Source organism: Hemicordylus capensis, chromosome 3 (genome assembly GCF_027244095.1).
Source record: "Hemicordylus capensis ecotype Gifberg chromosome 3, rHemCap1.1.pri, whole genome shotgun sequence".
NCBI lineage: Eukaryota > Metazoa > Chordata > Lepidosauria > Squamata > Cordylidae > Hemicordylus > Hemicordylus capensis.
The window spans coordinates 233,720,727-234,009,084 of record NC_069659.1 but is presented as its reverse complement, the minus strand read 5'-3'; the positions used below and the strand labels follow the sequence as shown (position 1 = coordinate 234,009,084).

The window sequence follows — 288,358 nt, the reverse complement described above, 5'->3', positions numbered from 1 at the left end:
ACTCCCTCATAGTTTAGTTTTCCAGATTTAGGAAGGTTTCATCATGGAACTGCTTTCAAGCGATCATTCACTCATTCAAGGGTGTCGCTATTATTGAGCGAAGGGGTTCAAAGAACCCGGGCCCTCCAGCTCCTGAGGGGCCCCCAGCTCCACCCCTCCCTATTTCCTTCATTATCTCCCTCACTCCAAGGGGCCGCCAGGGAAAGCAGTGAACACGGGCCCCCTCTCCCCTAGCTACGCCCCTGCACTCACTCGATCATTCAAGCAATCATTTAGAGCCAAAATATACATAGTTTGGCTCTAAACTCATAGCATATAGCAGCCGTGGGAAATGGGAAGACCAGGACTGGAATCCTGGTATGCATGGAAGGTATATTTAATCCTTTTCACTCACACCACAGTTCCAATGAAAATGCTTTGAGGTGGCCCTGAGGCTCCTATTGAACCTAGAAAGGTAGCTTCCATTAGTACCAAGGAAAGCTTCTCTCTCAGGACTAATAGCAACTTCAGAAGTAGCCATTTTTGTAGAGACCCTAGTGCAGTAGAAAAGCATTAAATGCCCCCTCCCCTGATGCAGTGGTCACATCAGCCCAGTTGTTATAAACTCCTGCTAACTGGGCAAAGAGAGACTTTTTAAAGTAGTTGCTCTCTTGTATTTAGCAAAGGGAGAGCAACTGGCCCTATTCGTCCCAGTGTAGTGTCCCCCTCTGTGCTTCTTTTTAGACTGTGCATTTTGGAGACAAGGAACCATCTGCTCGTTTCTTTTGCTCTATTCTGTAAACCTATATACAATGAACCTTTTGGTTGAAAAGTGGTATATAAGCATTCTAAATAAAATACTCATAATAATTATCATAATAATGTTTAAAAGTTTTTAGAAAGCTTCTTAAATCTTGGCTTTTTACCCAGGCTTTTACATGACCGTTTCTACTGCTGCTTCTATGTGTTTTTACTCATTTATAGTTTTTATGCTTGTATTTTGTAGTTTTTAAATTATATTTGTTTTATATTTTTAGCTTAAGATTTTAATTGTCTTCGATTTGAGGATCAGATTTTGAATTTTGAGAAGGAACTATGTCAAGATGATGAAAAATTAATTTCTAAAATGTATAAATTGTTACTTTTAGAGGAGACAAGAGAAGAATTGGTTAAAACAACTATGATAAAGTGGGCTCAAGATGTTGGACATAATATAGAAATGGCAGTCTGGGAAAAGTTATGGAAGAATGATTTAAAATTCACTGCTTGTTATACTTTGAAGGAAAATTATTATAAAATGATGTACAGATGGTATTTGACACCAAAAAAACTGGCATTAATGTATAAAAATGTTTCAAACAAATTTTGGAAGTGTGGGGACTCTGAAGTTACCTTTTTCACATGTGGTGGACTTGTGGGAAGGCTAAGGCCTATTGGGACATGATATATAATGGATTAAAGAAAATATTTAAAGTTACATTTCCTAAGAAGCCAGAATCCTTCCTGCTAGGAATAACACAAGGAGAAATTTCTACAAATAACTTAACTTTTTTCCTGTGTGCCTCTACGGCGGCTAGAATAATATATGCACAGAAATGGAAGACTAATTAATTGCCTTCAAAAAGAAGATTGGCTGATAAAAACTATGGAATATGCAGAGATGGCAAAACTTACAACACTGATAAAAGATCAAAGCTTAGAACATTTCAGGGAAGATTGGAAACCTTTTTTGTTGTACTTAAAGAATTATTTTCCTAATATGGATCTTACAGCTGGATTTGAAGTTTGAAATGCAGGTTGGGTAGACTAATGGTTTTTTCTTTTTTCTTTAAGCTTTAAATTTGTGGTTTTTTAAATTAATATTATAATAAGGTAAACTTTATAGTTTTTATTTCACGAAAAGAGGTGCGCGGGAAGTCCAATTGTGTTTATTATGGATGTTATGATTATTGTTAAAAATTAATAAAAATTAAATTTCAAAAAAAAGAGATTTTAATTGTCTTTTTTATTGTATGTTTTCAACTTTTGTAAATCACCTTGGGGTTGTTTTTAATGAAAGGCGGTATATAAATTCAACAATAAATAAATAAATAAATTAGAAGGCTTAAGCATGCAGGGTGAAACTACCTATTTAATGTAATGTAAGGTCTGGCCCTCAGTTGTGGAACAGTCACATGAGAAGACTATGCCATGTCAGAAGGAGAGTGCTTGAACTGGCTCATATTGATGGCTACCACTGAGGCTGGGAAAGAACTTATTCCCACCCAGGTCAGATTTGCTGTGATCCTGCAGGTTTTTGACTTCCCCTGCAGTGTATGGCTTGGCTCACTTGCTTGAGCCATCTCAGCCTCTTTGCCCAATATGCACCTTGTGCAGCTAGCCCTTGTTTTCTGCTGTTAACATTCTGTGAACTAGATTGTGTAAGTTGAACTATTGGGAACTGGCAGGTGAATAGTTCTGCACAGGTTTCAACCAATTGTCCATTTTGGTCCAATCCTACTCTGGAATTTATTTTAGAAGCAAAATCTATATGTTGTAAGGAGCCAGAAGTGAGTGGCAGAGATGTGCAGATATTAGGTCTAATGCTCTTCAGTGGCATTTAGATATAGGCCACATGGCCCACTGAATTGTCTGCTCTGGGTGTTTGCTTGTTTATTTGAAAACCTGCATTGCCTGAACTTTATTTTGAATACAAAAGGTCTTACCTCCAACCAATTCCTTCTAGAACACAGGGGACAATTCTTGTTTAGTAATTTTCCTGGAAAATGACTTTCTCTGCCCTGGGAATTTCACATATCTCCATCAAGAGTGTCTGGAGACATCTTTGTGGACATGATTTATGATGACAGGAGAACGCTAGTGTGGCATTATCACGCAGTAACTTAATGCTTTCTTTTTAAATCTAATTAATAGGTTTGTGTCGATAGAAAAACAGGACGAGCTCTAAAGAAAAGGCCAGGGAAAAGAACATCCTATGAACTCAGCACATGCCGTCTCCTGCGCACACAAAGGGAAATCTCTCTTCATTCTGGAATTGTCACCAATTATCATCCTGTCACTAATCCAACTCCCTTTAGAAAAGACAATTTGGAAAGCGGTGGGGAAATGATGTTGCAGCTGTCCTCACATTTCCTCAGTCCCCTTCAGTCTGGCCTTTTTTAAAAAAAGGAGGGGGGTAGACATAGATTGAATCTCATTTTGCATCAGCCTGAGCAGTCCTGGACATGAATGCATCTTGGATGGGATCCCACCTATGTATCTCCACTCCTGGCTATTCTCTGCTTCTGCTTATTAGACTGTCCTGGGGAAAAGAGCTGAGGGAATGTTGGAGGCAGGGTGGTATTCATTCCAATTAAATGTATTCAGTTACACAAAGTCAAAATTGCATTCAATGTCTATTTCTTTTTCAGATGTAGCAATCACTGCTACCCCACAACAGAGTGCTTGAGGCGACCTAGAACATATCCAAAATGCATTAAAACCAAACACATCTTAAAATCAAATCACAGATTTCCTAATACTTGTAGCAAGGTGGCTTTCTCCTGGCATGGCATTCCTGACGAAGAGCAGCACCTCATGAAAAGACCTCATTTGCAAGGAAGGGGGCTTCATGGAAACTGGCTGACATAGTTGTGGTTCACTCAGAGGTGCACTTAGGTGATATTGGAGCCTGGACCTAAAGGCCTTTGGAACCCACCCCGCAAATTAAGCATCATCATGCTCCACTGAGCAACCATACCACCCGGGACAGACTAAAGAGTATTTGGGGGGCTACAGGGGCTGTGGAGGCCCTGGACTTCAGCCCTGAAGTCCAGAGGTAAGAGTGCCTCTGGGGTCACTATGTTATTTACAGACTAGCAGTGTTCAGTTTGAGGACTTGAAAGGGGTGCTCTGGTCCTGTACGCACAAGCCATCTGACGACCATGTGGATTCCTTGTTGATCCCTGCCAGTTCAAGGTGGAAGTTAATGACGTGCAGGTGGCACAGTCCAAAAAGGATCACATAACTTTGTGCCTCTTTTTAAATGGGTACCACTTCCCACCCTTGCAGTTTTGTGCTGAAACAATCAAGTATTACTATGGGAGCTCTTGCCTGGATACTAGAGCCATCCTTGCTCTTTCATCTATTTCCCAGAACTGCCATCTCCCACCGGAACCATCTGTCACATATCCTGTGCTCTTGTAAAATTCTCCATTAGAAGGGTTACCTAATATCTCTTCCTGATGAAGAACGCCTGCCATACACCATGTATAAGACCTATCTCAGCTGCACACAATCAGTGCTGATTTACACCCTGCTGTGTGATATATTTCATGCCTACAGACATCCTGTGCTGATATACTAGCCATCACTGTTGGCAGATGGGCTTTGCACCCAGAAAACCTTCTGACTGCCTATCACTGATGTCACACCCTTGGTCAAATGCACTCCCTAGTCTGTCTGTTTTGGAAATGATCAAAAGCTGTTCAGCCATGATTGAGTGATGATGCCCTGAACTGCAGTTCAGCAGTTCTTTTTTGAGCTGCTCAAACAAGAGGGCAGTTTCTGAAACAGTAAAGGGATGTGTTGTTGCAAAGTCTGAGGATACAGGCGAAATCAAAGCCTGAGTCAAAACTGCTTTATCCACAGAACAAAAGACAGAACAAGAGCCAGTAGATAGAAGTTAAAGTTTGATCAGTTTCCAGGCAAGTCCAAACAACAGATCACCTTAAGGACTAACATATTTTTTGTGCCATGAGCTATCATAGGCAAGAGCCAACGTTTCAGATAAATGAAAGGATCTAAAGAATTGGTAGGAATATATTCCAGATTGAATGACTGATTTGACTGGTGCGTTAACACCAATGACATCACATGAAGACATGGACAATGGGCTGATTTTGCACCATGTCCAGTTTATATCAACAATTGAAGGAATTAAATGTGCCTTTAGGTCAGAGGTGCTGCACAACTCAAATGCCCTAATGGGCCAAAACCAACCATGACTTGGTGTGCGGGGACCAAGGTCAGTTTTCAGTACATTAATTATTACATTATTAACTATTAATGAAAGCAACTATTAACTCCCTGTTTATCTTTCCCCTTTCCCACCATTTCAACCAAGGATAGTGGCTAGAAAATAGGCCCTGTCCCTGCTCAGTCAGTGGGGCACCTGGAATACACACCAGCCCCAATCAAATGCCAGGCTCTCTTCTCTTCCTAAATTGCTGTTGCTTCCTAGGCATGCTTACTTGGGAGCAAGTCTCACTGGGTATACTGTGGGACAGATTTCTGAGTAAACATGCCTAGAATAGCATTATAAGGTACGTCCCGGAGAGGCCAGGGGATGGGCCCCCATAGAGAAGAAGGAACTGACCAAAAGAATGGCCCTCTGCCTTTCTGGGGTGCGCTCTGCCTGTGCTAGTCTGATACTACTGCCTCTGTTGTTCCAGACCACTCCATCCATTGTCACTGCAGCTACTCTAGCAATAGCAACTAGCTCACCCACCTGTCAGTCCATTGCTGCCACATGCATCTCATCTGGTCTCAAACAGCCAACTGCATTGAGCAGCTACTGCTTGTCAACAGGGCAGACCAAGAGTTCTTCATGGCTCCTATCATTGCTGAGGGATATTCCTACCTGGGGGAACAGCAAGAGAAGAGAGCCTGACATTTGATTGGGGCTTGTATGTATTGGAATAATGGCCACATGTATAAAATTTCCAGGGGTTTTGGTACATAAATACTAACCCCTGCTAACTGGGCAAAGAGATACTTTTTAATGTGGTGATTCTCTTTATTTAGCAGGGGGAGAGTAACTGGCCCTATCCACCCCCAGCACAGTACTTCCAGTGACTGTTGCTGCTGTCTATTTTATGTTTCTTTTTAGATTGTGAGCTCTTTGGGGACAGGAATCCATCTTATTTTTATCTATTATTTCTTTGTGTAATCTGCCCTGAGCCATTTTTGGAAGGGCAGTATAGAAATTGAATTATTATTATTATTATTATTATTATTATTATTATTATTATTTCTTGTTTACACAGTCAGACAGGTGTTATCGACTGGTTTGTTTTATCCAGACATCAAGTCCTTCCCAAGGACCTGGGATGGCTGGATGTTATTATCAATGTTGTTGCTGTTGTTATTATAGATATCATAGCAGAATATAGGCTGTTCCCAGTAAAGTTGCTTTTTGTAATTGGCTGGTGGTGATTTCTGTGGCCCCTATGGTGTTGAGGTGCTCTTCAAGGTCTTTTGGAACTGCACCCAGGGCGCCAATTACTACTGGGATTATTTTGGTCTTCTTCTGCCACAGCCTTTCAATTTCAATTTGTAGATCTTTGTATTTGGTGATTTTTTTCTATTTCTTTTTCTTCTATTCTGCTATCCCCTGGTATTGCTATGTCGATTATTTTGACCTGTTTTTCTTTCTTCTCGACTACAGTGATATCTGGTGTATTGTGTGGCAGATGTTTGTCTGTTTGTAGTTGGAAGTCCCATAATATTTTTACATCTTCATTTTCTTCAACTTTTTCAATTTTATGGTCCCACCAATGTTTGGCTACAGGTAGCTTGTATTTTTTGCAGATGTTCCAGTGTATCATCCCTGCTACTTTGTCATGCCTTTGTTTGTAGTCAGTCTGTGCGATCTTTTTACAACAGCTGATTAGGTGGTCCACTGTTTCATCTGCTTCTTTACAAAGGCGGCACTTGCTGTTTGTGGTTGATTTTTCGACTTTTGCTCTTATTGCATTTGTTCTTAGTGCCTGTTCTTGTGCAGCCAGTATTAAACCCTCAGTTTCTTTCTTCAAGTTGCCATTCTTAAGCCATTGCCAGGTCTTGGTGATGTCTGATTTTCCACTTATATTGTGTAAATATTGACCATGCAATGGCTTATTTTTCCATTTTTCTGCTCGGTACTTGACTTGTTCTTTCTTGTAGGCCTGCTTTCTTTCATTGGTGTTGAATAGTTTTGCATTATTGACCCATTTGAAGTGCATCTTCTTCACTGTCCTTGATATATTCTTCAAGGCCTCTTTTCTCCTCCTCTACTGTTTGATGGACTTGCAGCATTCCTCTTCCACCTGAGCTGTGAGGGAGGTATAGCCTATCAACATCACTGCAGGGGTGCAGAGCATGATTGATGGTCATGATTTTCCTGGTCTTACGATCCAACGTCTCTAGCTCAGCCTGGGTCCAGTCTATTATTCCTGCAGTGTATCTGATAACAGGTATAGCCCAGGTGTTTATGGCTTGTATGGTGTTCCCGCCATTGAGTTTAGACTTGAGGATTTTTCTAACTCTCCTGATGTATTCACTTCCAATTTTTCTTTTAACTTCAGTGTGTGTGATGTTATCAGCCTGGAGAATGCCCAAGTATTTGTAAGGTTCTTTCTCTTCCAAGTTCTTGATCTTGCTTCCATTGGGCAGCTCTATTCCTTCTGTTTTTGTTATTTTCCCTCTGTTCATTATTAATGCAGCACACTTGTCTAGTCCAAACTCCATTGCTATATCGCTACTGAATATACGGACAGTGCTTAGCAGTGATTCGATTTCTGACTGGGACTTTCCATACAACTTCAGATCGTCCATGTATAGCAGATGGTTGATTTTACTTGATTTTGTAGATGTTTGGTATCTGAGGCCTGTTTTGTTTAGTATTTGTGAAAGTGGGGTCATGGCGATTACAAACAACAGAGGGGATAGTGAGTCCCCTTGGAAAATGCCTCTTCTAATGCTAACCTGTCCAAGTGTCTCGCCATTGATTGTTAACTGTGTACTCCACATGCTCATTGCTTTTTTTATATAAATATCTGAATGTTTTTGCTGACACCAGTTGTTTCTAAACATTTTAGTATCCATTTGTGAGGCAATGAATCAAAGGCTTTCTTGCAGTCAATCCATGCAACACTTAGATTGGTTTTTCTTCTCTTGCAGTTTTGATTGGTTTTTCTTCTCTTGCAGTTTATTATTATTATTATTATTATTATTATTAAATAAATATTATTAATAAATAATAAATATGTATGAGAGCGAGCGAGAGAGAGTGTTTGTTTCAACATCTTAAAGCTGTACCATGGTACAATACTAACTATTATAGATCACTGAATTTAGATTTTACTGCCTGCCCTTCCCTAAAGACTTTCCAGTATTTATTATAATTCACTGGATTTCTTTTTTAAAATACAAAGAAATTCTAGGATTAAAAACTCTTCAGTTTAGAGTTTTTAATCCTAGAATTTCTTTGTATTTAAAAAAAGAAATCCAGTGAATTATAATAAATACTGGCAAGTCTTTTGGGAAGGGCAGGCAGTAAAATTTAAATTCAGTGGAGATCTATAATAGTTAGTATTGTACCACGGTACAGCTTTAAGCACTCTCTCTCACTCGCTCTCATACACACAAACATCTTTACACAAATCCAGTAAGTTAACTATTTAATTATTATCTCTGTTCTTCTTATTAAGTTCAAACTTTGTGCTATAGTTCAAGAAGTGCATTATATATACAATGTACTTCATTATTATCTCCATATTGGTCTGAAGCAGTGGTGAGAGAGAGAGGCTACAGCTGAGACATAATGGCTTACAGCAATCTTTCACTGAAGTCATAAAACAGATATGACATGAATTAACCGGATAAAACATATGTAGAGATCACTCAATGAACTGATGAAACTAGACATTACAGCCACCTTCGGACAAACACCAAACCGGAGGCAACCATGCCAGAGGTTCAAGTTTGTGGTCATCCAAATGCACAAAGCCATGGTTATGTCACTGAACTACAGGTCAATTTTCAACCCCATACCTGAATCTGAACCATCAGTTCTGTAGGGAAAGAATGGCAATTCATTCCCCAAATAGCAAAGCAAAACCTGTTTGGTGAGAAAGCAGCAAAGCAAGAGGTCTCAAGACAGTTCTTTTAGTATTGAAGAAATACAAGGATTTATTCAAAGAAAAGGTTACAAACAAATGTGAAAAAGCCTGCATTTTAATTTCAGCTGTTGCTCATAGCTGAAGAGAGAGACCAAAACAAACAGCCATCTCTGGAGAGACAAAATGGAGTCTAACACTGGAAGGACAAAAGAGGGGAGGAGGCCAGCACTCTTATCCGTGACCTTAACTCCGCCCCCCCCCGATCACTATGAGATTTTGCAGCTGAGAGCTGATGCTTCCACAGTCCTAGCTACAACAAACAGCACCCTATTCCGAGCTCTACAGGAATCAGAAAAGACTTGGCAAAATGCGAGGCTGCTGCAGAAGTTTGATAAACCAGAAGTGTACAATAACTGATACAATAACAGGGTGGGAGAGAATGGGGGCAAATTGCAGGTTCAATGGAACCTGCGTTTTGCCTTTATGTGTGAAGGCAACCTACAACTGTATAATGAAAGGATATATGGGAAAGATACACTTTACAGATGAGGAAGAGAGACAACGATAGCTTTCTGGGTGTGAATTCTCTCTCTCTCTCTCTCTCTCTCTCTCTCACACACACACACACACACACACACACCACTTGTCTCTCTTCCTCCATTTCTCTCTTTCTATAGGCTGGTTCAGATTATTCTGGCTCTCTCAATCACATGGGGGAAGAGTGTGTGTACATGTTTCCCCTCCATCCAGCATGACATTGCCTAATCATGTGAGGAGTGATTATTCTGAATGCTCCTCAACACAGAGGATAGATATAAATTCCTCGCCATTTGATTGGTCAGCAGGACAGTGCACCAGGCAGGGGAGAGATGTGCATGTGCATGCTTCTCCCTCATGTAATTAAAACAATCTGACAGATTATCATCTGAACCAGCCTCTAGTTTCTCTCTGCCATTTATCCCTCCCAAGGGCAGCCAAAGATACTGTGGTGCTTGAAGTAAGGTGCAAACATGCTGCCTTGCCCATACCCCTTGTGGGGGCCAACCCCTTTTCAGAACCAAATCTTGCAAGTTTTGAATGTGCATGAGGGACACAGCTAGCCCATGTACTTCTGTGGAGTTTGCAAAGACAGTTTGCAAAACAGAGAGAAGCCACTAATCTAAAGCCAATTTTTAAAACTGCTGTAACTCAATCACTTTTCTGAATTTTCTGACTGACTTTTCTGATATTTGGCCAAATCATAACCCTCACTTGGTAGATTTTCTGTACCAAATTACATAGGCTGTATTATTATCACCAAAGGATGTCAAAGAATATGAAAACAATATTCATTGTAGCACAAGCATTTATTAACTACAGTGCACTTCATCAGTTGCATGAGGATCCTCAGTTGGCTTTATATACACACCTGGGCAATCTGAAAAGTCCCTAATTTGAGAATACATACATTGCCTGGCTAACATACACACTACCCAACTGACATGGTCCACTTGCCCACTTTCTCCAGCATCACTTGGTCTAGGATACTGTCAGACTATGTATTAATGAGCTCTTGCTGGCTCTGGAAGAGGTGTAAATGGCTGCCGAACAAGCAGAGAGAAGAGCCAAAGTAATGCTCCTATAATTGGAGTGTGGGAGAAAAGTCCAAAACATTAAAAGGTGCAGCATGACATGTTCATTATTGGACATTCCTTTAACTGGTATCCATTTAGCCTCCCCCACTTAAAATTTGGTGCACTAGGAAGCAATATTTAAAATAGACTGTTATAGATAATTACATGTGTGGTGTAATTATTTCATCACACATTTATTTCACATTTATTTATTTAGTATCATGCATGCCTGAGAAATGCAGTACATTGGCCTTATTAGAATGCTGCACTCAGTCACAAGGAAGTTAAATTAATCACTCCCTCTCCCTTTCTGTCTATAAATCAGTTTCATGCTTCATATCAGAATGTAGACGTTCCTGATGCCCAAGTCTCAATGCCCGCCTGCCTCGGCTTTGTCTGTTTTGTGAAGCAGATTTTAAGAGCTGACACCCCAGGAAGGCTGTGTACTTTGAAAATAACAAAACCATCAGTCTGAGGTTGTAGAACATTATTGCCAATGAATTATTGATAGTTATTGTACCCTCTGGACAATAAATTATTAAGGTGACATACGCATCCGAGGCGAAGGTTTATGTTCTCTGCTTACAGTTTGCGGATCTAGGTTGGTTTCATCTCTCCCCTGCCCCTGCCCCACTTTTTTTCAACACTTGAGATTCCAATCCTAGGTCAATTTATTTATTTTAAATATAGATTTATATTCCACTTTTCCATCTCATAGAGAGACGCGCAAGGCAGCTTACACTAATGCTAATTAAGATAATCATGTAATAAGCAATTTTTTTAAAAAGAATAATTTTTCACTCAAGGCAACTTACACTAATGCTAATTAAAACAAACATGTAAACATCAGGGGTAAGAGGATACACACACACACACACAATTCTCTTGGACTTGAATATTAACACTTTTCAATTAGCCTACGGAATGAAATGTAATAGAGATTTCCATTATGTAATTTCACTAAGACTGAGTTGCTGATTAAAATGTGGGATACAAGTATGGACCCGCAACAAAATGTTGCAGGATACCCCCTAGTAAGCATGTGTATCTGAGCCTGTGGCTGAGCATGGTGAAAAAACAAAAATTAGCAACAAAGACAGGATTCCCTGCTGTAATTTGGGTACTACTTCATGTGCAACTTATTTTTCTGTTTTCCAGTCTTTGGGGGTGGGGCACCAGTGTTCAATTCCAGGTCCTTTTCAAACCCCTTCCCTCTCAGAAACAGAAAGCTGTGAGATGAATGGCAAGAAAATAAAGGAGATTTATACGTTTTCCCATCAGAAGCAGAATGAATTGTGACCGACTTGAACAAGTATTCTTCAGCTGAGAAATGCCCTGCTCTTTCTGTTCAAGCCCTCCTTCCACCACCTTGCCACAGAGTTCCATTAATTCTGCCCGCCTGCTTTTCTGTTAAACTGCACTCTGAGCCCATGAACATTCTGTCCCTCTGCTTAACATGGGGGCAGTGTGGGGTTTTTTGTTTTGTTTTTTGGCAGCCTGCGGTTTTTTTCCTTCAGATTTTCTGAACATCCACATATCTGTGGGTCACCACAAGTCTGCTGGTACCTCCTATTCATTCCAGTTATCTATCCTTACGGATCATAACATTTCTAGCTTAGATATAGATATAAGATAATTAAACTGATAAACGTAACTGCTTATTTAAGATCAAGTAGTTTCAAAAAGTGTGCAATGATTGAAGACATGTTATAAACTATATATTAGGAATAACTAATAATGAATTTATATGCCAAGAATCCAAATATCTTAATGTGCTATAGAATTATTACTATTGGCAAAACAGGAGTATGTTATGTTAAAACATGTATTAATGGGAATGCTTAATAGTATTCTATATTCAATCTCTTTTAAACTATGTGAAACTGAATTGGATATCAAAACGTTTGGTGCACTAGGAAGCAATATTTAAAAGAGATCATTGTAAATAATTTTGATGTGAGTGATTACTTCCAATATGGTTTTCATGTATACAGTTTTTTAAAACTGTAACACAACAAATAATCCACAAAACAATATTCAGCAGTTAAAACAAGATTTAAGAGTCAGCCAACCCATAAGCTTGCTGGAATAAAAATATTTTAGGCAGGCACTCTAAAAGCCTTGAAGGAAGGGACCAATATGATCTCCTGGAGCCCCTCCAGGTGGCAATTTTACTTTGGAAGGGCAGGTGTGCATGTACATATCATCCAGCTTTACATCAGAGTCTCTTTGAGCTATCGGGGAGCACTCCGTACACAATTCAGGTTCTTCATTGTGCATTGGAGCTTAGTCCAATTTATGTCTGGGGTAAAAAAATTCAACTTTTTGCGTGGGTTTGGGGGGCAAATTTGAAATATCCAATATGCTCATAACTCACAGTTTTCACCCCTCTTAAACCTGCTGTCTGGGAAAGGCTTTGGAGCTGAGGGTCCCAAGACCTCATCTACACAGCAGAGAAGTGTTTGGGTGACACAGGAATTTGTCATAATTCTGTGAAACTAACATGGTATCTAATACCCATGCACCAAGCTAACTAGACTCTGTGGGGAGTCTGTGAAAAACTGACTATTAAATGAATTCACCATCCTTATTCAGAGCCATCCCTTTCGTGACATGAGGCAGCTGCCTCATGTGGTAGGCACAGGGGACCTGTCATCACAGGTAACGCCACCAGTGTGGGTGCCACCTCCCTTGCCTTGCCTTCGCCACTGCCTCTCATCTCCTCTTGCCCAACCCCAAGCTGCCAAGCCACCTCCCCGTGAGTACTGCCCACCAGCAGCTACTGCTCTCCGTCATCTCCACTCTGTCTTCCTTCTCCAGGAAGGAGGAGGAGAATGGAGCCAGCTGCAGCCACCCCGTACTTCTCATCCTTCACCTCTTTCAAAGCCTGAAGAACCCAGATCTGACCCTTGCAAGCTTTGAAAGCGGGGCAAAGTGAGAAGGTGCTGCCTGCAATCTCCCCTCCTCCTTGCCTCCTGCCTCCTTGGAAGCTCCACCTCAGGCAACCATTGACCTTGGTCCACTCCTGTCCTCAGTGGCTGGCATATCCTGGCAGAAATGGCAACAGCAATGTTTCCGTTTAGACATGTATTGCAGTCATGTGACACAGCATTGCTTATTGAGCATGGAACCTTTCGCTGGAGAGTCTGAAAGTTGTTTTTGCTGCTAAACAAAACCCTTCAAACCTTTCCCACAAAATGCCCTGACATTATAAAGATTACAGTGACTTGTTTTTATTGTGTCTCATTAAACGGGATTGGATGTTGCTAATTAGATTGCTACTAACTATGCTTTGCCTATCCCCCATGTTCCCCATGTAGAACGCTACCCAAAAAGCATATTAGTATTTTGTACATAGAGCTCCCAGGGGCATCACTATAATTGAGCAGATGGGTTCAAAGAACCCAGGCCCCCAAGCTCCAGAGGCCTCCCACACATCTCCACCCTTCCCTATCTTTTTCATTATCTCCCTCACTCTGAGGGACCGCCGGGGAGAGGGGTGAACACGGGGCCCCTTTCACCTCGCTATTCCAAGCATAAAGCTACACTGTCATGTCACTATCACATGAAGTCCTCATAAAATGACTGATGCTACAAGGCTGGACTGCTCAAATTTTGACTCTCTTATATTTAGCTGGGGGAGAGCAACTGTCCCTACTCAATCTAGTACAACATCCTTCCAGTGGCCTACTGGTGTGTGTGTGTGTGTGTGTGTGTGTGTGTGTGTGTGTGTGTGTGAGAGAGAGAGAGAGAGAGAGAGAGAGAATTTAGATTGTGAGTCCCTTTGGCACAGAGACCATTTTCTTATTCCTTTTGCTATGTAAATTGCTTTGAGAACATTTTTGTTGAAAAGGAGTATATTAAAGAAGTATATTAATAATAACAGCAATAATAATAACTAGCTGGGTCGGGCGGAGAGCATCTGTGCCTCCGGCCAGCCCACCCACCCCCGTTGCCCACCCCCCATCACACACACACACACACATACACACACACATGCCCCACATGCATGCCCGGCTTTCTGGCCGAATGGCCGCTTCCCCCCCCCCGCCCATTTCTGCACCCCCCATGCATTCTGTCAGGCCAGTCGGCCTGTTTCCTCTCACCTTCACCCCACACTTTCTGGCTTGCAGACCATCCAGAAAGCCGGCCCACCACCTCCTCCTGGCAGCCGGATCAGGCCGGCGCGCCGCCACCTCTTCCCAGCGGCTGGCCCAGGCTGGCCCAACAACACCTCCTGTTCCCAGCAGCCAGTCCAGCCCAGCCCGCCACTGCCACATTCTTTTCCCGGCTGCCGCCCCAGCTCAGCCCGCCACTGCCTCCATCGTCTCCCCGTCCCCAGCGGCCAGCCAAGCCCACCACCACGGCCATGGGTTCCCCATCCCCATTGCTATCTCCCAGGCAGCCACTCTTGCGAGAGCCACCCCACATAGGATTAGCAACAGGTACACCTAGGAGAAATAAATATTTAGATTAACTATCTATCTATCTATCTATCTATCTATGTATCCATCTATCTATAAAGCTGCATGGGCCTCACTCACTCACCGGCATGAAAGTGAGTGAGTGAGTGATCCATGAAAGACAGAAACATGCCATTCAGCACGTAGGTTCCAGATCTCATCCACACTACCAGGATTTTTATTTTATTTTTTAAGGGGGGAAATGTATTCATTTCCTGAAAAATGCAGAAAAGAACTCCCATTGGGAAAGCATGGGAAATGATGCCTTCCGACAAACTTTTTTCTTGGATACTTTTACAGACATGAAGTGTGGACTTTTACAGAATGACAAGCTGTTTTGTCTCAGTTCACTGGATATCCATATTGAATTTCCACAAAACTCACTTAAGAAATGAAAAACACATGAAATGTTTCGCACGAGATATCTTAGTTCGTCTGCCTCATTCATTCTCCTAGTATTTGTCCTTTAAGGGTTTTTTTGGCAGCAACACTATCCCATGCTCAAAACATACCACTCTTCTGGTCATTGTCTAGCAAGGAGTGAAGGGAGAGAGTGCATTGTCATTTCATGGTACAGGAGGAATGCTTGCAAACTGCATGTCCATGTTACTAGTAAATAAAAATAAGCACCCTTCCAGATGCTGAATGTCTCCAGGCATGGAACTTAACTACATTAACTTGCTTTCAGAGGCCCCTTTCACACATGAGCCCTGTGCTGTGGTAGCTGCTTAGGCATGATATACTCCTAGGCTTCAGGGCTATGCTTGTGAATGCCCATAAGGAGGGAGCTGCCCATAGGGAGGGGGGCTGCTTGCATGGGTCTTTGCCATGGGATTGGAATTCTCTCTCCCAGGGGCATTAATTCCAGATAGAGACCAATGGGATCTGCCCTGCCCATGTGCTCCCACTATTGACATGTGCACCCATGCAGTATGGGCTTGCACCATTCTGAAGCAGGTCCTATGCTGCAGATCATGCACATGAAAGGGACCTCAAGGGCCTGTTCCATGGAAGAAAGAGCTGTGTCGGAGCCGCTTTTCTGGGATGCAAACTCACACATTTGGCAAGTGAATGACATAAGCATGTGGGAGGGGCTAATGCTTTGGGCCCTTCACACACCAATAGCAGCTTCCACACGATATGCCTTTTTGGATTTTAGGCAGCCCTACAGTTGTGTTTTGCCCTTCTCTGGTCAAAAAAAGAAGTGCAGACTTCCTCCACCTCCAGCAAGTGCATAAGGCCCTTTCTAGGTGATACGAGTTTTACTTCATTCTAGCCATCTCTGCCATACACAAGTTGTTCAGTAGAATTGCAAAGCATTACACCTGCTACATCCCCTGCTGTCCTAGATGCTGAGTCACAGTTCTTGCCCCATCCTGTGATGCTGGATTACCCCCAGAGCTCTCTGATAAATGTTTCCGCATCATCCCATCACCCTTCAATAGGGTCAGCTATCATAAGGGAAGCAAAGTACATAGATGTGGAGTTTACGGGAATGATCTAGGGAGGGACAGCCTCTGCTTCTTGCTGGCTGTTGAAGTGGATTTATATCATAATCTCAAATGAAAGCCAAATAGATTTTGGAATCAGTAGAAAGTGAAGTGCTTTCCCTAATCGAATCACACGCTAGTGTCACTTGTGAAGCTCGCAAAGCAGAAAGAGCTCCAAAGCTACTGAACCGCAAACCAATCCCTCCTACCCTTTTCTTTCTTTCTTTTTTTTACATTCCCCCTTTCTTTTCCAATTTTGTTTCTTTCCATGAACAAGCTTTGAGAGAAGGAAAAACAGCAAGTCAGACACTGCTGCTTCCTGCGTACCTTGTATTTTCCACATCTCAATTTCCATTGCTCATCCCCCACAAGTCACTGTGCACACTTTGAGGTAAACAAAGCCCTGGAAATGTCACAATGACCAATCTGACCAAAACAATGGGGATTCAAAAAGCCCCCAATATCTTGAATAATTATGCAAGGGTATCTAATGTGATGAAAACCAGGAGCTAATTATAGAGGCTGCTCTGGGGAGATGTTCAGGTCTTAAATGAATCATCCTTCAAAGATTTAAGCTCACAAAGAGTAATATGCAGGATACTGTAATTATATATGTGGAGTAGGAATGGGGAAAGTGTGTAAGGGAAATATTTGACATTTTAGTCTCCTGTAAAAGTTTCAACATGTCAGGAAGTCCAGAGGTTGAACCAGGCTGGAACCCCATTTTCTGAGGCTAGGAGCCAAGTTTGCCACCCAGAACCGTGTATGCTTAGACCTCAGTACTCTCTTCAGGCACAGAATGCAACAGGAATAGACAGCATCAGCCACAATGGATAGACTGTAGGACCATTCACACATTATGTTCAAAATTTGTACACAGGTACAGATCTGTTCACAGGTACAGTCATTCACATGTTATGGTGAACGTAGGTTCAGAAGTACACTTCCTATCTGTAACATGCATTTGAAGGGTCTGTATATGAGTTCACTTTTTAAATAAACACAGGTACAATCATTCACACAATGTACAAATGTGCAGATAACTGTACGCTCGTACAGCATAATGTCTGAATTGGCCTAGTATGAAGCCTGTAAATTGGCCAGGCCTAGTATAAATATTAGGCCTTTTGCCCTTTTTTCTAGTTAAAAAAGCAGGGCTTATTGGAGATTTTCTCCAGCTCCAGCAAGTAATCTGAAGTAGAAAAAACACACATTCCAGGTATGGAATGTACAGCCTGGTCCTGATAACTTATAAGAGAAACATTCATGTTCCAGGACAGTCAAAAGCATTATCAGAAGCCACAAAGAAGCATATTCTTGAACTGGCACAAATATATTGACTCCATTATCATGAGGCAGGAGCCCCTCCTGAGGAAGAAAAAGAATGTAAAGTGTTTTGGCCTTGCTGTGTTTCCAATTGTGTGCAACTGGAAAACACAACATATAGAATATGTAATAATAGACTATGTATGAGGAGGAAGAAGGTGTGGTTAAACTTGCAGGGAGAGCTTCTGTTACATTTCCAGAGACATTAGTTATATCTGCTCCATGATGCAGTGGGACGAAGGTGAGAATCAGGTGACATCAGACTTTAGGAAGGAGAATAGAATAGAAAGAATGATCTGATAAATTTCCTGCCATATCTTCAGAAGATGGAGAAGGGAGAAGATGAGGTGTAGGAAAAGAAGGGATGCTAAAAGCTCCAGGAAGCGGGGGGCAGTTGATTTCCTAAAGGTTTTGTGTACCCCCTGTGCCCAAAGATCTGGGAAAGCCCCTGCCCAGACAATACTAGTCTGGAGACCAGATAACGAAGGATTAAGCTAGAAATTCTCCTAATTCACAGGATTCTTTCCGGTCATTTAATATTCAGTCATTTGGATTTAATATTTTAGTGTCACCATCTAGAAGGACAGGGACAAAGAATATTCCTTCCAAGGTGTACATTCAGTTGAAGGTGGTATTATTTTCATGAGCATATGAAAGGAGAGAGAATGGAAACAAAGGATGCAGGACAAGAAACCAAATAATAGTGGATGGGGATGATGCAAGAGAATATAATTGAACAAAGAGGTGAGATAAAGAGTTTTATCTCTGAAACATCACATTTTCTACCAAATTACAATTTGGATAATTACACCAAATCAAATTATAATGGATGAAAGAAGAAAGTAATAATGTCAAATATTGGAGCTGCTGTTCTCATAATTCTAAGAGAATATTTTCCAATATGTACAGAATATCTGCAGAATCTAGTCATGGAATTTTGGCAATGCCAAAATCCAGATGCTTCAGATTCTTATCAATAATTATACCATTGTAAAAAGATGCCTTAAGGCACAGATATTTGAATGTTATCAAAGTGTTTTGGAGTTCCTGGTTTTTAAAAAAAATTTAGAGACTAACATCTGGGTCAATTTATGAGCCCCAAAATGTATTGCCATGCCGTTTTAAAGAAGAAATATGCCCTTTTAAAGAAGAAATATCTCGGAGAGACCACATTACTCCTCTGCTGATGGAGCTTCACTGGCTGCCAATAGGTTTCCAGGCAAAATACAAAGTGCTAGTTGTAACGTATAAAGCCCTAAACGGCTTAGGCCCTGGGTATATAAGAGAGTGTCTTCTTCACTACGAGCCTCACTGTCCATCGAGGTCATCTAAGGAGGTCCGTCTCCAGTTATCACCAATTCGTCTGGTGGCTACACAAAGACGGGCCTTCTCGGTCAATGCCCTGAGATTGTGGAATGCACTCCCTGCTGAGATACGATCCTCCCCATCTCTGGCAATTTTTTAAAAACACCTGAAAATCCATCTTTTCACCCAAGCTTTTCCAGCTTTTAAAAATTGTCTTTTTAAATTTTGTGGCTGTTTTAAAATTGTTGCATTGTTTTAACTTTTATATGTGTTTTAATTGTTTTTATGTTAACCGCTCAGAGACAAAAGTTTGGGCGGTATAGAAGTTTAATAAATAAATGAATGAATGAATGAATGAATGAATAAAATGTGACCTCTGCAGTTTAGGATTGCAGGTCAGGATTGATAACACCTGCTAACTTGGCAAAGAGGCACCTTTTAACGTGGTGATTCTCTTTATTTAGCAGGGGGACAGTAACCGGCCCTATCCACCCCCAGCACAGTACTTCCAGTGACTGTTGCTGGTGTCTATCTTATGTTTCTTTTTAGATTGTGAACCCTTTGGGGACAGGGAGCCATCTTATTTATTTATTATTTCTCTGTGTAAACTACCCTGAGTCATATTTGGAAGAGTGGTATAGAAATCGAATAAATAAATAGATAAATAAATAAATAAGTAAATAAGAAGTTGGTCAAGATACACCTATGTAAATGGATTCATCTTCAGGAATAAATGAATTGTATCCTAGGATGCTAAATATGATGGATGAATGAATGAATTTGCAATGTTCTCTTAGAACCTTGGTCTATCGTCTTTTGATCAATCATAAAGAACGGGTGAGGATGCCACATGACTGGAGATTTCAAATAGGAGAGTCTCTGTGAAACTATAGGCTGGTCAGTCTCACTTCAATACCAAGAAAGATCTTAGAATAGATTATAAAGCACCTTAATAATAATCAGGAGCAGTCCAAGGCATTTTGCTGCCTGAGGCAGACAATATGCCTCATTCCCCATCTGTAGGTGAGCGCTCATCATTCTCAGACCATACTGCTGAAACAGCATCAACCATATGCCAGCACTCACAGAAAATGCCACCAAGCCAGACAGTGGCAACAGGTGACTTCCTCGTTTGCACTGGTGGGAGGAAGAGGAGAAAGAAGAGGTGTGTCCCAGCAGAGTGAAGTGAGGAAAATGAGTAGCATGCCCCAGTCAGGTAAGGAAGGGTGCTGGCCCCTGTGCCTCTCCTCATGCCTGTGTCTGAGGTGGCCACATCACCCTGCATCATGGAAGGGCCACCTCTGTTACTAATACAGTGATTAATAGAAGCCACTAATAGATGGATTTGCTAATAATAAATCCTGTCTGATCAATCTTACCTCTTTATTTAATTGGGCTTCTAGTTTAGTGGATTGTGGGAATGTTGCATATGTAAGAGGATTTGACAAAACTCCCCATGATATTTTGGTTAGCAAACTAGTAACTGCAGGCTAGATGATAATACTGCGGGTGAATTCACAACTGGCTGGAAACCCATATCCATCAATGGTTCCTCATTAAACTGGAGGGAGGTTTCTAGTGGGGTGCTAAATGGCTCTGTCCCTGGCCTAGAACTCATATTTTTATCGGTGACTTGAAGAAGTGGAATGGAACTTCATCAGATTTGCAGATGATAAGAACTGAGAGGGATGAGCTAACACCTAAGAAGACAAGGATAAAATTCAAAATGATCTTGACAGAATAGGAAACTGGGCTGAAACTAGTTAAATGAAATTCAGTTGAGACAAAGGCTTCTGCACTTAGGAATCAGCAACACCAAATGCAGAGGCAAGTGGACCTCGTTATTCACGGGGGTTCCATTCTCCACTACAACCGCGGATATCAGAACCACGGATAACGAGGCATTAAGGCTTTGTTAGACCCATTTCAAACTGGCTTTCAGGTGGGCTATGGGGTGGAGACTGCCTTGGTTGGCCTGATGGATAATCTCCATTTGGGAATTGACAGAGGGTGTGTGACTCTGTTAGTCCTTTTGGATCTCTCGGCAGCTTTCGATACTATTGACCATAGTATCCTTCTGGAACATCTGAGGGGATTGGGGGTGGGAGGCACTGCTTTGCAGGGGCTCCACTCTTACCTTTTGGGCAGATTCCAGATGGTGTCTGAAATCTGTTGTTCTTCAAAATCGGAACTTTCCTATGGTGTCCCTCAGGACTCCATATTGTATCCGATACTGTTTAACATCTACCTGAAACCTCTGGGAGAGACCATCAGGAGATTTGGTGCAGGGTGTTATCAATATGCTGATGAGCTGATGACACCCAAATCTATTTCTCCATGTCACCCTCATCAGGAGAAAGCATAACCTCCCTAAATGCCTGCCTGGAGGCAGTAATGGGCTGGATGAGGGATAACAAACTGAGGCTGAATCCAGATAAGATGGAGGTACTTATTGTACAGGGTTGGAACTCAGGAGATGATTTTGATCTACCAGTTCTGGATGGGGTTGCGCTCCCCCAGAAGGAACAGGTACATAGTCTGGGGGTGCTTCTGCATCCGAACCCTGGTGTCCCATGTTGAGGCAATGGCCAGAGGTGCTTTTTATCAGCTTAGGCTGATACACCAGCTGCATCCGTTTCTTGAGATGAACAACCTCAAAACCGGTGGTACATATGCTGGTAACCTCTAGGCTGGATTACTGCAATGCGCTCTATCTGGGATTGCCTTTGTATGTAGTTCGGAAATTGCAGTTGGTCCAGAATGCGGTGGCCAGGTTGGTCTCTGGGTCATCTAGGAGAGACCATATTACTCCTGTGTTGACAGAACTACACTGGTTGCTGATACGTTTCTGGGCAAAATACAAGGTGCTGGTTATTACCTATAAAGCCCTAAACAGCTTAGGCCCTGGGTATTTAAGAGAACGTCTTCTTTGCCATGGGCCCCACTGCCTGTTAAGATCACCTGGAGAGGCTTGTCTGTGGTTGCCGCTAACTTGTCTGGTGGCTACTCGGGAACGGGTCATCTCCATTGCTGCCCCTGGACTTTGGAATGCACTCCCTGTTGAAATAAGAGCCGCCCTGTCTCTGGCAACTTTTTAAAAGGCACTGAAGACACATTTATTCACCCAGGCTTTTAATTAGATTTATAATTTAAAATTTTTTAATAATGGGTTTTAAATGTTTTAAATGTTTTAAATGATTTTAATTGTTAATTGATTTGATGTTTTAAAACAGGATTTCTCAATGTTGGGTCCCCAGATGTTGTTGGACTTCAACTCCCATAATCCCCAGCCCCAGTGGCCTTTGGTTGGGGTTCATGGGAGTTGGTCCAAGAATATCTGGGGGCCCAACGTTGATAATCCCTGTTTTAAATTATTTTAATTGTAAACTGCCCAGAGATGCAAGTTTTGGTGGCATAGAAATATTTTAAATAAATAAAATTAAAATAAATAAGGCAATGGGAATTGGGGAGGTTATGTTTCTGGAGGCTGGAGAAAAGGGCAAAAAATGGCAAATAAATGGCGGGGGGAGGGAATCAAAATAAAATGCCCTACTGTACTTTGCAGGTCTCCAGCTGTCCAGGAATGCCCCTACCCCCACCCGCACCCCGGCTACCATTTTTCTGTGAAAAATCATGGGAGGGTGCTTTTTAAAAATAAAATGAGCCACAAATGAGGCTCCTTTTCTCAAAATGGTGGTCAGAAATGGCCTCAGAGGTCATTTCCGGCCACCTAGGAACAGTGGATATGTGGGTTTGAACCCTTTTGTACCTGCAGATATTGAGGTTGGGTGCCTCTTTTCTGACCAAGGATATACGGGAGTAACAGCAGGATAGAGGGCATACCCTCAGCTCCTGCCTGTAGGCTTCCAGCGGCATCTGGTGGGCCACTATGTGAAACAGGATGCTGTACCAGGTGGGCCTTGGGCCTGATCCAGCAGGGCTGTTCTTAAGTGTGAATAGTGGTAACATGATTAATGAGGTCCACTTGTACCTGGCTTGGCAATAGTGCACGACAAAAGGAACTCAGAATTACAGTAGATCACAAGCTAAATAGGAGTCAGTGGTGTTGTGGCTGTGAAAAAGACTAATGTGCTTTTAGGCTGCACTAACAGAACCATACTTTCCAAGTGATAAGAAGTGAACATTTTATTCCATAGTAGTCAGACCTCATCTGGAGTACTGTATCCAGTTCTGGGCCCCACACTTTAAAAAAAGGTTTGATTAATTGAAACAGGTTCAAAGGAGGGCAACAAAAATGGTGAGAGATCCGGAGGGCAAGTCCTAAGAGGAAAGGTTGAGCCAAGTACATTTAATCTGAAGACTGAAGGGGACATGATAGCACTCTGGTGTACCTGAAGGTAGCGACGTGCACAAAACTGGTTTGTCCAGTTTGGTTCGAGTCTGAACTGGTCTCGAACAAAACTTGGCATTTTCAGTTTCACCCTCCCAGACAGACACACACCCCCAGCTCAGTTTGGGGGTTCGAACCAGTTTGGGGGTTCAAATGTTTGTTTAAAATGTTTTTTAAAACACTCACCACTTCCAGGGGTCACAGCTGCAGCCACAGAAGGATATCTGGTCATCCACCCTCCTCCTGCCGGCCTTCCCCGGTCTCAAAATGGCCTGGTTCAGGCCATTTTCGGCCAGTTCTGGGCTTCTCTGCACTAGTGGTGGCCATTTTGGAGGCCACCATGCATGCACACTAGCCATCTGCATGACCAGGGTCATACAGATAGCTAGTGCACATGTGCAGCCACCTCCAAAATGGCCACCAACATCACAGAGAGGCCCAGAACAGACCGAAAACAACCCAGAATGGTCTGAAAAGGGCCATTTTAAAACCAGGGGGAGGCTGGCAGGGGGAGCTGACAGAGATGATTCCCCATGGCCACAGCAGCGCCCACCCAGAGGTGGTGCGTGAGAGAGAGAGATTGAGAGAGAGAGAGAGAGAGAGAGAGAGAGAGAGACCCTCATGGGATGGAGCCACTCTGGGAAGAGCAGAAGGTTTCAAGTTCCCTCCCTGGCTTCTCCAAGATAGGGCTGAGAGAGATTCCTGCCTGCAATCTTGGAGAAGCCGCTGCCAGTCTGGGAAGACAATACTGAGCTAGATGGACCCATGGTCTGACTCAATATATGGCCACTTCCTATGTTCCTATGATAGATAGATAGATAGATAGATAGATAGATAGATAGATAGATAGATAGATAGATAGATAGATAGATAGATATTTTATTTATTAACATATTCTATTTATTAACATTTATTATAGATAGATGTTAGAACTCCCAAACTGGCCCCAAGCCAATTCAAGGTCAAGCTGATTCACACATCACTAGCTGAAGGGCAGCCTCACAGAAGAGGTCAAAGATTTTTTCTCTGCTGCCCCAGAGAACAGGACTTGATCTAATAGTCTTAAATTACAGAAGAGAAGATTTGGCTGAACATTACGAGAAACTTCTTAAAAGAAAATCAATTCAGCAATGATGGTGATTTAGAAGGCCAGCGGGGGGAGAGGGAACCTCCGTGCACCACCCCCCCCGCACCGCTCTGCCGCCTCCAGGAACTCTCCCAAGGGGACTACATTTTTATCCCACCATTTGTCCCAAGATGTTGAAAGCAACATTTTAGCCTCACACCAACCCTGAGAGATGGTGACTTGCCCAAGACCACCCAGTGAGAGCTTCAAAGCTGAATGAAGCTTTTGAAGCTGGCTTCCCTACATCCAGATCTACTGTACTTCTCTCTTCCTGCCTCTTACTTTGATTCAATCAGTTCCTAATATAGCTACTGGAGAAGAGCACTTTGGAGGTCTTCCTTCTTCACATCTCACAGGAACCCAGAATGTTTCAAGATCTTTCTCCGGTTCTCTTTTTATTCTCTTGATGCATGTTCCTTTTCTTCCTTCACCTTGCAAATTACTAATTAGTTCAGAGTGTCTGTCAGACATGATTGTGTAGCTATGCTTAATTTATGCAAATTGTCTTGATGACCAAAGGAGTCCTGAAATGAACGGACAAGGGCCTCTGGCGAACCCAGTATGTACCTACTCAAGACTCTTTCCATGTTGACCAGGGCTGAAAATAACAAGCATGGGTGTGTTAATCTCCCTGAGAACCATCAACTGCATCTTGAAGTGATGAATTGGATTAAGATTAAGGCTGCCAGAAAAGGCAGTTTTAAAAAACACAATTATCAGGATTTAAAACGCCTTTATCTAGCATAATCTTAACTGTATCCTAGATTATGTGGGGCTGGGTTTCTCTCATACAGCCCAGTGCCCATACTAGTTAGACAGAGCATTTGGTTTGATTTAAGCTACTATTACTTCTTGTCATTCATACAGTAATTTTAATTTGCAAAGTGTTTTACAATTGTTATTGTGTTTCCCATTACAACAGTTTCATCAGATGTGTCACTACTCTCTTCAAATTACAAATGGAGAACTGAAACTAACAGCATGATCCTATCCTCGGCCAAGATCTAGGAGAGTGGGATAAGATCCATTGTAAGTGCACTTGCACTGGAGCAATATAGTTAATCACCATATTGCACCTGTATACATGCTTGGCTTCTACTCTGAGCCATTTCTCACAAGCAGTGAGAAAGGCAATAGGGTTTGTGGGGAGGCAGCGCTGAAGAGCTTACCTCCCCACAGATGATCCCTTTACTTCCCCTGGGCTTCTCCTGAGTCCGCCAGCCATGGATGCAAGCAGCCGTGGCTGACACACAAGCGGTAAAACAAGGTGAGTGCTCGCTCTCCTAACCTCATTTTGAGGAGAGACTTCATAGGCGGGTTTGCTGGCATGGTGCCACTGGGATTGGGTTCAATCCTGGCAGTTCACATGCATGTGCAAAACCGGGCTGGGCTCCCTTAGCCTGGTTTTGCACGCAAGTGTGAATAGGCCTCACTGTGTGTTTCCGAATGGAAGCCCAGATTGTGCCAGTGATTCGGACGCTGGATCGTGTTTTGACACATCCTTAAAAATAAGTACATTGTGGACTCTGGTTCACTGATCTGATGAGACCAGGTTACTACATATTAGAAGACAAGGCATGATGCCAAAAGACAAGATCATCACTGAACACAGTCTGGGTGGAGCATGCTATACCATCACATATCCCAGTTTGCAGTGTTACCTAAGAGGGGTTGAACTTGCCAATGCACATTGAAAAATAGGTCACTGAGTCAGAAGGTGATTATGTGAATGTGGCCCTATACCCAATGAATTTGTTTAATGAAATTGTTAATCAGAACCTTAGGAGTTACTGTGGCTCACTCTATCCTAGTAGCAGGAAGTGCCAGAGTGGAGATGTTAGTCATGGCACTATGATTGTCAACAATATGAACTTGGCATACCTCTCAGGCAGAATGAAATGCACACAATGGGCCAGTTCACACAATTAAAACAAAAATCCTAGATTAATGTGGCATGAGTTCTCCAAATTTCCAGTCATATGAACCCAGAAATGTTCAGCAATGTCAGGCTGGCATTTACCCAGGACCGACAGCCATAGTTCAGATCTAAGATTCACAATCCTGGATAAATGTTGGTTTGGTATGATGCCAACCTGATAGTGTTGAACATTTCCAGGTTTACACAAATTGAAACTGGGAGTGTATATGCTGTGCAAATCTAGGATTTAACATTTACCAAAGATTGTTTTAATTGTGTGAGAACTGGCCCAATGGGGATAACATGCCCACATATTTCTGGAAAATGTCTTTTTTTCCTAGCACACCAAGGACTTCCACAATGAGAAAAAAGAGATCAGGCAGAATGAACCTAATTAAAAATAATAATAAAGTCTTTATGGATGCTGCAGTTGAAGGCATTTTGTACTATATGCATTTCTGCATAAATATGGGTTTAAGCAGAGCCTCATCAGGAAGGCTTTTTCCTTCATAGTTGTTACTGTTTGGGTTAGCTTGCCTGTTTGGGTTAGCTTCCAGTGACTGTTGCTAGTGTGTGTCTTATGTTTCTTTTTAGAATGTGAGCCCTTTGGGGACAGGGAGCCATCTTATTTGTTTGTTATTTCTCTTTGTAAACCGCCCTGAGCCATTATTGGAAGGGCGGTATAGAAATTGAATTATTATTATTATTATTATTATTATTATTATTATTATTATTATTATTCTGCTGCTTGCCCTTGCCTGCAGATTGGCTCACTTGCCCCTGATTCGTCTAGAGCTATGTCTAGAGCTCATCTACATTCATAGTAATGCGGCTGGTTGGTATATTGGTACTGGTTGCTTTAAGACCAATTTCTGGAGGGTTTCGAGCAAAAAGAGGCTCAGCTTGAGGCCTGACCTTGGTCGAAATATGCACTCAAACCGGGTCAAACCAGGTCAAGCTGGTTTCACTTGGTTTGACAGCATGAACCGAACCACTGGCCGGTTCTAATGAACCGGTTTGTGGGGCGGCAGTTCGGTTGAAATTTGGTTTGCATTTGAGCCAAACCGCCACTGGTGGTTATGTGCACACTCCTACAGGTACCTTACTTGCCACATGACATGTGAAACTGCCCAGAAAGCCATTCTGTCTTCATTTCTAATTTCTGACCTTGAAGTGAAATATTACTTTGCAGACAACTTCAGTTTGGTAAAAACTTGATTCCGCTTATGATACACTATGATTACAGATAATATGAGTTAACCCATGATGTGAAGGAACTCCCCTTCCTCTTGGGGCCTCATTTTGAAGTGGCTTCCATTCCAGCCTATAATATAAACCTGCAAAACCTGTTTTACTAGAGACAAACAGAACAAAAGAAATGTGTGTATGTACTATGGGAAGTCTCTCAAGTATGTACTATGGGAGGTCTCTCAAACTACTTTCAATTCATTTTCAACTTGCTTGAAAATCATTGTTTGTCTCCAGGCTAAGAATACTTTCTTTCATTTCAATAGGAACCAAATAGTCCAATCAAAAATTATGAGTTCATTGCCACAGCTCTGAATCAAACAGTGGATGTCCTTAAACCTTGAAGCTACTTTTTATCACATGATTATTTTATAATATGGATTTATTTTTATCTGTCTTTAGAGTTCATTTCAGAGCATTGTTAGTATATATACATAATGTGTTAGGAAACAGATCAGAGGACTTGTTCAAAGCATGTGCTGTGTGCAGTATAACATGGACCTGCACAGAAAGCAGGAAACACAATCCAAGCAATGGATTCAAATTGTACTTAGGTGCTTAAGGATTTTTAATTTGTATTTATTGTTCAGTTTTTATACCGCCTTTCATAAACCATCCCAAGGTGGTTTACAAAAGTTAAAATACAATAAAACTCCATTAAAATCACATTTAAAACATTAAACAATCAGTTTAGTAGTAAAAACCATAAAACACCAAAAAACAAACAACCCCACTATAAAAATGACAAACAGAAGCAGGAGAGCCGAGAGATCTGGCAGCCCCTAAAGGGTAAAAGCCTGAACAAAGAAAAAGGTCTTTAGTTGCTGTTTTTAAAAGCAGCCACAGATGTCAAAGAGCAGACATTCACTGGGATAGCATCCCAGAGCCTGGGGACAACAGAGAAGGCCCTGTCCTGCCTTTCTCAATGTCTACACATAGAGCAAAGGCCCCTCTGTTTTTTTAAATCATTCTGATGGTTTCAGAAAGCAATCAGAATGGTTGTATTAAATGGAGACTGTCTACAGTATAATAAAAGGAGGAAACAGAAATTAAAAATGCAGAGAAATTGAAAGGGGAGATGGTTTTGATGGCTTGGTGAATCCAAGTGGTCTAAGGCATACAATGGAGCCACCTTGCCGAGGCTAAGCAGGTCTTGGTGTGGACAGTGCCAGGAGGGAAGACCAATGTATGCCACCTTCAGCAGCGGGGCCATAACTCAGTGGGAGAGCATCTGTTTTGCATGCAGAAGGTCCCAGGTTCAATCCCTGGTGTCTCCAGATAGGGCTGGGAAAGATTGATGGAACTTTGGAGAATCCACTGTCAGTCAGTGTAGGCAATACTGGCCTAGAGGAACCAATGGTGTGACTCGGTAGAAGGCAGCTTCCTAAGTTCCTAATAGTAAGGGAAGGAGGAGTGGGGAATATTTAGGACTTGGCAACTAACACTGGAAACAGAATAGTTTTTTCAAAGGACTGAAGATAGTATGAGAACCCACAAGTAACTGTGGGAGGAAGAATGATGGGACTTCATTATAGGGAAACCCTCCCAGCCCAATTTCCCCTTCAGTGATAGATTGGAGCAGGGAGCAGGTTGTGATTGGACTCAGAGGAAGCTTCCTTACAGAATAGCCCTCCCTCCAATGGTCACTGGAGGTGAGAAAAACAAATTCTGAGCCAAAGCACCAAAGATGCTTGCCTGATCTTCCATCCTTTCCACTGCAGACACTTTGGAGATGAAGAGACGACTAAGCTCTCCAAGTCCTTTGATCCCCAAGGTGAGTGGGCAAAGAAGGGAAGTGGACTCGAATAATGCGTCTAGTGAACAATGTCTCACTGTGAACAATGTATCAAAGGGACATTTCGTCTTAGAGCCCAGTCCTTTCCTCTCACTACCCCCCTGCTTTGGGGGCAAAGAGAAGGCTGAGCATTGAGAGGGGAAGTGATAGTGCACATGGGAGGAAAGAACTGGCCAGCTCTTTGAGTCGCTTTCAGGCCAAACAATAAAATGCCGCTTTGGGCTGAGAACTAGCACCTGCAGATTATTTTCTGTTGCTGGCAGTTTTCCTTCCCCTGGAGCTAATTTGGGGATACTTGGGGAGAGGTGGAGCTTTTGGTTCCCCATTATTTTTCTGCCAGGGTACACACCTGCATATGCACCTACATATCACACATGCACCTACTGGGTTCTTTCTCACAATTATGAATAGGGTAGGAAAATGCTCCTGCCCAAGTTTGGGAGCTGTGCGTGTTTCCGTTTGCGGCTCGTGTGTGTGTTTTAAAAATGGTTTAAGGCACCGGCAGTGATCATGTGCTAAGATCATGTCCCTCCTACCCAGCAACTATACGCAGGTCTTGAATGGCCCAGCTGCTGCTTAGCACATGTTCACTGCCAGAACCAATGGCCTTGTTTGTAACTTACATATGCAAAATGCGGGTGAGCATAGCTCCTAAATTTAGGTTGGAGGCTTCTCCTACACAGTTAATGGGTCATGAGAACAGCCCTACTGTCTGCAGTCTTCTCCTCGCCTCCCTTGCCCTCCTCCACATTCAGGCCCACTTAAACACGGAGACCAGGCCTGCTCAGCTTTGGCCCTCCAGCTGTTTTTGGAGTACAACTCCCATAATCCCCAGCCACAGTGGCCAATAACCAGGGATTATGGGAGTTGTAGGCTAACATCTGCAGGAGGGCTGAAGTTTAGTAGCCCTGAGGATGTAGGCAGTGGTGGAACATTCCAATGCTGCTGCCAGAAAGGCCATAAAACAAGACTGAAGGGCTTCTTAAAATTATAGAGTTTTTTGAGAAACTAACTGAAATCACCATACCTGCCAAATTATTGAGATTTACTGATATTATAAAGGGAATACACTGTGGATATTTTTGGCTGGAGAGCATTCCGCCCCCCAACCCCCTCCCCGCTACTTTAAATGTTTATAATATCAGCTGAAATCGGCAATTGCACAGACTTCCTGTTGAGGCAAATTTCATCACAGTTGGACTTGAGTCTCAGAGCAGATTTTAAGTTTGATATTATGAATTAGAATTTGCTTAGACTGATGGTCTTCACACTAGGATCACAGAATATGAGTTCAGCTAAAGCTAGGGATGCTGGGAGTTGTAGTTCAGCAACATCTGGAGGACCGCAGTTTGGGGAAGCCAGAGCTAAACTATATATGTCTATGTTTTAGTTGTGTTCAAATTGTGATGAAATACATATATACCATATCCAAGCTAATATATATTTATACAATGGCATATTGTATGAAAGAATATAATTTGGTGATATCAGAGATTCACAATTACAGTTTATTGCATTTAGTGAAATGAAGTCCATTAATTTTTAAGGCAACTACAGCTTAAAGACCAACATTTGCAACAAATTTACCATAATTATGGACCCTGCAATTTGGTCTTCATAATTTGGGTAATAATATTATTTGTATTATATTTAAGTTAGTTTAATACAATATTTCTTTATGGTAGTCTTTCATGCACACACCATTTCATTAGCAACCAAAATGTGACATTTTATGCAGAAAATGTTAGGAATGGGCTATATCACTTAGTACTGTGTATGCATAGGTTAAGGACTGAGGAGAATCAAATGTATAGTGGAGAGAAATAACCTCAACCTCAGACCCGGGTCACACATGCAAGTTCAGCACCTCATGACTGCAGCATCAAGTGTTGCCTTGGATGTGAGAATGAACCACCAGAGATTAATCACTTCAGACACACAATGTCTTTCAGTTGATTATATTGACATGTTGTTCAGCTGTGAGTCAAGTGATGAAAATCAAGTTATGTACATGCACATGTGTGAACCATTCATTGACGTTGCTGGCCCCAAACCAGCTAAGGTGCTCATGACTAAATCTCATCAAAACCAATGGAATGATTAATGTGTGCACTTGAACTTTGTCCCAATTAGCATTCGCTGGATCAGAGCCACTGTGTGTGTCGTCAAATTGTGTGTCGTCAAATTGTTCATTTTTCCATCCTCATTCTTCTGTTGCCTTGGCCCAGTTCTTCCTGGAATAAAAAGTTCTTAGATCCTAGACAAGCCCCCTTCTCATCCACCCAGATGTGATGTACACACAATTATACTGCACATTTAAGAAACTCCACATTTTTCTTTGTATTTATTCTGTGAATGTTCCAAAGGGGCCTTATGAGTCATTGTGTAGATTACTGCTGGCCTTTCTCTGTTTTACATTTTTGGACACACAGGTCTACTGCCTTGTACAGGAATACATGTATTTTGAGACAAGGGGGTGACTGTGCTAATATGTTTTATGAATATGCATTGGGAAGTGTCTATATGGGCTGGCTTCCCAGAACAAGACAAAACCCTGCATTAGAAATGACCAGTGTACCAAATACACGTATCTTTACAAAGTAACATGGACCTGAATGTGTACAGGAATCAGTGTTCTAGAAATTGTACTTCACATGATTTACTTCCCTTTTAACATATTACTATTTTTCTGCTTCCCTCATTCATAGAGGCTAAAGAGCAATTAAAAAATTGACTTTTTTAAATCTTCCAAAGAGCCATTAAAAAGATGGAAGGCAGCAATTCTAATGCTCAGTTGGGAGTTTATGAATGCTAACAATTAATATACTCAGAATAGAAGACACAGCATAACTGGGTTGTGAAGCTGCTCCCATTTATATGCATTAGGAGTGTACAGAACCCCTTTGCCACCCTTTTACCATAAAGATTGTCCCAACAAGGATAGATATATCATCTTTCAAGTGTGTTGAGGTTTACTAACCTGTGGCGAGTGATCTTGAGAACATAACTTTTATCGATTATAAGGGATTGTGAGAACAGTAGCAGGCAAGACAAGGGCTGACATGTTGTGCAACATTATGCTGGTAGAAGCCAGGAGTCTGCACAACTGCTAGAAGATATGGCTGTGTCATGTGCAAATACGCAAGCAGTGCAATTGTACAACTTACCTTGCACAAACACAGCCTGAACTGCTAATTGTTCTTGCTCAAGCAGAGAGGTCATGCCCCATGTTAAAGTAAAGTAAAGTGTGCTGTCGAATCAGTGTTGACTCCTGGTGACCACAGAGCCCCATGGTTGTCTTTGGTAAAATACAAGAGGGGTTTGCCATTGCCATCTCCTGTGCAGTATGATATGATACCTTTCAGCATTTTTCCTATATCGCTGCTGTCTGATATGGGAAACATACCAGCCAGGATTCAAACTGGTAACCTCTGACTTGCTGTTTCCCCGCACAGGCTTATTTCTTGTGCTCTCACAGTTGCACTAGTCAGCAACATGCACTCCCAGCATAGTGGAACTCTTGCACATGGATGTTGCGCTACCACAACATCCTTCCACAGCTGCAATGTTGCACAATGTGCTGGCCACTGTTTCTAGATTTTTCTAATGGAAATAACACAAAAAGTATTTTCATCTTTCATATAATGGGACCAGCCTTCATAGAAGGAAAGCTCTGCCTTGGTCTGTGATCTGTGCTAATCAGTCCCTTAGGAACATAGGGAGTCAGACCATGGGTCCATCTAGCTCAGTATTGTCTACACAGACTGGCAGCAGCTTCTCCAAGGTTTCAGGCAGGAGTCTCTCTCAGCCCTGTCTTGGAGGTACCAGAGAGGGAACTTGGAATCTTCTCCATGCAAGCATGAAGATGCTCTTCCCAGAGTGGCCGCATCCCCTGAGGGGAATATCTTACAGTGCTCACACATGTCTCCCATTCAAATGTAAACCAGAGCAGACTCTGCTTACCAAATGGGACAGTTCATGCTTGCTACCACAAGACCAGCTCTTGTTGTAGAGGACCTGCCTGAAATAATTCCTAGGTAACTACAGGAGAGTTGTAGATATATGTCATTGTCTCATGCCTGTCCCAAGTATTCCAGGGTGTGTTGTGACTCATCCGGAGTTTGTTACAAATGATATTTGCACAGATCAGGACCAGCTACATCAAGCTCATTTGCATGTGCATCAGTAGATGAGGGAGATCTCAGGTGTTTCCCTGGGAAGAATTTATGTCCCTTTAGAATCCATGGCCAAGCCTACAAAGTCCTTATAATTTTAATTCTTTTATTATGGTCCTTGATCAGTATTAGCACAAGTATTGCACACAAAGTTCTTTGCGCAGAGGTAAGGACTGAGATTAGTTCATGCCTTACTTTTCCCAGCAGAGATTCTAGGCAGTAACCTCACTATATCAGTTCCACCTAGTCTTTCTCCAAGTTCTTTAATAATAGGTTTTGTAGCAATGGGAAATCACTGTCTACTACTAGCTGGCTGATTATTGTTCCAACACAATAATGCCTAAATATATGTTACAATCAATATTGTTTTATAAGGCTCCAATCCTATGTTTGCTTACTTACTTACTTAGTGGTGCTTACTTCTGAGTAAGCATGTATAGCATTGTGCTTCATGTGTTTTGGGAGTGGATTCCGTTGGTTTTGAAATATAGGATATTTATAATATTATATAATGTTATATTTGAAATATAAATGTCAATATATAAATATATTTGAAATATAACTATTTGAATATTTGAAAGCTGGCTTTATGAATATACATTTTGTCTTTCTTCTGTGCACTTCTGTTTTCAAGTGAATGCAGGTCTGAGTAAGTGATGTCCTCTTGATTCTTTCCTTCCTTCCCTCCTGGCTTCCTTTAAAAAAAAAAAAAGGTCGTGTGCACAAAATTCAGATTTTCATTGGGCTGCACTTTAGATTTTCTGATCTTGTCTCTGTTGTCTGTGATAGCGCAGAAGAGGGGTTCTTAACATGTTCAATTTTTGTGGATTGATGCCATTGAGAGTGTTTTTTCTGTTACCCCAAACTCTTTTTTTTTAAATGAAATTGTTTGAATGTGTATATTGTAATGGATATTGCTTTCCATTGGATATTGCAATGTATCAATATCAATGGATATTGCAGTAGGGCTTAAAAAACAAAATTATAGCATGATTACATTACATGCATGCTTATTGCTGATTTCAGTGGGATTTATTCCCCAGAAGGTCTGCATAACAGTGCAGTCTCAGCCTCAAAAGTTTTATGAAAATCAATATGAGGACATGATTCCGCACCTACTGATCTCCTGTGCCTCATCACATTCACCCACAGGGATTCCTTCTTGAAAGTAGGTTCCATTGAACTTAGCGGGACTTGAGTAAACATGCAGAGGAACGCAGTTTGTATTTTTGGTCCCTTGTGTAATGTGGGTGCTTAGGTGTCTGGTTTTGCTTATCTGTTTACTTTATTCCCAAGATGTTCAAACTTGGATTCTGGAGAGAGAGCTAATGGCCCATTAACTAAAACTGGCACTAACAACACTAATGGAGGAGGAGAAGAGGAGGAGGAAGAGGAAGAGGGATGGAGGAAGAAGAAGAAGAAAGCAAGGCCAAGTGTTTTTCTCCCTGATAAACGCTTTTGTAGGCACACATGTGGACACAACAATAAATGGATGGTGGGGGGGGGGGCGGGGACACCACCTCCCCAGGTTGCCCCCAGGCCAAATCGAAGCTTTCAAAAGAAGAACTTAGTGGAGGTGGGTGGGGAGTGCTTTTTCCGCTTCTCAAGCTGACGGGCCCCGCGGAGCTGCTCTATTAACGCTGTTCTGTCGTTAAAGCCAAGGGGTTCACATTCACACCCTTTACTTGAGATGGCCGCTCTTTGCACGTCCTAGCGACTCGACGACAGCCTAAGTTTAGGTACAGCTGCTTGACCGCAGCTTCATCCCCAGCCCGGCTTTGCTGATTAAGCTTCTTGTTGTTGAGCATCTGAGGGTTACAGCCAAAGCACCTACTGACTTTCCTCCGGGATTGTCAAGAAAGCGAGTGTGCGTTCGTAACAATAGATCTTAATTAGGCGCCAGATCGTGGGTACCGCTTCATCAGTTCTAGCCTGAGGTTAAAGTTGCATAGCGCCCCCTTGTGTTGATTTGTTTTACTACGGCAGGACTGTTTGGGGAACGAGCGCTTAAAAGCTGTATTTATTTCCGGGATTGACTTACCCGCATTCCCTTTATTTTTAACTGAGCAATAAATTCTGTTGTTCTTTTAGCTAAAACCAGCCCAAACTGAAGTGGCTCCGTATAGAAAGCAGAGAGAACCTGCTGGCACTGCACGCTCCATTGATCATTCAGGTCCATCATTGTTTTCTGTGTTTCATTAATAACTGTGTCAGGAAAGAACCCAGAGGAAACCAAGAAGCTTAACAAGGAGCCTGAATTTTCCCCCTCTCTTGCCAGGCAGCAATGAATTAAAGGAGCAATGCAAAACTTGTCCTCAACACTGAGAGATTCGAGGCAGCTAGGAGCTTTCGTTCCACATATTATCCCATAGGGAAAGGAGGAATAAAATGTTATGGAGTTGGGATCTGGGGTGGGAGGGCTATTTATTTTCAAAGCACTGAAACATCCTTCCATTGGATAATATGAGATAATCTGATCATGCAAATATCATCTGTTTTGATGGCACCACATACTCTGTTCAACAGAGGGTGCAAGTTCTCTTATGTTCTGTTAACCATCAAGAAGAATTCTTAAAGCGAGCAAGATTAGGACTCTCAGCTTCTGAATTGTAAGATAGCCTAGAATTTCTTTTTTAAAAATTAGGATAATAGAAACCCCAACATTTTTCAAAAGTATACAACTTCATTTGCTTAGTTAGATTCTTCCACAATTAACAGTTGTACGTTTCCATAAAGTCATCTTTAAAAATAACAAAAAAGTGGGAAAGCATGCTTACTATAGCCTTAATCTCAGAAATGAAACAGCAGAATGACTCTAACCCAAAGAGGAGATTTGGGGCTAAATAATAATAATAATAATAATAATAATAATAATAATAATAATAATAATACAATGGACCACCTAATCAGCTGTTGTAAAAAGATTGCACAGACTGACTACAAACAAAGGCATGACAAGGTAGCAGGGATGATACACTGGAACATCTGCAAAAAATACAAGCTACCTGTAGCTAAAAATTGGTGGGACCATAAAATTGAAAAAGTTGTCGAAAATGAAGATGCAAAAATATTATTGGGACTTCCGACTACAAACAGACAAACATCTGCCACACAATACACCAGATATAACTGTAGTCGAGAAGAAGAAAAAAAGTTAAAATAATCGACATAGCAATACCAGGGGATAGCAGAATAGAAGAAAAATAAATAGAAAAAATCACAAAATACAAAGATCTACAAATTGAAATTGAAAGGCTGTGGCAGAAGAAAACCAAAATAATCACAGTGGTAATCGGCGCCCTAGGTGCAATTCCAAAACAACTTGAAGAGCACCTCAGCACCATAGGGGCCACAGAAATCACCACCAGCCAATTACAAAAAGCAACTTTACTGGGAACAGCCTATATTCTGCGACAATATCTATAATAACAACAGCAACAACATTGATAATAACATTCAGCCATCCCAGGTCCTTGGAAAGGACTCGATGTCTGGATAAAACAAACCAGTCAATAACACCTGTCTGACTGTGTAAACAATAAATAAAAATAATACAAGAAATAATTAATAATAATATAATTGTTTGTGAGTCATCCCTCCATGTACCATCCATGTTGGTTCTCTAATCTCTAATCTGTTAATGGCATTCTTTCCCTTCTTCAAGGAGATGGCCAAGCCTAACTTCACTTTGGAGGCAGAACTACATTGGTGTCCTTCAAGTTTCAGACTGCCCACAAGTGACACTGCCCACAAGTGACGTTTTTCATACAGCAGGCTTTACCATGAGTTTACTCCATGGCTTTACTGTGAGTTTGAAGTTGCGCCCAAAACAAAAAGTTGCCCCAGAGACATAAGTTTTGGGTGGAATAAAAATACATTAAATAAAAATAAATTAAATAAAAGCCTGATACAAAAAGTGGATCCCACCCCCCCGCACACACACACACCAATAGAAATCCGGCTGCACTCTAATACACAATGAAAAACCTGAACTGTGTGTGAAGTGCCCCCCAATAGCTTGCAGGGACTTCAGGGTAAATCTGGCCAATATGTGAATGTACACCCTCCATTCCAGAGGAGATGTGAGCTAAAAGCTCTGTGTGAAAAATACCCATGGATGAGTCATGTTGGCATGAGGGAATCTGTGGCACAGAATACCATCTTCTTTTCTCTTGCCTGGAGAGTATTCTCAAGGGAGCCTCACACCTGTATGGTTCAGAGTTCAGCATAAAACTCAAAGTGCAATAAACAACACTTGAGAAAAATAATGTGAGATCTGCATTATTATTATGACATGTATATCCCCCTCTTCCTCCAAGGAGCCCAGAGCGGTGTACTACATACTTGAGTTTCTCCTCACAACAACCCTGTGAAGTAGGTTAGACTGAGAGAGAAGTGACCGGCCCAGAGTCACCCAGCTAGTATCATGGCTGAATGGGGATTTGAACTCGGGTCTCCCCGGTCCTAGTCCAGCACTCTAACCACTACAGCACCCTGGCTCCTATTACATGCTATTACATCTTCCCTTTGGCAAGTCATGAAAATAGTTTACTCCCCCCACCCCTAGAATTCCCACAATTCTATAATAGTGATCTAAGCTGAGTGATGGAAGTGGGTGACATATCTGACTGGAACTGTATAATGTTTGTTGATGTGCTATGCCTAGATCTTCCTGCCTGCTTTTAGCATTGTGCATGGATTGGATCATTTGTGCATGGCCTGAGATTCCCCATGTCCACAAGGCAATAGACTAGCATGGTCAGTACTTGGGTATTACTTTGCTTGAAGAAAATAAGTGCTCTGAGTTAGTATACAGGAAGTCCTCAGACTTATGACATAACTAGTTCCTGAAGTCTTAATTCAAAGCATCTTAACTCAGAACTCATTTTCCCATAGGAAACAATGTTATAAATGGGTATTTTGTCCCTGAAACAAGGCCAGAAACCCTCCTGCTTCTCCACCCCACCCTGCCGCTGCTCCTGTCAAGGCTGATGGTGTGTCAGCCACAGATGTGCAGACATGCAGCAGATAAGTTGATCGTGGAGAATCAGAAGTTACTCATCCTCCTTGCCACTTACTCCCTTCCCATTCGGTTCCTGGCCCTTTGTCACTTTTTTGTGGGGCAACTGAGTAGCTCCTCCTCCTCCTTGACAAGGAGTAGATGAATGAATGAATGAATGAATGAATGAATGAAGCACGCTGGGCAAAAAGCATTGTGTGTACTGGGAATGAGCCAGGTTGCCTCTCTCTTGCCACCACAGCCCAGCAGATAGGCCTGGAGGAGGAGCGTAAGCAGTGGTGATGGGGAAGCCTCTTGGATGGGTGAGTCAGTCAATCCCTCTGCAGCCTCAGGCACAGCAGCAGCTGCCACCAGGTCTACCAGCCTTGCCACTGCAGCTTCCTCATCCTCTCTAGCCCATGCACCAGCAGCCATCTAGTGGAGCCTCCCTTTCCGTGGCAACTGTTGTAAAGTTGAAACAAGGTGGCAGTTTGCAAATGTTTTCAGTGCTGTCCACCTTAACACGGACTGTCTTAAGTTGAGGACCACCTGTATTGAGATTTACCAAAAAGAAAAGACATATGTGGAGGTGAATCCCAGACATGCCCATGCAGCGGGGGAGAAGAGGACTGTATCCACTCGAGAGGAGGCATAGCTCAGTGGTGGAGCATATATGCGAGGTCCCCATTACTTTAATTTAAGATCTGTAGCTACAAGGATCTGAGGTAGCAGAACTGTGAAAGTCCTCTGGCCTGAAACCCAGGAAAGCTGCTGCTGCCAGCTGGAAAAGACAGACCTGGGCTAGATGGGCCAGTGGCCTGACTCTGTATCAAGCCGCTTCAAAATGTTCTCTAAAGGATATTCTTGCTCAAGCAACAGCCAAACAGCTTCTCCCAGCTTTCAAACTCTGTGGAACAGTGCCATCACTCTGTGTCTACGACTGTCAACAAACACCACAAGTGGCTGTCAGCCTCCTTTGGTCCCAGCCTGCCCCATGGGTCAATAGCAGCTGTGTTCAACTCTGAAGGGACATCAAGGAAAGGCACCAGATAGCAGATGATAAGACAGCTGGACTGTTGTGATTCCCCTCACCAGCCATTTAAAGCATGCAAATCTGCCCAGGGAAAAGGTGCATCTGTCTAATCGTTGGTGCCTGGAGGAAGTGAAAGCAGTGGAGATCTGATAACTCCTCTCTCCTGGCTGAAAGCATTCCTGTGCCTCTTTAATAGCTGTGCGGCTATTAAAAGAGAGATGTCTGGCAGGTGTGGCTTCTCCAGCTGCACCTGCTGATTGTTATTATTAATCATTCCTGGGCAATGCTTTTATGATATTTTTGTTTGTCCTGAGAAACCAGCATCTGAAGTCACTCATGATTGCCCCCCCCCCTTTTTAATGATGGCTGCTTCTAGATGCCGTGAGTTCATGGATGAAGAGGTGTAAATGGTGTAAATCTAAAACTATAGAAGCCCATGATATCATTGGACCACAAGGGCCCTCACACTGAACATTTGCCCTGTCCTGTGGGGCATCTGACAAAACACAGGAGAGCCAATATGGCTGTGGTAGTGAGGAGCACTAGGCCACCCAATGAGCTTGAAGGCCACTTGCCTCCCAAGTTCCATGCTGGTTTTCAGGATGGATGGGGAAATAAAGAAGAACTGGAAATGTTGGGGGCTTATGCAGACATAGGACTCGTTCTCACAACTGAGCTGATGTCAGTGAGCCAAAAACTAGATATCTGCATTGTGTGCATGCTCCCATGGAGCTTGTCATGAGAACTCATACATTTTAAGTGACCTTGGATCAGTGGCACACCAAACAGACATCAAACCAACATCATCAAACTGAGTTCAAATCAAATTGGTGCAGTGCCGATCCAAGGTTGCTAAAAAAAAAATCCTGAGTTCTCATGACACATTCCACAGGAGTACACCTGCAGTGAGGATCTCGGGTTTTCAACTAACTGGCATCAGCTTGATCAGCTTGAAAAAAATGTATTAAATAAATCATGAGAACTGGTCCATGCTGACACAGAAATCTCTTAATCGTGGTTAAGAGAGTTATGAGCTTCTTTTCCCTACCCCCTCACCTCTTGGAGTGCATTCCCCGCTCCCTCCCATCTTTGCTTGGGTTAAGTTCTTCATCAACATTTCTCATAGGCTGCACTGAATACAGTGGGAGTTGTTTCCAGGCGAGCAAGCATACGATTGTGCAGTAAAGGTTAATCAGGGCTGCCACTTAACCAAGGTTTGCAGCCTGATTGGTTAAGAATGAAGCATGAATGTAACAATCTAAAAGAATTAATTCTTCTGTTGTGTTAGTGTATCTGCAACCAGCCCTAACAATTCACTTCTAAACTTGTTTACTGGGAAGTCAGGCCCTCTCATTTCAATGGGACTTAATTGAATATATGTGACAGTTCATATGTACACAACCTAATATGGTCAGTGGTGAGGGGTTAGCACAAACAGTTCTTTTTTTCTTCAGTGGTGGAACATACATGATGAATGGAAAACAAATTGTGTTCTTCACAAATGGTGGTGTATGCTTTTGGGTACTTCTATATTATGTAGCACACTTACCTTGATGGTACTTCTGCATTATATCACACATGTCCAAAGGATGAAGTTCAGAGCAATCCTAAGCAAGTTTGCTCAGAATTAATTTCCATAGAGTTCAATCGGGCAAGTATGTTTGGGATTCCAACCTTGAGGGCACAAGATGTTCTTGCATTGCCAAGACTAAGCAGCCAGGAGACTGCTTCGGAACCCTGCATAAGCCACTTGGACTACAACTCTCATCATCCACAGCCACAATGGCCTTTGTGGCTGGAGATGATGGGAGTTGTAGTCCAGCAACATATGGGGACCCAAGACTGAGAGCCCCTGTCCTATATAATGTATAGTTTGGTCACCCAAGGGATATCACCTGTTATAGGTGATCTGTGAGACCATTGATGGTGATGCATAATTGGATCTCTCATTGCTTCCTCTTTCAAAATGAAATGCAACTATGAGGACTGCCAGTTTGACTGAAGTGGTGTGTGCAGTTGAATAGAGGTGGAAGGACCCTATGGGGTTAATAGCAGCCCTAGCCCTTTTGACTGGGGAAACATTATTGAGGTAGGGCAGCTTTGACCAAATTGGCAGCCCCTCCTGCATCTAGCTTGCAGAAAAAAATGTTCAGGAAATCCAATCACAGCTCCCACATTACATGTAGTTTGGTTCTTGACTTCTTGAAGGCAGAGGGGGATATAAGTGAAATAAATGAATGTAATGGAGCAGGGCATATGTGAACGTTGCCTCGAGGGCCCTTTGCAGTTGAATTGGCAGGCTACAAATCTGAAAAATAAACATTCAGTGAACCCTGCAATATGTGACAAACATGTATGTGTGGTTTACATGCTTTGTCGCTTGGCAGGATGCTGAAGCTGGTGGTGGGTGCCAGTAGCATAGCGAAGCAGACACATATGAGCCCCTGGTGGCGCAGTGGTAAAACTGCCGCCCTGTAACCAGAAGGTTACAAGTTTGATCCTGACCAGGGGCTCAAGGTTGACTCAGCCTTCCATCCTTCCGAGGTCAGTAAAATGAGTACCCAGAATGTTGGGGGGCAATATGCTAAATCATTGTAAACCGCTTAGAGAGCTTCGGCTATAGAGCGGTATATAAATGTAAGTGCTATTGCTATTGCTATGTGTGTTGGTCCCACTTTGTGGCTTACATGTTTTGCACATGCAGTTTCCCCACAGGGAATTGATATCCATGTAGGGACATTCTGCATGGAACTGAAGCAGCCCTCAGTGCAAAGCATCTGAAGTAGGAGTCAGCCGGTGGTGTCGCTGGCTTCTTCCCTGTGATCGTGGCCTCTTCCACTTTCCAACTCCCTTTGCAAAAGGCAGCAATTCTTCTTTCCAGGCAGGAGGAAAGATGAATTAAAAGTGATCAGCAGAGTGCAAACAGTCTATCCTTTCCTTATCTCTTTCAGATTATTATTTTCTAAACAGTGGCATGGAGGGGGGAAGGGGCTATTTTCTTCTTCTGCGGTGGATTCCGCCCCCCCCCCCACCACCATAATATTAATCTTGTCAGCTTTCATCTGCCACAGACAAAACAAAACCAGCAAAGCCCAGAATGCTTCCTGGTACTTTGAGAACCCTGTGACCTCTATTTCCCCCCTATAATATAGCCAGCACACTTGCTGGAAGAGGAGGAGGAGGAGGGTGAGGGCCCAGCCACTTGAAAGGGGAAAGGAGAGGGAGAAAGTAACGGAAGGCTGAACTTTCCCAAGATTTCTTCAGTCTTGAAAATTCATCTTTAAGAGAGAAAAGCAGAGGCGGGGAATGTTCACTCAGGGACACTGAACATTAATAGGCTGAGATATTTCTCTTTCCTTGCTCTCTCAGGGCTGCAGGGTCACTTTCCATGTAGCAAATTGTGTGAATCCTACTACCTTGCCATGTAGGATAAACAGGCAGCATTTCTACACTGCGTTTGCTATAAAAAGCGGACTTTTGTTTAGGAAATGTGTTCTGTGTGAGTGACCCTTATCTGGCCGTCTCCTGCAGGAGCAGAATGTACTGAGCTTATGTCTTCACCCCATTCCCATCCAGACCAATAATGGATCCCTTAATACAGAATTGGGACCTCCTGCTAACTGAGCAAAGAGGCACCTTTTAAAGTGCTGATTCTGTTATATTTAGCAGGGGGAGAGCAACTCTTCTAACCCAATCCTAGTGCCGCATCCCTCTGGTGGTGGTTGCTGGGGTCTGCCTTGTGTTTCCTTTTAGACGGTGAGGTCATTGGGGACAGGGAACTGTCTTCTTATTCTGTTCTGTGTAAACCACGTTGAGAACTTTTGTTGAAAAATGGCATACAAAGCTTAATCATAGCCGTATAGCAGCAGTAGTAACAGTAGTAGTAGTATTCAGTCCAGCTTGGCATTTCTTCAGGAGCTGTTCCTGGGTTCTCCCTTCTGTTTCCTTTGTGGACCCTTTTGAAAGGGTTCTCGTGCATTTTGCTATGTAAACCACTTTGAGAACTTTATATTGAAAAGTGATACAGAAATATAAAATGATGATGATGATGATGATGATGATGATGAAGATGTCCCTGTCAGTCTCTGGCAACAAGAAGGGAAAGGCTGCATTTCTAAGTACATGTAGTAGTCCACAGAACTCAATGGGACATACACATGCATAGGAGAGCTGGTATTGTGGTAGCAAGTATGAATTGTCACCTTTGCTATGCAAAGTCAACCCTAGTTTGCATTTGAATGGGAGACTACATGTGTGAGCACTGTAAGGTGCTTAGGGGATGGAGCCCAGGCTGAGAAGAGCACCTGCATGCTTGTATTATGCAGAAGGTTCTGTCCCCTCCCTGGCATCTCCAGATAGGACAAGATTTATTTTTTTAATAGGACAAGATTTTTTTATTGAACCAACAAACTACCAAAGCATACAGTACATTGCCTATCTGGCATCTCCAGATAGGGCTGAGAGAGACTCCTGCCTGCAACCTTGGAGAAGCCACTGCCCGTCTGTGTTGACAATACTGAGCTAGATGGATCAATGGACTCACTTTGTATAAGGCAGCTTCTAGCCACCTAATGGCACAGAGGGAAAATGATTTGCCTAGTAAGCATGAGGTTGCTGGTTGCAATCCTCGCTGGTATGTTTCCCAGACTATGGGAAATACCTATATCAGGCACCACGACATAGGAAGATGCTGAAAGACATCATCTCATACTGTGCAGGAGATGGCAATGGTAACCCCCTCCTGTATTCTACCAAAGAAAACCACATTACTCTGTGGTCACCAGGAGTCGACACCGACTCAACAGCACACTTTACTTTTGCATTCTTATATTATGCTGTTAGTGTGCTGCACATGCACTTAGGAGCACAGCATTATCTGAAAAGATATCACATTGATTTAAAGACTAAAGTAATACAGCTGATCTAAAGGTAAAGTGTGCTGTCAAGCCGATTCTGACTCCTGGCACCCACAGAGCCCTGTGGTTGTCTTTGATAGAAAACAGGAGCGGTTTACCATCTCCCGCGCTGTGTGAGATGACGCCTTTCAGCATCTTCCTATGTCGCTTCTGCCTGGTATAGTACCAGCGTGGATTTGAACCAGCAACCTTCTGCTTGTTAGTCAAGCATTTCCCCGCTGCACCACTACACTTAATCCACATGGACTTAATCCACATGGTATACTTCCTCCAGCAGTTGTTTCCCACTGTCCTGCTGTCTCCCACTGTCCTTCTGTAATGTTCAAGTTTCCTACAATACTCTCTGTTCAAAGCTGCCAGATCAAAATTTAAAAAAATGAGGGGCATGAGGTTAGGGTTAGTGGTTATATTACACTTGTACTGAGGAGTGTTTGCTTATTCTTTGGGGGGGCCCACAAAATTTTCTGATTACTTTACAGCCCTGTAAAGAAAATGCCATTTTTTACTATGTGGGAATCAAAAGCTTCTGAATTCAAATTCAGCTGCTGCATCTGTCCTTTGTGCCCACCATTCAGCTAGGGCCTTCTTTGTAATTACCCCCAGACTGTGGAACTCCCTCACACAGGAGATGTGTACTGTGCCCTCCCTCCAGATGTTCCAGAAATAAATGAAGCCTGCCATATTTATTTGGGCTTTTCACGAGGGCATGCAAGGGTCTTGTTCTGCACTATGTCGACTTAATTGTGGTTGCTGTTTTTAATACATGTTATTGTTTTAAAATTCACTAGCTGACCCCGCACAGAGCATCTGTGCAGTTGTGCACTGAGCCTGTGGCATCCCTCCGCAGTGCTCTCACTCGCTAACTCCCCCCAAAGCGCTCTCGCTCGCTCTCCCCCCCCCGCAGCGCTCTTCCCCCTGCAGCCCGCTTGCTATTCCCCCCCCCCCCCGGGGCGTTCCTCGCTGCTGCCACCACCATGGCCGCTCATTCCTTTCAGGCCGCTGACAGGCCCGGGCCCATCCCTTGCCTGCCTGCCTGCCTCCCTCTGACAATGGCCTTGGTAGCCCCAAACAGCAGCAGTGGTTGCCTGGACCCTTCCTTGCTGCCAGTGCCGCCATGGCCCCTCATTCCCCTCACGCTACTGACAGGCTCAGGCCTGTCCCTTGCCCTTCCTTCTGTCTCTCTTTTCCCCTCCCTTCATGTTTTTTCTCCCTCCCTCCCTGAGTTTTGTTCATCTTGTTTCCTCATCTAATTCACACAACGGCATCCTCCTTCTCCGGAAGGGGCTCTTTCCTCCCTCAGGACCTGTCTTTTTGCAGACCCCTGCCTGCTATCCCTTTTATATCCAGAACATCTTCTGACCAGTAACAGCTGCATTCCAACTGACCTTAACCATCACAGGCTCCTTCTCCCTATCTGCATATGGAATCCCCACTGCCCAATCAGGTGCTTCTGCTTGCAAACTCTGCATATGGAACCCCCACTGCCCAATCAGGTACTTCTCCTTGCAAACTCAGCCAATCACCTCCTTCCTACCACGTCACGCATGGCCCGTCTACAAGAAATAAGTATATAGATTTTATTGGGATAATTGATGAAGGGTGGTTTAGAATGTCATGCATACATCTATATATTTAATCCCCGTAGGTGTGCCTCTGTGGGGATGTGTCCAGGCAACCCAGCTGATTGTCTGGGCAGCGGAGCGGAGGGACGCACCTGATTGGCTGAGGTGCGTCTGTGGTGGAGGACAGAGGCGGCAGCGGGCCTTGCCAGGCCATGGAGGCCAGGGCAGTGGCGGGCCCGGCCTGGCCGCAGAGGCCGGTGGTGAGCCTGGCCCAGCCACGGAGGCCGGCGGCGGCAAGCCCGGCCTGAACGCGGAGGCCGGTGGCGGGCCCGGCCTGAACACGGAGGCCGGCGGCGGCCCGGCCGGAGACTGGGGCGGGGGGGGAGAGGTTGCCGGCGGCAGGCCCGGTCCAAATGTGGAGGCTGGCGGCGACGGGCCCAGATGCCAGGCGGCACTCGGCCGGGCCAAAGACTTGGGCGGGGGGAGAGAGGCGGCGGATCCGGCCTGGCGAGGAGTCCAGGCGAGGAGGCGGTGGCGGCCCAGCGGCGAGGTGGCGAGGAGAGAGGTTGCCGGCCACAAAAAACGCACAGATGCTCTGTGTGGGGGTCAGCTTGTACATGAGAAAAATGCATGGACAGGGAGGGAAAAGTTAGGCTCCACTGAAAATCAGCACCGATTTACACCCAAATACAGGTTGAGGATTAAAGGACTAAGTCTAAGAAGGCAAGTTTGATCTCCCCCATCCCCATTCATTTCCCTTCCCTGAATTCACAGCACTGATGCCAAATATTTAAGATGTGGAGGCCACAATGGGGAACTAAATTATGGATTTGCTCTTTCTCTCCACACTAGACTAAAAATAATAATTAAAAATAGCTCATTTTTAATGGCACCTTAATTCAGAACTATGCCAGCCCTGCATAATATGATGTTGTGGTTGTTAAATACCTAGTTTGGGCCCGGGGTATTTAAGAGAACGCCTTCTTCTTTGCTATGAACCACGCCACACACTGAGATCATCTGGAGAGGTTCCTCGGCAGTTGCTGCGGCTCGTCTGGTGGCTGGCTACTCAGGGACGGGCCTTCTCCATTGCTGCCCCGAGGCTTTGGAACACACTTCTTGCTGAAATAAGAGCCTCCCCCCATCTCTTACAACTTTTAAAAAGGCAGTCAAGACGCATTTGTTCACCCAGGCTTTTAATTAGATATTGTTTTAATTGTGTTTGTTTTAATAGTTTTAACATTTTAAATTTTAATTGTTGCAATGTTCTAATCTTTTTATCTGTTGTTTTTATTGTTTTGTTGTAAATTGCCCAGAGACTTGCGTTTCGGGCAGCATACAAATGTGTTAGAAGCCACCTAATGGTGCAGCAGGGAAATGCTTGACTAACAAGCAGAAGGTTGCTGGTTCAAATTTGCACTGGACAGTATGTTTCCCAGATTATGGGAAATACCTATATCAGGCAGCAGCGATATAGGAAGATGCTGAAAAGCATCATCTCATACTGTATGGGAGGAGGCAATGGTAAACCCCTCCTGTATTCTACCAAAAGATAACCACAGGACTTTGTGGCTCCAGGAGTCAAAATCAACTTGACACACTTTACAAATGTGTTAAATAAATAAAACAAATAAATAAACTGTGATCCAGGGACTACCAGTAATGCCTCTAATACACCTTTAGATATGCATTGAGACTGAAAAAAATAAAAGGAACAGGTTGAGGTTCATTTGGAGATTCCAATACATGCTGAAAAGGCAATCCACTTTTCAGTTTAAATGGAAAAGCAGCTTGCCTCTTTAACAGTAATAAGGATGCAATCCTGTGCACATTTACCGGTCGGTAGGGTCATTCAACAACAGAATAAGACTAACTTGCGAGTAAACATGAATAGGATCACCGATCGGGATTCATGTGTTGCAGCTGTGTGATCATAGGTGAAGTGACTTGCACACGGAACCTAAACACGGTCCGTGGTGGGAACGAGAAGCATTGAAATCGCAGGGATTTTATCCCAGTTTCCAAAGAAGTGTGCAAAGGATTAGAGAACCGGTAACATCTAAACATATTTCACGGACGTTGAACTGAGGGGACGTATTTGTGGATTTTGACATCTAAAATATGTCGCAAAAGCAATCGGGTAAGTGGAAAGTGATTTGTAAAAAAAAGCGAGACAATAAAAACCAGAGAAAATGAAAGTTTTAAAGGAGTCCATGGGCACGGAAAAAATACTTTTCGGGCTACAATCTTGTTTGTTCACTTACCTGGAAGTAAGCCAAAGTAGAGCTTACTTCTGAGAAAAGGCGTATAGGATCATTGGCTGCACCGGACTACAGTCAAGCCAGCGCCGGGAGAAGATCCCACTCCGGAATCTTCTGCCAGCCATGTTTTCTGACAAGCCTTGATTCGCTGTGCCTGAGGTTGGTGGGCCGTCGCAAGCTCCCTGCTGCCCCCCTTCGTCTTGCTCAGGCTAGCGCTCCGACTGTCGCCTGCCCCCCCTGGCGGAGCCCTCCTCCAGTCCCCCTAGCAGCTCCTGGGCTCCTCTGCGTGTGGGACACCTTGGCATTGTGGAAGGAGGCTGGACAGGGGTAGGATGCAAGTAGCTTGCTAGCAACAGCAGCACCCAGAGCGGGAGGCGGCGACAAGGAGTCTGCAGTGATGAGCGCCCCGCAGCAGTGGCGGCTGCCTCTTTGAGCCGGCTCTGCTTTGGTACCAACTTGGAGAGGAGGGAGCTGCCCAGCCTGGCACCGGAGGAATCCAGCGGCAGAGGAGACCCGCCGCCTCAGCTTCGCCTCCTTTTGCCTCTCTGGCTTCGAGTTGCCCAGATCCACGTCCCCAAAACGTGGCTGGAAAAGGAGGAGGCGATCCAGAGCTGGGAAAGTCTTGGGGCTTCGGGTAGGGAGGTTGGAGCCTTGGGAAGGCTTGCAAAGGGAAGAAGCAAAAGAAGAGGACGCCTCTAGAGAACAGGAGGAGGACGAGAAGGAAAGAGAGCGGGAGACGCAGCAGCCTGAAGCGGCGATGCCTTCTTCTTGGAACCGGGGAGTTTCTGCCCCCGGCGTGATCGTCCTGCTTCTAGTGGGCATTTGTCACCTGAGGCCATGCCACGCAGGTAAATGCACTGACCAAGCCAGCGTGGCTCGTGAGAACGCGAAGGGCCAAACGCGCGTTGTGGTTTGTGTCTGCTTGCTAGCGCAGCGCTTTCTCTGGGATTGCGCCTCTGGATGTGACTTGGGCTCCAAGGTGAAGAAAGGTGGAGGAGAAACACCCTCCTTTCCTCCCGTTCCATAGACTCCCCAAATCAGTAAAGTTTACGCTGGACTTTGCTATGTCTCCCCCCGCCGCCTCCCCCCACCCCGCTCCGTCTTCCCTTCTGCTTGGTCGGGATTCTGTGCTTATTTCAACGGCGTCAGGAATGCGAGCAGGACTTTAATAACAGGCTTGCAGGCAGAAAGCAGGGGGGAGAGAGCGAGAGAGAAAATAACTGCCTTTCTCTCTCTCCCTGTGGCGGCTCTCCCCTCCCAGCGCCAAGTATTTCTTTTCTTATTTTCTTTCGGTAATTGAAAACCAAAAACAATGTTGCTATTAAACTGGGCAGAGAGGCAAGCTGGCTTGTCTGGTTGGGGCGAATTATCCCGCTGATGTGACGGGATAGTTTCCTGCTGCTCTTGAACCTAGTGATTTAGGGGACGGGAGAAGAGGGAGGGAGAGGGGAAGGACACGGAGTTAGTATTTCGGTCGGCTTCAAGGACGTGCGGGTGGGGAGGGGGAGCGAGTAAGGGGGAGAAGTTCGAATGTCCGGAGTGGGAGTGGGAGGGGAGGGGGCGCGAACAAAGTGAAGAGGGGCCCGAGGTTTTCAAGTGCAAAGGATCCACGGCAGAGGGGGATGTTCAGAGAATTGGCCCTATGTATGTTTCCTCTGAGGGAGAAGTGCCTTTGTATTCCGTGGGGTTTACTCCCAGGAAAGCGTGCCTAGGATTGTAGCCTGAATATCACTCGAAAGCGTGCAAGATAGTCTGGGTTCTGATCTTTTCTTTAGAAAGTTCGTGTCTTCCAAAAGGATTGCTTTTGCCCGGTACACCTTGGAAGGTCTTTAAGGTCGGTGCTAGTATTATAGATAGGAAGGGGATGGGAGCATTGACTTTTCCCGGGATGCGTGTGGGAAGGCTGCCTTTCTTATTGTCCGATCTTGTGTACAGTTACTCAGAAGTAAATCTCGCAGATTTCTACGAGACGTATTCCAAGTTACTGTACATCAGATTCTGGCATGGAAATCGGCATGATTTATTTTTGAGTTTGCATGCATAGGATCATATTTACATTATCATTAAAAACAAACAGACGGGCTACAGGTTCCTCCCTAAGTCGCAGTGAAAGGAGACTCGTTCACTTATATGCTTTTGTATGAATGTAAAGCAAATTGATGGGGGAAGAGGCTGACCAAGCAGCCGGGGGTAATATTATCTTCACTGAAAACACCTAAGGTGTAATTTGGCCCTTAAACCCTGAAATGATGGGCTTGATTTTCCAGCTGCTAGCCATGTTGAATAGCCACACTGCCTGACTGTTTTCACTGAAACCTTTCAGTACCCCTTTCTCAAGTAAGAACACTGTAAAAATGTGAGCAGAAGTAACTTGGATGCTTTCAGTCCTAGGGAAATGGACCAAGATATAACCTGCCCTTGCTGAATGGCATCTTATTCTTGCTGATCTAAGACTGCTGTTCAACTAAATCGTCTGTTTCAGGAGACTGCTAATTTAAAGCAACTTTTACATGAAGTTCTCACATCCTTTCTGTTTGGAGTGCAATCCTGTGCACACCTTCTTGGGGTAGTGTGTCCTGTTGAATCCAGGTGACTTGCTTTCAACTCAGCATGCACAAAATTTGATCTTTAGGCCTGATGTGTGCAGTATGTGCCTTTTCTGGAAGTACATCTCATTTATTTCAGCGGGAACCATATAAACATAATGACATTAAAGTTGTGCTGTGGAGTTGGTGTCCACTCCTGGCGACCACAGAGTCATGAGGTTTTCTTTGGTAGAATACAGGAGGGGTTTACCATTGCCATCTCCTTCAGAGTATGAGATGATACCTTTCAGCATCTTCCTGTATCACTGCTGCCTGATATAGGTGATACCAGCAGGGATTCAAACCAGCAATCTCTTGTTCCCTAGGCAAGTTACTTCCCCGCTGTGGGTGGCTATAATATATATATATATAGGTGGTTATAATGACATTAGGTGGCTATAATGACTAGAGAGAGAGAGAGAGAGAGAGAGAGAGAGAGAGCGAGCTATAATATAGTGGCTATGACGACATTAGGTTTCAGTTTATATTGTAAGCTATCACAGCAGGATAAATCAAGAGGGCGGTGAAGGCTAGTTTCCTAAGTGGTGTGTACTGTGGTCCTATGTATGTCTGTTCAGAAGTCCTATAGGTTCTGTAGAACTTATTTCCACTTTCATTTAGGAAGAAAATTGTGTCTCTTTGTGTGCAATAGACAAAAGCAAAGAATGGCTTTTTCTCTCTCTCCTTAGGACAGTATTTAGAATTGCAGGTGGGTCTTTCTGGCTGTCAGAATAGGCCGCAACAGAAACCAATACTGGGTCTGGATGTGTGTTTGAGGGAAAGCCCAGGAGACTTGAGCTTACTTTTTAAAAAATGTGGACTGTCTCATTATTAGGGAGTGTGTTTCTCTGGGCTAGATACTTTATAAAGCTATAGTGTCTATTAGAGAGAGATTTCTTGGTGGAAAACCATGTCCAGTGTGATCCTTGTGACCACCTTGTGCAGTTGAATAGGTTGGAGTGCTGCAACCTTACTATAGCCCAGCAGACCTAAGGTGATTGGCTAGAAGGAAGGCGTTGCAAGTTATTTGTTTCCCAGGATGCTGTTCAGTCTCTGACTTGGACACTTTATGTTCCACAGTTTATCTCTGGCCCTCTTGATGGTGGTTTAGTAATAGAATTTGTTGGGTGGCCCTTTTTCATGTAAAGACATGCCCTTAGGACAAAGCATCTAAAGAAGATTTGGGTGAAAGCTGATGATGGGTCAGAATTCTTATAATTGACAGTAGTTGCTATGTATGTTGTACAGCTACTAATAAGCACACTGAGTGCATTGTTGTGAGAGTGCTGTTTGCTCTGGTTCCAAGGAACTCACTTGTAATTAACTAGAATACAATTATAATTTGCTCAGAGTCTGATGCTTTAAAGATGTATTTTGAAGTTGCAGTTAATGATAGGGGAGAGAGGGCCTATAGTGAACAGAGAACATTGTTTAAAGGGATTCTGGAATGTGAAATAGGAGCACTGCTTGAAGGACTTTTCGGAGTAGTATTTTATAGCATAGCATATCTATAATTGTAAAGAGGACTGAACCAAAGGAGTGGAGTTTTCCAAAGCAAAGTCTCTATTTTGCATTCCTTAAGCATCTTAAACATCTGTTGGAAGAAAGGAAGGTTTGAGTATGTGCTGCTAAGATCCCAGCTTGATGTAGGAGCTGGCCTCTTAAAAATTAATATTTATTGCCTTGAATAAGACTATTTAAGGATGGGCAACAATGGGAAAGGATAGGATGGCAGGCAGCTAAGGGTAGGAGCAAGTTGTTAGCTACCCCTGCTGATACCTCCAGCATTGAGCTGCATTTGAATCTTATTGATGTTTTCTTTTTCTGGCTGAGAAAAAGATAACCTTCTTGAGAATCCCATTCTTTTATTTAATAACCATGGTAGCTGGAAGTCTCGATTGCATTCCAGGCACAGGGGCTCCATACTGTGGGAATAATAGGATGAGTGAAGGCAATAATCATCACAACTCCAAGAATTACCTTTTAATTGCAGACCTTTGGTTCTCTGCTGTTGCCTCAAATGTGGACTTGAATTATATTCACCCTGCTGTATCCTCCAAGTTTGTGAGTTTGGCTGATGTAGGGCAGGCACTTTTCATTTTCTTAGCCCTTTCCAGCCATTGCCAAAGTTTTCCGTGTGTGTTACCAAGGTAAACCGGAAGGATCATGTGGTGTAGAAATGTAGACTTCTTTAAATTGCTACATCATCATCATCATTATTAATAATAATAATAATAATAATAATAATAATTCAATTTAAATCACAACATATCATTCAAACTCCATAATATGGAGCAAATAACCTACACAGACTCCTAGGCAGCACCAATTCTGTCATTTCTCTGAAGACTTAATGTGAGCTGGGACTTGGACCAATTTTCAATGACATGGGAACCGGTTAGTTTTTACTGCCAAACCTTAGCCTGTGATACTAGTAATAAAGTGCCACAGAACATATGCAGAGTGTATTTCCTTTGCTAGAATACACAAAGAATAATTTGCATATGGGCTGAATAAACAGGGCTTCCAGGCCATTGACTGCTGCTTTCAGTCAGGACTGAGGCTTCTTTAAAAACGAAGAAGGAAATAAACAAACAAGCCACTCATTGATTCATTCTGATTCCTTTTTGACAGCTGGCCTCTGACTCTGGATCCTGTACCATTTATCCATTGTAACCCTCCAGCGAGGGAGACATGAAGATACAGGCATGATGGTTTCCTTTTAAGTGCCGATATAAAAAAAAGATGTCTTCAACTGCACATCTCTGAACTCAGGAAATCATAAAGTTTGATGGCGGCAGAGTTTGGAAAATATCATCACTATAAATGTTAGGGGCTTGGAGTGCCCTGACAGGCAGTGACAAGCAAGACAGCTTGTAAGCTTCCTTTAAAAGGGCTTTGAAGCCTCTTTAACCTAACTGGCCATTTCCCTTCCACCTTGTAAAGCAGGAGGGTGCCGCTATAATGCAGTAGGTGCGGGGATGTGTCGCCAGACATGTCTGTGGCGTTTGTTTGATCATTGCCAGAAGCATCTTGTGGCAAGCAGCATGTCTTGAGAGAATATTGAAGGGAAACATTTTGTTGTAAAGTGTCATTAAGGTTGAAAGTCTACAAAGAGTCTCTTATTCAAGAGAATTCTTCCCCACCTCCAGTATTCCCAACTTGCTAACACAAATGGAAAAAAGTGATCTAATAATGCATAACTGTAGTGAAAGTGTGATTTTAGCAATATCATGCCTCATTTAGGAAATACGTTAAGCTTGGGGGTTATTCCATCTTTGGCGTATGCTCTCATTGTGTACTTTTAAATGTGGGACCAGACACTGACTAGTGACCTCCTGCTCCTGTGTTAACTAATGATTCAGCTATGTCACAATTATTCATCTTGGAATTCTCTTATTCTCACCTGCTTGCATTCTGTGTAGGGCTTGCAAGTCTATGCCACATCCCTGAGGAAAAGCAGGGGACAGCAGACACCAGAGGGAAGCTGTAGCCATTAATTCTTTTTCTGGCTGGCTGAACTAATGAGAGTTCAGAGAGCTTGACTGTTCACACTGGTTTCCTTGTATTGTAGTACCCATGAGGGGACTTAACTTTGTCTGCTGATGCTATGATTTTGGGATCAGCATGGTGCTAGACACTGCAACAACTACAGAAATCATGTGGCTGTTGGCCAGATATCTTAAGGCTGATCTATCTCTGCAGGAGAATTTCATGGTACAGGCCTCCTTGGAATATGTGATTTATGACATAAATGATGTCCCCCTATGTCAAACACACCTTGCACTTGAGAATTTGGGGCATAAGGAAGAAGAGTTGTAGCCTAGCCTTCTCCCCAAATGCTCATTTTCTGCATGCAGGAAACTCTCTCTTTTTAATCTATGGAAGGAACTTTCAAATCTATAACCATGCAACACCTGCATTTTCAAGTGTTGAAGCCCCAAGAGGCCGTTACCACGATATTGTTTGAATGTGTAGCTTTTAGCTTGTATAATTTGTACTAGATGGAGGTGGAAGGGAAATCAGGAATTGATTGTACACTCCAAATATATGTATATGTTGTACACTCCAAAATAAGCTTTGGGCCACCCCAAATCATACACCCATATGAGCAGGAGATTTTCCCCTGTGCAACTCACAAGCACCACATCTGGTCCAGTGTTCCCTCTAAGGCATGCACATGTGTACATGCTCACAAGTTTTTTGATGTCCTCTCTGTTAATTTTAGATCCTGCTCAGGTTGAATCAGGAATGCCCCACTCTGAATGCATGTGCACATCCACACTGCCTTGATATTGCCACCCAGAACAAAATTCATTCTGCACACAGATGAAAAAAATTAGAGAGAACACTGGTCTGGTCCATGCTTTGTTTCTGCATAGAACACTGCCCAACACATTTCCCTCCACTCCAGGAATGTATAATAGTCATATAAAGGGACAAGAAACTAGTGTCATGCTGTACAACCCAAATAAGCTTTGAACCACACAAAATCACGACCAACAAATATGACCTTGAATCTCCCCCCTACAAGACACACAAGCATTGTGCCAAGTCCAGTGTCTTATTGTTGAACAGGACACTGCCAAATGTATGAAGAGGGCTACAGTCACATTCAGAAGTCAACCAGTGTACTGAGGCAGTGTGTTTGACAGTGTCCTGTGCCCCCCACCCCCCAAAAAAGGTCTTGAGTTGGACATGATGCTAGTGCATCTGGTAGGGGAGAGTCTCTGGTTGTGTGGGTGGGTGTGATCTGGGATGACTCAAAGATTATTTTGGGGTGTAGAGCACCTGATATTTAGTTATATGTGTTGCATGGGGGCATATGACATAATTTAAATCTGGATTTGGGGTGCAGTGGCATGGAAATTTATTCAGGCTGCTCATGCAACTCTTTTCTCCTAGTGGTCAGATGTGGGGTAAGCGGAGTCTTCTCTTTCTTTTCCACAGTAGCTGTGGTGAGGGAGAACTGGGCTCAGGGACAGCAGAGCCTTTAGTACAGTGTGCCTAGCCCCTTGTCTTCCCTTTACTGACCAGCTTGGGGATGAAAGGAAGCTCCAAACAGGCATTGGCAGGATTTGGGAACTGTAGAGAAATGGGCCCTGGGACTTCTTATATTCTGCCTCTGTGCATCTCCTCTTGCAAGAATTTATCAGTTGTGCAGAAGGAAAAAGGAGGGCAAAACAATGAAGTGTTAATTTTCCACCCCATGAATTTCATAAGAAACAAAATGACTAATTTGTTTAAGTTTGCAAACAGGGGAGAGAGCAGAGGGATATGTTTGATCTTCTGAACTACTGAAGCCACAAAAGAAACTCTGCATAGAGAGCCTTTTCCTATTTCGCTGTTCCTAAAGGAATCGGACATGGGAGGGATGTTCTCTCTCCAGATGAAATGTTTTCCAAATGCTTTCTCTTTCCTCCCATCCTCCTCAGCCTTCTCATGGTATCTATGCTTTCCAGTTTCATGAAGCAGCTAAGAAGTCCATGTACATAGACTTGCTCACTTGTAGACATTTAGAGCATTTTTTAAAAGATGCCATAGCCCTGCCTTGGGATGTGGGGAAACCTTCTGAGAAAATTCTTGTCTTCAAACTTCTCTTTGAGAGGAAGCCTGAAATTTATCTCTGAGAATCTGAAATCCTCTTTCACATCTCACTTTGGAGAAATGTTGGTTTCCCCTTCTGCTACCACCCTACCACCACCATGAAGAAGTCAGAAGACTTTTCCAGAGCTTCCCTCGGTTCCTCCCCGCCAGCTGTGGGGTTGAACCTGGATCCTAGCCACTTGCTGTCCACTCTGAATTTATATATAGCACTTTGCAATGTACAGAGTGCTCTAGAATCTTTCGATTATTCAGCCTCATTGATTTAATTGGGATTCTTAAGTGCTTAATAGTCTCTAAGGATTGCACCCTTCCTGCCCCGCCCCCTCAGCCTCTCAACAACATTGTGAAGTTGACCATTATTAAGTCTCCTCTGGTAGTTTGGGCTACTGAGGCAAGAGTGGCTTTTCCTAATAACGGAACCCAGGCCTCACAGATCCAAGCATAGATGACTATCCATTGCGCCTCTCTTTCTCATTCTCATACAAAAACTGAATTACTATGTTAAGTAAAACATAACTTAGGAAAAGTGTCAAGGAAGTATGAACCATTTGAAGGCTGGAAAGACAGAGTGAGAGCACAACATTTCTTTTTACACAGAGAATATTCCCCCCTGTTCTATGTATTGCAAGAAGAAGGGCTGTGGAGAACTGTATTCATCATGGAACACTTTTTTGGAGACAGACAGTACAGATGTGCATAGCCTTTAAATAATGCTTTCCCTTGTGGTGCTTTGAGCTTGCAAAACTGTCATTCCCATTCAAGTAATGGTGGATTGATTTCAGATGGCAGCACATAATAAGAAGGAACTATCATGAAAGGTGATGGCCTGTCTCCAGTCTTGTACTTCACTTGTTCTCTAGGACTTCTCAGAGATGATAGACAGAGGTTCTGAGAGCACATCAGCAAGTTCTTTGAGGAGAAGATGGAGGCAAAATAGGAGTTAAGACGTTCTGCCTTCTCTTTGTCACCCATTAACATTTCACCACCATTGCTGAGCAGCCGGTCTGCCTTTCCTTCCTCTTCCTTTGAACATAACTGAACATGTCCTTAGCGTCTCTTGCCAGCCTGAGCTTGTTCTGAGTTTTAGCTTTCCTGACACTGTCCCTGAAAGCTTGGACTCCTAGATCCAAAGGAGCTCGTAACATTTTGGGCTGACTGTGGAATTTTGGTCTGATTTCTAGATCCAAAGAAAATGTGTCAAGGCCTGCTATACAAATTGCAACTTTTTAAAAAAAAACACAGGAACTTGCGTTCTCCCACAGGACAGTGGGAAAAGATGTAGCCACTGCATACTTCTTCTCTTCCAGTGGCCCCTTCGCCCACCTACCCATCCACCTTCCTTCCTTATTTGCTGTTGACAAAGACTGTAGCCCTGCTAGCTGCCACAGACAGGGGAGGAGAGTGCATATAGGGGAATGGTGGAAAAACATGGCAGGGGATGCAGCTCTTCTGCCACTGCCTTGGAACCTCTTAAAGGGATAGGCAGACATTCAGAGTTGTGATGGCAACTCTATACAGTGGTCCCTCAACTTACAAACTACTCGACATAAGTATTTTTCGAGTTACAAACGGCAGTTTTAGATCCGGTTTTAGATGCGGTTTTTTCGACTTACAAATTTTTAGATGGGGTTTCCTCGACTTACAAATTTTTAGATGGGGTTTCCTCGACTTACGAATTTTACATGCGGTTTCCTTGACTTTCCTGCCTGTTTACTGCCTGTTTATTCTTGAAAAGAAATGTTCCTGTGCAGTTTGCAAGCCTTACTGGGGGTCTGGGTCTTTTTTCTAGGCTCCGGAACGCATTAATCCGTTCCCAATGCATTCCTATGGGAAACCGCTTTTCGACTTACGAATTTTTCGACTTACAAATGTGCATTCGGAACGGATTAATTTCGTAAGTAGAGGGACCACTGTATTTGTTTTGTTTTGTTTTTCAGTTACAATTTGGAAAGGTGTCAATTTCCCTCTTTTAACCACTATTGAAGTAACATACAGGTTCACAGACCACAAGAATTGAAACAATTCATTCAGACAAAAAATCAGGCAAAACAAGAAAGCACCACCATCATCATCCTCCATCAGAGGTCTCATTAATATCTCAATACAGTAGGCCACCACCCTGTTAACAAACAGCTGGGATCCAGTGTGGTGTGACACCCCATGAGATCTGAACCTGCAGACCTCAGGGATGTGGTTGAGTCGTTCAGTGGGATGGGCACTCTGACTCATTTTAATGGTAGTCTGCATATTCTGAACTAAACCCTGTGCTTTGCATTTCCAAGCATGAAGAATCCTGGATTTTGCTTTGCCTAAGCCCTACTTGGACATTGTGTTATACATCTGTTCAGGTGTCTGTGCATGTGCACATGTGTTTGTGTGAATGACTGTACATTTCATTTTACAAGTGAATCTGGGTACAGACTCCCTCAAATGCAGAATACAGATAGGATGTGTAGTACTGTATGTGCGTTGAGCATAATGTGTGAATATGGATCTGTATGTGTGTACACTGTACACAGATTGTACATACACTGAGAATAACATGTGGATAGGGCTTGCCATGTCAGGATGCTGTTTGAAGCTAGAAATGAGAACAGAGCTTTATCTGTTAAAATCAGGGGGAGTGTTTTGGCTTTGTTTTTGGAATAAAGCTCATGCTTGAGTTGAAGTCCCTTGCAATTGTGATATTGTGCTGTTCTGATTACATGTTTTTGTTGTTGCTTTGTTAGGAGTGGCATGTGATGCTCAGTACAAGTATTGCAGCCTCTCCTGAGTATGTTTGCCAGCTCTCATTCCTCCCTCCCATCTTCCCCCTCCCCACCATGGCAACACCATGTGGGCTGCGTAAGCAGCTGTGAAAATCTGGGGTGGGATGCTGTGAATGTGACTGGCACACTCTTGCCAGCAGGAGTGTGAACCTGTGATTGTTGATTACAAGGTAGTGCTCTTGTTTGTATTTGATGAGCATATGGGCTTTCAGAATGTGTTAAAAATAAAATGTAAAAAGGCATACCCATGTTTATCCTGCTTGATAGAGGAGGAATCTCAGGGGGCCTGGGGCTGAAATAGCAGCAATGCAATGTTGTATGTGTGACTTCAGAACTATGTGAAGAGACTGTGCTCTGCTTTCTGTCTTCCGTCTTCATGCTTTGAGTTTGCTTTGAAACTTGGTGCTGCATATTGCATGGCAGGGCAACAAGCAGTCTCTGGATAAAAGCCTGGGAAAGGAACCTGCCATCATGCGGCAATCCAATAATCTGTTACCATCTTAGTTCCCAATCAACACTTGAAAATAATATTGAGATTTATAATAATATTAGTTCGCATTTAATTTCTTGATTGTATACTAGATTCATAAAGATCAGGGATTCCTAACCTTGGATCCTCTGATGTTTTTGGATGACAACTCCCATCATTTCCAGCCACAGTGATGTTGTTGTGGCTGGGTAGTCCAACAACATCTGGGGACCCAAGCAGTGTTCTCTCTAATTTTGTTCATCTGTGTGCGGAATGCGTTTCGTTCTGGACAGCAATATCCAGTGTTCACGCACGCACATTCAAGGTGGGGCTTTCTTGATTCAACCTGAGTGGGATCTATAATGGACATCCATTAGAATCCAAGAACTTGTTAGTGCGCATGCATATAGCGTGCATATAATGGACATCCATAAGCATCCAAGAACTTGTGAGCGCGCACATGTGTGCACCACTTACAGGGAACCTAAGGCTGGGAACCCCTGATCTACGTTAATCCAAGAGGGATGCCTCAACTATTGTGTCACTCTTGTTGTTGTAATGTCCTGTTAATGTCCTGCAAAGGAAACCAGAATGACCTGATAATCAGTGTGATCAGAAACACACTGATAATATAATATTATCCATAATATTAGGGAATTGACAGAGCATTCTACATGCTCCTTGCCATTTTGTGTGCTGGTCTTTCTTGCTGCTGGGGATGTGCTCATTTTCCTACAATAAAAAACAGGTTCTACTGCTTCTTACTGCACCACCAACTGGAAATACTTAGAAAGGTGACACTTGTATCTGCATATATGATTTGGGGGAAAGCCAGCCTGACTGCATGTATAACACAAGTGGTTGAATGGGCCAGCAGCACTGGGGTTACTAATAAAGCAGTGCAGAATTCAAAATGTGTGTCCCGGGATCCTTTGCTAACATTTCAAGCGGCTGCAGGTGCAAGATATCACAAGACAGCCCTGGCTTGGAGATTTCAGTGCCTGGTCTCCAAGGCCCTTTTACCAGCTGCAGGCCACCCAAGTCCAGTGTTCCCTCTAACAGGGATTCCCAGATGTTGTTGACTACAACTCCAGAATCCCCAGCTGCAATGGCTTTTGCTTGGGAATTATGGGAGTTGTAGTCAATAACATCTGGGAATCCCTGTTAGAGGGAACACTGCCCAAGCCTTCTCTAGATTAATGCATTGACTTATTGGTTCTCATTCATTGACACCTTAGTTCCATATTCATGTTCTGGTACTTAAATGTATACTGTGTTTTCAGAGCACCTTACAATTTTGACTGTTAGTCCTCAAAATAAATCTGCGAGATAGATCACCATCACTCCCATTTTACAAGCTAAGATTAGAAGATGCCAATTGGGGAGTTTCAGGCACAGAGTGCTTCTCAAATTCAGTTGTCTGCTCACCAGACCTCAAGGAACTGCTTGGTGTAAATTAACATATTTTGAAAAGAAGTGCAGTTCAGCCCTAAATGTTAATGAGCATATCTATATATATAATTCTCCTGGGTGTGCCTTTAGAACGTGCGTCCCGGCAGCCCAGCTGATTGGCTGGGCTGCGGGGGCGCCTGATTGGTCCTGGCGCACCCAGGAGAATTAACTGGCTGGGCAGACGCGAGGCAGCGGCAGCGGGCCCGGCCATGCAAGGCGGTGGCTGGTGGGCCCAGCTCAGCCGCGGATGTTAAGGCGGCACTCGGCCCGGCGGCCACAGCGGGAGCATTCGGCCCGCCGGTGGCCGCGGTGGGGGCACTTGGCCCCGCCAGAGACCGGGGGGGTGCGGGGTCGGCTTGTATTATATATTGGGTGACAAGGCTTCAGCAGGTGAATGATCATAGATTATTTCATCAGGGTTGTGCATGCTTTAGAGGAAATCTCCCTTCAATATTTCTGAAAGATCTGGTCTCTTTTAGTAAGATACCAGGCTTCACTAAAATACAGTGTTTAAAAGTCAGGCCATTATGTCTTGGATGCCTTCTTATGATGGATCTGTTGGGCAGGGTCGTCCTGATTTTGAAAAGAGTTGGCAGATACCTAATCCATCTCCTGCTTGATGCAGGACATCCAATGCTAAAGCATCCCCAGAAGATGGTTGCCCAGCCTCTGCTTGAACACTTCTAGTGCTAGAGAGTCCAAAATATGCCGTCTGGTAACTTAAGCCCATTATATCTAGTTCTGCCATCTGGGACAGCAAAGGACAAGCCTTTGTGCCTCATCTGTGTGACAGCCCTTCAGGTATCTGAAGAGTGCTTTCCTCTCCCCCCCCCCCCATCTCCTGTCTTCTCTTCTCTGGGCTAAACATAACCCAGCTCCTTCCATCCATCCTTATAGGGCTTGTTTTCCAGACCCTTGACTATCTTCATTGCCCTTTTCTTAATCCATGCACATTTTCCTACACCTTTTTAAAAAGTGTGATGCCCAGAACTAGACACAGTACTCCAGGTGCATTCCGACTTCAGATGAGGTGTGAAATAAAGTGGATCTATTGCTTCTCCTGATTTGGAAACTATGGTGCTATTGACGCACCTAAAACTCATATTAGCCTTTTTTGCAGATGTGTCATGCTGCTGACTCATGTTCCACTTGTGATTGACTGCAATCTCGAGATCCTTTCCACATTTGCTAAAGCTAAGCCAAGTATCTTCCATCCTACACTTGTGCATGTTTTTGCCTAAGTGCAGAACTTTGCATTTGTCTTAGCTGAATTTCATTTTGTTCGTTTCAGCGCAGTTTTTCCCATTTTGTCAAGGTAATTTTGAATTGTATTCTTTTCTTCTGAGGTGTTGTTATCCCTCCCAGTTTTGTGCTGCAAATTTAATGAGGATTCTCTCCATTCCTCTACTCTTCTGTCTAAGTCTTTGATAAAAATGCTGAAGAATACCAGGGATGGGATAGAGAACTCTGTTGCTCATGCAAAACCTGCCTCCAGTTTGATGAGTAGTGATTGATGGGCCCTCTTTGAATATGGTTTTCCATCCAGTTGTGAATCTACTTGATGGTATTATTGTCTAGCCCACATTTGACTAGTTTACTAACATGATGGGGGACTTTGTCAAATGCTTTTCTGAAATCAAGATAAATTATGTCCACAGCATTCCCACAATCCACTATAGTAGTAAAGCTACTATACCACCAAGCCGATGTCGATTCCTGTAGTCTGATAAAATAAGGTATACAATTAGTCAGACAGGACTTATTCTTGACAAATCCACCTGGTTTCTAGTAATCACTTTATTGTTATCAGGATGCACATATATGGACTGCTTTATAATCTCTTATAGTATCTTCCTTGGCATCAATGTTAGACTGACCAGCCTATAGTGTTCCAGATTTTCTTTCCCCCTCCCCCACTTTCTTGAAGCCTGAATCATTAGCCTGTCTCCAGTCTTGTGACACCTCACCCATTCTCCAAAATTTCTCACAGGCGATAAATAGAGGATCTGAGAAACCATCAGTAAGTTCTTTTAACAGCCTAGGATGCCATTCATCTGGCCCTGAAGATATGAACTCATTCAAGGAGGATAACTGTTTCCTGACCAACTCCTTATGAGCCCTAAACTGCAATCATGACTCCTCCTGTGACATCCCTGTAAAAAAATGCTGTTTTTGTGAGTTTCTGTGTAGTTCCCTTTTTGGGAGAAAAGACGGAGGCAAAATAGGAGTTGAGCAGTTCTGCCTTCTCTTTGTCACCTGTTAACATTTCAGCCATCCTTACTGATGGCTCTTTTTGTTGTTCTTAACATCTCTACACTGTCCCTACAAGTCCTGGCTACTCATCTGTATTTGCCCTTGATGACCTTCCTTCCATCACTTATGCATGTCCTTGTTTTATTTCAAGCTCATCACCAAGCTTCTTGTGCTGCCACACTGGCTTTTAAAAACATGTCCCGTCCCCCCCCCCCCCCACAACTCCCCTGGAATTGTTTGTGACTGAACCTTTAATAACTCCTCCTTCAGGAACTCCCACCCATCTTGGGCTCCTGTCCCTCTCCCCCGTGAGTTAGAATGTCACTAGCTAATTTCACAGTAGTGGCTTGTTATAGATTGTTCAGAAGAGATTTTTGGGATCTTATTCCTCATCAGTAAAGCTTTTATACTAGCATCCCACCCCAGATGAAAGCGTTGCAGTCCATTGCATGCCTACATGTATGAACTTTCTCAATTTGATGATTTTGTGGAGAGGAGGAGAATGACTACAAGTGGTGAGAGCAACAGGTACTTGCAGGGCACAGATGTTCCACTCTGAATTACTGCAGATCTCATTCATCTGTCCATAGCCAGAAGGACTAGACATGTGGTTTAAAGTGGAGGCAGAGGGTTTTGCAGGAGCAGAGACTTCAAAAAACAAATAGCCCTACCCAACACCTTAATAAGGAATAGAGCATGTGTACCTCTCTGTTTACAGACTTGACTTTCTGGGTGGGCGAATGCCTTTAGCAAGAGGGGTTGTCCACACTGCTGATACTTGGGTTCCAGGATTTGCTGAAGTATGTCTGGAGTGCTGGCAGGAAGCCTCTGAGCACTGAGACACTGATGGAAAGGGCTGAACGTAGTCTGCAAGGAGTTCATTACAGCAGATGTTAGTGCCATAAAGCCACAGGTTCCTGCTGTTTCTTATTCACTTATATCCTTTCGGCTTTCGCAATGCTAATGTTAGTGAAAACATTTGCTGAAGTGGAGACATAAATCACAGTCCTCTTTCTCTCTTGTCTTCCCCCACATGCGTTGTTGTCTTTTCTTATCTGCCTTTCACTTTTGTTTTCCTGTTTTCTTCACTCCTGTAAAACAGCATTTGGGAGTCTCTGACATCTCAGCACATTCCACCCCCCCTCTCCTGCACAACAGAAGAAACCTTATTAGCATCTCTTTAGCAATGTGGATTTAATTCAGTGATGATCAGCAAACACTGGTTTTTTCACTCTGCTTCTGATGCTCATTGATTTCTTAAGCAGTCTGATTCACCCTTTACACTTCCAGAATGGCACCCTTGTCCACTCTCTCCCACTCCCAGGTCCGATGGTATAACCTTAGTGGTGGCAATGGTCTATCTGGTGGTAATTCTTCTCGGTAGCTATGTGGCTGCACTGTTCAGAGTGGGTGCCATCCATAAGGTATTGCTTCTAGCTTGTGAAAGGTGGCCACTTGCCCAACAAGTACCTGGGGTAGCCCAGTAGATTGTCTACTGTGACATCCCTTCCTTCAAAAGAGTTAAGCTCTTCTGTGTCTCACCCCCAGTAAACTGTGAGTGTGTGTGAAATATATATTCTTCTGTTTTATAATGGAGTGTGTAGTTTTTAAGATTGATAGCATATGGATTGCATTTCCTTTTTCATCCTGGGATGCATTATCAGGATCACTTCATATACTTCTGTGGCCACAGCGAACAGGGTAACAAGACGGATTCCCTCCCATCCTTTCTTATATGTCTGTAGGTAAAGTGGTGATTGTGATCTGCACTAGAACATGTGAGTATAGAAGCACTGAAAGTTGATTGTCCCAGGAGAGATTGTGAACCTGCAATATAATGGTGATGTGTATATCTCGCATGATGAGTTCTTACATTATGTGATCAGTTCTGATGGCAACTTCTTCACCTCTGGTTTTCTAAGCATGCCATCGTCACTTTAGGTGTAACTGCCCCTTGTTTCAGGGTGTAGCTAGGGAAGGGGAGGCCTGTGTTTGCCCCTTTCCCAGAGGGAGATAATGAAGAAAATAGGGAGGGAAGGAGCTGGTGGGCCCTCAGAAGCTGGGGCAGGGGGCTGGGTTCTTTGGACCCATCTGCTCAATTATAGCTACACCCCTGCCTTGTTTTATCTCATAGCTGGGAACAGCCATTGAATACACCGATGCTTTGCAGGGACAGAATATGGAGCAATGGTTGCAGAAAAAACTTTCCCCAGCTATGAATGGGAATAAGGCATTGTTAAATGTAGTTCATAGGAGAGTCTACTGCTCTTTTCCCAATTTATCTCTACCTCACCAGAGCACCTAGCAGCAACTGCCCCCTACTCTTAATAATGAGGCATATATTTTTGGTATGAAAGATTATGTGTTGAGCATGGGGTGCACTCCGGCAGCTGTGTAAAAGTTGTTTCACCAAATAGTAAAATCTGGTTCTCCTGGTATGCAAAAAAGCAGCCACTGTATCTTTTTTTAATTAAATCTTTTTAAATTAATGTTCTAAAAACCATACAGAGATAATCTGGTTATGTAGATCAATTGAAAGATAAACTTGGGCTGATTAATAACCCATCCAACCAAAATTATAACAAAACACATACACCACAATGGTATATTCACATTATCCACTCTTATCTTTTTGCAGCATTTAAATTGAATTTAACATCAGTCTTGCTGCTGGAGAGGTGTGAACCCAACAATGGTAGGGCACTTATAAATGAGTTGTAAAATGCAAGTGTGAAAACACCCCTCTTTATGGCCACACCTCTTCATACTCTACTGTTCCCTAATTATGTAGTGTCAACAGTGTGTTAGGCTCTGATCTTTCATCATAAGATTGCTTCGTATACTTTCTTTGTGTGTGTTACAGTTTAGATTGTAAACACTACAAAACAAGTTATATTGAGCTAATTTGTTAGGAGTATGCAAGCTTTCTAGTTAAACAGAACCCTTTATTAAGTAGAGGATTTCTGCATAATGCAGCATCATGGATACTACACTGACAAAAGCTAGGCCATTAAAATGAATGTTGGGCAAACCTACCTTGTGGGGATTCAAAATGAGTACAGTTATTAATCCTTAGTAAAGAAAAACGCAGTCAAACTATCTCCTGCTTCTTGGGCTTTTGATTCATTCTCATCTTTAGCACATGCCTGTTTCTGAAGTGCACCTTGGGAACATGTGCAATAGCTGTTGCCAAAAGAAGCATGCAGTGTTACTTTTCCTCCCCCATGGCTCATGGTATCTTGCATTATAATGCATTGGCCTCTAGTCTGTCATAATCACAAGTTTTTTGTTCATGGCTCTAACATAATATGAAGCAGCATGTAAAGACGGCTGCTGTTTTTGAAAGTTTTAAAGACATAGGCTTCCAGTATTGTAGGGCAAGGGTGGTTTATTGGTGGGATAGGGATAAATGGCTTCTTTACATTTTACATTGCTAGAGCATTTTCTTTCCCCACAAGGAAACTGTGTTGTTTTCAAGAAGATGTTGAAGTATTTTAGCTTTGGCAACCCAGAGGGACATTTCTATTTCACTGTGCAACTAAAGAGTTAAACATACACATCTGAACATGTGCCAACACAGTGGAACCCACCTGAGTTTGTCTCTGTTTAGTCATGTTGGCCACACAAATCATGCAGGTGCAATATATCTTGCGCTAGTAACAAAAATGGTAAGAATTCCGGCAGCTGGGTTCAGGGATTACAAACAAGAATTACAGGCAGTATAGATTCATAAACTGTCAACTACGAATTTTGGCAGTAAAGCTAATTAAAAGGCATGGTCTTATATCTTGCATATACCTTGTGCACTGGGACCATGATGGCAGTGGCTGTTATATCACTTGTGTGTGATAGAAAAAAACAAAACAAAAAAATTAATGAACTCCTATCAACCCTGAGGGCAATGAGTTCTTTTTAGGTTGGGTCACACTCCGGTGCTGGCATTTTGAGAAAATGAGGTATTGATATTGAAGGAGCAGGAGAGTGCCTCTCTCCTTTGCCTTGTTGCTTGACCTTGATTTCAGTTCATTTTGAAGCTGAGCTATTGCACTGATTTGATTGTTAATGAAAACCTGCATTTTGTGTCCCCAAAAAAGGTTGTTTTCCCCTAAAGGCTTTTCTAGGTTTCATTGTGATTAAAGTGACTCCCCTCTGCTCACTGCCTAGGGACAGAGGGGACACACACACAGAGAGCCGTTTCTGCTCAAAGAGGAAGCAACAAATGTAAAATGCAATTTCTCTCCTCTGTACTTTCAGATAAATGCATAGAAGGAGAACATGCTGAAGTTAAGTGAGGATGGATGGCATGGTACAAAGGACCCCCTTTTTGCAGGGTGTGTCTTTCACATATGGTATGTAATGTGTCTTTCGCACTGAATCTCTTCTCACAATCTGTGGGAAGAGCTTCTTCCAGATCTGCGGGGAGAGTGGACTTAGCCAGGTTGGCTGCCCACACGGCTGCTGGCTCCATCACAGAGCCGGCGGGGGCTGTGGGGATCACGGCCTACGTGGCCTGCAGAAGGTCTGGGATGCCCCATGCAAGCATGCAGGGCATCCTGAAGAGACCCCCAAGCCCAGGAGGCTGCTTCCAGCGTCCTGGTCAGGGGTCTACTCATGTGTTGTCACACACCATGGTGACACACGAGCAATGAAATGAGGTTAACCAGTTTCTTCGGGTGAGCGGGGAGAGAGCCCTGGGCAGCCGGATCGGCCACCCACAAGATTGCAAGCTCTGAGACGGAACCAGTGGGGGCTGGGGAGCTTGGGGGCCGCGTGGCCCCCAGAAGCCCCAGTATGCCCTGCACGAGTGCGCAGGGCATACTGGGGAGACCCCCGGAGTCGGGAGGCGGCTTTTCCCCTCTCCTCCGGGGGTCTATTCATGAGTAGACGCGGGGCGAAGCCACGCCGCAGCTACTCACGATTTTGAAAACCAGGTTTGCGGAGCGCTCGCTCTGCAAACCTGGTTTTGGGGCAGGGTTTCTTGAGTGGGTTAGCCACTCTAGAACCACCGGGCTCACAGCCGAGCCCAGTGGTTCTGACAATCTGCAAAAATTGGGCTAGGCTCTCCTATCCCGATTTTTGCAGATCATCAGAATAGCCCCACTCTCTTAACCTCATTTAAAGGGAGGATGTTTTAGGCCGGCTGGCCGCCTTGGGAGCACATTCCCACGATCCACAGAAAGCCAGCTAAACTCCCTTAGCCCGCGTTCTGTGGATTGTGGGAATAGCCTCATTATTTATTATTTTTATTTATTTATTTAACATATTTCTATACCACCCAAAACTTATGTCTCTGGGTGTAATTATGTAGAATGGGGGCCTGGTATCGGACAAACCAAAACTGGGCAGCTCCAAATTCCTTGCTTAAATGCGTGTCGCTGTTACCACCAGCCTTTTGGGCTGGCCAGACAAGCTCACTGCCCAAAAAACATGACCTGGATCCCACTATGAATGTTTTGGTATGTTAATATGGAGAAGTCATTCACACAATCAAAAACTGTTCTACCCAGGTTTGGGAGTTGTGTGTGTGTGCTTTCCTCCTATCTTGCTTCCACACAATCACTTATACCCAGGTTTTTGTCCTACCTTGCTTCCATAAAACCAAAGACTGGGAGCATACACAGCTCCCAGACGCAGGTGGAACACAGTTTTTGATTGTGTGAATGACCTCAGACTTTCCCCTTTGTAGCCCAAGAAAGGGAGGATCTCCAAAATAGATTTGAAAACATCCCAGAGCCTCTTCAGCAGCCAATAATAATAAAATGGCTCTCTCAATATTAGTGCTCTCTCAAATAACTTGTTCCCAAGCCATTTAGGGCTTTAAAAACTAACACTAGAACACTGAATTGGGCCCGGAAACAGTCTGGGAGCCAATGTAGCTGATGAAACACTGGCATAATATGCTCAATATGTCCAGTCCCTGTTAATAATCTTGCAGCCCTATTTTGTACCAGCTGCAGTTCCTGGACTGTTTTCAAAGGCAGCCCCACGTACAGTGCATTGCAGTAATCCAAGCGAGAGGTTACCAGAGCATGAGTAACTGTGGTCAAGCTATCTCTGTCCAGGTAAGGTTGCAGTTGGCGTAGCAGCCGAAACTGGTAAAAGGCACTCTGTCCGAGCCACACAGACCACTTGAGCCTCTAGTGACAGTGCTAGATCGATGAGCACCCCCAGACTGTGGTCATGGTTCTTCGGGGGAGTGCAACCCCATCTAGAATATGCTGAACATCATTCACCCGGGCCGAGGAACCACTGACCAGCAGTACTCTGTCTTGTCTGGATTGAGTCTCAGTTTGTTCACCAGTCCGTTACTGCATCCAGGCACCGATTCAAGACAGTGGCCTTGGGAGGTGATGTGGAAGAGGCAGAACACAGTACTCAACTCAGCACAGTCAGCCGTATGATAAAACAAGAGTTAATAATCTAGTTTATTGATTACACAGCAAAGGAACGGTTTAGAGACTGTTAAAAGTATTAAAACAGATGTTAAAAAGCCGAGCAAGTTGTTCTTATCTTGACCCCAGGACCCTACCTCCTGTTGAGGTAGATAATTTTAGTTGTGATGGATGAAGTTTAAAAACTAACCTTTTGAAGGATGAAGTTTAAAAACTAACCTTTCAGCATGTTTGGAAGCCGCTTTGCATGTGCCTCAGAGCATGCAGCCTGGACTCCAACAAGTCCATCAAGGAACCCCATGGGGTAGAAAGATATGAAGGAACAGCCCCAGGACAAAGGTTCTCTTAACATTTTATAAGAAAAGATTTGTGTTTTCCCTATCTGGCAACTAGAACTCAGAGAGGAATGTGCTGATTGCAAATTTACCCCTTTATCTATGTCCCATCTGTTATGTGCTTGCTGGGCACAAAGTAAAATAAAGTTGTGCCGTGTCAACTCCTGGTGACCACAGAGCCCTGTGGTTGTCTTTGGTAGAATACAGGAGGGGTTCACCATTGCCATCTCCCATGCAGTATGTGATGATCCCTTTCAGCATCTTCCAATATCACTGCTGCCCAATATAGGAGTTTCCCATAGTCTGGGAAACACACCAGCGGGTATTCGAACCAACAGCCTCCTGCTCTCTAGGGAGGTTACTTCCCCGCTGCGACCCCCTTTTTGCAGTCTTTGTTTTTCACATTCAGTATCATTATGAAGCTTTTTTGGCAATTTGTATCCTTTTTATTCTTTTTGGTTTATGTAATCTTAGCTGCAATGAGCATTTGAGATATCATGTTTTAATCAGCTATGGGTACATGTAGGGTTCCACTGATGAATGGCTCTATCTTTATAAAAAGAGGTTTTTTTCTGCAGAAGAGTTGCTATGTCTGGCCCTCTCCTTAACAGATCTCCTGTGCCTTTAACAGAAATGCAGCAGGTGCCACTTTTCTTGACATAATGGGGAAAACTGCATCTGTTGTGTTCCTGCCTGTCATGTAGCTATTAAGGCGTGGGAGTCCAGCCAGCCAAAGGTGACAGCCTAGTCTGAATCTGCATAGTTATTTGCATATGACTAATATAACATTCATTCATTCATTCATTTAATTTTTAAATATTTATGTCCCGCTTTTCCTCCAAGGAGCCCAGAGTGGTGTACATGATTATGTTTTTTTCCTCACAACCACCTTGTGAGGTAGGTTAGGCTGAGAGATATGCAACTGGCCCAGAGTCACCCAGTGAGTTTCATGGCTGAATGGGAATTTGAACTCAGGTCTCCCCGGTCCTAGTCCAGTACTCTAACCACTGCACCACACTGTCATTTAACATGATTGGTACCGCACTACAGCTGACTGATAATCTGTCACTGTCAACCCAACTTGTGAAAATGATGAGTCGGCCTTCCAAAAATAACCCCCGAAAACCAAATGGATGCAATTTGGGATGACAAGTGTTTAATTTGGGTATCTTTTTACTTCTGCTTGTTGGAGTCTTACCTGTTTCCTTTTGGGTTTCAAAATTATATACACAACTATAAGCGTTAGGAATTTGGAGAGAGAGAGAAGTGGAGTGACTTTATACTCATAAATGAGAACCTGTGGATTGTACAGAATTGCCAGGGATTGGCAGCTAATGTTTCTCACTGCTGGTAAAGATAGTAAAGTGTAATTTAGCACATTATAAATATGGTTTTGTTTTGTGGGACGTGGGTAGTTTGCAGTAAGAGAAATTCCCCTACAAGATTTATGGAAAACAGCACATCTTCCAAGATCTTGCTGAAAGAATGGGGGGCTGGGTGGAGTGTGGTGGGAAGAGAGAGAGAGAGAGAGAGAGAGAGAGAGAGAGAGAGAGAGATAGAGAGAATGGGAGAAGAGGAATCAACTTTCTTTGCTCCTGTTGTTGTCTTCTTTCCATTAGATAGCTGGCAGAGCTGGTCACATTTGCTCCTAAGGTGCTTTGTGTCATTTTCAGGGCCAGCTGCCAGAGGTTCCTTGCATACTGTGCTTCTGTTATGTCAGAGTCCCCTTGGCACTGCCACCATCTCTGTGGCTCCCCGCAGGGTTTAGCTAATCCAGCCTGGGGGAAGCCTATTTGGCTGTGAAATGTGGCATAGCTTGTCTACACCTCCTCCCCCAGGCCATATGCCATGTACCTTCTCTTCCAGCAGGGGACTTTGGACATGCGTGGGCACAGACTTGCAACTGGAGAGGACTAGTGCTTAATGTTGTGACAAAAAGATCCAGCATGAAGCTAAAAGATTAATCGAAGCGGGGGTGATAAGTGGGATGGGGGAGTAGGAGGAGAAACAAAGCTAAGCCTTTAATTCTGGGTCTGTTACAGACTGTCCCACCTCACCCTATTTCACTGAGCCATTTTAATCCACGGTGCTTTTCTCCCCCTGCCAGCATTTCATCCTCTGATATTGCATGTCTTTCAAAGTTCCTTCTCTCTGCTCTGTTTTCTCTTGGTTTCATACCTCCAAAGCCCACACCCTTTGTAAGAATATCAGGTGAGCATCCTGTGTGACAGATTTGCTTCTTGCCCCAACAAATGCTTCAGGGTGCACAACCCTATCATTAGGTCACTTCAGTTCCCTATTATTAGCAGTATTTGTTGCAAAAGTGTCTGCAGGTGCTTGTAATCCCGCCCCCCACCCCGAGAGTTTATGAAAATAAGGAGAAGCACTTCTTCAGGGAGCTGAGAAAGGTGTATCTTGTTATACAGAGGAAGCTAGGAATGTGAAAATGTTGATGACAGTAGAGTGACTTTCTGGCATCCCTGAAAGAAAAAGATTCACAGGTGATTTGTGGGAGGAGAAAAGAGAAGTCTGTAATCTAGGCAAAAGAGACCCAGGATTTGAGCAATGTTTATAACTGAGACATATGAGGAAAGGGCAAGCAAATTTCATGCTTTCTTAACCTCTCAGCCTCTCTTGCATTGTCTCCAGCCTTCTTACCATAGCATGTAATGTTTCCTGTTCCCATTTCCTCCCGGCCCTCTGAGACACACCCTCTCATTAAGTGCCAAACTTCTGATGAGCTTGACATTACTGTCTGCTCTGCAGAATGCAACCCTCCAGTTGGGTCATTCAACTTCCTGGGTGTTCTGCGTGTTTGAATATCTTCCTTCTCTATTACTGACAGGCTTTTAAAAAAACTTCCTGGCCCATTTCTAAATTGAGGCCAATCTTCTCTTGCCAAATATGTCCTGATAAGCCTGCAGTGACCTACTTTAGCCAAGGAAAATAGTCAAAATGAACTACGGCTTCCTTTCTTTACCACCTTGACAATATTATTGGAGTGTTAACATGGGATTTTGGAAAACAAGATGATGAGAGAGCAATTCTTGGTTCATAAACAGCATGCAAAACAACTTGTAACAAACATGGGATAGTGTTTCTGTATTGACAAATCTGTGCAGAACTGAAGTTTTGCATAATAAGACTCTGCTTCTGTGGTACTGGTATAATCTGAAGCTCTCAAACCTCACAGATGCCTCGCAAAGGTGCCTCGTCCCTGGCAAATGGCCTGACTGCCTAGCTGTTCACCTTCACTTGGGCAAAAGGACCAGGAGCCCCAAATATTTACGGCAACCACTGTATAAGCATTGGTATCTATTTGAATTGATCTGATTGCTTTTCTTTCATTGCTAAATACAGAGGGATTTCTGGTCCATTGCATCAGCATGCTATGAGGCTGATAGTAAAGCTTGTTTATTGAGATTTTGTTTCTTTAGAGAAACAGTTCCATTCAGGTGAGATGAATACTGAAATTGTGTAGGTCTTTCCCATCTGTTAGACACCTCACCAAAAGGAAGAGCAATGATCGGGTGGGAAAGAGCCACATAGTCATCCCTGGTTATGTGACACAGATATTGACATAGATATTGCCATTGCATGGATCACACCAGCTCCCGTGGGGCTACATGTGTGAAGGAGACTCAAGTAATTACTTAAGGAGCCCATTCTCATGACTGAGTGAGAGGGCTTGAGGGAGGGCAGTGGGGAAGGCAGCAGAAGCTCACCCTCCTCGCATACGAGCAACGTGGATTTGTTGAGCGTGTGGATTGCACGCCCAGATGGTCCGTGACTGCCACAGGCAGAGTGGAGGTGTGAGGGCTGGAGCAACATGCCCCAGAAATCCCACAATGTACCACGTGAGTGCATGGTGCATTGTGGGGACCCCCCAGAGACAGGTGGGCGAAAGCAGCCGGCGCTGACAGACGCTCACCTCAGTGGGTTTAAGGGTGTGCTCACTCCCTCAACCTCATTTAAGAGGTAGGCGGTTTTGTCCCCAGGAGCCAGTTGACTTCTGGTGGTTCCCATGGGCAGCCAAGCCCAGGCTTAGCTGCCCTAGTCTGGTCTTGGCTGCTCATGAGAACAGCCTCATGGTGTGTTTGTATCAGAATCCAGCTCAGATTTCAGGAAGGCCAGGACTGCTTTTCATATTACATCTTTCAGAGATGGTGTAACTCTTTATGATTCCCATTCATATCTTCATATTTTGATAGGTGTGTGCATGAACAGTATAGGTCATCAGTGCCTCCAAATACCTGTGAACTGCAGCACTTGGCAAACAGTCCTGAAGGCTGTGAGTCTGTTTAAGAATTGGATATATGTATTGCTCATTGAGACATTGCTCATTGAGACAATAGGTATGATGCTAGAGGCACAGGAGTTGTCTTGTGTAGGTGGGAAAATATTACATGCTATGAGCAAAAGCGTCCTCTGCTCTTTTCATCCATAAGCTCTAATACCTCTCCGCTGATCTGCATCCAAAGTGACAAGTCAGTGGCATGGCAAATATAAAACGATTCCATCTAATAAAAATTTCTCATGAACATTGGAATTCAGGACTTAGTCTCATGTGTTCCTCAGAACATTTAGTTCCTAGATTGGCCAGCCCTTTCATGACATCATAGCAATTAAGCCAGTGGAAACCAGAGAGACTGTGATGCACCACTTCCCCCATCAGAACAAATTTGTCAAATGTATAGGGAGAATCAAGGTAAGCAGGATGCTTGGAGGTCCAGGAATTTACAAAATTGATCTGCAAGGCTAGTAGTAAATTTATTACGGTCCTTAGACCAGCTTAACATTTAAAGCAATACAATTATAATTTACAAAATATTCAGATTGCTAATACAAGCTCTACGAAGTTTGGATGCAACAAAACAGAACTTGGCCACGTTTATAGAAGTAACAAGTTTAAAATTTGACAATAAAACATCCAAGTAAAATTGATCGGTATGACCCTGAGATGGTTCTTTAAGAGAGGAGCAAACTTACTACAAGCATCCCTATAAAATTGACAAAACAGAATAATATGAAGAACTGACTCTATATCCCCTGAGCCACAAGGGCAATGACACAGTGCATATGGGACTCGTTTATATTTCCTGTCTAGGAGTGCGGAGGGAAGGGCATTCAAACGAGCAAGGGTCAATGCTCTCCTAAACTTGGGTAAAAACATGTGATCTAAGTATTCCGCCGGTTTGTGGCTGAAATTTTGAGAACCTATATAAATTTCCCTTGGTAGTCGAGCACACTCCTCCTGTAGATCTATATCTAATAGTCGTTGCCTAACAAAACATATCGCCTGATCTAAACCCCTCGCTATAAGGTCTTCTTGGGACGTGCCCAGTTGATGTAATTTCATTTTTAGAGCAATTTCCCATTTAGATGTAAAGCTGTCAGTTAACACTAAAGGTGCTAAACCGACTGGGAAGAAAACCAAATGCAGCCAGAATTTGATTATGCAAAGCCAGATTTTCATTTTCAAGGTGGTAACCCCAACCTCTCTATGGAGAGCCACATTAGCTGTGCCTCTGGGGGCTTGAAGGATAGCCCTTAAGAATTTAGTTTGGACTGCTTCTAAGATTGTAAAGTTATCAAAAGGCCCAATTTGTGTGCCATAAAGAATTTGGGGGTATATTTTAGCCTTCAATAATTTGACAGCTGCTGGGACAAAAAGAGCACCTCTCGAGAAGTAAAAAGATTTAATCACATTTGCCGTCTGCTGGGCACTGTGAGAAACAATGCTACTACTACTACTACTACTACTACTACTACTACTACAGAATTGATCTGGTTACAAGTTAAGAGAATTGTATGGAAAATGAAGATGTGGACATTTGCACTGCTGGATCCTAGATAGTAACATAAAGCAGTTGGGAAGACTAGTTCAAATGCAGTAAGCTCAGTTTGGAAAGTTTGAACCAATTTCTCCCCACCCCCAGCAGCTGAATTTATTCCACCTACTGAAACTAAATCAAGAGTAGAGTTAAATCCCCATGTTTCAGGTAGGGAGGCACCTTTGCGAGGAACTTGGGTGGCAGAAAGATTTGTGCACTGAAGCACATTTAAAGGTGGCCAAGCAAGCTGAATATTAGCTATCAAACTCTAAAATGCCTCTGGCATGTTTGATTCTATAAGCTGTGAAATAAGTTTGACAGCACATCTGTGCTGTCTCTGACTTTTTGGACAAGTTTCTGTTTCCTTTGTCAGCATATAACAAAAGCAGAAATGTAAAAAGAGTATCTCCCATCTCTGTTGCTCAGAGCCTGATTCAATGCAGACCAACAGAAAGAAGAATTATATTTAAATGAACCTTAACTATCCAAAAGATGTCCTATTTCTTTTTCAATGGTGCAGAGGGAAGTTCAAAGTACATACTCCAGAAGTAGACCCATATGCTTTGATGTAGCTGGGTCCCAGTCACATGTAAAGTAAGAGGAGGGTCTGATTTGAAGTACAAAAGGAACCGAACCTCCCCCCTTCTGTGGAACCTACCTCTAGATCTCCATATTACCACTAGGAACATAGGTAGCTGTCTTCTACCGAGTCAGACCACTGGTCCATCTAGTTCAGTATTGTCTACATTGACTGGCAGTGGCTTCTCCAAGGTTACAGGCAGGAGTGTCTCTCAGCATCTCCCATTTTGGAGATGCCAGGGAGGAAACTTGGAACCTTCTGATGTTCTTCCCAGAGCAGCCCCATCCCCTAAGGGGAATATCTTGCAGTGCTTTCATGTTGTCTCCCATTCAAATGCAAACTAGGGTGGACTCTGCTTAGCAAAGGGGACAATTCATGCTTGCTCTCACAAGACCAGCTCTCTTCCCAGACAGGAGGAGACAGAACTATAAAGGAGCCTGATGGGGAGAAAAGTTCCTGTGCTGACAGAGTGTGGTGAGGTATGCTGTGAGAGGAGAGAGAGTTCATTTCCCCTCACCCATGATCTTTTGGCTCTTAAAATTGGATCTCCACCTTATACATGATTGGGATAGTCTAGGAATAAATGGTGGCCATTTCTCTTAGAGCTAGTCAGAAGGCCATTGCTTGCCTTCTGCAGGTGATACCACCTCCACCTCCCTCAAAGGCTTCAGTGTAGGAATATTTGGAGAGGCTTTGCTTCTTGCAAGCTCTCTAGTGGTGCTGGGGTAGGAAAAGCAGCCCACAGAAGGGCAGAGTGTCCTCTATCATTTCAGATTTCCAGGGCAGTAGGCCTTCTGGTGCCAGGGGACAGCAGCCTTGCAAATCCATGATTGTTTTCGTCAAGGGTCCTTTCTTCTCTGTTCCTCTCCTCCTCACATGTATACAATGAATGCCAAAGCTGAGGGGATTGTTTCCTTCTGAAAGAGCATGAAAAATCTCATTTGGAGAAGTTTAATGCTTATTAGATCCATCTGCCTCCAGGGTGAATTCTTTTTTCTTTGGCACTGTGGCCACCAAAATAGAAGAAGCCTCATAAGCCAGCACAATAAATAGATTTGCAGGGCCTAGATGGAGGCCCAAGAGGTTTGTGTATTTCCCCATGCATGTGTGGGTAAAAGATCTGAACAGTAGCACAAATTGTGCATGACTCTACAGTTTAAAGACCTGAGCAGTATTTGTTTTATTTATTAAATTATTTTATTAAATGTATAAACCACCTAATAAAACCGCCTACTGCCTAGGTAGTTTACATTTTAAAAAAATCAAAAACCTAAAAACAACTAACAACAAAAACAAAAACAAAACAGTTAACATAATTAACACAATATATAGGAGGCCCTCTTTATTCTTGGGGGTTCCGTTCTCACCTACAATTGTGAGTACAGAAGCCATGAATAAAGAAACCTTACTCCTATGGTAATCTCTAGGGGTTAGGTTCCTGATCTCCCCACAAAAAAGGCCAAAAAAGCAGTGTGGGGGACAGAAATAAGAGGAATAAACCTTTGTACTTTACTCTGTCCAGCTCTCCAGCAATGCCCCCAAACCTCCTAATTTTTGTGGGAAATCATAGAATTTGTTTTTTCATTTTTAAAAGCTCCACAAAATGGCTCCGCACTGACTCCAGACTGGAAATGACACTGACAGTCACTTCCAGTGGCCCTGGGACCGTGGATAGGTGAAAATTGCCTATTTTGCTTCACACAGATAAAGAAATTGGGTCTCTGAGACCTGACCGTGGATATGTGAAACCACGATCTGTGGATCCATGGATGAAGGCCTCCTGTATAGAAACCTTTTAACGAGAAGCCTGAAGAAACAGGTGTGTGTTGAGAACTTTCTTAAAGGCAGCCAGAGATGGGGAAGCTCTTATTCTGACAGGAAGTGTGTTCCAAAGTCCCAGGGCAGCTGTAGAGAAGGTATAGTTCCGAGTCACCACCAAATGAGACCGTGGCAATGCAACTGGGCCTCTCCTGATGATCTCAGTAGGAGGCGGGGTTCATGATGGAGGCACTTTCTTAGATGCCATGGCCCAAGCCATTAAAGGCTTTGTCGGTAATAAGCAGCACTTTGTAAATTGCCCAGAAATGTATCAGTAGCCAATGCAGTTCTTTTAGAATAGGAACAATATGGTCTGTAATGTGGACCAAACCTGGCTGCCAGGTTCTGCACCAGTTGTAGTTTCTGGACTACATACAAAGGCAGCCCAACATAGAGCACATTGTAGTCGTCAAGCTTTGAGTAGTGTCATGCACAATTATGTGCATAATTAAGTGCAAAACCAAAAAGGTGGCCTTCCTTCCAAATGCACATAAACATTTCAAATGTACAGTAATGATTTTACTGCAGATATTTTAAGTGGATGTACATCATTTATAGACAGAAATGATACACAGTACATCAGCACTACCACACACTATCTAAAGCCTTTTTAGATTCTCAGCTTTATTTAATGTACCTCTTAATGTCCTGTACTTAAGTACAGAAAGTAAGCCATGATGAGATCTTGAAAATGAGCTTTGAGATCTCAAATGTAACTTGATTTGCTTCTCTGCTGATAGCTGGAAACATGGTTTGAAACACTTAATATTGGATATCTCATGAGAGGAATTGCAGTCCCCAAGACTCCCCACATGTTTTCTCAGCCTCCCCAGTCTCTGCTGTGAGACTGCCCTTCCTCCCCACAGATGCTTCTCGCATCCTTCCCACCTGCTCAACCTTCTCTGCACCAGTGCTGGCTTGGGATTTAAAGAACCGCCACCCACCACCACCATACGACCGGGGGCAGTTGCGCCACAATCTGCTGCCTCCCCATGGTGGTGGGAGGGAATGGCGCTATTCGGAGTTCCAATACTCCTGATAGGACAGGCCTATTAATTTATACTGTGATACATTATTGAGATTCCCTTTATGAAATTGTTTGTAATTTGATGTATTTCGTATGAGCAAAATGTTGATTTATGAATGTTCTACTACAGTATTTAATGGTAATAACTATGATAATCTAGTATAGTAGGCTGACTCTAAAAAATTAACATTGTCGTTAGTCTTAGTGAAGTTAATTGTTGAGTCAAGACTGATATGTTTTTTTAAAATATTGATTATTATAAGAAAGCAGTGTAATAATCTGTTGGTTGACATCCAGACTAACATTGCATGTGCTGAAAAACATGTCAGGTGCACAATGGGGAGTAGGCTAATTTCACAAACCTCTCCTCTTTGGCCAACTGTATGTCCCAAAAATATGTCCCTGAGGTTTGCGGGACTCTCAGGGACATATTTTCAGGAGGCTCAGTGGGCTTCAGAGGGAAAGGGAGAACAGCAAAAATCCTCTCTCTCCTATTGCACATGTGAAACATTTTTCGGTACATGTAGTGCTAGTCTGAGTGTCAGCACCTACAATATTCCATATTAGAGCTGTTGTTCTAAAGCTAGTGGGCTGTTTGTTTTGATCAGGTAGTTTTAAAGTTTTACGCATAATAAATGGTGAAGAAGGTCATTGTATATAATTATTGATTAACTGATGCCTTGAAGTCTCATGAGAAGACGATTATGTCTCTTACTCACCTGTACTTAGGTCTTGGTCTTTCTCAAGAACTGATACTTCATTACACCATCATTAATTAGAGATATGGTGAAATATGAGATCAAAGCACAAGCATTGTCAGATTGTGCTCAATTAGCATAAGGGCTAGGACAGAACTCCCTAGATAAGAATAGATTATGACAAATTGTTACTATGCTCTTTATGGATTAGGAGGTGGCATCTGTCTGGAAGGCCAGCAAGGAATTTGTAAATGGTATTTAGGAGTTGGGAATATTTACAGAGGAATGTCCTTGGAGCAGGAAAAAAGGATATTAGAAGGTTTTGTATTTGGGCTCAGTGTTCAGACTCCAAGTACATAGGACTGATTCTGAACACTGGATCTGTTACATTCCATGTAGGAGCATGGTTATACCTTCTCACTTAAAGGCTAAATTTGAGCACCCACAGATTAGATTGGCAGCCCATCCTATGGGTGTTTGGTGGAACCTATTCCTGAGTAAGTATGCATAGGATTGCAACAACTTTCTTTTACTCTCAATATTGAGCTTGTGTACCACTCTTTTGCCAGGCCCCATGAGCTTTGGAGCAACTTCTGCCTGCCCCAGCTCCCTGTCTGTCTTTCCTCTGGCCCTATTAAGTTTAACATTTTCTAGTGATCCTCTAAATTGTGTGTCCAGGGGTCAGAAACCAGAGAGTTAACTTTGTTGCATTCACCATCCCTGGTAAATAGCCAAACCTGATGTTATTGTGTCCATGCAATACAGAAAACAAAATATTTGCTTTCAGTACAGAAAACATAGATGGCAGGCATTACTCTGTGACTTGCCCCATTCCACCCCATGGGCCATTTCAATGCAGTATTGTGATTAAACTTCAGGGTGCAGGTGATGAAAAAATAAACACTATGCTGAGCTCAGAACTTTTGCTTTATTTTCAAAGCAGGAGACAGAAATCCTGCGACATTGTTCTGTACCAGGATTTGCCTTCCTTTGTGTCTCATGGCAGCTGGAGGCTCCAATATCTTTCTGTAAAGATGAACTGAAGGGCTTTGTAGTTGATGCAAAACAGCATAATGGGACAACCTGTTCACAAGAGATGAATGTAGAGAGAATTTACTACTACCTTGTGAATAAGCAAACCTGTGGAGTACTTCCCTGCTCACCTGGCCATGTATGCTGTAGATGGAGCACCTGCATGTTTTAAATTCAGTCACATGTGTGGAAATTAGAAACTGTATACCAACTGCCACTGGTACATTTTTCCTTTTGTCTTTTCTTTTCTCTTTCTCCCCCCCCCCTTTCCTTTTCTTTTTGAGCTCATTTGGTATAGCAATTAGAACATTGAGTTTGGATGTGGGAAACCCAGATTCTGGGGGCGGAGCTGTAATTGTGCACGTGCGTTGCAAGAACCTGTGCACAGCTGCTGTTGGGGCCATCATACTACGGACACCTGGCAGTGGGCCCCCGGTGGCCTTTTTCTCCCTGCTGTGTGCGGGCACCCCTTTTCTCTCTGCTGTGCATGTAGTGGAAGCAGCTTCCCTGAGGGAGAAGGCCAGGGTAGGCTGCCCTGCTCCCTCTGCTCAGCTGCTGCCGCCACCACTGTACATGGTGGGGAGCAAGAGGGCTCCGGGCAGCCGCTGCTGGGTGCCCATCACAGCAAGTATGGTGGCCTCAACAGTGCAATGGGGAGAGAAGAGCCACTGGGGAGCTGTTGAAGTGAGCACGGGAGAGAAGAGGCGCGGGGCGGGGGAGGCTACTGTCAGGGGTGGGGGCTGAACACAGGCTGCCTGTGCCAGTCCTATGCCACTGCCAGGTTCAAGTCCTTGCTTAGAGAGGTGGATCACCAGGTGACCTTGGGCAAGTCACCATCTTTCATTTTAACAAAGGGGCTGTAGCTCAGTGGTAGAGGTTCTGCTTTGTGTGCAGAAGGTTCCAGGTAGGCATCTCCAGGTAGGGTGTTCCAAAGCTTACCCTGGCATCTCCAGGTAGGGTTCAGAAAGACTCCTGCCTGACACTTTGGAGAGCCACTGCCAGTAAGTATGGACAATACTGAGTGAGATGGACCACCAATCTGATTCGATGTAAGGCAGCTTCCTACGTTCCTAATGTGTCTCACAGCTTTGTCATTGCTAGCTTGCAACTGGAAGAACTAGTCTTCCTGCTCACCATGCTCCCTGCTGGAGGGCAATTTGAATGTCTCCTTGCTAAGCTAAGGGAGGAGGATGGTGCTGGGAGAGGACGAGGGGAGCAGTAGACAGGAGGTACTCTGGCTGCACAGCCTCCCACTGTATTGTTGTTCACATTAAAAGGTAAAGTCTGGTTCTCCAAGTAGCAGCCTGGCAGCCCAGCTCACAGATTTGCTGTGAATAAAACAGGATAATCCCATATATATTGCTCTGCATGCCTTGGAGGCAGGGTGGAATGCAGATGTAATAGATTTTTTAAAGCATCTGTGAAGCGAATAACATGTAAAAATTATAACTTGCACTTACCCTAATTTACAAAACAAGAGTGATAATTTTAGTATAACTAGCTAGCAGTAGCTATAGTTTTTGCCTCTCTTAAAAGAATAAAACTTACTCTAGGCATACAGCTGCCTTGAAGATGTGTATAAAAGTATTGCCAATCTGTGCACCAATCTGTGATGAGGGAGTTTGAGTAGAGGCTATGGCAAGCTACTCACTGCCAAGGACTTGTTACTTGGTGAGGATATGTAATTGGCTATCTGCAAAGGTAACAAGCCCGAATGCATGCAAACACCTAGAGAGTGGATTTTCCACAAGCAAGCATTTGTGCAAACTTTCGAAGGTGAGACAACCTGTAGGGCTGAGAGGTGGATCACCCTTTTCTAAAGCTGCCAGTTAGCATACTAATTAGTTCCCCCTGGGATGGTGAGTTTGGTGATGTGGGTAGATAATCTGCTGGGGGCTTGCCTGAGGGTTGCAGCTGATTTTGCCCTGCCCTGTGGTCACCACTCGGCTATCTAGTAGGTGTATATATATATATTCTGTGCATGTGTCTCACATTTATTTTATCCCACCTTTAACCCATTTTATCCTCTCAGTTACCCTGTAAGATAGTGACTGTCCAAGGCCGCTTAATGTCTATGACACTTTAACAGCGCCCCCACCCCCGGCAATGTATCCAGTGCTGTACCCACTACACCACACTGGCTCTGCCCTTAATCCAAATGTAACCTTTCCTGGGTGAGTACCTTGGTTTAATTATAGCAGCATGAATCCTAAAGTTTTATATTTAAATGAGAACGTAATGATCATATGCAATTCTGCAGTGACTAAAATAATCTAATTGTGGTTTGGAGTCTGGTAATAGTTTTACTGTGCTTGCTTGACTTAGGTGCCTTTGGTGTCTAGATTCTCCTCAGTGTTAGCTTTGTCTTGGCTTCCACTCCATTTGACTTTTCCATCCATGCTCCATTGGGTTGTCCCATTTTATCCTGTCTGAAACTAAGGGTGATTTCCATTGTCTTATGAGTGACAAAGAATAAAAGACACATTCATTGTATTTGTAAACGATCAAAGCCAAAGTGTTGCTTATTTATGAGGGGTGTGTGTGTGTGTGTGTGTGTGTGTGTGTGTGTGTGTGTGTGTGTGTGAGAGAGAGAGAGAGAGAGAGAGAGAGAGAGAGAGAGAGAGAGAGAGAGAGACTTTACAAGTCTGCAAGAACAGAAGAAAGCCATTCTTCTGAACTTCCATGAGATGTAAGGAATGGCTAGGATGTGCACAAATGCCTATGCAGATTTTCCTCTAAGATGACACAGGATAGTGAACAGCGTGTTGTTGTGCCTAAAAGTGAGTACATGCAAATATCTGTTTTCCTCTTGACATCAGAACTATACCCTTAACTTATTGCTGTGGCACAAGATAATAATAGGAACAGAGAGCTCTCTTTAGCCATTCAAGCTTATAAACCATAAATCAATTGGCCAATACATCTAAGGTTCAAAAATGGTTTTTAAAATGGTCATCAGACCTGAAATCCATAAAAAGCACCACAGCAGGTCTTAGGCTAAGATTAATTCAGCAAAAAAACCAATGATGAGATTGTACTGGCATCCTTCCAGTCAAATCCTTTAAATATGGAATATCTGACAATGATCTGTGCTTGAGATGTAATGCACCACAATGCAGTCTGGTAGATCTATTTTGTCTCTGTCCTCAAATTCTGACATAAAATGGAAAGATGGATTCACTTGGTTCTGTCAACCTGCAGAAGCTTCTCTTTCAGCCATCTCATTTGGGGCATTCCATAACAGATGGATTATCTCTTAAGTTGCTTTAGTGGCTAAATGTATAGTTTTACTATACATTAAATTACACTGGCAATTTAAGGAAGCTTGAATAACAGGATGTTGTATAGAAGATAGGTTGAATCTGGAAATAGAAGAAAAGAAATACAAGAATTATTGGATTATCATTATCAGATCTTGATGCAATGTTTGGAGCTCATTTGAATAAGAGAACAATGCATCCTTGATGTACAATCCTGGTTTAGCAACAAAGTCTATTTGCTCCTCCTAATGTCCCCTCCTCTCTTCCTGTCATCCTTTTTGGGCAACATAAGCTAAAGAAGAGAACAGCCACCTAATGGCACAGCAGGGGAATAACTTGACTAGCAAGCCAGAGGTTGCTGGTTCTAATTCCCTCTGGTATGTGTCCCAGACTATGGGAAACCCGTATATCGGGTAGCAGCAATATAGGAAGATGCTGAAAGGCATCATCTCATACTACATGGGAGATGGCAATGGCAAACCCCTCCTGTATTCTACCAAAGACAACCACAGGGCTCTGTGGTCACCAGGAGTCAACACCAACTTGACAGCACATTTTACGTTACTTTAAGTCAGGCCTGCACAACATAAGGCCTGGGGGCCGGATTTGGCCCACAGGGACTATTTTACTGGCCCCCCAGGTATCGTGTAGCAACACAGGTGCTGGAAACTGCCTTATAGCCTCATCCTGTGCATGCTTTCTCAGAAATATGCTCCATGCACAGAAATGTGCCCAGTGAGGCTTACTCCCATGTAAGCATGCCTAGCATTGCAGCCTGAAACTAGCAACAACAATTTAGGGAGAGGGCTTGGCATTTGTTTGGGGCTGGCATGCACTCTAGGGGCCCCACTGATTGAGCAGGGGCAGGACCAATTCTCTGGACACTATCCTTGGTTAAAACTATGGGTCCATTGACAGAGGGAATAGATCCACACGTAACTAATAATATTTTTAATTTTAATGTAATAATGTGCTAAAAAAATTGACCTCAGCCCCTGCACTCCAAGTTGTGGATGGTTCTGGCCCACCAGGACGTTGGAGTTGTGCAGCCCTGCTTTAAGCTAAAGAAGAGCAGGTCATTAGGAGCAACAGGGTAGATTGGATATATATTAGTTTGTGGGGTTTGAATGGTGGTGCAACTGCAAGAATTTTAGCTGAATTAACTGTTCATATCTTATTTTCACATATCTATATTTACTTTTTAAAAAGTCTTCACCACTCCCCATCCACCCCAGCTGGTTTAGCTGTGACGAATAGTGCTGCAAAAGAGCCAGAAAATATTTCACAAATATCACAGATGGAAATGGACAATACCCAATGGCTTCTGCCTACTGCAGTCATAGCAGTGTAGTGCTGACCATCATATCAATCTGGTACCTGGTGTGAAGCATTTCTGTGCCAGCACTGGCTCTCTCCCAGAGGTTGTAGTGCTACTTTGGCAAATCTCCACGCCAGGGAACAGAATGACTTTATGACCAGCTCTATGCATTACTACAGCAGTGGGGATAAGCCTGAGATCATGTGGAGGCTGTTTCTAGCTTTTCTCTACATGATTTTTGCTCTGAGTAATGATACAATGATGTAACTGCATCAATAAGGACATGCCTACTCGTCTCATTTAGGCTGCAATTCTCAAAATATTGGTCTCTCACAATCCTCCATTAACCCATTAAAGGAGATTGTATCCATGTTGCACTCTGGAGGTTATGGATTGTTTGAGTGATATGGCTTTTGTTGGCTTTCCCCCATAAGATTCAAAAATACTTCTTTGTGTGTTATTGAGTTAAACATAGAGGATGATGGTGATGGTAGAGGGAGAGTCATTATTCTCCTGCACTGCAGTTGTGTGTTTGAATTCCTGTGATCTTTGACCTGTTTTCAGGCATGCATGCACATCACTTGATGGGTCTACCCTTGATTATGGTATTCTAGATAAGCAGCTAAATGTATGAACTGACTCAGTTGGAAAGTATCTGAAAGTTCTGTCTGTGATTTCTGATGGCTTGTTTACATATACAAGGCATTGCTTGATGTACAAGGCATTGGTTCTCTTTCCTCTTTTGTTCCTTCTGTGAACCAAAGAAGGCCAGAATAGTCTGGCTTGAGGCACCATTATAGGAACAATTACATGTTTTCTGTTTGTTTCTTGCCATTATAACAAACATGCCATTTGCTTATCTCTCTGTAAGTTGTAAGTTGGCCTAGCCTTAAACCAGCCTAAGGTAGGATGTATATATGAGTAATTGATTTGTTTCAGTATGGCTTTTGGGCATCCTATTGCTGCATGAGCTAAAGGAAGCAATAAGATCACCTACAGGTGAAACTCGGAAAATTAGAATATCGTGCAAAAGTCCATTAATTTAGGTAATGCAAATTAAAAGGTGAAACTAATATATGAGACAGACGCATTACATGCAAAGCTAGATAAGTCAAGCCTTAATTTGTTATAATTATGATGATCATGGCGTACAGCTCATGAAAACCCCAAATCCACAATCTCAAAAAATTAGAATATTACATGGAACCAAGAAGACAAGGATTGAAGAATAGAACAATATCGGACCTCTGAAAAGTATAAGCATGCATATGTATTCAGTACTTGGTTTGGGCCCCTTTTGCAGCAGTTACTGCCTCAATGCGGCGTGGCATGAATGCTATCAGCCTGTGGCACTGATGAGGTATTATGGAAGACCAGGATGCTTCATTAGCGGCCTTCAGCAATTCTGCATTGTTTGGTCTCATGTCTCTCATCCTTCTCTTGGCAATGCCCCATAGATTCTCTATGGGGTTCAGGTCAGGCGAGTTTGCTGGCCAATCAAGCACAGTACACTGTATACTTTTCAGAGGTCCAATATTGTTCTATTCTTCAATCCTTGTCTTCTTGGTTCCATGTAATATTCTAATTTTCTGAGATTGTGGATTTGGGGTTTTCATGAGCTGTACGCCATGATCATCACAATAATAACAAATTAAGGCTTGACTTATCTCGCTTTGCATGTAATGCGTCTGTCTCATATATCAGTTTCACCTTTTAATTTGCATTACTGAAATTAATGGACTTTTGCACAATATTCTAATTTTCTGAGTTTCACCTGTATGAGGAGCAAGGAGCTCCTGTTTGTCCCTGAAGTGATGAAAGGATCTCTTTTGAGGAGTTCTGGGACTGTGTTTTGTAGGTGGTGCAGCACTCATCTTTTTCATAATGTTCCTTGGCTGGTGTGCATATTGACGCCATTGTTTTCATTGGTCCATCTAGCTCAGTATCTATTCTGCTCTGAGTGGCAACAGCTCTCCAAGGTTTCAGGCAGGTGTCTTTCCCAGTCCTATCCGGAGATGCCATGGACTGAACCTGGACCTGCATGCAAAACAGATTCTTTATCACTGAGCTATGGCCTCAATGTGAATCTGTGTGGGCTATTTTGAAGTTTGAAAAGATGGCATAAAGTTAAATCATTAAATGTGTGGTGGTTATCCTGGGTAGAGGGGAATAGGCCTATTCTGGGTCACTGGAAGGCAGCCCAGACACCATTCTACTTCTTCAAACCCATTCTTAAAGAGTACAGAACACCATGGTGGTATGTGCTCAGTGGTGTATTAAGGAGATGCAGAGAACGATTAGAAAAGCCCAGGAAAATCCACCTAATCAGAATAATGTCTAAAATATTAAAATACTTGGCTAGTCATGTTTTGTGTCAAGAGGAGGGGACCTGTGGGATAAGACCTGTCTGGTGAGTATGTCTGGGGGAAGGGCATAATGTAGTTCAAGGGCAGAGAAGCTGATGTACTAGCTTTGCAAAGTGGAACTCGGAGCCTTTTGGATACCAGTTGTAAAAAGAGATGTAGTATTTATTCTGGTTTCTGTTTCTGGCGCTTTTAAAGAGCATCTGGGTGTCCTGTCTTGTCCTGTCTTGGAAAAAGTGGGGCAGCTTATAATGGGTCCTGGTGCTCCTTTGACTATAATACCTGGGTTAGTGGGGGTGGCTGATGGGAGTGGAGGGAAAGGCAGGCACTCCTCCTTGTCTCCGTGAGCTTTTTCTGATGGTGACTTTACCATACTTTGGGAGGGTGGGTGTGCATTCGCATATCTGCCAGATTTACCCTGAAGTCCGTGCAATATTTCAGAGAGCACTTCACACACAATTTGGGTTTCCCCCTCTGTATTGGAACCTAGCCCAATTTATGTCCAGGGTAAAAGAAGATTCTCTTTATGCATCACAGTGTCTGTTATGCCCCAAACTTGCCGTAAAGCCTCATGGTAAACCTGCATTAAAGCCTGCTGTCTGAAAAGCCTCCATGTGTGTATAAATTGCTACCTGAGCAGGCAAATGGCACCTGTTTAGATATTAACAAATAGGGGCTATTCCCATGATCAGGCAAAATCAGGCTAGGGTTAACCTGCCTAAGTACCCATCCCCTAAAACCAGGTTTGTGGAGCGAGCACTCCGCAAACCTGTTTTTTTTAATCGTGAGTAGGCGCAGCTCCATGCCGCAGCTACTCATGAGGAGACCCCCGGAGGGGAGGCAAAAAGCTGCCTCCTGGCTCTGGGGGTCTCACCAGCATGCCCTGCGTGCTCGTGCAGGGCATGCTGGAGCTTCCAGGGGCCAATTGGCCCCCACTACCCCCAACCCCCCACCGGCTTAGTCACGGAGCCGGCAATTGTGTGTGTGGCCGATCCGGCCGCCCAGGGCTCCCGCACTGCTCGTGTGTGGGGAGAGCGGGCTTAGCCTGCTCTCCACGCTGAGCTCTTGAAACCGGGTCTCACTGATCGTGAGACCCGGCTCTTTATGTTCTTTCATATATTGCCACACGTTGTTGTTTCTCTGTGTAAACCGCCATGAGCTATTTTTGGAAGGGCTGTATAGAAATCGAATAAATTAATAATAATAATAATAATAATAATAATAATAATGTTTCAATTGGTAATGGTTTAGTGAGTTTCCAAATACAGGGTGTAGGGCAAATGTCTGTCCAGCAGGCATATTTACTTAGACTTTGTCTGTTGCTCTATATACAAATGACATATTGGATCTGTTTTCATTAGTATTTATGTACTAGCTGTAAGGGAATGCAGCACTTCCAGCCTGACTGTTAATGACCCCTCCATGCAATAGCCAAGACCACTTAGTAGTCTCAGCTGAGGAGTTTTACTGCCAGCCTCTCCATCTAATTCTGCCTCAGTCTGTCTTATGCCTTTAGAGAGTGATATAAAGAGATGAGTATATGAGTTTCACTGTGAAGAAATATATTGGTGTGTATGTGAACAAAGATGGGATGCAGAATGGCTTCTTACAAGGCTGTGCTCCCACAGTTAGAAGCAAAAACCTAGAAATGAGAAAAAATAAACTTTCTGAAGCTCACGTTTGTAGACTTGCAGGCCCTCTCTAACCTGCAGAATGATATGCTTGGCATGAAATAAATACGAAATGGACCTGTATGGATTGTATATTCCTTGCCCTTTTCCAGCAGATGTCCTCCTGGTACACCCCTTTATTGCATGGTGGCGTCAGGGGCGTAACTACCATTAGGCAAGGGGAGGCGGCTGCATGGGGGCCCCCACGCCTCGAGGGGCCCCCCAGAGGCAAGTCACATGTGAAGTGAGTGTGTGTGTATCAGCGAGGGGCCCATTTTAAAATTTTGTCTCTGGGCCCACTCCAGCCTCGTTACGCCCCTGTGTGGCGTGTGTGTGCGCGCGCTAATCTGAATGACAGCTTGACATGTGACCCAAATGTTTGTTAAACATATATTTGGGCTGTGTGTAAAGCTACCATTAAGATGAACCGCCCCTCTCCGTGTGATAAAGGGACATGCTGGGAGGATGTTGGGTCGTCCGCAGATGTTACGACAGGTACACTCTTGGCATGTCCCTTTTCTAATTATGTGGGCAGGGAATGTATTTCAAGTTCCAGCCTGCTGTGTTCTAATAGTGTGCAGTTATTATGCATCTCTTGTGCAAACACAGATATTTGTGAAGCAACCTGCCCTGTTCAATCAAATTGGGACTACCTGCAGTTAGGCACTGTGGAGACAGGCACTGACTCCTGCCTGCGCTATGAGGACAGCTGGCTGGAGGGTGGAGAAGTACAGGCCTTGACGCCAACAAGCAGAAATATCTGGGCAGAGTCAGGAGATCAGTCAGAACCCAGCACCTCCCATTCCTACTGCTTCAACCCCTGGGCCTCCTGCTGCTCTTCATTCTGAGCAAGAGGTTACGTAAGGAAGCCACTTGACTGTTCCTTATATATAGCTTGTCAGTCCTGTCTGCCTCCCTCTCTTCCCGTTCATCTGCTCACTTGATTATTCTCCATTTACCCTGCCTTGCAGGATCACAGAAAAACTACAGCACAGAGTGCCCAGCACAACTATTGCATGGAGAAATATTTCAGGATTGGGAATGCAGTTCTAATTCTTTTCCATCTCTCTTCCTGCCCTGCTCTACCTTCCCAAAGAGCACAAACAAATAGAAATTTGTCCTAGTTTAGGAGAGACTAGTTTCACTCACTCACTCACTTGCACACCCCATATTGTCTGTTCAACCACTGCTGGCAATCAAGTAACCAGCTACAAATTATCCCATGATGGAAAGGTAATCCAAGCCACCATTTAGGTATCATTGTACCAGGATACATGCTATCAAGTCAAGAAAGTCCCTCTTGTATGTAAAGGGGCAGAGCTATGATCTAGAATGGGATACACCTGAAAATTTTTGTTGTGTGCCATTCTAGAGTTATGATCTAGAATGTTGCCCACCTGAATAATTCTGATAGCTTTCTTGCAGCAGTTTCCTCTTCTCCACATCAACTTTTAAAAGAAGAATAAAATGTGTTTGGAAAATATTGTATGCATACCAGAGGCAGCCTTCCTTTCAACCCCTCTGGTACCATCACCATCTCCAAATTGCTTTTTAAACAAACAAACAAAAGTTAAGTAGTTTGGGGATTCAGGGCGAGTAGTTTGGGGGCTGATAATAGGGAAACTGCACTGGGAAGATGAAGCTCTGTGAATATTCCAAGTTCTAAAAGCAAAGAGATGCTAATAGTTACATGGAGACTTAGAATTATGCTAATGAACTGGGGAGGGAATCAAGTCTCTAAAATTATTCAAATTAAATATACTAGATATTTTAAATACACTGAAGCTGTAATTCTAACCACTTTTACTAGAAAGTAAGTTCCACCGAAACCAGTGTCATGTACTTATGAGTAAACCTGCACACTGTGTGTTTCCATCTTGCCATCCTTGGAGCTCAAGATAAAGTATAAACTGTAATTCCTTCTCTCATTTTTATCTCACAATAACACTGAAATGTTAAATCAAGAGTGGGTGACTGGCCCAAGGTCATTCAATGAGCTTCATGGCTGAATGGGTATTTGAACCTCAGTCTCCCAAGTCTTCGTCTGACATACTTACCAATATACCATACTGGCTTTAAACCCTTAGCTTAGGACTTGACAGGTCCCCAGCACCAGCATGCCGTGGTGCCTAGACATTTAACCATGGTGCCTAGATGAGGATATACAGAGGCAGAGTTATTTAATAACATCTTTATTTGTCTCAGGCAGCCCTGTTTCTGTTCTAAGCATGTTAGAACATAAAGGGGGTGAAGAGAGACCTCTTTACCCTCCCCCTCCATAATGTCTGTCACAAAGTCAAATTTTGTCAAATTTAACAAAAGTCTGGTACTTTTGTCAAATGTCCATTGTCTGGTTCTAAGTGTTGGGGCTGGCTAAGTCTAGAGAAAATTGGTCCAGGCTTGCCTCTACCCCCGCGGCCCCCCCCCCCCAATGTGCAGGGGACTGAGGTTGTAAACAGAAACTGCAACCTCTCCTCTTGAAGCTGTAATGTCTGGCTCTAGAAAGCTAACAGCTTGCAGTGGTGACTCAGTATGAAGGGAAGGCACTTTCCTCAAAATTAGAGCGGAGAGCATTCAAATAAAGTAGCAGTAATAAGAAAATGAGCAGCTGGTACAGAAGAATTAATTAAACTAATGAGATAAATGTCCTTTTCTAGTAAATATTACCACTTAGATGACTGGTGGTAGGAAGAATCATCCATACTTGGAAACTCTGCAGTGCACAGTTATTAGATCTCCTTATGAGTACAAGATCAATGATGCACTATTGCTTCATGTTGGATTATTGCAAAAGTGGAGGTAAATATTGATGGTTGTTCTGTGGTCCCTCTCGTTTCTGAAAGAATGTGCAATCAAAATATCTCCAATAAGTACCAAAAATAGTCATCAATATTAAGTGAAGGGAAGCTGAAAAAAAAATCCTGGAAAAATTATTAGGTTAATTTTCAAATACAGAATAATTACTACTCTGATGCTTTTGCCATTTCAGCCATTACCATGAATTAAACTGAAATTTGCACTCCATACAGTTAAAAAAAAGCAATCAAACAAACCTTGTTTTAAACTTGTATTCATGAATGCTCTGTGACCAGAATTCAGACCTGGCCAAGGAATCACTATTGGCTCTCCAGTCCCAATGCATTAGCCATCTTAGCTTTGTGTTAGTGCTGGAGTATAGACAGCTGGGAGCACAGGATGCTGGATGTATATCCCAGCAGAACAAGCTTGGAGGGGAATGCTTTGGCCTTGGCAGGCAGGCTATGGCCAGCCTGAGATTTGAAGGGGCCCTCAACAAAGGATCTCTCCTACTACAGTGGGCTTGCTTTACTTTATCATGGTGGTGGGTGCTCCTTCCTTCCTTCCTTCCTTGGAAAGCCACAGTCTTTTAGCTAGTGACTGGCAATAACCAGCGTCTTTTTACCTGGTGACTGTCTCCTATCATATAACTTTCCCCCATAGTACCTCAAGTAATGTTGTGAGGCCACCAAGAATGAAAGAGCCATGTTTACCACCATAGTAGGGGGAGGGGGGGCACCCAGTCAGCAGCCACTGGCCAGCCTCTCTAGGGGTGAAGGCAAGCATCAGCAGTGCCACCCTGGGGTGGTGAGGCTTCGGCAGCTTCCCACGGGTCCTTTGCCCTGCCACTAGCCCTGAGGCAGGCAAATGGGGGCTGAGAGGAGTAAGTAGGAAAGCATCTAGGAAGCCCTACGGCAAAGGCCAGAATCTGGCTGAAGTATATCCAGTTCAGGCAAGTGGGAGACCAATGAGCTGTCTGGGTAGGCAGAACCTGGGAGGATAATGCAAGTGGTCCAGCCCTCTTTCTGTAATTACCTGTGGCTTGCTTCAGTGGATTAGGAAGCTACCAGACAAGACCTGAGATGTGTCCTGACTGACATGTGTTCTGCTCTTTTCAGAAGTAATCAGCCTTCATACGAGTGGCTTTAGAGAAAACAAAAACTGGCTGAAGCACTGCAAACAGTCTGGGAGCTGGCCCATGTTCAATTAGGTTATGGTCTTTCCCAAGACTATGACCATTGAGTGCAACAAGTAACTGCTTACTTTTTGCAGGGGCTTCTGTAGCAATCTTGGTGCACTGGAAACATTTGATTGCTAGAAGATTCATTTTCAGAATTAGCTTTGTTATCAGGCTGGAGTCTGGAATGGTTACTTCATTCTGTGGATTCACTCAAGTATAATTGTTTATGTTTCCTTGTTGAACAGTTGTACAGGAGAGTATATCCAAAATCAGTTTTGCTCATGTCAAATTAGTATATTGAATATTTTTTAAAAAAACATGTCTGAACTGGAACATAATTCAAAGCTTGGCAAATTATTCTACCCTAAGGGGAGGAAATGGCTTGACTACCAAGCCAGAGGTTGCCGGTTCGAATCCCCGCTGGTACCTATATTGGGCAGCCATAAAATAGGGAGATGCTGAAAGACATAATCTCATACTGTGTGGGAGGAAGCAATGGCAAACCCCTCCTGTATTCTACCAAAGACCACCACAGGGCTCTGTGGTCACTAGGAATTGGCACCGACTCGACGGCACACTTTACCTTTACTTTAAGGGGAGGAAATATTGAATTAGAAAGCAAGTACCATATAAAATCATAGCAATATTTGCCACCAGAATTAAGAATTTCCATATATATATATATATATAAAATCCTGAAGTTTCAGAAGTAATCTGGATAGCCTGATCTTTATCTGCCTCTTTCTCAAGTTATTTTGCAAATAGTTACTCTTCCTCTTGAGTTCTAAAATACAGTTTAACCTCAGGGATGTCCCCCAAATGATATCTAGTGGATTGTTGCTGAAGAACAGAAGTAGTAAATTGGAATGATCTCCTATAAGTACCTCTGGGAAAATGTTAAGTAATAATTGATCATCATATTAGTCTTCTGCCAGAAGGTCTTGTGGATAAGCATAAGACTGTTGTTATATAACTTAATCAGAATACTCAGGGCAATTCATCTGATCCAGAATAACAAGGTTTGAGCTTAAAATCTACCTCTGTTGTAGCCAGTTCTGCATGTATTTTGGACAAAGATGTAAGCCATGTTTCAGTTCAAGGGATGAGGAGCTTTCCCTCAACTCTCTCATGTATTCCTCACAAAATCAAAACACTTTTTATAGTGTTTATTTAATTCTTCAGTCTGTTCTGCTAATATGTTAGCATTTATTCCTTTCACTAATTCCTTTAACTAATTCAACTTGTCTGCTCGCAAGCTCTTCCTATATTTTTTATCAAAAACACTACACTGAACCTCTACCATAATTCATTTATTTTCAAGCATGATCATTCTGCCCTCCACATGCCTATCCAAATTTCAGCCTTCAATTATTTATCAAAGTTATTCCAGTCTTCTAGTTCCAAGGTTTCTTTTAATTCCACTAGATATAACACTGAAAGGTACCTGAGGGTACATTGCTCAGTTGATGACCACATGCTTTGCCTCCAGAAGATCCCTGGTTTTGCCATTGTCTCTTTGAAGAATTCCAGTTAGGAAGTATGGGAAAGGAATTACCAATACTCTACGTATAGGGTAACATCATATTTTTCATCCTTCACTCTTATTGGTGTGTTTGGAATCAGAACTCAAAATTGATCTAATCACTATTTTATTCAGAACAGTGTGGATCTTAGGATCCTCCATCCTCTTATCCTTATGTAAGAGTAGAAAGAGAAACAATATTTTTCTGCTGTTGATGAAGCTAAAGGTACAGTAAATAGGAGGCATATGTGTGAGTAGAACCAGGAGGGGCTTCAGTGGGCAAAGCTGGGTTGAACTTGGGTAGAGTTTCAAGCACCACCAATACAGGGAATGAATGGAGCTCCAGTTGCTTCTGGTGAAGAAGTCACCAAAGCTAGCCTCTCTCAGCTGTATTGGCCTGTGAGTGAATATTCAAAACTGAGCTCCTGTACAAGTAAAATAAAGAGAGAGAAAAAAACTTCTTGGTGTTCATGGTTTGTGTGCTAAGATAACAAGGTTTCCTGTGCGATGGTGACCTTGCCTTAGCATAAAACTTGAGTATATAAGATTATTTTAAAATGTAACATTGTATGGTTTGGTTGACACATTAATAATTGTGTGCTCCAACACTTGAGGAACTTTGAAGAATTTCCTTTTTAAAAAAAGTTTCAAGATACGAAGCCTAAAGGAAATGTGGTTCTCTTTATGTGATTCTCTTTTTCCTCCTGTGGCATATTGCCACAGGAGGAAAAGCCAGCAAATCTTGAGATCTTATTTGTACTTGAAGAGTTTTCAAAGATAAGATGTTGTCTGTGTTAAGATTTCTGTAAAGGACTTGTTCTTTTTGCTGGGTAAAAAGGTAAAGTGTGCCTTTGAGTCGGTTTTGACTCCTGGCGACCACAGAGCCCCGTGGTTGTCTTTGGTAGAATACAGGAGGGGTTTGTGGGGAGGGGGAGGAAATGAATATTTTGTGGGGGAAATCAAAATGAATTTCAGCTTACATAGAAAATAAAGTTCTCAAAAGAAGAAGAGAATCATTGTTCTGGGGTGTGTGTGTGCTTAAGGGAGGGCATTTACACCTTCTTTCAGATGGTGCTTCTCCAAGAGCAAGTATTCTTATCCCCAGCCCCACATTAAAACTGGAATAAGAAAATCACAATCTGAAAACCATTAGGTAAGGTTGGAAAGAATTATGCTTACACTGCAAAAAGCACTTGATGTCATTTGGGGGGGCAGTTAAATTTCATGGACACCTATTTAGGAACATAGGAACATAACCATAAACTACCAGAAAATAAAACCAATTCCTTTATTTTTTATATTTTTTATTTGGTTTCTCATAGAGGTGGGGTGCCATTTCAATCATAATACCAAACACACTCGCTTGTTGCTTGTTACTTGTACCAAGCCATCAGGATGGGACAAGGTATAAATCTTAAATACATAAAAGTTTTAGTGGCTCTTGCTGCTGTGATATTGCTAAGCATATGAACAAAACAATACGCAAAATCTTGTTGTGTCCTTCCGCTTCCTTAGAGGATATTCCTATTGCTGCTATAAAGTAAACATCGGATATTTCAAAGAGATCCTGTTCCATCATTTGCTGTTAAATACTCTACACATATGCTGTGGATTGAAACTCAGAGGTGAAAGAGAGGGAGGAGGTGGTGAGCTCCAAAAAGTGTCAATATATATAAAGTGTAGTATAAAAATATAATATGCAAATATTTCTCTATAGGCCAAACACATTTTGGCAAGTTGCCTTCCTCTGGGCCACAAAGAGGATTTCTTCCAATGAATGACTGAATTCGCACAAATGGGAATCCTCCCCAATTTGTGGGAATTTGTGAATATGTTGGGCCTATGGAGAGACACTTTCAAATTACATTTTATATAATATGCACCTTTTTCTGATCTGGCATTCCAATAAACAGATGATCTTCACTTTGTTTCAAGTGGGGGCCACTTTGGCAAAAAATCCTCCTCCTGTGTGAGAGACCTCTACCTCTGTGCTGATCTCTGCACAGTCCTGCGCTTTTCTCAGTGCTGAGAGGGACTTTTAAAAGAGATGGAACCCACTCTTAAGAGCTTTATGGGAAAGCACTGAGAAGCTCCACTTCTCAGCACTTTGCAAAATGGTGCAGGGGCTCAAGAGGGCTTCATTGCCATAGTATTAAAGGAGTCCCTTGATACTGGGCAAAATGCAGCACTTCACAATGGCAATGGTTGTCTCTGCTTGGTACCAGTGGGACTGTGCAGAATATTCAGTTTTGGCTAAAGCTTTGAACAGGCCCAATAAACAATTAGTTAGGGAGCCACACTTAGGGCTGCCACTGGCCCCCAGGCTTTACAGTGCAGTATACTGCAATAAACCATGGCTTGTTGGGTCGTGAATGTGACCCAAAGCCTGACAAGCTTACATGCTCCTTCCTCCCCTTTCCTCCTGACCATGCATGCCCAGAGAATCCTAGTGTGCTTATACTAGAGCTCCACATATCATCCAAATCCGAGAGCTATGAAGTTGTTTCATGTAGCTTCATGGTAATGCTAGCCCTGCTATAGATTCGAGGGAGACCCCCCTATTCTCCCACCATAGACCACTGCATGTGTTGCTCCCCATTAGACTGAAGGCAGTTTTCTGCTCATTGTTTGCTGTATTTATCGCCTTTGTAATTAAGTGTCCCAATGTAAAAGCAAAGTGGGTGTTCTTTTGGCTAAAGAGATTCTATTAGTTTTTAGATTGTGAGCCCTTTGGGGACAGGGATCCATCTTATTTATTTATTATCTCTCGGTGTAAACTGAGCCATTTTTGGAAGGGCAGTACAGAAATCAAATTATTATTATTATTATTATTATTATTATTATTATTATTATCAAAACAATTCCATAGTTCACTATCAACAACTCAAAGTGACCTTCATCAGCTGCAGCATGTGAGATAGCAGGTTGCATACTACATGTAGTCTTGCAGTATTATCCTTACTCAGGAGTGAATTCCACTGAGTTTAGTGGCACTTATGTCTCTGAGTAGTTGCTTACATGTTGTTCTTCTAGTAAGGTAAAGTGTGCCGTCAAGTTGATTCCAACTCCTGGCACCCACAGAGCACTGTGGTTTTCTTTGGTAGAATAGAGGAGGGGTTTACCATTGCCTTCTCCCAGGCAGTATGAGATGATGCCTTTCAGCATCTTCCTATATTGCTGCTGCCCGATATAGTACCAGTGGGGATTCAAACCAGCAACCTTTAGCTTGTTAGTCAAGCATTTTCCCGCTGCACCACTTAAGGTGACTGTTCTTTTAGTACAGGTTTGGAAATAGCCACTTGCCTGGTTGCTTGGGACCTGGCTTGCAGGTAGGGATGCAAAATTGGTTCCTTTCTTCTTTTGGACCATAGGTCTATGCCAGGTGACTTTATACGGATATCCCTCAAAAATAACATTAGTTATTTGTTTGTGTATAAGGCTACTTGGGGATTTCAGAATTTTTGCAAGAGAGATTTGGTGCAACAGCCTGCTGGCTTCGCATGGGTTAATTAACACTGGGTGCAGACGTTTGAGGGGACATTAAAAAAAAAAAGTCTGTCCAACTTTGAATGTTCCTTTTTTACTTGCCTTAATAGTGTAGATCAACACAAAGAAAGTTCTAGCTCTGTTATTTCCTAAACATCAGCTAGGAATCCAATTTGATTTGTTTAGACCTGAAATAACGTCAAGAACTAGACAGAGCAAGAAAAACACTATATAAACCTCAGTGGTTTTTTATTTTTTATTTTTTGGTCTTTTGAAATGATGGTTGTTTGTGCCGGAATTACAGTGGGGAGGCTGCTTGGGGGCTGATGCAAGAGGTATTGAGCCTTAGTGGTTTGCCAAGTTGTGGTAAATGGAGAAGTAATGACAAAAATAAATTGTTACTTAAAGCCCAGGAAATAGGAAAACAGGGTAGGAATAGATGCTCATTGTGGAATTACTGAGAAAATTGGTCTCCCCTTTTCACTGGCCTCTTCATAGCAACACCACTGATAATGTAGAATTGCAATCTGAAATTGTTAATGGGGAACTAGTACTATAAATGACTGGCAAGTGCCTTACTCTGAGCTAAAATGGAACTCCCCAAAGTCTAGAGGTGTAATTTAAAGTTTTGGGAACACACAGTCAGCACCGTTCAATATCATGCATCACTTTCTTTTCCTCCTTTCTAATCCTTTTGAATAATAAATCCAGTGGTTTGGATCCTGAGAGCCCTTTGGGTGTGAGCTGAAGGCTCTTCAGCTCACACAAGCCTGTGTGCATGTGGTCCCATTTCTGCTGATGTTCCCTTCTTCGAGCTGCAGATTGTGAAATATGAAACTTTTTCCTTGTTGGTTGTAGAAGATTTACTTTTGTTTAATGAAGATGGGTATCCTCTTGCAAATAGTTGTGCTCTTCCTGCATTTTGTGGACAGAATTCTTGTGTTTGTAGGCTAATGGCAAGACCAGCGCATGGGGATGTTAATAATCTGTCAGTCCAGTGAAACAGCATGAAGAACATGTGCCAATATACATTGATGACCAGACAGATGTCTCCACATATGTACATGTTTTTTGTGTGAATGTGCTCACGTGAGTTCATTGTAAAAGTGAACCTGGGTACTACAGGCCCCTTAAAAAGCAAGGTGCACCTAGGAAGTATGCTACTGTACATGCATTTAAGTGTGTGTGTGTGTGTGTGTGTGTGTGTGTGTGTGTGTGTGTGTGTGTGTGTACAGGTCTGTATATGCATACACTGCACACAGATTGTATGTGTGGAATAAAACTTTCAAAGTTATATTCCACTAACAAAGGTTTAAAACAAAAACAAAAAAGCATCCATAGCAAATGGGGAGGACAATTTGCCAATTCTAGGTGTTTTCAAATCCTGCATTACTTTGATATTTTAATGATTGTTCCTTTTGAAGTAAGAATCTCAAAGAGGTAACACTTGATGCGGATGCCAGGTTGCAAGGGGCCCTTGGACAAAGCCCTGTACATAGGAACATAGGAAGCTGTCTTATACCAAGTAAGAGGAGAGCTGGTGTTGTGGTAGTGAGCATGACTTGTCCCCTTAGCTAAGCAGGGTCCACCCTGGTAGCATATGAATGGGAGACTAGAAGTGTGAGCACTGTAAGATATTCTCCTCAGGGGATGGAACTACTTTGTGAAGACCAGAATGTTCCAAATTTCCTCCCTGACATCTCCAAGATAGGGCTGAGAGAGAGGTTCCTGCCTGCAACATTGGAGAAGCCACTGTCAGTCTGTGAAGACAATACTGAGCTAGATAGACCAATGGTCTGACTCAGTATATGGCAGCTTCCTATTCTTAATTGATTCAGTGAATGGGAGACACAGAGTGGCAGCTGGAGCAGCTCTTCCTCCTCCTTGCCCTCAGAAGGAGAAGGGGGAGGAGCTGCAGTCCCTCTGACTACATCCCACCATTCACCGAGAGGGAGGAACCACCACAGAGCCTCTCAGCAGCAGCTCCTCTTTTGTTCCTCCCCAGCAAATGGGCTTTTCTCCCAGAGGTCCCTGCATCATCACTGCTGTCAGGGGTGGGCTGAGACAGATGCTGGCAGAAGGCCTGTGGCCAACCCCTGGAGAAGGAGGCAGTGGTACAGACCTTTTTGTGCTGTTGTCACTGCTGCTGTCTTCTCTTTTCTGACTTCCCCATCCATGCCTCTGGGGGTCATTCCCACTTGTGGATGGGGAGGCAGGTGGGAGAAAGTAGCAATAGTGCAAGAAACCTGTGGCAGTGCTGCCTCCTTCTGATACATCCCAAATGGACTTGGGACTTGGGGAGCTGACCAGGATGGTGGATTTGGACTGTGAAGTGCCTGATCATTGGAATAAAACATGTAGGAAAAATCTCAGAACTGTCTTCAAAGAGGTTTTTAAAGAAGATTGAATTCTCACCTGACTCAAAATAGTTCAAGTGTATCAGTTTGTGTCAGAAGCTAGCTTTTGAAACTTGTTTAGATTCTGTTGCTTGATCAGTTGTGTATTATTTGTGGAAATAACCATTGGTACATCTGCATCCCTGGAAAGGTGCATGTGAATTTTCTATGTACCTTCAGTCATTTTCAGAGTGTCTGCTTCCCCCGCTGCACTAAGGACCCTGTTCCTTTAACAGCCATATATATGTCAAGCATATGTACACATGAAACTGCCTTATACTGAACCGGACCATTGGTCCCATCTGTCTCAGCATTGTCTGCACTGATTGGCAGCAACTTTCAAGAGTTGGGATGGGTATTATTTCCAGCCCTACTGAAGATTTCAAGGATTGAACCTGGAACCGTCTGCATGCTAAGCACGCACTCTACCACTGAGCCATGGTCCCTCCATGGCATAAATTCTTGTGCAATTAGGATTGTCCAGCTCTTATTCCTGAAGATTCCCCACCATCCGCCCCCCACCCCCCCGCCACAACACCAGTCCATTAACACCTCCAGGATTGTTTTTAATAGCCATCTGGAGATTGAGGCTGATTCCTGGAGATTCTAGGCTAGCCCCAGAGGGTTGACAACCCCATGGGCAATGCCTCTCCCCATCACTGCATCTCAGTAGTAAAGCACAGTAGCATTAGTTCCTGGCGGAATACACAGTTACAAGCAGTTTGGGGAGGTGCCTGTCTTATGCAGCATTTCTGGAACCTTTGGGTAATTCTGTTGGGTCTGCTGAATTTTATAGCTTTTACTGATGTGGCTTTCAGGGATAAGCTCTGCATAAATGGTGAGAGGAGTTTTAAAAATCCTTGTTAGAAGTATCTGGACACCAATGGAGTATAACCACTTCAATGAGTTCTTAGCAAAGATCCAAGAAGACATGATAGAGTGAGGGAGAAAAATTAAACATCTTTGACCTGTTCCTTTTTTTAGTCAGAGGAGGAATACCTGTCTGAGCTTATGAAGTAATAATATGTAAAGATTGAGATTGTATGGCAGATTTGACACATACTTGACCATATCTGGTACTGCTTCTCTATCACCGTGGGAGGCCAGACAGAGAGCTGTTGCGATTTGTGAAGCATTGGTACAAAATAATGCGACTGCAGAAACATAGCAGACTTTGATTTCATTAATCGAAGTGCCTCCAGCTCCCATTTTCAAGGCTGGTGGAATGATAATAAATGCAGAGCAAAAAAAGTTAATCTGTAAATAGCGTTTCAATAAATAAGTCAGAAACAAAATCACTGCGGGCCTGTTGTCTGTCTCCTGCTGCCTTTGCTTGCTCCCCGCCGCCATCATTTACTTTAGATCTACTTTAATGCAAAGAACTGGGGCCAATGGCGATTGATTGATTGATTGTTAGATTTATATACCGCCTTTCATTAAAAAACAATCACAAGGCGATTTACAAAAGTTAAAACACATAATAAAAATGAATTAAAAGTATTTAGCTAAAAATATAAAAACAAACTAATATTAAAATATACAATATTCAAATACAAAAAACTATACATGGATAAAAACACGCAGAAGCAGCAATAAAACAATCATGTAAAGGCCTGGATAAAAAGCCAAGATTTAACCAGCTTCCTAAAAACTGTGACAGAGTCTGAGGAGTGAATGGCCACCGGGAGAGCATTCCAAAGCCTGGGGGCAGCAACAGAGAAGGCCCTGTCCCGAGTGCATGACAACCCAGCCTCTCTCATTATCGGCACCCAGAGCAGAGCCCCCTCAGATGATCTCATCAAGCGGGCAGAAACCCTTGAGAGCAGGCGGTCCCTCAGGTATCCCGGGCCCAAACCATTAAGGGCTTTAAAGGTCAAAACCAGCACCTTGAATTGGACCCGGAAACACACTGGTAACCAGTGCAGCTCTTTCAAAATTGTGTAAAACCTGTTTTAATACTGAATAAGTTCGGTGTTCCCAGAGAGAGTGGGTGCGGGGGCAGCTGGTGAAAAATGTCAGGAATCTGTATTCCCAGATGTATGCTACCTGGGACACAGATCGCCCCACCGCCCAATGGATTATAATTGAAGGTGCACTTTTCTGGCATTCAGAGATATGTGTATATTTCCTTCCTTCCTTCCCTCCCATTTGTATACCGCCTCATACAAATGTCTCAAAGTGGTTTACAAATAAACATAAAACCAACATTAAAACAGTTGAAAATTAAAAGTATTAGAACAATTAAAAATAATCAGTTAAGCAAGAATAATAGCAACCATAAACATCAACTTGCAGCTGATCAGGCTTGATGGAACAAAAGGCCTTACAACAAGGAGTTCATTCCAGAGCCTGGGGCAGCTATAGAAAAGGCCCGTCCCTAAGTTGCCAGTCCCTGAGTCACCACCAGATCTCCTGAAGATCTGAATAAGCCATGGGAGTCCTGAAGCAGAAGGCGCTTTCTTAAATACCCTAGACCCAAGGTGTTCAGGGCTTTATAGGCAATCACCAGCACTTTCTATTTTGCTCGGAAACTAATTGGCAGTCAGTGTAATGGTGTAGTGGCTAGAGTGCTGGTCTAGGACCGGGGAGACCCGAGTTCAAATCCCCGTTCAGCCATGATACTAGCTGGGTGATTCTGGGCCAGTCACTTCTCTCTCAGCCTAACCTACTTCACAAGGTTGTTGTGAGGAGAAACCTAAGTATGTAGTACATCGTTCTGGGCTCCTTGGAGGAAGAGCAGGATATAAATGTAAAAATAATAATAATAATAATAATGCTTTTAAAGTAGGAGTCATGTGGTCTCTTCGGGTTGCCCTGGACACGAACCTGGCTGCCTCATTTTGTACCAATTACAGTTTCAGGACTAGATACAAAGGCAGCTACATGTAGAGTGCATTGCAGTAGTCAAGTCTGGAGGCTACCAGCAAACATATCACTGTTTTTAGGTAGTTCTCGTCCAAAAATGGCTGTAGCTGATGTATCAGCCCAAGCTGATAAAAAGCACCCCGGCCACTGCCTCAACTTGAGAAACCAGAGAGAGGTCTGGGCCAAGAAGTACTCCCAGAGTATGTACCTGTTCCTTCTGAGGGAGTGTGACCCCTTCCAAAACAGGCAGGTCTAACTAATCTCCTGAGCTAAGACACACACACACACACACACACAGTACCTCTGGCTTGCTTGGATTTTCTCTATCAATTCTCAGAAGATATCCTCCTTGTAGCTATAGTCTAATCCAGGGTTTCTTAACCTTGGGACCCCAGATGTTGTTGGACTACAACTCCCATAATCCCCAAGCAAAAGCCATTGCAGCTGAGGATTCTGGGAGTTGTAGTCCAACAACATCTGGGGGCCCAAGGTTAAGAAACTCTGGTCTAATCAACTCGGTGTTTCTCAACCACCGGTCCGTGGACTGGTGCCGATCCGCGGAGACTTGAGTGCCGGTCCGTGGCTGGGAGGTAAATCCCCCCCCCCAACAATGGAGGATGAGGAGAGTATGGTGCAGGCATGGGATCCTGCCTGATCTTCGCCCTGCTCCACGTGCCGTTGGGAGATTAATGTGCCAGTGTCCTTGAGGCTACTGTTATTGAGCCAGTACTAGAGCATCTCCTAAGTAGACTCCACCTGGGAGGGTGGACCTGGACGGTGGGCAGCGTAACCTTTGAACCTTGCTCAGTGCGGGAAGGAGACTGGGAGCCAGGCTAGCAGGAGTCGTTGTTGCCGCTGCCGCCTCTTGCCTGAACCCAGCGACGCCTATGAAGTACTCCTTAGATCTCCTGGAGGAGATACTCAGGCTCCTACTCTGACCTGAATTGTTACTGAGGGGGGTCTGCTTTAGACACCATAGACTCCAGTTCCAACAGTTCAGGGCCAGGTGAGTTAGAAGGCAGAGCAGGTACTGGCAGGGGCGTAACTATAATAGGGCAAGGGGAGACAGTTGTCTGGGGGCCCACTGCCTTGGCCCCCCCCGAGGAAAGTCACGTGACTGACTGCCCCAGCTGCGCACCCGCCCAGGCTTCCTTCAGTTGTATTCATCCTCTGAAACTGATGTGAGTGTTAAGACTTGGAGCTACCAGTACAGCATGTCTTTCTCTAGTACCATTAAATGACTTGCATCGTCCACAATTTACAAAAGCTTAAAAAAAAAATTTAGGATGATGTTCTATTGTGGCACATAGGTGTATATATTTTACTATGCTTTTTGTTACCACTAAATCATTTAAGATTTCTTTACTTCATGAGCTGAGCTTGGATGAGGGGGTCCCCATTTTGAAATCTTATCTCTGGGCCCACTCCGACCTTGCTACACCCCTGGGTACTGGTGTTAAATGTTTAGTTTTCTGTTTTCTCTTGCCTTGCACTAGCTCTTGGGGTGGTGCTGCAGGCACTGGAGCCTCCTTTTTCTTTTCCTTTAGCTTCGGTACCAATGACCTTGGTACTGAGTCTGAAGGTTGTGCTGGGATTGAAGCCTTTTTCAGTGTTTTGCTCGGCTTCCCTTTCAAGCCTGATTTGGACTCCGCCCCTTTCTTAGGCTTCGTGAGACTCATTAAATGAAATGAATTCATTTAATGTTGGGGTACTGGGGTTCACAGTAGGGAACGAATCTGGGAAAGTTCCAGGGCCAGAAAAAGCTCAAACTTTGGCTGGTGTAGTCGCTGCTGCCACTGCCGGCAGGTGGGGGTTGCAGGGGTACAAAGGGTGACTCTTCGTGAGAGAAGCTAGCTCCTCACTCTGGCCAGTATTTCCGACACTGACAGCTCGGCCTGAGGTGTAAGTGGCACGTGCAGTCCGGGCAACACTGGAATGGGTGGTGGGGAGCAGCAAGGTAGCCGAGGGAAGCACCAAGGGCATGGGTATGCTGGTGGTAGATCGGGGTTAGCCTGCTGCATGTCCGTTTCAAGCCGGAGTCCTCCCGTAGAGGGGAGATTGTGCAGAGCAGGCACCAGACCCTCCGAAACCTTCTCAACTGAAGAGCTCACTAGGAGGGCGGTTGTGACAGGCTTGCTTAGTAAAACCCCAGCAAACCAAGCAAATATCCATTCTGTGCGCCTCCCGCAAGCAGGCGAGGCACAGAGAGTGGCCATCTGGTGAAGGGAGCTTGGAGGAGCACTGTGAGCACCTTTTAAAAACTTAGTTTCGTGGCCGTAAGTGGCCCAGAGAAAGAATTATAATTAAAAACCCAAACGCAAAAGGCGTCTCCCAACTGGGAAATCTCAGCTGGCTCCAGGACATGTGAGCCCGCCCTCCCCCCACAAATCCTGGGTGGGGAAAGGGGTGGTGGTGGTTTTCCTCGAGGGAGACTGGCCAGGCCGAACCCCCCCTCATGACGATGACTCCCCCCGAATCTGCAGTAGGCTGGTTCTGACCCCTTTTGTTCCGCTTCGTATCCGAATGAAGTGTGAGGCCCTGCTGGGAAAGAGACCCGAAGCCTGTGGGAGTGTGGGAGCAGTCAGCTCTTACTGAGAACTTGCCCAGAAGCTGCTCACATTGTGCAGTTTACTGCTGGGCCAAAGGGGAGCCAGGCTATGCTTGGAAAGCTATGCTTGGAAAGCCAGAATTGGGGGTAAAGTTGTGCGAGGTCCCTGCTGTGACCTCAGAACTGTGAGATCTGCATGTTAATATCACTCAGCAATAGAATACATAAAGCAAAATGAAAATAATTCCAGTGAGGCCACTTGAGAGGGCTCCTGCAGCTTGCCTGAACAACCTTCTTCTCACTTTCTGAAGGTGAGCAATGAGGGGGCTGACATTCGTCTTTGAGAGGGTCAGTCCCGGGTGTTTGCACGCCTATCATCATCATCATCATCATCATCACATTTATATCCTGCTCTTCCTCCAAGGAGCCCAGAGCAGTGTACTACATATTTAAGTTTCTCCTCACAACAACCCTGTGAAGTAGGTTAGGCTGAGAGAGAAGTGACTGGCCCAGAGTCACCCAGCTAGTATCATGGCTGAATGGGGATTTGAACTCAGGTCTCCCCAGTCCTAGTCCAGCACTCTAAACCACTACACCATGCTGGTTCTTGGAGATGACATCTCATCTCCCCCGCACCGTTTAAAAGGGAGAGGAGGAGGTCTGTTAGCAGCCTGCTTTCATTGCCCTGTGATTGCTCCCCACACTCCCACCCCTAGAAGTCGTTTCCTTGAGTTTTAAGAGAGGCACCTTCAAGTGCTGAAGACTCAGTGAAATATAAGGCAGGGCTTGGGACCGATGTGACCATAAATCTCCAGTTTGTAAAGGCCGGAGGAACTCTCTCTACCTTAAGGGAGAGAGAGAGAGAGTGCTCTATCACACACAGAGGGAGAGAGAGTACTTGGTCTCTCCGTGTGTGTGTGTGTGTGTGTGTGTGTGTGTGTGTGTGTGTGTGAGAGAGAGAGAGAGAGAGAGAGAGAGTGTGTACTATTTTAAAAGCAATGTTAAATTACTATTTTTATGCAAGATATTATGTATACAGAAACTTGACACAAGTTCCTGCCAGCATGTTTATACGCAAAATAGATACATGAGGAGTAAGAAAAGACAGAATTGGAAGAATGAAGTGTAAAGTTGCAACATATTTTTAAAATATGGTAATGTTAAATCTGGACTTGACAAATCTCAGGTGCCAGGGAGCCATGATGGCTCATCCTTTCCCATTCTCCCTTCTGATCAAAGCATAATCTTCTTTTCCAAAATTATGAGATTTATAGTTTTAATATTTAATGTTTGCTTTTAAATGATTGTAATTTTAATTATTTTAATGCTTATGATATTATTTTAATTGTAAACTGCCCAGAGATGCAAGTTTTGGGCAGGTATAGAAGTCTGTTAAATAAATAAATAGATAAACTAAAAATTCAAACCCCTTTTCTAACTGCTGGTCTGTGAAACTGCACATGAAGAATGTAGTGGTCCTTGAAACTCAGTATGAAGAATTTAGTGGTCCTTGACTCCAAAAAAGGTTGAGATACACTGGTCACTCTAATCAACATTGTCTTCCAGAATACTGCCTCCTCTTTCCTGGTCACTTAAGGCTAAAGGATGGGTCTGTGCCTTCTGGGCAAAGGTGGTGTTTCTGGGATTCCTTTGCATATGTCAGCTATAATATGGGCTGCATCAAGGCTCCTCTGCACATCCTTCTTCCATTGGGATAATGTCATTGTCTGTATATTGGCTGCAGGAGTGGGAATCAAAACTACATAGGGCTGCCCCTCTCTAGTGGACATAGATACAATGAATGTTGCCAAGGAAGAATGTTGTGCCAGGAGAACAAGCCCACCTGTGCATTTAAACATATGCATATTTCCTTGACTGAGATTTTTGGAGGCTTCGCAAAATCTCATAGTGGGCTCCAAACAATTTCAGACTAACTGTTCTTCTTGAAATCTGAAGATGAGTGGTGAGTTGCATTCAGGATGATGTGTGGAGTAGGACAGATTGGGTCTGGTAAGATTTCGCTGTCTCCCAAGAGGTGGAATTGCTTCCGTGTGCTGGTTGCTGTCTGATTAGGGTGATGCCACCAAAGAAGAGCAAGGAGGGGTACTTTGAAAGGCTAATATGAATAGATAACGGATAATTGCTCTGCTAAGGTCTGTCCCTTCAGGCTCCAGTATTAGCTTCCCTCATAGAAAAAAGCTGGGGATGCAGTGATTGTAGTTGTTCAAGCTTTTAAGCAAAAGTCTGGTCTTCTAAAAGCCTGCTTTGTTCAACCATATTTAAAAGGTTTTAATATGAAGCCCTACTCAGTGGCAAACCTTTATCCAGGCTGCAGAGGTTGGAAGCTTGGTAAAAGAGCTAGAAAGAGAGTTGTCCTTTAATCAGATCTCTAAAATGACAGGAAGGAAGATATGATCTTTATTTTAAAGAAATGGAAGCATTTCCCATCATCTGTGCTCTAAGAGAAATGACTATACGTAGTTGAAATATCAGAGACTGGCATGACGGACAGATGTGGGATATCAAGGATATCAAGAAATGTTGCTAGGTATATATTTCATCTTCATTCTTGGGGTCTGCCATATCTGATGTTGGGAAAATTTTCTTCCAACTCCCCTCCCAGTAGTTATGTTCTTGCTACATACCTGCAGCATTAATGAACTACCTGTTGTACTGAATACACTCAACACTTATGACTGATATTTAGAGTTTCCAAATTTCATCAACCTTCCATTATTTTTGGAAATTCCCATTGAATTGATGCGGAATCTTTCTGTCCTAAAGCAGGCATAGAATCTTTTCCCTATTTATTTTAATTTTAGTAAGAAAAAGATTGGTTTGCATGAAATCTGCTGTTGGTTGAGGTTTTGTTTTTTTAAAAAGGATTAAACAGTCATTTGTTAGCACAGATTGGGACTGGGTAGCAGCTACCGTTAATGGGAGCCGCGTATCTAAATGGCTATGCAGAGCTCAGGAAATGAATTAATCACCTACATGAATACACCCTGCGTGTAGCAGAATTATGGGTTCTTGCGAAGCTGGTTAAAGGTCTGGATTTCTAATTATAAGGAAAAACAGTAGCATATTTTCTAATTTGCTATGATTGTGCCTGTGACTCAAACTGGGATTGCAAAAGGCTAAACTGCAGAAATAGTTTAGAATGTCACTATCTTTACAGAGTGTTTCTGTTTAGCTGTAGCATGAGATTTCGTTGTTCCTTGCCCTTGTTTCAGGTTACTTTGCATACATCCAAAATGTGCAGTTTCCTAATTCACACCCATTAGGCTTGTACTGGCATGTGGAACTCTGAACCAGTCTATAAAGTTCTCTACCTTTGACCTCTTAGTCACGTATTCCTCTGCTATTTGCTCCTGGGTCTGCATGAAACACACCAAAGGGGCAGGTATGCATACCACACCTCATCAGTTTCATCAGAGACCAGGGGCATGTGGAAGAAAATGACAGTAGGGCAGTCAGGTAGATAATACAGAAGGGGAAAGCTTTATTTTTATTTATGTATTTATTTATCAACCCCTGCTAACTTGGCAAAGAGGCACCTTTTGATGTGGTGATTCTCTTTATTTAGCAGGGGGAGAGTAACTGGCCCTATCCACCCCCAGTACAGTACCTCCAGTGACTGTTGCTGGTGTCTATCTTATGTTTCTTTTTAGATTGTGAGCTCTTTCTGGACAGGGATCCATCTTATTTATTTATTATTACTCTGTGTAAACTGCCCTGAGCCATTTTTGGAAGGGCGGTATAGAAATTGAATTGAATTGAATTGAATTGAATTGAATTAAATAAATAAATAAATAAATAAATAAGATTTTTATACTGCCTTTCATTAAAACAATCTCAAGGTGGTTTACAAAACATTTAAACAATATAAAACTATAAAAGAGTTACACAAAAATATTAAATTGGAATTTTAAAATACAAATCTAATTAAAAGTTTTTAGAACATACACAATTAGACCATAAAATAGAAAGAAGTAGCACCAAAAACAACACTCATATAAAAGTCTGGGTAAAAAAAGCCAAGATTTTATTTGCTTTCTAAAAACTGTGATGGAGACTGAGGAGCAGATGCCCAGCAGGAGAGCATTCCAAAATCTGGGGGCAATAACTGGGAAGGCCTTGTCCCACGTGCACAACAGCACGAAGCAGAGCCCCCACCAATGACCTTGTCAAGTGGGCAGAAACCCTTGGGAGCAGGCAGTCCCTCAGATATCCAGGGTCCAAACCGCTAAGGGCTTTAAAGGTCAAAACCAGCACCTGGCTTGAACTGGACCCAGAAACAAATTGGCAGCCAATGTAGCTCCAAAATGGATGCAATATGATCCCAGCAGACAGCTCCAGATAAAATCCTAGCTGCCACATTTTGCGCTAGCTGCAGTTTCTGAATATTCTTCAAGGACAGCCCCACATAGAGTGCATTACAGTAATCCAGCTGTGACATGACTAAGATATGGGTAACTGCAGAAGGATATGCCAACATTGGATGGGTCATCTAAAATCACCAATGTCAGAATATTCTACCCTCCTTATGGTACAGAATGCAACATCTGTCCCTCACTTTAGATATTGAGTACAAATGTTAGGTTCCATACCATAAGTAGGGTAGAATATGCTGACATTGGTGGGTTTGGACGACATGCCCAATTTTGGCATATTCTTTCTGAGACCAGGTGTAGGGTGTGCACATGTTTCTGAAGCTCCGGTGGCTCCATCGATCTTCAAGTTTGGCATAATGTATGAAGCCACCCAAAGTGTGTGCTTCTCTAGATGCGACCTTTTTCATCATCTACTGTCCTGTGCAGAGTTTGGCAGTGCATCCTAAATGTTTCAATACAGAGTGAACGTGTGTGTTTCAAAGAAGATTGGGAACCATTCTTACTTTACTTAAAGAACTATTTTTCCAATTTGGACCTTTCAGCAGGGTTTGAAATTTAGTAACAACAGCAGGTTGGGTAGGGTAAAATCAAGTTTGCAATGTGGAGTATATGTGTTTTTGAATTATTATAGCAATGATAGATTTGTATAGCTAATATGAACCATGCAGACTGGTAAGTGAGAAGTCAATATTTACTTAATTAAATGTAATTGGATTGTTAAGATATTGTAAAACTAATAAAATTTTAAAATATATTTTAAAAATCACAGAGTGAGCATGTGTAACCTACCTTTTATGGAGGTCCACGGTGTCTGGGGGCTGCTTCAGTTGTTATGAATGCCCTACATTGAAAGGGCTTCTAGGTAGGAAAAACCATACAAAAACCATACATACATGCAGGTTGCTATGTCCGAGGATGGCACGTGTATCATTGCCATGTATGTTAATGCCCTAGAAATGAATTGCAGTTCGCGAGTGTGTGTATGATCATTGCATTGGCCATATACCTCAGTTCTACTCAGTGCAGCAGGCACTTCAGAAATACTGTAGGTAGATATGGAGCAAGGGTTGCCACATGGGGATTATCGCTCAGGGGCATGGAAGCCCCTGGTTTGAATGCAGACCATTCTGGGTTAAATCCCAGTGAAAGGGATTTGAGGTAGGACCTTGGAGTGCCAGAGTCAACACTGGGATGGATGTACTCATAATCTGAATCTGTATATATAATAAAATAAATAAGGTAGTTGCAAAAATACAGCTAATTCTGTGTGTGTGCAAGGGAAGCATGGTATGTGTGCATGGGCAGTGGCACAGAGAACAAGAGCATGCCCACGCAAAAGGATCACACCTTTTCTGCAGGGAATTCAATTGCTTCTTGTGTAAGAAATGTATAGTGTTTGAAATGGCTCCTGGGTCTAAGGTAAATTAGACCCATTAGGTGTTGTCTATCTCAGCTTTCCTCCAAGAAACTCAGGGTGGTGTACATGCCCCCTTACCGTCACAACAACCCTGTGAGATAGGATAAACTGAGTGTGAGTGACTGGCCCAAGGCCACCCAGTGAGCTTCAGGACTGAGAGGAGATTTGAACCCAGAAAGAGTAGGGAAACAAGGAAATAACGAGACTGTATAATATAGAGTAAATGCAAATGCAAAAATGCAAAAATAAAATAAATAAAATAGAGTATGCTGCATACAGCAGACATTTTCCCATACTGATCACCTGCTGATAATTTGGAGCCAGTTCAGACAATAGTCCAACAAGTCCCCTTTAATCACAAGGGGAGGTGCATAATGTCTCTCTGGCACCCTTTAATTGTGTGGAGGAGAATATGGGTGTGCATGTCTCTCCCCTCCCCACTTAAGCTGGCTCCTACTGGCATGGCAGAGTGGTCCATCCAGAATGGTCAAAGACCAGGAGATAAGGCAGCAAGCAAGCAAGCACGGAGAGTTAAGCAGGAGGAAAGAGGAAGTCACTCACCACACCATATGGGTGCATGAAGTTGTATTCACACTATATATCTTGCCAAGAAATTGTCATTCAGTCCAACAGGTATCACAAATCGGTTATTTTGGGGTATGCCTACATCGGAAGCCGAATCCTATTTTATTTGGTAGAGACTGGGGGTGGGGGGGGATCTAAGCAAAGACTACTTTGACGTGACATGCATGCTGTCTCTCAGCTCTCTTTGCTCCACTGTTAAATTCGTGGAAAGTTGGGTTGGGGGTGGGGAGGCCATCCCTTCCTTTCCAGGAGGGATGGAGACTCGTTGCCACAACCAAATGTTTCTACTAACTTTGCTGAGTTTGTTCTGCTGCTGTCCCATCTTGGTGTACTGGTAGTCTGACTCTTTTCTCACACTTAGAAAGCAGCTTTCATCCGGGGCCCCTCCTCTCTCTCTCTCTCTCTGGGTGGGTGTTCTTTTCCCCCACCCTCTCTAAAAACTGTTGTATTTGTTGCCTTGATCCACATTCCTCTTTGCAGGGAGATAAAGATCCTGTCTGGCGCCTGGGTTTCAAAACTGCTCCTTGATTATCTGCAGACGCCCTGGTGGTAGAGCCCCAGGCAACAGATAAAGAAAGAAGGGAGGCATTCTCCAGCCGCAGCCAGTCTCTTCCCCCCATGGCCTGTCTGCTCTGCTCGCTCGGGCAAGACAAAACCCTACTGGGATATATTAATGCCGCCACCGTGCTGAGGGGCGGGGAGTTAACCTCCATCAAGAGGAGTATATTGCTTCCCCACAGGTGACAGGAGGAGGGGGGAATGTTCAGAAATGGCAGAAGAGGGGTGGGAAGGATGCTGGGGTTAGGGTTGTGGCTAGTGAGAGGGCAGCAGTGCTGTGAGGTTCCAGGTGGAATGAATGCATTTAATAGGCAGAAAAAGTCTAGAAGCATTCTCCACCGAGTCAAATAAATAAAGAGATGGAATGAAGGCAAAGGGAAACTGTAATATTGTCCGGTTTCCCCCTGCTGAGCAGTTCCTTCCATGATGGAGCTGAGGAAACCAAGGAGCTAATGAAAGACAGCTGTTGGGCTTAATCATGCCGCTGGTGCAGGGACTTCAGGCTGAGAGGGGCTCCCCCCACCCCCGCCACCCTCCATCAACATAGATCTCAAATGAAAGCACTGGAGGGGAGTATGGGCAAATAAATGCCAAAGGCTGCAGGAGGAAAAACAGAGGAGAGGTTCTGAGGCTGTTGCTGTAATTGCTTATTGTTTACATGGCTTCCAATGTTGAGTATGAGCAATGTGGTGAGTTGGCAGTGTTGTGGGGTTGGAGTTTGTTCCCCTGAAGTCAAACCAAAATAAATGAAGCTGGAGATGTAATACTTGAGGTTTTCTCAGACGCTCTTTCTCTCTCTTTCCCTCCCCAGTATGACTGTGTGAAGCTGCCTTATGCTGAGTCAGTCCATCTTCTAGCCCAAGACTGCCAACTCTGACTGGCAGTGGTTTTCTCTGAAGTCTCAAGCTAGAGGTTTTTTGTGCCCTGCTATCTTGAGCTGCCTTTTTAATTGGCCATGCCAGGGACTGGGCCACTACCACCAATATTTATATTGCAACAAAAAAGTTCTCAAAGTGTTTTACTATTCCTAGAAAAAGGAATAAGATGGTTCCCTGTCCCCAAAGGGCACACACAGTTTAAAAAGAAGCACAAGGTAGACACCAGCAACAGCCACTATAGCTGGCCTCTGATAGGGATAGCTGCTCCCCCCTCCTGAATATGAGTCCCCACTTTAAAAGGTGTTCTTTGCCCAGTTGGAAGGGGCACATTACACCTGGTATATCACACCCCCTGACAGTATGATATCATAGCATAATCATACACTGACCAAATTGCACATGCAGTTGGGTATGAATTTGGCTTATTTTAAAGCTTAAAGCTTTGCCTTATTACCAGGTGAGTAATCAGGCCCTCCCATGGTGAGGGGGAAGGCCCAGCAGCTACTTAGAAAGTTTGTGACAGAGGTGGGATTTGAATTGCAGACTTGCAGCAGCACAGAGCTCCTGCTTTTAACTGCTATGTTCTTGAGTGTGAAGGGACAGAAATTCTGTGCCACAGCTCAGTCCCACAACCAAGTTGGTATATATACTGACTACACCTTGGAACTTACTTATTTGGTTGGTTGGTTGGTTAGTGCATTTATATTCCTCCCTATACAAGAAGATTCCTCCCTATACAAGAAGTCCCTTGTATAGAAGAAAAACCATTAAAATATTAACACAATTAAAACAATTTAAAATACAACAAACACTCTAAAAACTGAAACTTTAAAACTATAAACTAAAAGCCTGACTAAACAGGTATGTTTTTCCTTCTTAAAAAGAATCAGAGAAGGGTAAACTCTAATTTCATTAGTAAGCGAGTTCCAGAGTCCCAGGGCAACTCTAGAAAAGGCCCAGTTTAGTGTCGCAACCAATCAAGCTGGTGGCAACCTCAACCACACCTCCCCAGATGATTTTGAGAGGCTGTGAGGTTGATGAAGAAGAAAGCGTTCTCTTAAATACCTTGGACCCAAGCCATTAAGTGCTTTATGGGTAATGACCAGCACTTTGTATTTCTCCCAGAAACTTATTGGCAACTTGTGTAGTTCTTTCGAAATGGGTGTAATATGATCTCTTTGGGCAGCCCCGGAGACCAACCTGGCTGCTGCATTCTGTACTAACTGCAGTTTCCAAACTATGTACAAAGGCACCCCAACATAGAGCACATTGCAGTAGTCAAGCCTGGATGTTAGCAGCATGTGCACCACTGTTTTAAGGTCATTTATCTCCAGAAATGGACATAGCTGACAAATCAGCCAGAGCTGATAGAAAGCACTCCTGGCTACTGCCTCAACCTGAGAAATCAGGAAGAGGTTTGAGTCCAGAACTACACCCAGAATATGTACCTGCCCTTTCTGGGGGAGTGAAACCTCATCCAGAACAGGCAGATATAAACCACTTCCTAAGTCTCAATCTCCCACAATGAGTATCCCTGTCCTGCTTGGATTCAGTTTCAGTTTGTTCTCCCTTATCCAGCCCATTACCACCTCCAGGAAGGCATTTAGGGAAGTTAGGCCATTTCCTGATGAAGTTGACATGGAGAAATAGATTTGGGTCATCAGCATACTGATAACACTCTGCACCAAATCTCCCAGTTGTTTCATATAGATGTTAAAAAGCATTTGAGACAGTATGGAGCCTTTTGGGACTCCATACTGGAGCTCTTGTTTTGAAGAGCAACAGTCTCTGACACCATCTGGAACCTACCCAAGAGGTAGGAGTGGAATCACTTCAGAGCCGTGCCTCCCACTCCCAACCACTTCAGGCATCCCAGAAGGATACCATGGTCAATGGTATCGAAAGCTGCTGAGAGATCCAAAAAGGCCAACAGAGTCACACTGCCCTGTCAATTCCTAATTGGATATCACCCACCAGACCAACCAAGGCCGTCTCAACCCCATAGCCTGCCCAAAAGCCAGTTTGAAATGGGTCAAGATAATCCACTTCCTCCAAGACAGCCTGGAGCTGAGATGCCACCACCCTCTCAATCACCTTGCCCAACCATGGGAGGTTGGAGACCTATAATTGCCTAATTTTTAGTGATCCAATGCAGGTCTCTTCAAGACTGGTCTAATAATTGTCTCTTTAAGACAAGGAGGCATCTTGCCCTCCTTCAGAGAAGCATTAATGATCTTAACAAGACCCTCTCCAATAACCTCACTGCTAGATTGTATAAGCCACATTGGGCAAGGGTCGAGAGGACAGGTGGTGAGGTTCAGTGTCCTAAGCATCTTGTCCACATCCTTGCGAGTCACAAACTGAAACTGATCCTATTTAACCACGCAAGAGGAGCTGCTGGACACCTCCACAGTAGACTCTGCAAGAACTGTAGAGTCTAGTTCAGCTGGAATATGAGAGATTTTATCTGCAAAAAACTCATTAAAAATATCACAACAGGTAACATGGATCCAAATACTCATTCAGGGGAGATGGGGCATTACTAGACCTCTTACAACCCTAGACAACTCAGCTGGACATGAGCTTGCAGAAACATGCGGGCAGAAAAATACTGCATACATTGCCAGAGCACAGATCTTCAAATGCACTCCGTGTTGTAATCTTTTGGATTAGACCTGAGTCTTTCTCCACTTGCGCTTGAGCTGTCTACCTTGCTGCTTCAGTCCCCCTAGTTCTTCCATATACCAAGGGGCTAATTTAGAAATGGGTCAGAGACGGCACTTAGGAGCAATCATGCCTACTGCCCTAGGAAGTTCATTATTTCAAGTCTGAACCAGGGCATCAACAGGATCGCTAGCAGAACCAACTTTAAAGCCTTCCAAGGATTCTTGGAATCTTATGGGATCCAATAACCTTTTCGGGCAGACCATCCTAATAGGTCCTTCACTCCTGTGGAGGAAGGTTGTGGCTGAGAATCTGACCTTAAACAGATGGTGGTCCATCCATGACAACGGGGAAGTCACTGGAGTCCCCATCCATGGAACACCTTCCTGATCAGAGCAAAAAACCAAATCGAGAGTGTGACCAGCAATGTACGTAGGTTTCGATACCATTTGGGATAGGCCCATAGTTGTCATGGCTGCTATGAACTCCTGAGCTGATCCTGACAAATTGGCTCCAAAGTGAATATTAAAGTCCCCCAGAACTACTAGTCTGGGAGACTCCAACACCAACTCCTCAACCAAGTCAGCTAGCTCAGTTAGGGACTCTGTTGGGCAGCGAGGTGAACAATACACCACAGAAGTCCCAGTCTATCCTTGGACTCCAGATGTAGGTCCACACACTCAATATAGGCCAATTATCTGACTGGGACCCTGGTAAGGGAGATATTATTCTCTCCTGCCTGCCCATGTCCTCTCACCTGCTCTACAACAGAGTACCCTACTGGGAGAAGCTGGGCCAAATCTGGACCACTAGCCTTCCCCCATCCAGGTTTCTGTGATACATACCAGGTCAATTCCATCATCCACAATCAAATCATGGATGATTTCTGTTTTATTTTGAACTGATCTGGCATTACAGAGAAGCAAGGTGAGCTTCTGTGGGAGTTTGGTACTGCTCCTCAAGGTCAAAGAGCTGGCAGGGGGGCTGGAAGGGGTAACAACTATTAAATTTATGATCTCCCTTCTTCTGTAACAATCTGCCACCCTGCCAATGCCACATCTTCCTCTATTCCCCACCACCACTGAAATCGCTATATGGCATAACTGAGGAAAAGAGTGCCTCTTATCTGCTGAATTTTTCCTCTTTATTGAGCAGCTGCAGCCTGTACTTTTTTCTACCTGAAATTAGGGAGTAGGGCTCCTAGTCTAGAAGCTATGGCTTTCTGGCAGACTGGAACGCTGATGTGAGCCTGGGTGGAGAAGTGTGGCATCGTCAGCATTACAACTAAGAGCACAAAGCTTGTTGTTTTGGAAGTGACCTGGGAGCCCAGCAGACTCGAGAAGGAGAGAGTGCCATGATCAAAGCAAGAACAGTTTATTTTAGTGCAGTGTGATTCAGCTTCCAGGAGTTGTAAAGTAAAATTGCATCTTCATGCAGGGCAGATAAATACAAGGCACAGGCTTCAAGTCTGGGCCAGTCTGTATACTCCTGCTGCATCATCAGCTGTAGGGCAAACTGCTGAGCTAGGCTGGCAAGCCCTTCACTGGCTTTCACTGTGCTCAGAGTCCTGACCCATTAGCTGTCCTATTCTATTTAAAACCCATCTGGTCCTGTCCCTGAAGCAAAGAGAAAGATCTCAATCCTTTCCATATGAATAACCAGAATGTTTTTCCAGCTCAGAGGTATTTCATTGTCATGTTAAATACTGTAGTTTGCAGGAATAATCTGAATGGATATGGTCACAACCCATTTTCTCCCCACCCCAGGTCATAGGCACATTTAAGAAACAGTGTTCTTGATAAAGGGGTAGGCAGTACAATTGGCTGATTAATCTGCACTGAAAACCATACTGGAAACATTTCCCCCTACTTCATTTAATTGTAATACTGTAGGAGCTAAAAAAAATAAATAAAATGTTTTGGGAGCTTGACCATTTATGCTGGAAATTTTGTGCAGTTTTCTTCTAACTGTAACACAATGAGGTCATTCACACAGTCAAAAACTGTGTTCGCCCCGGGTTTGGGAGCTGTGCATGCTCCCAATTTTTGGCTGTGTGGAAGCAAAGTAGGAGGAAAACCTGGGTAGAAGTGATTGTGTGGAAGCAAGGTATCATCTGCTCTTTGCTTCCACACAATCACTTCTATTCTGCAGTGCACGGCAACACACAAGTAGACACCTGACCGGGAAGCTACAAGCAGCCTCCGGTAGCGGGTCCTTCCAGAATGCCCCCTGCAATTGCACGGGGCATACTGGGACTTCTGGGGGCAGAGCAGCCCCCAATCCCTGCAGCCCCCACCAACTCTGTGACGGAGCCAGCAGTCGTGTGGGCAGCTGATCCGGCCGCCAAGGGCTGCACTTTTGACTGACTGCGGGGAGAGCGGACTAAGCCTGCTCTCCCTGCAGACCCGCCAGAAGCTCTTCTCACTGATCATGAGAAGAGCTTCACTGTGTGAATTACCTCTCTTATCTTCTGCATCCACCTTGTTATAAAGGCTGTGATGCACTTTTTAGAACATTTCTCTCCTAGCAGTTCAGTGGGGGGCAGCAAGAGAGGAGAGCAGCCCTTTCTTTGCCTTGCCCATCCTGATGTGGCAGATGGACAAAATCCAGTCCAGATTTATAAATTGGTGTGGGTGCATACAGACAAGGAGGCAGGATTGTAGCAAGGTTGGAATGAGCCCTGGGACAAAAAGTGAAGATGGGCCCTTCCACCTTCTTCTTCTTCAGAGAGGCATGCTGGAAAGAGCAAAGAGAAGCTGTCATCCAGCCAGTGGTCCCTCTTCCCTCAGTGGCCCAGGGACATTTGTCCCTCTTTGTTTAATAGTAGCTACACCCCTGCAAGGGGGGCAATGAAAGCTCTTTGTAGCAATAGCAATAGCAATAGCACTTACATTTATATACCGCTCTATAGCCGGAGCTCTCTAAGCGGTTTACAATGATTTAGCATATTGCCCCCAACATTCTGGGTACTCATTTTACTGACCTCGGAAGGATGGAAGGCTGAGTCAACCTTGAGCCCCTGGTCAGGATCGAACTTGTAACCTTCTGGTTACAGGGCGGCAGTTTTACCACTGCGCCACCAGGGGCTCATAGTAGTTAGGCATACTAGATCTTTGGGGGCATGGGTGTTATAAACTTATCTATCTTCTTCTCCGGCACCCTTACTACCTACCAGGCACACCACTGGGGTATTCCCACCCCCCATCTTGTGTCTGTTACATTACTTCCCAGAGAGGCCAGGAATGTCTGAGAAGTTGTCTCACAGCCATGTTTCATTGTAAAGAAATGGTGGACATGCCTTAAAAATGTTTGTTAATTTTTATTCTTAAGAATTCTCTGCTCCAAATAAACATTTATATAACCCTTGATAAAATAATATCTTCAGCCTTTTTGTTTTCATTTTACTCTCAACACAGTGCCATTCATTGAAGTCTTCAGGCCCTTTGCAGATCCTGATTTTTGCATAAATGTTTGCAGTTCTGCTAGTGCACAGATTGCTTCTGGCAACAAAACAGCCTTCTGGTGACATGGTACACTACAGTGCTCTAGGGTTAGAGGTACAGCAGGAATAAAGGGACTCTGTTGTTTGCTCTGCCAGTATAATTCACCTCTTGTTGCTCAGACCATGAGGTGCCCCTTTTCAAATCCTGTCCTGTAGGGAGTCCTCCAGCTCCCTCCAGTCCAGCACAAACTCCTTGTCCTTACCTTTAAAGGTTGCTATGGCCTTGTCTCACCTTACCATTCTGTTCTACTTCCCACCATATCCCTGCCTCATGATGTTTTCTTCTCCAACTCTACCCTCTCAGGCATTTAACTCTCATATTCCCTCAAATGATTGCATCCATTTTCCTTGTCCTTTGATGCTTGTAACTCCCTCCCATAACACCTACACAGTCCCATGATCCCACCTCCACTCAATTCCTTCAGTCCTCAAAACCCCACTTTATGCAAAATCTTTGGCTTAATCCCTTAGTCCTCACCCTCCAAGTCAAACATACATAGAAACATATTGCCCACACTATCTAACTTAATTTTAAATGTCACCACTTTGAACTGTGACCTTTGGGTGTGTTTTTTAAAGGCACTGACATGTCTACCTACAATAGTTGTGCAACTTTAGAGTGTAAGCTTTTGTGGGCAGGAAACTTTGGGCATATGTTACTCTGTAAAGTGCCATGTGCTCTGCTGCTATACTACAGATAAATAATAATAATCAGTTTCCAAATGTTATGAATTTTTTATCCTTATGGATGCATAACTGCAGCACCTGTGGGTGAGAGGGAGGTAACGGCAGACTCTGGGTGACATGCAGATACCTTGGTTTCTCAAAAGTTTGGGGGAAAATGCTAAGAGGGGCACCCTTCTCAGCAACTTTCCCAATGTAACTCGATGGAGTGGAATGTTCATTGACTCAGAGGGTACTTAACAGACAACCAGTTAGGTGGAGCTAATGGAACTCAGTAGCAAGAAGAGTGGGGAAGGCTTAAAAAAAAATTAACAAAAAACCCAGAAAAAAATTCCCACTTGAAGAATACTCTTTCAACTCCTTCTGCTTCTGGGGTGGGGGTAGGGAGTCTAAAATCCCTCCTCACCTTTTGTGTTTCAGAGGCAGGGGTGGTTTGACACATTTTAAGCTCTTGTGCCCCCCCCCCAACTTAAAAACAACTATATGTATGTGAATATTCCTGAGAAATGGAAGGGGAAGTTGTGCACTGAGTCTGTTAATCTGCTGGTTTTTGTATGTGTGCATGCACACACAATAGACTAACAACATTTAGCATTAGACGTAGCCTATTCTTTACTAGCCACCTAATGGTACAATGGGGAAGCCAGAGGTTGCTGGTTCGAATCCCCACTGGTTTGTTTCCCAGACTATGGAAAAACACCTATATTGGGCAGCAGTGATATAGGAAGGTACTGAAAGGCATCATCTCATACTGCATGGGAGATGGCAATGGTAAACCCCTCCTGCATTCTACCAAAGACACCACAGGCTCTGTGGTCGCCAGGAATCGACACCAACTCGACGGCACACTTCACCTTTATTCCTATACTGCAACATTTCATGGTGGGTTCATACTTGTCATGCCCTATTTCCTAAAAGAAATCGTGGGGAAGACTGGATATGATACTTAGCTCGTGTTGTGTATTGGATTTGTGTAATACATGGTGCCCATTTGATCTGGATGCCCCTATGCATGTTAAGGATTAAGGGTTATTTTTTAAAAAAATCAGTTATCCACAGTGGAAAGTGCATCTTTCCCAGATATTTTAAACTGAAGTTGCTTAGGGTTCTCCTTGCTACTACAGACAGTGTGTGCTCTCACTTGGGGTCCAAGGATTTTTTCTTTTAAAATAGAGTGGAGATCACTGTATTGTTTCCAGGGACTCCTATTTAGCAATATAAAGAAAAGAACAGCTCTTGAGAGACCTGTGCCTACAATTTTCACTGCATGTGGGGTCCAAACACACTGGAGACCAAAAACAGCTTAAAGTCTATTGATTTCCTCCCCAACCCCCATAGTTTTTTGCCGTTCAAAGGGAGGCTATCTTTCTTTGTAGCACCAAAGGCCTTCAAGTTAACTCTACACTCCCCAACATTGCCCCAAGCCCATTTCACATATCTTGTCAAAAACCGTTCCTTTTATCCCTCTTTAAAAATAACTTCTGATACTCACATAGAACAGAGGGGAAATCTTTCCTCCTCTGAGAGAGTCTGCAAACATACATGTCCTTTGGTTTCCAGCATGCTTTCTGGGACGTTTCCTGGCATTAATATTTGATCCTGTTCCTTGGGGTGAACATCAGCTATAAAGCCCCTCCATCCTCCCCACCCTAAAAAAAAAAAGTTTAGAAAAAATTGAAATAAAATCGTTTTTTATAGCTTCCTGGAGCTGCTGTTGGATGCAGTTGGACAACAGCAGGTCAGGAGCAGGAGGTCTGATTGCCCTGTGATTGTCTGCCTCTACATATCTTTCCCCTTTTAGGTCGTAAATATAAAACCACTACTTGAAAAACAAAAAGGTCATTAAGCTGTCAGCAGGCTCCTGCTTAGAACATCGTAAATGTTTCTCTTTAGCAGCAGTTTTGCTTTGGCCCTGGGCTTAGCTACTTCTGTGTCCTGAAAAAGTCTTCCCTTGAGATCCAGTGCAATGGGAATAGTACCCTGTGAAAATCTTGAGTTTGAGCTTAACCACCACCATGAATGTGCTGTGACTTGCCCCAAACCACATATTCTGCCCCCCTCTCTTTATCCCTGCATATGTGAAAAAAGGGAACAGTTCTGACCCCCCAGGATGGATGGCCGGATGAACAAGGTATTGATTAGAAAGAGATTTGCAAATGAACATTATTAAACAAATAGTAAACAGACCACTCAAAGCCCCAACTCTTCCCGAAAGTGGAGGAAAAATTGAATGTTGGTAGCTGGCTCTACTCATGAAATAACTCCTCAAGATCTTCAATTTTTGTTCCCACTCCAATCCGTATCAATGACTGCAATTGCTTTGACTATATTATGTCTGACACATGTTAACTCTGTGATGCAGCTTCTGGCAGTGATGCTTCATCATGATGATCTAAAGCAGGCCTGCTCAACTTTGGCCCCCCAGCTGTTTTTGGACTACAACTCCCATAATCCCCAGCCACAGTGGCCAATAGCCAGGGGATTATGGGAGTTGTGGGCCAACATCTGCAGGAGGGCCGAAGTTGAGCAGCACTGATCTAAGGCTTCACAGATGTACTTCAGGCATCACTAGGGGATGGTACTTATGTTCGTCTCCGCTAGAACTGCAAGAACAAACTTCGACCTTCCTTAAAAAACTGAGATCTTGCTGGCCTGAGGCGGGTTCTTCTTGAGGTTCAGCAGATGGGCTACACCTAGTTCTGATGTCCTTTTCTCCATGTGATACTGGCCTATTTTATTAACCTGGGCCTGACAGTCAATAGGAACACTACAGGTGGCTCCAAAAAGGGCAACCAACTGGGTGATAGATCATGTCTGAACAATCTCCCAGGAAGAAGAGACTGGCAAATTGGCTGGAAAATTGAAGCCAAAAAATTGCAGAATCCAGTACTGCTGCCCAGAGAGAGACATATTTGGAAGGGAGAGTCTAAGACTGGGAGTAACGGTCACCTTTAAATATCCTGTGGTGGCAGGACTGGGAGCCTCATAGAAGAATGATTTGAGCCTAAGTATGACTGCAACTCTGCTAATGCTCCCCAGTGTTATTTTGGTACCAAGTGAATGTCTAGCATATCTAGCACTACTAATTCTGCATGGGTTAGAACAGTGATGTCCAAATTCTAGGTGTCAGTCAGGACCAAAGTGAATGACTTTCCAAGGCTTCTGGTATTTGGGAGTTAGTCACAAGTGTGAGTTGACAAGAGAGGTGGCATTCATCAACAGAGGATGTGGAACCAGTAGACAGATCCCAAATGAAAAACATTTGATTTCCTACCGCCACTCCAAGTCAATTGTCTAGGAAGCATTTTTGAACCCATGCAACTGCCTTTATTCTGGATCTACCTGTTCCAACATTTTTCAGTTAAACATAAGGAGAAACCTCTCAGTATTAAGCTGTTTGACAGTGGAACCAATTACCTGGTGATGTGTGGGCTCTCCCTCACTGCAGGTCTTCAGGCAGAAGCTGAGCAGCCATCTGTTGGGGATTTAGGTCCGAATTTCCTGAATCAAACAGGAGGTTAGTCTAGATGGTCCCCTCCAACTCTGACTCTGTGATTCTGTCACTGAACTACTGACGTGTTGAAATCTTGGAGTCTTCCTTGCCAATCAATATTCCTTGCATGCTAATAACATAAAAGGATTGTTGTTTATATAGATAGTTCTCAGCCCAGGGGTGTAGGGAGCATGGCCGCAGCCAGAGGACTTTGGTGGCTTCCCCGCCCCCTAGGCTCTACCGTTGTGTGTGTTTCATGTACGTACCCCCAAGCCTTGCCCCCTGCATCTGACACCAGACACAAGGGGTAGGGCCAATGCCGAGAATGGGGCCTGCCCATTTCATTGAGATGCTGGCTGGCTGGGCTCCCCCCCCTCCCCACCTCAGCACAGCCAGCGTTTCAGTGAAATACTCGCTGAAGAGGAGAGGGGCGTGCCTTCCACTCCCAGCCAGTGAGCAGTTCGTTCACCAGCTGGGTGCGGGAGGGGGTAAGGGGACATACTGGCTGAGGGTGAGGGGGAGCCTTGGAGGCTCCCCCAGACCTTGGCGGCCAGGGGACAATCATCCCCCTTTGCTCCACGGTCGCTATGCCCCTGGCTCAGCCTTTTCATATCTTTGATTCAGTTTGATTTCCAGCTTGCAACACTTTTAATTTGTTAAAAACTGCTAGTGCAGACCTGCAGGTCTCTCCTCCCCACCCATGACTGGTATGTGGGTATGTGTCCAAAAAACCCACTAACAACTGCAGTTGGTCTATACACTCTCCAGTGGTTTGGGTGCAATGTGCATCAAAATGCATCTGCTGTTGACACCAGTGCAGTGAAGATAGACATCATGTGCATTGGAATGTACAGGTGAAACTTGGAAAATCAGAATATCGTGCAAAAGTCCATTAATTTCAGTATTGGAAATTAAAAGGTGAAACTGATATATGAGACAGACGCATTACATGCAAAGCGAGATAAGTCAAGCCTTAATTTGTTATAATTGTGATGATCATGGCGTACAGCTCATGAAAACCCCAAATCCACAATCCCAGAAAATTAGAATATTACATGGAACCAAGAAGACAAGGATTGTAGAATGGAACAATATCGGACCTCTGAAAAGTATAAGCATGCATATGTATTCAGTACTTGGTTTGGGCCCCTTTTGCAGCAATTACTGCCTCAACGCGGCGTGGCATGGATGCTATCAGCCTGTGGCACTGCTGAGGTGTTATGGAAGAACAGGATGCTTCATTAGCGGCCTTCAGCTCTTCTGCATTGTTTGGTCTCATGTCTCTCATCCTTCTCTTGGCAATGCCCCATAGATTCTCTATGGGGTCAGGTCAGGCGAGTTTGCTGGCCAATCAAACACAGTACACTGTATACTTTTCAGAGGTCCGATATTGTTCTATTCTTCAATCCTTGTCTTCTTGGTTCCATGTAATATTCTAATTTTCTGAGATTGTGGATTTGGGGTTTTCATGAGCTGTACGCCATGATCATCACAATTATAACAAATTAAGGCTTGACTTATCTCGCTTTGCATGTAATGCGTCTGTCTCATATATCAGTTTCACCTTTTAATTTGTATTACTGAAATTAATGGACTTTTGCACGATATTCTAATTTTCCGAGTTTCACCTGTACACGTGGGAATTCATCCCATTTACCCATTGATTCCTCTCACAATTTAAAGGATTCTTTCTATGGAGGGTGGGGAATCTGGCTCAGAGGGTGCATATCCTCCATAGTCAATTGATTCTCCCTCTATGAGTCCAGATAGTGCGGCTGCCTGAGCTTGGCTACCCGTGAGAACCGCCAGGATCCACATGGATCCCAGTGGTGCTGTGGCACTAAACCCAGCACTGAAGCTCGGCTCTTATTCCAGGTTAAGGGCGCAAGGATCATGTGTCAGCACGGGCAGCTTGTAGCTCACACTGACCCAGACAGGGGCTCCCACTGTGGGATACCCAGAGGCCAGGGCAACGAGTCCCAGCCTCAGAGCAATATGCCCTGCTCCACACTGCATGGAGCAGCACTGATCATCTCCCACCAAACAGAGCATGATCGTCTGGGAGGAAGGCAAGCTTTGCCTTCCCCCTGCCCGGGAGGTCATGTGGATGGCCCCAGTGCTTTGCACTGGGATGGGACCATTTCAAAAAAGACCTGCATATTTTAGGGTTCCCCTCTCTCCCAGTAAGTGGGAAAGCCCTCCTGGCCTGGCTTTTCCCTGCCCAATGCATCTGCATAGAAGATACCCAGTTTGAAAATAGGATCATTCACTTGCTCCTTTTTCTCCCTTCTTTGTTTAATCAGAGTTTTTAAAGTGAAGAGAGAAAAAGGAGCAAGTGACATCAATGCTGTGACCCATTTTAAACTGGGTGGTAGCCCAGTTGTGGGTCATGAATGATTTGCTAGTGGGAATCAAATGGGTTCTAATAGTTATCCAGCTCAGTCTTTACATGCGTTTCCACAGAAATAAATCCCAAAGAGTTCAGTAGGGCTTGCTCCGAAGTCATGAATTGTGCACAGGGTTGCAGCCACAGTGAGTGTGTGCTTACATGAGCAACTGAAACAGTTTGCACCTTAAAGCATCTTGTGCCCATGGATGTTTTTTCTCAGAAATGGTTGAGAGATTTCGATGGCTGTTGTTGCCTCCCCACACTGTGTAATGATGACTTTCTTAATAAAGTTTTTAATGCCTGTGTTAGAGTGATAAAGGATACTAAAGTCTGAAATTAGATTAGTTCTTCCTAATTATAGAGACTTCGGAGCTCTGGGTTATATTTCTGCTGAGCGAAGGGAGGAGAGGCTGGGGGATGAAGAGGCTGTGAAGATGGAACATTTAATGGGAACCTGATTTCTGAGTCTGTTTTGGGTTTTTACGGTCTTGTAGGTAATTACAACAGGCAGCCTTCATTTACTTCTCCTGCATGAGGAAAGGAGAGAACCAAAAGCAAGGGCACAGAATCCTGGCATCTTCATTAAGTTTATTACTAATAACTTGACTCTGGTGCTCGTAACTTCCTGACATGTGGAAATTAGGGAACCATTTAAATAAATAAGAAAAGTGCTTGTGTTGAATAACAACTTCCCATGGGATTCTGTCTCATCATCTCTCTCTGTACAAAGGTTTGGTCAAAGTAGGTTTCTTTCTTTTCATGTTGTTAATGGTTAAAATGTAGATACCCTGTAGTGTTACACTGTATAATCTCTCTGTTGACCTGTGAGAGATCAATGAGATCTGAGGTTACTGCCAGCTTTGCCCCTGAACTGGCTCACCATGGGACAGCTTGGCTCACCATGGAGCGGACTTGTGTGATCAAAATATAATTATTTGCCTGGATAGCAACTTGTGTGTCCAGGCAGTGAGTTGGTCCTGCAATTGGTATGTGCTAGTGTTTAAACAATACAAGCAAGCTACTATATCACCCAAATACAATATTCAGAATGAATGCATATGGAAAACCATGTGCCAAGGGTGAACTTGCAACAAGGTTCATGGAACCCAATCATCTGTATTGCCCTGCCAAAATAATGAGAACTTGAACCACACTACCATACCAGATAAAATCTTGGAAGGTTAGCAGGGTGATAAAATTATTCCTTCCAGTTGGGAAGATAATTCAGCATTTTGTCAAGTGGTTGCATGTGCAGTCTGTAGTATTTGTATAACCTGGTAAATGTACAGTTGGTAGGATAGAGATAGATGCTTACTCCAGTTTTGGTTGCTTTCAAACAGGGGTTTCTTAACAAAGATACTCAAGTGATAATGGGCCATTTCTCATGACCATGAGCCTGGATGGAAGGTTTGTTAACCTTACCTTCTCCCAGATGAGCAACATGAAAAGCCTGGGTGCACAGATCGTGCGCTCACACAACACACGGCTGCCCCGGGCAAAAGTTCTTTAATAGCTAAGTTGATGTGGAAAGGGTTCCCTGAAGATTGCAAAATGCTGGCCTGTGCCCATCTGGCAATTGATTTGTGTATCTAGCTTGTGGATAGTGAATATTCTCCATCCAGGATGAGCCTCGGAGTAGCCAGTTGCTAGCCAATAAGCAGTCAATTTGGTCCATAAGGAAATGCTCAAGAAATTATGTGAAATGGAAGCTAGGGCATCTCCTCAGATGTAATGGGAATGCCTGAGGTGTGGCAAGACAGAAGTGCTATGGCAGGAAACTCAGGTGCCCACAATTAATTAGCAGCACTTAAGCAAATAATGGTCCATCATGTGCATCACATTAAAATAACTAACTAAACAAATAGAGGCGTCTCTGCTTTATGAACCTTAAGGAATCGGGGGTGGGGGGAGGCAGATTTTATGCTCAGCCATGAAAAGGTAAAAAGACTTAATTAAGGAAGATGCACTTGGAGATGGTGTTTCTGCCAGTGTGGTCCTTCCCCCTCTCCAGTGTACACACATGCACACACTTTCTTCCAGGAAGGTCAGCAATGATTGCCTTGCACAGCTGTTCTGTAGCTTCCGTTCTCTGCTGTTACCTGCAAAAAGAGCAGTTGGGGAAAAGAAGCCTTTGAGTGGCTCATGGGAGGGATATTGGGGCAGAAGCAGAAGGCAGCTGTTAGGCTAAGATGCTGTAATTGGCAAATGCCTGTAAAAAGGGGTTAACTCCTAACTGCTCAGAGCAGAATTGATTCTTGTTATGCAATGGCAATACATGTGCAAGATGAACTTATAGGGAATATTAGGTTTGGGTGGTTAATAGTGCTACACCCATGCAAAAATGAGACATTGGAAGCCTTGTCCTTCTGATATAATCCACATATCAAAAGTATTCATGAGGACTGGATCTGTAGGCCTGTCTATGAAGTTATCATAACATGCAAGGGAGCTGTTGAATGTTGCTGGTGGGACTTGCACAGCACTACTGTTGTTATGCCCCCTCAAAAAAAAAAAAGTACATCCATCATTAACACTTTGGGGCCATTCACACGACCGGGATGGGGAGGGGTGGGCGGGCAGGCTGATCCAACTCACCTTCTCCCCCAGATGATCAATGAAATGTTGCTGGGAGCACAGATGGCACTCACAGATGATCCATGCTGCATAGCTCCAGCACAGAGCTCTGGAGGTTGGGACAATGAGTCCCAGCCTCTGGATATCCCACAATGCACTGTGCAACATGCACAGTGCATGCGGGGCGGGTGGTTTCCCCAGGATATGGGCACTTTAGGTGCCTGTCTGTCTGCTGGGGCTGAACACAGCACCAGCGAACACAATCCCGGAGCCAGGGTTAAGGGCTCGCTCAACGCTTTAACCCCAGCTAAAAGCCAGGTTACAAAGCTGGACTAAGCAGTGCCCTGCTGGGATTGGGCCTGATCCTGGTGCCTAACTCAGATGCAGTCTAACATGCACATGCATGTTACATGCATGCCTAACCCAGGCTGGGCTTCCATAGACTGTCTTGAGATGCACATGAGAACAGCCTCTGTGTCTTGCAGAAAAGGTCTATGAACAGGACAGAAAATTCAGCCCTCCTTCAGTCAAGCCCCAGCTGGATAAGACAATTTCCCTGTCTACTTCATTCAGAAATTGGGGATCAGATCTGAGTAGGGTGCACTTATCCCACTCCACTGGGGCTTAATTGATGATGACCCCTCCTCCAACCTTGTTTTTTAATCAAACGCACAATTGGAAATTGGGATTGCACCCAGCTCCCAAATTAGTGTCAGATTCATGTGAACCACCCTACTGTGTGTGTATTAGTATGCTTTCTTTAAAAATCAGGATTTTAAAAAATAAATTGTGTTCCTGTTGTTTGCAATAGGTCCTATTTGTGCATGCATTTTTGTGGTGCGAAGGCCGCTTGACAATGCAGTCACATGGAAGAAGCGTTACGTGGCAAACGTTTTGTGTGAAGCAGTTTCTCACATAAGCTTTGCCACACCAAATGTAGAAAAAGGAGGGTTGTGTAGATGTGGTGGAAATGGGGAAGCTGCCCAGGGTAGTTCGTGCTTCAAATTTGCTCCCCAAAACAAGACACAAGTGTGTGGTTTGCAGTTTTAAGCTGAAATCATGCTGCAGTGTTCATGTGTGAATTGGGCCATGGGGCTGCTTTTGTTATAAAGCTCCCCTGCAGTGGAATTCTTTTGGAAACGTTGCTTGTGGATAAGCGTTTGTGGCAAATATTGCATTGGAACTATAAAGCCACATGGGTTTGCAGAAAGGATTTCAAAAGAAAACATAGTACTCCTCTCTTGCCCCACTGCCAGTCATGTGGATTTTCAGTTGCAATATGTTTTCCACAAGCATCATCCCAGAAGCACTTCCACTGAGGAACTGTTGCATCAAAACCAGCCTTGAGCTAATCACTCTCATCAGTCTAATAAAACTTTTCCTTGGGTGACTTTGTAAGGACTGCTGACTAAAAGCCTGCATGCATTTTAAGAAGGGTGGAAATGGGTCAGAAAAGACCTGTTAGAATCTCCCTTACCTCTGGTGGGATTATACATTTGTTCTAGTGCTTTGTCCCATCTTAGCTTTACATGTCCCAGGAGCTTGCGCCACTTCCTGTGGAGACAGTTTCATTGTGTATTGACAGACATGTGTGACCTAATAAATTGAAAGGTTCCCTACAATGGAGCTAAAAAGAAACAGCCTCCAGTCTCCTGGCTTGCATTGTTCTTTATAATCAGCTTGGCTTTTCGTTCTTTTTTCTTTTCTCTCCCCCTCCCTGCCCTTTTTTAACATAAATGCATATAGTTAGGCAGGAATTTGCAAAGTGCCTGCAGACTGTAGACTCCTAAATATAATTCAGTGTTCCACTCCCTTTCTGATCTTTTAGATTTTAAAATCAACATCAGTGATCCAGCTGCTCTTGGGGGAACACATTCATGATCACTGTTTCGATCTATTTTGCCTTGCCAAATCTCTTCCGCTTCCTTCATTAGTGGCCTGGCACATCTCTTCTCTTCCATATTTTGTTTTAAAATACTTTCTTTTCTCTTTTATGCTCTAAAATTATTACTTTGCCCTCCATATTCTGTTTAGAATAGCATTTTATGCCACTATCATAGTTGCAAGTTTAGCAGTATCACCTTGGTGTTTCCCACAGCAAATGTAAAGTATTAATGAGAGACAGGCTTTCATAAAGGACAGATTCTGCACAATTTTCAGAGGACAGATTCAAGCATACAAGTCTGAGGTGGTACCATTTCTTGTGTAGGGACTGTTTTGCAAAGGTCTTTTCATATGAGGAGCCAATTGTCTGAAAGTGTTTCACATGAGAAGAAAAACCCTACCACACCGAGGAGCAGGCCCAGTCAGAAGCAAATAGAGCTTCTGTGATGACTTCAGCATTTCTGTGGAGGTGGCCTGGTGATGGATTCAGACTGCAAGTAGCTAGGTTTCCAGTCTCAGCTGGGTAAGTTCTTTTGCTGTTTGGGATGCATATACAACATAGCTTGGATCAAAAGAACCACGAGTGAAAGGAGAAACGTGTTAGTGTTGTTCCATGAATTGTCCAAGCACTGGTAGAAGTCTGTTGTAGAGTCAGAAAGGAGAAGGAGAAAATGGAGTTGTGTCTGAATAAACTCTCAGTTAAATCTTTTTAAAGATTACTTTGTGTTTGTGAGGGAAAGTCATATAGTGCTGCATCTCAATGTGTCAGGGGTTACAGTTGAATAAAGAAGATTGCAGACGATAGCATATAAGCACGATTGTGCCGTTTTTTAAAAAGTCTGTGCAAACACTTCTCTAGATTTTTGGGGATTATTTTTCTTGTTTAACCCTCTTCTGCTAGGTCAGTAGTACCTTTTGGGTTCAAAGCAGGAGAAGTGATGCTTCCTTAGGGAAGGAAATTAAGCTTGAGGGTGGCAATTAGATTCTTCTGAGAGTTGAGGGCAGTTTAAAAGAGAAATTGCTGCTTGTAATGTATACACACACCCTGACTTTCACTTCTGGCTTTTGCATTGTTTCAAAAACGTGTTTGACTCAAGGCAACCGTGAGACACAGGAAATGTGTGTACACTCTAGGAAGTAATGCCTCTCTCTCAAATGGCTTCCAGCTTGCTTTAACTGATACCGGTTGAGCTTTAACTTGGGACCCACTAACCTGGGCTTCTGACCATGCGACCCAAATACTTACAGTCAAAGCTAGGCCCAGTTGCTGTAATGATGATTTCTGTGAATCCTGCAGGCTAATATACCTTTGTGCAGCAGATGCATTTGCTGTGTGTGCTGGTGTTTGGCATGATGGCACTATAAAGTGCAAAGGGGAGATGCATGGCCCCATGTCTTTCGATTCTCCATTCCATGCTCTGTAGTGTCAGCTGGGAGAGATGTGGCCAAGAAGGCTTCCAGGTAATATGTAACTTGCCAGAAATGATTACTGTGAACACTATGTTCTGTTCACCATCCCAGATCTCTAAGAGGAATCCTGCAGAACTTCCATGCAAAATAAAGTGAGGAGATCACACTCAGCTATATGTCTGTGTGGTGCTTAGCTGGAAGGTGTGATTATAAGAATCCCTTCTAGGCGGTGTACAAAATGACCACTGACTGCAGTGTGTGTGTGTGTGTGTGTGTGTGTGAATCTTTCCAGATTTGCCAGCTGCTATGCCTTGGAGAACCTGTGGATCCACAGTTGCAAAATGCCTTTGTCTTGTAACTTGCAAGCTGTCCTGCAGTATGAATGCCCTGAGTACTGTAAACAGAAGCCTAAAGTAGCCATTGCCCTCACACATATGTGAGGCATTAACAAATGAACAGCAGGACACCAGATGTTCTGCTGTCCGGGAGAGCTTCTATCAGTTTGACACCTGTTTGGTCCAGCAGGGCTTTGACTGAAGGATCGGGAGGCTGGTTGTTGTTGTTTTTTTAAATCCTCTGTGTTAGCAAATGCAGAGCTTTAATCCCAAGATTTAAGAGTGGGTGGAAACCTCCACTCTTTCCTTAGAAAGTTGAGATGTAAAAGGAAAACATGGGGGTGGAAAATCATGTTTAAAAAGCCTTTAGGGATTTTGTCCAACAAGGCTGATTTGAAAAAAATCCCATTTTGGTTCGATCTGCTGAGTTGTTTGTAATTTAATCTCCAATGCAAATGAAACAGGGTTCATTAACAGGGTTTCCTTCTTTGCATCAGATTGTGTGGGCTCGTAAAGTATGTATAGCATCACAAACCATATATATGTTAAGAAAATATATACATTTTATTTATTTATTTATTTATTTATTTATTTATTTATTATATTGTTATACCACCTGATTTGTACATCTCTAGGCGGTGTACAAAATTTAAAATATTTAAAAATCACAAATACATGACACAATAAAAACAATAGAACAAAATGGTTATTAAAACAAGTTTTTTCTAAATTATTAAAATTAATTCTAATTGAAAGCCTGCAAAAACAGGAAAGTCTTGAGGTTCTTCCTGAAAATGAACAGAGAAGGAGATGCTCTTATTTCAGCATGGAGCATATTCCAAAGTCCTGGGGCAGCCACAGAGAAAGCCCAGTCCTGGGTCGACACTGTAACTGGACCTCTCCGGAAGATCATAACAGGTGGCAGGGTTTATGACAAAGCAGGCGCTCTCTTAAATAGCCTGGATTCAAGCCCTTAAAGGCTTTATAGGTAGTAACCAGCATTTGCATTTCACCCTGAGAAAGAGGAGACAGAGTACAACTGTTGGAGTCCTCCTGAAATTGCAAGCAACCCATAGTTGCCAGGACTGTAATTTGACTATGATCAAATCTTATGGTGATCCAAATCACTGATACCCAACAGAACTTTCCTTTTTCTTTAAATGGCAGCTCACCATGCTATATGACAAACTGCTTTTGAAACTTGCCTTTGTTTCAAAAGCAGTTTGCCATACGACACAAAGTGCTTCTTTGAAAGAAAACTAAGCCCCCAAGTCCTCCTAGGTCCACAGAAGTAATGGTCAGATTCCATGGATCTGGGCATAGACAGAGTCCAGCCTTGATTTCTGCTGGTACTAGTTTTTCCTTCTAATTATTAGTAAACCTATGACTGAATGATTGATTGAATGGGCCATACCTTCCCATAAGAGAGAAGGCATGTTTGGGGAGCTTCACACAAGGTAAGCCTGGTTTCATATCGCTGCATGGATTCTGAGACAGCAGCTGAATTTGCCTCAGGACTTGAAGCTTGAGGAAAATGTAGATCATTCCTAGTTATGCAAGTGACTTGTCCATCCCTTTCTCTCTCTGAAACAGCCGATTTCTGAACTGTGTGTAGGCTGAGAGTAAGTTGGCTGTCCGCCACTCAGGGATTCCCCTTCTGAAAGGGAATCCTCCGCAAGCCGGATAAAGCAGCTTTCTGGATGCTTTGCTCATTGGGAACAGTCCCAAGAATCAGGCCCGTAATCTCCACAGCAGTCAGAGATTTCTGATTGTGTGTCTAAATGTTAAGGGCTAATGGGGATTTAGAAAACAAACAAACAAAGTGCAACCAAAAGCCTAATCCTCTGCCCCCGTGCCTTCTGGGCAGGATCTTCTCTGTGAGTCCTTCAAAGAAGGAAGTTGGGGGCAGCCAAAGTAGAGTGAACAGCAGGTCAATCTATGCCTTTTCCTCATTAGCTGCTTTGACAATTTGGGAGAGAGCTTTTTCTTTTTTAGTGTTTATATCTGGCTTTTCTGGGAATGGAGCTCCACATATTATTGATTTTGTTCCTTTTCTTCCCAAGCTGGAATCTGCCCATACATTATGGTACATAGAGTCTATGAGCAGACAGGAGGCACAGGGAGGATTCCCAGGAGCCTTCCTCTCCAGAAGGTTGTCAGATGCTGAAGTCTTTCCCATGCTGAGAAACTGGGAGTGAGGAGGAGAAGAAAGGGTCAGGGAAGTCCTCCATGTAGACTTGGTGCCTAAAGTCCTGCCTGGAAGAGGCGACTCTAGAACTGCCAGTTTGGGGAAATAAAGGGGGAAGCAAAGCACGCTAAGGGAGCGAGGATTTTGCTATACTTTTCTTATAGAGGTAAGGTAATTTAAAGTTGTTAGTTTATTTTCCTTATTAGTGAAGCTTGTTTGAAATTTTCAATCTTATTCAGAAAATAAGCCAGATTCTCTTAGAAAATACTAAAGCTATTCACACACGCATGCAAAACTGGGCTAAGGAAGCCAGCTTGGTTTTGCACACATGTGTCTACCACCGGGATTGGGCTCAATCCCAGTGGCATGGCGGCAGCAAACCCGCCTATGGAGCCATCCTCCAAAATGAAGTTAGGAGAGTGAGTGCTCTCCTAATCCAATTTCTCTGATTGACTGCCAACCCTGGCTTTGGGGAGGGGAGAGGGGGTCCCCATAATGCACCAAACACTCACACATCATCCAGGTGGACAGGGTGACACAAGGCAGTGTGTCTGGCACCTCAACCTTTAGAGCTACCAGCAGCAGCCGGTAATCATCTGGGCGAGTGATCTGCCTGCCCAAAGGACATCACCAGATTGTCTGCAGGGAGGTAAGCTTTTTAAGGCTTCCTTCCGGCTAGCCTTCTGCCCTTTCTCACTGCTCACGAGAAAGGGCTCACTGCTTTTTTTGGATTAGGCCAGACTTTCCAGGATAGGTTTCTCTTCCTGTCCAAGACCATATGGCAGGAGACCATGAAGGATAAGGGGAAAGGTTAGCTCCAAGCTGGTGAGGTGATCCTGTACCTCCCTACACATGTGGAGCCCTTTCTCACAATCACATGAGAGGTCTGCAGAACTGTGGGGAAGGCAGCCAAGACTCTCTTTCCCTGCAGATGTTCCAGCTGCTGGAGTGCACGATCCTGCGTGCCCAGACAATCCGCTGTTTCCCCCAGCAGCGTGGAGGTGTGGGAGTCAGGACGCATCATCCTGGCCCCAGAAACTCCCACAGTGCACCATGTGAGTGTGCAGTGCATTGTGGGGATACCCCCAGCAATGGGCAGGCATCTGTCAGTGTTGCAGCACTGGCTGGAAGAAGCCAATGCTGCACATGATTTTTTAAAAATGGGGCTAAGGGAGTGTTCGCACCTTTAACCTTGTTTAGGAGGTGGGTTCCAGAATGGGGTTAGGTGGCATTGGCCCACAAGGATTGGTACCGATCCTGGTAGTTCTCACTCACAGCCTAAACTGGGCACCAAAATCTGATGAGTGAAATATATTATTATGAATACTATTTTGCCTTGGCCAAAGAGCTTCATGCAAGGAATCTGATGATGTAGGATCTGATATGCAGTGGTTTTGAAGCTACAGAGAAGCCATGGGCTATTGGACTTTCAAGCATATTACAGCGCATTAATTTTGGGGGATGATATGCCATTTATTTAGCTATGCACTCCAGTGCCCAGGCTAAGTGTAGAAGACCAATCTCATTCATCCTTAGAACATCTCTGTCAGAATAATTGAACCCACAGTAGGATAACCCTTTATTTGGATGGACTAGAGGGCTGTTTACATGATTCTAATTAGGGTAGGAGATGTGTTCTACCCAAGTTCAGGAGCTGTGCACACTCTCATTTTCCAATTGTCTGTGAGTAAAAAGCAAGGCAGGAAGGAGAGGAAGTGATTGTCTGCTAAGCAGCAGCTGGGTCAGGGTTTTTTTTTTTGTCCTACCTTGTTAAAGAGCTGGGTATAGCTCCTGGTAGGACGGATCCCTCCGACCCAGCTGGGTAGAATACATCTATCCTAATTAGAATCCTATCCTAATTAGAATTAGAAACAGCCTTATATGTTGCAAGTAGGGAGCAAAGTTTTGAATTCTCCAGTACTCTTCTTCAGGACAGATGTTAAGCTAAAGCAACAAGGGGTGAGGGAAAAGAAATAAGTGGGCAAATTATGTAGAAGCCCCACACTAGCCCCGCACTAGCTCCCCTAGCCCGATTTTGCCTGATCATGAGAATAGCCCCTGAGGCTTTGTCAGAGTGATTTGCCCAAGTCCAGCCTAAACCTTGATACTTCAGGTTCACATCCTATTCTGCCTTCTTTATAATCACATACAAAGGCTATTCTCACGACCACCCAAAAGTGGGCTAAGGGAGCCCAGCTGGCTTTTGGGAGGTTGTGTGCTGCAAACCTCCCAAAGTAGCCTTCCCCTTAATTTTCCTGATCATGAGACACCGCAGGGGTCTCCCCAGAATGCCCTGCACACTCGTGTGGGGCATCCTAGGACTTTTGGGGGCTGGGTGACCCCTGATCCCCGCAGCCTCTACTGGCTCCATGACTGAGCTGGTAATTGTGTGGGCAGCTGATCCAACCATCCAGGGCAGGCTCTCCACTCATCTGTGGGGGGAGTGGGCCAAGCCCACTGTCCCCGCAGAACCCTCTAAGGCTCTCCACACTGCTTATGTGGAGAGTCTCTTAGGATTCTTCAGGTTGGCTACCCTAAGGCACACACCACAAGCACTGTAGTTTAAAGCAGGTTAAAACATTCCACCTTATAAAGTAAAATAAGAGAATATGTTCTCAAATGAGATATACTGAATGGTTCAGAAACAATTACATAGAAAAACAAAGCTTCATGAAACTTAATGAAACAGGCCTTGAACATGAAACTTTGGAATGTCTATAAAGCCAACTACCAACTTGGATATTTTAAAATATTGTTCCATGGCAATATTGCATGCTTGTGAAGATCAGGAATGCTGAGAACTGAAGGTGTGGGGAGCATAAGGAAGGAGTCATTGCAGTCTCACAGGATAATTGCTGGTCTCATCCTGTGCAAGAGTGAGACTAGCAAGAGTGACTAGTTGCTTCCTTTGGAGGCTGACCCCAATCCTTCTTGTCTTCCATACCACGTTGCTACAGGTGGCCTTTTCTTCTTCTGCCTTCACATTTCCTGACTGTTGGAACTCAGTGGGGAGAACAGCTGGCTAGAGAACACTTTGCTACCAGTTTGGCAAGCCACACAATCATCTCAATTAGCCATTAGTTACAGCTGCAGGCTAACTAGCAGCTTGTTAGGGAGCATATAGGATTCTGTGAGGATAATACCAGGGGACAGCTTAAAAAATTAAGGTTATCTGAGGGACTCTTGAGAGAGAAACTGCAGAAGAGTAACTATGTTAATCTGGAGGAAGAAGCACAATTTCTGAAGCAACTGTTCAGATGTTTTTAACTGGAGAGAAATTATAACCCAGTAAGAGATTTGGCATACATTCTCCCTTCCCCTATTCCATCACGTTGCCTAAAATACGGAGGAGTAAGTTAGTGCACATCTTGTGATGCCTGTAACTCCCCACAATGGCAATTCCTCTGTATTCAGGGTCTGGTATTTGGGATATTTCCAGGGATGGTTGTGGTTCCTCACAAAATCAATGGGGAGTATAGCCCTACTCACACACTGAGGCTATTCTCACGGCTGCTGGAAAGTGGGCTAAGGGAGCCCAGCCTGCTTTCCAGCCCAGTGGCTAGCCTGCTTAATTCACCATCCCCTAAAACAAGGTTAGTGGGGCAAGTGCTTTGCTAACCCCATTTTCGTGATAGATCCCCAACTGGGAGGCTGCAGCACGATTACCAATGGAGCCGGCAATCACGTGGGCGGCTGATCCAGCCACCCAGGGCAGGCTCCGAGCTTGTCTGCGGGGAGAGTGGGTCAAGTCCGTTCTCCCCAAAGAAGCCCTGCAGGCTCTCCACACTGCTTGTGTGGAGAGCCTCATTATGTTCAATGCATCTACAACTTGCGTAAAGTGTATTCATGTATAGATTTTTACGTATGTATAATCATCACATGTTCAATTCACATATGGTAGTATAGTTCCTGACTATAGTCTGCAGTTGAGTGGGCTTGTACCCAGGTTTACATTTAAAATGAACAGATGTACAATAATTCATACAAACACATAGAGCATAATGTTTTAATAGGGCTTATGAGTCCTGGCTTTTTCACTCACACACACAGACAGTGGAAGAGATGCTTCCCTCTAGTATGATCCTACACTGCTATTGTATGTGTGTGAATACTGCATCCATATGGTTGGGACTAATTATGTAAGTCTTTCCGTACTCATCCTTCCTCCTGGCTGAGTGGCAATTAAGTAAGACATATGCATGCAAATTTGTCCCACCCACATGGTTCTCATTTGATACACCTGCTATAGCAACATCAAGTCACTCCACAGAAAAACCCATATATGTGTGAATGGGGCCATTGTAAGTGCCCCATGGAGGCGCAACCAACCAACCAAAAATGAATGAAAGTGCAAATACGAAATATATCCTCATTGTTTGTTTTAGAATGATAGTTTATTGGGCTTTGTGTTGTAAATTGCAAATGATTTTTGGAGGTGCCTTCTCTAGGAACATAGGAAGCTGCCATATACTGAGTCAGACCACTGGTCTATCTAGCTCAGTATTGTCTGCACAGAATGGTGGTGACTTCTCCAAGGCTTCTCCAAGGAGCCCCTGGTGGCGCAGTGGTAAAACTGCCGCCCTGTAACCAGAAGGTTACAAGTTCGATCCTGACCAGGGGCTCAAGGTTGACTCAGCCTTCCATCCTTCCGAGGTCGGTAAAATGAGTACCCAGAATGTTGGGGGCAATATGCTAAATCATTGTAAACCGCTTAGAGAGCTCCGGCTATAGAGCGGTATATAAATGTAAGTGCTATTGCTATTGCTATTTAGGTAGGAATCTCTCTCAGCCTTGTCTTGAAGAAGGCAGGGAGGGAACTTGGAACCTTCTGCTCTTCCCAGAGCAGCTCCATCCCCTAAGGGGAATATCTTACAGTGCTCACACTTCTAGTCTCCCATTCATATACAAACTGGACAGAGCCTGCTTAGCTAAGGGGACAAGTCATGCTTGCTACCACAAGATCAGCTCTCCTCTCTAGATCGGTGCTTCTCTCCTCAGTTGCTTGTGTGTGTGATTTCAGGGAATGTAGAAAATCAGAATATGTAGGTGTTTTGCACAGTTCATCGGTGTTCATGCGTGAGCATAAATGATGCTAAAACAAAGCTAGTGTGTGAACCTCATACTCTCCAGAAGCTGCAGCAGAGCTGGCTTGGTTTATTGCTGAGGCCACAATTCTTATTTTTTTGGCATCCCATTACTAAAGCACTGCAAAGACTCTAAGGCTGCTTGTCAAGGCAGCACAAGCCTCTTTCCTCACTCATTTGGACTGTGGCAGAGCTGTTGTGATGGCCTGAAATGTCCTGTGGGGTCCCTCTGGTTGCTACAGATATACTAGGAGCCTTTCATTTCTGTCTCCTGTGGGCTATAGCCAGGATGAGTTATTTCAGGATTTTTTGGATCCATTGTTACTGGCTCCCTCCTCAACACAGATGCCACAAAAAGAGGGGAGGATGGTTGTCATTCACCTCCCCTCCTGCTGTTTTGTGCATGTAAATGTTTCTGCAGGTGTGGGCAAATGCATGTTTATAGCATGGGAGGCTTTCTAGTTGAGCACAGTTAAACAGAGGTTTTTAAAAGGGGCTGGGAAGGCAAATCTCATAAAAGCCCAGGGCTCTCTTGGAAATTGCTGTGCTCTGTAGCTGATAATATGGGCTGAAGTTGTAGGTCCCTGCTGAAAAAGATGAATTCAGCAAGGAACCCCCATGTCAACAGCATTTCCCAGGGTCCATAAAGTGAAGTGGGGAGAGAGAGAGTAAGAAAACAAGGCGAGGGAGGAGGAGGAGGTGCACCAAACATTTGACTGTGCTGGTTTTTCCACTAATTTGTAGAGACGGCAGCAGGTACCTCAAGAACCCGTGCTCTTGTATGGCTTGCAGCAAAGCAGTGCCAGATGTTTCCCAGATGGTTTTCACTTCCTGTCTGGCTCCTCCATATTTAGCTTTTTAAAAAAGATTGTACATGTTTGCTTTGGACGACAAACAATTTTTTAAAAAAAATCAAAGGGGGTATCTTGCAACCCTGTTCCCATGAGAAGGTAGTTCGGGATATAATCTGAACTCTATTCACTATTGTACTGGGGTGTTTCTCCTCCCTGCTCTGTTTTCTTTTGTTAAGTGTTTTCTATTCTTTTCCGCACTCCCCTCCCCTTTACGTGCTTTCTTATTGTGTCACCAGACATTTGCTGTGATCTCTTGCAGCCAATGGTGAAATGCTGGGAATGGCTCAGGGCAGCATTTCTCAAATGCAGCCCCAGCTGGGTCTGTGGCAGCCTTAACAGCCTTGTCCCCATTTGCTCCAAGTTGTGCACAGCAGTGCATCATCATCATCATCATCATCATCATCATCATTATTATTGGCATACTTAAATACACTCAGTAAAAGCTTTCATTGTTGTTTACTATCAAAATGTCTATCATAATGAGGGAAGGTGTATGTGGAGGGAAGATCAGTGTTGCTGTGGGAGGGGGTGGGTGGGAGCGGTATGTGTGTCCAATTCTATGTCACAAGTACATAGGTAACTGAGGCCATATAGAGTTGCTGTTGGAACACCAGCCACAGCTGGTAGAAAGGTGCTCCTAGACACACCAAGGAAATGTAGAGATAATGCTGGGTGTAAGAGCACCCTCTCTGCTGCATACTTGATCTTTCAGGAGGAGCATAATCCTGTCTAGGACAAATTGAACACCTCCATCCAGAGAGGTGAAGCTTTCACCCAACAGTTGAAAATCTGGATGGTAGGCATGCTCATGCTGACCTTGGTAACTTCTGGAAACATAAACTGTTTTTGCTCAACAATAAGATAAGAACATAGGAACATAAGAACAGCCCTGCTGGATCAGGCCCAAGGCCCATCTAGTCCAGCATCATGTTTCACACAGTGGCCCACCAGATGCTGCTGGAAGCTTTAGGCAGGAGTTGAGGGCATGCCCTCTCTCCTGCTGTTACTCCCATGCAACTGGTACTCAGAGGCATCTTGCCTTTGAGGCTGGAGGTGGCCTATAGCCCTCCAACTAGTAGCTGTTGATAGACCTCTCCTCCATGAAGTTATCCAAACCCCTCTTAAAGCCATCCAGGTTGTTGGCTCTCACCACATCTTGTGGCAGATAATTCCATAAGTCGATTATGCATTGTGTGAAAAAGTACTTCCGTTTCTTGGTCCTAAATTTCCTGGCAATCAATTTCATGGGATGACCCCTGGTTCTAGTGTTAAGTGAGAGGGAGAAGAATTTCTCTCTATCTGTTTTCTCCCCTCAAAGCATGATTTTATTTTCCATGCAGGATAACTCAGTATTGGTTTCTGCAAACTGTGAGATGACCAGAGACATTACAGCTTTTGAAAATCGATGTTTAGAATACCTGAGCTTGTCATAATCTTTTGTTCTGCCATTATTATAGGGACAGTTCTCTGGTATTTCAGGCATATGGTAATGTTTCAGGGCTGTTGTTTAGGTTGCAGTCACATACCCACATTTGTGTGTTTGTATGCTCAAATATGTGTTGAATCAACTCTGAAACTTTCACTTTGAAATCTACAGCTAGAAAACACTACAGAAGAACTGCATGTTTACCATGATTTATTATTGTTATGTGTCCACACAGTTATGAGCATATACAATATTTAGCACAGCCCTATGTATAAACAATGCTCCCAAAATATCAAAATATTCTGATAAATGGCTTGGTTAATGATGCACAAAACAGGCCCCAGTACTGCTATCTGCACTGGCAGTGAATGGGGTTGCGTGTGGGTGTGGTGGACAGAGAAGGAAAAATAAGACAAAGAATTGATGATAGTTCAGGGTAGCACTTGTGTAGCCTGTTTATGTCTATAGTCTCTTTAGTTTGATACAGAAAGGAGAAAATGCGTTGGGGCCATTCACACAAAGGGGTGGGTTGAGCAGAGGGGGAGCAGGGGGCGCTGCTCAAACTCACCTTCCACCCCAGATGAGCGTGTAGTGTGGAGCTCTGGAAGCTGGGACAATGAGTCCTGGCCTCTGGATATCCCATAATGCAGCGCACCATGAGGGGGGTGCATTGACAAGATCCCCTGTCAGGCGGGTGCTCTAGGCACCTGTCTCTGTGTCTCTTCAGGTTGCGTGCAGCTCAAGGAGACATCCGATCCCGGCGGCTGGGGTAGGGCGCACTTGCTCCCTTAAGCTCGGCTAAGAGCCCGGCTTGGGAGCAGGGTTAGGCTGGGTGGGAGCACCTGGATCTGCATGGATCTCAGTGCTCCAGATGAGCAGCCTAACCCAGCCTAGGCTCCCCTAGCCTGGGCTAGGCTGCTTGTGAGAACAGCCTCATTATACAATAAAAAGGTGCAAATAAAATGAGTTGTGTATTTTGTGTGAAGCACTGCACCCCATTCTGTTAAGTGGATGTTTGAGTTTGTTATAGCTAGACTCACAAATCCATCCTGGAAAGTGCTCCCATCCCTTTCTGAGCTCTAAACCAAAGCGAAATGCTGTATACGGCTGCTCACAGTACACTCCTGATGGAATAGGAAAAGCTAACCCTACCAAGACACTCGCTGTCATTCGGATGGTCAGGACAGAAGCACCACCAAAAATGGAATCTTGCAACTTTAATTAACACTCGAAAGTAGGGGAGAACTCCAGCTGCAGGGTGAAAATGGAGTATTTAAAGAGATGCCCGGTGATATGAAGTGCCCCCCCCCATGCAACTGGTACATAGTATTCTGAAACAGGCAATCACCTTGCCAGTACACTGCTTGTTGCAGTTATTGTGCCTTATAGTAGAGCCAAGACATCTTGGCAAATGAGTTGTTGATTATGACAAGGATATACAGTCTTACCTAAGTAGTGCATGCTGAGGACCGGACAAAAATATAACTCTGCCTTGCTTTTCTCCTGAATTTTAGAGTGAAAGGGAGGCAGGACAGATGGAGCTGCGAGTCAAGTTTCCCTAATCCAACCTAAATAGAATTATTTGTCTTAGTTCAGGAGTAAGGGCTGATTTACACATATAATGTGCAATGCCTCATGTCATGGAATGGGTCGTTTGTAGAACTTAAGACAGAGTTTAATGGGGCCAGTTCCTAGAATAGTCTTTTAGCAAGGTGCATAGATGACCTGTTCTGATGGAATGTCTTCCTCTGATGACAGGTTTTGTGTTGTGAACTGATATGAAAAACCCCAGTTTGATGCCTGAGCTGTAATGGCGATTTCACATTTGCAAATATGGTTTGAGATGGCATTCATCAAGTGAAGAATGTGCATGTGTGAACTCACTCTCTGAATGCAAAACAGGGTGACAATCAATGTATTTAAAGGCAAAAGGAGGCACTTGAGGCTTGATGCAATTCCCTCAGTCCATGGTGCAAGCCTGGATTCCTCCTGGCCTTGGGATTCACATGACAGATATGTTGCATATCTGGTATGATATGTGGAGGAGAGCTGGTCTTGTAGCAAGCATGACTTGTCCCTGTAGCTAAGCAGGGTCCACCCTGGTTGCATCTGAATGGGAGACTTGATGTGTGAGCACTGTAAGATATTCCCCTCAGGAGATGGAGCTGCTCTGGGAAGAGCAGAAGGTTCCAAGTTCCCTCCCTAGCAGCATCTCCAAGGTAGGGCTGAGAGAGATTCCTGCCTGCAACCTTGGAGAAGCCGCTGCCAGTCTGTGTAGTCAGTACTGAGCTAGATGAACCTATGGTCTGACTCAGTATATGGTAGCTTCCTATGTTCCTATGTTCCTATACTAGCAGACCAAACACTGGTTCACCTAGCACTCCTCTCACACTTAAGGAGATTGTTTTATTTTTTTTGAAGTGCTGTATGTATGTACCTTTATTTAAACCTTAATTTGTTGTCTTATGAAGGAAATCAAAAATAGTTGCTCCAGGCACAGGGGGAGTGTCTTTTGATGACAGAAGTGCCCACCAATCAGCACCATCCATAGCTGACTTCTGCTACAAACATGCAGAGCTAGTGCATTAAGGATGCTTCCATACTGGCCCCACTGCTGTAAACAATCTTGCATCTTTCTTTCTTTCTTTCTTTCTTTCTTTCTTTCTTTCTTTCTTTCTTTCTTTCTTTCTTTCTTTCTTTAACCCAAATGCATCTGTAGGCAGGTGCCAGCTAAAAAAACTGTTGCTCCTAAAACTCTGTTGCAGGTGCCTAGGTATCTGTGCTGTTTTACTTTCACTTTCATGTCAGACTAGCTCTCAGGTATTCAAAATACTTTTCCAACCCTGATGCAAGATATTCTGTCTGGAACTGGCAACAAGCGTGCCAACTGACAGTATCAGTTTAAGGAATGTGTCAGCTGTTTTCCTCCCCGCCCAAGACAACCTCTTCTACTCCTGGAGTTAAAGATTCTCTTTCTCCCCTGTTCCTGCCCTCCCCTCTCTTAATTGCTTGTTAAATTATTTAAATATTTAGGACTAAAGGGCTTCAATTATCCATTAATTTACATTAGTAATTTATATATCAGACTGAATGGACACGCTGTTAGTATAATGGGACCCAGTGGACTGGCAGAAGCCACACTGCAGTGCATTTTCCTGGAATATGATCCATTTCTTTACACCTGCAAGGTTTTAAAACACACACACATGTGCACACACCCACACATGCACACTAACATGTGCACTATAAAACACATACAGGACTGCATATGCTCTCTGTTGCACACACTTGATTCTATGAGCACACGCAGAGCTGCAAAATAACTGCAGAGAGAATGCAGAGAGTACTGTACCATTGCATGTTTACATATTGTACACATGTACCATTGCATGTCTGCACTTTCAGCTGCACTGCATAGAGACACCCCCCAAACACACACACACTTTTATGTCTTCTGAGTAATTGCAGCCCAACTTTTTCCTCAAGAGGTTTCCTCCTTGACCTGAGTAATTTGTGCAAATTTTGTCTCTGCATCCTGTTAATCAGCACACTGCAGGCCTTGAGAGCATTCTCTTGGCAGTAGGGGCAGCAAAGAGGAGAATATTTATTGCCTCTTCAATATTAAAAAATGGAACCTAAATCATAGCAAGGGTGGAGGTTGCAGGAAGGGTTTTCTTACCTCTTCAAGTAGCTTGCTAGGTTTTAGACAAAGGGGCTATTCACACGACTGAAGAAAATCGGGCTAGCCTCTGCTAGCCCAATTTTCTTCAGTTGTAAGAACCACCGGGCTCGCAGCCGAGCCCGGTGGTTCTTGAGCGGCTAACCCGCTCCTGCAGCCTGCCCGTTAACCCAGGCTTGTGGAGCAAGCGCTCTGCAAACCCGTGCTATTGGATCGTGAGTAGCCTCAGCTCAGCTCCGTGCCACAGCTACTCATGAGGAGACCCCCGGAAGGGAGGCGAAAAGCCGGCTCCAGGGGTCTCGCCAGCATGCCCTGTGCGCTCGCGCAGGTCATGCTGGAGCTTGCAGGGGCCGATCGGCCCTCACTCCCCCCAGCCCCCGCTGTCTCCATCTCAGAGCCGGCAATCGTGTGGGTGGCCGATCCGGCCTCCCAGGGCTCCCTTCCCGCTCACAGCCCCAAACTGGGTCTCACGGATCGTGAGACTCCGTCCAAAGAGTCCTTTCTCACAATCAGAGAAAGGGCTCAAAAGGGGAGGAGACCTTGAAATGCTTACTTGCCCCACAGACGATACACTCTCCCTTGCGATCCCTGGGCAGATCGTTTCCCCTGGGTGGATCGCTTGCCCAGACGATAGCCAGCTCCTGCAGGCAGAAGGGGGTTTCTGGGGCCGGGAGGTGGTGCAGTGCCTTATGGGGAGCCTCCCGATGCCTTTCAGGAGGTGACTCATGTGTAGTTGCCACATGGAGCCGGGCAGCACCAATACAAAATCCCTTATTCTGGGTTTGGGGAGCACTTGCACCCTAAAACCTACCAGTTGGGGCACCTAACAGGGTTTGCCGCCGTGCAGCTCCTGGCAGTTCACAAGTGCTGGCAAAAGCGGGCTGGGCTTTCCTAGCCCTGGTTTGCCTGCCTGTGTGAATGGCCCCATAGCCTTAATAACATCACTTTTTCCTTCTCCCATTGTTTACACTTGCCTGAAATATTGATGCAGGATCCACCAGCAAGTTGACTGTTTTGGAAGGCCTAAAGGCCATCGGTAATGTGGTTTTTTGTACAAGCTTCTCCTAACACTGAAAATGACTCTATTGGAAACTTCTCTGCTGCCATCTTCTCACAGGACAGAAATATAAGAATAGCGGAAATTTCACACTGTAGTTTCTTTCTCTGTGCTGCTTGGACTGGATGTAGATGTCATGCAAAATGCCTTATTTCAACTAGGAGGGGGCGTTTGGGCCTTAAATGAATTTGTTTAGGGGACATTTTTTATAAGTGCTGCTTCTCCTATAAATGTGCTACCATGGAGTAAAAAGGTGTGTCTGCTGAACAACGTCTGTGCAGCTATTGAAGGCCAGTCCTGTGTGATTCCTGAATCTGAAAGTCACAGGTTTAAAATGGGTTGTTTCAGGTATAATGGTGTTGATGAAAATTAAATTGGGAAGCAGAGTCATAGGAAACTATGGTGTGCTTTAAGAGCAATGGGAGCAGGAACCTCGGCATGTTGCACAAATGTCAGACAGAGCTTTAAAAAAGAAAGTAAAAATGTGCATTTATATACAATTGTTCACTAAAAATATTTTTTAAAAGTTTATATAGCAAAAGGCATGAGAAAGATGGTTTCCTGTCCCAAAGGGGGAAGCACAATCTTAAAACAAAAACTGGAGACACCAGCAACAGCCCCTGGGAGGGATGCTGTGTTGTCTGAAGAGGGACAGTTGCCCTGTGAAATAGAAGAGAACCACGACTTTAAAAGGTGCCTGTTTGCCCATCTAGGAAGTGACAATATTGACATAAATCCTTACCACTGTGTGTTGTTGTAACATGTTAGCATGAATCTTAGATGTAACAAACAAGTAAAACACGCTGAGGTAGTTCACACAGTCAAAAAACTGAGTTCTACCTGAGTTCTGTGCGCTCCCAATTGTTGGTTGTGTGGAAGCAAGGTTGGTTGGAAAACCTGGGTAGAAGTGATTGTGTGGAAGCAAGGTAGGAGGAAAACCTTGCTTTCTACCTTGCTTCCACACAGTCACTTCTACCCAGGTTTTCCTCCTACCTTGCTTCCTCACAAGTGAAAATTGGGAGCACACGGAGTTCCAAAACCTGGGTGGAACACAGTGAGGTTGTTCACACAACCAAGTGGGTGGAGAGATGGATGGGTGGGGTGGCAGGGTGGGGAAGGCTGGCTACACTCACCTTCCCCCCAGACGAATACTATTTTGTTGCTGGGAGCACGGACCACGGAGCTCCGGAGGCCGGGACAATGCATCCCGCTGCTGGAGATCCCACAAAGCACCACACGAGGCATTGGGGGATTCCCTCAGGAGTTGGGTGCTCTAGGCACCCGTATCTGTGTCTGCTGGGGCTAAATATAACCCCAGAGAACATACGAGCCCAGGTTAAGGGCTCACTCAAGCCCTTAACCCTGGCTAAGAGCCAGGTTTAAAATTGGCAGTTCTCATGCACAGCCTAACTCCCCTACTCTGGGTTAGGCTGCGCTTGAGAACAGCCTCAGTTTTTGATTATATGAATGGCCTCACTCTGAAGGTATATTTGAACTAGCTGTCTTTCTGTATTTCCATTTTGAAAAGATGATAATAATAATAATAATCTTTATTACGGTCGTTGACCAGCACAAAAGATGATAATAAAGAGATGTATATCCACTGAAGGGACCCATGGACGTACTCAGTACTCTCCCAGGAGGAATTTATTCCCACAGTACCCTCATTAAACTTCAGTGTAGAGGTGCACAGTGCTCATGTTAGAAAGACTGAATGGGGCACAGGTTGTGGACAGGCTCATACTCTGCTCAGTGAATATCCTTTGTCCCTCAGTCTTCTAGGCATCTGTGTATGCCGCTGGAGATGCCCGCTTCTCACTTTTTGAATCCTCCTCTTAAACCCACAACTTTTAAGACCCACCCTCCAGATGCTGCTGTTGATTGCTTCCGGGGGCATCTGTACTTTCTGTGTTTTGCCATTAGGAAAATCCATCCTGGGCACTCTTCTTGTTTGCCGTCCCTTTAGCCTGGGTGACATCCGCTGTCTCTGCCACAGTGACCTTACAACTGGCAGCCTGCCTGCTTTTGACACTACGTTTTTTGGAAACCCTCCTAATTGTCTGTTGCAGTGAAAGCTGCTCTGACTGACAGCCCAGCTCTTTCCAGTGGGCCTGCAGGATTGCATGCTGTGGTGTTGGAGGAAGGGGTGAGAGTGGCTAGTCTGTCTTCACATGGAAAGATGTCAGGTTTTCAAGGCGTCAGTCCTTAGGTCAGGGCCTGGATCAAAAGCCAATGAAATTCCCTGTCTGCTAAGTGAGACTGGACTTGATTCTTCCATAGTGTGTTCATCATCATCATCATCATCATCATCATTATTTTATTTTATTTTTACATTTACATCCCGCTCTTCCTCCAAGGAGCCCAGAGCGGTGTACTGCATACTTGAGTTTCTCTTTCACAACAACCCTGTGAAGTTGGTTAGGCTGAGAGAGAGAGAGAGAGAAGTGACTGGCCCAGAGTCACCCAGCTAGTCTCATGGCTGAATGGGGATTTGAACTTGGGTCTCCCTGGTCCTAGTCCAGCACTCTAACCACTACACCACGCTGGCTCTCGTTTTGGGGGATAAATGTTTGTAATAGTGAAATGGAACTCCTGCACACCATATGTTGGCCCTGAGGGATAGGAGACATGGCATCCTATATTGTTCACACTGTTCACTTTTTATGCTCTGGTTCACATGGATATAATTTGATTTATCCGTCATTTGATTAGTCATCTTGATGATTCACAGCTGAACGTGTGAATTGATTGTATTGTAAAGGCAGGCAGAAGGATCAATAAAGACTTGCTTGAGGTGATACAAAATTTCTGTTCGTGGTATTTGGACATGTGTTCATCAACCCACAGAGACCTTTCCAGTCTTGATGCTGATGTAGCAGTGGTCCCAGAGCTTCTTACCAAGGACACTTAGCCACAAAAGTTTAACTTGCATCTGGGATTAATCTCTTGGCCGTATCTTCTAATATAGAAAAGGCTCCCAACACCTCCCCACCTCTCTCTCTCTCTGAAACACAGACACACACTTTGGCCACTGCATCTGTCAGTTCAAACAAACAATAACAAAAACCAACAAAACAAAAACCCAGTTTGCTTGCTTGACCCTTTCTAATATTTTAGAATTAGCCAAAACTAAATTGCATCAATGTACTGAATGAAGGTACACAGAAGCTCTCCAGTACTCTCTCTTATTATGACTGATCTCAGCCCTCCTCATCTTTGCTGTACAAATATGAGTGCTTCTCTGGAACAGTGAGTCAAATAAAAAGCTCTTGTTTTACTAATGTTTGAGAACTTGGTCTATATCTCCACTGTATAGGTCTGAAACAGTGGTACCCTTTCAGTGCATGCACAGGCTTAGCACAAACACAGCTCCAAATTGTAGTGCCTTCATAGCACATGTGAGGCCCTTGACTGTCCCAGGCTCCCTTTTTCTATGCTACCAACAAGGCACCATGCACGGACTGCACTACTTCTGAATAAAGATGGGGGAATCACATTTTTTAATGTTCTGCTTTCTTAAAATCCACCTGCAGATAGAAAAGCAGTACAGTAGACCAAGGACCAAACAGGAACACTCTTCACTAGGAACACTACATGCTAGTTTTATATTTGCAGTGAGATTTTTTTAAAATGCAGGAGAGCATATGTATTCTGGTGCTGTCCATTCTGCTACCTCATACTAGGGTTGCCAGATTGAAATGCATCACCAAAAAGTGGAGCTGGTGTTATTCACTTAAGTCTCAGTTTTGCATAAAAGCTTGCTTAAAATTTGCATGTGTTAATTGGTATAATATATGCATACTTGCTAAAAATAGGATGACTTGAGAATAAATACGACTCACCACTGTGGAGAAGCCCATGACCAGGAGAGCTGTGTGTCTGTTCATTCTGCAGTCTAGGTGCTAAGTTCTCAAAACTTCTGCTTCTTAACCTTAAATTCACCTCCTAGTTAGGTTTGTTACCAGCCTTTCATCCAGCTGCATGTAGCAGGGTACCTTGCGGTTGTTCAGTAATGGACTGGATGAGGGTGAATAAGCTGAGCCCCAATCCAGACAAGAGCGACGTACTGTAGGTCAGTGGTTCCTCTGCTTGGTCACAGTTACTCATGCTCTGGTAACCTCTCACTTAGTTTACTGCAATGCATTGTACGTGGGGCTGCCTTTGAAAACGGTTCAGTAACTGCAGCTGGTACAAAATAGGGCTACAAGATTATTAACTGGAACTGGACATTTTGATCATATTAAGCCAGTGCTTTGTCAGATGTGCTGGCTCCCAGTTCATTTCCGGACCCAATTCAAAGTGCTGGTTTCAACCTTTAAAGCCCTAAATGGCTTGGGACCAGGTTACCTGAGGTGCTCACCTTACGCTACATGTCCCAACTCAAAACTTAAGATCTGTGTAGGGCCTCTTCCGGATGCCCCTGCCAAAATAGGTGAGGCAGGTGGATACCAGGGAGAAGGCCTTTTCGGTGGTTCCACCCCATTTATGGAATATCCTCCCCAGTGAGGTTTGCCTGGCTTCATAACTTTGTTCTTTTAGATGCCAGGTAAATACCTTTTTGTTGACCCAGGCCTTTTAAATTCTTGCTTTCAGATGTGATCTGAATTTTAACTTATTTTAAAATGAGATTTTAAGTGGCTTTGTATTGTGTTTTGTATTTTCTTCTTGCCTTGTTTTGTCTTGTATGATTTAATGTGTTATGTGTTTTTATTTTATGTTTTAATCCTCTGAGCTACCCAGAGAACAACTTGTTATGTGGTTGCTAACAAATAAATTTTATTACTATTATTAAATTCCCAACAAGGAATTACTTGTTGGGGTAAGAAGTTGTATGTTTTAAAATAATCAGCACAGGCAGCATGTAGGCAGCATGCCACCCCACACACACACACACACACACACACACACACACACACACACACACACACCTTTCTCCACACAGTTCAAACATCAGCCTCCCTCTCTCTGGAGGATCACAGAATCCCATGGGGACAAATGGTTCATTTTTATTTCATTTTTAAGGCAGAAGGGAAACCACCACAGAACCCTTTCTCCACACAGTCCAAGCATGAGCCTCCTCTGGATCAAAGAATCCCATGTGCATTTTCTTTTCAGAGGGGGGTTGGGGGAATGCAACCCTTCTCCATACAGCTCAGACACCAGCCTCCCTGTTTTATAGCTGCTTTCCTCACAAACTCAAAGCATGTTTGTTTAACTAAGCTTTATTTAGAAACAATTCCATTTTTCTTCTTCTCCCTTTTCTTTCTTCTGACTCCTCCTCCACATTCTCTACAGGATCCCCAGTTCCCCACTGGGACAAATGTCTAAACAACAAAATACAAAAGATTACTGGATAGAATAACACTCTCCTCCATACTGATGCATATAAGGGGCAGGGGAAAGCACAAGTTTCCTGACCTGCAGGAGGGAGTGTGGTGCATGCAGCGTTAGAAACAAAGAAGAAGAGAAGTCCCCCCCTCCTTGGGCCACTGGGCCTGTGAGGCTAAGTCAGAGGAGAGAACTAGGCTGCTGCCACCGCCACCACCACCAGCTGCTGCAGCAAAACACTTGAGATAGTTGACAAGGCACACGGACGGACCTCTCACTTGCTCCTGCCACTGCACTCTCTCTAGGAAGCCAGTCTTGCCACCCGCGCCCCGTCACAGCTTGCCTCGTCATCGCCTCACGTCAGGGCAGGAGCACTTCTGTGGGTGACACGCAGTGGCAGGAAGGCTTAGCGCAAGTGTGCTGAGGAGCGCAGCCCTGAAGCTGCTGGTTCCGGTTGGACGGGAGGAGGAGCAGTGCTCCCTGCCTGCCCGGGAGAGGCTCTAACTGGCTGGCGGCCCAGCCAACCCACCAGTCAAAATTAGCAGCTCAGCAGCAGCCGATGCTGACTGCCATGCTGGGAGGGGAACCAGGCTGGCTGGCGGCAGGATGGCCTGGGCTCTGGACATGCCCTCCAACACAGAAATAGTGGAGGGGGTTAAAAATAGTCCAGAATCTGGGTCAATAGTCGCCAGATGGCAACACTACCTCATGCTCCTGCATGGGGTAGAACTAGCCTGATTTCCCTTTATTGAACATTATGTACTAGGAACATGGTGATCATAATATAACAAGGGGGATAAATGAAGTGTGTGTGTGTGTGTGTGTGTGTGTGTGTGTGTATTCTCTGCTGCAAACTGTTTCGATGATATAGACAGAACTGGCACTGAGTGGCCTTTGATGGCTGCTTTGTGTGCCTGTAATATATACATAACCTGCAGCTTGGACCCTTCAGTCATGCTGCTGGCCCTGTTTTCAGCCTCTGTGGTAATAGTTCCCCTCATTATAAACCTCTGTTCCAGCCAATCAGCATTTATGCTTCCAATAAAACCCAGCATTCTGGATCAGGAGCTATCAATAGGATGTCATACAGCCACAGCCAGATTATAGCATTAGCAGAGGAAATGGGGCCTTGTGTACTCCTTGAGAGGCTGCTAAAATAGGATGAGGTTTCTGTGGTGCCATTTATGTTCAGTCTCCAAAGGGATCAACAGAGTTATAGGCTTTAAAGGGTGCAATGATGAGGAAGGCAAAAAACGGGCAGTTGTGGATTTAGGAGGAGACCACAAATGTGAAAGAGGGTTTCTTGGCTTGGGGCAGAGCTCAGAGAATATGGCTTAGGCCTTGTTCAGATGCTACAAAATCCTCCATGCCGAGCATCCCCATGGCCTATCAGTGGTCACACGGAGTCAGACTACTTCCTCTGTACAGCCACATCCACTGGAACACTTCTAGCGTTTAAACTGGGCTGCAGGCGTTTGTGACGTGTTTCTGATACAGAGTTGGACAGCCCAAAAACCTCTGCTTGTGTTTTTTATTTTAAAAATATGTTTTTAATCCTTAGGGAAGTGGATGGTGAAATAACAGAAGATGGACTGTGACAGCAGAGTGGCCATTGGTGGGGGCAATGGAGCTTTAGTGCTTTGCACATCTCCTTATCCTTCTTGGTTCACTGTACCCACCTATCTGCAGCTTCTTAAAGTACCCCAAAATTGAAAAGCAATTTGGGTTGAGGTTTGTCGGAGAATCCAAAAAACAGGAAACTGACCTCTGTTTTTGTGTCCTGTTTCCTTGTGTGAAAATATGTCAACTTGTTACAGATTTCAGCCTTTAAGGTTGTTCTCATGACCAATACAGAGGCAGGGAGGGTTCAGCCTTCCTTCCCACCATACGATCGCTCTGTAAGCAGCACAGATCTCCTGCATCCTCCCGGCCTCTGGATATCCCATGATGCACTGCATGATGAGCACAGTGCATTAGGAGATACCCCCATGAGACGGGCATTCTATGTGCCTGTTTCTGTGTGTGCTCGGGCTGCAAGCAGTCTGAGTACACACATGATCCTGGTGCGGGGGGAATCAAGGGTGCGCTTGCACCCTTAACCTCAGCTAAAGGCCTGCAAAGTGGGGTTAGGCAGGTGGGTAGCACTGGGATCTGCACAGATCCCGGCACTGCGCATGAGCAGCCTAACCCAGGCTGGGCGGCTGCCCTAGGCTTGGTTAGGCTGTTCATGAGAACAGCCTTATTTTGGACTAAACCAAATCCAAATTGTGGGTTTCTGAAACCCCACAATAGCAAGGACAAAGTTTATGTTTTCTTGGTGAACCAGTTTCTGTTCACTGGTTTATGACAGAGTTAGGTCATTTGCATCAATTCCACTGTGTTCTCCAGACTCCTACCTGACTTCTCCACTGTATGATTGTGAAATGAAGTCCTGACTTGACAGGCTCCTCACTGTCATGGGTGAACACACGATTACATGACCTGCCAGTCACCCATTATTTCATTGCTACAGAGACTCATGTCTCAGTGGAGGCAGATTTAGCTTGGCAAATCACCTTTTATTTGATCTTAATGGCTAATGTCCACTGGAAAATGACAACCATTGCTAGCTTTTCATTACTGTCGTTCCCATAGACATAGGCTGTAATCTGAGTAGGCAGACCAGTCCAAATTAGGCTTCCTGGTAGAGAAAGGACGCACACAGATTTGAAATTGCATGACTTCAGAAATGTAATCCATGGGCCTGAGAAAGATAGGTATATTTAAGGATTGCTTTGCACATTTATGTATTTTGGCAGCATACCTAAGTTTGTTTTTTTAATGTGCACCTAGAAAACGTGTATGCAATTAACACAACTGTTTAAAAATGTATATTGTACAGATAGTATGTTTGTCAGGGAGTCAAGTTTAACAGCAGATCCCTCATGAGTATATGCGCAATTGCAAAAACTCAGGTTTGCTGCTTTGTGATGTGTGGAATGGCCCCATGTTCCTTTTAAATCTAGGGCTTAAACACACAGTCACTGTTGATTTCAGTGGAACTTTGGTACATCTGTCTTCCTTTGGATTGTGACCTAAGATAGTACCCGAACACATTCCAAAGGTCTAGCAATATCTAGTTTGTTTTCTGTGTCTTAAGTACAAAAGTGATAAGCAGAGTCCTCAAACCATCATCATCTCTCCCTTAAAAAAATCCTCACACACAGAAAATGAGTATGTCAGGGAGAAGGCTAGGCTAGAGGCTTCTTCCTAACATCTAGCACTTAGCAATAGCAATAGCACTTACATTTATATACCGCTCTATAGCCGGAGCTCTCTAAGCGGTTTACAATGATTTTAGCATATTGCCCCCAACATTCTGGGTACTCATTTTACCGACCTCGGAAGGATGGAAGGCTGAGTCAACCTTGAGCCCCTGGTCAGGATTGAACTTGTAACCTTCTGGTTACAGGGTGGCAGTTTTACCACTGCGCCACCAGGGGCTAGTTTTCTGTGTGTGGGAAACCCTCCTCTTATGGAAGGATATTCAGCTCTACGTGTCTCCACTTGCAGCCTGAAGTGGTACAGGCTTACCTCATCATCTTTTGTTTGTGAGAACAAAGTCTTAGGACTGGGGTGCCAAAACCTGTCCCCCGCCTTTTCAAGACAGTGGGCCAGTACAGATTATTGGGAATGGGAAGCACCAAGATTTCACCTGTCAGGACATCCTCCACAGATCTCCCAATGCCCTCCAGGCATGTCTCTTTATCACATGGGGCGGGCACGTTCATCCAAATGATCCTCTATACATGGTCCAAATACTTGTTTAAAGAAGTACTTGGAGCATGTTTAGAGGGGGCATTTGGACAAACAGTCCCCCCTACTCAACGCCTGCCACTCTGATCCTGGCACTTTATCACATACATGTGATAAAGGGATGTGCTAGAAGGGCATTGAGATGTCTGCAGGTACAGTCTCATCATGCACCTTTCCTAGTTGTGTGGGCAGGGGTGGCATTGTCCAAACTGACCCAATAACATTCTATTTAGTCTTGGACTAAGAATTTTCTGCCATCTGTCCTCCCCTCTCTGACTTTCTATCATTTGTTTGTTGGGTTTGGGTACACTTTTTCATAAAACCTTTTGCCAGATATCTGACCTAATGCAGTATGGGACAGCTGGCATCTATCTCTACATGCTGTTCTTTCTATCCCTTCCCCTCCCTCCTTGATCTATGAATTATTATTAAACTCTGATGGGAAAAACACAAAATGTACTGTGGGAGGTAAGAGCACTAAATGGGGCTTGTATGTCAAAATGTGTCTGCCATCGGACTCTTCTTTCCTCCTCCTCCTGCTCATCATCATCATCATTATCATGCTTATCAGTTTTAATTTTGACTCATGTAAGCAAGCTGAGGAGACAGACAGATAACGGGAAGCACCAGAGTGGCAGGCGCTGAGACAGTCCTGTGAATAGATGCAAGCAGATGGCTTAGCAGTGCTCTAGGATGCAAGTGGGAAGCTTGGCTTTCTGAGTTTTTAAAATAATAATTGCAACACTTTTTTTTTGTTCATAAGAAGTGTGTTCTAACAGGTCCACACTTTCTTTCTTGTTATCCCTGACTAAAATGAGAAATGGCTGTCGTCATCTTCTTCCTTTTCCTCCTTCTTCACTAACACCACAGTGTAGATATATTCCCACCCAATCTGGCAGGTAACTGGCTACTCCTCACTTGCAGTCTTAAGGCAAGAATAAGAATGCACTTTGCACAGCTGTATTATGCAGATGAACATATGTAGCTGCCTTTGCCCAAACACTGTTGGTCCAGTTAGCTCAGTGTTGTGTATACTCACTGTGAACCTCAAGGGTTCCAGACAAGGTTCATACCCAGGATGTCGGCTGTTGGTTGTGCCATCGGGTCAGTGTCAACTCCTGGCAAGCACAGAGCCATATATTGCTGCTGCCCAATATAGGGGTTCCCCATATTCTGGGAAACACACCAGCAAGGATTTGAACCAACAGCCTCCTGCTCTCTAGGCAGGTTACTTCACTGCTACACCATTAGGGTTACCTGGAAATTCCAGTAATTGAATTTAGGGCATCCTGCATATAAAGCAGCTGAACTATAGTCCCTTCACATGATCTCTCGCTTACCATGGACCAGTGAATAGACTTATACACACAAGGGAAATTTGCCTGTTACCAGAGGTGGAAAATATCCTGTTGAGCTCAGGGAGCTGTAACTATCATGGTCACCAGTGCCCACAATCATTCAGAGTAGTCCTGCCTTGAACAGTGCAATACAGGAGACCCTCGTTTTTCATTTTTTGTGGTTTCAGTTATTTGTGGTTTGGCTATATACACCTGGTTTCCATTATTGTAGGGGCATGAATGCAGAAACCACTATGATTGAAATCTTGCATCTATGAGAATGCTGGGGTTGGGCTCCTTAGTACTCATTAGATCTTCAAGGTTTCAATAATCACAGTTTTTGGCATTTACAGTGGTAGCCGAGAATGTAGCCTCCATGATAACTGAGAGCTTCCTGTATTGCTATACAGTAAAGGAGATCAGTAATGTCCACCTATATTTCACCCATTACAGTTGCTACAAGTTGATATATGATGATAATATAATGGAAAATAAAATGAAGTCAATTGTTATTTTAATTATCCTATCTGACCACTTTGTTGGAGAGGATATGCCATATCAAAACTGACCGGTGAATGCACACCTCACCTTTTCCATTTTTGCTATGTGAACTGTTTAGATTCCATAAGTAAGCACTCTTTTGTGGTTCAGGGCTGCAACATTTCAAGGCTGCAACATTTAAATCTGTCCTGATTGCTTGGTTCTAGAGAACAGCATGATTCTGAGAGCCTCTTTACATGTTACAAGAATAACAGGGATACATCAGGATATTGAATATATTGTACTCAGTATGTTCCGTACAGTGTGTGAGTCTTGCACATCCTTTTTTGACCACATGTATACACCAGGGGCAACTATGGTTGATCCTGGATCCATATAGAGGGCTTTAAAAAATAAAGGAGGACAGGAATGGTTATCCCACATTGCAGCCATTAACATTTCTGACAACTTAAAACGTTCAGGGCAGCCACTAAGGGCATTTTATACAATCAAAAATGAAATAATATAAAATGCAATCAAATATTTCCACACGCTATGAGCAATGGCACTTGACATGTAGTATATATCTACCCACGAATTCTTATAAGATATGAATAAATCCTCAGTTTGGGAGCTCTAAACAAAAGATTTGGGGAGTGGGATGTCACTATAATAACTAGTATAATCCTCTGAGCAGATCCCAAATGTTCCCCCTGTCCAACAGGTTCTCTGATAACACCTCTTTCCTGACCTGTGTCTTTTTTCATTCCTAGCTTCTCTGTGTATAGTTGTGATATATGAGATGGGAAATAGCACCCTTAGAAAATCCCTTGGATCAGCCTTGCATGGTTTTGGTAGCATAGAGCATTCCCTTCTGGGAGCTGTAGCTACTGATGCAATGTGGAGTAATGATGGGCAAAAGCAGTCTGGCAACCTTATTTCTTCCCTTTGCATAGAGAATATCTGCAAGAGTAACATAAAGGTTCCAAGTGCAGGTATAATCCAAGGGGACCAGTTGCAACAGGCAACTTTGCTTTATTTTGTAGTTCAGTGTGTGTGTGTGCGTGTGTGTTTACACTCTCTGTTTAAAGGTAAGATACCAATATGTTTCAACATCACCTCTTGATCTTCTACGTTTAGGAACATAGGAACATAGGAAACTGCCATATACTGAGTTAGACCATTGGTCTATCTAGCTCAGTCTTGTCTTCACAGACTGGCAGCGGCTTCTCCAAGGTTGCAGGCAGGAATCTCTCTCAGCCCTATCTTGAAGAAGCCAAGGAGGGAACTTGAAACCTTCTGCTCTTCCCAGAGCGGCTTCATCCCCTGAGGGGAATATCTTGCAGGGCTCACACATCAAGTCTCCCATTCAGATGCAACCAGGGCAAACCCTGCTCAGCTATGGGGACAAGTCATGCTTGCTACCACAAGACCAGCTCTCCTCCCTGTTTCCATATGTTGGTTTTATTACTGTGGGCTGGAATGCCTATTAATGTTCAAAGTACCAGAAAAACATAATGAGGCTTGGGCCCTGATTAATCTATGAAATGTTTATTTCCATATGAGCTCCCCAGAGTCCCTGTCCTACAACACTTGCATTCTTCTGCTGAAGCCCTGCTCCAGAGGCCATCTCAGGAGGAAGCCTGACTAGTAGTTAGCCTCACTAGGATCTGGGCCTTCTCTGTAGCAACCCTGATCAGTGTAACTCTCTCCTAAGTGAAGTTAATTCAGCTTCCTCCTTCCTGCATTTGGAATGCCAGTTAAGACCTTTTTGTTTGTTTTTTGTCTCGACTGATCCTTTGAGAGCTAACTGCTTCTGTGCTTTACTCTGTAATTTGGTGGTTCTTGTTGTGTTTAATGTGCTGCTCCCCCCCCCACCCGCCCGCATGTGTTGGATTTTTAGTTTACACTACTATACTATCTTATCACTGTTTTGTTCTTAACCTCATAAAATGCGATGAAGTTTTCACAAAGAGCAATATAGATTAAATATTTTCAAATCAATGAGCCAAAATAAATGATGGTTAATTAAATTTTCATTTAAAAACCAAAAACAATGATGGCGTGACAAGGAGGTGAGCTGACATTTCTTTCAAACACATATGCCACATGGCCATGCCAGTGTGCAGTGCCCTGTACCTTGCAATGCCCTGGGTAAGTGCCAAGGCCTGCATTTCCTATTCTCAATCATTCTCTAGAGTGTCATTTCACAGAACTGTCACAGCCTGCAAAGTGGTTTCAGCCTAGCAGGCATGGTGTTCCAAAAGTTTCATTACCTACAGTGCACCTCTAGGAAGCAGAAAACAGCTCCTGCTGTTTTATGTACAGAGTGCTCTATAAAAGGACATGATTATGGCCTTGGTGTGTGTGACGGGGTGGGGGGTGTTGCATTTTGCATGGCTCATACCAGCTCGAACTTGCACTTGTGTGTACTGCAAATGGAGGTTGCTTGGTGCTCTTGCTCAAAGACAGGTGGAACTCCTGTGGAGTTGAATAGTGGTGGTCACACAAGAATTAGCAAGAATTTGGTTACATTTCTGGGTTCATCTTTTAAGAAGAAGACGGTTTGGCGTGTTTTTCACAGGGCATTGTGAGTTCCTTTCACAATGAGGCGGAGCTAGTAGTGGTTGGCTTGTTTGTTTCACTACCCAGACCAGTAGTACCATTCCACATGAACTCAAAACTGTTAGTCCAGGTCTTTGTATGAAGTATTCTAAATGGAATTCAAATGTTTGTACTCCTGGGAATTGGAGGGCTGAATTACATGTTATATGGGAGGTCCATGATTGGATCTCCTGAAGTTTTTGTTTCCACTTTAATGTGGTGATGGGGAGGGGAAGCTCCAAATCTGACGAGAGCAATGGAATTGTGGGGAGGATGTGTTTAACCCGTGCTATCTTTAACAATCTAAATATCTCTTTCTCCTCCAGCCCAAGTTGCTGTTAGACCCTATGGAGGCAAAAATACAGGTATCTTTATTTTCCATTTTTAAAAATGCAGGTCATTTCTATGAAAGGCCTCAGTCTTCAATATAACTCCTGTGTCTTGTTTACTTGGCCTCCGTCGTGTCTTTCAGTCATGATTCCCTCAAACATGTTGCCCTTCACTTGCATTGCTTCACTTGTTTTTTTCCTTCACAGACAGCACATCCATGTAGAAGCATGTAGATTGTCGCTTGTCTGTCTCTGTGTTGCTTCAGATAGTCATGAGGAAGTTGCAGTCAAAATAAGCCATTTTGTGTAAATATTCACTTGCATTAGATAAAGAGCAGAAGTGAAGTTTCATACTGTTGCATATAACCAGGGAACCAGCAACTCTAATTAAACTGGACACACACTATTTTTGAAGACACAGTGCAAGTGAGGGCTGGCTTACTGGGCTAGTTAATCTTCAAATTAAACTCTTCATGCTCCTTCGCTGTGTCCTGAAGAACTGTCCTAACAGTTAGGTACAAAAGGATCCTACAGAGCAGAAGTCTGTGTGCAAGTGGCTTTTGTGTGTCCAGTATTGGAATAATTATGCACAAGAATGTGTCTTTCCATACACATTATTCTTAATGAGATGAGATGAATCTAGGATGAATACGTACTTGATATCTTGTATATTCAATGCTTTTTATCTTGTTATTGTGTATATTCAATTGTATGCCAGGATATTAGATGTGGAAGGGAGACAAGGAGGTCATTCACACAATCAGAAACTGTTTTCTATCTGGGTTTGGGAGCTGTGTGTACACTCAGTTTTTGGTTGTTTGGAAGCAAGGTAAGTGGAAAACCTGGGTAGAAGTGATTGTGTGGAAGCAAGGTGGGAGGAAAAGCTACCCAGGTTTCCCTCCTACCTTGCTTCCACACAACTATCTAGGTTTCCCCTCCTGCCTTGCTTCCACACAACCAAAAATTGGGAACACACAGAGCTCCCAAATCCAGGTAGAACACAGTTTTTGATTGTGTGAATGACCTCTATGTCATGAATATATTAGTTATATATCAGTATTTAATATTATGGATTTGCAAATATATGTGTACTGTGCAATATGGTCTTTTGTATTTTTGCTTTAATCAAAACATATACATGAAAGATTCCTACAGGCTAAGGTCCCAACCATATTGGGGGCCCCTGGGGAGGAGTGAGCATGAGCACACCTAGTTTCTGGCAAAGGAGCTTCTTTCAGATTCCCTGCACTTTTTCTCAGAACACAGTGGCTGTTTCCTCATCACAAAACAAGGAAACAGAGAGGATATTCCCAAGTGGAGAAAAAGTAAAATATGGATGCATGAAGTGCAGAGTATTGTCTGTACTGAGAAAATTTAAAGGGCTGAACAGTATGGGGAACTAGACAGGCTCTGTGTGTGTGTGTGTGTGTGTGTGTGTGTGTGTGTCCCTGCCTTTTAAAAATGTGAATGCTGACAATTGTAGAATGTGTATGCTTTCTGGGTCAGATGTAAGTGGTTCTTTAATATAATTCAACATAAAAGCTCCCATGTGCTTTAATCCAGCTCTGCCTTTCTGAACAATATTGTAGTATCAGTTTAATCTTTCCTCCCCATTTTCTTTTAAGGATTTTAATCCTTATATTGTTTATATTGTTGTTTTGTTTGTTTTGAATGAAACAAAAGTTTGTTATTAAAGAAGAATGGAAATGATGGACTGTTAACTCCTGTTGGTGTGCTGGTTCTACTAAAAAATAACTGCCTGATGTTTTTTTTAAATTAAAACAAACCAACAAACAAACCAGTCCAGACAAAGCATGTGCTGCTCTTAAAAGATGTTTAATATATTACCTGGTTCTGTATTCTTAATAGAGGTTCTTTAAGCTGGATCACACACATACGTTCTTCACTACAACATCGACTGAGGACTTGCAGGTTGAATGGGCCATTGCAGTTGTGTCACAGAGAGAACCTTCCTTAGGAGGGCTTGTTGTCCTCCTAAAAAAGAAGCAGTGCTTACCTGGAAAGTGCTGCATTGTGGATTCTTCCCATGTGATCCAGGACTTCTCACATTAGTCAAGTGGTACAATGATGTAGAAGCTGCCATATCACTTCACATCGGTCCTTCAAACGGTCTGTGTTTTTCAACAGTTTACAGAATCAGCTGTCCAACATCAAGGACTGGTTTACATATTTAGGTTCATCAGCTGATTATTTGAATGTGTGAACAGGCAAATCACAATCACAAATACATCACCACAGAGAGAACTTCCAGATTTCCTAACCCTGCCCCCAGTGCACTGCTTTTCAGTGGAGTTGGTTCACACAATCAGCTCCCACACATCACATGTACAGTGCAGAGAGAAATCAGAGGAGACACATGTATATGTGAACTAGGCCATTGTTTCACATGGGCAGCTGATGTTTCTGGAGTTTTAACAGTGTCCAATAAATGAGTAGCTTTTTAGGTCATCTGATTCAGGCACTATCCCATCTTGAATGTTGTTCCTTTCCCCCTCTGCTGTTGCTGCAATGTCCAAATGGATATGCTGTTTCCATGGTGCCAGGTGCTGACAGAGTGTATTCACACACAAACCTATCTTGTTGGCATGTGCTTCTCTTTTGCAGATGGGGATGCTGTCTGCAGGGTCCTGGTTTTCATGGCCTTAATTTCTTCCAGTAATATCTGACTTCCTCTCCCCTTCCAAATTCACAGTGGTTGGTGTGTGTGTGTGTGTGTGTGTGTGTGTGTGAGAGAGAGAGAGAGAGAGAGAGTCCGTTTTATGGCAACATCAGTTGCAGCCTTTTTGAAAAGCCAGTTTGAAAATGTGCTTGAGAAGTGCTCAGGAAAGCTACACTCCAGGAGGAGAAAGGAACACTTTCATAGCAATCGGCAGTTGTTCAGGGAATACCAAAAACAAAAATAAAATAAAAAACCATTGGAGGAAATGCTTCAGGGGAAAAAACAGAAAAATAATGTTTTTCTTTACTCCTCTCCTTCCTTCAAACATTTTTTTTTTTAAGTCAAAAGGAAGAAATGTCCTTACGGAAAACTTGAGAAAGTAAGTCATTCAGGATTGGCTGCTGTAGCATTATTAATAGTGCTTAAAGAGACATGTTTCTTTTACAAGCTGGGAACCGAGGTAATCATTTGGAAAATCACCAATTAAAACTTGCCAGCTTTTTCTGTCCAAAATAATAAAAGGGCCAGGCCAACAGGGTATCTCTTTACAGTTTAGTTTAGGAAGTAATCCAGTGGCACAAGCAATGCCTGGAGTCAGATCCTGTTTGTAAGTGTGAATAATACATGGTGAAAGCATAGACGCCACATATCGCCCAGCTGCTCCCAGTGAGGGTGAGAAGGAGGGAGGGAACAGCCGCCCACTGTGAGCACAGACCTGAACAATTTGAGGAAACTCCCAGAGGAAACTTAGCAGGATCCAGGCAACAGAGCATTAAGGGGGGTGGGAAGGTGCGGGAGCTGCATCAGGGGAAGGTTTCCCACCAAAGAAAAATGGAGAATCGGAGGATGTGGCTGGCTTGCAATGAATGGCCAGGGAAGTGCAGGCAAAGAGGTTGGTTTTCAATGTGGATTTCCTTTCTTTTGAAATGTCTGGGTTTTCTCATCCGCCCCCTCCTCTTCCAGCATCTCACAAACAAACAAAAACATCATCAATAACATCCAGGCGTGAGATTTTCAGCAGCAGGTGCAATTGGGGGGGCTGGTGGTGTAGTGGAGCTCTCTCGGAAACCAGCTCTTTACACGGCAGTCAGGAGAAGGGAATGCGGTTTAGCCCAAGAGTCGGAGATGAGTGTGAGTCTGGGTGTCTGCATCTTTGGAAGTGGGGAAGAAATAGAGCCAGATAGCGGTTTCTCTATTTACAATATGCAGAAGTTCATATACAATTGTGTATCATATCGAATATAGATCTTATCAGTTGGTGTTGTGTACTATAATCCAAAGAGACTTAATATACATTTTATATACGGCACATACTGAGACTAGCCTAGGTGCAATATTCCCAGTCTCTATAAATGGTTAAAAGATTGTGCATTCTCCTGCAGCCCCCTCCCAATCTCCTTCAGGCTTTTAAATACAAATCCTTCCCTGAACAAACACAACCATGATTAAAGATTACATCCACAGTGACCTAAACCATGGTTAACCCTATGGCTCCCAGGGTTCAGGCGATTCTGCAGCCTGCTCCTTGTATCTTAACCATGGTTCGAGCTTGGGAGTGTTTTTATTTATTTGTTGCATTTATATACTGCTTTTGAGGTAGACCTTGCAGTTGGCTTACATATAAAAGCATTAAAACAATAAGTATAAACAAAAAACTGAAACAGTGAACAACAAAAAGACTCTGGGCTGGATATTTCATGTTCTGCTCTTAAATCAGGTCATCTGATGGGCTGTATCTGTTTCTTCTTTGCTCCCTTCAGAGAAAGATGGTGCCCTGTGGTGTTCTAGGTTTTGTGGTGGCAGTTGGAAGGGCTGCTTCAGCTGAAACCTGGATGTTGGCAATTCCCCAGGCTGTGTCTGTCTCTCCTCCTCTCAGAGTAAGATGGCCCCCGATAGCTCTGTGGTGACAGTTGAGGAAGAGAGGCCACCACAGAGGCCAACCACCTCTGCTGGTTGAGAGATGTGTTTGCATCAGGCAAAGAAAGAGGCCATCATTACACTGTGGTGTGGTGTGGGGTTTTTTGTTTGTTGTTTTTTAATGCTTGGTATCCAGAAGACCCAGTCATCACTTGGACACTCTGGGAATTCCACAGTCTTTTTCTTAATAAATACTTTTATTCCACAGAACACTGATATTTGAAATCCATGGTTCACCCTTGAACTCTGATTCTCAGGCAAGCTATTTGATTTTCAGCCCAGTTTTGTTCTGTTGTACTTGAGACTCACCAGCACCAAATATCAGCTAGGTCCCTCCTTAAAGCCACCCTTAAAAGACAATATTTACAGGTAGGCCTAGCTTCTGCAAACACTTCCCCTATGAGTAGCACTTCAGGAGATGTAGCACCCACTCAGCCATTATATATAGTTGGCCAAGAGGCCATCTAAATCTCCTGAAGTGCTTTTTTTGGTATGTAAAGCCTCTAGAATTAATTGATCCCATGGATCAGTTATGAAGGGCTCAGAAACAAAAGGGCTTCTTCCGGTCTTGGAGAGTGCAGCCTGGATGTTTGCAGAAATATTTGGTTTGTGTTGCTGAACAAGCTTTGCTGTTTAATAATGTGCAGGAGGAATGCTGCGGCATCGCAGTCACTTTTATGCCCCTCTCAGGGCCCATTCATACAACCATTAGGCACACGATAGCTGCAGGAAAAGTGCTTGAAAAGCCTGTGCTGCTTGGTTTTTAGCCCATAGTGGACTGGTCAGATGCATCCACTGCTCTATGCAGAATTCAACATTTTGGTATGGCAATTGCTTTTCAGGCACTGGGTAACACACCCTGAAAGGCAGATTCTGTTTATGGAAATGGATGGATGCAACTAACTCATCACCAGCTAGTATCCAGCACACACAGACTTTTCTGACAGCGACCACAAGCCTAGATGGTTGTGTGAATAGGTCCTCATATATTAGCTATCTGGGTTTTGATCATTCTTCTATGTTTTGGGCAGCAAGGATAGTTTAGGACTGTATTTGGGGCATGGATTCGTTACCTGTCCAGAGGAGTAGGTGGCTTTTAAAAACAAGCATTTATTTTATTTTTAAAAACCCAGATGTGTCCTCATTTTATCCTCATACCAACCCTATGAGGTTGGAGATAATGACTGCCACAAGGTCATCCACAGAGCTGCATGGCAGAGTGGAGATCTGAACCCAGGTTTTCCCACTCCAACCACTACGCCACTTCAGCTGTCATACAGGTTGTGTATCCCTTATCCGGACATCTGAAATCTGGAATGCTCCAAAATCTGGACACCACTCATTCGCTCGCAGATTCCCAATTTTGCTGCTTTTAAACATGCAGTCAAAACTTACTTAGGCGAGTGGGGGTTTCAGGTATGCCAGTCTCTCTGTTGTTGGTGGCCGACGAGAGATAGCTGGGGAAAGCAGAAGCGGAGGCGCGCTTCCCCGCCTTCTCCACAATAGGCCTGCAGCCTTTGCTGCTCCCGGATGCCACCAAGCAGCTGATTGGTGGTGTCCACGTGCTCTTGAGGCCTCCCTCCGGCCAGGGAAAAAAGGGTGCCAGTGAACATGGGCTCTGCGGTGGTGTCACAGGCGGCCCAGAGACCCCCTCAGTACTCGTATGTGAAGCACTCTGGAGGGTCTTGCCATGCAATTAAAAGGATCGTAATGGAAGCAGGTAGGAGCAAGGAAGCAGGGTGGAGTAGAGAGACTTAGAGAGAGAAAATAAAAAAATAAAATACAGTAAACTTTTGTGTTTAGACTTGGATCCCATGCCCAAGATACCTCATCATGCAAATATTCCAAGATCCGGAGAAGTCCAAAATCTGGAACACTTCTGGTCCCAAGCAGTCCGGATAAGGGATACTCAACCTGTAACTAAAAGTTCCTGTGTCCAGAGTATCTACTCACAGAGGAGCCTGTCTGCTATATCTCTGTAAGATTCACTCTCTAGCCTTGTCTCACTCCAGTCAGCCTCTACTGGGAGCAGGTAATTCTGCTCTGTTCCAAGTGTCATTCAATCATTCCTGATGCAGCAGAATTCCCAATCTCAGAGGAGACTGTAAGGCTATTCTCACAACCGAGGGAGAGGGTGGGGAGTGTGGCAGGGCGGGGCAGAGGCAGGGTTCCCCCCCCCACTGATGAGCGACAATTGCCTCTTCGGGGTGTCACCATGTGCCCACACAATCCACACTGCTACATGTATTTCAGATCTCTGAAGGCCAGGTCTTGTTTTCCTTGCCTCCAGGATGCAAGGAATGTGGTACACTGGGTGATTCCCCTGGGGGTCTGGTGCTCTAGGCTGCTCTAACCTAGGTAGGGCTGTTCATGTGCACAGCCCCTGTCTGTTGCATATCTGTGTACGTCACTGCTCTATGCTGAGCAACTTCTACCCAGAAAGTGATGTGTACAGAAATGTAGGAGGTTGCTCCTGTGAGAATGAGATTAATTCTTACTCATATACATACTCCAAAAGGAAACGTTTCCAGCTGCAAGAGTGAAGCATCTCTCCAGATTTAATTTTAGGAAAGAAATGCACCTTGGCTCTCAGGAGTTTGGGAAACCATGTGCCAGAGGTAGCCATTGCAGTCAGGAGCACTGGCAACCTATTGCGCTGCCTATTATCACATGTTCTATTTATACCACACCAGAGAGCCTGGATGCAGAGCACCTACAGGGATAAACCTTCTGTACTATCATTGCAGTTGCTCATGTTATCAATAGTGTTGGTAGTGGAAATGTACAATTGCGGTGATTTATTGATGGCTTTTATTCCCTGCTGGTGCCATCTAGATGTATATTTATGTTATAATAGACATGCTGCACTGAGACACAAGGAGATCATTCCCATCAAGGCATGTTGGATGACAGCAGAAAAGACAAGACATAAAACTTGAGGGTGGAGGGATGGAGCAGGGAAGGTGAGGAGGGTGGAAGGAGAGGGTCCGTCTCCACAGGAATACCACATTCAAACTTTCCTTGTTAAAATGTCTGTGGCGTGCTATGCAGTCAGCAAAGTCACTGAGAGTTTGGAGCAGGAGTCGGGTCTTGTTGGGACACTTTTGATAGCTTGAGCAGTTGGAACATTGGATGTTGAGGGCAAATGAGTGAGGAGTTGCTGTTCAAGCAGGAAATGATGTCGCCTTACATGGCAAGGTTCAAAGAAGGCTTATTTCATCTTAACATGGACCCAGCCAAAACCTTTTCTGCCCTGTTGTACTCAGAGTTAACCAAGGTAAAGGGTGGTAAAGGGGTGCGTTCCCATCTCGATCACCGCCGCCTTCCCAGTGCATTCAGCCTTTGCAATCAGGAGTGTGAAGAGTCTTCTAACCACCAGTTTGCTCATCACTCCCACCCACTTGCCACCATGGTCCCCTGTCTCTCCATGCAGGTAAGCTGGGGAGGTGTGCTGGGGGAAGTACCAGGGAGCAGAAGCACCAGGCAGGTGGAAGCTCTGGGTGGCCCAGAGCAGAGCTTTCCCCCAGGGCCGCCAGCAAGTTGGTGCTGCCCCTGTGTATGCTTTAACATTTTGACACTTGATGATGTGAACCAACAAATGCAAACTTGTATGTTGTAAAGGGTATGAGCCAGCAAGCGGGGATTGATCATGGAAAGATTCTTTAGGAGTCAATCACGGGTCTGTATGTTGTTTGTTCATTGTTGGGTTGGTCCTGACAATGTGTGTTCCCTGACGAGCCCATGCAGTTAAGAAGAGGAACACACCATGAGAATGCCTGCCTGTGTCTTTCCTGAATGTCTTAACACTCTCCTGGTGCGTTCCTTAACCACGTGGGGGAAGGTTTCAAAAGAACTGCCCCTCTCCATCAGTGTTCCCTATAACAGGGATTCCTAGATGGTGCTTACTCTAACTCCCACAATCCCAGCCAGAGGACAATGCAGTTAGGGATGCTGGGAGTTGTAGTCAACAATACCTGGGAATCCTTGTTACAGGGAACACTGCTCTACATGTGTAAGAAGTACTAGTTTCAGCTAGTAGCATAGAGGAGCAATTCAGATTAACTGTTCCTGACATGCGGTTGGGGAGAAGAGACCCTGCATGCTGGGAAGTGGGAAGAATGTACATGCTCATGGCATACGCACAGCCTCACTGCATGTAGTGGCTGGGCAAACAAAGCATCATCCAAATTAACCCATAGTAGAGCATGTTTTGTTTTGTTTTACATTTCATTTTACATCCAAGGACCCTTGAGCGGTGTACATGGTTATGTTTATCCTTGTAGCATCCCTGTGAGGTAGGTTAGGTTGAGAGATACGTGACTGGCCCAGAGTCACCCAGCAAGTCTCATGGCTGAATGGGGATTTGAACTCGGGTTTCCCTGGCCCTAGGCCAACAGTCTAACCACTATACCACACTGGCTCTCTTACTTGCACACGTGCCAAAGATGACAATTTCTGATGAATGTTTTCCTTACGTTTCCTCAACTTTGAGAGACCATATACTTGAGTTCCTTTGGTTATCATATTGGCATTGCCCTTTGATGTCTTTTAGAAACTCTGGACACAGTGAAGATTAGAGCTGCAGGCAGAGGTGACTTAAAAAAAAAAAGAGAATAATTTGACTTGGCACATTGGGGCCTAGAAGGACATTGTTGCAAGGAGAAGGCAACAGTCTTTTGGAAGACGTGTGTGTGTGTGTGTGTGTGTTTAACGGTAGCAGCTAGGCCATGGTATGGTCTCTGAGCTGTGCAGATTTCTGCCAAGTTTAATCTCCAGGGTCTTGCTACGGATGCCGTCTGCCAAGTCTCAATGCCTCTTAGAACCTAGTGTGTCACTTTAGGATGTTAAGGGGTGGGTGCTGAGAAAATGTTTGAAGGCACTTCAATGCCAATGGATGCAAGCAGGGTAGGGGAATTTCTAGGACAAGCTCATTAGCAAGTCCCACAGATGTTGTAATATGCGGCAGCTGTAATGTGTGCATTGGCTGCAAAGATTTCTGAAACAGTTGAATGCATCATGCAAGCTTCTCATTGGGCTAGATCCCAAGAGAAAGAGAAGCTGAGAACCACCGTCTCGAGAGATTTCAATGGAAGAACTTGGCAGACTTTAGAATTGGATGCTGATTTTTCTTTTGTCCTCCTAATTCCATGTTTTAAAATAAACAACTACTACAAAAGCCCGCTCCAGTATGATCTGTACAGTCACATATTTGTGAACGGTGAACTCATCTGCCTGTAAATGAGCATCTATTGGAGATCTGTGCAGACTGTCCATACTCCTGTTGGAAATGTACTCAGTCATACACCGTGCAATGACAAACATACTCTTTTCACCTGGTGAAAAGTTCAGGTGAAAAGAGGAGGTCGTAGGACTTCAGAGCATCTGCACTTCTTTCTACTGCTGCTTGCAGTGTGTTAAGGATGAGGGCTCTTTGAGTTACGGTTCTTCAGAAAGCAGCACATCATGTGTCATGAAAGTGATTCCCCCCCTCACCTAGGGCTGAGTGTGAAAAAGGTAAGGCACATCTGGGAGCCACAGCCCCACAGGTACCCTTCAAGCCATATGCCTTTGTGTTTGAGGCAGGGCTTGTTTGCGGCAGAGCAGCATGAGGAAAAAATGGGTAAAACTAAAGCTGTTGGGCAGCTTTCGGGTGTGGTGACTCCCATGGTGCCAAGACGAATAGTTAGGTTTCTTTGCTACTAGAAGGTTAATAGCTAATGGCTTGGGGCGGGGGGAGAAGGTGAGAGGAAAGGGCACAGCAGATGATACCTAATCAATATGCACCATTCATTAACACACAGGCTCTCAGACAGCTAGTGCTTTTTTCTTCCTGCCTAAGAGGAAAGCAAAACAAGGTCAGTTTCATCAGGAGACTCTAGGGCCCCATTTGGACATAACGCCAAACCAGAGGTAAACGTTTCTAGAGGTTTGAGTTTGTGATTGTCTGAAAGTGTGAAGTAGCCGATTCATCGCCCAACCACGGCTCCATTTCCCCAAAGAAACCAGAATTTGAACCCTCTGTTTGTAGTGTAGTTTCGCTGCTGAAACCTGAGGTTAGCAGGCAGCATGGTGTCATCTGAATTCTGCCACCGATATAATCTGGATTTTGTGTGCAAGCTCCTCGCGCCGCCATAGAGAGCTGGCTCAGAGCAGCCCATAAATGCGCCAGTTCTAGGGCAGCCACATTTCTCGCTGGCGCCTTTTGGAGCTGATGCCCCACCCTCTGCTATCCCCTTGCTCCTCCTGCCACTGCTTGGCAACAAGGATGCTCTGTCCTTGCAGTTAAAGGGATGGAATACCATTGGGGAAAGCATGCTTTAAATAAAAGAGGGAGAATAGAATAGTCAAAGGATCCTGGGGTTTGGTTCACTGTAACCAGGGGTGTCACCAGGCTTGCAGACCCAGGCAAATCAGTAAGAAAGACCCAACACATTCTCGTCCTCGTGCTGGTCTGCTGGATGGGGAGTGGGGTGGGGTAGCCTTCTCATGGGAGGGCCAGTCCACTGGAGAAAACAGAAACACTAATGTCTTTTAGATCTCCATTTGACTGCGCTCTCATGAGGTAAACCTTCCGACTATAGGGGCCCCTGCTGTTCTAGGGCTCCCGGGGCTCTGCTGTTGTGGGGCTCCCAGCAGCACTGGTTAACAATATAACTCACTTCGCACCTTCCCCCTTGCACCCAACCCTTCCAGGCTTCGAAGTAGGCTGGGCCACTTTGGGTATTTGAGTGGTTCTAGGTTGGGTAATCAGGGGATGAGAGACTGGGGATAAATCCTACATCCCAGGCTATAATCAGTACCAGCTGGGTCTGATGCTGCGGTGAATGCAAACTAGCCACTGTGGGGCACATTGGGACAGGATACCTGTGGATCACAATGCACCCTGACTAGCCAGGCGACTGTGAGCAGCAAAACCGAGCATGGAGATGTGTTGTGAGGAGACCAGACTCTTTTAAGGGGTGCTTATACTCTCAATTCCCAGCAGTCACCAGTACCTGGAGGAATGTTGCTGAGGGACCCTTCCCAGGGCTTTGGTGGAACTGTCAACCAGGCCAGGCGGTAAAAGCCCTCCAGCCTGGAACATAGGAACATATGAAGCTGCCATATGCTGAGTCAGACCATGGGTCCATCTAGCTCAGTACTGTCTACACAGACTGGCAGCAGTTCCTCCAAGGTTGCAGGCAGGAATCTCTCTCAGCCCTATCTTGGAGATGCCAGGGAGGGAACTTGGAACCTTCTGCTCTTCCTAGAGTGGCTCCATCCCCTGAGGGGCATATTTTACAGTGTTCACACATCAAGTCTCCCATTCATATGCTACCAGGGTGGACCCTGCTTAGCTAAGGGGACAAGTCATGCTTGCTACCACAAGACCGGCTCTCCTCCTTGCCTGCATGCATGTCTCTATGGCCAGGTATTCTCATGAGAGAGTGGTTCATTCTGGAGCAGAACCCATCTTCATTACACAAGAAGACTCTCTTGGGTCATTTAATCCTACTCTAGATGGATGGTTCTTCTCATGAAGTTTGGCTGAGACCAAGCATGCTTGCATTCAGCAGAAGGGGCTGCCCCCGCCTTCCCTTCCCAACTTGTACAAAAAATAGAACAGTACTACCAAAAGGTGAAAGGACAAATGCTAAGTAATTTCAGTCTATTCCTAGCAGTCTCATCCTATCAATCCATCCATAAGCACTCATACATGGGATCGGGATGGAGGTCTAGGGGAAGGGGAAAAAATAGAAGTCCCCAGAGAAATGGGGGGGGGGCGCATATGTCTCATGGACTATTAAGATAATCAGGGGAGGTCTGGTTGCAGTTGTCGCTCGGTGGTGACCCAAAACTGAGCCTTCTCTAGAGTTGCCCTGAGGCTCTGGAACTCACTGCCAAATGAAATCAGTATCTCCCCATCTCTGGTTATTTTAAAATAACTTTTGAAAACACACCTGCTTTATCAAGCTTTTAGTTTATGATGTTTTAATGTTTTATTTATGGTAATATGAATCTATTTATATGATTTTTAGATTTTGGTTGTTGTTAGATTGGATTGTAAACTGCCCTGAGCTCTAATATAGGTAAAGGTAAAGTGTGCCATTGAGCCGGTGTCAACTCCTGGTGACCACAGAGCCCCGTGTTTGTCTTTGGTAGAATACAGGAGGGGTTTACCATTGCTGTCGCCTGCGCAGTATGAGCTGATGCCTTTCAGCATCTTCCTATATTGCTGCTGCCTAATATAGGTGTAAACATACCAGCAGGAATTTGAACCAGTAACCTCTGGCTTGCTAGTCAAGTCATTTCCCCGCTGTTCCATTAGGTGACTACTTCATATAGGGCGGTATATAAATAAATCCATCTATCCATCCTGGAGAATGGGCTGGAGTGGGTGTGTCACAAATGGCCATTGCCAGTAACAAACTCATTCTGTGAACATCAGAAAAAGGTAGAGGGATCGCATGTGCAGTCTGTCTTTAACCAGTACAAGTAGGGAGCCCAGTCCTCTCCTTAGAGCAGCCACTGCACTCAGTGCAGCCGCTCCTTCCCACTGGTTTGCTGCCGGAAATAGCGGCAGGTCAGGGGGACGCCATTTAACCCAGCGGCAAGAGGGATGTGTATCTGCAGAGACCATGTGCGTGCTGGCGTTGGATGCAGGGGCAGATGGGAGATGCCCTGCAGTTAATCCTGGGGGGAGTACTAGAAGTACAGCAATGGTGGCTATCAGAGGAGGAGCAGGTATAGACCTGTTCTCCTCCGCTTTAAAGGAGGGGCAGCCCTCATTTTTGGAGGTGTCCCACGAATCGCTTCTGAATCGTGTTTTGGCACATCCCTAAAAATCAGTAATTCGACAGTTTAAGGATTTCAGTCATTGTGCGTTGTGTTACTACAGTTTAGGCTGTTTACATGAGGAACTGTTCTTATTAGTATTCACATAGTCAAGTGTTTTTCTGTCTCCTCTTCATTGCTTGCAAATTACTTCTTGGTTCCAGAAGAGTGGCATCATGGGAAAAGGTTCAGCCGGAAGCAGAATTCTCTCCCCAGTGTATTGCATTTGACTTAGTCAAATACCTGAAGGCACATGAGAGAAACTCAGAGTGCTACAGAGGTAGTCCTCAGGGGTGGGAGGCAAGTGGGAAGGGAAGAGGAAAAGGCAGGGCAAGGATGTTTGAGATTCTGGAAAGTATTATTGGCCTCTTCTAACCTGAATTAAACACAATGCACTGATTGTGGAAAGGTGAATGCCAAAGGAAATGAAATAGTTGGAGTTGCTGAGCGTGGGGTTTGCTTGCCAGTGGATCTGTTTTTATTATGTCACAGTGGGAATGAGATTGCCCTTAAACATGAAATAATATAATAGTTAAGTGAATTGAGTTGAGGACAGTAAACTCTCAAAATCAAGACGTGCTTCTACTTTTCTGCTTTCTGTTGAGCAGGGAGAGAGTCCTGCAGTACTTACTTGTTTATGTATCATCCATTTTCATTTCTTTTCTGAACCCCTTCCATTCTCATTCCTTTTGGAGACTCTGGGTTTAGGACAATCTTTACAGAGGCAAAAGCCTGTTGCAAGAGAGGAGAGAATATGATACAGTAAGCCCACCTCCAATCAGGTCTGCTGCAGTTTTTATTCTCCATCTAGACTTTGCTTAGCTCAGCATTAAACTCTTAAAGTAAGTGAGATCGGGGGTGGGGGGCATCTCAACCCAATAAAATAACTGCCATGCAAGCTGGCACTGCTAAGCCCCAGATCCCACCCTGCGTAGCTGACAAAGTTTCTTCTCTTTGTCTTTGTGTAGACTTCCCTTCCCTTTTTCTATTTTTTTTCCTCGGCATCTCAGTCCCTGTTTAATAAAGGTGCACAGCAAGGGAGTCCGTCTGCAGACTTTTAATTTTGCTTGGAGAAGAATCTGCTTATTTTAAAACTGTATAATTACTGCTGGCTCAAAGCACCCCCTCATTACCGGAGCCTGGAAGGAATGCTGTGTAATTACAGCATTTGCTGAAGGGAGGGAGAAAAAGGAAGGGAGGAGAGGGCAAGGGGAAGGGATCTGCTACTCTTAGGTCTTGGAAGCCAGAAAACAGTTCATGTGTAAAAAAGCAGACAAGCAGTTGCTTGATTCCCAGTTAATTGGAGCCCAGAGTCACAAAGCAAGCCTTCGATCCTATACAGGCCTAATACCCAGGAAGTGTTTCCATACCTAAGTTATGCGAAGAGTCTGCAGCATGGCAAGTTTGGGACTATAACATTATTATTATGATGGCAGATCCTTTACCATGTGTAACACAATTGCCATTATCTTAGACTATCTTACCAAAATGTTCTTATTCTTGAGACTTCAGTCAATGGGAAGTTAACATATACAGTATTTGCCAGATTGCAAAGGCCACAGAATACTGACTTCTGCAAAGCATGTGCTAAATGAAAGGGCAGTCATGGTGCCATTCACACAGAACTGGGAACAAACACTTTACAGGGATGACTTTGCATATTAGGGAAGGTAATGTGCATAATGATGTTTCCCCCCACTGGGAATAGAAATCATGACTGCCTTATAGGCCAGCAGAAGGTGGGGGGAATTATTGGGGGCAGGTTCTACTAGGAATTCTCAGTTACGGGTTCCCTCAAGCTATAAGGCTGGAAAACTGCCTTTACTTACTTATTTTATTTTATTTTATTATTTGTTTGTTTGTTTGTTTATTTAAACAATTTATATGCATCTTTCACTTAAACTTTCAAGTTTGTTTTAATTTACACAACTCAATTTTTAAAAAGTGAAGATAACAAAAACAACAAATAAACTTACACCAGGACAACATAAGAGTTAAAAATATTTAAAAACCTATTCCAGGATTTAAAAACCACTGTGGAGGGACCCGCTGAAACAAATGAGTCTTCAAAAGACAACAGAAAGTCAAGAGGGAGGAAAGTGGATATTCCAAGGGAGCTGGATATTCTAAGGAAGGGCATTCTATATTGGGGGGCCACTGTAGATAAGGCCATCTCGCATGCCATCACTAGATGGACCTTGGATAATGGTGGTACATGTGTACAGAGACACTGTTATCCCTGGACCTTGGGGCTCTGGTCCATGGCCTCACAGTGTGTGGGGGCCTCCAAATGTCCCAGGGGCCTCTCCAAGCAGCCTGCTGCCACCCCGTGTCCACCCCGCCGCTGCCATGCCACGCTGATCTTTGGGGGGTGTGTGTGAGCTGAGCAGGCCATGGTGGTGGTGGCAGCGGTGGGTGCAGCAGCTGGTGGGCCTGTCCATCTTGGGGTGGCCCCCTTTCCATCGTGTTGCCAGGAGGCGTGCCTGTTGGGGAGCAGCGTGAAGAGGGGATGGGTGTGTCTTGTGCCCTGGACCCAGTTCCCTCCTTAGCTGTCCCAGGCCCTTCCCACGATTGGGGCTTTGTGGGGCCAGCCTGGGTTGCTGCCACCTCTGATGGCCAGCTAGCAGCACACCTCCCCATTTGTGCAGAATGTGCCCTCTTTATGGCAGGGTGTGCAGTCATTTCGGAGGGAGGAGGGGAGCTAGAAGGAGCTCTCCCTCACTGCCCTTGCCACTCCATTCCTCCACGCAGCAGCGGGTATTTCTAAAGGGGGGGGCTTTCCCCTCGCCCCACCACCACTCTCTCCGCTGCAGCTCCATCCTGCTGGCACTGCACAGACAGTGGCATTTTAAAGGGGGTGGTGGGGTTCCCCCACTTGCTACGGCTGCCGCTGTCCCACCACAGAGCGGCAGTTTTCACAAAGAAAAAGGGGTGGCTTTCCCAGGGCTCCACCCTCTTTGCAGGCTGGCGGCTGCCCAAAAAGGGGCAGCAAATCCTTGGCTGCAGAAGGCTTAATCCACCTATGTAGGTGGCACTGTCCCACCGGGATCAGTCCTGGCAGTTGTCACACACAACCTAACCCAGGCTGGGATTTCAGAGCCTAGGTTAGGTTGCACGTGAGAACAACCTCAGTGAGACTCTACACACGATCTGTGTATAGAGCCTGGGAGGGTTCTTTGGGGCTAGCGGGCTTAGCCCGCTCTCCCTGCAGATGATCAGGCTTGCAGCCCTGGGTGGCTGGATCGGCCAGCCACACACTCTACCATGGAGCCAGTGGGGGCTGTGGGGAAGTCCCAAGATGTGCCGTGCGAGTGCACAGAACATCCTGGGGGGAGCCCCAATACTGGGAGGCTGCTTGTAGCCTCCCGGCCGGGGGCTTATTCATGTGTTGCCACATGCCGTGGTGGCACACAATCAGGAAAACAAGGTTAACAGAGCACCCACTTCGATAACCTCGTTTAAGGGGAGGGTGTTTTAGGCGGGCTAGCCACCTTGAGAGTACCCTCAGTGTCTTTAAAAAATAGTTTAGGTCCTCTTTTTCAAACTTAAGGAAAATTATTCCTGAGAGAAGACATGTGGTGGGGAAAGTAAATTCTACTATGCCTTAGCCTAGTGCAGGTGCTTTTGAACTTTCAGACACAATTAAGAGACTGGAAGGGGGGACAGGCTCTCGCACACTCCCTCCTCTCTCGCCCTCCATCTCTCTTTGGCACAGTTTTTCAAAGTTGATTAAGATGAGGGTGACAGCTTGTTCTTTCCTCCCCTGCCCTTGCACCCCTCTGCAGAAGAAGCAGGGTGGGGCCCATCTTCACTTTTTGTCCCAGGGCTGGCTCCAGTCTTGCAGCACTCCTGCGGAGAGGGAAGGAGGCAAGGGAAGGGAATTGACAAGTCCACAGCCCACTTCTGATCTCTTAACCATGGTTAAGGGATCAGTAGCATTACAACTGCACTGAGCTCCTGTTAAAAGGATGAGTGCATCACCCTCCTTGGAGAAAATGGAGGCATGTAACTAGATCTACCTCAGAGTTTGTCAGATAACAGGAAGAAGTAACCACAGGGAATGGTTCTCTGTTTGACAGGAAGAGAAAAACAACACCCAGGAACTTCAGGAAAGGGGGCAACTGATGGAAGCAAACTCGCCAATTTGCTAGGAACTATGTACTCTTGGGGACAGAGCGTCATGCTTCAACCTTAAATCAAATATGGTAGTGTTTACAATAGAGAGCATTCTTCAGTATACTGAATGAGTTAGTCTTGAAGATAAGGACATGTGATATTTTTAGTGAGTGCGTAATGGTATCTGATGCTTACAATATCGTGTGTTTTTATCAATCATTCCACGTTTCTGAACAAAGCTTCCTCTGTGCTGCTCTATCTGATTTTTACTAAATATAAAATATATTCACCTGAAGGGAGTGAAGTTTCAGAATATTTTATCATAGTGTATCAGAAATATCTTGCTATAGTAGCTGTACTTGTTTAGGACCTGCCTGCAGGTTCTATTTTCTCATCTGGCATTCTTTTCCCTCTTCTTTTTTGCTTCTTACTGAATTACTCTGGTGCATGTGAGCTAGGCATACCTGCAAAAGAAAATAAATAAATAAGACTGAACCAATAACAACAATAATTTGTCTTGCAGCTGCAGGACACCTTTTATCTAAGGTCCTTAAGGTGCTCTGCAAACTTTAATTAATTCTCCCATAAATGCATTGCATTGCGTGGGACTATAGCTGGTAGCATAGAAGTGCTGCAGGTTGTGTTTGTGATAAATTGGCAAAGTGGAGCACGTGGTGGTTTTGTGCTGCATCAAGCCTGTCTCATGTTTGCTGGTACTCAATTAACTGGCTATGCAAATACAGCATTTTTAAAATGTGAAACAAACAGAAAAACCCTCACCAGCAAGGGTAGTGTGTGTGTGTGTGTTCTGAGAGCCCTTTTCTCTGTTCCAAACTTGTGCGGACTTTTAGAATTGTTTCAGAATTTGATTCTCCAAAAGGACTTCAGGCAGTGTTTCTGGACAAGGTGTTGATAAATTCTACCCACTGCTTTAGTGCTACTTCAGGTCTCTATATAAATTACTTCTGTTGTCTCGCCCATCTGCAGAAATTGTGACTGTATATTTCTCAGGGCAGCAGGAGTCTTTCTTTTGGCTCATGTTGCTCCGTAAAGTAGCATGTATATAAATGGGGGATTATTTAATATACATCATAGATAATACTATAAATAAGTGACTTAAAAATAACCATTTCAAGTTTTCTGTTATTCTCACCTCCTGAAAAGGATTGCCTTTGTCTCCTTCCGCTGAGACATGGGACATCTTGTCCTGTTATATTCCCTAGCTTTGGAGAGCTTTGAAGCATTGACAAGAACACAACAGTGATGAGGTTCTTAGAATTCTTGGGCAGGTGTAGGATTGAGGAGTCTAGTGAAAGTCTGTTCCTCTCTTTCATTATTGGTTAACAAAAATCTGATTTCAGTAGCAGTTCCCAAGGAGAACATGCCTGATGGCTATTATTGTGGTGGATTCACATGACTTCCCCCCCCACCCCCCACTATTGTGTGTTTTTCCCCTGTTGGGTGTGGCTTGTGAACCAAGATGCTTGAAATTAATTTGGTGTTCTGATGCCTCTGAAAATGTAACACCCTGTGGAAAAAAAATGCTAGTTGGACTCTGTGCAATCCCATTCCATGTAGATGACTAACAAAAGTCAGTAGGGTGACTGACAAAAGTCACTATATGATCATGGGAATTTGCCCTCAGAGCTGAAAAAAGGAGATGGGGACATTAAAACACACATCTGCTCATCCTACCAAACGTTGGTTTTTTTGGGGGGGGGGAATTCTACATTTTAAGACTCTTATTGGACTTATCAGCGCATAGATTAGCAATGTTAGGACACCCACATTGGTTGCAGATTGATCTGTACGTCTGTAGATCCAGCCCAGAGCAGCAATCTCATTCTGGCCTCAGTCTGTTTTTAAATGCCTTTTATGACCAATTTTAAGTCAATCAAATGTTTTGATTCATCCCAGCATCACTGAATGCTATAATGCTATATAATTATTCATGCTATGGAAAGACATTAGAAAAGGAATAAAACTCCTTTCCTAGGGTTCTGCTAACATATCAGTGTAAGCTTAAGTGGTGTCTTATTGGTACTTTTATTTTTACCCCTGTTTGTGTGTTGAGCCCTTTTGTGTAGCTTACCGGGAACAAGACAGAAAGCGGAGGACTGTCCTTGGAAACACACTCAACTCAGTTTCCAGCTTAACTCCTCTCGGTAGCTTGTCTGTTAAATACGGAGACCATGAGAGCATTGGGAATTGGCACAGTGTATATACACCAAGGTATCTCAGGTGCTATGGTGACAAATGGTATAAATACGTATGTGGGCAGCTCTAAGCATTATTCCTTCCTTCAGCTCTTTCATGCACTTTCAGCCTGGCCCTGAAAACAGAGTTGTTCTGATCATTCCTGTTTCCTGTGCATTGTTCCCTCTTCTTAATTCTCATCCACTGGGAGCTCACCAGTTGCTTCACACATGCGGTTCAGTCTGGCAGACCAAACTCCCAGCCTCGCTGCTGCTGTTTTCCTGTCATGCTGTCCTGTCTGTTTACCCTGGTAGACACTGTTGGGCCCCCATGCCCTCCCACTCCTCACTTTAGAAAAAGAGGTTAATGTACTCCCACACTGAGTTAATGAGGACCAGGGATTACATCAGCAAACTGCAAACTGCGGCTAGAAAGTAACAGCAGCCGTCCCAGGAGGCTGCTGACAGGGCCCCATTATATCCTCTGTGTCTCTGTTTCATCGACTGTTTCCAACTTGCATCAGCCTTTTGCAGCTCCTTGTCATCAATGAAAAGAGTCAAGCGTCTTGCACACAAACAGCCACGTCCTGGTTGTTTTGCCCATTCACCCACCACTATCTCCGGCAAAGCTGGGTTTTGTCAGGATGAGCCATTGGAGAGGTCTGGCTCCCCAACAAACGCGGCTGTGGCTGCTGCCTTTCCCCTGTATGGTGCCTCCCCACAAGGCTTTCTGAATGCAAGTCTGGCAGAGACATGAATCACCATGTGAATGATCCAGATTTTCTACAGTGCTGGGACTCTAGGACAGGGAGAGGATTGGCTTGTTTGTCTCTCTGTAGCTCTAAGCTCCACTTCTGTAATGAAGTGGCTTTTTGAACAGTTGAGCCAACCCTAAGTGGAGGGTTGTTTTCTTGCCTGTAGAGACATGAATTGTGGCAAGTAGTTCTTGAATTGGAGCAGCTTCTGATTTATGTATTCATATATAGGCATTCACAAGCGTAAACTTGGATACCATATCCCAAACACAATGGGGGAAACATCACTGAATGCTGATGGAGAGCAAGCTGGAACACTTTGCTTTGCAAGTTGCATTGAGAAAGAACTCTGGCTGCAATCCAAAGTGCACCCACTAGGAAGTAAGTCACACTGAATATATTTCTGTGAGTAAATGTGCTGTGAGGATCATGCTGGGTGCCTCAAAACAGTGCTACATGATAAGGCTGCTTAAATCCAATGAAGGATTTAAACTGCTTGGCAGTGTGCAGTATTGTAGCTACTCTGAACACTGATAGTGGAGTCACATGAGCCAACCTGCTAGTATTCAGCAACATCCCTTGTTGAGGGTACATACAGTACATAATGGGGCGAGTCACACGATTGCCCTGGGCGGGCACAGTGGGGAAGACTACTTTGGCCTTATCTTCCCCCCAGATGACCAAGCAGGTTCTCTTTGCCGTGCCTCATCTGTGAAGCACGGAGCAGCCCTGTCAGGCAGTTGCTCTATGTGTCAGGCGGTTGCTCTATGGGCACACAACCCAAGAAGTCACACGATACCCAGTAGCCGGGTTTGTTAAAGGGGTTAGGTGACTGGGGAGCGGAGGGATCTGCGAGGATCCCACCACTTCTCAAGACCAGTCTAACTCCTGCCTTTGGCAGCCCAGGTAGGGTTGGCTGGTCGTGAGAACAGCCTCCATATCTTTCAGTTGGGGTGGGAAGAGATTGTGAATATTTTTTACCAGTGGGGTTGTTTCTCTCTCTGCTGGGAAACAAAAAGGAAGTCCTTGCCAGATGTAAAGGACTAGGTAAGTTAAGATCACATGAGTTTCTGTTACCATCCAGTTCTCATTATGAAAAGCAGGGGTTATTCCATTGTGCCTCTTCTTTCAACAGAGCTATCAATCCATGTCAACTTGCATCTAGCAAAGTGCCGCAGTCATACAAATCTAACCTCAACCTGTGGAACCCCCCCTCCCCGCACAGCCTGCAGAGGCTGGGCACAAGTGCATTGCCCTTTGATGTCAACATTCTGTGAATCCTTAATGAGCATTAAATGATCTCCCTTGAAAGAAACATGTCTCAGGGCCTGGTGGATAAGTTTTCCTGGGACAATGGGAAACTCTCTGAATAGGGTGGTCATCCTTTGGCAATTTCACACATTATTTATTGCTCATGGAGATAAAAGCTTGTGTCTTATGAATGGTGTAAGGCGGGCCTGCACAACTCAAATGACCTGGTGGGCCGAAACCAACCGTGACTTGGTTCATGGGGGCCGAGGTCAATTCTTAGGGTGCTGATTATTAGAGTAACACTTAATATCAATCAATCAACCAACCAAATTAAAGTGAAATGAATTAAAAATGAATTTAATCAATATTTAACATTTGATGTTCTGGCAGGCCAAGATTGATTAAATTAATATGAAATAAGTTGAATTAAAATTCATTCTAATAATATAAATATTATACAATCTGTACAAAATACATAATAAAATGCATTGTTCTTCCTTTCCACCTCTGCCAAATCATCACACATAACATGGAACACTTTTAAAGAAAAAAAAATATGAGAAGCTCTTCTCATAATTTTGGAAAAGAAGGGAGAAGGGGAAAGAAAGATGGAAAGGATGCAGCAAGAGGCTTGGCTTGAGAGAGGGAGAGAGAGAGAGGGAGAGAGAATGGAGCAGTCTTGGAAGAGAGGGGAAGAGAGAGAGAGAATGGAGCAGTCTTGGTGGGAGGGAGAGAGAAAGGAGCAGTCTTGGTGGGAGGGAGGGAGAGAGAGAGAGAGAATGGAGCAGTCTTGGTGGGGGAGAGAGAGAGAGAGAGAGAATGGAGCAGTCTTGGTGGGGGGGAGAGAGAGAGAGAGAGAGAGAGAGAGAGAGAGAATGGAGCAGTCTTGGTGTGTGTGTGTGAGAGAGAGAATGAATGGAGCAATCTTGGTGAGAGAGAGTCCGCTCCCTGTTGTTCCAGAGGTCCCTGTTCTCCTCCCGCCACTAACAGCTTTCCCTCCCCATCCCTCGGCAACGCTTTCTCTCCCCACCGGGCTCCCTCCATGCCTACTATTTTTGCCCGCCCCTGCCACTGGACTCCCTCGTGGGGCCACTGTCCATCGCTGCCTCCTACCTCATCGACGCCACCCCCCATTACAGTCACCGCACAGCTGAGGAGATGCCCCCGGGGCTATTTCCCCTCCCCCCCTAAATTCCAGCCGCCATGTGGCCAAGGAGATGGCTGCGGGGGTGTGGGTGTCCTTCCCTACCCTCCCCCACGGTGGCGGCGGGGCACATGGCGACAGAATTCAGAGCGACGCTTGGGCCTGCTATTTGGACTTAACTGCGCAGGCACGCCTCGCAGTTGGGAAGCAATGCTGGGCCAAATGGCAGGCCCGAGTGTTGCTCTGATTTCTGCCGCTGTGTGCCACTGCCACCGTAGGGGAGGGTAAGGAAGAACACGTGCACTCCCACAGCCATCTCCTCGTACGCACAGCGGCTGGAATTTGCGGGGGGGGTGTGTTTAAGCAGCAGGGGGAGGAAGGGGAAATAGCCCCGGGGGCCAGGAAAAAAGGCCTCGTGGGCCGCATGTTGTGCAGGCCTGGTGTAAGGTGATAGATGATTGTCAACTTTTATTCTGGATCCATGCATTGAGATGTGTACCCAAAAATATAGTCACACCACTGTTCACTCATGATGTGGTACATCCTTTTTCATGATATACAGTAAATACTAAGGCTAAGTTAGGACAAAGCAACTTGTGAAGTATCCTCTAGAATACTCTCTTTCTCTGGCCCTTTACGATAGAGTTCCCTTCCCATTCTATATAAACTTTCCCCTTCAAAGTGCTCTAAATTAAAGCAGTTTCATTAGTTTGTTTACATCACACCACCTTTAAAAAAAATCTATTGTAGACACACCTTCAGAGTCCTTACGTATCTGCCTTTTATTCCCAAGAGATCCTAAGTGTTCTTTTGAAGGAGAAAATGATGTGCACTAAAATATACACAATATATTCCTTTTGTATGTAGAGTCTTTCTGGAACTTTACCAGTAAATGTCAATTTCATCCACTTGTACACGCAAACACACAGGGGGGAAACCTATAGAAAATCACTGAAATGTATGACAGCCAAAGTAATTAATCCTGTACGAAGAACATATTATTGTATCATTTAAAACTGGGTGAATAGGAGATGTCAGTGGAATTCATTTACTTTACAGTTTTTACAGGAGATGCTGGCAATTGGTATTTTAATGGTTACCTTGCTAAGTCTCTAACTCTTTATATTTCTGTACCTACTGTCATTTAAATAAGTATTGTTTAACTTCTCCAGTCCAAAATCAATTAAAACTGGCAACTGGATACGCCGTCATACCTTTTCTTGCAGAAATGAAACTGACGAACTCCAGAAAATGTTTGAGCATGCTGTTTTGATCAGTGCTTTAATGTTCTTCCTCCTCCTCCTCCTCCTCCTCCTCCTCCTCCTCCTCCTCCTCCTCCTCCTCCTCCTCCTCCTCCATATAGCACTTTTTGAGTGTTCAAAGCACTTCATATACATTATTTCATTCACCTTCACAGCTGTAAGATGGACCAATCTTCTTATTTCCCTGTTGCAGATTGGTGGGGACGTAGCCACCTTCTTCAACTCACCCTCTTAGCCACTACCTGCTCTCTTAGAATATCATACTTGGCAAATAGTTTTTTTAAAAAGAAAGAACTGTCCTATGCTTAGTTTTTAAATACTAGCTTACATACTGTGGAAGGGAACGTGGCAGCTTGAGCATGGCCCACACCTCTTGCTCATGCATAAAACACCTGTGAAGAGACTGTGCCACAGAACAGCAGTGCTTGGCAGTAAGGGGCTCTGTATATGGAGATGCGCAATGCGCTGCCCATTGGAAATAATGGATGGCACATAGCACAGCTCTGTACACTAGACCCTTGCCTGGGCCACAGCCTTCTCACCACTGTTGACACACATACACAGGCTCTAGTGATGCTCAAGCTGCCCGTGTTGCCATGCGCAGTATGTAAGCCAGCCAGAACCACACCACACAACTTTGTACGCAGAGCCTTTTCCGCCAAGCACTGCTGCCCAGCAACAGAAACTTCTCACAACTGTTCACGTGTGCAAAGGCATAGGAGTGCTCAAGCCGCCTGCATTCCCTTGTGCAGTATGTAAGCTACTGGCACCAAATTTCTCCCTGTATTTAGAGAGGAGAAAATGATTTAAGTCTACCAAAATGTACACTGATGAAATAATTAGAGATAGATATCCTCAGTGTTGGAAGTAGGCCATTCTTCATGATGATGACATCTTTAAGGGCATTTATACCTTGCTGGTTCAAATCCCCCCTGGTATGTTTCCCAGATTATGGGAAACAGCTATATTGGGCAGCAGCGATATAGGAAGATGCTGAAAGGCATCATTTCATACTGCGTGGGAGATGGCAATGGTAAACCCCTCCTGTATTCTACCAAAGACAACCACAGGGCTCTGTGGTCACTAGGAGTCGACACCGACTCAACGGCACACTTTACCTTTATACCTTTCAATGCTTTGATACTGTGTTACTTTAAAATCTCCTTTACATTTATTGGAAGACTGAAAGCTGATTATTGGGAGATTGAAAGCTGATTCAAATTTGATACCCTTTTCTGTGCAAGAGATTTGACTTTCTTGCTTAAGACTGCTGAGGCCCAAACTGCATGATACAGGAAGATGTGTAGGTGCTGCCAGCCTATGACCCCTCCCTTGTCACCCCAATAACATGTGGTTAAAAAATACATTTTGAGGCTGTTCTCACATGCACCCTAACCTGGGCTAGGGATGCCCAGCCTGGGTTAGGCTGCATGTGAGAACTCCCAAGATTGGGCCTGATCCATGAGGGCCAGTGCTGCCTAGCCCATCTTTTAAGTCCAGCTGTTAACCGAGGTTAACGGAGCAAGCACACCCTTACCCCCAGCTACCTGTTTGTGCGCAGGGGCGCAGGGGACTTCCGGCCATATCCGGGCAATGGGGCAGCAGGGAGCTACACTGCCGCCCCGATCAGCTGGCTTCCTGAAGGATGCCGGCGGGGGGGGGGGAAGCAGCTGGAGGGGTAAGTGCACCCTCCCCTGCTCTTAAAGTGGCACCTCCACCACCTTCGAACCCACTGTGGTTCCATGCGCATCCCTACCCCTCATCCACATGCGCACAGCCCCATTATGTTATGTCACTGCATTGGGATTTCTCTGCCATTTTTGCATGGCAAGTAGGGAGAACCACTGGTGTGATACTATTCAGGCATGAGATAGAGATGGGTCAGCCACATTCACACATCTGTAGGTGGTCCTATGTTTAAGGATTCTTAAGCAATGCAATTATAGCTGCATTGAAGACGTGTCTATGGAGCTGAGCTATTTCTCCCTCTCTCTCGTAGGCTGCGCGAAACTGCATTTGCTATCCCTACATGAGATCTTGGTGCTTGCAACTCCCCATTCCTCCTCATAGCCTACTCTCTTTCCAATCAGAGCCTAAAAATCTTGGTTACACTTCAAGTTCCTCTTGACACTCAAAACTCATCTGACGATCAATAAACCTTCCCCTCATTATTTATACTCCCTAGATGTGAGAACTAAGAATAGCTCCATGAACTTTGCTGCTAGAAACACTCCAGCGGCGCCAGACCATGTAGTGAAAGGATTCTTGCCAACCCACACCCTAATTCTGAAAAAGCCCTGAAGGCTGCTGAGAGCACAGTTCAAATCCTAGCCAAGTGCACTTTGCAGGAAAAGTAATCCAATGAGTGACCCAACAATGAAGCAAAGAGACAGGTACATGGCATTGACTAAGAAGCATGTGTTATAGCACATGGTGCAAATGTTCCTGACAATTTAAACATAAACTTTGGTGCAAAATACAGAGGAAAGATGAAATTAAGAAATATTATCACAGATGCAATTGTTAAAAAAAAAGAAAAGGTAATTTGGAGCAGAAGAGCTGCAAGCGTAATAAGCTTCCACCATTTTCAGAAAATCTTTTTGCCCTGTTTCTGTTATGTATTACTTTTGCATCTTGTCTTTCCTTCAAGACACGTAGGAAGTCATATGTGAGGTTGTCCGGTTTTATTCTCACAGTGAGCCTGTAATGCAGGCCGAGAGATGGTAACTTTGCTTAAGGTAGCTTCATGTCTGAGAGAGGGTTTGAACTCAGCTCTTCCTAGTTCAAGACTCTAACCCAGAGCTGCACAACTTCAGTCCTCTAGCTGATTTTGGACTAGAACTCCCATAATCCCCAGCCACAGTGGACAATAGGGCTTATGAGCATTGCAGACCAACATCTGCAGAAGCCCATAGTTGTGCAGCCCTGCTCTAACCATTTCCCCACACAGACACTTTGTTGGGTGATATGATCACACCTTCTCTACGTTCCTCATTAATCCAACTAGGGCACAGGGAGAAATTTTAGCTATAGGCCAATAATTTCTAATCTGTATCAGAGCACACTAAGAACATAAGAACAGCCCTGCTGGATCAGGCCCAAGGCCCATCTAGTCCAGTATCCTGTTTCACACAGTGGCCAACCAGATGCTGCCAGAAGCCACAGGCAGGAGTTGGTACATGGCGCTAATGTGCCATGTACAACAATTAGTCTCCTGTCAATCTAGTGTGCCCTTCAGAAGAGGCTGTGTGTTGCTTTTCTGTACGATTAACTGTTCTGACCTTACCCTCATTCAATAATCATTCACTGAGTTTAGATAATTCTTCAACCTCTCTATAGTGGGTGTGGTTGGATCATTCACCCACTTCCAGTGCAGAGACATGGCAAATGTACCAGTCCTGAACAGAGGTGCACCTAGGTAATTTTGGAGCCTAGACATAAAGGCCTTTGGAGGCCCCCCCCCCCCCCCGCAAATTAAGCATCGTCATCCTTGGCCGGGCAACCACACCACTAAGGATGGACTAAAGAGAATTTGGGTGCCCCCAGGGGCTGTGAAAGCTCTGGACTTGGACCCCCGTAGTCCAGACGTAAGAGCGCCTCTGGTCCTGATGTCCACAAAAGACGTCATGGGTGCACTCTCAGTGTGTCTCCCTTTTAATCACTGGGAAGGCGGGATATAGTCAGAACTGGCCCTATCTCTGCATGACCCGATGCTTAGGACTTGTCTCCTTCCAGTCAGAACAATGACGGTGACTCGTACAGAAGATGGACTTCCCTGAAAGCTGGTAGTCTTACATTTCTAGACTCTAAAGTTACACCTTTTTTACTTCAAATGTGAATCCAAATCCCCCCCTCTAATTCAGAGCAGAAGTGTGACTCAGCTATCAGGTGCTGTGCATGATAGCACATGCACAGCCTTTGCACTGGCTCTGCACTCCCTTATGCGCAGCTAGCCATCAGCTCTCCATTTACAGAAAAGGTTCTCTCCTCCCCTTTCAGGATCCACCCATTTCCAGAAGTCCAGAAGTGTCTAGTTTTCCTGTCTTCTGAATTCTGTCCCTAATTCAGGAGGAAAACATTTTTAAGAGGAGCCTTACACTCGCAGCAGCCTCTCCCATCAGATGAAAGGTACATGGTTTTCCAAGATGCTGCTAAAGACTCCCCCTTCAGGAAGGGATGGGACTGTAGCTCAGTGGTAGAGCATCTGCTTTGCATGCAGAAGGTCCCAGGTTCAATCTCTGGCATCTCCAGATAAGGCTGGGAAAGGCTTCTACCTGAAATCCTGGGGGAGTTGCTGCCAGTTAGTGTAGATGACAACGGAGCTAGATGGACCAATGGTCTTTACTCAGTACAAGGCAGCTTCCTATGAATACTGCACAGCCACCAACATCACATTCTGAAATACCCAGTGGCCCCTGGAACTACTGGCCAGTTATCAGCCTAACAAACAAAGCTGGCTAGCTGGTATTCAGGATTGCGATTTCTGTGAAATATGTTGCATTTCACCCCAGTTTTGTCCAGAGAACAGGCAGTCCTATTCTCTGTGAAGCAGGGGCAGCCAAGCTCAGATTCTCCAGCTGTTGCTGGACCACAACTCCCATCATCCCCAGCTGCAAAGGATTGCAATTGGGGCCGATGAGAATGGTAGTCCATCAACAACCGGAGAGCCTCAGTTCAGCCACCTCTGCTATATAGCACCTCAGAAAAGGCATTCTAACTTAAAATTCCCATTTCTTCCCAAACCACACCTGGTGCTTACACTCAAGCTCTTTAATTGCATTGTTTGCTGGCAGTTTTCCACTACTCATTTAGGATCCAAAACTTCCTAAGTATGAATATTATAAAAAAACACTGGACTGATCTGTTGAAGAGGCCTATTAAAATGTTATAGATTCTACAGTGCACATGCGCTCTCTCTCACTCGCATTCTCTCTCTCTCTCCCCCCTACCCCCCATTGTTGGAAAACAAAAAATTAGATCTCCCAGAGCTCTGGGCTCAGCTTCAGAAAATTTCCCAGGAGCCACTTCACACTGCTGTGTCTCAGCAGGATGGCATCATGATAGGTGTTGCCTACGGGGCAGGGAACATTCTGGGTTAGCACAGTCTAACAACACCACTTTGCAATTCTATAAGGCCTTTCATCTGAGGATTTCAAAGCACTGAACAAATATTAATTAAGCCTCAAAACACCCCTGTGAGGAAGGTGAGAGATGACTGGGGATGCCTGCATTAATTAACTACAGTTTTTTCTAACATAATCTGAAGGTGATATGAAGCAAGAGTGCTTACCTAGAGAGGATACTAAAATCCGAACTTCAGGCAGTAGCAGCCCCATTCCACGCAGAGGCTCAGAACGGAAAATCTGGATTGCAAATTCTGCCATGGAAGGAGCTGCTACAGAAATCCATCAGCAAATATGTCAAACTTCAGTCAGGGGACTAGGATTGCCAACTTTTAATCTTTCCCCAGTATCTGGCCGTTAGCAGCTGTTCAACCTTAAATGATTAGCAAGTGATCGTGTTTATCTCCATGTCTCCTCCTAATTCCTGCATTTCAGACTGTTGAAGGCAGGATGGCAGTCCAGGCTGGGATTTTGCTGGCCATTTGTAAGGTCCAAGCTGCAAGTTACTCAAGCAAACCCAAAGTGTTTTGGGTTTGCAAAACTCAAACTGAGCAAGCATGCACTGGATCATATAGTTCATCATGGTGGCTGACATGCTCTGAAACATAATGCGGGCTGTTCAGAACAAGCTGCTGTGCTCTTAATACACACCCATGGTGCCACGCAAGAGGGCTGTTCTGGTATAACTCACCTGCTACTTGCAATGGGAATAATGCAAAAAGAGGGAACAGCTCTCTTGTGCAGGGGTGTCTGTCTGTCTGTCTGTCTGTCTCTCTCTCTCTCTCTCTGTGTGTGTGTGTGTGTGTGTGTGAGAGAGAGAGAGAGCGCCTCAGTGGTGTGGTTAGTTCTGCGGCACAGGCAGTTCTAAACTGCTCATGTTATGCTGCATGGTATGCCAGCGACTATTTATAACGGTTGGACCAACATCATTATCTGTTTTGTGGGGCACTGAAATGTAACCCATGCATGAAAGCTGGAGATACCTTTTCAGTTCTGCATGGAGGTAATGTAGCTTTGCAGGGTTAGGAAATCTTTTGGGGAGAGTTGCTATTTGGAATTCCTTAATGCGATTGCCAGTTATCAGTGTCCCATACTCAAGGCTTCAGAGTTTCTACTTTCATTGTCTCCTCACACAAGTATTTTTTAAAAATGGAGTTAATGTTGCTAATTCAGACCTATGATCTTAGTAACACTGAAGAAACCAAGCCTACTTTCCTTTCCTCCACAAGTGTGCCTTTGGTTGTGGTCACGGTGTCACCAGTAAGAGCAGTCGCCTCTCCCTTGGTGACAATGGCTGAGCTCAGAGAAGGCAGGGAATTTTAAGGTATGTTGTTTCTCTACTGCAATTTGCTGGAGCTGAAATGGCAGCAAACAGTAATCCCTAAATGAGTCTGTTTATTTCCCCCCCCCCAAAGGGAGTAGGAGGGTGGAGAGACAGAAAACTAGGGACAGAAAATGTGTGAGAGTCCTGCTATAGACATTTCACAGGCACCTTAAAAAATGCTTTCTAAGATAACCACTGGATGAGCCGTAAAGGGACCGTTCACATGTTATACAGCAGAAGCACAGGTTTGCCACTGAGTGTATGCTCAACAGGAAGCAACAGCCAACCTGGTTTCTAACCTGGATATGGGACAAAAACTGCCTTGGTCGCCCTGGTGGATGACCTACACCAGGAGATACATACAGGGAGTGTGGCTCTGACGATCCTCATGGACCTCTCAGTGGCCTTCGATACCATCGACCATGGCATCCTTCTGAGACGTTTCTCCAGGTTGGGGGCACAGTTATACAGTGGCTTCACTCTTATCTAGGGGGGGTCGTACTGGGGGATGCCTGCTCCACCCCTTGGCCTTTGGCCTGTGGGGTGTCACAGGGATCTCTTCTGTCCTCCATTCTGTTTAACATTTCCATGAAACTTCTGGGAGATGTTGTCCTTGGGTATGGGCTGCGGTGCCATCAATATTCTGATGACACCCAGCTCTACCTACCTTTTAAGCCAGCAGATACCAGGGAGGCAGTGGATACTCTGAACTGGGGCTTGGCGGCAATTCTGCACTGGATTGGGGCAAGCAGGCTGAAACTTAATCCAGATAAGATGGAAGTGCTCTGTGTTGGTAGAACTGATCATCTGAGTAATGGGGTAAATCTGTTCTTGGATGGGGTCACACCCTCTCTGAAAGACAAAGAGACTATTCATATGCGCATAAGAAACTGGGCTGGGCTCCCTTAGCCCAATTTCCTCTGTGCATGTGAACTGCAGGGAGCTGTGGGTTCCCGGCGGCTAGCCCGCCTAATTGACCCCCCCCCCCCAAACTAGGTTAGCAGAGCAAGCGCTCTGCTAACCCCATTTTTGGGATTGTAAGTTGCCACGGCATGGCTCCGCGCCATGGCAACTCATGAGGAGACCCCTGACCAAGAGGCTAAAACAAGCCTCCCGGCACAGGGGTCTCCCCAGAATGCCCCATGCACTAGTGTGGGGTGTGCTGGGACTTCTGGGGGCCAGGTGGCCCCTGATGTCCACCGGCCACCCAGGGCGGACTAGTCGCTTGTGTGCGGGGAGAGCAGGCTTGACCTGCTCTCCCTGCCAAACCCCATCCGTCTCTCCATGCTGCTCATGTGGAAAGCCTCAAAGTCTGCAGCTTGGGGGTGCTTCTGGACCTGATGCTGTCCTTGGAGGTATAGGTGGCAGCGGTGTGCAGAAGTGCCTTATACTAGCTATGGCTTATACACCAGCTGCAACCCTACTCGGACAAGTTGGACCCGACCTCAGTCACTCATGCTTTGGCAACATCCAGATTGGACTACTGCAATGCGCTCTACCTGGGGCTGCCCTTGAAGACAGTTTGGAAGTTCAGCTGCAAGGATGCTCTTGAGCGCAAGTCTCTTCACGAGTGTCACATCCATCCTGAGGCAGTTTCATTGGTTACCAGTCTGCTTCCAGGCTAGATTCAAGGTGCTGGTCCTGACCTTTAAAACTCTACATGGCTTGGGGCTAGGATACTTGTCGGACTGCATTCACCCACATGAACCTGCCAGGGCCCTCCTCTCATCATCTCAGGCCCTGCTCATGGCCCTGCCACTAACAGAGATCCGGATGGCGAGGTCTAGAGAAAGGGCCTTTTTGGTTGTGGCCTCTCAGCTTTGGAATCCTCTCCCTGAAGAGCTTGCCATGCTCCCTCTCTCAGTGGTTTTTTTTTTTTGTAAAAAAACAACTAAAACACATCTTTTTAAAGAGGCTTTTTAATGCTCCATCCATGGGTGTAGCACCCCTTGGACAACAGGGAAAATGTTCCTGGGCCTAAAGGGTCAGGGGGCCCTCATCCCAAGCAGGCCACCCCTGCCCCTGCGCTGCTGCTGCTATTTCTGTTGGCCTTCAGGGGGTGGGGGTGAGCTGAGCGGCGGCGGCGGCGGCAGGTGCTGTGCACTGTGGCTGGCCCACTGGCCAGCCTCTCTGGCCGAACTGCCTGCTTGTGCAGTTCGGATGTTACAGGCATGCAACATCCATATCTGAACTGCGCAAGCACACAGTTCAGCCAGAGAGGCCAGTTGTAGCACCTGCCACCGCTTGGTTGTGCACTGCCTCTGCTCACCCCCACCCTCCGAAGTCCAACAGCAATAGCAGCAGCATGGCAGGGGCAGCGGGGCAGAGCAGGGGCAGCGGTGGGGAGATGTTCATTGCCCTGCCCCTTGCATCTGATGTCAGGGCATCTGATGCTTAGGGTCCTGGGGCAGCGTGTGTGATGGAGAGGGCCCCCCCAAAGATGTTGTCCCCTGGCCCCCAGGGGTCTCACTATGCCCCTGGCTCCATCTTTGGTTATATCTGGTAGGCTCTTTAGTTTTCAGTTTTTATAACTCTCAATGTTTAGCTTTTAAAATAATGTTTAATTTGAAACTTAATTCTGATTGTGGTTTTAGCCTGACTTTTAAGTTGTTTACTTAATTTGGTTAATTTTATTTCTTTTATTTTATATTGTATCTATTTTATTGTGAGCCACCCCAAGCAGTAGTGTACTGAAGGGGTGGAGTATAAATATTTTATTTTATTTTATTTTATTTTATTTTATTTTATAACCTAGCTCTCTCTTGAGTGCACCTGCGAGAGTCACATATTTTCAAACATTCTTGCATTCACACATAATATTTCCTGCAGGATGCTGAAAAAAACTCTCAGTTTTGCACCTAAAAAAACATACTGTGTGAAGTGATTCAAAGAAACAATACCTTTGGGAACAAGAGGCAACTCGTACTTCTCAATGCATTCCAATAGAATACATCCTAATACTTCTTGGCAGCATTTATATAGCCCTTGCAGTTGTTTTGGAGTGTTTTTCAGGTAGCCAGTTCCAATTGGAACGAATTAGTTTTGCTTCTGATGTTTTCATTTCCTTTGTAATGCTAGTGTGTTTCGACCGAAAGGCCCCAAATTACATGAGGAGCTCACAAGCCTTGCCACCGGACTCCATGAGCCCCACTTTTGTACATTGCAGGGGAAGAAGCACCAAGTCATTTGTGCTTCTCTTTTTCCTGCTGCTGCTTTGTAATATTTGAACACATTCAAAGTTACTGGGTGCAGAGAGAAATATGCATATCCCCCATGGCGTATGTTATACAAGCTAGGTCACGAATCTTGCAAATCAGGCAGGAAGGTTAGTAGAATGTGTGGGCAGAACTACATGTGACAACAGACAAAGAGTGTCTGCCCGTTCCCTGACTTACAGACACTGTTGCAATGTGTGTTCTTCATCTCTCCATTGTTGGGGCAGGGAAATGCATCTTGCAGTGACATCTGGACTCTGGGTAAGTTGAACTGGACCTTATGGAGAATACAAGGGGTTGGGGGAAAGCACATTTTTGGAATGTGCAGTTCTTCCCTGGGTTTAGCCAGTAGGTGTGTTCTCTTATGTGTGTTTATGTAAGTGGTCCATAGTCGACATGCATCCTTGTCTCTCTCTCTATGTATACAAGTACATGTCAGCTGCAACTGGGGGAAGGGAGGAGCAAACATTTTGGAAAAGTAGTGCTGGCAGGCCACTAATGCGCTCATAAACCCTTCTAGCATTCTGATGGATAACAATTGTAGGAGAGAGGATTTGAATGCTTCTTTGCAGATGTTTGCCTGTGCGTAGGTGACAGTTGCCATGAAGTACAAGACCACAGGCAGGTGGAGGATTTGGTGAAGGGATTAGCCTACATCTCTTAGTTTACGGTCATGTTGGCCTGTTTGTTTTTAAATAATATTTTATTGTCTTACTATTTTTAAAAAATCCAATCTGATTGTACCCCATTATTGTAGTTTGATGTCTTCAATCTTTTACAAATTAAGAGAGCTGGCTGCAGAAAGCTGCAAATAAGTCACTGGGAAACAGATGTTGTGGGTAATCCAGATCAAGAACATCAGATTAAAATGTGTAATATGCATCTCATCAAATATGCTGTGCACTAACCGTTTTCATGCATCAAGTCTGAGAAAAAGACTCTCCAGATGAGGGGACAGGAAGATGAATGACTTTTCTCTTCCTTTCCTTCTTTCAATTCCCTGTCACTCATACCCATTCTGTTAAGTGATAGTTTTGTGACCTAATAAAACTGTGTTCTGTAATCATCTTTTCTTGTTGAGGAAACCCCCACCCCCACCCCCAAGTAACCATAGAGGGTCATTTCAAAGAGTCAAAGATAGTGGCTCCCTTTTCTGACTGTATCTGTGTTTTATCAGTATTACTGTATGTTTGAGATAGTGTAAAAAGGGTTATTGATGCGATATAGGAGCATCTCTGGCAAACAAGTGCATGGCTGGGACCATAATGTGCTGGTTAGAGCACTATGTGCTCAGGTCAGTGAGCAGCAAAATCTGCAGTGGAATGTGCCAAATTGAAATGGGTCCAAAATCAAATGCGTCAAACTTCAGGGTTGCCTTCTTCAGCCAAACTTCATTACTGAGTGGCCATGTGGTAACTACTTTTATTATCTGCTGAAAATCATATTCCAGTATATGAGGAACAACATTTGTTTTTCGATATGATCTCTGTCTTTTACGCAAATGGGCTATGCGCCTGCGCAGAGACCTCGTTGGAACCTAACAAGCTCAATTCTCCTGCTTTTGGCAGGCACCTCGCCCCCAGCCAATATATGTGGCTATGCCACTCCTCATCCCCTCAGTCATTCGTTGTCCACGCTTCAGTAAGCATTGTGGAGTCTGCAGCTCGACAATGAGTAGGATCTATCTATCCCCTTGTTTTTTCTCTCTGCCTCTTTGATTTTCTTTGATTTTCTTTCTTTGTTTCTTTTGTGTAGTAGCGATATTTTCTTGGCATTTTGGTTTTTTGCAGGTTTCCCCCTTCTTCGGAGCACCAATCCCAGCCAGGACAGAGTGTGGTGGCTGGCCGGCTTTTGGCGTTTATGCCGGGCACAAGGAACTTTTAAAAATGTGTTCATTGCGGATCTAAGATTCCTTCCCCCAATACTCATACGGAGTGTCTCTTGTGCCTGGGAGAATCCCACATTGTCAAGACCTGTCTTCATTGTCAGAAGTTTACAAAGCAGGCTCGCAAAAATAGGGCTTCTCGCCTGTGCATAGCCCTGTGGAATCTGACTCTGTTCCTCGGAAGACTTATAGTTGAAGCGATCTGTTAAAATGGCTTCATCAGTGCAGTCAGAGTGTTCGGTATCTGCTCTTGTGGAGGCCAAAAACCTGGCCCTGATACCAGTTTCAGCACCTCCTAGTGCTCATCCTTCAATGGCTTCAAGTGAGCCGGTGTGCTCAGAAGACCTCCCTAAGCATCCTGCACCTGTGGTACCGAAGTCTTCCCCGAATCCCTCGGTGTCGATACCAAAGAAGAAGAAGAAGTTGAAGTTGCCTCATGATTTGCCAGTGGGTCAACACCTCCCTCCTATACCAAAGAAAAAGAAGCCTGCGTTGGTTAATGCTTCGGAGGGCCCAGTGGCCAAGAAGCCTAAAGTGGACTTGGATCTTCCTATACTGAAGTTGTCGGTTTTGACTTACCTACCTCGCCTTTGGCTGTGGATTCGTTGGACTTGGCTCCTGATCGAACTCGATCAAGTAGAGAATTCTCGGTGACAACGGATGAGCCTGGGTACGCTTCATTGGAAGAGGAGGCCTATTCCCTGGACAAGCCCACAGGAGACACATTGTGGCTGCCTAGGTGTCATTTTCTCACTCAAAGTCACCAGGAGCGCATCCGTCTTAGGCACTGAAGTCCCTGTTGGGACTCGGAAGAATGCTCCTTGGTTTACAGGCAAGATCGGGCCTGGGACCATCATGAGCCCTCATATCTGAATGGTACCTGGTGGCAGAGCACCGTCCGCCATTGAGTGAGGTTGAGCCTTCTTATGGTGCTTAGCGCCGGGACTCTGGATCACGTGGTCGCTATCAAATAGACTATCAATCAGACTATTCAGACTGTTAGCCCCCAATATGGACCTCATTACTCAGAAGGCCCCACATATGGGAAACCCAGAATTGTGCGGGGCTGGCGTGAGCCCCCCTCACACTCAGAAGGGAGGCCGCACTCCCGCTCACCGCAGCGCTCCCCTTGGGATTGAAATGAGCAACACGAACCACCCTCTTTGGCTTCCATGCTACAACAGGCTGCTGTGCCTGTCCAGGTACTCCCGGCAGAGCTTTCCGCTTCGGTACCGGACAATCTGGGAAGCAAACCGGGCTCCCCTATGGGTTTGGCGCCCTTGGCCCAAGACTCTTTGGCTCCTCCGGAGTCAGAATATGAGAGCAATACTAGCTCCCTGGACTCTGAAGGTGTTTCCCGGGGGTTGGCCCCGTTCGACATAAAGTTGGATTCAAAGCCGGTTTCCCCATTGGAAGACCTTAAACAGAATTCCACGTACATGGCCCGCATGGCTTCAGCCCTCGCTATGCAGCAGAAGAGAGAACTGGACCCGTTGTTCAGCCTTATTCAGAGGCCAAGGTACCGGCCGCGTTGCCCCTGAAGTTGGCATTGTTGGGGGTTGTGCGGGGTCATTGGAAAAAGCTGGCAACTCTTTCTCAACCTAATTGGCGCTTGGAGAACTTTTATAAGGTGCAACTGCAGGATGATACGGCCTTTCTGAAGAATCATCCCACCCCGAATTCAGTCATCGTGGAGGTGTCCCTGCAAAGGACCAGGGGTCACAGCCAGTCAGCACCGAGTAACAAAGAGGGCAGAAAATTGGACTTCTTCGGAAGGAGGCTTTTTCAGCCTCAGCCCTCCACTTGAGGGTGGCCAATTATCAAGCTTATAACGCTCGATATAACCACTTTTTGTGGGGGGAAAGTGGGTCCTTTTTTGGATCTCCTGCCTCAGGACAAGCAGGAACCGGTGAAAGCGTTTCTCTGTGAGGCTATTCAGGTGGCGAAACAGGAGCTCTATTCAACATGGCATTCGGTGGAGTGTGCAGCTAAGGTGATGGCCACATCCATGGCGCTCAGACGACATGCTTGGCCGCGTTCATCTGGACTGAACTACGAGACCTGTGCTAGGGTCGAGGACCTGCCCTTTGAGGACTCTAGCCTCTTTGCGGAGCAGATGGGCAACATGCTCCAGAAGGTTCAGAAGCTGAGGAGCACAGCACGATCCATGTCGTATTCATCGGCAACCACCAAACCACAGAAAACTGCCTTAAGACGGCTGCCTTATCATCCACAGAAGACCCCTTCTCAACATCAGTCTCCATCCAAACGTTCCTTTCATGGCAACAAGTTCCAGTCGAGATACAAGTCAGGCTTCCAGCCTAGTAAGCCGGCTTTTCAGAAACAACACCCGAACACCTTCCAAAAGAAGCAATGACTTGGGGAGCTTCCGGACTCGCTTGTGCCCATTCTCAGTGAGCTAGGTCAGAGTGATCATGGACCAGTGGGTCCTTACAATAATATGTTTGGGCTACACCATGGAGTTCTGCAGGACACCATCAGTGTCCAGGGTTGTAATTACTCTGTGCACTCCGGATACAGTTCATAGGGCTGATATTCAATACAACCTTGGAAAATGTCTTCCTTCTGGACGTCCGCATATGTACTCTCCGGAGGCTTACCATCGCTTCTTTAGCCGGAGGCCCACAGATTATGCACTCAGTACAGTGCCCATTGGGGCATATGGCGGCTACCACTTATGTACTACCACAGGCGCACCTTCAAATGTGCATCATTCAGAGGTGGTTCTTGGATGTATTTGATCCCCTTCAAGATCCAGGCCGTTCGGAACTTATGCCCCCATGCTGGGTGCAAGCGACTGTGGCATGGTGGGCCGAGTTTTGACGTTTGAACGTCGGTTCCCCCTTCCAGACTCCCTGATCCCAATGGGTGGTTACAACCAACACATCAGAGCTCGGTTGGGGAGTGCACCTGGAGGGCTTTCACCTGAGCAGACATTGGTCCCCCAGGGAAAGGACATGGCACATCAATTATTTGGAGTTGCTGGCCATATTCAGTGCTCTCAAGGGATTCTTGCCCATGATTGGAGGTTGCTCAGTGATGGTCCAAATGGACAATATGACGGTGAAGGCCTACGTCAATCAATAGGGCAGCACATTTTCAAGGAGCTTTCTGTTCCTGTCTCTGGACCTTTGGCATTGGTATGTGGCATATGCGGTGTCACCTCAGGTGGTCTATATTCAAGTTTCCCTGAACGTCCAGGCGGACACCTTGAGCAGGATGACGGTGGTCTCCCACGAGTGGGCCTTGGACCAGGGTGTTCTCAGGGACATATTTGTAAAATGTGGAGTCCTGACTCTGGACCTATTTGCCTCCCAGGGCAATGCTCAATGTGCTCTCTATTGCTCCAGGGGAATGGAAGGCAAGTGTCCAACAGGGCTGCACGATCAAAGGTGACAGAGGCTGCTACTGACTTAACTGAGTGCACTTTAATGGTAGCAGGCAGCTGCTTAGGAGCCAATTGATAGCAAAGTTCAACTGTGGAAACTATCCACCTAGACAGAGATTGGGCTGAAACTTGAAGATGGGGTTCAATCGAAGCCAAAGGCTCAAAGGGAGGTCGGAGCAGACCAGCTAAAACACATACAGTAGAGGGCCTGTCCAAGATAGTACGAAGGCACCACTAGTTTATCCGTCATTATGCTACTGATGCCAGGGCATGGAATGATGTTGTATTTGGCAGGAGTGTCCTGCAATTCATTTTCAGTTGATGTACTTGTTTCTGAAATAAATACTTCTGGCAGTTTACAGATTGCTTCTGTTTCTTCCCTCCTCCTTGGGTGCTTGCTAGTTATGCACCATTTGTGTAAAAGACAGAGACCACGTCGAAGAACTACAGGTTGCTTACCTGTAATTTTGGTTCTTCTAGTGGTCATCGGTCCTTTTACATGCCCTCCCGTCATCCCTGCAGGGTCTACTGAAGCTGGACTACGTGACTGAGGGGATGAGGAGAGGCGCAGCTGCATATAGCAGCTGGAGGTGGGGTTCCCACCCGAAACAGAATTGAGCTTGTTAGATTCCAACGAGGTTTCTGTGCAGGCGCATAGCTCATTGGTGTAAAAGGACAGGTGACCACTAGAAGAACCAAAGTTACTGGTAAGCAACCTGTAGTTCCTAGTAATTTTGTAGGAATATCAACATTTGTCACTTGTGTTTAGTAAAGAAGCTCGCATCCAAAATGAGTGAATGGATTGTAATCCTTTAGGATTATGAAATAGATACAAATTAGTATTGTAGTCGGGGAAGGCCCCAAACTGTCAACTGCTCAGGGGTTACATCTGTATAAAAAAAATCTGGCTGCAATTGCAAATGTGCAATTTGATTTTATTTGCACATATTTTTTTTCTAATTGCTTTATGTTGCTGAAGATAAGGAATGAAGAGGCTCCTTCTAACCTGAATCAGTTCACTTGGAGAATTTTATCCTTGTACTTTGCTTTAAGACTCATTCTGAACAGGCCAAGTTGAAGCTGGAGCTTGACTCCATGTGGTGCACTGTTTGGATTCTCATGCTGATTGATATCAGAAAGACCATTTTGTTCCAGCCTTCTTTCATCCTTCTGTTTCAAAGGGTCTGTCTTTAGTGGCATGGCATATATTTAAGAACATAAGAAAAGCCCTGCTGGATTAGGCTGAAGGCCTATCTCGTCCAGCAACCTGTTTCATACAGTGGCCCATCAGATGCCTCTGGGAAGCCCACAGGCAAGAGCTGAGGCATGCCCTCTTTCCTACTTACTCTCCTGCAACTGATATTTAAAGGCATCTTGTCTCCGAGGCTGGAGGTGGCTTATAACCACTGGATTAGTAGCCATTGATAGACCTATTATCCATGAATTTATCTAAATTCCTCTTAAAGCCATCCAGGCTGTTGGTGGTCACCACATCTTGTGGCAGAGAATTCCATAGGTTGATTATGCATTGTGTGAAAAAGTACTTCCTTTAGTTGGTCCTAAACTTCTTGGCGATCAGTTTCATAATATCTAGCAATGGATTCCCATTTTCAGTTACAAACTTCTGAAGAAACTCCAGAAAATTTCTTAAGTAGGGAATCACCAATGACAATCACCACAGATGGCTGCCATTCTAGAAATACAAGTCCAAAGCCCCCTCCAGCACTTTATTTATTTGTTTGTTTGTTTGTTCGTACATTCATTCATTCATTCATTCAATGCTGTTTGAATTCTGCCCATGGCACAGAACTCAGGCAGAGCTATTTGATGCGTTCTGGGCAACGCAATGTTAATAATCTCATACTTGTGTGTGTCTTGTCCACACTGCTGGCTGTTATCCAGTGCGATTAGCTTCTCTCTACTGTATTGCAAAGACTAACTCAATAACTGACTCTAGCAAGACTGGAGACAGAAACCTTTCTTAACCCTATTTCTTGCTCCATTTTGCATTGTGCCATAGTCATAGTGTGGTGTGGTGTTTCTCTATCCTGTTCTAGAAGGGTCATGGCATCATGATGACACTGAAGAGAAGGCACTCAACCCTCTGGTTGAAAGCCTTGACCAGCTGAAAAGAGGAAAGTGCTGGTGTGTGCAAATGTTTGGGGAAGGAGAGAATCTGGGGTTTGTACCTTCGTCCTTGCTGAATCTTATGTGTAAATTGAAGCTCTTCAGAGCTGTTCACTGAACAAGTTGGTGAGGCAAGAAGGAGCTTGTTTACAAAAGTCTTTTGTCACCACAGCGATAGCTCCCAAATTGCCAAATGTAGCAGAAAGCTCGGAGCGGTGTCTATTGATATGTGTCATGTATTGAGCTATTTTCTCCTTCCTCACTCCCTGCTTCTCTTTTTCCCCCTTTGCCTTTCTCCACCCTTCTCCTCAGAGCAGTCCTGAAGCAGATTCCCCTTTTCTCTCTCTCTTTTTTCCATAACACCCCTTGCTGAGGGAATTGTCCTGTGAACTGAATAGGGCCAGTGGCAAGAAAGGGGGATGGAGGCCCTGACCCATTGGTACGTGCCAAGCAAAAACACTGGGTAAGGCAAAACAATCAAAACTCCACAACTACAGAGGACCTTTGTCATCTTTTAGTCCCTACTCAATAGTGTGTGTGTATGTATAGTCTTTGGTAAGTGAGATGAAATAAATTTTGGTTCTTTTATTTATTTGTTTGTTTATTTATTTAAAAAATCACTTCTCCCTTCCCAGCCCATTCTTTTATATAAATAATGCTGAAACTAAACAGAGGTTAAATTATTTTATTCCTATTCAAAGTTGGAGATAGAAAGCCACATGGATCCAGTTTCTGGTGATGCCTATAAATGAACTCAATAGCACGATCGCAGGGTGTCTGCTGGGTCGTGCATTATTAAGTCCCATACATTATTAAGCCCTAGTCATGTTAGACAGTCATTGTTCTAGTCTTGAAGGAAGACAAGAAGAGGGAACAATTTCTTTTGACTTGGCGGAACGGTTTATTATCTTGCAAGCTCAAGTTATTAACCCTTGCACATGGTGTTGCCTTATTTCAGCACAACGACAAGAAGCAGCCTTTTTTCTGTAGTGTAGAGGCCTGTTTTGATGGTTGCTGAGAAAAAGAACTTTTGTATTTTATTTTTTTTTACAAGCAGGAATTAGCAGGAAATCCCAGTTCAATCAAGGAAGGAATCTGATGCTGCTTGCCTCTTCTTCCAAACTCTGTATTTGCTTCAAGTCAGAGGTTATTCACACATTATGCTTTAGTTTCTGATTACAATGTACTTGGAATGTACCCTGTATTAGCTAACCCTTTAACTTTTTCACTTGTTAGGGAAGTCTCTTTACCTCTCTGGTGAATGCATATTGTCATAAACAATCCAACAACACTTCATGGGGTTGGAATCAAAATCTTTACCACTGACAATCTCAAAGGTAATAAGAAAAGGCCACAAATGTTTCCTCTAAAGATAATCATGATCATTCATTCATTCATTCATTTGATTTCTATACCGCCCTTCCAAAAATGGCTCAAGGCAGTTTACACAGAGAAATAATAAATAAATAAGATAAGTTGGATCCCGGTCCCCAAAGGGCTCACAATCTTAAAAGAAACACAAGGTACACACCGGCAACAGTAACTGAAAATACTGTGCTGGGGGTGGATAGGGCCAGTTACTCTCCCCCGCTAAATAAAGAGAATCACCACATTAAAAAGGTGCCTCTTTGCCAAGTTAGCAAGGGTTTATCTCACTGATAGCCATAGCCTGTAACCAAACTCTCAGTTCAACACTATGAAAAGACGCAGATTAAGGTTAAAAAAGACTGGATCAGACTATGGGTCAATTATCTGATCTCTCATACCCTATACTAGAGTTGCTCAGGGGGAGGTCAAACCAACCTAGACCTCCTTCAGGAGGCAAGCCCAAGCAATCACTTGGATTTCAAATCAGCACACACAACACACTGGAGAAAGGGAGAGGAAGGGAGAGCTTCAGCTGGTCCAGAAAGCTGCTGCACGAACGCTTGTGGCTGCAAGTCACTTCATGAGTGTCATATCCATCTGGCAGCCGCTTCAATGGCTACCAGTCTGCTTCTGGGCTAGATTCAAGGTGCTGGTCTTGATCTTTAAAGCCCCATGTGACTTGGAGCCGGAGTACCTGTGGGTCACATTTGCCCATATGAACCTGCCAGGGCCCTCTACTCGGCATCTCAGGCCCTGCTCATGGCCCCACCACTAACAGAGATCCAGTTGGCAACATCTAGAGACAAGGCTTTTTCAGTTGTAGCCCCTTGGCTTTGGAATGCTCTCCCCGAAGAGTTTCACCATGCTCCCTTCATCAGTGTTTTTAAAAAACAATTAAAAACTCATCTTTTATAATAAGCTTTTAAATATTTCATCTGCTCCTTATATTTGGTAGGGGTTTTTTCATGTTTTATTTCTCTGTTTTTAGCTTTTAATAACTTTTAAAATTTGTAATTTTAAATGTGGTTTTAGCCTGGTCTTTTAACTTGCTTAATTTTATTAATCTTTTACTTTACATTGTATCGGTTTTGTTTTTGTTTTGTTGATGTTGAGAGGTGCTCTGAGTAGTGTACTGGAGGGGTAGGGCAGAAATATTTTAAATAAATAAAAATAGAGAGTGTATAATAGAGATTTTGAAAGCATAGGGGCCTCAGGCAGTTACATGTATGCAGTCCCAAAACATTTAGAAAGAACTTCCCTCCTCCCCCTAAATGAGGAGCCATGGTTCTAAACTGAACCGACTCAGCTACTTAATACATTTTATAATGGTTCATGTTTAAATAATAGCACATTTTTGGCCCCCCGCCCCAAAAAAACACCTCAGAGAACTTATACAGTCTCACACACTGTTTCACCAGCAACCAAAATGCAGACGTCCTCTGGGGCAGAAAGTGAAAGCCAATTAATAGCATAAAACAACAGCACATAGCAGGCAGAAAGAATTAGTCTTCATCTGCTTTCATCAGTTTATGTGTGCGTGTGCCTAAGATTGGGTTGTAAATTTTTATACAAATGTTAATGTGTTACTGTGGCGTTCTTTGGCTATTCTTTACTGCTGATATTCACCTTGAATACTCATGTAGAAAAGAACGTAGATATTAAATATTATTAATTATTAAATAATTAATAATAATAATAATTAATAATAATAACCTATTTGACATATCCTGTCCATTGGGTTACATTCAGAAATCCAAAACTGGAAGGCCTGAACTTGCCAGGCTGCAACTAGACAGTTGCAACTGTGTTGCTCTTTCAAGTGAAAGAATGGCTGTTTTATAATTGGTCGGGCAAGGTCTTTTGGGTAGTAAGTAGGTATGGAGCTGGTTAGGTGGGCATGTGATTGAGATATCAAGGCAGTGTAAGAGAGGGCTGAGCTGTTGAACAGCAGTCCCCAGCGTCAGGTCCCTACCTAGGTGCTGGTGTGGATGACATTCAGCATTGCAGCCAGATTGAGATCCCCTGCTGTAGAAGATGCAAAAATTGCTACCAGTGCTAGGGAAGTTCTTGTCCCCTCCTGACGTCAAAGCTAGGTGACAGGATGCTGTTTGGCAGGTGTCCTTCCCCTCATTAACTGTAGCACGGAGTTAAGGTACTCCTGCTGAATCTTTCAATATGATATACCTTTTAAAGATACAGACATTTCCTCGAGGCCAGAGGGCAATTGCTATGGACTGAATGAGCAGCAGAGGCAAACTGAATGCTTGTCAGACCTCAAAGCTCTCCAGTATACAAGCCAATCTGCATATAGCTGATGTATCGATAGTGCCTATGACTGAAGCAATAGAGATTGTTTTCAGTAGAAGAGTTCAAGTCCAGCCTGCACCACATTTGATCCACCAAGTCATATATAGCCCTGCAACCATGGGACTCAAGCTCCTCCCAGGTAAACTGCAAAAATACAAGTTTTTCAATTGGATGGTTGACTGCCATTAATGGCTGTAGACCAGGGCTGCTCACCCTCCAGCTGTTTTTGGACTACAACTCCCATAATTCCCAGCCACAGCAGTCAATAGCCAGGGATTATGGGAAGTGTAGGCCAACATCTGCAGGAGGCCCGAAGTTGAGCAGCCCTGCTGTAGACTGAGCACCTTTTCATGGGTTTCAAGCTGTGTAGGTCTGTTGTACATGCATTCTACAAGTACATTCTTTTGCTTTTTGCATTGAGTTTAACCTGATGAAATATCATTGCTTTAGCAGGAGAAAGGGCATGCTTTTTCTTCTCCTAAAAGTGCATTTGGATAGGGTGACTCTCATATATTTTAAGTCATAATGTATACATTCACTTTCATGGCTACCACAGGTTTGTTCCTTGGGCCTCACTTTCTGTGTGTTACACTTTTGTATTCACTAAATGACAACATACTGGGGGAAAGCACTGCACTTCCAGGAACTCAAGACAGCTTTAAAAGACAAAGCATACATTTCTCTCTCAGGTACTCGGTTGAAATTGCAGAATGTTGCGGTCATTTCTTCAAGCATCAGGACAGAAACACTCTTGAGTGCAGCCCTTGTTCTGAAGTCTAAAATATTTATTAGTTTGTCACTTCAAATAGTTCTATGGTTTCTGTCTGAAAAGTACAGTGAGTGCTCAACATTTGTGTATTTTAGAATCTTATTCATTCTCAAACATGCTTTGTGCAAATGTAGGTGCCTGTTCATTCACAGTGTTGCAAAGAGTGGGAGTAGTAGAAGGATAAGGAATAAAGTTGTCAGCTTTTTCTTTGAGAAATCATGTGCCTTTAACCACAGCACAAAATAGCCACAATTTAACAGAGGCAGCTTCTGGCATTGAGAACAGGTTTATGTGAAAAGAGGAGAGCTGGTCTTGTGGTAGCAAGCATGACTTGTCCCCGTAGCTAAGTAGGGTCTGCCCTGGTTGCGTATGAATGGGAGACTTGATGTGTGAGCACTGGAAGATGTGAGGGAATGGAGCCGCTCTGGGAAGAGCATCTAGGGTCTAAGTTCCTTCCCTGGCATCTCCAAAATAGGGCTGAGAGGGATTCCTGCCTGCAGCCTTGGAGAAGCTGCTGCCAGTCTGTGTAGACAATCCTGAGCTTGAGGGACCTATGGTCTGACTCAGTATATGGCAGCTTCCTATGGTCTATGTTTCTATGTTCACCACCTGAATGCCATTCCCATGTCAAAAAACACAGGAGCCCTGCTGCAACCCTAGTAGGGCAAAAAGGGGCCTCTGCTTCAACTCATGACACACCAAGGCCAAATGTCCCTCCAGTCATGTACCGTGGCATTTCCGGGGCTCGGACACATACCTGTTTTTGCTGCCTCAGGCAGGTAGCAAGTACAAGAGCCAGTGTGGTGTAGTGGTTAGAGTGCTGGACTAGGACCTGGGAGACCTGAGTTCAAATCCCCATTCAGCCATAATACTTCCTGGGTGACTCTGGGCCAGTCACTTTTCTCTCAGCCTAACCTACTTCACAGGGTTGTTGTGAGGAGAAACTAAAGTATGTAGTATAGGGCCCTGGTTGGACCATTGTACATGGTCAGTAGGGCGTATTTTGACTTGGTGAGTTATAAGTTGTGCAAATGTAGTCTTCGCTAGTCTGTGTTTTCTTTCTTGACAGCCTGCTTCACTTTTACCCGTTTACCACCCTCTCACCTACAACTTCTCTGCACCCCATTTATGGGCTAGACAATGCCAGCATCCTGCTAAACCAACTGAAAATGACAGGGCAGAAAATGGGAACCATAAAATATCTGCTGGGTGCCAGAGAGGGGTGTTCTACCTGTACTTCCCTGTGAGTTGAGAAACTGCTTTGCTTAAACCCATCATCTTTTAACTGACACTGGGTTTGTTGTTTTTTAAAATGCAAGACTCCTTACAGAGCTTCCTTTTTAAAAAAATGAAGAGCAGCCAGGATCATCAATCCATTTGCCCACAATGCAACTTGTGTGAAAAGGAAAGAGGTTGTTTTTGTGTGCGTTTCACCTCCCCCCCAATCCAAAATAACAAATGGATTTTCCCCCCACTGAGAGCATCAGCTGAGTGGAGAGAATACGAGAGGTTTCCCATGCAGTGGGTGGCCAGGCTGGCTGGAATGAGCAAGGGTTGGGAATGAGGGGGTCTGAAAGGCTGTTTTGATTACTTATGATAAATGTGCTCTGCGTGGTACTTTCCCTTCCTTTTTCTCCCCCAGCATCTCCCCCTCCCCATCTCTTTCTCCCCCTCACTGCAATACACTTGAACACCAACTTGTATAACCTGCTGCTTAGCATAGGCTCTTGGCCCATTTGTTAGCTCTATTATCCATCTAATGCTTTATTTGTTTTATCTTCAGTGTTTGGGCCAGAAATATAGTTGTAGTTTGTTTTTGGGGAGAGAGAGAGAGAGAGAGAGAGAGAGAGAGAGAGAGAGAGAGAGAGAGAGAGAGAGAGGGCACAAACAACCATTGATACTTCCCCAATAGTCTTGCAATGGGTCAGTTTAGGATCCTGGGCAAAGTCTAATTCTTTTTTTAACAGGCTGGTATTTGAAACTAAACAAGTGTGAGTGGGGGAAACCAAGGACAATTTGCTATGCCAACTGCCCCTTTTAGCTGCTAAATTTAATAGGAGCTATATTTTAGATTGAGAAGGGGCTTGAAGGCCCAGCAAAATTTTCTCCACCCACTGACTCCTCCTTAGGCACAGGGCTCTTTAACCTGCTCCTTCCCAGTGTGTGAACCGGAACAGAGGCTTTGACAAACCTCTCCCCATATGCATCTCAGCTGGTTCTTCTTTGCTCTTGCTTTGGAATGAGCAGCTAGATGTAGAAGGGGAGAAGATAGCTCAGTGGTAGAACAGGATCTTGGAGAAGGCCATTAAGCTCTTTGCCGCCCCCGCAGCAAGGGAGGCGGGGGGAAGTTTAATTAAACTTATTTTCCATTTTTAAAACTGCCTCCACACTCCTCATGCACCTGCCCTCCCGCCTCCCAAATTGACAGTAGCGGGTGCGTGCAGTGCAGGATGCAAAGGGGCAATGGGTGACGGAGAGAGCAGGCAGGCAGTGAGGCAGCGATAGCCAATGAAGCAGAGAGGGCGGTGACAGGTCCTATCCCAAGCCTGCCTACCTCCCAAATGACAACAATCACCCTGTTTTGGGCTCCTCTGCACATGCACATGTACAGAAAGGCCCAAAATAGGGCAGTCACTGTCATTTGGGAGGTAGGTGGGCTTGGGATAGGACCTATTGCCACCTTCTCCGCCACCAATGCAGGGCATGTAAATATATATATATATATACCGATGGTGGGGGGATATTTGCCACCGTAGGCAGCCGCCTCCACTGCCTCTCCTGTAATCCACCTGTGGAGAAGGCCCTAGTTTTAATTCCCAGCATCTCTAGCTACAAAAGATTTCAGGTGCTGAGAGGCCTCTGGCTGAAAATGTGGAGACCCACTGCCAGAGAGAGTAGATAATATTCTGTGCCCATGGTCTGATTCAGTAAGATATGAGAACTCTAGCAGAGACTCTTGCTGATCACTTGAGGTGTGGGTAAAGTGCCCTTTGCACATGTCTTAGATTGCTTGAGAGAATGTAGCTAAACTGTATAATCTACCAGGTATGCTTGAGGTTGAGGACTATAGGGGCAGATGGGAAGCCTCTGAGGGTTGTGTTGAGGCCCTGGACCACAAGTTATCTATCCTTAACTTTCTAGGGTTGCCCTGTAATCAGGAAAACATGGCTTGGCCAGTTTGGATTGGTGGGGGCAGGTGGAAGTTGTTTGTTGTTTGTTTGTGGTTCAGTTGCTTAAAAAGCAAGGGTAAAACTGTCCCTCACCCCTAACCAGGTGATATTAAATGTTTTTAAACTGTATACCATAGGTGACTAGACAGGCTTTCTACTGTCTCTGCCTCTGGAGATGCCAGAAACCTTTGGGCCTAACCTCTTAATCTATACAAATCCACTGAGCTCCTCCTCCCAGCACCACCATGTTCTGCTTTGGGTTCTGCCCACAGGGCTCTCCCAGGTACCAGAGGGTTTTAAAAAATCAAATCAAATCAGGATTTGGCCTCTCTACTTGCTTTTAGCCGGCAAGCAGCTGCAAGCAGCTGCAGTGAGGGCTAAGTGTGGGCTAGATGTTTGTGAGCTGATATTTCATAATTATTTTAGAAGACATGATGATGTATTCTAGACCATAAAATAAGATGAATGTCTTCTCTCAGAAGCCCATTGTTTCTCGATCTCTGGAAACAATTCTAGATGCTGTCAGGCCCTTTTTAGGAGAGACAGAATGCCTGTTCTCCCTTCCTGTGGTCACTAAAAGGAATGGAACAGAGAGAAATACTGGAGATGGGCAGATCGCTGAAGGGAGAAAAAAATAATTAGGGGGAAATCTACAAACCTGCAATTTCCTCCAAATTAGCCCTGACTCATCTGTGACTTTTCCCACTTCCAAAAAGAAAGAAAAACCTTCAACTTCTGATGACCACATAGACTCAATTATAATCAGTGAAGAAGCAGTAAGTGTCTACTTGGCTAAAGAAAATGACTTGATTTCTTTTAGATTAATAATGAGCTTTTGACATACTCCTGGGAGGATGTGCTTATTGCTCTGTGCAAAACTGGAACAGTCTGTCACCGTGTTTTACTTCTCCTGGAAGGCCAAATAACTGAACAGACTATTTTATGTAACTTCTTGCCATTGCTTTATATGGCAATGTAGGCTAGGTTTGCCCTCTCACAGTACAGGGTCAACATGCAAAAAGTCTTGTGTTTTGAATGCAAGATGGAGACAAATGGGTTTAAGAAAAAGATGACTGTATGAACAGGATCGCACATTCACACCTGAAAAATGAGATCCTCTCTAAATTTTATAAGTCTTGGAAAAGGAACAGTAGGTAGTATTGCCAGATCAAATGTCAAAACTTTGCTTGAAATTGTCAGGAAACAGATTCAGGCTAGATGTTAGAAGACTTTCCTAATGTAAGAGTTGTTCAACAGTGGAACAGTCTTACTCATGTAAGAGGTTTGAAAACCTCCCCTTCACTGGCGGTTTTCAAATAGAGAATGGGCAGCTATTTTTCAGCATTTTCCTGTAAGGAGTTGCATTAGAAGATGTCCAGTGTCCCTCCCCTCCAGTTCTAAAATTTGATTATCCTTTGATTATAGAAAGTGCAACATTTGGCACCTGATGGTGTGGGGGGTTGGGACATACAATTGCACCTTTTCAGTAGCAGCACCCAGAATGGGGCATTCACTGCTCGGGGAGATGGAGCTATCCACCTCTCTAAGCATGCTGAGATGGCAGATGAAAACTCTGAACATGCTTTTTAGGGTACTGCTCATTGAGTATTTTGGCTGCTGCTATTTTTTTTGTATTGCTCTTTCTTGGCAACAATAATTGTGTTGTTTATTTTTTTAACTGCTTTTTATTATGATTTTTTTCAAAGCAACTTTGAGGACCTAAATCAGGTGAAAGATGTGGGACACAATATTCTATAATAATATAAAAACGACTGCTAATTTTTAAATGTAATTAGATGAGCAATGAAAGATCTTGGGTTTCCCTCCCCGCACCCACCTTCCTCTCAACCCTATTTGAACACCTAAGCATTTGGAAGAATTCTGTGTGACTCAAAAATTTTCTTTCAGCTTTTTAAACATTCCAAATACCTCATGCTGGAACTACAGCAGTTGCAGGTCTGCTGCCAAAAACAGTAGCCCTGTGACTATCTCTCCTCTATCTTTCATAATGTCTAGGAATACTCAAATGTGTGACATGATGTCCTCATGCTGTGAGCTCTCCATGCCATTTGATTAGCTACCACTTATGGGATCAAGGAAATTCACAATGCAATGATGTCACAGCATGCACTGAGTATCCTTAGATCAGGGGCAGAGCCACCATTGGGCGAACGGGATCAAAGAACCCAGGCCATGCCCAATCAGCCCCAGCCTTAAGGCCATGACATCAGACCCGGGGGTGCCGGTTTAGCTCCTGAGCGGGGGCCACGCAGCCCCCATTCAGGAGTTAAATGGCCGCTGCGTTTGTGGTGCGGCCAGCCCCAGCCTAACTCCCGAAGGGGCTGCGTTGCCCCTTCGGGAGTTAAATGCCCAGTGCTGTGAAGGCAGAGTTGGCCTGACTCCCAGCTCCCAGACTGAGCTGCAGGGCTCTGTTCGGGAGCCAGACCATGCCCCCCGCATCTGATGTCAGACGTGAGGGCGTGGCTAGCTCCCGTGTCTGACGTTAGAGGCGGGGGCGAGGTAAGCAGGGCCACCACCACGGCCGCACACGGGCCGCTGGTGATCAGGCTCCGCGCCTGCCTTAGATGTTAACATAAGAGGAGTGGGGAAATGAGACATGAAGCCTATTCACACGAGCACCCTAGCCCAGGCTGGGGCAACTCAGCTAGGCTGCTCATATGGAGTCCCGGGATCACTCCTAATCCTGGTGCTCCTGCCCCACCTAACCTGAGTTTTAAACCGGGCCATTAACCAGGGCGTGAGTGTTCCCTTAATCCGAGCACAAAGGTCGTGTGTATGCTTGGGCTGCACACAGGAGTCCCCGGGGGAATCCCCCAATGCACCAGGCTCATCATGCAGTGCATTATGGGTTACTTGGAGGCCAGGAAAATTAGTCCCGGCCCTCAGCAATCCACGCTACATGGAGCAGTGCAGATCATGCGGATGCGCAAGCCAGCGTGGTGTAGTGGTTAGAGTGCTGGACTAGGACCGGGGAGACCCGAGTTCAAATCCCCATTCAGCCATGGTACTAGCTGGGTGACTTTGGGCCAGTCGCTTCTCTCTCAGCCTAACCTACTTCACAGGGTTGTTGTGAGGAGAAACTCAAGTATGTAGTACACCGCTCTGGGCTCCTTGGAGGAAGAGCGGGCTATAAATGAAATAAAAAATAAAAATAAATTTTTTAAAATGCGCCCAAGGAAGGATCGATGAACTTCTGGGTGGAAAGTAGGTCCATCCTTGCCTCCCTGCTTGCCTGTCTGCCCGGTCATGTGCATACCCTTGTGGATTTACTGCTTTTGGCAGCAGGCCCAAATCTGCCTTACAACCTCATTCCAATCTTGCGTTCTCGAATTCATGTTCTCTGGAAACCAACAGAGTTGCTCAGACGGTGCAACTGCAGTGTCTGCTCTATAAAGTGCTTTTTGGGGAGGAGGAAGCAAGAGTATTCTGAAAGAGGGCCATCCATTATGTCCTGTGAAGCTGTCATGTTCTGGAATAAGGGGACATCCCTTTAGCTAAGGGACACCTTTCAATCGCAGCTCAGACGCCCTGTGTTAGAAGCTCACAATGAAAGTTATGTCATGAGCTCCAAGATTAATGTTGCTCTCCTTCCAGAAATGCCCTGTGTGGCAGAGATTCAGGTACTTTCAGTGTGCAAAAAACTGTGTAGTTAGCCTTGTGTGCTGGGGTTTTAAATCTGAGATAGATAGATAGATAGATAGATAGATAGATAGATAGATAGATAGATAGATAGATACACATACACACACACACAAACACACGCACACCACAGCACAAGCAAACAGCAATGGGAAACTTAATCGGTAGCTTCAGGCCTGCATTACAAGCCTGGCCAGGGATAATATATCTTTAAGTACTTGTAATCTTTTGAAATTCCCCTCAGCCATGCCTGGGAGAGGACGTGGAGATTACCAAAGGGGTGGAGGGAGGGAAGTGACTTGGGGGAGAACTTTGCCAGACGCACTTTAAGAGACTAATGGATTTCTAATGTTTACATTCTTTATATACAAACCTGCTTTATAAATGATCCTGGCATTATAGCTGTAAAACAAAGCCATAAAAACAGCCTGCAGCTCAGGCATAGAGCATAAATGCCTTTTTTCCTCAGGCAGATGAAGGAGAGGCAGAACACACAGCAATCAATATTGATGTGCCTTATCTGTGTTTCTACGGTGCAGCCAGGGAGATGGGTACACAGACTTAGGTATGTTACCAGCCTCTAGGGTTGGGTCAGAATCTGCCCCTCCCCCCCACCATTGATGGGTGCCTTTTGGGTATCTGGGAGCATATAAACTAAGTGTCACTCACAGAACTCCCCACTTTGATGTCCTGCTCTCTCTTTCTGGACCAAGGACATTTGTGCTGCCATTTTGCTTCATTTCATTGGCTGAATGAGAATGGTCAGATATAGCTGTTATGGAACTATGGCTGCAGTAGAGGTAGAGTGTGCCACCAAGTGGGTGTTGATTCCTGGCGACCACAGAGCCCTGTGGTTGTTTTTGGTAGAATACAGGAGGGGTTTACCGTTGCCTTTACCGTTACCAGTATGAGATGATGCCTTTCAGCATCTTCTTATATCGCTGCTGCCCGATATAGCTGTTACCAGCAGGGATTTGAACTGGCAACTTCTGGTTTGATAATCAAGTCATTTCCCTGCTGCGCCATTAGGTGGCAGTACCAGATCCTGAAACGTGAATGTTATAAGGAGTCCATAATGGGAAAGATGGGACCCCTTTCTGGTTTTTGGAAGGGAAGCACCATCTCTCCTGGGATGTCAGCTGTTGCTACTCTGCTTGCCTATGGGAGGGAGTAATATTAAGGCCCCCGGAGCCTGAGGAAGGCAACATAAAGGACACCAGAGAAAAGGATAGGGCATTACTGGGTCATTTGTACTTTCATACTGCTACCACAATCTTTTTTCTACTTTTATGTGCCTTGTTTACATATTTCTGCCAGTTCTTTTGAGAGAATGGCTCTACTAATCTTTCTCAGCACCAGACTCTCACAATTATGTCCGCTGGTTTGGACTTCAGCCTTTGGATATGGAGAAACTGAGAACATTCTCTGATATTTCACCTTGGTAGGGACCCTGACATTCTCTTAAAAACAACAACACCCCACTTTGGAGAAATTTCAGGTCCAACCCTATCTCAGACCTGAATTTCACAACGTCATGGTAACACTGAGATATGTTGGAGCTGTTCCAGTGCTGAAATGATCCCTGCTGAGTTTTATTAGTTACCATGATAAGCTGCCAATTTTCTTTTTTTAGCATGATGCCTGGTCACAGCTTTCAATAACCTGGAAAATATCCAAAATGTGTCAGAGCTAAGCCTTGGCCTCAACCTGTGCCACAGCATCCACAGGAGATGCTTTTTGTGACACCTTACTTTAAAACAGCCCCATAACTTGCTGTCCCTTCCCCATCTCCAAATGTTCATAAGGATTGGCCAATAGGTTTGTGGTTCTCCTAGCTTTTGTCACAGTGAAATGCTAATGGTCCTGTCTGCTAAGTCTTTGTAGCTTTTTAAAAAAATCTATTTTTCATATGTGTTTTTTATTTAAAGCCCAAAGAAGAGGCCATCAAAGAGAACAATTGGTAATCACCACACTACTCTTTTTCGTTATGAGACCTACACTACAGGGCATTTTATTCTTAATAATCATCTTGGACTTGTGCATTTTCAATTTTAGCTCCAGAATGGCCCATTCTTCACAGAAATATTACCTGGATAGCGCTTGACTTCCGACTGCCTCTGTTCAACCCTGGGATGCTCCTGGGTACCCTGATTCACTGCTTTGGGCTGGAGCTATGCAGTGGTTCACAAGGGCTCACCAGGAGGGCATTGTGTGCCCTAATTACTCTGCAGCTCTGTGCAATTGGTAGGGTGCTGCGAAAATTATAGGCCTGCAAATGAAATTAGGGAGGAGATGGCTGGCAGCAGCAAAGAGGAGACCAGGCAGCATGAGTGTAAGAGAAAGACCGAAACCAGGGGGGGTGGCGGGAAGGGAGAGTGGAGCGAGAGAGAAATTAGCCTGGAGTTTAATTCCTTATTTCCAAAAGAGCAGTTAATGGATTATGACAAATGTCCTACTGCTTCCCCTAGTGCTGTGTTAAAATGGAAATGGAAAGTCAATTTTCCTAAATGGATTTTAAATGGCTGTGTGTGTGTGTGTGTGTGTGTGTGTGTGTGTATGGTGTGTTAGTTGTTCACAGGCTGATTTTTGCTCAGGAGGCAAAAAGCATTTTGCATCCTTGGACCTCCTCAGTTTTCCCTTTCACAGTTTATTTCCCAAAGTCCTAATAGAGGCTGTGTCTAAGGACTCAAAAGGCAGGCCTCAGTAATTTCTGGCCTGCATTGGCAATCCAAGCTTTGCTTGCCTTTTCTTTATATCCTTCCAATGTACTCCTTTAGCCTCTGGTGTTAGAGATGGCACTGCCAAGTCCTCTGCTATTGCCCTTTCCTGGGAAGACCCTGCCACTGAACAGCAGAATGAGAAGAAGACATTTCTGATATGTAACCTCTTTTTCATGGTGGCCTCTTGGCTGTTGATTTATCCCTTGGATCCCTTTTTGTGTTGGAAGGTACTATTTATTCTTTCATTCACTTTTCCTCCAAGGTTGATATCCTGCCCTTCCAATACAGTTCAAGGTGGCTGATAAAAAAGTAAATACAATTTTTAGAAAACTGCATAATGCTAACATTAATAAAACAGAGGACTTCATCTTTTTCAGAACCGGGAGCAACCTTCTGTAATGTATGTTTTGCTTGGTGTCTCTGGTCCAGGTTTCCAGTCCAGAGTTTGGCATTGTTGTATTGTTTTTTCTGTTTGTTCTGCCACATTCAGGGAATCCCTCAGGCATGCCAAGCAAGTTGAATACAGAGCAAAGTGTTTGAATGATGTAGTGTTAGAAGAGCACACTGCTTACCTGAGTTCTGCAAATACATGAAGCTATCAAGGGTTTAATTGTTGCTCACAGTGCCTGCCTTATCACAGCCTTATTCCATTTAGTTGGGTGGAGGGAGTCTGGGTGCAATCACTGGGTGTATTCATGTTGTAATCCCTTTCAGAATTACTGCAGTCTAGTAGCAGAGAATTTTCTTTGAATATGAAGTGTGTGTTTTTGTTCTGCCTCATATTCTGCTTAAGAGGCTTTCCCCCTTCATCCTTCCGAGCTCCCTTTAGGACCAATCTTCCCTTGGACCCTCCCCCAACAGAATACAAATCTCCCATAGATGCCTTCTTGTGTAGATCAGGTGGTGGAGATCTCTCCAGGGTATGAGCTGCCTTTCCCAAGAGCCCAAGCACATTTTTCTCTTCAGGGCTTAAAGCCAGGAATGAGGCTCCCCGACCTGGATATCCTGTGACTCTCAGGGCCGGCCAGTCTGGCTCCAGTGTTATCATGCAACTGTCGCTCCATTGCTAAGCTATTGGAGCAGAATCAAGATCTCTGCTGTGTGGTTGTAACACACTTAAGGCTGCAATCCTCCCCACCCTTGGAAATAATAATATTGCGTAGCATCTGCATGGTGCTTTAGAACATTCAGAGCAAGTCACATCTCAGTAATCATTACAACAGCCTTGTAAGGTGGGATTGGATGAAGACTGAAGGTGATGGCGGTGGCGGGGGTGGGGGCAGGGCTGAGGCTGAGTTGTTGTGGCCAGCCTAGTGAGTCCATGTCAGAGGAGGGGCTTGAACCAGGGATCTCAAGGTTAACAGTCTGTCTGTTAGCCATGTTCATTTGGTAGGTTTGGTCACTGGCTCACGAGTCAGCCCCACTGAAATCAGTTGGATTTACTTCTGAGTACATTTGCGCAGAACCAGGCTGCAAATCCATTGTTTCCTCTGCTGGTTCTGTAGTAATAGCCACACGTGCTTGCATCTCTGTTAAGGCTGGTGTGCCTGAGACACAGGTGGCAATAAAGACCATGAAAATGTATTTAGTAGCAGCATAGTGGGAAATGATGAAGTTGGTTTGTTTTCAGCCTTTCCAAATAAATGTGCAACTGTCAAGGAATCCAAATCCAAGAGAGAAAAGTTGCTTGCCTCTTTTTAAAGCTAAGCACTGATACATTATGAGGCACATATTGCTGCTTGAGGCATGTTGAGGTAAAAGTGTTCACACGCATCTTCTTCTTCCATTGCAGGGATAGAGTATGGTGACATGCTTCCCGATTCCTTCCCCTCTGCCCCTGCAGAGTCCCTTCCCCACTTCCTGTTGGAGCCGCAAGATGCCTACATTGTGAAGAACAAGCCTGTGGAGCTGATCTGCAGAGCCAACCCTGCCACCCAGATCTACTTCAAGTGCAATGGCGAGTGGGTGAATCAGAACGATCATCTCACCACGGAAAGCTTGGATGAGGTCACTGGTGAGGAGTCTTGGTGGACTACTAGACTATCTCCTATGTACTCTTTCTCTCCTATATCTAGTTCCAGTATGATACTTTGCATCCATGGGATGGCTGCTTGACTTATTCCCATTGCGTAGTCCTCCAGGTTTTGTGTTATTGGGGTTTGTTTGTTTTTTAATTATGACTTCTCTGCTTTTTAAAACTGATCAGGTTCTAAGATGGACATTTCCCCAGTTTGTCTCAATTGTCCCCTGCTAACTAAGCAAAGAGGCATCTTTCAAACTGGTTATTCTCTTGTATTTAGCAGGGGGACAGCAACTGGCCCTATCCAACCCCAGCACAGCATCCCTCCAGTGGCTGTTTATGGTGTCGACCTTATGTTTCTTTTTAGACTGTGAGCCCCTTGGGCACAGGGGACCATCGTATTTACATATTGTTTGTTTTTCTATGTAAACCACTTTGAGAACTTTGGTTGAAGAGCGGTATATAAATATTGTAGTAGTAGTAGTAGTAGTAGTAGTAAATTGTGACTAGGGTGATGGGAGTTGTAGTTCAACAGCAGTTGGAGATCCAGGGTTGTCTATGCCTGCTCTAGGCACATTCTCAGTTTATATGGAGTAATGGTGTGACCTGGCTAGCACTTTAGTGTCCACCCTAAAGTGTTCCCCGGAATCCTCTGTAATGCATAAAGGTTCTGTGCCAGACAATTCAGTTCTGAAAGCATTCCACAAAGTTAGAAAACCAGTGTAGCAGAGGTGAACTGTACCAGACTGTCTGAATGACTTTGATGATAACCGTTTCAACAGAAGTTCCCAAAGTAGTTTACATAGATATAAATAAATTAACAAAATTGCTCCCTGTCCTCAAAGGCCTCACAATCTAAACAAGAAACATAAGATTGACCCCAGCAACAGCCACTGGAGGGATGCTATGCTGGGGATGAATAGGGCCAGTTGCTCTCTCCCTTCTAAATAAAGAGAATCTCCACTTTTAAAAGGCGCCTCTTTGCTCAGTTAGCAGGGATAGTAATTAATTTCAACAACATTTTAGGAGGAACTGTATCAGCATGTTTGTTGTAGGAGATATGTAATCTCACTCCAGCCCACAGAATAGAACCAATATGTAATAGAACTGATTAGGTGTATTTTAGTTAGACTTTGCAGTACAGTGCTTCACAAGAGGCTCTTAAGAAAAGTAGATAATATAAGCACAAGGGAGGTAAAATTCTGTCATGGATCAAAAGCTGGCAAAGAACAAGAAAACAACAGCAGGGGATGCATAGTCAATTTTTGCTGTGGCAAAAGGTTAGCAGTAGGGAGCTCCCAAGAATCTGGTCTGAAAGTTCAGTTTTATGTTGAGAATGTTATTTAGGATTTTCAAGGATTTTAAGGCTATCCTCAATCAACCTTCTGCTGCTGACTTGAGCGGGGCTAGTCTGCCAAAGTAAATGATTTATAGATTGCAGCCGAATGATGTTGGAAGCCCTGTTGCCATTGAACTTCATAGTGAATGTCTGTGTGGCTTTGTAACAGACAGATCCTCCAGTAATAGATGTTAGTTCAAGTTCAGTTCAAGTGCATGGTGTCCATATCTGATCAGTGCTTTAAGAAATGGAACGTTAGGGTTGTTGGGTTTTTTCCTCTCAATACAGTAAGTTCCCAGCTTACAAACAGGTTGTATTCCAAAAGGATGTTTGTAAGTCAGAGTGCATAACTTGGGATGCATTTAGTTTCCAAGAGCAACAACTTGTTTGTATGTGTGGATTGGCATCTGTAAGTTGGGGACTTCCGTAATATAATATGTTATGGAGCTTTGTTTGTATGGCCTTATGTTTGTAAGTCGGATGTTTGTAACCCAGGAAGTACCTGTAGCTCATCAGGCTTGGTGCTGGGTTTTAGGCTTTATTTTAGCCTTGGATGCAGAACTGGAAGGAAGTATACTTGTGTGGTCAGATTTTACCCAAAGCTAGGGTGTATCTCCCCCCCGCCCATTCATATCCTACTCTTCCTCCAAGGAGCCCAGAATGGCATACATGGTTATGTTTATTCTCACAACAATGCTGTGAGGTAGGTTAGTCTGAGAGATAAATGACTGGCTCAGAGTCACCCAGTGAGATTCATGGCTGAATGGAAATTTGAACTCTGGTCTCCCTGATCCTACTCCAACACTCTTGCTGGATTCTGTGGCCCTTCTTCCCCTGTTCTCCTGTCTACATTTGGACGTTGGGGAGAGAGGCCTCTATGCAGTTAGCGAGACTGCAGAGAGGCGGGAGAGCTGGCTGTGTGGACTTTCTTCTTTACAGAAGGACAGTCTGCACAGCCAATTGGGTTGGAGTGAGGGAGGAGCTTCCTCCCTCACGTTGCCAGTATTCAAACATTGAATGTGGTGCCAGCATTCAAACGTTGCACTGGTACCACTAAACTGGAGTTAAGGGCAGTGTTCCCTCTAACAGGGATTCCCAGATGTTGTTGACTGCAACTCCCAGAATCCCCAGCTGCAGTGGCTTTTGCCTAGGGGTTATGGGAGTTGGTCCACAACATCTAGGAATCCCTGTTAGAGGGAACACTGGTTAAGGACGGCAAAACTCCACTCTGACTTGAAGGTACAGAATTGAATCTGCCAAGGGAAACGGCAGGTCTCTCTTTGCCCTCAACTAAGGTTTGCCGAGTTCAGACGTGAGGCTTCGGAAACCGGAGGTGAAGGGACCTCTGGTTTCCCAGCATTTCTGAAATGGCCTCTGACTACTACCCTGCTGGAGGGGTCCCTGAAGGTCTCTGATTGAAACAAAATCCTAGAAACAAAATTCTAGATGAGGCATGCCTTTGAGCTGATCCAGCAGCAGGACTTCTCCTATATTCTTGCACATTTTCAAATATAATCATCTTTTGGAGGGAAAAATCAACAATGGAGAAGAAAAATCTGAAAATGAATAGGTGGTATCTTGGATGAAATTTAGTACAGTGTAAGCTACGTTTAAAACTTCTGCCTCTTAAAACCACTCCTGTATGGTTTCACTCTAAGAATTCATTACAAGGTTGCTCATGGTATGGTTTCTACTTGAGGGCATTTACTGCATCTTTTGAACGTAAGGAAAGCTCCTTAGTATGCTAATTGCTTTAGCAATGTTATAGCACATGGTAAATCTTCTGAAGTCCTTATTATGGCCACTGATGATGCATTGACAATCTGTACTTGATCAGTTCATTATAGTCAAGCATTAAATGCATACATGTTGAAACAGCTTTCATGGAAAGAAAATAATATGTCATAGTTCCAAAAATTTGTTTTAATAGTTTCAGGAGAGCAGTTTAGCATGTGCTCATTGCCATGTCCCCATGGCAAATCAGATCCCATGAAACCAAATGTAGGGGCTGATTTCACAACTTACACTTTATAGCCACAAGATCACTTCGGTGAGAATTCTTTTCACCAGAATCCCCAAATAGAACAGCTTCAGATATTACAAAGAAGGACCACCAGCCACTTAAAGGGTAAAGTGTGCCATCAAGTCGATGTAAACTCCTGGTGACCACACAGCCCTGTGGTTGTCTTTGGTAGAATACAGGAGGGGTTTACCATTGCCATCTCCCATGCGCAGTATGAGATGATGCCCCTCAGCATCTTTCTGTCTCACTGCTGCCCGATGTCGGTGTTTCCCATAGTCTGGGAAACAGACCAGCAGGGATTCGAACTGGCAACCTATGGCTAGCAGAGGAACTCATGAAGAAGACTTACACAGGCAGTAGATGTAAGTATAGTCTCCACAGCTTTCTCAGATAAAAGGCTGATGGTGCTTACTGGCAGTGGCTGGTGGCTCTGAGTATGCAAACCTTTTTTGTGTATGGAGGTTGCCTCCTTACTAGGGTTGTGCATAGGGATAGGTTTGACTCAGGTGTGACAATTCTCATGGTTTCAAAGAGATGTTGTTGATTTCATTGCTTGCTCCTTTCAACCTTTTAATTCCTTGCTCCTCCTCCTTCCCTGTCTCCTTCTTTGCCACCACTTTTTTCTATTAATGTCATGATAGCATTTATGCATATAGTAAGTGGCTGCTATGTACAGAATAGTATGACTATAAGAAGGCTGCCATGTTTGTATATGGAAGCAGCCATTTTTACGTGTGTTTACCTAAAATGTGCATGCATGCATATGGAAATAAAAATAGTGGTGAGAGCAGTCACAGCAGGCATGAGAAGGAGGTGTAGAAGCAGCAGCGACAGCAGGACCAGTGAGTGTCTCTCTATCTGCTTTGTGAACAGGCTCCAAAGATTAGGTTCCAAGACCATGATCCTTGCTATTTTTCAAACAGGGGCCACTTTGGCAAAAAAAAAAAAAAAAACGCAACCCCAAACCCTTCAATGTGAGAGCCATTTCCCACTCGATTGACCTCTGCACAGGACTGGACTGTGCTCTTAAGAGACAGAGGCCTCTCTTAAGAGCTTTAGGAGGGCAGCACTGGGAAGGGCTACACTTCCCAGCACTCTGTGCATGCCTTTCAAAACAGTGCAGGCCAGGGGTTCAAGAGGGCTCGGTTTCTCTTAAAGGAGCCCCCCAGTGTTGGGCAAAGTGCAGCACTGCTGGTTGGGAACAGCACCTCCACATGGTGCCCGGGGGATTATGCAGAGTATTCCATTTCATCCAAACTATCAGGCAGGCCCAATAAACAACTAGTCATGGGTTCATGGGGGCCGCCACTGCCCCTGCTCCCAGGTGAAGACCCAAAACTGTGAGAGCAGGCCCATTCCACAGCAGCCTCTGCATTGTGGAATCCACCCTTGAAACCTGCAGTGCACAGGGGGATAAAGCACAACAGTGGAGAGGAATGTTACATTTGCCTTGAAGAGACTCCTAGGAGTGTCTCCATCACTGGAAAACGTAATGCATGACTTGGCCCAAAGATACCCTATTGGGGAGGACAGGTGGAGAGGTATATACACAGAATGTCTCATAAGTGTCTCTCCTCTCCCACTCTACATTTTGCTTTACAAACACATTTTAATTGTTTGGCCTGATCATGTTCATAAGATTTCCTAAGGAATCCAAATAGAACTTTTCAGTTGCAAGATCATGAGTGCTAGGATATCTGAGCTGGTTTTAGGGACTGGGGTCTATCTGGAAGCTGATAGTTTACAAATCAGGTCTCTTGTCAAATCCCCCATCTTGTTAATCTTACTGTTGGGGATTTTCCAAGGTATAAATCTACCCCAGGCCCTGATTTTTAAAGAACGAGCCATGGGATCAGTTGGGACCCATCACCTGTTTTTCATTAGTGAGCTGCAAAGTGTGTAACCATTTCCCAGCAGGCAGTCAAGTTTCTTTCTTTCCTTTGCTAGGTTCAGTTCATTATTTGCGCCAAAAAAAAAAGTAAACCCAGTATGAATATATAACTATAATTAAAGCTTCCATTAAATAAGTCCGTACTGCACTGTTGAACTCGTGCAAGAGTCCATATTAAATGCCTTTGAGGACTAAATTATTTAATTAGGATAGGAGCTGCTAGCATGAATATCAAATGACTTCGCAACAGGCAGAAGACTTTAATGTCCCAGGAGGCCACTTGCCACATATTTCTGCAATCCCAACTGTGTTACTGTCACGCCAGCTAAAGGAGCCAGACATGTTAGGATGCAATTTAGAGAAGCAGCAGAGCAAAGGAGAGAAGTGGTGGAGTTTTACTGGCTACAACTAAGGGAAGAAGTGGCTCTCGGTGGTCCAAATGATGTGATGACGGAGGTCCCCCCAGCCCCCTTGGCTATGTACAGTATGGTATAATTGCAGTTGGAACTTGGGTGACTGCATGTCTTCTGCTTTTAACTGGCTGGCATTGTATTGTGCTCAAAGGACTTGGTGTAGAACGCAGACACAGGGGCTTTCTTATTTCCATTAAAAACACGTAATTGTCCAAAAATAAGAAAGCAGTTCCTCAGTTTGCAGGACTGGTGATCAGTGTTCCCTCTAACAGGGATTCCCAGATATTCTTGACTACAACTCCCATAATCCCCAAGCAAAAGCCATTGTAGCTGGGGATTCTGGGAGTTGTAGTCAACAGCATCTGGGAATCCCTGTTAGAGGGAACACTGCTGGTGATCAGGGCCAACTCCAGGTTCCAGGGGCCCCTCAGGGTAGGACCCCATTCCTGGGTTGGTCCAAGAGAGTCGCTCCAGCACTGCCACTGGCAAGGACTGTGGGCACAGTGGTTGTCTTGGGAAACAGCAGTGGGCCCTAGTGGGCCTTGCTGGCAGCTGTGCCATGATTCTGGCCTTGCTGGTGATGGGTGGCCCAAATGAGTTCTCCCACCCATGCCACCTTCATTCTGGATTTGCCCTTTGCTTATTTCCCTCCTCCAAGGATCCACTCTATATCACATGCTCACCCGCCTATCTGCTTGCCTCCCTGCCTGCTTAGAAACCTTTATCTCCTCTATGTGTTTCTGGTCATCACTTGAGGCCTGGACTAGTTGCTGAGTCTGAGAAGGAAATGAAAGTGCACCATGAACATATCCCACACACCTGAACTCATTTCAGAGTATTTCCCTCTTCCCAGACAACCCTAGGAATTACAGTTCAGTGAAGCAATGAGATCCCTCACCAAACAGCAATTTCCAAAATTCTTTGGTGGGGAAACTATGACATAGTGATATAAAAATAAGCTTGTAGTGCACATATGCCCTGTGGATGTGGCAACTGAAGCATGATCACTCTTCAGCTTGTGGACACAGCAAGTAATTGGCCTGAAAAGCAGCAGCAATTTGAAGGACATAGAGCAAATGTACCATTTACCCGTAGAGTGGGCCAGTCCTGTTAGTTTAGGATTTGAGCAGATGCCTCAAAGTGCAAAGAAAGAGACTTTTGAGACCTATTCTTATTAATAAGATGGCAGTGTCCCAGGCCCATGGAATACAGTCAGAAATGGCAGCCATTACTGGAGTCAAATCCCTTCTCCATCTCCACCCACTGTATTCATTACAGCAGCAGCCATCTTTATTGAGGGCATAAACATATTTGGTCCCATTGTATCTCTTTAGCACCACCATTAGTTACTGGATTTGGTGAGGGGGTTTGGGGGGTTTTTTTTGCAAATGAAATACAATTGACATAATGGGAAAGGCAAGCGAAACAGTTGCTTTAACTGCAGCTGAATCCACTCTGCTCTTCATTTGTAGACAATTGGCAGTGAGGTTTTACTATATGAAGGCAATAAGATTAAAGCACATGCTTATGTGCCTTGCTGAATTGAGGCTGTGATTTTTAATGCGACGGTGAAGCCATTAAGGTTGCACTAAAACAGAAGGAGTAATGGGGCAAAGCTTAGTCCACAGCAATAGCGATTCTTTCATAAAACAGCTGAAAGTTGATAATAGCTCTGTCAGAGTCATGTTCTGTCAGCAACAGAACATTCATTTGACCCAAAACTGGCTCTTTTACCACATGACAACTTGCCATTTTAATGTTTAGCCTACTTTCCTGTAGGCTTATGAGATCACCCAGGTTTCCGTGTGTGTGTGTGTCCGTGTCGGATTGTGTGTGTCTGTATTAACTTTGCAATACCTGGACCAATATGAAGCAAATTGGGTACAATTGTATGGACACATAGGGGTACCGCAACAGTGTACTTTATGATGATGTTATACACCCCAATTCAAGATGGAGGCTGTGTAAATGTTTGAGGCACAATTGGGCTAACTTGTGAACCACTTAACTGATTTGAACCAAATTTGCTGCACCTGTAGGAACACATAGGGACACCTCAATGGCATAGTTTGTGATTATGACATCCACCCTGATTTAAGATGGCAGACGCATTAATGTTTGAGGTGCAACTGGGCAAACGTGTGTACCGCCTAACCGATTTGAACCAAATTTGGTACAGTGGTGGTGAGTGACACACAAGGGCACCTCAGTGGCATGGTTTGTGATGATGTCATCCACCCCAAATCAAGATGGTGGACGCATGAACATTTGAAGCACTAATTTGGACTAATTTGTGGGCCGCCTAACCTATTTGAACCAAATTTGCTACAGGTGTTGGGACACATAGGGATGGCTCAGGGGCATAGTTTGTAATGAAGTCATCCACCCTGATTCAAGATGATGATGATGATTAATTAATGTATTTATTTATTTGATTTCTATACCACCCTTCCAAAAATAGCTCAGGACGGTTTACACAGATAGATAGATAGATAGATAGATAGATAAATATGGATCCCTGTCCCCAAAAGGCTCACAATCTAAAAAGAAACACAAGATAGATACCAGCAACAGTCACTGGAGGTACTGTGCTGGGGTTGGATAGGGCCAGTTACTCTCCCCCTGCTAAATAAAGAGAATCGCCACATTAAAAGGTGCCTCTTTGCAAAGTTAGCAAGGGCTAACTTGTCTGGCAGACAAGATGGCAGACCTGTGAACATTTGAGGTGCAAGTGGGAACCGATTTGGACTAAATTTGGTACAGTTGTAGGAATAATGAAAGGAAAGTAGGCAGGTTAGTTATTACTAGAACAACTTATTTTTCTTTTGCTGAACCTCTTTGTACTCATTCTTTATGGTCTGAAATTCTCACTTTTCTCCATTTGCTGCTTTCTTTCTGCCGCCTGCCTCTTTTCACTTTTGCATGTAAAGGGTCAAAGATGCCACTTTACTCCCAGTGTTTCCCACACCATAAACATACCTTCAAGACAGGGCTCAATTTCACTCCTGCCAATGGAATCATGTGATTTAGTAGTGCTTTAATATGGAGAACTCCCCCAGGTGCTAACTAGGCAATCTGAAAGGACAATGACCCTTCAAGGTGTTTGGATTTTTTTCCTACTGTACGTGTCTCCTGGCCAGTGGAAGAGTTCAAGGGTAGCTCCCAAGAAACTCAAGAAAGTTAGTAGAAAGAAACAGAATTTTAAGAAGCCCTTGATGTGTGAGAGAGGGCAGAGGGAAGTAATCAGATGCAAAAGAATAAAAGAGCCAGTATGGTGCAGTGGTTGGAGGAGAGCAACCCAGCTTTAAATCTCCTCTGAGCTATGAAGCTTGCTGGGTGAACTTAGATCAGTCTTTCTCTTTCTCTTAATCTAAACTACCCCACAAGGCTGTTGTGAGGATGAAATGGGAGGAGGAAACCCATCATGTATGCCACCCGGAGCTCATTGGAGGAAGAGCAGGATAAAAATAGAACGTATGAAAGGGCCTCTGTATCTTTAATAGTTGGGTCAAACCATCACTCTGTGTATGTATGCAAGAGGTGGGCCACCATCTTTCGTGTGGCAAAGCTCCAGTGGCTTTATCAGCTGTGTGGCATACAGAAATTTGTGAGGTGCAGCTTTTAAGCTACACTTGTTGAACTTCTACCTGTCATGGCACTGTTAAATGCTATGCTAGGAAAGATGGCAATCCTAACTAGAAAACAAGAGACTTGCACCTATCTCTTCCCTACAATCTCCTCTCCCAGCTGAAGGAGCCATGATGGTAGAGAAGAAGAGAGGAAAGGAAGCCGTGACAGGAGAGGTGATGGTGTCAAATACAGCTGCAGTAGGCCACTGATCTGAATCATTACTTGCTGGAGTTGTCGTCTTGCACAGTATCTGTTTATTTAAAGTGCAGGTTGCCATGAACATTTGGACTTGACCCTCTGTGTCTGTGCTACCTGAGGTACCTGAGCACCATCTGAGAGCGCTATCGGGGATGGAGAACTAGGAACAGTCATAGACAGTGAGGGGTTGCTAGGTTGCACCTGGAGAACATATGAAGGTGCCTCATCTCAAGTCAGGCCACTGGTCTGTCTAGCTCACTACAGTCTTCTCTGCCTGGCAGTGGCAGCGTAGCCCTTCTACCTGAGACCTCTTTGAACTAGATGTGCCAAATGTTGGCCTTTGGACTTTTTCTGTATGCATGTGCTTTGCTGCTGAGCTATGGCCCTTTCCTGCAGATTTACCTTTAAATGCAACAATTAAAGCGGCAGATGAGAGAGCCACAGTTGCTTCGGCCCATTCCTCCCCTCTCTACCTGCTGTGGCAAGCAGGACTCCACGCTTCCCGTACTGCAGGCAGAGGAAGAGAGCAGAAAGGGCCGGAGTGGGTGGTGGGCAGCTCCCGTTACAGAGGGGTTACAGGCCTCTTCACTTTTTGTGACAGCCCCAAAGCTGCTGTGTTTAGAAGACTCTGGGGAGGCATAAATTGGCAAAAATTGGGAGCGGGAGCCAGCAAGGGGGCTTATGGATTTCATGAGGGATCTGCCTGTAAATTCAGCATTGACAGGTGTTGCTGTGGCTTCCTTACCTTCCATTTATCAGTGCATTCAGAAGTAGATGCTCAGTCTTCAATTTATAACTCTGCATTTGCAAGAGGTTAGGGGAATCTTCTTTGGAAGAGGGAACCTGAGCGAACAAGATGGGAGAAGCTGAAGTGACAGTGTGGGACGAGGATTGTTGTCAGTAGGCTGTATGGAAATGTTACAACGTGGCGTAAGGTCCTTGGGCACGCTCGGCATATGATTTCATTTTTCTGGTTAAAATCCCATCAGTCTCCGAAACCATTATTTTATGCCTATAATGGAACTGACAGCAGCAGAGAATCTTCTGGTGGGTTTGGCGCTGGGAAGCCGTTCTGTCTGTGTTTCCTGGTATTTTCAAGCTGTTTTATGGAGAGAGGAAGGGCAAAGCTTAGGATTGTCACCTTTTTGTCAGCTCTGGCCTTGGGCCTTTAACAGCACCCCGATGCCAGAAATACAGCAAATGAAACTTTTCTGATCACTTTATCTCTGTGCCAAGAAAATCAGCTGCTCCATTTCTGAGTGTTGGGTTCCTGTTAAAAGCAGATGGAAAAAAACCAGGAAGCACCCAACCAGAAAGCGAAACAGGAGACAAAATCTCAGGATGCTGTGAAGCACTTATTGGAGTCTGATGCGTTTCAGCCTCGGAGGCTTTCTTCAGGGGCATTACTAAAACATACTTGTACAGTGATGTGTGCAAATAGCCATTTCTGTTCCTGACTGACAGATCCAGAAAATTTATCTCTACTCTGAAACATCCAGGGATCTGAACATCCAATACGATACACATTTTAACAGGGTAGAGATCAATTTTCTGGATCTGTCAATCAGGAACGGAAATTGGCATATGTCACTGTACAAGAAACCTACAGAACACTCCAATCTAAGTGCGAGCAGTAGTGCACTGGAGGGGCGGGGTATAAATATTTTCAATAAATAAACAAACATTTACCTGAGGTTTGACAGCTCCCATTCTAAATCCTTCAGGGAAAATTTAGCATTTGGACAGTTTTTGAGGATAAAACGTACTTGTTCCATGTGAATGGTGGCCAAAGAACACTTTCTTGAGCGAGGTTATCCTGAGCCAGTTGTGGAGAACCATCTGAGGAAAGCTAGAGCAGTTCCAAGGGAGGAACTTCTGCAGACCTGTTAAGAAGGGGTCTTCAAATTCTATTCACTGTAGTTTAACATTTAACTAGATTACGAATAGTTTACTAAAGTAAATCAAACAGCATTGGCACATCTTACGTGATATATCAGGATGCCAGGAAAAGCCAGTAATTTCTTTTAAGAGAACTAAAAATTTGAAAGACATACTGGTCAGGAGCCAGTACAGAGTGTGTGATACATTGAATGTTTTGACAAGGTCTTCTAAACCTTTGGGCCATCATCCCTGCAGCCATTGTGTTTATTGTCAGCATACCTACACAATTACAATTTTGGGGAATAATTCCAACCATAAATGCTACACACTGAAATCTTCTACCACGTGCAATACATCTATCTAGCATGATATATGTCATCCAATGCCCTTGTAAGAAAATGTATGTTGGTAAAGCAGCTAGACCATTGAAAAGATGAATGGGTGAACATCTGAGCACTGTGAAATGTGGGGGGGAAATGGGTGCCCCTTTGGTAGTATATTTTTTTTGGAGAAAAAACATTCTTTTAGAGATATACAGTTTTGGGCAACTGAAAAAATTACACATGGAAATGATACAGTTTTATTTAAGAGAGAAGCATGGTGGATTTTGGAATTAAACACTTTGACTCCACAGAGGATAAATGAGAAACTTGATTTCTTGGCCATTCTTAAATGAAGGGTGTGATATTCCTTTCAGCTGATGCTTTTACAGTTAATGAATTACAGCCGAGTCTATTGGCAACAGTATAAATTTGCTTCTCCAGTTGACAATGTTGTAAGCTTGTATGAAGGTAAAAGACTACTTCTTCAAGTTCTTGTTGAAATACTACAAATGTATGTAGCCATGAGCATGATATAGATTACTGGAGGTTTCTTTGTTATCTTGTTTGAAATGTGTTTTTATGCAGTGGTTTAACTGCGTTTTTAAATGTTGTTTTAGTAATGCCCCTGAAGAAAGTCTCTCAGGCTGAAACACATCTAAAGGCACAGGAACCAAGATGATTTAAAAAGTAGCAATCCTATCAATACTGCCACCTGGCTCTGATGAAGGCTAATGGCTCTCTCCTACATAACATTGAGATGGCATGGGATTTATTTATTTTTTAATCAAAGAGGCGTGCATACCTAATATGGGAAGGGTAACTTAGGTGTTCCTGAAAGAACTCTGAAAGTTGTGTGACTTCTTCTGGAAAGATGTGCACATTTCCCCACTCCCCTGTTTTTGGGTCTTCCAAAAGCAACTGTAAGAGTAGATCTGTCAGAGTCTTTGTACTTCCAATTTATAGAGTGCTTTTCTGCTCAGCATTGGACCCCTGCTGTGGTTATCACAAGATCCTTGGTTTCAAGCAAGAGCTCTGTGTCCTGGGAAATAGAACTCAGTTGGCTGAGCTCAGTCTTTGATTAAATGAAGTTCAGTCAACAGAGACTAGCGAATGCTGGAGGCTCTTTCTGTAGATAGCAATGGAACCTGTATAGGGACGTTTTACAGTACTATTCCTCATTACTCCTGCTAACTTGGCAAAGAGGCACCTTTTAATGTGGTGATTCTCTGTATTTAGCAGGGGGAGAGTAACTGGCCCTATCCACTCCCAGCACAGTACCTCCAGTGACTGTTGCTGGTATCTGTCTTGTGTTTCTTTTTAGATTGTGAGCCCTTTGGGGACAGGGATCCATCTTATTTATGTATTATTTGTCTGTGTAAACCTCCCTGAGCCATTTTTTGAAGGGTGGTATAGAAATTGAATTATTATTAATAATAATAATAATATAGGCTGGGAACAGCCTATATTCTGTGACAATATCTATAATAATAACAAGGATACTGATAATAAAATCCAGCCAACCCAGGTCCTTGGGAAGGACTCGATGTCTGGATAAAACAAACCAGTCAATAACACCTGTCTGACAAGAAATAATAATAATAATAATTTCCATTGTGGAACACTTGTTCATGCCACATTTTTCCTTTGACCTTTCCTTATGCCATTCATGTCCATTTTATACTTCCCTGTAGGCTTAATTTCATATTAAGCTGCACCCTTCCTGTTTCTCATCCCCTGGTTCCCACAATCACCTTTCCTTTCTTCTCTGATTACAGGGCTCCTTGTCAGAGAAGTCCAAATTGAAGTCTCTCGTCAGCAGGTGGAGGAGCTCTTTGGCTTGGAAGACTACTGGTGCCAGTGCGTGGCTTGGAGCTCTGCTGGAACCACCAAAAGCCGGAGGGCTTATGTCCGGATAGCATGTGGGTCTTGAAAGTATTTACCACCCTTCATGTGTGCCCTTCTTATACTGTACATCTGTCCCTACTACTTGGCCATTCATAAGTATCCAGCTGGAGGATAGCAGATAGTACAGAGGTAGAGGAATATCCAGTATACCCACAGTGGGACCACTTCATGTATTCTCAAATGTCTGTACTGTTAATATAAGCTAAGGACCCATCCGTGTGTATGAGAAATTGCATTATTTGAAGGAAGGACTGGTTTGTAATGTTTTAGCCTACTTTCCAGTAGGCTTATGAGATCACCCGGCAGTGTGTGTGTGTGTGTGTGTGTGTGTGTGTGTCCCACTATCAACATCGCAACGCCTGGACCAATATGAACCAATTGGGTACAGTTGTAGGGACACATAGGGACACCTCAATGGCAGTTTGTGATGTCATCCACCTCAATCTAAGATGGTGGAGGCATAACCTTTTGAGGCACAAGTGGGCTAACTTGTGAACTGCTTAACCAATTTGAACCAAATTTGCTACAGATGTAGGAACACATAGGGTTGCCCAAAGGGTGTGCTGTGTGATGATTTCATCCACTCCAAGATGGCGACTGTGTGAACATCTGAGGTGCAAGCGGGCTAATTTGTGGACTATCTAACCAATTTAAACCATATTAAGTACAGTTGCAGTGAGTGACACATAGGGACACCTCAATGGCATAGCTTGTGATGATGTCATCCACGCCAATTCAAGACGGTGGACACAAACATTTGAGGTGCAAGTGGGCTTACTTGTAGACAGTCTAACCAATTTGAATCAAATTTGCTACAGCTGAATGGACACATAGTGATGCCCCGATGATGTAGTTTGTGATGATGTCACCCACTCCAATCCAAGATGGTGGATGCATAAACATTTGAGGCACAAATGCACTAACTTGAGGGCTGTCTAACCAATTTGAATCAAATTTGGAACAGCTTTAGTGAATGACACACATGGACACCTCAGTGGTGAAGTTTGTAATGACGACATCCACCCTGATCCAAGATGGCGGACACATGAACATTTGAGGTGCAAGAGATCTAACTTGTGGGCCTCAATTTGCACCAAATTTAGTCCAGATGTAAAGACAGTGAAAGGAAAGTAGGCTGACTAGTTCTTACTAGAACAACTTGTTTCTTGGCGAGTTTATTGAAAATGAGAAAGATGATGGCTGACATACAGTAAAGGGTATATCTACCCAGTAATGTTGCATGCATGCACATTGCACCAATGGCTTTACACAACGGTAATCCCACTGTTTTCATTGGGCTTATATATGTGTAAAGCAATTTGTGCAACTGGCACACAACATTATTGGGCGAATTCCTTGTGTGGAATGTCAGCCAGTTAATCTGAGCAGATTTATTATATTAAGGATTTAACGAGTGTTCCTCACACACAGAACCACCATACTATTGCCTGTGGCAGCCTAAGCTATTGTAGCACCTGAGGTGAGGTGTCGAATGCTGCCTTGCTGGTGGCCAGTGCCTTTTTGAAACGTTTCCTTGAAAATGTTGAAAGTGGTACAAGGGGATAGGGAAGAAGGGAGGTTGCTAGAAGGTTCTCTCTTCACGCTTCTGGCACAAAATTCTTGCACACTTGTTGCTCCAGTGGCAGCAGCAGGGAGCATCTTCCCTTCCTGCTGGCACTCCAGTAAACTGCCACTTGAGGCACCTCTCTCACCTTGCCTCATGAAAGGGCTGCCCTTACTGCTATCTCATTCTTGTGGTGAAAATGGAGAATCTCTGAGTGCAGGTTCTCTCAAGAACTAACCCGAGTGCAGGTTCTTGACAAGTCTTAAAGCTTATTGTGTACTTAATAGTAAAAGACAGAGGATGGTGGCAACATGTTGCTGAATTTCAGGGAGAATTCTGGTAAATGTTATCAGAGACCCTCTATGCAAATGACTGGGAGGTGTGTAGGTTCTTTGTCCCATGATGCAGCTGGAAGATGATCAGGTGACATCAGGCTGGATGGGGATGACAGAGGAAGTAATTAGGTACATTTTCAAGAAATGAAGACAAGAACTGAAAGCTGGTTCAATCTCAAGTGCCAAAATTTAGAGGGCTGGAATGATAGAGGAAAGTTCAGATCTGGCCTCTTTGCTTAAGGGCATCTGAAAGGGAACTTCCCTCCTCCCCGCTACTCTGACTACTTGGCAAATTTGACCTGAGACATTTATAGCTCATCTGAATCCAACAGGTCTGAAAGAGCCCCAGCATCCTTTACTATAACTATAGTAATTCATCAGATGAACTAAGGTTTCTCTTTGGAGGAGAAACCTGGAATACTGATATATATTTTCAACTTCTGGTGCCTGCACTTTTGATTGCCAAGTTGTGGGGACTCATTTAATATTCTTGAGCACCTCAAGATCTACCTCTCAGTTATGTAGTATACTGCTCTTAACGTGCATTCAGATTTTCACAGGCTGATTAATTTTCTGTTAATTAAGCAGATTGCAGTGACACTTCACTTTTATCCTCAAATGAAATAGCAGATGATCAATTGCCATTTTGGTATGTTGATCACAGAGCTCCAAGAAGAGTTAGTGCAGACAGTAACTGACACATCATGACTGAATTACTCAGTGGATGTCCTACTAAAATTTAGTGGTCTTTTAGAGTAACTCCCAAGAAGTACTATTGAGCAGCTTGGTCTGGATGTGAACCAATGTTTCCGTACTCCAGCACTTTTGTGGATGCACCAGCTTTGCTCCTGGAACTGCTAAATACTTAAGGAAAAGATTTCTTTCTGCATGACAGCCCTCCCCTGGCACCAAAATATAATCAGTATGCTCTCAGGGAGAAGAAAGGCAACTGTGTATTTAAACAGGCCCAGTGCATGTATGCATTTTAAATTGCAATGAGCAATGTTAGAAGGTGTGGTTGTTTGAAGGATGTTGACTAGTAAACCCTCTGAGCTTTAACAGATAAATGCTGCAACAGATGGACTTGATTATTGTGGATCCCATCTCCTATAACAAGAGATAGCAAATTATCATCATTGGGCTGCATCCAGACCAAGTTAGTTATTACTAAGTCCCATTGAAATTAATGGGACTTAAGGTAGCCATTACTAAATTGTCTCAATGATTTCAAAGGTGCTTAGTCAACTAGTCTGAATACTACCTACTGTCATTGTTGTCACCATCCTCAAAATAATTACTTTGGACAACATTTTTTGTCATTTGAACTGTTGAAATGGCTATGGACCAATTAGGTGGATTATAGTGCCACCTACTGGCTAATACAGGAATTTGTGACCATTTTGTAAGTGCACAACTTTTTTCTCATGTTGGTGCAGTGTTGAAGTATCACTAAACATAAAATTTAAGGCTTGTGTGGTTATGGATGAAGCCTCATGTGGTCATAAGTGAAAGGATGCCTTCTTTAATCCTGGTATAAGATTCTGAAAGGATGAAATGGAGTTTTTTTTATTGAGAAATTGAGTTAATAGGGACACTGCTTGCACCATTTGAATGTTTCTAGTCCTTATAATATATTTGCAATTATAAGGACTATAAACTTGATCTTTAAAAAAAAACACACACACACACATACACACACCCTTGACATTCTCAGGAAGCTGAATTCTGCACCCAAGGCAACATTCTGAGCACTCTTCTGCTACACATTCCTGATTAGGCTGTAGAGAGTGTTCATTTAAATAGAGGCATAATCATACTAGAGACACATGTGGATGAAAAGTAGGGAGGAAGTGACATGAGATCATTCCTTAATTGGCTTCCACTGAGGAACCAAGTACTGAGGTTTTGTCTAAGACAGGATCATGTACTAAGAGGATCTCACTCACGGAAGTCTGTCTATGGATTATGGGGGAAATAGACATTTGCAACTGGTTGGTCAGCTTGTTATGTTGCAGTGAACTCCTGAGATGCCCCCCACTTCTCAGCTAGTATGCTAAAACCATACCGGTATGGTATGGTGTAAAAAAAAAAAAATAAAGTCATTGCAAGTGACTCCGCAGGTAATGCTTGTTTCCTCCCTCCTTCCATCTCTCTTAGACCTGAGGAAGAACTTTGACCAGGAGCCTCTTGGGAAAGAGGTGCTGCTGGATCATGAGGTGCTTCTGCAGTGCCGCCCTCCTGAGGGGGTGCCAACAGCCGAGGTAAGCAAGGCCACCAGTGGCAGCCAGCTGGGAAGTGCCAGTGTCACTGAAATCACAGTCATTCCCACAAGGCAACACCGATCTTATGATGATTCGGATGATGGTTATTAAAGCATGACTACAGCATTTCCCCATGTGCCCAGTGTGGTACAGTGTCCTTATCTCATTCATTCTCGCAAGGGTTCTGTGGGGTAGAACATCTTATCCTCGGTTTAGTCCTCTCTGTGCTCATCCCTATGAACTCTTCTCCTTCAGCTAAGCTCATTCTGTGTACCTGCTTAGTGGGAAAACAAACTAGCAGTGCAGTCCTCAGCATGTTTACTCCCTAATAATTGTGCAGATAATTGCCCGGTAGATTATATATGCCCAGCTTATTTTCCTAGCCCCCTCCATGAGCCAGTCAGTCTTTCTAGCTATGGAACGGGACCCTGCCCCGCAGGGACACTCCAGCCACCCAGCTCAGATTTGTTCATGCCCTCTGTCTTCAGTGTCCCCATCGCCCCTGCTTCTTTCTCCCCGTCCTTTCAGTGTTCACATCCTGCATGAAGGCCAGGCAGCTGTAAATGTCTCCAGCTTTGCCCCCAGTTTTCAAGCCATCGGCAGCCTTCCGTGAACCACCCTTCCTTCCCATGGCGAAGGAAGCTGGCAGTGGGAGCGTTGCTCCTCTTTGTGAAAAACAGGGTTTCTCTTTCCTGCTGTTCTCCACTCAAGTAGGAGAGGCACAATAACAGCAAGCCCTGCTCTTTGGCGAGAATTCCCGCAGAGCAGTCAGATGACTCTTGTTTCTGGAGAGGTGACTTCACTCTGGTGCCACGTCCCCTCAAAGCTGGTAGTGCTGGCCGCAGACTGGGCATGTAGCCAGAGCAGCTGAGAAATACATAGACTGGTTCATCTTCCTGGGCAGTGTGTGCTGCTCCTAATATATCCATTGGGAGAAGACTGCCCATGTGAAAAGCCATAGATAACTCTTCTTGGCCTCTCTTGTTTTGCAGTAACGTTCAGGCTCAGTCACAGAATTAGGAGTCCATCTCGTTCCCAGCCCCCTCCTGCCAGAAAGTAGGATGCCCTCCGCCCCACCAGCACCCTGCATCTACACGTGCAGTTGGGTTACAGTGTTCAGTAAGCCGAGAGCAGCTGCACTGCACAAAGCTGCGATACAGGCTGACGCCTGCACAAAGTGATACAGGCTGGCACCATTACCATGCGGGCCCCAACAGCAGTGCTGATAAGTGCATGCCACAGGAGTGTGCGAACACATAGGCAGAGTCAGGGATGGCCAAGCTGGTCACTGGCCAAGGGCCCACAGCCAATCCCTGAAGCCACAGGACTCAAAGTACTGGGAGGAGACAGTGGTGCTACAAGCAGGGCTGCCACCCCTTTCAAAAATGGGCCCATCCTGCAGAAGCCAGGACATTTCCAATTTGTCCATGGGAAGGCGGGTGAAAGAAGGAAGCCGTGGCGCAGGAGACTTGCAGTGCCGCTGCCCTCCTGGCCCTTCCCCCTTGGCAAACGGGCTTCCTCCCAGTGCCCCGTATAATGATGCAGGAGCCTCCGGGAGGAAAGCCCATTAATTCAGGGGGAAGGGGAAGGAGGGACTTGGGGGCAGCATCTCCCCCTCATCTAATGTAGTGGGAAGGGAGAGGGATGGGGAAGCAGCTTTTCCTTCCCCTACCCTCTGAGGGGGAGGGGGAGGGGAGAAGGAGGAGGAAGAGTTGCTGCTGATGCTGCTGCTGCCACCACATCCCTTCTATTGGGAGAGTGGGGAGGAGGAGTCCTGCTCTCCGCCTCTTGTCAGGGAGCTTGAGGGACATGCCAGAGGGGCTCTGTGCAGGGCTTTGGGCCAGAGCATCCTGCAACCTGGTTCTTGGTGCAAACGCCTATTCCAGTAAAGGGGCAAAAGGGCCAAAGCCTGAGTAGTCCTTCCAGGTGGAAACAGGAGATAAGGGTGAACAGAGGAGAGGCGTCAGGCAGGAAAGCAAGCAAGAAGGAGCTGGTGGTGCAAGGCAGAGTCCAGAGCAGCACACCCAGGATGTGCTCTGTGCGGCCTGGATGTAAACTGAAATCCCCTTTCAATAGGAACCAGCATGACTGCTGCTCTCCCTGTTCTATCTCATATGCCACTAAGAGCACTTCTCACGGTCTCTGCTCAAGGGACCTGTGTGGCATCATCACCTGTGTGGCAGCAGCCATGAGGGCACAAGACTTGACTAGAATGTTTTCTTACCAACTTGAGAACCACTGAAGGCGCAATCACATCAGTGGGTGCTCATATCTGAGGGTGAATACAGCTGACCATTTGCCCAAGTGCAACTCAGCGCGATGTGCACACAGCTGCCTTGGTGGGTCCCTCGGCTGTACTACCCTGCCAAGTGGTGTGTAGACCTTTTTGCCACATTTTTGCATCTGATCAAGTTACCTGGGGAATGAAGGGAGTGATGAACTTGGCAGGAGCACACAGATGGTGACTGGAATGCCAAGAGGTTACATGCAAGATTATATAGTATACAGTCATCTATATCCATCCAAAGATGGCCGACACAAAAGCGGGAGGAGAAATATAACATTGTAAAGGGGCAAGAATGACAATGAACACTCACAAATGGAGGTGGGTGGAGAAAGGCAAGGAGTTATTGAGGCTGCTTGAGCTGAGGAGCATTTGTTGGCTAAGAAGTTTGGGCTCTTGGCCAGCTCTTTTAGTGACCCAGGCTGGAGATTCCCTGCATCTGGAGTTCCCCAGCACCTTCCCTTAGAGTGTTCTACACTCCACTGAGTGTGTGCTGGCAGAATCCTTGGAGAATCACAGGTGAACCCAGAGGTTGCTACTTTGCCTTTACCAGTAGCTGTTTGCTCTCTTGTTTAAACGTCTTGCTTTTCTCTTCCATGAAACAGATGCTGCCAGGAATAAATGTTTGAAAAATGTCCTGCTCTTAAAAAAAAAAAAAGGTTTTGTTTTTGCTATCAGCTATGCAAATTTGTTCTCTGGATTTTAGTTGCTGAGATATTTGCTTCCCCCAAATTTGCTGGCAGTTGGTAACCAGAAACTTCCTGCTTTCCTTCCACAGCTGGGTGCATCTGTGCCTTCCTTGAAGGCACATCATGAAGGTGAATAATTGTAGGCAAGGATGCAGTTTTTCCCGTTGTGGTCCATTAATAAATCACAGGGAGCTACCTCTTATCCCAAAATATCTGCCCAGCTGCCTCCTCCCCACTATATACACCTCTCAAATGCACGCACATCTGCCCCATTGTTCCAAGCAACTGCTGTAAAAGTTCCAGCTGCGAGCACTGGCACCTTCACAGCTTGCCGGTTTATTGCCAGAAAATGAGCACAGGAGGTAAATGAGTCACCTCTCACAGATGGATTGGGGCCATGATGGATAGCCTCACACCAAGGCCGTCTGCTTTCATTATTCAGCAGAAGTGTTTATTTTAGGCAGCGGATCTGTTATTCTGACACCTAATAACGTACTTAACCTCAACACCTGTTCAACCCAGCCTTCCTTCCCTCCCACATGGGCTGATCAGCCATTAACCCCTGACAGGATTTAGCAAAGGAAATACAGAATGAATGGCTTGCTAGGGAGGAAAAAAGAGAAGTTAGAGCGCGGAAATGCCAACATTCAGGCACTAGCCCTTTCCTAGGGTGGCAGGGCTCTGTAGGAAGTCCACCACCTCCCCACCCACCCCTCTTTAACACCAGAACCCATTAAGGGTAGACAATCAATTTGGCGTAATCGCTGGCGCATTAGCCTTGGAGACAGGCAGCTCTGTTTCAAACCCCTGCTTACAGGGTAGCTGCTTCTAAACCACCTAAAGTCTTTGGAGTCAAATTGTATATAAATTGAATTAATAATGCTTATTAGTAGTATTATTAGTATTATTCGCATTATTAAATAGCAAGGGCAGCCCTGCCATGCATCAGGAGGAGGCAGCGGCGGCTACTTCAGTCCACAGATATGGAGCATCGCCAAAGTGGTGGCAAATCTGGATGGCTGCCCAGAGTGGGGCAATCACTGTGCAGGTGATTTCAAATACTCCTGTATCCTAGAGTAGTTGTGTGAGCATCTGGCACAATCCTGGACACAATTTCCTGCTTGCATAGCTCCCACAGGCAATCTTCTAGTGGCTTGTGGCAGTAGAGCAAGAGGAATGGCCACCTTTGGCATGACAATACTTGCCTACACTTTGGATGCCCCTTGACTACTGTGCTGGTGTAAAGATCCCCACCCGCCCAGTCTGGGATACATGCAGGCAATGCACATGGGTGTGTTCACAGTGCACATGTATTCACTGCCACTACCCCGTGCTAATAGAGGAGCAGGTCAATGCATGCAGATTGCCAGTCAGAGCAGCTGGATTCTGGCCCTGAGGTATAAGGCAGTGGTCTAGTCTACATCTGCAGCAGAATGAGGCATCGGCATCCTGAGGTGGTCGAATGGATCTGACCAGTTCAGGCTGCAGGTGATGGTGGGGTGTGTGTTCTCTTTGAATGCTTTCCTGTGTGAGATGGAAAAACCAATCTCCAAGCTAAGGAAGGTAAGCAAGCCAAGGAATGGATCGGGCGAAAAGATACTAGCTAAGTCCACTATATGCTGTGCCAGCTTTATACTTGGAGGGAGACTTTTAAATGGAGAAAGATTCAGAAATGGTACCCTCCTCACCTGCAACCCAAAGTGCTGCATCCACCGGAGAACTCTACCTCCTCATTTACATTGTATCTAGTGTTCTCTCTAATTTTTTTCATCTGTATGCGGAATGAGTTTTGTTCTGGGTGGCAGTAACAAGGCAGTGTGTGTGCACATATATTCAGAGTGGGACCGTCCTGATTCCATCTGAGCGGGATTTAAAATTGACTGAGTGGGCATCAAAAAATGTGTGAGCATGTGCACATGCACACACCTTAGAATGAACAGTGAATGCATCCTGCTGCATCTGCCTAAGGCTGGCCCTTCTTTCTTTCTTTCTTTCTTTCTTTCTTTCTTTCTTTCTTTCTTTCTTTCTTCCTTCCTTCCTTCCTTCCTTCCTTCCTTCCTTCCTTCCTTCCTTTCTTTCTTTTTCTCAGCTTAACCTACTTCAGAGGATTGTTGTCAGTCAAAACTGTGGTCTCTGAGCTCCTGGAAGGGAGATGGTGCATGATATAAATGCAACAAATAGATAAAACTGTTTGTGCCTAACCTCCTTATTTTGCTAACAAGCAGTGAGGTAGTTGAACTGGGCCACTCCAGTTCCAGCTGGTACAGCAGATGGGAACTAAATTAAAAATAGAAAGGTTATGGGTAAGAAAATCTGTCCTTTCTTGAACAATGAGCAAAGCCCAGGTGCATCAAGCTTGGGGTAGCAGTCAGACAGACATTTTTATTACAAAATGTGTTGAATGTCTCAACATTTAGGATACTTTGTAAATTAGGCCTGCTTATATCTACAGGTATGCAGGTGCTGTTTCCCTGTAGGAAACTGTGTGTCCCTGCATGAGAGCAATGTACGTGTGCCTATTTCACAAATGTATGTGCTACAGACACCAGCAGGGGCTTTCTGCCATTGGTACATAGGACAAAATAGATATCTGTGTGCTCTTCAGATGTGTTACAGAATTCTCCGTTCCACGCTACTTGGGGGGAAACATGATTTTTAAAAAATGAATCTAATTGACGTGCAGTTAGTTATAGTAGACCTGCCTTTGACATGATGTTTGTTACGTATGCAAAGCTCTGTTAAAACTTTTTAATTGTGTGTATGGAGAGCTATTGTTATAATTACTAATAAACCTATTTGTTTTTTTGAATTTCTAATGATTCAACTGTTTGTCTCCCCCACCCTGCCTCCTTTCTTTGTGTTTTATCCTTCCCAAAACATCTACCACGACGTCCCTCCCCCTTTCCCTATTTTTCTCTCTCCGTAACCCTCTGTAGGTGGAGTGGCTGAGGAACGAGGATGTGATTGACGCCTCCCAAGACACCAACTTCCTGATCACCATTGACCATAACCTCATCATCAAGCAGGCAAGGCTTTCAGACACTGCCAACTACACCTGTGTGGCCAAGAACATTGTTGCCAAACGGCGGAGCACCACAGCCACAGTCATTGTCTACGGTATGGACCTTTCATTATTGAGAACTCAAGACTTATCCATATGGGGCATTTACATAAGAAAACAATGGACCCAATACACACATTTCAGTACAAATATTTGATTGGTGCTGTCTATTCCCGGGAAACAGCCATTTTAAATGCAAATGACATCCTGATCCCCTAAGCATGTTTACTTTGAGACAAATCCTGCTGAGTTCACAGGGATTTACTCCCAATGAAGTGTTCAAAGGCCTGCAGTTTAAGAGTCCCTTCCAATGGAGTTCTCAAGTTTTATAAAGCCAGTGGCTACACATTCCACACACACCCATCAAAATAGGTGCATTCTTACAGAGAAACATGCATATCCTTGATTGCTGGAAATGAATATGTAGCACTTTCTCCTTCTGGGGAGGAAAGGACTGCCTGTTGAGATACTTCCAGGAGTTCTGGGAGTATCTTATCCAAAATTGTGTCATACCAACCCCTCTATGTGGTTCCTAATTGAGGTAGGCCAGTGACTGCCCTGATGCTGCCTTTTTCTCCAAGGCTAGACCAGAGGCTGCTTTACAGGGTCAGGCCACATTCCCAACAAACTGAAGGTGAAGGGGCCTCTGGTTTCAGTTTTTGTTTGTCTGAATGTGGGCAACTACAGTTCAGACAAAAAATGGACATGCAGTTCTCCCCTGCCCCCCGACTCCGATTTGTACCTTCGCTTTATAGTGAGGTTCACCTCCTGGACCTCCAGTTTTGTGGTGCCAGTGTTACATCTTAACACAGCACCACAGTGTTATTCTCCGGCAACCAGAGTTGGGGGAGGAATCTCCTCCCTCGCTCCGGCTGCTATTGGCTACCAGAACTGTCCTTCAGTCAAGAAGGAAACCCTAGCAGTCAGCACAACTGCAGGGAGGGAGCTCTTTGTGATGTCCAAACTCAGCCAGGGGAGGGGGAGCGGAACCGTGGGTCCATTGGACCCGCAGTTCTGCGTTATGTATGAATGCGGCCTCAGTGAGAAAAATATGTCCTCATTAGCTGTTCCTTAGTTTCCAGTGACCTGCCAATTGCGTTTTCATCTCCAGTTCTCCTGGATATGATCTCATTCCCTGGCTTTATCTACTCCCTGACCACAGAATCAGCTTCTCTAGCAAATACATGTTCTTGCCTTGTATACCTTGACCATGTACCATCAGATCTATGAAACTAAGGTGATGTTGAGAAAAATTCCTGCCTGAAGCCCTGGAGAGCCACTGCCAGTCATAGAAGACGCTACTGAGCTAGAGGGGCCCAATGGTCTGACTCAATAGATGGCAGAGTCCTGTGTTCCTGTGCTTCTTTGATTGAGGGCTAGTTCTTGTATTACATATGCCTCAGGGGAGCTCATAGAAATATTTTCCTGTACATCAACTGCTGCTCACCAGGTGGACTGTCCAGATCATGTAGAGAATCGCCAGTGCCAATATAATACACAGCACTGGCATGATTGGGGCAATTCATATAGGAAGCCATTCATGCATATTACGGCTGCTACTTGATGGTCACCATAATAGCAATAGCAATAGCACTTACATTTATATACCTCTCTATAGCCAGAGCTCTCTAAGCGGTTTACAATGATTTAGCATATTGCCCCCAACATTCTGGGTACTCATTTTACCGACCTCGGAAGGATGGAAGGCTGAGTCAACCTTGAGCCCCTGGTCAGGATCGAACTTGTAACTTTCTGGTTACAGGGCGGCAGTTTTACCACTGCGCCACCAGGGCATAACATGGAACATGGGCAGCTAGAGCATAAGAATTGGGCTATGGTGACTTACCAATGGAGAAGCTTGTCAAAAATGAAGCTTGCCAAAATGAATAGGTTGATATTGGGGTACTTACATTGTGTATCTACCTCTCCTTAGCTCTTAAAATCCCTTTAAACCAAAAGGTTTTTCCCTTCCCTTCCCCCAGTGAATGGTGGCTGGTCTACCTGGTCAGAATGGTCCCCGTGCAGCAACCGCTGTGGCCGAGGGTGGCAGAAGCGCACCCGGACTTGCACCAACCCAGCGCCTCTCAATGGTGGCTCTGTTTGTGACGGGCAGTCCTTCCAGAAGCTTGCCTGTACCACTATGTGCCCAGGTAAGTGCGCCTCAGAGAGCCGTTCCCTTCTCAGATCACTTTCATGAATGCTGCACTCGCTTCTCTCACACAGTGTGTTTAGTTGTCCCCAGCAGACCTGCTGACCAAGCACTTAGCCCCGAATTTTGAGCAAGGATGCTGAAAGGTGATAGATGTGCTTTCCTAGAAAAACCTTCTTCCACCCAATGAAGAATCACCCTGATATGAATTTGGAATGTAAACTGTGAGCATCAGCAAGAAGAAGCATTGTAGCCCTACTCACACATGATGTTCAGTACACTCACAATTTGTGTATGCACAACTGTATGCCTTTACAGTTAATTATACATCGACTTCAGTGCACTTACCATCTATATCCTGCATTTAAGAGTATCTGTGCCCAAGTTTACTTTTACAATAAGTGCGTGTACAGTCATTCACACAGACACATGTGCATGTATACAGACACATGAGTGCATGTAGAGTGTAATGTCTGAATGAGGCTTCTGTTTCCATGCCTTGGGCTGTGCAGGGATTGGGTTTGCCATCAAGAGATTCCATTCATTTTAGAGTCTCCGAATAGAAGGTACATATTCAGAGAGAGAGAGAGAGGTGTTTCCTAGATGAAGCACAAGGGTTGGTATTGTTTTTAATCTCCCTCTTCTAGCCCCCCATGACAAATTGGGGGTGTGCCCCTTCCTATTGATTAGTCTGTTTTTATGAAGAGATTCCTTCCGTAGATAGAGTACGAGCTTTAGAGAACGAAGGATGCCACAGGCTCAGCTGACATGGCTACTCTACTCTTTTTTTAAATTATCTCTCTCAGGCCCATGGCTAGAGGGGCCTGCTGAGATTTACTGCTATTGCCAGCTGCGGTTGCTGTTACACATGAGGAGGCTCGTTTGTTTTCTTTCTTTCCCTTGACACGAAGATGCCCTCCTCTGGAAGAGTTATTGCTGTGCTATTCAAATATTAAATATATTTATTTACTTATTAAATAAATAAATACCTGAAGCAGATCAGCCAGTTCCCATAGGCTGTTCTGGGTAGCAGACACATCTTAATTCTGTTTTATCTCCCAAATGGTTGTCTGAAGCTAGCAGAAAAAAGTAAATTAGCCAAGAGACATTATCTAAAATTATCTGTGTTGCACAGAAGATAGTTTTAAACCTTACCTTCACCAGTTGAATTGGATCCTTTACTTACATGGACTATCAGAATATCTGAAACATTAAGAGGCAATGCATTTGGGAACCCCTACTTTAGAAAACAAGCTACCAATTTCCAAACATCATTGATTCAAAACATCTCATGATTTAGTTAGGACTGCCTTAAAATATCAGACATTTGGAAGAAAGTGTGCCGTATTCCAGTTTACACAAAATTTAGCCAGCCTTATATTATGAAGACATTTCTGTTAAGTCACAATCCAAGAGAGATCCATAATTTAGAGAAAGAACTGCTAAGATCACAGCATCTGCTAGCAGCAAGATGTGTTATTGCAAAATATTGGGGAAAAGAACAATCCTCTAACATGTGTAGCCTGGAGAGTGCAAAAGAGGATAAATCACACAGTAAAGAAGCAGCTGATTGTTTTGTGGAGCTTCAGTAAAATTTAGTGTCCAGTTGCTCTTCTTAGACTTTGCAGAACAATTGCTTAATGATGGGGAACTGGATGGGGAAAAACCAGGTTTCGAAATGCACTTAACCCTCCTCTGGAGTCATGAATTTTTTACACACAAATAGGAGTTCCCACTCCCAAGTAGTCCCATTGGTTACATTGGATGCCCCCCCCCCGAACTGCTGCCCACCTTTTCCAGGCCACAGAACCCACAAAAATTCAACATTTTCTCTTCAGGGGAGTGCAGCAGTGACCCCCAGATCCCAGGCATGGCATCCTGTGTGACTGCACAACTCACTGAGAATGTGAGTTGTTAGCAAAGAAAAATGAACATTTAATGAACATTTCAAACCCCATATTAACGAGGATCCATACTTGAACAGCCAATGCTATCCCCCATTAACCACCTCCCTCCCTCAGCTTGGCCAGCACCACTCACTCTGTCCAGGCCGTGCCTTGCTCCATATTGGGCCCGAGTGGCATGTCAGGACCCCACACCACTCTGATGTCTCCCAATGTTGCTTCCTCCTTCCAAAGTGATTTTAGAAGCATGGAGAAGTGTGAGGGACTGATGGTGTCTCTGATTGTTTCACACACCGCCCCTACATATGATGTCTGCATTGGGCCATGATGGATTGGTTATGGTGTTAAATTTTGACCGTCTTCTGCCATTCCTACCTGTTACATGACACATTGAGGCTCTCCACATGAGTAGTGTGGAGAGCCGGATGGGGTTTGGTGGGGAGAGCAGGTCAAGCCCGTTCTCCCTGCACATGAGCGTCAAGCCTTCCCTGGGTGGCCGGATTGGCCGCCCACACGATTACTGGCTCCATCATGTGAGTGGTGCGGTGGCTTCCTGGGGTCCCCCCTTCCCTCTACCCCCCACCCCACCCTGAGTGTGCCAGCCGTGGCAGCAGAAAAACAAGGTTAACAGAGCGCTTGCTCCATTAACCTCGTTTAAGAGGAAGGGTTGTCAGGTGGGCGAGCCGCCGTGGAACTACCGGACTCACCTGTGAGCCCAGTGGTTCCGACGATCACCGAAAACCGGGTTTTCAGTGATTGTTAGAATACCTTCAGGGAGTTCCTTCCTATCCCAAATGGCTTAATGTGGAAATAGGATAGAAACCAACCCAGCATGGAAATGGATTCTGGGGTGGTTTTTCTCTCAGCCATTTCTGGGGTGGTTTTTCTCCCAATTGACTGAACATGGGGATGGGATCATAACCACCCCACCATAGGGAATCCGTTCATTTTGGGGTGGTTTTCTACCCTGTGTCATACTTTTATTAATGGCATAAATCTCATAACTGGTGGGGGGTGATACGTGTGGATATTTCATGTACCAGAATGCAGGTAACTGTTTGACAACAGCATAGCTGGGAGTGCAGTGGTTTGCTTGTTTATGCACATTTACACAGCTGGGAGTGGAACTTTATCCCAAAATCCAGATGCGGGTTAATAGTCATTTGATTATATTATTTCTATGTGGAAGTTCTCTCTGTTTTGGAATTTTGTGATATTTAAAATAACTGTTAAGAGTTTGGATCCTCTCTGCCAGACAGCGGCCCTATTCAGATATAACAGGAAAGCAGGTTTCCTGCCATGAGAGTGAAACTCTACAAGGGTTAAGTGTTCCCCTCCCTTCTCCTCTCTTATACATGAAAGGTGGAGAGAAAAAGCTTTTACTTGCAATTTGAACTAAACCACAGTTCTGCATTACATAGGACCTCAGGGAACTGTAGTTTAGTCCACAATTTCCCTACCATAGTTCTGGAAAACAAACCATGTTCAGATCATGATTTCAGGTCCCGGTTTGTTCCCTAACTGTGGTTTGAGCTAAACCACAGTACAAACTGAGTTTATACATAATGTAGAACTGTGATTTAGCTTATACTGAAAATGGGAGCTTTTCTTCCCCTCCTCTTGCATGCAACAGAAGAGCAGGGAGTGCACAAGACTGTGGCTCAGAGTCTTGTTCTCATAGCAGGGAAGCATGGCTTACCGCTATGTCCATTATTAGTTTGTTAGGGTCATAGACAGGGGTGTAGCAAGGTTGGAGTGGGCCCAGAGACAGGATTTTAAAATGCCCCCCCTCACTGAAGTTCAGCTCATGAAGTAAAGAAATCTTAAATGAGGCTAAATAGTGGTAACAAAAAACATAGTAGAATATCTCCATCTCCATCTATGTGCCACAATAGAACATCATCCTAAATTATTTTTTAAAAGGTTTTGTAAATTGTGGATGATGCAAGTCATTTAATGGTACTAGAGAAAGACATGCTGTTCTGGTAGCTCCAGGTCTTAACACTCACATCAATTTCCGAGAATGAATACAACTGAAGGAAGCCCGGGTGGGTGCGTGGCTGGGGGAGTCAGTCATGTGACTTGCCTGGGGGGGGGCAAGGCAGTGGGCCCCCAGACAACTGTCTCCCTTGCCCTATTATAGTTACACCCCTGGTCATAGATGCCAACAGGATTTTTAGCAAAGGTAATCCAAATCTGCATCTTTTACCAGCTAATAAGTTAGTCCTGTAACCAAGTGCCTTTTTTGTATGTATGCATGTATCCATCCATCCTTCCTTCTGCTCTTGAGTGTCTGATTGACTGCTTCTCTTTGTCTTTTTCTGGAATGTAGTAGATGGAGCTTGGACTGAATGGAGCAAGTGGTCAGCCTGTAGCACGGAGTGCACGCACTGGAGGAGCCGGGAGTGCACAGCCCCATCCCCCCAAAACGGAGGCAGAGACTGTAGTGGAGTGCTGCTTGATTCCAAAAACTGCACCGATGGACTCTGTATGCAAAGTGAGTCAACTTGCTGTGGTTAATAGGGAGGGGAGGGAAGGGGTGTCTCAAACCAACACCTAACCAGGGAAACTAGTATTATGCAGTTTTCCTGTTTTCATCTATGAGATATTGTACCGTAAGAGGCATTATCTTCAGGCGGACATAGGAAGCCAGGTGAAAAGTGAGATCCTGGGTGAGATCCTTCAGATGGCTAACCTGTAGTATAGAGCAAACTCCAACTACAGTCTTTCAGTTCCCTAACCCTAACCCAAATCAGATATTAGTCCTGAGAAGTTACTTGGCTACTTTAACTCAACGTTGTTTTTTTAAAATGCTCCACGTTGTTTCTATATCTGGATGTGACAAATGCTGTATGTAGCATGGAGGTACACTTGTCAGGGAGCTGCAACAGGCACAGAGTGGCAAACCTGGATTTGATAACATGCAGTGTATAAAGCAGCCCAGTGTGTGTGACTTCTAGGCGAAGGCTTTTCAAGTTGGGTAGGTGGATGTTGGTTGCAGGCTGGGGTTGGAATCCTCTGTGCAAGTCCTTGGGAGTAAATCCCATTGAACTCAGTGGGAGTTGCTTCTGATTGAGCATGCTGAGGAACAGGCTATGGGTGTTTCAGCCAGTCTGAACGGGTTCTAGCTCTATTGCTACCTATCAAATAAGACTACTGATGACAAGATGTGGAAGACTGTACAACTCAGAGATTCAGAGGATAAGTCATTGTTCACCAGGCTAGAATATCTCGTTTAGAGGGTGCTCTTCATGAGCCACTAAGTCCATGTCCTCTTTTTGACATCAGAAAAGGAGGAGTCAAGAGGACCATTTTGGAAGTCTACAGCAAAGTGATAGGGGATGAAATACCCCCATTTCCTTGCTGAGGCTTGGTTCCTAATCTTGATGTGCCTTTTCTAAAAATAAATAAAATCAAGTGCTGGAACTACTCCTGAGCGGGTTCACAATGTGGGCTGGTTCAAACAATACGTTCTGTCCTCTCCATCTCTGATTCAGCCCATCATATGGAGAGGGTAAGAGCATATTATTTCCCATCCATCACACACACTGGCCCCACCCCTGCCGTCCACTTGTGGACATACTGTGCATAGCCAACCTATGTTTATAAAATCCATTGTTCCTTCAAAAACCATGAATTATGTGTATTGGGTGGGACTGGAGGGGTCCCATGAATACTGATGAAGTAGATAAACTCCTGCAGATATGGCCAGGGTTGGTGGGGTTTCAGTGGGATATTTGCTTTGCATGAAGTCCTGACTTAGTCTGACCCTATGCCTAAAACCTATGCCACAATAATAAAGAAGCAAACATTCTTAAGCATGTGCAGAGTGCATTTGGCTCTGCTCCACATGACAATGGCCAGCCTCCCAAGATACATTTGAGATGGGGAAGGAGGATTTGCAAACCAGAGATTGTATTTCAGGCAAGCTTCTGTTCCTCACTTCTGAATTGAGAAATGATTATGTCCCAGAAGCCTTTTAAGGCACAGGGCTTCCTTAGGAATGCCTGCAGTGCCCTCACAAAGGATTGAAAGGGGTTAAATCTGCAACGCGGCTTTCCTGCAGGAAGAAATCTTAGTTTAGAACCACAGTCCAAGGGACCAGTCCATTTTTGCAGTTGCAAAAGTTTCGTATCCAGTGTGCACCACTTCCTGCCAATGCCAGCTTGAGCTTGCCTGTCTGCTTCCAACCCCAGCATTCCTCATAGTCCTGATCCTGCTGAGTTCTGAGGGTCTGCTGCTTTCCACTTGATGTGGGCCGATGAGCCTTGCATGATTTGGTGGGCAGCTAGATCTAAGTGCTGCTGATGGATGGCCCATAGCATTTGTGATTATTTAAATATTTCATTAATATATTGGGTTGCCTGTGCCTCAGGACCCAGGTCAACGATCAAGAATCAGCCACTAGACACCTGCAGCCCAGGCCTTGTCTGGTTAGTTTGAATCGATATCCGACATTGTCCTCTCCCAGCAACACACACTCTTTCTTGGGCCTCACTGCTCCCTAGTCCTCACTCCTAAAACCTACAGAGGTCTCTTGTGCATCTCCTCCTGCCAACACCATACAGCAACACAGTTTAGTTCCCACTAAGTCTTCCTCCCTTTAAACTGACTTGTTGATTTTGCTCAGATAAATAAGTTGATGGTCCGTATTCTGTTGCTGACACCTTCAAACGAAGGTGAATCCCTTTGTATGTTTGTGAACGTTCTGTGACATCACACACAGTAGCTCACCCTTTGGCTGGACAAGTGCTGGGGCAGACTTGCAGAGAGACAGCAAACTGGAGACCATCAGTGTTTAGCCTTTTAAACTAATGGTTAGTGAGCCACCTAATGGTGCAGTGGGGAAGTAACTTGCCTAGGGAGCAAAAGGTTGTTGATTTGAATCCCCGCTGGTATGTTTCCCAGACACCTATATCGGGCAGCAGCGATACAGGAAGATGCTGAAAGGCATCATCTCATACTGTGCAGGAGATGGCAATGGCAAACCCCCTCCTGTATTCTACCAAAGACAACCACAGGGCTCTGCGGTCGCTAGGAGTCGACACTGACTCGAGAGATCAACTTTTACCTTTAGTGTTGTCCTACCGTTCACTAGGGTTTAGGCAAAGCTGGGGAAGGCAGTAGAATTTGTGTATTTATTATTCCCTTCTAGAGGAGGTTCCAAAAATGCCCCAAATAAGCAGTAAAACAAACTTTGCTACAAGAACATGCCTGTTTATGCGGGAATGTGCCAGCCTCCTATCCTAGTTTGCTATATTGTGTCAGTGCTGCCACCTGCTGCTTTCATGTTGATTTTCATTGTGGCACCTTGCAAGCTTGATTCCACCCCACCCCACCCCACCCCCGCCTGATTCCCAGTGCACCCCCTTCCGCAACATGTTGTAATCCTTCCTCATGCCCCCGCTGTACAATGGCTTCTGTGTCATCTTCATTGGGTTGATCCATGTTGACATTCATACAGCAGAGGAGGGAGGAGACGTGATTTCAAAAAAAAAAAAAAAAAAGCATCTTGCCCGTAAATAGCTGCTGGCCCTGAAGAAGTTCATTGCTGGGGAAAATTAAGGCATCGTGACAGCCAAGGTCGGAAGTAGTTTGCAGGCAGAATCAAGCTGTGGTCCGTGCCAGCCTGCTGCTGGCTGTTAACACTTAGCTGGCAAAAGGTGCTGAGAAGAAAATCAGGCATCGGCACAGTGAGAGGCAATGACCCCAGGGCTCAGTCCATCTCTTCTCTAGGAGACTTTGAGAGCCCTTACGTGGGGGTCATTGATGCAAAGCGGGTTTGAAAAATCTTAATGTGAACTAGAAAGCATGTGAGTTAGGATTAATGTCATTTGTTCTCCCAGCACTCTGTATTAAATGCCTTCGTTGCTCTCTTTGGAGGGAGATGGTTAATTGCTACATGCCAACTGGTCACCTGTATAGTGCCCCAGTGCTTGTGCCTCTTTCTCCATAGGGTGTTTTGAGCCATCAATCCAGGATGGAGTTGAAAAGGCAGGGTGGGAGGCATAGATAGGCTTGGAATCTGCTAGGTAAAGGTTGCATCCAACTGAATGCAACATTATTTAACTCCAAACATTCCCCCTCCCTCCTAGCTCTACTATCCTGTGCATACTTGTGTGGGAGTATGACTCTTTTCAACTCAGTGGGGCTTACTTCTGTGAGAACATTCATGGGGTCACTGATTTCAAGCCTCAGGATGGGCTCGGAGATGTAGGATGGAGCCAAAACAAGGGAGGGGAGAGGAAGTTGTAAGAAGGTCCAAGAAAATGCCTTGAAAGTAGCTGTCATCTCTTCTATTTTTCCTTGGATAACCACCGTGCAGACTGTCCTAGGAGACATCCTTTATATTTTGGCTCAGGCAATAAGCTGCCAAATTGGACCTTTTGGAGAGCTAGAGTAGCGTAGTGGCTAAGAGAAGGACCTACAAAAAAGGACTTCTCCGATTTGAATCTCACCACTGCCATGAACTTTCTAGGGGGCCTAGCCAAGCCACAATTTTCCCAGTTGCAGTATGGGGATAATTGCTCATCTTACAGCATTGTTGTAAAAATTACAGCAAGGCAACTCATGTGAAGCTCTTTGAACACTCAAAAGCACTGTACACTATTGTGGTTGTTAGAAGCCCTCAAAACGTACTGTCAGAGACACACCCCTCAGTGTTTTGTGAGGGTGGAGAATAAAACCAGGACTTTAAAGGCTGCCATTAAAAATCAGGTTGAAACATCAAAGAACATTAAAACATTTCCCTCCATATTGAGAAAAGAAGGGAAGGAAATAGACGGGGCGGGGGTGTGTGTGTTAGGCTATCAGTCTGATGCTTTGTGTCCAGACCAGCACTTGTGTCACATTTTAATTCAGTTTAATCCTTTGCTGTCCTGCTTTTAACTTTCACATGTTTTTCATTCAAATGTGTCTCATTCAGACATGCTGCCTCTTCCCATAACTACAGGTTTGGATTTTGTATTGTGCTTTCCCAAGATAATGCTGAATGTGCACAATTGCATCTAAGCAGTACCATAATGTACCATAATGTAATGTGTCATTAAAAGAAGGGGACCTTGAAATAGGATCCTGAAGTAGCTCAGTTTAGCTTTTGCAAAAATAATTTTGCAAAATAAACAGTCCAGATGACTATGATTAATGGAGGCACAGGTAAAATGGGTGTGTGAATGTGTACGTTTTCAACAGACACACACACAGAGAGAGAGAGAGAGAGAGAGAGAGAGAGAGAGAGAGAGAGAGAGAGAGGCTCTGATAATGAATGTGGGCAGGACAACCGAGAAATGGGGAAGCTCAACAGTTCTGTCCAATGAGTTGCAGGAAATTGTGTGTCTCATTAATGACAAAAGCTTTTTATGGGGGTAAGAGGAACCCTTGGTAGAGCAGTAAACAGGTATTATGACAGATCACAGAACGTAATGTAGATACTACCTTTCTACACATTTATTAGCAAGCAACATGGAAAAACTTGTCTGGATGCACTCTTAGATTTTTAATTTGTCCGCTAAGCTGAATGTATCCCAACAGCCCCTGTATTTGCAGTTTGAGGCAGGCAGCAAAAAAAGATGTTTCTTGAGCCACTGATGGCTTGTTGGATCACAAGTTGTGCAGGCTTCAGATAAGTGAATAGCAGTAGTTGGTATAGTACTAAGTGGAATCTCCACCTTCTGAAGTCACTGAATACTGTTGCTGGGGGGTAACAGCAGTGTAGGGTTGTCCTGCTTATGGTCTTCCCAGAGACATCAGGGTGGCCAAGGTGGAATCTAGAGTGCTGGACTAGATGGATCATTGGGTCTGATCCGCCATTGCTGTGCTTATGTACATTATCACTGTATCCCAAGGCATGATGTTGGTCTGGCATTGCATGGTCTCTGAGCTGATATTGTGGGCAGAGACATCAGTGTGGATGCTTAAGAGTTGTATATCATAAAGTGACTGTGAGCCTCCTTCCCTATAAGTACAATTTAACTTGGTTTCATCCTGCATGTGGCTTTTGTACAAATTTTCCCATCATGCTTACATTTTCACCACACCCCTTTCCCTTGGTTTGCAAGGACTGCTAATCTGTTTTCTTTTATTATCATCCTCCTCCTCATTTTTCAATCTTTGTTTTTCAACTTTGTTTTCCCTAACAGATAAAAGATTTGTAAGCGAGCCCAAAAGTCACCGTAAGTCTCAATTTCATGGCCATTTTCTTTTGTTATGAAACTTTAGAAGTTGGGTTGTGTTATGTTTTGGCTTGACCTATGATAAGTTATCCCTCCTTGGTGTTAAGAGAACTGCTGGGGTACTGTTGCCTCTAGGGGCATATCTACGCAGCTCTGGAAGCCTCAGCAGAGGTGACTGCCGCTGAAACAAGCTATAGAGATTTAGTCCATGATAAAAGCGTTCCATACACTGCCAGGCCCAATAGAGCTGGCAAAGCAAACTGGATCTTTCTTTTTAAAATGGAATTAAAACTCTTTGATTTCAGCAAGGGTCCAATTCTAAACGTAAGATATAGCTGGACTACTCTGCTTCAATGGTAGCTAGACTAGCATTCTGGTTCAGATAATAAAGTAGTGTAGCCACCGCAAGGATGAGGGGTGCAGGAGCCTGTTCCCTCTCACTGATATCCCATGCTCCTTCCCTGAATGCCAGCTTCCATTTTAAGAAGTCTGTTTACAGAGTTCTTAAGGAAAATCTAGCACAAGTGTTCTGTCCAATTGCTTAGTAAAGGGTAAAGCTACTCCAGCCTTCCATTGCTTTGGCCAATGAGTGCAAAGACCTGGGATACCTGACAAACATTTGGAACCTGTTTCTTTTATATTTTATTAATGTTTATTACTGGAGCATGTATATTTTACTATTTTGTTTTGGTTTTTCATGGTTCTTCTTGTATAATTTAGGGTACCACAAACAACTGCAACATTTATGTGGGAATAAAGAATATTGGGGGGAATCAGTTTGGTACCTCCACAAAATTATATTCCATCCACATCTGTCACTCTTCACATAACTGAATTCAAGGTTATTCCAATGGGAACTAAACTAGAGTTTGTCCATTCGTGTGTGTGTGTGTGTATGTGTGTGTGTGTGTGTGTGTGTGAGAGAGAGAGAGAGAGAGAGAGAGAGAGGTTTTTGTTTTTCCTCAGAATAGTTAATCTCCCCCATCTCCATTTTCTTTTTATTCCACCCACCCCATAGTAATGTTGACAATTTGTAATTCCCTGACCTAGAATATATCTGTAACAGTAACTTTTGACTAGTCCGCCAGAGCAGTGTGTGTTCCTGTCACCCCGCTGTCTTGTGACAATGTGCCAAAATGGTTGTTCAGGATGGCCATAAAATGTGATGGCATGTGCTCTCTAGAAACATGAAGAGTAACAGGCAAAGTTGGTTCTGAATAAAAAGTATCAGATGCACAATATTTTAAAATAGTGCTGTCTTTAACGTTTTCTGGAATACCGTTGAAAATCACATAAAGGAATAATAAAGATGGGAGAGTAATCTTCACTCTTCCTGCTCTGCTGCCCTCAGCCCCCACCCCCAAATTCTAGTGTTCTGCCCATTCTTCCTTACCGTCCCTTATGCCAGGAACTTCCTCCCAGAACATCTCATGGTGGTTCCTAAAAGTGAAGTGTGCCATTGAGTCAGTGTCAACTCCTGGCGACCACAGAGCCCTGTGGTTGTCTTGGACAGAACTTCCTAACTCTCCATCAAATTCCACTTCATAATAGCTTCTTCCTGTGAAGCCTTTGGCTTTACCCCATAGTCTTCATCCTCTGGGCAAATCTAATCCCTTCTTGCCCTTGCCTCTCCCTTCCCTTTGTTTCTGTCCACCCCAAAGCTTTAGACTGGAATCTGCTTGGGGCAAAACCCTTTTTTTCCTTCCCCTGCCCCCCCCCCATTTTTGTTTTTTAACTTAGTGCCAAGTATATTCAGATTTTTAAAAATTACTTTGGTAGTAGTTATTGACTGAAGATAAGTGTGGGTGTTCCCTTATCTGTCTTGGCAAAATGTAGATTCCTCCCTCTCCTATAGAGAATGGCACAGTTTGTATGTATTTGTATGTATGTATGTATGTACAGGAGGGATCTGTAAATTCACTTCTTTACTCTATACTACAGCCTCCTCTAGGAAGAAATTCCCAAATAACCACACAAAACATTAAATGTATCCCAAATATAATTGCAATATAAAATGTCCTTAGTTCTGCCCCATATATTCCTGCTTCAGAAAAAAGGAACCTGTAAATACAGGATATGTTGATGAAAGAAAACTTGAGAGAATAATGACAGGGAGGGGGGAATGGGAGGGGAGGGCTGAATAGCAAGGCTGAGTAGCAATAACAAGGCTAAATAAAAGCCAATCTGTTGCTATATTTGAGTAATTCTTCTGGAGGTGGTACTGAGACTAGGCATCGGGGCGGGGGGTCAAGTCTATATTCTTGGTGTCACTGAGTACAAATCTTGGTCACAATCCAGAGAACTCTAGGATATATATGTACTACTGATTTCAATGGGAACACTATTATCTTTCTCTGCATTGCATCTGGAGATACTGCCAAATAAGATGTATGGAGCAAAGAGGTATTTCAGATAAAAGTCAGTGTGGCAGATTCTGTGTGGGGATAGGGACTTGGCCTGACAGGCAACAAACATAATTGCTAGTGAGAGTGGCCATTTAGGAGTGGATGGTGCTCCATTCCTTGAGTGGCACATCTAAGGAGAGGAAGGTAGAACCAGTCTGCTGTCACAATGAGCTTACAGAAGGGATCTCCATCACTTACATGCATTCTGTCTCCCAGCTCACCACGTGTTCAGTTTTTACGTTCAGGGGAGATGTCTTTTTGCATAGTTCCTGCAGCACGCCATGGGAGACCAAAGGGTCACAGTGTGCATGCATGTGTAGAAACAGATAGTTCCAGAGGCAATTTTAATAAGGGTTCTGTGACTGGTCCAGTGCATACCTATCCTGCCCATGACATCTCAGTTGTTACCTCAATGATGTAATCAAGATTAGCCAACTTCCCTTCCTCACCATCAAGTCCTAAAGAGAAAGGCATTGGGCTTTCACCTTGTCATATAATAGTGTGTTAGGTAACGCACCACTGAAAGCTATCATCCTGACTTGGAATCACATAAGGCTGACCATGTTGAAACAAAGATAGTTTGAGAGTCTCAAAAAAGGGGCTTGCCCAGGGAAAAGCTCCCTGCCTTCTCTCATTTAAGGAAAACTTGGAGGCCAGTGAGCTCAAAACATTTAGTAGACCATCGTATTTTGCTTGTTTGTTTAATTTTCCTTGCTATTGTCACTTCCTTGTGGCCTTTCCAGAATTCCTAAGAGAAAAACCAGAGTAATGCTTATGGTTTAGAGTAGGAGTTCACAGCCTTAGGTCCCCAGATGTTGTTGGACTACACCTCCCATCATCCCCAGCCACAATGGGCAAGCATTGTCCATTGTAGCTGAGTATGTTGGGAATTGTTGTCCAACAACAACTAGGAACTCAAGATTGTAAACCCATGTTGCAGAGAATGAGGTTGGCCCTACAACATTTTGGCTTTGAATTCCTGACTTGAGAAATCATAAGCAAAATGCTGCCATTTTCTTAAATTTCTCTTCTAATCTCTGTTTCTCTCCCAGTACTGGAAGCTACTGGGGATGTAGCCTTGTACGCTGGCCTGGTGGTTGCCGTCTTTGTCTTCATTGTTATCCTGATGGCTGTCGGGGTGGTTGTGTACAGGCGTAGCTGCCGGGACTTTGACACAGACATCACAGACTCTTCAGCAGCTCTGACAGGAGGTTTCCACCCAGTCAACTTCAAGACCTCCAGACATGGTAACGCTTAATCCTGACTTGTTTTTATCAAGTTTGCATCCTGTTACTTTTGGGCATTCATTCCTGACAGACTACATTTCCCATTATGGGAAACATTTACATGCCATTAAGCACTTTTCAACCTTTCTCTTTTCTTACAGACACTCCCCAATTGTTGCACCCTTCAATGCAACCCGACCTAACAGCCAATGCGGGTGTGTATCGTGGTCCCATGTATGCCTTGCAAGACTCCTCAGACAAGATCCCAATGACGAACTCTCCGCTGCTTGACCCACTCCCCAGCCTCAAGATCAAAGTGTATAACTCCTCCACAGCATCATCTTCACCTGGGATGCATGAGGGGACAGACCTGTTGGGAGCTGTGCCCTCAGGCACCTTCCCAGGGGAGAACCTCAGGGATAACCACTTCATGAACCTAAGGAACAAGACCATGGGATCTCAGCAGCTACTGACTTTGCCCCGAGAGCCTGGAAACAGTGCCACTGGGACATTTGGCTGCTTGGGAGGAAGGCTCACCATCCCTGGCACAGGTAAATATCAGTATGGAAGAAGGACTTTATGATAGCTGTGACAGACACTTCTCAGCTGACATTTTGTATTTAAGAACAAAGACTTGACTACAAAAGGCAGGTGGCTTCTATGAACAGAGGGCAAGGCATGGTCATTAAATCATTACATAGCCAGATTCTTGGAAGCCGCATTCTTGGTATTGCTGAGAGGGGCTGAAGCTCAGTGGCAGAGCACCTGTCTTGCACACAGAAGGCCCCAGGATCAATCCCTGGCATCTTCATGTAGGGCTGGGCAAGACTCCCCTCTGAAACTCCGGAGAGTCTCTGCCAGTCAGTGTAGACAGCACTGAGCTAGGAGGACCAGTGGTCTGAATTGGAGAAGACAGCCTTCTTATGTTCATATATCTTATCCAGTTTTGTGATCACACTGACACAAATACTTTTAGGGATGTGCACGGAACCAGTATGGCCAGTTTGGTTTGAATTTGACCCAGCCCAGTTACGGTGCTGTCCGGACCAGGCCTTGTCTGGTTCAACTGCTGAACCTGTTTGCGGACCGGTTCGGGTCAATGCTTGGAAAGGGGAATCCACTGAGGATTCCTCTTTACAAGCAAAGTGGGATTCCCTAGGGACAGAGCGGGGCAGAGGGGAACTTATCTTCCAGCAGTGGCAGGATGGTTGGGGGCTCCTCTAACTCCCCACCACCACCACCACTGGCCTCCCCAAAAGCAGCCTGGGCTGGCAGCTGTGGCCTGGTATGAGCCTCTGTGCAGTATTTACAGAGTGTGCAGCTGGCCTCCTCACACATGTGGAGGCCATTAGAATAGTGCAAGAGCACCAGGGTATTTATTCTAATTACTTCCATTTCTGTGCTGAGGCCCACTGCATGCTCTGCAGTTGCTGCATGGAGGCCTGAACCGGGCTGCAGCCGCCAGCCCAGGCTGCTATTGGGGAGTCTGGTGGGTGGGGGGGCAGGGTAGATGAACCCCCCTGCTGCTGCTGCTGTCCCACCGCTGGTGGGAAGGTAAGTTCCCCACACGCCCTCCCCACACCTTTTGGGAATCCCCCTTTGCTTGTAAATGGGAATCCTCAGCAGATTCCCCTTTACAAGCATTGCCCCAAACTGGTTCAGACCACTTCTGTTTGAACCAGGGCTGGGCCAGTTCAAACTCTGACAGGTCGAACCGGGCTGGTTTGACTTGAACTGGGGTTCAAGTTGAACCACTTTGCACACCCCTAAAGACTATCCTCCCTTTCACTGGCGGATCATGTTCTGCTGAGACAACAATGTAATGGGTTTTTCTGTATGTATGGATTTATAGCCTACTTCTCAAGGGAAGTCCTCAGAGTGAGTCACAGCATAACAAAGTGCAATTATTAAAATTGAAAAAGAAAAAGAAAATTATTAAAAACTACGCAAGCATGGTGTAGTGGTTAGAGTGCTGGACTAGGACCGGGGAGGCCTGAGTTCAAATCCCCATTCAGCCATGATACTAGCTGGGTGACTCTGGGCCAGTTATTTCTCTCTCAGCCTAACCTACTTCACAGGGTTGTTGTGAGGAGAAACTCAAGTATGTAGTACACCGCTCTGGGCTCCTTGGAGGAAGAGCGGGATATAAATGGGGGGGGTGTATGTTCATATAATTAAAATTCACACCTTATTAAAATGAGCAGGGGGGGATGATAAATTGCAAAAATCACAAAGAGCAGTGAAAATAGGAAGTAATATTTCAGACAGCATCTTCTGGTCTGTTAGAGTCCGAAGGCCTGTCATCAAGCATTCAAAGTGATAAATAACAAGGATATATATATATATATATATATATATATATATATATATATATATATATACATACATACACACACACACACACACACACACACACACACACACACACGAGAGTGAGCGTTCTCCAAATATTTGGCCCAGAAACTAACTAGTTGCCAATGGAGCTCTTCCAATATAGTTACAATATGCTGAATGTGGCTGGCCTGAAAAGGAGTCATGCTGCTACATTGTGGACCAGCTTACACATTTCTCAACTGTTTCTCAACAAGGGTATCCCTACATAAAACTCTTACAACACTCAGTTTATTAATGAGGTTTTTGTTTCAGGAAGGGGTGCAGGTTATATGCCAGCTAAAACTGGTGATGAACACAGCTGCCACTTTGAAATCCAACAGAAACCCACAAACTGTGGACCTGTTCTTCCAGAACAGGCATTTACTTTTCCTTTCTGGTCAATAGGCCACCCAACATGAACATCTCTATCTTGCCTGGGTTATGTTTCAGTCTATTCACCCAGCATCCAGCCCATTACTGACCTTCAGGATTATGTTTCCTGTTTGCTTAGATGTCCTCCCAAGATGTAGGTAGTTAGTTTGTTTATATAGTTATTTATTATGTATTCAATTTTTATACCGCCCTTCCAGAAATGCTCAGGGCGGTTAGTTGTTGGGCCATATTTTAAATTATAACAAGGACTCCAGGGAAGGATCCTTGAATGCTGGCTTTATCTGCTGTGGGACGATTTGGCCCAATTATGGTTGCCACTGCATTCCACAGGCTTCTTTGCAGATAGAGTTGGTGGGGCGCGGGAAGAGTGGGAAGCACATTTTTACCTCTGGGTATAATTTTAACCAGTAGTGTAAGTAGGGTGGCATAACAGGTAAGCTTGTGCAATTAGTTGACTCTAAAGGATCGAAGGCAAATAAATTGCACAGCATACTTTGTCCCATGCGGAGGCAACAGGTTCCCCACCACCTCCACCTTCCACGTAGCTCCATACAGAGCAGTGTCCTCACGGAGCCAGGCAAGCTATTAAAGGGATGAGAAGCAGGGTCCAACTACAGTGAGGCCATTGCAAAGTTGTGGGGAAGGAGAATGCTCCTCAGCATTCTGTCTGTGGCTTTGCGTGTGAACCAAATACTAGCTTGCTCAGAGGCTCAGTAAGAGCAGCAGGCCTTGCAGCGTGGGTCCATTGCAGCCTTACACAATGCGGCACATGTAGCTTTGAACACTGAGAGGAATGAGAGGAGAGAATCGGAGGCATATACAGTTGATTGTTTTGTCTATTTTTATATTAAAATATTGGCACTTCAGGTAGCCCTTTATTCTTTTCTATTTCCTGCTTAGGGGTGAGTTTATTGGTACCACATGGAGCAATTCCACAGGGAAAGTTCTATGAAATGTATCTGATGATCAACAAAGCAGAAAACACTCTGTAAGTAAAGCAGACAATCTACTGTTTTTTTCAATCTAACCTTGCATTATCCATGGTGGCTGAGAGCCAGAAAAGTTACTTCAGGCACGATCAAGGGGGCTGGGCATGTCCACTGGGGTTGTTGATTTTTTTTAAAGTTTGAACAGACTCCCATGTATGCCATACCAGAGGGTGATTTGAGAATCAATGAACATGTCGTTGTCGTCTTCTTTTTTTAAGAAACAGAAGCCCAAAGTCCCCTAGGACATGTGGAACTAGTTGTAGTTTGGATCCCCATAGTGGACAACATCCAGACCAACCTTATGCAAATGCATCAGATTTTTCCATTGTGCAAGGAGGGAAGGGCAATTTTTGGAAATTTCCCCTTCCCTCTGCAGCTTAAAATTATGTTCCTAAGAGTCGGGGGACTGTGGAAAGTTAGTCTGGATGCTGGCTAATGTATATTTGTCCCCTTGCTCACACTCCGCTATCATAAGAACATAGGGGCAGCCCTGCTGGATCAGGCCCAAGGCCCATCTAGTCCAGCATCCACTGTTTCACACAGTGGCCCACCAGATGCCGCTGGAAGCCTACAGGTAGGAGTTGAGGGCATGCCCTCTCTCCTGCTGTTACTCCCCTGCAACTGGGACTCTTACTCCAGTCAAGATCAACTATCTTGTACACAGTTAGGCTGCTTAAAGTCTTACAGAAGGCAAAGGGAGGAGGGCGGGAGGATTGTGACTTCATAAGTTCAGTGGGTTGCAGTCTCATGGCAGAATCCTTGGCATGTTTACTCAAAAGGAAATCCCACTGAATTCAAGAAGAAATCCCACTGAATTCAAGACTTTATTCCTAAGTAGGTGTGCACAGGATGTAGCACATTCACAGCTTATCACCACAGCCTGCAAGAACAGCCATAGTAAAAATTGTCCATCAATCTTAATAATACATTATTAATAATATGTTGTTAATAATACATGGTGCATAATGAGAACAATAATGTCGTAAGGACACTTTCTCCAAAATGAATAAGGTTATTATATTCCCCTAATTCAAGTAACATTACCAAGCTCCATGTAACAGCATGCTATGGTAAATAATGTAATCTTTAAAATAAAAATGCAGACTAGACAAGACATTTTGTTAGAACTAACAGGAAAACAATGTAAGGGGGGTGGAAACCAAACAGTTGTCACTGGGTGTGGGGCTCAGTTGTAGGTTGCACCTAATAAGGAAAGGGAGGCAGCAGAACTTGCCAGCATATCTGACTCCTGCAAATTCCAAGACTTTCTTAACCACAATCAAACAGGTTTGAAGACCTGAAGGAGTTGGTAACTGACCCGTTATCATTTTATTAGTTAGTTTCCCATAAACAGGGGGTTTGGATTGTTTCCAAACAAACGGTGATTGCCGCCCACCAGCGGCATCTGGTGGGCCCCTGTGCGAAACAGGATGCTGGACTAGATGGGCCTTGGGCCTGATCCAGCAGGGCTGCTCTTATGTTCTTCCTATTTATTCATGGCCAAAATAAATATTTTGCCCTTGTCAGGTCAGATGCAAAGGGTTAGTTTCTTTTTAGCTAACAACTATCAAAGTGGGGGTCGTCCCGAGGCCAACCTAGAACTCCAAGAAGCCCTGCCTCTCTGTCCAGTTGTCAGCCTAGAGGCAGAGATGGTAGGGAGAAGTATATCTATGGCAACTAAACTTGCTGTCAGGCCACTTTGAGAGGGCGCACAGAAAGGACACTTCCTTCCATCCCAGGATGGCCCTCCAAGAACAGTATTTGCTGATCCAGGGTTTAGAGTGTTCCCTTTTCTCAGAGGCCAAGATGACAAATACCATATTCCACTTCCTTCCCTTCTTAAGTGTCCATTGGTATCAGCAAGACAACTTAGCTCTCTTGTATTTGTGCCCCTCTCTAGCTTACCATCAGAAGGCACACAGACAGTGCTGAGTCCCATGGTAACCTGCGGCCCCACTGGCTTGCTCTTGTGCCGCCCCGTCATCCTAACCGTCCCACACTGTGCAGACGTCAGCTCCCCGGACTGGATGTTGCAACTGAAAACTCAATCCCACCAAGGAACTTGGGAGGTAAGCTGATTTAAATTGCTGCTGAGCTGATATTTTTCAGGCCCAGCACTTTCATATGTTTCATGGGGAAGGGCTGGAAAAACACAACTTGTGTGGAGATAGCTGCAAAATAGTGTTTGAACAGTGTGAGGCTTACCTTGGCAGCTCTGTCTTCCTCTAACCTGAAAATGCCACCTCAGCAAGAGTACTTGTAGCACTACTATGAATATCGTGCTGCTTTTCAACAAGAGTTTTCAAAGCGGTTTACAGGTAGACACCCACAGCAACCTTTAGAGGCACCTTTCAAAGTGGTGATTCCCTTGTATTTAGCAGAGGGAGAGCAACTGTCCCTATCCAGCCCAAGCACAGCATCCCTGCAGTGGTGGTTGAGGGGGTCTACCTGTAAACCGCTTTGAGCACTCTTGTGGAAAAGCAGCACAATATTCGTAGTAGGGTTACAAGTGCTCTTGCTGCAGTGGCATTTTCAGGTTAGAGGAGGACCGAACTGCCAAGGTAAGCCTCACACTGCTTTGAGCAACTCTTGTGGAAAAGCAGCACAATATGCATAGTAGTAGTAATCTGCTTAAGTTGCATAAATCTCACAGAATTCAGCTTTTCTTATCACATAACTTAGGTTCTCTTGATCTGCTTGGATTTGCTTGGGTTTTTTATGCAAAGAATGCACACAGCCCTGATATCAATAAATGGGAATCTGAACCTATGAAATAAGGACTATAGCTTGGAAATAATTACCAGGAAGTAACCTTTTCTCTCTCTCTTTCCCCCTGCCTGCTTCTTTTCCTTCAGGAAGTGGTCACTCTGGATGAAGAGACTTTAAACACTCCCTGTTACTGCCAGCTGGAACCCAAGTGCTGTCATGTTCTCCTAGATCAGCTTGGGACCTACGTCCTTGTGGGAGAGTCCTACTCAAGGTCAGCCATCAAGAGACTCCAGCTCGCCATCTTTGCACCCACCCTTTGTACCTCATTGGAATACAACCTCAAAGTCTACTGCCTGGAGGACACACCAGATGCCCTGAAGGTACTGTTGCTTAGTTTGGCACCGCTGATTCTCCTTGCTGTCCCCTTTCTCCTTCCCTATCCTTTTTGTTATTGCTGTGACTTGATGTAATCAAACAGTTGCCTGACAGCCAAGCGTTTCTGGTAGGAAAAGTTCTGATGTTGAACTATCTTTATTTGCAATTTGGGAGGTAATTTAGAATTCAGTGTGGCTTTTTAGGGGATGTGGCCATAGCTCAGCGGTGGAGCATTTGCTTTGCATGCAGAAGGTCCCAGTTTCGATCCCTGGCATTTCCAGGTAGGGCTGGGAAAGACTCCTGCCTGAAACCTTGGAGAGCCACTGCCAGTCAGGGGAGACAACACTGAGCTAGATGGACTAATGGTCTTACTCAGTATAAGATATCATCCTATGTTCTAATGTGCTTTATGATCCAGGTAAGAATATCACCCAACCATATAAAGCATTTTCCTTCATAACACTCAGTCTTGGCTCACTTATTCCAACGCTGCATGGAAAATGCTTAGCTGCTTTCTTTGACTTTATATGGTACTGTATATATTAAGTCAAAAGCCAAGCTCATGTCAAAATGTTTTCTAGCCCATTGGATTAGTGTGAGTCAGATAGAAGGTAGTGGTGTGATCAGCACCATGTTTGATAGCCTTTTGGCCTGTCTCCTGTTGATCATTTTGACAGTGGCCAGGTGAACATCAGATGCCATAGCAATATGGCTAACAGTTGTTATGATAGGCTGAAAAAGTCAAGGCATGGTAGTCCATAGGTTCATTGAATACGGGTTTCCAGGTTAACCCTTTCTCCTTGGCAAGTCTAAGGGTGAGTTTGTCACTCAACAACGGCACGGTTGAGTGCTACCTTGTGTGTGAAAGAGCCATCACATATCATACCACTGAGGATAGTACGTTTCAATGGAGGCAGTTTTCACATTCACATCAAGCAATGATGCATCAAACAATATACATGCACATGGGAATTGTCCCTATCTTCTAAAATTCTGAAGAGTGCCTGGAACTTTAATTCAGTTGAACATCTGTAACTTGAACTTGGTTTGTTACCAGCTCCCTAGACTTGCTGCTTTGCATCTCTAAAGAATCCTATGGCACTTTGAAGACTCATAGATTTATTCTTTCTTGAGCTACCATAGGCAAGAGAACTGAGACTGGCCTATGGATCAGGATATGAATCTCACCACTGCCATGAACCCACGAGGATGCTGTAGGCAAGCCACTCCCTCTCAGCCTTGCATCCTCAGCTGCAATACCAGGATCATATTCACTTACCTGATAGGGTTGTTGTAAGGATTACAACAAAATACATGTGAAGCAGTTTGAACACTCAAAAGTGGTATTTGAGTGTTATATGTTGTTGTTGTTAGTGCATCTGAAGAAGTAGACTCTTGCCTATGAAGGTTTGTGCCAGTAAATATTTACAGTTAAATACAAATTTAACTGTAAATGTGTTACTCTTGAAGGTGCAATAGGATTTTCTTGTTTTTGCTACAACATGTACATATGACTCACTTGATTTTTCTGCACTTTTCTGCTCTTGGTGATTAGCAGCTGAATGTGTCTCCACTCCAAGGCATTATGTCTGAGGTGGTGTGAGAGTTCTTCCCTTTGAGCATTATAGCTGTGATGGCCCATTTGTACATGTAGGTCCTCTCTTGGTATTACAGTCATCAAATGGCAAACCAGGCCTAACATGGCTACCGCTGAGTCTCTAGGGGCAGACCTTCAGCTGGCAGAAGGGCCTACCACTCCCTTGCCTTCATTGAGACTATGTCAATGTACTCCCCCTGCCTTAAAGGAGATAATGGAAATGAAGATTTTGTGCATGGAAATGGATTGCTCAGTGCTGCTTGCCTTGCTGCTTCATTCGCCATGCCTCGGGCTGCTCTGCAAAATGGTCATGTTGGCAACCTCAGGAGCCTGTGGTGTGACCGAGAAAGGAGTCACTCTAGGGAACCCATCAGCCTGATGCAACACCTTGAAAAATGACCCAGAGTTTGGTTCCAATAATAAGCAACTTTAACCCATTCCTCAGAGACCAGCCTTGTCATTTTCCATGGCGTTCCCAGGAGGGAAAGGAAGGGTGTCGCAAGGACTGTCTTCTTGCCCTATTTTGAAGCTGTTGCACAAGGGCTTTCTTTCCCCACAGCTGCTGCAATAGCAAATACTTTCCTTTCCCTACTAGTGCAGTTCTTACTTAGCATGATTATCTTTTGGTTCTGCCTTCTCTCCTCCCGTTTGGGGGGGGGGCCCTTAAAACACCCTTTTAAAAAGGGGGTGACAATGGCAGCAACACCGCTTTTACTGCTTAGGTTAGGATCATGATTGCAACCCTCCAGTTGAAGGCGAATGCGTTAGAACATTGTACTGCAAAGTGTCTGTGCCAACAAGCCTGGTGATGGTGGCTGCTCCGGATATGACACACAGCTCTACCAAGGCCATTCGCTTCTCGCTGGGTGGGCAAGCACAGCCTCTTTTCAAGCACCCTGGCAACCTGGGACATACACCTGGCTGTCTTCAGGGAGATCCAGAAAGTTCAAAGCACCCCACCCCCCGCCCATCATTCCTGACTTTAGGAGGTGCATGGTGAGGGCAGGCGTGAGTTCAGAACCTCTCCACAGCCAGTCAGCAAGCTCCCACCCAAATGCCCTGTCTAGTAGTGGAGATCCCTTGACTCAAAACAGTCTTTTGATTCTACCCCACAGGCAGTAGCAGTCCATAGGAGTAGGGCGGGGGGGGCAGAAAACAAGCCACAAGTGGGGCTCATCTCCACTCTTCTCTCCCCACCCCAGCTGCCTTGCTCTGCCTCCCCTCCCCTGCTGCCATGTTAAAGTTTACCCAGTTGACCAGTTCCCCCATCTCAGGGGACTGACTAGCCCACGTGTCTGAGGTTAATTTGGAGGCAGGGGAGGCGAGTCAAGGCACCCAGGGTGGGAAGAGGAGAGCGGGAATGAGCCACATTTGTGACTCCGTTTCTGCCCTGGCTGCCCCATCTGTGCAGGCAAGTCATGGACTAGAAGGGACCGGAAGGCCGTCCATTCCAACCCCCTTGTTTTGGAGCCAAAACGTTTCTCCACACACACGATGCATCACCCCTCTTATACACAGGCTCACAAACTGAGGCACATCCATCCAGATTCAAGTGCTTCACAAGCAGGCAAGATGCAACATGCCCATGGTGACTGAGGACAAGTAATGGTTTAACAGAAAAATCTAGATTATTCAAATAAGTATGTTGGTTGTATCCACACAAGTGACCCATTAAGCTAAATGCAGCCAACCAGCCACATATTGCGGTGCTTCGATGCCATCCCTTGCCTCCATGCTTCTGTGGCAGGCACCAAAGAGAAGAGGCTAATAAAAGTTCTGAGTAGGATACCATACATGGTAGGGCCCATCGCCCAGTAATGAGATGCATGCTTTGCAAGCTCTCATCTGTTAAAGAATCTTCAGTTAAAGAATCCCAAATTACAGGGCTGGGAAGAATTTCTGGCCCGAGACCTGGAGGACCACTGCTAGTCAGTGGAGACAGTCCCAGGCCAGATGGTCTCAGTCAGTGTCAAAGACTCTGGAACTAAACCATGATGAACCTCATGGCCTGAGGCTGGAACACAGCTTCTTTATTGTTGGTTTAAAAATTCTGTCACAATTACTTGTCATACAGCCCAAAGTGGCTTTACAATAGAGTAGCAAAAAATGACATTAAAAAATATAATAGAGATTAGCAGAAAGAACCAAAATAACAAACTGAGTAAGCTTAACCAATAAGCAGGCAGCAGCATAGTGAGCTAAGCCCAGAGGAGAAGAGCATAAACTCCTGTGATGGGCAGGCATTGTGAAGCCTGTTGCATTTCAAGGTCCAGTTTCAGCCCTCAGTTCCAGTAACTGACCTGTGGACTCTGGATTGTAACATGCACACTCCAGGTCTGGATTTGGGCGCAGCCAGCCATGGCCCCAGCCTGGGCCTGAGAGTGGATCACAGTTTGTGCAAGCTTGACACAGGGTTATTCATTATTTCTCATATGCCACCTTGTTTTGTAATAAAAGTTAAAATATGAGCGATAAAGATGTGTTACAAACTGGTTGCTCTTGATATGAAAAATAACGACTGTCACGTTATTTCCGAAGTGTTATTTCCAAAATATTATGAGCACCAATTTCATGACTAATGAAAGTGACCCATCATTCCTAATGAAGTATAAATCTCCATCTGCCCTTATCCTAAAAGAGTGATTAGTTCCAGTGCTCAGCATCAAGCTGGTGGCTCAGGTCTTCCTGCATGGTGTGTTTCAACCTTGATGTCACCATTTGTGTCTCACTTCTCTTTGCAATGTAAAATAGCCACAAGGGGACTGTAGAAATTATCCTTTGAGGCTACAATTTATTACATGACCTGGGGAGAATCCAGAAGGGAAAATTGCCTTGCTGCTTATCATCTCATAATGAATATTTAAGGGATGGGAGAGTGGAAGGATGGATTTTCCAGGATGTCATTGTGAAGGCTGCAAGGATTGCTGAGTTGCAGGATTGCTGAAAGATTGCATTGCTACAGAAAACGATAGGAGGAAGTTCACTGGCTTTTTTCAAATGCTGTAATCCCACAGTGGAGTTAGAAGAAAGGTCTGCACTATAGAGAGAGAGATATACAATAGAGATGAAATGAGCAAAATGTGATGGTATTTGGGCTAGTTTTTTGTCTGGTTGGTTGGCTTGAATTATGGCCTCAATCAATCAAAACACATTATGACACAGTGATAACGGATCATAAGAATAGCTGTGCTGTGGGTTGAATCCACTCAGCATCATGCCTGCTAACACTGTCCAGACAGATGCATCAGAGATGTTCACCAAGTATGAGGGGCTGTCAGACACTCCTGCCCAGGTGCTGTCCAAGTCCCATGGACTCTCCAAATCCCATGGAGAGGTGGTCAATTCCTGTGGGGTGCCCCACATGGCTGCTTTAGACTTTGTGTTGGTCAGAAATCCAGAACCTGAGCCACAAACAGGCAGCAGGCAAGCAAACCCTCTGGAAACACAGAGAAATAGCCTCGTGGCTTTCTTCTGCAGTGAGTTATTTATTATTTATTTATGTATTTATTAGATTTGTATACCACCCTTACAAAATGGCTCAGGTTGCCCAGGTAGAGGGAATACACTGAAGCCATCTGGAACTCTATAGAAGGCAGTGGCATCGAATGGCTGGTCAAGACAACCTACATAGGAAGCTGCCATATACTGAGCCAGACCATAGGTCCATCTTGCTCAGTATTGTCTACACAGACTGGCAGCGGCTTCTCCAAGGTTGCAGGCAGGAATCTCTCTCAGCCCTATCTTGGAGATGCCAGGGAGGGAACTAAGAACCTAGATGCTCTTCCCAGAGCGGCTCCATCCCCTGAGGGGAATATAATCTTACAGCGCTCACACTTCTGGTCTCCCTTTCATATGCAACCAGGGTGAATCCTGCTTAGCTTAAAGGGACAAGTCATGCTTGCTACCACAAGACCAGCTCTCTTCCCGAACCTAATTCCAGAACCAAGTGCATTTTGGTCTGTGATGTTAGTATCCCAGCTTAAACTGCCTGCACTTCTTCCAACTGGCAGACCTGGTGGCAAGGAAGGTGATAAGGTGGACCCAAGCAAGAAGAATTAATGCCTTATCAGCGGTGGTTCAAGTCCCAGAGTGTTTGATAGGAGCTTATCAAGGTCTCTGAGGTACAGTCATCCTGGCCATAAGTAAAGGCATAGTCAATCTGGAAATTATGTGATAATAGGGTGCTGAAAGGTGGGTGGAAATGACTTGACTAGCAAGCCAGAGGTTGCCAGTTCGAATCTCCGCTGGTATGTTTCCCAGACTATGGGAAACACCGATATCGGGCAGCAGCGATATAGGAAGATGCTGAAAGGCATCATCTCAGACTGCGTGGGAGAGGGCAATGGTAAACCCCTCCTGTATTCTACCAAAGACAACCACAGGGCTCTGGGGGTGCCAGGAATCAACATCGACTCGACAGCACACTCTAGGGCACTGAAGCCTTGCCTTGCACACAGCCCATAGAGAAGTGGCACAGACATATGCTGGAGGATTCTGAGAACAAATGGAATAGCAAAGGGAAGCATGCACAATACAGCTAAGCTCCAGCATTTGGCAGCCAGATGTATATGCCTCTGAACAAGATGGTTGCTGTCATTTGGGTTATCTTGTGAGCCTTTAGGGCTGCATGTGACCCACCATTGTTTCTCTAAAACCCACATTTGCCTTCCAGTCAACTTGAGGCTTTTGTCCCACCGTTCTCCTTTTTCTTTTCCCCACAGGAAGTGCTTGAATTAGAAAGGACTCTTGGTGGCTATCTGTTGGAAGAACCCAAGCCCCTGCTGTTTAAGGACAGCTACCACAACCTGCGCCTCTCCATCCATGATATCCCTCATTCACTTTGGAGGAGCAAACTCCTAGCCAAGTACCAGGTGAGTGGCTGGGTGACCACCAACATACCGACAACTGAGGAGAGTGTCCCCATAGGTCCAAGAGCAAAGTTGCAATTGCTCATCCGAATGCTCCCTCCACCTCCAAAAACAAACACATTCAGCTTTTGGACAGCCACAGTTTCCTCTTCGGTGAGGTAGCAGTGCAAGCGGAATATGTCACTGAATTATCAGGGAGAAATAATTTAGTAAGGCTCCTGGCTTTGTGACTGCCTTTTCCTCTGCCACATCCATGCTCTTGCGGTCTGCATCAGCAGGCGTGGACGCTCTGGACTTCTTCTGTAGTATACAAATTGCTCAAGTGTGCCACTCTGATTCCCAAATCATCCTGTGGATGGATGACCTCAAGGAATCTTTGATCTGTTGTAGATGGCAGCCCTGTGGAAACAGCTCTGAATAGCAGCTAGGAATGACAGTGCTTTTCATAATGTCTGAACTGAACCTAGTACATGGACACACATGTAATTAAGCAGCAGTAGCTGAGCCTTCTCTAGATCAGGCATGCATAACTTGTGACCAGCAAGCTGAATGCTCTCTACTACCTGTGTATAGTGGTCCTCTTGTCTTTACTGCCTGCCTGGGTCTGCAGTGTCTACCTAAGTGGGTCTGCAAAACCCGCAGACTGCAATGCATGGCTGGTGTGCTATGTTTGACTTGAAGGTTTACAAGTTGTATGTGCTTGTTCTAGAGCAGGGGTGGGGAGCCTTGGCCCTCCAGCTGTTGTTGAACAACAACTCCCATCATCCCCAGCCACAATTATTGTGGCTGTGGATGGTGGGAGTTGTAGTTCAAGAACAGCTGGAGGGCCAAGGTTCCCCACCCCTGTTCTAGAGTATAGCCACACATTACAAATGAGCTGTCCTTTCATGTCTAAAGGCTTGCTGGTCAGTGTGATGATATCATGTTGTTCTGACTCGATGTCTTTTTTTTTGGTCTGCTGCAGGAAATCCCTTTCTATCATATCTGGAGTGGCAGCCAACGGGCACTGCACTGTACCTTCACGCTTGAGAGATACAGCCCAGTCTCCACAGAACTTACTTGCAAAATCTGTGTTCGGCAAGTGGAAGGGGAAGGGCAGATATTTCAGCTACACATTACACTTGGAGAGGTAAGTAAAGGGAACCTAGGCCGTAGAAGCAAGTGGGCTGTATCGTTGGTTAGCAGGAAAGAGCAGGATATTTAACAGTGACTCTGGAAGCCTCTCTCAGAGCCCAGAATGGACTGGCAAAATCTTTGCTGTCATATCAGTGGGGTGACTCTGGAGTTTAGTTTGAGCCCCCTTTCACCTCCATTACTTGAGAAGGGGCAGAGAAATGCATTTCCATTGATAACGCATCCTAGATAAGGTTATAGTCCTTATTACCTGGTTGCATCCCTTCCTGGGCACTTCACCCTGTTCTACAGGGATATGTACAATAGCATCTACTGTATCATATAGGAAGTTCCCTACTGAGGGGGACATAATCTTCCTTCCTTCCTTCCTTCCTTCCTTCCTTCCTTCCTTCCTTCCTTCTTGTGGTGTGGCCAGATCACAGATGCTGTTGGAAACATTTTTAAAAATCCAGGTCTGTTTTAATTTTAAACAGAAAAAACATTGCTGGTGGACCCCAGAATCTGTTTCAGGAGTGGCATTTGGCTCTAGAACCAGAATCCCCATTATAATCCTTTTGCCAGGGCTAAGTATTAATTAGCTGAAAAGGAGAGAGTTCCTTTGAATATGTGCAGAGTGGCTTTTCCTCTCTGGGTCTTCAAGTGTCTGAGATTAATGTCACCTGTGGACAGTACAAGTATTGTGCTTTGGATCAAATGTTTAATCTCAGGCTTCCTAAGCAATGGCATATTCCATTGCACTCTTGCTCCTTTTGAGATAGTGATAGCAAAGGAGTTAGAAATAGGCTGAGAAACTGCTTATGAAGACTAGTGACTATTAAACAGGCTGTGTTCTGATTTTGCCAGAAAAATTGGCTTTAGTCCTCAAGCCTGCTCGAGATATATTTGAATAATATGTGAGCTCTACTGTATCTGTGAGCCTATGGAAACTAAAAGAAGCATTGGGTAGGCCTGCCAGTGAGTAGAGGGCAAGTTCTGATGCTCTGCCATAACGCTTTGCCCAGTTATGACAGTGCTATGCCTACTAGCCCAGTTTCGTTGCCTTCTCCCTTCTCTGTGCCTGCCAAAGTGTTCTGAATTCTGTGCAATCCAATATTTTTCGTTAGAGTAAGACATGAAAAGCTGCTTCAGACGGGTTTGTGTATTTTTCATAGTTTTATTCTGAGTATAGAATTGGTGTTTCCTTTCTGCATAAGGCATTGTGCCATCTCTTTATGTCCCATCTTGCAGCATAGTGACTAATTCTGCAGCCCTTGGTACCTGCTGTGACTCTGCAAAACGCACTCTTGTTCAGTCATGCTTGCTGGTACTTGGAGGCTGATTCTCTCTGGGTTCACTGAAGCCGGAGAACAGGATGTCACCATGAAAGTTACCGAGGCTATTCACACGATGGGGCGAAATCAGGTTAGCAGAGGCTAGCCCGATTTCACCCCATCGTGTGAACCACCAGGCTCGGCTGCGAGCCCGGTGGTTCCTAGGCGGGTAACCTGCCTAACTACCCCTGCCCTAAAACCAGGTTTGTGGAGCGAGCGCTCCGCAAACCTGGTTTTAAAGATCGTGAGTAGCCACGGTGTGGCTCCGTGCCGCAGTTACTCATGAGTAGACCCCCCGGAGGGGAGGCGAAAAGCCGCCTTCCAGCTCCAGGGGTCTCCCCAGTATGCCCTGCACACTCACGCAGGGCATACTGGAGCTTCCGGGGGCCGTGCGGCCCCCGAGCTCCCCAGACCCCAGCAGCTCCAGAGCTGGCAGTCGTGTGGGCGGCCGATCCCACTCTGATCGTGAGCAGGGAGAGCGGGCTTAGTCTCACTGATCGTGAGACCCGGCTCACTGTTTTATTTTCTAGATGTGATATTTACCCTCCTCTTGCCTATTGTTTCTGTTTTTAATTGTCCATGCAGGCTGGGTTGCCTAATGCATGTTACTGAATGCTATCAGATTCTTTCTGTCTCTTTCACGGAGTGCCTCTATTAATTGGAGGTATTTTTGTTGCCCGCTGGTTGCAAGGAAATTCAGAAATTGCTATACACAGATGCCTGTCTGTGGTCTGGGACAGAAATAAGCAGATGCTGAATGGCAGCAAAGTGATAAAGTTAGAAAGGCAAGACTTAGGGTCAACTAGGCTGTCACCTAAATGCATTTTAGAGGCATGGTTACAACAATTTCAGATGAATCAGCCACCAAGGGGACTGATCCTGGTTGAGACTGTGGTGGGAGGTTAACTCTTTATCCTGCCACCATTTTTCTGTCAAAAATTACTCCCCCATGTTGCTGTTGCTGAACACACACCCCCTTTTTATTGTTTTAATGAATTCTTATTTTCATCAATTTCATATAATCCACTTTAGAGGTTTTATTGGTTAAAGGGCAAGTTAAATATGCTTATATTTGCATGCTTCCCCCCCCCCCCACCCGCCGACCCAAGTTCTTCTTTTCTTGGTCTATGACCGTAATAAAGATTGAGGCAAATCTCATGATCAGTGAGACCCGCCGGAGGGGGTTCTGCGGGGAGAGCGGGCTTAGCCCACTCTCCCCACAGATGATCAAGGTTGCAGCCCTGGGCGGCCAGACCAGCCACCCACACAACTGCCTGCTCTGTCATGGAGCCGGCGGGGATTGGGGGCCGTGCAGGCCCCGGAAGTTCCTGGATACCCCGCGCAAGTGCACGGGGCATGCTAGAGAGACCCTTGCAGCCTCCCCGCAGGGGTCTCCTCATGTGTTGCTGAGGAGCTGTTCCACGGCAATACACGATCGGAAAACCCAGGTTAGCGGAGCGCTCGCTCTGCTAACCTGGGCTAAGGGGAGGGGTATTTAAGCGGGTTACCCACTTTGGGGAACCAGGCTCGCCTGCAAGCCTGGTGGTTCCCACGGTCCGTGGAAAGCAGGCTAAACTCCCTTAGCCTGCTTTCCACTGATTGTGAGAATCGCCTCATTGATTGATTGAGTTCTTGTTTTCAGCAAATAAGCACTCTGGGGGCAAATCGTAGCTTTGGAGTATGATTTTCACCAGAAAAACTGCTTGAAGGGGAAAGAGTTAATCTCCCCCTCCACACACACTGTGGTGCCAGTCAGGATCACAGCTCCCTACCCGCAGTGGCTGCGATTTCCTGAAAAAAAGGGGCCTCCAGCCATAAGCATATCTGTTTAAAACACATCTAGGTGAACTTCTAGCTTGATCCTAAGACAATGTTCATGTGTGTAGCTCAAATAGTCTTCAGTGCTCCCTTACAGTATTTATCTGGAAGTCTGTGCATGGCTCAGTGGGAATCGATGGCAGAAGAGAGACATTTGTAATGTAAATGAATATTCCGGCCAATATAAGGTTAAGGTTTGCATTAGAAGCCCAAAAGTAAGTTTAAAGGGAAGGAGGAATGGTCACTGGAAAATGGTGAGTTTTTATGAGCCAGTTCATAAACCACATTTATGTGGCAACTGCAGCTGCCATGTGACAGCTTGACTGAGCTAAAGCATTGTCCATAGATGCACCTTTATCCCATGAATGTGGAAATGATCAATGGAGCCACAGGCTCATGACTCAAAGCTGCCACTTAATCTGATGGTGTCAATCAGCCTGCAAACCCTTTTTGTTTTCCAGAACTCCAATTCCTTTGATGCCTTGTGTTCCTACCCTGGCAGTGCCCTGACAACTCAGCTGGGGCCATATGCCTTCAAGATCCCTCTGTCCATACGACAGAAAATCTGCAACAGCCTTGATGCTCCCAACTCCAGAGGAAATGACTGGCGACTCCTTGCTCAGAAACTTTCCATGGATCGGTAGGTGATGTTTCAGTGCTTTGCTCTCAGGCATGCCAGCCAAAAAAGTCTGGTGTTTGCATTGATTTACTTGATATCTATAGATTGCCTTTTGATAAAAAATCCCCAGAAGGGCTAATGACAGTTTAAATATAAAATAAAGCCCAAATAATAAACAATGCAAGCTACTAAAATAAAAACAAGACATAAAACAGCAAATATATTTTTAATTTATTTGTTACATCTTTACACTGCCCTGTCTAATATCCCTGGACAGTTTTACAATCACTAAAACAAAATAGCAATTAGAACAGTTAAAAGCTTAAAGAAATTTACAATAATTTACAGTTTTAAAAAAACTGAAGGCCAAACTGAAAAAAAGGAGACTTAAGGGCTCTCTTGAAGGCCATTAATGTTGTTAAGCTTCGGATTTCTATGGGGAGCGCATTCTAAAGTTAAGGAGCGGCTACAGGGAAGGCCCAATCCCAAGTTGCCTCCAGATGAACCAGTGGCGGCTGAAGACGGACCTCTCCCGATGACCTTAATAGCCTTAAATATAAAGAACAAAGGCTAAGGTTCCACACGATTCAAAACCCTGTACCAACTAAGTACACTCCACATTAGATGTTTGTCTGAAAAGAAACATTTTGCTTCCCTGCAGATTTTATAAGGGGTTTCCAAGCAGGACTCTTTCAAGAAAGGCATTTAACAATGTTGATGCATGTGTTCTTCTTCAGGCAGAGGTGTTCAGAGCAGGAATAACATGAGGTAGAACTTGTTATAGGCCTCAGCAGTTGGTTGCTTTGTCAATTGCTGAATAATTGGAGTCTACTGGGAAGTTGATGAAGCAATAGAAGGAGTATTTAACACCAAGAGAGTAAGGACCAAGGAGTGGTTGCTGAGCTCTTGGGGCCTTGGATTAGATTTCACCCAAGCACAAAAATAAAATAAAAATGCCAGCCAGGAACCACCAGGGATAAGATAGGGCAGCCAAGAAACAATTGCTCTAGCCTTTTAATAGCTTTTAGCTTCACTCTGGTCTCCATGCATGTCAAGATCCATGCTGCCACTGAAATAACTCTCCTAAGGGGGACAAAAGGTTTCACACCAACAAGCTCTCTCTCCTTTTATTTCCTACATAGGTATCTGAATTTCTTTGCCACCAAAGCCAGCCCAACAGGAGTCATCCTGGACTTATGGGAAGCCCAGCACCAGGACGATGGGGATCTTAATACTCTGGCCAGTGCCTTGGAAGAGATGGGCAAGAGCGAGATGCTGGTTGTCATGGCAACGGAGGGGGACTGCTGATGCAGTTCTCAAGAAGATTCCCAGCAATGGCCGAGTAGAGGATGGAGTGAGAGAGAGGGAGAGAAAATGGAGGAAACAGCCCTTTTTTGAACCAATGAGGGAGATGATTGCGAAAAGGAAGCAGAACTATAGCTAAACTCTGAAGGGATCACACTGAGTTTCTTCTCCTTCTCACACTCCTCCCTCCTCAAATCACAATCAGCCTTAGAGATCCACATTGAGCAGTTTACAAGCAATCCAAGTGTTAAAAAGACTCCTTCCTTCTCCTCTTCACAGCCTCTGGAGTGAGGCACAAAAGCAATGTATCATTGCTAACCATGACCACAGCAGTGGTGGCCCCCAGCTGCTACTCCTGCATCACGTGGCTTATGAGGGCTGTTGGAATCTGGGTTGGGTTTTTTGCTTTCGTTTTGTTTGATTATTCTGGGCGGGTACTGATCTCCTCTCTTCCCACCCCTGCCTTGTTTGCCTACTTCTTCTTTACTGGCTTTTATGCTTTGAAGAGTCGAGTACAATCTAGAAAAGACTGCTTACTCCTGTCAAAAGCTTCAAACAGCTTAAGACAAAAAAAAAAAAGGAAAGGAAAGGAAAACAGTTTCTTAGGAAACGCAAGTAATTTATTATCCAGATCTTTGGATGAATCTTTTTTTAAAAAAAACAAATTAAGAATCTTTCATGTATGTGAGATCAAGAGTATCATGGCACTCAGAGAGAGGGAGAGAGATTGCAAGAGAGAGAGAATTTTATTAATCAGAATTAAACAAGATCAACTTGTTTACTAACCTGTGGAGCTTGTTGAGATAGGATTGGTAATGTGACCATAGCTTCATGTAGCCCTAAAAGAGCAAACTCCGTACTCTCTTTTAATATGTTGTTTTTCCATTTTTCTTTTCTGACTCTAGCAGAATGATTGCCAGAGAAGGGATAATTCTAAAAATCCATTCATGGAAGAACAAATCTGTTTCTGGAAATGAGGCTGAGGTGAATTTCTTTGAGGTTGAAAGAGCATGCAAGTACTTTGTGCTGCTTTCAGCTCCTCATCAAATAGCTAGTTCTGTGTCCACATATTTTTGATCAAATATCCACGGATATTTTCTCATGGTTTCCTCTTGGCTCTGTTTGCATCCGCTGTTGCTTCGTACAGCCAACTTGCCTGTGTTTGTAGCAGCACTTTAATCTCAGCAGAAGACAGCTCAGCAGAGGGAAAATTAAGCTGGTGCAGGATTAAGTCTTGGGCCAGAATCAAGAGAGCTCCATTAGGCATATTGAAAGGTTTGCCTATGCACAGCGGGACCTTTGATGGCAGGGTGGGGGGAGACAGCAGCCTCACACTGTACTACATACTGCTTTTGAAACTCCCTTGAATTTAGGGCATAGTACAGGGCTGTTCAACTTCAGCCCTCCTGCAGATGTTGGCCTACAATTCCAATACTCCCTGGTTATTGGCCGCTGTGGCTGGAGATTGTGAGAGTTGTACAAGTTCAAAAACAACTGGGGCGGGGGGGGGGGTCTAAGTTGAGCAGGCCTGACATAGTAACATAACTGCCTTATTTTGAGGCAGGCTGTTGGCCCATCTAGCTCAGTATTGTCTACTCTGACTGGCAGAGGCTCTCCCGGGTTTCAGGCAGGGGACTTTCCCAGCCCTACTTGGAAATGTCTGGGATTGAACCTTCTGCATGCAAAACAGATGCCTCTCCCACTAAGTTATGGCCCCATCCCCATCCTGTGATTCTCTAGGTTGTGGCCTTGAGACTTTTAAAGTGCACCTATATGAGAAAGAAACAGCAGAAGCCTTAAAATACAAGAGATTTCTACAATCTGGTCAGGGGCATCACTATAATTGAGCGAAAGGGTTCCAAGAACCCGGGGCCCCGAGATTTTGAGGGCCCCCCAGCTCCACCCCTCCCTATTTTCTTCATTATCTCCCTCACTTTGAGGGGCCGCCAGAGAGAGGAATGAACACGGCCCCCTCTCCCCTAGCTACACCCCTGAATCTGGTGTCTACACAATTCAGGGCAAGCTGAACTGTTAAAGAGGCCTTTTCTGTCACACTCGGCTATAATTTCAATGCCAGTGTAGGAATATGTCAGAAAGCAGATGCTGCAGTTGTAATGATTTTCAGTGTGAACTCAGGACAGACTGTTGATGTACTTTCCAGCTTCGACCAACTTACACCAGATACAACTATGTCTTTGAGAATAATGGTGAAGTTATTGGACAGAGTAGTGATCTTAAATTAACTGTGTTTAAAATCCATAGGGCCATCTCTACTATATTTTTGCAACTTAGATACTCTGAGGCAAGTTCTAGAACCCAAAGTATTTAGCAATCTACATTTATAGGTGGGAGGGTTTTTTTAAGCCATTTCCCACAATATATAAGAGATGTGTGTGCAGTGTGTTTACCCTGTATCCTCATGGAGAACACTGTAAAATGTATGCATCTCTTTGTCAAATGTTATAATGTTCAGTGAAGGGACACATGGTGGATACACTACAAACAAGTATATTTTGTGTATCATGTTGGGTTGCCCTTAGAACACAGAAATCAGTCTCCCTATTGGGGGAAAACGTATGAAGAGAAGGTGCTAGTATATTTGTTGTTACCATAGGTGTACAAATTGGGCATCTGATATGAGCATCCCCAATTAACAGGCAAACTGTCCCTTAAGAAGCATGTTACATGGGCACTTTGTTAGCAGATACCTAAGCCGGTTGACAAAATACATCCCAGAACATGCCACATGTTTTACTGGTGAATTCTACACCTTATCCAAAGAGCACTTTATTTCAGGATTTGGTTGTAGGAAGGTTATTTCAAGAGATATAGACAGATGCTACAGTAGGCATTCCCCCCCACCCTTCTTTCAAGTGGCACCTGCTAAGAAATGTCCCATTTCAGGTGCTGCACTACTCTTGTCACTCATGGGGATAATATGTTCACAAGGAGCTGTGTCTGTGTCAGTGTGCCATTTCAAGCAGCAAGCGGCTGCTCCTGCTCATGTGTAAATGTATTAGGTGTGGAGACATGCTCATGAAAGAACAATACTTGCCCCTCCCTTAACACTATTTTGAACCTGTACAGAGCATGTGTTAAGAGCAGTTAGGAACATGGGAAGCTGCCTTATACTGAGCCAGACCATTGGTCCATCTAGCTCAGTACTGTCTACACTGACTGGCAGCAGCTTCTTCAAAGTTTCAGGCGGGGGTTGTTCCTAGCCCTAGTTGGAGATGCCAGGAATTGAACCTGGGACCTTCTGCATGCAAAGCAGATGCTTTACCACTGAGCTACAGCCCCATTCCCAAAAGCGGCATACATGGGTCTTGCATCTAAGCACGAACCACACCGAGACTGGTTTAGCTTTAGCAAGGTGGCTATATAGTGTGCCCTGAGACAAATACAAATACGATGAATATTTCTATACCAGTTTTCAACAGAAGTCCCCAAAGCAGTTTATATAGATATAAATGAATAAACTGGCTCCCTGTCCCCAAAGGGCTCACCATCTAAAAAAGAGACATAAGATAGACACCAGCAACAGCCACTGGAGGGATGCTGTGCTGGAGATGGATAGGGCTCTGGGACCAGTTTCAGGGCAGAAAAGCAAACCCCAAATGAAAGAAGTGTACACATTGTACTGGTGCAGGCATACCTTTAGAATTCTGAATATCCTAGCTTTTTAACTTCTAGTCCTCACTAATTCCAGAGAGAAGTCTGTTAATGCCATGGCAAGAATACTCAGTGATCAAAAATCAGTGGGCAATTAAAACAAAATTGGAATTCAGTGGCTTGCTTTGAACTCTTATGATTTCCAAATCCCAGATATAATGACGTTTTCAAGGGCTGACTCATATTTTTTTAATATATATATATGAGCAACAATTTCTGAATATTATACTGTAGAATAAATATACCATGGCCACCAACTGTGATATTATTTATATTAATGAAAATATATGCAAAGTATGTACTCAGTTCTGCAGTTGCCTATCTAGAGATTTCTTACAAGTTTGAGAGTGGCAGTGTACATGCACAGACACCCCCTTCATTTCAGTTCCATGTATACACATTCCTTTGTCCCTGCATTTCATGATGTCTCAACCTGGAAATGTTGAGTGGCCAGGAAGCACATCCCTCCACCATCTGATAGCCAACTTTTAATCTTGGTTACAGATGTTGGGTGGCGGAGAGATGTGCAGGGTGAGGGTGGGGACCTGACATTTCTGGGTTCAGAAGTTACAAAATGCATGGAACTTCTGGCTCATGTTGGGAGTGCATGTTCACCTTACTTGCCACCGTTTTATGGGAAGCTACTCAGAACAAAAGCTAGATACGGTTCTGTAGGCCTGATCTCATTGAAATTCATGGGACCTAAATCACTGTAATTTAATTGAATCTACTTGCCCAACTTTTTCTGAATTTATTAAGAACATAAGAACAGCCTTGCTGGATAAGGCCCGTGACCGATCTAGTCCAGCATCCTGTTTCACACAGTGGCCCAACAGATGCCTCTGAGAAGCCCACAGGTAAGAGGTGAGAGCATGCCCTCTCTTTTGCTGTTGCTCCCCTGCAACTGGTATTTAGAGACTTCTTGCCTCTAAGCCTAGAGGCAGCCTATAGTCACCAGACTAGTAGCCATCTATATACCTGTTCTCCATGAATTTGTCTAAGCCCCTTTTAAAGCCATCCAGGCTCGTGACCATCACCACATCCCGTGGCAGAGAAGTCCATAGATTAATTATTCACTGTATGAAAAAATACTTCTTTTTGTTGATCCTAAATTTCCCAGCATTCAGTTTTATTAGATGACCCCTAGTTCTAATGTTGTGAAAGAGGGAGAAAAATTTCTCTGTCCACTCTCTCTACTCCATGCATAATTGTATACACTTCTATCATGTTTCCCCATAGTTGCCCCTTTTCCAAACTAAAAAGCCCCAGATGCTGTGGCCTTGCCTCATAAGAAAGATGTTCCAGGCCCCTGATCATCTTGGTTGCCTTCTTCTGCACCTCTTCAAGTTCTACAATGTCCTTCTTAAGATACGATGACCAGAACTGTACGTAGTACTCCAAATGTGGCCACACCATAGAATTGTATAAGGGCATTAGATTACTATTTTTATTTTCACTCCCCTTCCTAATGATTCCTTGCATGGAATTTGCCTTTTTCACAGCTGCCACACACTAAGTTGATACTTGCATTGAATTGTCCACCACGTCCCCAAGATCTCTCACCTGATCAGTCACTGACAGCTCAGACTCCACCTGTTTATATGTGAAGTTGGGTTTTTTTGCCCCAATATGCATCACTTTACACTTGCTTACATTAAACCACATTTGTCATTTTGTTGCCCACTCCCCCAGTTTGGAGAGCTTTTGGAGCTCCTTGCAATCTCTTTTGGATTTCATTGCCCTAAATAGTTTGAGTTATATAATTATAAAACTGATTCACTGGCTACATTTGAAGATTACATTACCCTAAAGTACTCTGGAATATACTCCGCTGTTCTAACATTTTAGAGGGGAGGAAATCTATGATAAAAAAATATTCAAGAAGTCTTGGCTCATTAACAGCAATAGTTAAATGTGAAAGTTGTTTAGCACTGAACCACAGGGCTCCATGTAAGATGCATTTTTATTTAACAGCTGAATTCACAATTTACAATTGAAAAGTAAATTAAATTTGCAGGTAATGGTAAATTGGAAGATTTTGAGAATCCTATTGTAGGAGGAGTGATAATATGGTAGCATCCATAATGATATTAAATGCAATCTAAAATCCAAAACTGATTTCCAATTTTATTTTTTAAAACATGACTGAATCCCATTGATTTCAAGTGATGATCCCAGGGCACTTAGGGTCCAGGTTTGCCTAATAAATCCCCCTAATGCATGAACTCATTTGGGACTAATAAAATTGGAGAAATATTATTGCAAAGCAAAAAAGAAAAAATAAACAGCAGGCAACTTTTGCTCAACAGTCGAAAACCACAGTGCTTAGATATAGGTTAAACTTAACATTACTAAAACTCTAAAAAGCAAGGCTCTGTTCAAAATTAATGATGACAAGGCCCTTCCCACAAGCTTACCAATCTAAACAGACACAAGGAAAAGGAAGGACAGTGTGGGTAAGGAAAGATGATGAAGGGAGAGAGAGACAAAGTTATAACATTGGTCATACTGTCATTATTACGTTCGTGTGAATTCACCTAGATATTGTGTGTGTGTTGTTTGGGGTGTATTAACTTACTACTGTATAGTCTATTGTCATTCCAAACAGTCTAGCCATAGGATTCCATAAGGGCGACAACTTTAACTAAAAGCTAATGGTGGGTGGTGTTAGGGTACTTTTTGCTTCCTTCTGTAATGTTTTGCAGTGCCTTATGGGGTTTTTTCCATTTCTTTATTACAAATGTTCTATTAGAGAACGATAATTTTCAATAAGTATCCATGAACAATACAAGCAACTCTTTCATAAGTGATAGTTTAAAATACCTTTTTTAAAAACTCAGTAGTTAGACCTGATTCTAAATTCCCTTATTGTATGCCAACATTATTTCAGGTAGAAAGAGAAATGCAACTTGAGTTATTTTTCCCCAGGAGGACCCACAATCAATTTCTGCAGATTTGCAAAGAAAGCACATGCAACTGAATCCATAGTCTGGGTTCCTCACACTTTTCTCGAGGTTTCTAGCCCTCATGATCACGGAGTCAGAATCAGCTGGCAGTGTTTGCTGAAACTGGAAACTGAGAGTGCTTGCATATAGATCCAGTGACTAAAAAACACATTTGAGTGGGGGTGGGGAAAACAGCATGTGGCTCTCTGCTTAAAAAATATCTGTTGCGCCACAGTTTGCCACTGTTACCTTTTGTATTTACCGGATCGTCCCACCCTAACTAAACTATATTTAGCACAGAACTACCATTGAGGAATACAGACTTCACAGGAAGAGGGGTAGTTCCTGCAGTAAGTGTCTAGTGCAAAAGCACCTGTATTACCTTACGTGTGTGTGTGTTTTTTTTTAATCTGTGTGCATTAGTCTTTGGTTATTTGTTATACTTCAGATGGTTGCAGATACTGTGTAGTTGCAGGGTATTTTCTTATCGTGTCGTCACTACCTCTTAAAATGATTGTCCTTTCCCGTAAGCATACTCTGGCGTCAAGAGCGGTGCTGCCTCATAATGCTGATACCATTGTTTCTAAACCCTCCCCACAAGGCTTTGTTTGTAGGCAATAACTTTAAACACTTGGCATAATGTGGCAAGCTTTGCACCAGAATTCAGCCACCATTGCCTCCTCCTCCTGAGACATGCTTGTGGGGAAAGAGAGGCTCTAAGGCCTAAGGAAAAGGGATACACACTCAGGGAGCTGATATGTGACAGGAGAGGATGTATTTACACAATAGCTTGGTAACCAGTATTTCCTCAGGATATAAACTTAGTTTGCTTGGCCTTTGACCTAGGAGGACTTTGGAAGCCAATTGCCACCTCATGTTCCTTATAGTAATAGCAAACACTTCATTCGAAAACCCAGGGAGTCAGAATTGTTTGTAGGCAATGCTGCTTAGCCAGAGATACTGGGATTATGGAACTGTTTTATGAACATCATTTATAGCACAAGAACAAATCAAATGCTATGTCCGTACTCTTAATTCAAAAAGACCTTTTCACTCCTTGAAGTCTAGATATCTACACGCAAGGAATAAAAGCAAATCTGTGTGGGGTTTTGTTGTTCAAATGCTGGGCCTGTTTCCACAGTGCAAACTTTCTTCCTTGGGCAAACAATAATTTTGGCCAATTTTGCAGACCTGTTCTCCAGCCTTTTGGAGTGTGTTCTGACTTTGTGTCCTTTGTAAAATTCAGAAATGCAGAACCCCACAGGCCAAACTGCATGCTTCTTCAAATTGTTTACACAAAGGTGATGCTCCTGTTGCAGCTCATAAAACTAAGGAGAAAAGTATCTGTGAGGCGAGAGATAGAAAAAGTCAGTATTTTTTTTAATGGCACTCCTTGTGACTTTGGATTTGAAGGCATTGGGTTTCTGAACTTGCAACTGAAAAAAATGTGGTTAAAGAACTAACCTGTGTGATACAGGGTTTGTATCTGTCTAGAGTCTGTATATTATATTCACTTATTAATGGATCATACTTCTTTTTCACATAGCAAAGGTCAGGGATCTTCATATGCAATAATATACTGATCTGGGTAAACATCCAGATGCTTGCAACCAAATGACATGTTTTTTGAAAGTTGCAGTTTTGTTTTTAGATGAAGTTGTTAGAGTGTGTGTGTCCTGTGTGGCAGTAAAAAAATGAACAATTATCTGTCAAAGATAGTTCCTATAGTTGTGTAACCACAAGGTATTTGGGAAGGATGGCAGGCATTTCCTTCCTCCAACGTAGCATCAGTTAAGAGCACATGTGAAGAAGACATTCCCCAGCCTCCATAGAATGCTGTTGCCTTAACTATAAAATATAGGATTTTTGTAACATCATTTCCAGCTCACTGGAAAATGTAAAAAGACTGATCCGCTTCTCAATAAAACAAATAGGAGAAATTCAATTTTATTTTAGAGGAAGTAAAAGGAGGCTCCAATCCTTAACCTGATCTTGTGGTGCAAGATGCAATGATTTATTGTGGGTTTGCACTTAGTGAATTAGGTTAAGGGGTCAGGTTAAAAACATTTAGAAACATAAGATTTTTAATGTCTGATTAAGTTTCACCTTCTGAAGAAATGGAGTGGTGTCCCTGGTATTGGTTTTAAATAACCTGCACTCAGATTCTAGGAACAGAGTGTCTTAAAGTATACACATCTCTCTCCTTCTCTCTTCCATGGTTGCTTCTCATGTTATGTTGTGCAAATGATTTTTTGGTCATAGCCATGTGGATCTGTGAATGCCTGAATTGGCCTTCACAAATGCTCAATGTTGTCAATTGCATTAACATGTCCCTGCAGTAATCCAGTGACAAATTCATGAGAGCTGATCACTTCATTTTAATGTCTGAATAAGTAGTATGTTCAGACCTTTTAAGGTCTGGTGTGCATGTTTAGCCCCTGCTTATTTTGTGTCTCATGTGGGCCAATATGAACATTCAATGGGAGGGGAGATATGAATGCGGCAAAGTCGTATGCCTAGCGATATTAATTCAAATTGACAGTTTGCATTGATCTGCCATGAAAATTCAAGAGAACATAACAAAAGGTGAGAAGTGACCATAGAGTGCCCTGTTAGAGAACTGTTGGGTATCTGCCTCAGTCTTTACTCACAGTGCATGTGTGCATTTGATACTGGCTGTGCAAATGTGTCCATTCAGGGGTGTGTGGGTGTGTGAGAGAGATTTCAGAATTAGAAAAGAATTGTGTGTGAGAGCGTGAGTATTCAGTATAAAATTAGGTGTGTGTCTGTGTGTATGGGGAGGAAAAGGGGTATCTGCTTTTCTGATCAGGGAGTGTGAAGAGTGTACCCTCTTTCTCTTTGCATCTCATTTAGAAGAGTGTATGTTGACAAAGCAGGGAGTCCTTTTGCTTTGCAAGCATCCTTTTCTCATCTGAGTGAAGGATGTGCCTGTCTTTCTCCCTCTGTCTCCTAAGGAACCCCCTATGCTCACAGACAGCTTTGTGGCATGGGCAGACGTTTCATCGTTTTGGTGAAAGCAGCCACCCTGTTTTTCCAGCTGTCCTTTGTTTTCCATTCTGTTTCCATATTTATACGTCCTGAGGATTTTGTCTAGAAGCATCCTCTAAACACACTTCTGTTTATTCTGTAAACTAAGAACTGTAAATAAGGTTTAGCATTCCTATTGTAACAAATTAATTTTTATGCAATAAATTATATTTCCTAGTCTAATAAAAAGTTTAAAATTAATACAAGTGAATGACTCATTATTGAACTCCGGGTGGACAGGAGACTCCTTGCTTTTAAAAAAAAAAGGTAAGAATGAGAACTTCACTTTCCTTTTTGGTGATGATGAGTTAATTGACCAACAGCACTGAAAGTTGGGAAATGAATGATTGGCTAGAATAGTTCTAGTACTTAGACATCATTGGCCATTTTTTTCATGCTGAATAATTATCAGAGTACTCCATTAGGTGGCAGCATTGCTCTTTCATCCTAGACCAGAATTTGGTATTTGATATGGCAAATGTATTACTCTGGTAGAATGAAAGAGATCCCTTCTATCACTCATATCTGATTAGAAGCCACAGCCGTGCATCTATCAAATATGTATTATATTACACAGCTACCTTGTAGCTTGATTAACATTGTGTTCTGACACATCTTCCAATACTGGACTATAGAGGCCAGGAAGGATGCTCCATTTCTCCCCCATCCCTTACAGTGCTGTTTGCTTTCCTAATGCAGATGGTTCAGCACCACCCG

General features: G+C 44.4%; 1 protein-coding gene and 1 non-coding gene across 5 annotated transcripts; one reads left to right on the top strand and one right to left on the bottom strand.

Annotated features, from left to right (window-relative positions):
• The first annotated feature begins 48,742 nt into the window (after positions 1–48,742).
• On the top strand, positions 48,743–287,841 carry UNC5B (unc-5 netrin receptor B). Of its 4 annotated transcripts, XM_053311248.1 has the most exons (18): positions 48,743–49,269; positions 161,601–161,639; positions 218,607–218,828; positions 232,308–232,451; positions 236,494–236,597; positions 242,507–242,687; positions 244,614–244,781; positions 249,017–249,181; positions 254,823–254,855; positions 258,313–258,507; positions 258,648–259,037; positions 262,153–262,240; positions 264,142–264,310; positions 265,097–265,330; positions 271,644–271,793; positions 272,755–272,919; positions 276,514–276,692; positions 277,814–287,841. In XM_053311248.1, the coding sequence occupies exons 1-18, from the start codon at positions 49,179–49,181 to the stop codon at positions 277,977–277,979; spliced, it is 2,883 nt and encodes a 960-aa protein (XP_053167223.1). In that variant the 5' UTR covers positions 48,743–49,178; the 3' UTR covers positions 277,980–287,841. The 4 variants fall into 4 exon arrangements, with proteins under 4 accessions (XP_053167223.1, XP_053167224.1, XP_053167225.1 ...); XM_053311249.1 differs by lacking the exon at positions 161,601–161,639; XM_053311250.1 differs by lacking the exons at positions 48,743–49,269; positions 161,601–161,639 and adding an exon at positions 165,078–165,175.
• Positions 281,205–281,276, bottom strand: TRNAA-UGC (transfer RNA alanine (anticodon UGC)). Its single transcript has one exon. It is a non-coding gene; the product is annotated as a tRNA-Ala (tRNA).
• Positions 287,842–288,358: the final 517 nt, after the last annotated feature.

What these genes read in the sequence shown, in the direction of transcription:
- UNC5B (XM_053311248.1), top strand. Translation starts at nt 49,179, where the DNA reads ATGCCTTCTTCTTGGAACCGGGGAGTTTCTGCCCCCGGCGTGATCGTC. An exon ending in CTATGGAGGCAAAAATACAG is followed by an intron (nt 161,640 to 218,606) that starts GTATCTTTATTT and finishes CTTCCATTGCAG; the next exon opens with GGATAGAGTATGGTGACATG. An exon ending in TACACATTACACTTGGAGAG is followed by an intron (nt 272,920 to 276,513) that starts GTAAGTAAAGGG and finishes TTTGTTTTCCAG; the next exon opens with AACTCCAATTCCTTTGATGC.